The sequence below is a fragment of the Nomascus leucogenys genome, chromosome 20 (assembly GCF_006542625.1).
Source record: "Nomascus leucogenys isolate Asia chromosome 20, Asia_NLE_v1, whole genome shotgun sequence".
Lineage (NCBI taxonomy): Eukaryota > Metazoa > Chordata > Mammalia > Primates > Hylobatidae > Nomascus > Nomascus leucogenys.
Window position 1 is genome coordinate 45,707,389 of NC_044400.1, and position 285,510 is coordinate 45,992,898.

Genomic DNA, 285,510 nt, shown 5'->3' on the forward strand with positions numbered 1-285,510 from the left:
GTTAGCCACAAAAAAGAAATAATAAAAGTTCACATTTGTTTTGCTATAGCCTGCCACTTAGAAAAATCTATTTTATTTTTCTCATGTTCCTGGGGAGGGCAGTGAGAAATAGGAACAAGAATTTTACCCATTTCTCCAGCGGATATGGAGTTCAAAAAAAAAAAAAAAAAAGAAAGAAAGAAAGAAAGGATATACCCATTTCATAGGTGTCGGTGGGCAAAACTGAAGAAAGAGCAGGCAACATCTGAGAAAAGGGTAACTGACCCTCTTTGAGATGAGGACTCACTTCCTGAAGTGGAACCTGAGCCTCCTTAAGCAGGAGTTTTCCCTGACTCCAGTTCCAGTTCACCTGGAGTCACTGACCTCCACACTTTCAAATTTCTTTTATTTTTATCATTTTATTTATTTATTTATTTGAGACAAAGTCTCACTCTGTCACCCGGCCTGGAGTGCAGTGGCGCAATCTCGGCTCCCTGCAACCTTCGCCTCCAGGGTTCAAGCCATTCTCCTGCCTCAGCCTCCCGAGTGGCTGGAATTACAGGTGCCCGCCACTACGCCTGGCCAATTTTTGTATTTTTAGTAGAGACAGGGTTTCACCACGTTGGCCAGGCTCATCTGGAACTCCTGATCTCAGGTAATCTGCCTGCCTCGGTCTCCCAAAGTGTGGGGATTATAGGCGTGAGCCACTGTGCCCAGCGAAAACGTCCCCTCTAGAATCCTTCAGCTCAGACAGTCTGTGAGAGTGAGCCTTTTTTGAGGCCATAATCCAGATACTTCTGGAAAAGAAAAGAAAATTTCAGGCTAATATGGAGCTGGGTTTTTTAGTTGTCTGAAGGGGGTGGAGCCGTTGTTTGTGCCTGGCAGCGTCAACCTTTAGGTCTGGTGAGAGAATTTAGCTAAGAGAGTTCCCACTGCCTGCTGTTCACAGTACATGCTAGCTGGTATTGACAAGGAATGAACCTAAAGCGCAGGAAATGTTGAATTTGTCTGGGTTAAATTTTGCCTCATGAGAAGATAAAAGATCAGAAGGATTTGAAATGTTCCAGAATTCTTTGCTGGTTTTAAGGAATCATTTTTCCCAAAGGTGGCAAATGCTACTTTTAAATTTATGGTTTTCTTGATTCCCCTTCAGCCTTTATTTCTCTCTCTTAAGACTACTACTTTTTAATTAATTTTCACTTAACTTTCCAACACTGATGAAATAAAGAAAAATGAGGGTTATTTATATATATTTTAATAGAATCCAGTTTGATTTTTCAACTTAAAAAAAAAAATTAACTAGAACTGAGAACCAGTCCCGGCCTCACCACCCAGTCCTTAGGACTTACACTTAACCTGTGTGATCTCAGTGTCTTCATCTGCAAAATGGGGACAAAATAGCTCACAGGATTATTTTGTAAGGATCACATAAAGTAAGAAGGGTAAAAGTCCTCCATAAAGTAGAAAGGGCCTCATTATTGGAAAGGGATTATGATTTCTTTCTTTAAATGTGAAGTTAAATGGAGGATAAAGGGTGGGGGCACTGATAACATTTTAGCCTTCAATATTCACTTTTTAATATTTATGAGGAGTTTCAAAATCATTTCCCTCTTTCATACTGCTTTTCAAACGGCAAGGGTCATTATTTGTCCGGCCCAGTCTGGGATAAGTAACTCTCCCAGGGTTAGACACGAGGTCAACTGCCAAAACACAAATGAGAATTAAGCACAGCCGATGGGTGATCGCTGGGTCCCCAGTTTCCTTCCCATTAGTGAGCTTCATGGAATGCAGGCAAATTTATCTCCATTTCTCTTGTCAATCTTGTAACTTTTAAGTGAGATGAAATTCAGTTGGCTACCCTTTACAGGGACTTTATTTCCCATTGTATTCAAGACTGTCAGCAATGAATGTAAACTGTAAAAATCCCATCGTTAGAATCTTCCAGAAACTGAGGCTGGGAGAGATTAAATATCTTGCTCATGTCCTCACAGCTGGTGAGTGGCAGTGCTGGGGCTACAGCCCATGTCTAACTCTGACCACACACCCCTTCTTCAGAAAAAAACCACAATGTAAATAATAATAATAAGAATAACAACAATAACGGCAGCTAACACTGTGTGCTAGGCACCGTTCTAAGCTCTTTGCATGTGTTAACTCAACCAGCAAAGAACCATTTTTGGAACATTCTTTCACTAAAGTAGCCCGGTATTTTTTTTTTCCCCTCAGCTGAATGACACTGCAACCCGAAATCACAACTCTGTTTTAGGTTCCTGGTGGTGCCTGCTTCCTCTTCTAGTTTGTTTAGTCACAGAATTCGATTCCTGTTGGCCCATTCCGCGCCTACAAACAGGCTTAGCGCTCCACTGAAATGCGGGAGGCTCCTTAACTCTTGTATAAACAGGTAAGGCGAAGGGGGTGGGGCGCGGATTGCGGACATCTGGGTTTCTTGGGAATTGGGATGGGGTGGGGGTTCGAGCCAGCTCCCCAGAGAGCAGGCAAGGTGAAGCGAGGGCTTGGCTGCTGTTTCTAAATGCAGTGTTTTTTTGTTCCCTTTCTAGAAACCCTCCGTAACTCTAGGTCAGAGCGCATTAAAATGAGCCACTTCTGAACGAGCAGCGCCCAGGCCCCAGGCCCTGCTGCGAAGGCCCCGGCAAAGGTCAGGGCCCCGTCCGCGTGACGCTCCTGCCTGCGCGCGGCCAAGCCATGCTCGGCCCCAGGTAAGGACGCCCCGGGAGCTCTCCCCGGGCACGCGGGGGTCGCGGAGATCCCACCTCGTCCAGCGACTTCTTTATGGGGGAAGAAGGGGAGCGGGGCGGTTCCGATCGGCTTGAAATTCAACAGCAGGTTCCTAATTCCTCCAACGTGGTTCGGGCTGGGTTTTCTCGGAACAGCCCGAAGGGGGCCGAGCGTCTGACTCGGACAGATGCCCCCAGGTGGAGCAGGTGCCACTTCTGGGTGTCTGAAAGGCATGTGACTTTTGGGGCGGGGAGAGAAGTCCGTCTGGTCAAGTCCCCCAATCTCTGCCATCAAGGCCGATTTTCTTTGAACCTTTAGCAAAGGTATCTGCGCTCCTAAAAACAACAGGAATGTGGCACTGGCCTTTAGCCAGGGGAGGCTCAGCCAGCAGGATAAAATTTCAGGGCAGATTTACGGGAAGTTGCCGGTGTTGGGAGTAAAAATCTGGTTTGGTGAGTTTAAGGGAAGGGAGTAGACGAGAGACAACCTTGCTACTGTGAGGCGGATGGCCTCGGCAGGGGGCGGGCGGCGGGAGGAGAGAGGGAGGGAACCGGGAAGGGCCCGCAGACCAGACGCTGAGCGCTCCCGTGCGCAGCGCCCCACACAGCCGGGACCCGGCGCCGCTCTGCGGGTGGAACAGCCGCGCGCTCCCGGCCTCGGGAGCTGAGCCCGAAAGAACTTCGCTGCCTTCGGGTCGCCGCTGCCTTCGGGTCGCCGCTGCCTTCGGGTCGCCGCTCCCGCTTTCCACTGTGGAATGTGCAGCTTGGGATAGAGAGAAACCAGGGTTTGGGGAGCGGTCCTCCTGGAGACTTTCTCTCTGCAGGTCTCCAAGGTTAAGCAATTCTGACCCACTGGAATTCCCAGAGCCTGGGAGTTAAGCCTAAAACGCTCTGTCGCTTTAAGCGGCGCGGTGGGGAGTCGCTGGACACTCCTTATTTTGGTTTTACATTAAAAAGAAGGCGGACGAGAAGATGTTGTAGGTGACTTCCTAGCTGTGTTAAGTTGCTCCTGGGCTGTGAATGGTGTTAATTTCTGAAGTGGGCGGCTCCAAAAACTTAACGAGGAAAGGTAAGGTGGTTTTGGTAGTCCTTCTAACTATTGTCCCTTAATCTTACCATTTGGGTCCCAATTTTTGAAGTATATATTTTTTTCTTTTTCTTCTCTCTTTAGCCCCTATCCCTCATGCTATCACTCACCTTCTGTCTCTTGGTATATTTAGTGGGAAATAAAGGGTTTATAAAAAGGTTTTAAAAGGGTCAACTTGTGGGAAGGCAGATAATCATATACAGTCAGCCCCATCGTGTTTCCTGTAGTGATGAATCTTTTTCCATAAAAGAAACTGATTTTTTTTTTTCACTCTTGAAAATACATGATTGGACCGCCCAGAAGCACAGGTGACTTTAGACTCAGATTATTACAGTGAGACTGAGGAAGCGTCCTGGACAGGAGGCATCTCATTTAAGTGTTAACCAAGGCAGAGGGGGGTCTTCCTGCAGTAATTTACGTCTGAAAGTAACATTCGGTGGAGGTGTAGTTGTTTCAGATTAAAAATTCAGCCTGTAGAAAAGGGTAGGACTGACGAATTATGACATCTGACAAATCAGCAGTTGACCGGATATTTAAGGAATCAGATAAAATAAATGGAAGTGGAATTTTTCAAATAAATGACTCATTTTTTAATTAGGTAAAAGTTCAGCCACTCTTGGGTACTGTCCCAAGGCGTAAGTGATAGGAAGATACCATCTTCAAGGTACTTACAGGCCATTACCGACCTGAACTAAAAATCAAACCTTTTTTTTTTTTTTCTGGTGGTATTTTAATCACTCACTGTTTTCTTTAGCAGGAATATAGATTTAAAAATGTATTCTTTAAAAGTTTTAAGGCAAGGTCATACGAATTTCTCAGGGGAGGGAAAGCAAAGGGTTGACAACCCAACGTGAAGGAGTTGCCGAAGTTTTGAGCTCAAAAGGTTGGCAATTAGATCCAGAGCGTTTGAGAATTGCAGGTGCCGATTCTAAAAGGTGAAAGGTGGTCAGCGGCATAATACACAACCTCAAGATAAACCAAAGTACTCAGCCTAGAGGATAAGAGATCACTTTGTGGGAGTTTGTGTTGCTATTAATTTAAACAATGATCTTTGTTAGATTGCTGACTTGAAGTCTTGGAGGGAACTATAATCAACCCAGTCTGAAAGGAAAACAGAAGGAAAAAAAGAAAGGAGGAGATGGTTTGAGTTTTAATATTTTTTTTCTGGTCTGCTTTACCTTTCATCTTGTTCTGATATACACACTGTTAGCCTCTTTGACTTAATTACTGCATGCTGGAAGGATGGGGTCTCAGAAATTTGCCAAGCGCCTAGCTTCATTACTAACTTTCAGTATGTGTCAAATGAAGAAATAAGCCTAGCTCTGCCGTCCTTTACCTGGCTAGGTAGGCCATGCTTTAAATTAATTACATCAAGATATTCTGAATATCAATCAATTATTAAAGATTTATTATCTTCCTCTTGGTTTTTGCATTTACAGACGTTTGTAGGATTGAGAATTCATCATCATTTTTTTTACCAATCTCTATAGTTTTAATAGTCAGCATATTTATTTTTGATTCCCCCACTGTGCTGCTTTAAACTAAATTTTGAAAGAATTCTGCCCAAAGCAGTAGTGATACTGAGGATGAAATAAAGACAAAGCAAGAGAACTACATGTTTCTGGACACGTGTTCTGTACACTTGCTCTAACTAGTGCTAAAGACTACTCGTTTTTTTCCTCACATGATAAGAACATTCATATCAGACTATTTGGTTTACTGTTCTAGGTAGTGATTTTTTAAAAGATTGGGTAAAGATGAAATTATTTTCTTACAAAAGGATTTAATTTGCTCTTCAAATTCTGCTCTGAAGCTCAAGATTAAATCATGTCCCAAATGACTGAGCTTTCATTGCTATAGAAAAGCATTTGGCTATTTCAGTAAGTTTCCACCTCCACTTCTTAAGTCTCTTGATTCTTCGGAAAAGGTCAGGGGAGTGGATACAAGGGTGAAGGAGGGAGATTTTCTTAAAATTGGACCCAGGCTCAAGTGAAACTGTGATTAGGTTATCCCAGAAGACACATAATTCTGGGGAAAAAAAACTTACTCTAAAGAGGGTTTAAGTTTGGGACTCATGAGACTTAGAAAAAAGGGTATGTTTAGAATAAAGGTAGAATTTGTGTGCCAAACTTTTATGAAGTTACGACGAAGACATTAAATGCAGCTTTAAGTGCTTGTCACTGTGATTCCAAGCTACAGGTTATATTGCAGTGTTTCAGCTACTGGCCTGATTAGGAGATATATTTTCTTTCCCTCTTGGGAACAGTCTCTGTGTCTTAATGATGATGCTGATTTTCTGGTTTAATATCATAAAAGGTGTGTGTTAGTCCCAACATTACTGCTCCAAGTAATGGCTTCAAAGAGCAACTGGATAAAGATTGTCAGTAATAGCAATGCAGAGATGACCTGGGTTTCAAGATAGGAGGCCTTTGGAGCCTCCAGAGAATTGTTATAGAAGTGATCAGTAACTAATTGCTCAGTTGCCACTTCAAGTTGTTTTTTCCATCTTATGCTGGAGAGATTCAGGGGGAAATGGCACCCTGCCATTTTTTGTGTGTGGTCCTGAATCATCCTGTTGGTAAAACTCCTGAGATCGTCTGAGCTGGAGTTCTGATTGTTTCTGTTTCTCTCATAGTTGCTTCCCCATCTATTCTGTCAGCATCTGTATCAGGAGGAGGCAGTGGGGAGGGCGATCTCATCCCCATGAAGTCAATGACCACCTTCTTTTAAGGTTCTCATATCTTTTGCTCTGAAAAAGGTGTGGGGGAGGAAAACTTTCATTTTCCAGCGAAAATAGAAAGGCAGAGAGTGTCTAGAGGAATAAATGGCCAAGAAACAGGTAAGTTCTGAATGTGGTCCTAGTGTGGAATTTACCAGAAAGCTCACATGGAGATTATCAATGCCCTCAAAGGACTGCAGGTAAACTAGCAACTGTGGGAAGTGGAGGCTCCTCCTCCCCTTTTGTAATTCAAATGTTTCTAGTGTACTGCAATAGACACTAGTTTGAATGAATTCAAGATATCATCTCTTGGTAAAACCAAAAGTAAACTGATTACAAAAGGCACACACCCTTCAACCATACTCCCACTCTCTGCCTTTCCTCTACTTTCTGTGTGGTTTAAGGACGCCTGAAAAAAAAAAGAATTACAGCTCAGTTTATGTAACTTACATATTTAATAGGAGCAGTCTTTTTTTGTTGTTATGAATCTTCCATTTTTGTCATCACAGGAACTCAGTTTATGTAAAAAATGATTTGTGGGTGTGTCTAGATGCATATGGTTTATGTGTTTGTAAAGTAAAATACATAAATAAGCTGATCACAGAGAAGTGATTGTGACTATAGTAGCTCTTTTGGTGCACCCTATCGAAGCTTTTAGAGTGGAGTCATTTTAGAAATCAAAAGCACAATCTCTGCTTTTCTGAAGGCCATTTCAGGGAGATGACATCAGGAGAAGACAGAGTGCTAGTGTAACCCTGAAAACCCTTTGTGTTTTAGGAAAATATCAATCTTTTGGTCTCAGGAGATTTCTGGTTCTGCAAAATGTATGCTTTATTTATAGATTACACTCAGCCACATTAATCAAGAAAACAACATCCAGTCTACCCAAATCACGATATTTGTCTTTGGGGATGCTATATGTTTGTGGTTCTCATGAACATGGTGGCCCTGCACGAAGACCATAGTGGGTTCCTGGTGGGTGTACGTTGAATGAAAGGGGAGTTGCTGACAGCTTTGGCCTCCTGATTGTGCCTTGCTTTGATGAATTGTCAGTTTTGCTCATATTCCCTGAGTATCCACCAACTGGGCTGGAAGACAACCTGTTCCCAGACGCTATGGATAATCCACATATGGGTGAGCAAGCGTTAAGTATATGTACCAATGGGCAGTGGGTGAGTGTACAATGAATGCAGGGCATCGTGCAGCTGAAACAGGAACAGGATGCCTGTACCTGACCAAGGAAATGTCAGCATATTAAAATTACCATAAAAAGTATCTACCTTTCAGAGCATTGAGACCTGGCTCAATCATATTTGTAAAGCATTTCACGTGCCCCGAGAAAAGCAAAAAGTACAGAAGTACAAAATGGACAGGGTTTTTTCAGGTGTTGTTTCTCTTAGATCAATTTAATTCCTATTCTGAAAATGTGTGTTTGAGCCTTGTAAGCTCGGGTAAACCATTCGTGTTTCAAAAACTAGGGTTCAAAGTTGGTGATGATAATAGCACTGTGACTTTTAAAAAGATGGCTTAGGCTGGGCGCGGTGGCTCATGTCTGTTATCCCAGCACTTTGGGAGGCCAAGGCGGGTAGATCACAAGGTCAGGAGTTCGAGATCAGCCTGGCCAATAGGGTGAAACCCTGTCTCTACTAAAAGTACAAAAATTAGCCGGGCATAGTGGCGGGCGCCCATAGTCCCAGCTACTCGGGAGGCTGAGGCAGGAGAATCGCTTGAACCCAGGAGGCGGAAGTTACAGTGAGCTGAGATCATGCCACTGCACTCCAGCCTGGGCAACAACAAAAAAAAAGAAAAGAAAAGAAAAGATGGCTTAAATAATATTTCTTTTTGTGTGTTGTCATTTGGTTTAAAAAATAATAACATGGTTCTCGGTACACCAAGCCCTTGCCAAGATTAGGCCGATCTTCCCAGTAGCCTTCTCAAGACAAAGTTGCCTTTGTGTAACTACAACTGGGAGGGTTTGGTGACACAGAAAACTCAATGGGGCACTGCAACTTCTTATTAACAGAAAATGCAATGGCCTAATGTTTTTGTTGTTTTTTTGTTTTTGTTTTATGTTCTACCAGTTAATACCTGTGATCTATTTCTCCATGAGGATGATCTTACTATTTTAGACTTGTCCAGGGAAGAATGAGGTGGTTATGGCTTTACCTTAGAATTTAGTTAGATTATAAAAGGCTGCAACATGCTGGCATGGAGGAGAGCTCAGCACTGTGGGCTAGTTTGTTATCAGGGTAATCAGCAAAGTTTGGTCATGTGGAGAGAAAAAAAGGGGTTTATCTAGAGTAAAGATGCAGATTTTGGGGAAAGGATGGTTATTCATACTAAATTCATACTCCATAGCAGAGTGTCTAGGAGCGTGGACTGCCTTGGTTCCAATCTTAGTTCTGCCACTTACATGTGACTTTAGGCAGGCTAACTAAAAAAGAAAACTCTGTGACTCAGTTTCCCCAACTGTAAAATGCCTACCTGACAGGGTTATTATAAGGATTAAATAAATTAATCTGGGCCAGGCTTGGTCACTCACACCATAATCCCGGCACTTTTGGAGACCAAGGCCCGTAGATCACTTGAGCCCGGGAGTTTCAGAACAACCTAGGCAACATGGCAAAACCCCATCTGTACAAAAAATACAAAAATTAGCCAGGCGTGGTGGTACACGCCTGTAATCCCAGCTACCTGGGAGGCTGAGGTGGGAGGATCCCTTGAGATCGGGAGGCGGAGGTAGCAGTGAGCCGAGATTGCGTCACTGCACTCCAGCCTTGACAGAGCAAGACTCCATCTAAAAACAAACAAACAAACAAAAAACAAACAAGTTTATACCTCTTTGTCTGCTATTTAATATCCTTTAAAAGGGCGAGAGTTGCCAATAAGCAATGATGAGGAGGAAAAAATTGCATTTTTTTGTAATTAGAAAAAACTTACTAGGTCATTATCAGAAGGAAAAAAGTACGTTTTCTCAAAATTAGGGAGAGTGAAGAGCTGAGTGTGGTGGTTCAAGCCTGTGGTCCCAGCTACTTGGGAGGCTGAGGCAGGAGCGTCGCTGGATGACAGGAGCTCAAGGGTTTAGTATGTTATGATTGCGCCTGTGACTAGCGACTGCACTCCAGCCTGGGTAACATAGTGAGATCTCACCTCTAAAAAATACTGAGGGTCAACCAAGAAATCCAAGAGTGAAAGGGCAGTATCAGGTGAATATCAATGAGTCACAGCAGTGTGGCTTTTCTGGTGGGCTGACGGTGTACTCTTAGTTACTAAGAAAAGAGATGAGGAAGGACAGGTGGCTGAAGAAGTATTGGAAGAATTGCCTCTAGTGAAATCCTATTTGCAGAGCAAAGAGAAATCCAATAACAAGTTAGCCCTTCCCATTTGCTGCAAACAGTAGTTTGGCCCAGGGACCTCCTTTGCTTTTTGCTCCACATTGTGGGCTCCAGGATCTACCTCAAGGTATATGTCACTTTGCCAATGAGTAAACAGAAACTGCCAGCTCATATGATACAGACAAGCCCAGCGTGAAACCTAGGAGTCACTTCTCTGGTGGGAACTGCAGGAGGCACACAGACCCTGAAATTAAATGGTAACACCCATGTTCTCATGTACCCTGGTCATGTATGAAAGGTCTTGCCCTTTCTCCATTGGCTAGAGCTAGTCACGGAAGGGTGGATGCGTCTGCAGAATCTGCTTATCTGCTCCCCTGCTTCCACCTTTGTCCTCACCGCTCTCCCCGCACACTCCTTTCTTAACCCAGTATCCAGTGACTCTTATTTTTTGAGATGGAGTCTCACTCTGTCACCCAGGCTGGAGTGCAGTGGCACGATCTCAGCTCACTGCAACCTCTGCCTTCCAGGCTCCAGTGATTCTCCTGCCTCAGCCTCCCGAGTAGCTAGGATTACAGACATGCACCACCATGCCTGGCTGATTTTTTGTATTTTTAGTAGAGATGGAGTTTCACCATGTTGGCCAGGCTGGTCTCGAACTCCTGGCCTCAAGCAATCTGCCTATCTTGGCCTCCTAAAGTGCTGGGATTGCAGGCGTGAGCCACCTCACCTGGCTAGAGTGACTCTTTTAAAACAGAAGTCAGCTCGTGTCAGTCCCCTGCCGAAAACTTTCTAGAGCCTCTCTATCTCACTCAAAAGCCAGTGAATGACTTTATTTCTAGTCCCATCACCTCTTTAACCTCACCTGCTACCACGCACATCCTTACTCCCTCTGCTTTAACCACACTCATTTTCTTGATGGGGTGTGCCCAGCACATTCATACCACAGGGCCTTTGCACTGGCTGCCCCTGATGCCTGAACCATCATCCCCAGACATCTCCATGCTTCACTCCTTCACCTCCTTCAAGTCTTTGCTCTGCCTCCTCCTGGTTAAAACAGCAATTCCTCCTTCCTGCCCGCATCCTCCGTCTCGCTACCCTGCTTTCTCTCTGGTATTTATCGCTTTGTAGCATACTATGTAATTGTGTGACCTATTATCTGTCTCTCCCAGACTAGAATGTCTACTTCATTCATTGATGTATCCCCAAGCACATTAGAGGAGCGTCTGCCACCGAGTAGGTGCTCCATAAATACTTGTTGAATAAATGAATAAGACACACAGGCTTTTACACATTTCAAGCATGACTGAAAGCGTTTTACTTGAAATACAACCACGAACATACCTTTCTGAATGAGCTTGGGTTTTCTCCCAGACCTCTCCCAGAAGGCTGCCATGTTTTCTGTGGTTTATTTTCTCTGTCACCACAAGTCCTTGATGGAGGCTGATGACTAAGTAACGTGCAAGGCAGGGCCAAAAGTGGGGATGTCGCAATCATTTCAGCACTTCCCCATTTCAGAGCTTCCCTGTTTCCAAATCAAAGCCTCCTCTTTGGCAATCTTTTTGTGATTTACATCTAAATGTATAGCCCTCTGTTTTGAACCATTTTGTGAATTGCGTGCCCTACAGATAATTACAATTGACTGACATGTTACTATATTGTTTATCACCTTTTCTATTGTCATTTAATTATAACTAATGATTGTTCTGAAAGTAACTGTCAAGACAAATTTTCTTAACTATCTCTTTTCACCTTTGAGGTTTCCACAAGTGCTAACTGCTGCTACAGGATTCCATTTAGATTGTTCTCGGTTGTAGAGCTCAATTAGGTATTTTTCTCTTGACCTGGCATGAAACAGAAGTGCTAGAGTCATTGTTTGAGTCTTTAATTTTTTCCCAGAACCTTTGTACAAATACTTGATCTTGCCTTTTACCAAGCGGCAAAACAATTCTCTGATCTGTCATGTTTGTTTGCTAGCCCTGGCTTCGTTCTCTCCTTTGGACAATTACCTAGGTTTGGCAAAATTGCTTTTCTTGGCCTTTGGAGGCCCAGTTCCCTCTCTGCGTTCATTTGCCTTGTTTAGATCCATAATTCACTGAAAAGGGCTTCCTCAGTTGCTGGTAGAATCTTGTGGCTACTAGGCTTGGGGACCCTAAAACCATCTTGAAGGCAGTACTGACTCCAGAAAGGTTCTTTGCAGTAAAAAAAGGCAATAGTACATAAAGTCTGCTGAGGGTAGATGAAGAGCCTGGATTTAGTTATTTCTGACTGTTGTCAGTCATGGTTTATGGCTGATTTAGAATTATTTGGATTTTGGGTTGTGTTTTTTTCCTTGTAAATTGATTTGCAAGACACCATCACAATTTGTTGAGGAGTTCAAAAAATACACACACAAATTATACCTAATAAAGAGCTAATGTTCATAGTTCTTTCTGCAAATCATCTTATTTCTTCTCATATGTACTGAATGGGACATTAGAAATGAATAGGGGGGCCGGGCGTAGTGGCTCACGCCTGTAATCCCAGCACTTTGGGAGACCCAGGTGGGATTGCTTGAGCCCAAGAGTTAAAGAGTAGCCTGGGCAACATGGCGAAACCCCTTCTCTATTAAAAAAAAATTTTAAAAGAAAAGAAAAAATGAATAGCATATAAATGTTTTATTTATTTATTTATTTATTTATTTATTTATTTATTTTTGTGACAGAGTCTTGCTCTATCACCCAGGCTGGAGTGCAGTGGTGCAATCTCGGCTCACTTCAAGCTCCGCCTTCTGGGTTCACGCCATTCTCCTGCCTCAGCCTCCCGAGTAGCTGGGACTACAGGCACCCACCACCACGCCTGGCTAATTATTTCTGTATTTTTAGTAGAGACGGGGTTTCACTGTGTTGGCCAGGATGGTCTCGATCTCCTGACCTCGTGATCCACCCACCTCGGCCTCTCAAAGTGCTGGGATTACAGGCATGAGCCACTATGCCCGGCCAGCATATAAATGTTAAATTAGACTTGTCTTTGGTAATATACTATATAGAGGGAGCTGGTGGTAATTATTTACCAAAATATAGAACCAGTAAATATGAATTAAATGGATTTTTAAACTAGACACATTGAAAGGACTCATTTTTCTTGCCCAGATATAGACTTTTTGTTTTTTTTTTGAGATGGAGTCTTGCTTTTATCACCCAGGCTGGAGTGCAGTGGCACTATCTCAGCTCACTGCAACCTCCACCTCCCAGGCTGAAGCCATTCTGCTGCCTCAGCCTCCTGGCCAGCTGGGATTACAGGTGCCCACCACCACGCCTGGTTAATTTTTGTATTTTTAGTAGAAACAGGTTTCACCATGTTGGCCAGGCTGGTCTCGAACTTCTGACCTCATGATCCGCCCACCTTGACCTCCCAAAGTGCTGGGATTACAGGTGTGAGCCACTGTGCCCGACCCAGAGTTGTTTGTTTTTTTTTTTTTCATACTGAGTCTCACTCTATCGCCCAGGCTGGAGTGTAATGGTGTGATCTCGGCTCACTGCAAACTCCGCCTCCCGGGTTTAAGTGATTCTCCTGCCTCAGCCTCCCGAGTAGCTGGATTACAGGCATGAGCCATGAGGCCTGGCAAATTTTTGTATTTTTGGTAGAGACGGGGTTTCACTGTGTTGGCCAGGCTGGACTCAAACTCCTGATCTCAAGTGATCCGCCGCCTCGGCCTCCCAAAGTGTTGGGATTACAGGCGTGAGCCACCGTGTTTGGCCTAGATAACAGACTTAACTGTTGTTTGAGCAGCTGCTATGTGCTGGACACTGGATACGAAGTACTCAGTGGTGAATAAAGATTCTCTGCCCTCTGGGACTTTCTTTGTTGGGTGGAGATGAGATTTAGTGCTCTGAAGGAACCAGGAACCCACAGGTACTACACAGTAGTAGGTGAGAATCCCATAGGTGAGGTCATCAGAGAAGCCTCCTCCAGGGAGGTGGGCTGAAGGTGTTTGATGGGCAGGGAGATGTCCATCTTTGCCAGATGGAGTAGTGTTCATGAAGGTCCTAAGGCTGGGAACGCTTGGCATGTTGAGGGACTTAAAGAAGGCCGACCTTGCAACAGTGCATAGTGCCCAGCAAGGAGGAGATGGGCACAAGGTAGGGTTATGGGGATTACTGAGACTCAGAGCACGTGGGTCACTAAAGACCATGGAAAAGAGTTTGCATTTTGTTACTCCAGGCCTAAAAGAAAGCCATTAAAGATGACTTCTTAAAAGACAACCCTGACCCAGGCTGGAGTGCAGCGGTGCGATCATGGCTCACTGCAGTCTTAAACTCTTGGGCTCAAGTGATCCTCCTGCCTCAGCCTCCCAAGAAGCTGGGACCACAGGCACGCAATCACACTCAGCTAATTCTTTGATTTTTTTGTAGAGACCAGGTCTCACTATTTTGCCCAGGCTGGTCTTGAATTTCCGGGCTCAAGCAATCCATCCATCTTGGCCTCCCAAAATGTTGACATTACAGGTGTGAGCCACTGTGCCTGTCCAGGGGTTGATTTTTGGGGGTGGTGGTGATGGTGGAGAGAGCCAGTGGCCTGCATGGGATGTCTTCTGTGTATCCACCTGCCTCTTTTATGACCTGAGTCTGAGGCCGGCAGTGGCCAGCAGAAATAGCAAGATGTGGTGATGGCCTGGAGGGAGGACTGAGGATGAGGCGTTCTGATCTGTGTTGCTGGCTGTTATGGCAGAGACTGGGGGAGAACAAGTTCGAGGCAGGTTGAGGAGATCAGGAGCTCAATTTTGGGTGTGTTTACTGAGATTCCTGTTCAAACATCCCAAGGAGATGCTGGAAGTTTCCCTTTTTTTTTTTTTTTTTTTTTTTTTTTTTTTTTTTTTTTTTTTTTTTTTTGAGATGGAGTCTCACTCTTTTGCCTAGGCTGGAGTTCAGTGGCTCGATCTCGGCTCACGGCAACCTCTACCTCCCAGGTTCAAGCAACTTTCCTGCCTTAGCCTCCCAGGTAGCTGGGATTACAGGTGCGCGCCACCACGCCTGGCTAATTTTGGTATTTTTAGTAGAGACGGGGGTTTCACCATGTTGGTCAGGCTGGTCTCGAACTCCTGACCTCGTGATCTGCCCACCTCGGCCTTCCAAAGTGCTAGGATTACAGGTGCGAGCCACTACACCTGGCTAGAAGTTTCCCCTTTTATATCCAGTGCCTCTAGCAAAAGCAGGAGACACCTCTAGTGCTTAGCATTCATTTTTAGGAAAAGTATTTTTTATTTTATTTTTAGAGACAAGGTGCCACTCTGTCACCAAACTGGACTGCAGTGGCAGGACATTGCTCACTGTAACATCTTGGGCTCAAGCAATCAATCCTCCTGCCTTAGCCTCCTGGGTAACTGGGACTACAGGCACATCACCATGCCTGGCTGCCTAGCATTTTTTCTTTTATTTTCTTTTTTCTTTTTTTTTTTTTTTTTTTGAGAGTCTTGCTCTGTTGCCTAGGCTGGAGTGAGGTACAATCATATTTCCCTGCAGCCTCAACCTCCCTGTGCTCAGGTGATCCTCCCACTGAGGTGGGTCACAAGTAGTTGGGATTACGGGTGCACATCACCATGCTTGGCTAATTTTTTGTATTTTTTGTCGAGACAGCATTTCGCAATGTAGCCCAGGCTGGTCTCAAACTCCTGGGCTCAAGCAATCCGCTTGCCTCAGCCTCCCAAAGTGCTGGGATTATGGGTGTGAACCACCATGCCTGGCCCTTCACATTCTTTTAAACAACTATTTTGTATTTCAGTGTTTCTCTTTATGTCCACACTGGCAAATATAAAGTATGTGATCTTTACTTATATACTACAAATGACAAAATAATGCTAATTGAGTATCTAGGGTGTATAGGAAACTGTAATGGGGAAATGGGGTTGGGGGCAAACGTTAAAAAAAAGACCTAAGTATAGTTTCAGTCATCAAACTTATAACTCAAATTAATCATCTATATTTACCAAAATTTAAATATTTATATTATATATTTAATGTGCAATCACATTAATATAAATATATTTAAAGTACATGTATATATTTATATATACTTAACACTGAATATATTTAATATATTTAGCATGTATATGTACTTAATTTACAATATTAAATGCCATATTTTGAGATGGAGTCTCATTCTGTCACCAGGCTGGAATGCAGTGGCACGATCTTGGCTCACTGCAACCTCCACCTCCCAGGTTCAAGCGATTCTCCTGCCTCAGCCTCCCGAGTAGCTGGGACTACAGGCGTGCACCACCATGCCCAGCTAATTTTTTTGTATTTTTAGTAGAGACAGGGTTTCACCATGTTGCACAGGATGGTCTCCATCTCCTGACCTTGTGATCTGCCTGCCTCGGCTCCTAAAGTGTTGGGATTACAAGCGCGAGCCATCACACCTGGCCTTAAATGCCATATATATTTAATAGTGAAAACAAAAATTTGTGTGAACAGAGATTCATCCCACATAACAGGTAAGAGATAAAAGAAAATGTAAGATGAGGCCGGGCGCGGTAGCTCACGCCTGTAATCCCAGCACTTTGGGAGCCTGACGCAGGTGGATCACAAGGTCAGGAGATCAAGACCATCCTGGCTAACACGGTGAAACCTCGTCTGTACTAAAAATACAAAAATTAGCTGGCTGCAGTGGCAGGCGCCTGTAATCCCAGCTACTCGGGAGGCTGAGGCAGGAGAATCGCCTGAACCTGGGAGGCGGAGGTTGCAGTGAGCCGAGATCGCGCCACTGCACTCCAGCCTGGGCGACAGAGCGAGACTCTGTCTCAAAAAAAAAAAAAGAGAGAAAAGATAAGATGAAACAGTGGATTTCCTTGTGAGTTATAACCACTGAGAGACATGCAAACTCATGGTGTAAATATTGACACTATAAAAATGGATCCATTAGAACATGTAAATGTATTTCTTGTCTGTTTCTTACCTAACTTTTGTAAGCTTTGTAAAAAGGGTCTGCTGTGTTTCTTCTGCATATTATGTGGGTGGAAATTAGAAAGCTGATACAGGCATATTTTAAACCACATAATGAAAGGCTGATTTGTATCTCTAGCAAACTGAGTTTTTGAGTTTCTGGTACCTAAAGTGAGCTGGGGATATGAGGGTGAGCAACACACAGGGCTTTTAGAGCTTATAGTGGTGGAAGCTTTATCCGTTTGTTTTTAGCAGCACACTGCAACCTCCCAAGCAGAGATTATTCTAAAATAAATGATCGCGCATATACTTGCAAACTTATAGGAATAAAATGATGTTGGTCTCAAGCAATGACCAAAGAAGTGATGTTTTAAAAAGTCATAAAACATTAGAATTGGATGGAGGCAGAAGAGGCTGTGATGGATAATGTTTTGCAACCGTGGCTATAGAAACTGTCAGTGGCTGTAACATTTTATTTTCCGATGTCATGTCAACACCAGTGGAGCCCATGAGGTGTAATTGTATTTATTATTGCTTAATTGAGCCACAGATGGTGTGGTTATTCATTTTGCATAAGATGGTTCAGTTTCTGAAAGGATATGAAGCACCTGAAGTTTTCACAATTAATTAATTAGTTAATTAATTAATTTTGAGACAGAGTCTCACTCTGTTGCCCCGGCTGGAGTGCAGTGGCAAGATCTTGGCTCACTGCAACCTCCGCCTCCCAGGTTCAAGTGATTCTCCTGCCTCAGCCTCCCGAGTAGCTGGGATTACAGGCATGCACCATTATGCCCAGCTAATTTTTGTATTTTTAGTAGAGATGGGGTTTCACCATGTTAGCCAAGCTGGTCTTGAACTCCTGACCTCAGATGATCCACCTGCTTTGGCCTCCAAAAGTGCTGGAATTACAGGTGTGAGCCACCATATCTGGCTAAATTCTGTTTTTAATAAGAAAGCAACTTTGGTGAGGAGGTGTATAAGGTGTACCTGGAACAGTACTCACTTTGTCATCCAGGCTGGAGTGCAGTGGAGTGATCTCAGCTCACTGCAGCCTTGACTTCCTGGGTTCAAGAGAGTCTCTCACCTCGGCCTCCCAAGTAGCTGGGACCACAGGCACACGCCACTATGCCTGGCTAATTTTTTTCATATGTTTTGTGGAAACAGGGTTTCACCATGTTGCCCAGGCTGGTCTTGAACTCTTGAGCTCAAGTGAGCCACCACGCCCACCCAGCCATGACTAACATTTATTGAGCACCCACTGTATGCCATGCATGGTTTCTTATTTTTATTATTTTTTTTTTGAGACAGGGTTTTGCTCTGTTGCCCAGACTGGAGTTCAGTGGTGTGATCATAGCTCACTGCAGCCTCAACCTCCTGTGTTCAAACGATCCTCCTGCCTCAGCCTCCCAAAGTGCTGGGATTACAAGTGTGAGTCACTGTACCTGGCCATGATTTTATTTAACCAACAAAACCACCCGTGAGAAGTAGGTTTTACAATTATCCTCATTTGACATGTGTAGAAATGAGGCGCTATCTAGTAAATTGCCCAAGGTAAATAGTGGTCAGAATTGAGACTTTTTTGTGTATGTGTGTGTTACAGGGTCCTTTTCACCATGTTGCCCAGGCTGGAGTGCAGTGGTATGATCAAGGCTCACTGCAGCCTTGACCTTCTAGGCTCAAGTGATCTTTCCATCTTAGCCTCCTCAGTAGCTGGGACTACAAGTGTACGCCAGCTCAGCTAATTTTTTTTTTTTTTTGTAGAGATGGGGGTCTCATTCTTTTGCCCAGGTTTGTCTCAAACTTCTGGGCTCAAGCAATCCTACCCCTTTGGCCTCTCAGAGTGTTGGAATTACAGGTGTGAGCCACTTCACCTGGCCAAGACTCTTGTAAAGCTTCCCAAAGGAGGTCAGGTTTGGAAAAACCAGGTCTTTGGACCAGGACCCAGTCTTCTACAAGATCTGTTCTTGGCTTTTATCACCCCAGACAATTGACCCTGGCCATGGCCCTTCTCCTGACTGCCTTTCACTTTCCTTTCTTTTAAAATTAGATAGAAGGGAGGGGAGATTTTGGACTAGGCTTTGACTTATGTTTTACACAGCGGCAATTTTCTCTAATTCTTTTTACTTTCATGGTTCAAGTCACTAAAAGGCTGCTAGTTTATTGGATGTTGAAGGGAAGATAGGGGTGGGGTGGATGGGGGATTGTCACTTGGCTTTAAGTCGCAGGAAGGAAATAATGCTGGGTTAGATGGCTCGTTCCAAATCTTACAAAATTCTTACAGATTTTATTCTTAACTCTCAGATCCCTTCTGAGATAGTGAATATTGCTAGTATATAGGATGGTTCCAGACTGGTGGTTCTAGATTTTGTCTTCCAAGGAACATTTGGTAATGTCTGGAGATGTTTTTGCTTGTCACAATGTGGGAGGCAGTAGTGGGGGTGGGGATTGGGAGCTTCTGGCATCTAGTAGGTAAAGGCCAGGGGTACTGCTGGACATCCTACAGTGCCCAGGGGAGCCACACACAACAAAGAATTATCCAGCCCAAAATGTCCATAGGGCTGAGGCTGAGAAACCCCATTCTAGACTGTTCTCCACAGTCACTACTGTCTTTTTTTTTTTTTAAGTTTTATTTTTTAAGAGATGGGATCTCACTATGTTGTCCAGGCTGGTCTTGAACTCCTGGTTCAAGCAATCCTCCTGCCTTGGCCTCCCAAAGTGCTGGGATTACAAGCATGAGTCACCATACCTGGCCTGTTACTACTGTCCTACACACCATGTACGGTATTCCTTTCTTTAGTTTTTTATCACCAATGAGTTAAACTCATCTCTCTTCTGATGATGCAGGGTCTAAGAAGGTATTAGGGGAGAAGGTCAGTAAAAAGTTGAACTGAACTCTGTTCTTAGGAATGTTAAGTGTTTTAACAGCAGCCTGCTAGAAAAGTCATTTCATAGTTTATTTTTCCCTTTGTCATGGATTCAGTCACTTCACTGTTTCCTTCTCAGATTCTAAGAATTTTTCTTTCGAGGCTACTATTGTCATTAGAATATCCCCAGAGTTTTGGTATACATTTTTTTTCTTGAGGGACTTCTTGATATTTATATATTTTGGACAAAGCTGAACTTTGAGAAAGTTGTTAGTAGAATCTTTTCAGACCTAAAGATGCCTGAAGTTTAAAGGTTTAGGTTTGGTTAAAATGAAGTTGTCCTATGTTTTATTAAGACTGTATCTTGACTTCATTTAAAGCAAAAAAAAAAAAAAAATCGTTGTACAGTGCTTTCAGCTTCATGGTGAGAGACTTATATTAAATGAACACATGCTGGTGTATAGCTGGACTGTCAGCAGCTTTGGGAAAACAGCAAACATTCAAGGATGGCTAGAAATGAGCTCCGTGTACCAGGCTGACTTTCCTTTGAAAAAACCTTTTAGTCAATATTTGATGTCCTGTAGATTTGGGGAAGAAAGATAAATAAATGTGTTTGCAGTTGTTCCTGGCTGAGAGAAGCTGAGTTTACCTAAGTTTCCATAAGAAATTAATTACAACCAAAGGAAATGAAACAAAAGCCTAGGGGATGGAGATCATAGGTGAATGAAGATCCCTCTGCAAATTGACATGGGTTCTAGGTTTGACTTCTTTGTAGTGGAAATAAAATGCAGCTGAATGAGCTCTCATTTTTGCTGAATACAAGACACCTTCAAATTTAATAAATGGGAAAATGATGTGTACTGAGAAGCTTGGAAATTCTCTGATGACCTTTTGTGTTATTTCAGTTCATTTAAGGTCACAAAAGTCCTACAAATGCCCTGTTGAATCAGATTAAAAAACTGCCCATCCTAGTTTCTGCAGATTTCAGAGGATATATTTTAGACAAAGTCATTCATAGAATTTCTAGCTATACTTCTTCTTTTTTTAGAGGCAGAGTCTTGCTCTCTTACCCAGGCTAGAGTGCAAGTGCAGTGGTGCGATCTTGGTTCACTGCAACCTCCGCCTCCTGGGTTCAAGCTATTCTCTTGCCTCAGCCTCCCAAGTAGCTGGGATTGCAAGCATGTGCCACCACATGTGGCTAATATTTTTGTGTTTTTAGTAGAGGCTGTTCTTGAACTTCTGACCTCAAGTGATCTGCCCACATCGGCCTTCCAAAGTGCTGGGATTACAGGCGTGAGCCACTGCACCCAGCCATCTAGCTATACTTCTTGAATATCAGTTAGATACGGACCCTAGATACCATTATTTCTCCACATCCACATGTTATGGATCCATGATCAGGATCTAATTCATTCAGATTCCCCAGGACTCCTTGTTAAAGCAGTATTTACTTTTCTTCCCTCCAAAGCTCACTTTCAGACTTCTACAGGTAGCCCATTTACCTTCATTTCAACTCTCTTGACCCTTCATTCTTTTAACATTTGAATTCTATTCCATCTCCATCTTAATCCTTCTGTTCTGAAGAGGCCTGAGTCTTGCGTGGAAAGTCAAGACTCAGTGCTTGATTATTTTAGTACATCTCTCATGTATCTTACTGGAGATACATTATATATATATATAATCAATGATATCTTGGATAAGATGTCCCAGTTTAATCTCAGATGCTCTTTGGTTTTGCCCAAGTCTTGAATAGTGATTTGAAGTTTGCTTCCAAAACTCATTTTGATGATTCTATGTGGGTGGGTTTTTTTTGTTGTTGTTGTTTTTGTTTTTGTTTTTTGTTTTTTTGAGACAGAGGTTTTGCTCTTGTTGCCCAGGCTGGAGTGCAATGGTGCGATCTCAGCTCACCGCAACCTCTGCCTCCTGGGTTCAAGTGATTCTCCTGCCTCAGCCTCTTGGTAGCTGGGATTACAGGCATGCGCCACCACACCCGGCTAATTTTTTTTTGTATTTTTAGTAGAGGCAGGGTTTCTCCATGTTAGTCTCAAACTACTGACCTCAGGTGATCTGCCTGCCTTGTGGCCTTCCAAAGTGCTGGGATTACAGGCGTGAGCCACCGTGCCCGGCCTATGTGGGTTTTTTGTTGTTGTTTTCTTTTGAGTAGCAACAACTCCAACCATTTATTCATTGAGTGGATACAGGTTCTGTATCAGGCATTGGAGATACAAAATGCATCAGAAGTATTCTGGGTTGTTGAGAAGCTCACAGACTAAATCAGACATGTAAGCAAAAATAAAATACTCTTTTGTGCTTTCTAGAATAGAGATATTCATTTATCCATCCATTGAGTCATTGAAAACCATTTATTTTGTGCCTACATTTACCGAGAGAGACTGAAGCATTAAAAATGAGTGCCATGAAATTTTCTAGATGCTATGATAGGAATCAGTAGCATCAGTTTAACCTGAGGAGGCACAGCAGGGGATGAGGGAAATGTTTAGGGGACTCCTCATAAAGATAAGACTTTTAACATACTTAACATTTGCATAGTGTATTAGTCTGTTTTCATGCTGCTGATAAAGACATACCCGAGACTGGGAAGAAAAAGAGGTTTAATTGGACTTAACAGTTCCCCATGGCTGGGGAGGTCTCATAATCATGGGGGAGGGTGAAAGGTACTTCTTACATGGCGGCAGCAAGAGAGAATGAGGAAGAAGTGAAAGCAGAAACCCCTCATAAACCCATCAGATCTCGTGACACATATTCACTATCACAAGAATAGTCTGGAAAAGACCAGCCCCCATGATTCAATTACCTCCCCCTGGGTTCCTCCCACACCACATGGGAATTCTGGGAGATACAATTCAAGTTGAGATTTGAATGGGAACACAGCCAAACCATGTCACATAGCATGTGTTATGTGCTTGGTCCTGTGCTTTTTTTTTTTTTTTGAGACGGAGTCTCGCTCTGTTGCCCCAGGCTGGAGTGCAGTGGCGTGATCTTGGCTCACTGCAAGCTCTGCCGCCTGGGTTCACTCCATTTTCCGGCCTCAGCCTCCTGAGTAGCTGGGACTACAGGCGCCCGCCACTGCGCCCGGCTAATTTTTTGTATTTTTAGTAGAGACGGGGTTTCACTGTGGTTTTGATCTCCTGACCTTGTGATCCACCTGCCTTGGCCTCCCAAAGTGCGGTGGCATGAGCCACCGCGCCTGGCTGTGCTTGGTCCTGTTCTAAACACTTTACGAAGATGAACTCATTGAATCTGCATAAGGAAACTATGAAGTACCTACAATTATGATCCCCATACACAGAAGACCAAGGCACAGAAAGGTTAAATAACTTGCCTAGGGTTATGTAGCTAGTAAGGGCAGAACTGGGAGTTGAACCCAGGTGATTTGGCTCTAGAATTAGAGATGATTCTTGAATGAGGTTTTTTTCTTATTTTTTTTGTTTTTTTTTTTTTGAGACGGAGTTTCACTCTTGGCACCCAGGCTAGAGTGCAGTGGCGTGATCTCGGGTCACTGCAACCTCCGCCTCCCGGTTCAAGTGATTCTCCTGCCTCAGCCTCCCAAGTAGCTGGGATTACAGGCATGCGGCACCATGCCTGGCTAATTTTGTATTTTTAGTAGAGACAGGGTTTCTCCATGTTGGTCAGGCTGGTCTCGAACTCCTGACCTCAGGTGATCTGCCCTCCTCAGCCTCCCAAAGTGCTGGGATTACAGGTGTGAGCCATAGTGCCTGGCTTGAATGAGTCTTAAATGAGATCCAGAGATATGAAAAGCAGGTAGTTAGTTGCCATTTGGAGAGGGATTCTGGAACCTAGAGAGAGATGAGGCTGAAGAGGCAAGAAGAAACCAGATGGCAAGGACTTTGTCTCATGGGTAAAGCATATAATTTATAGAAAGCAGAGACAAATGGAAGCTAAAAAAGAAGAAAAAAGTCACAGCTGGGCGCAGTGGCTCACGCTTGTAATCCCAGCACTTTGGGAGGCTGAGTTGGGCAGATCACTTGAGGTCAGGAGTTCGAGACCAGCCTGGCCAACATGGTAAAACCCCGTCTCTACTAAAAATACAAAAATTAGCCGGGCGTGGTGGCGGGTGCCTGTAATCCCAGTTACTCTAGAGGCTGAGGCACAAGAATCGCTTGAACCTGGGAGGTGGAGGTTGCAGTGAGCCGAGATTATGGCACTGTGCTCCAACCCGGGCCATAGAGCGAGTCTCAGTCTCAAAAAAAAAAAAAAAAAAAAACCCAGTAAAAATAAAAATTAGCAGGCTGGGTATGGTGGCTCATACCTGTAATCCCAGCACTTTGGGAGGCTGAGGTGGGTGAATTACGGTCAGGAATTTAAGACTAGCCTGGTCAACATGGCTAAACCCCATTTCTACTAAAAATACAAAAAATTAGCTGGATGTGGTGGTGTGCACCTATAATCCCAGCTACTCAGGAGGCTGAGGCAGGAGAATCACTTGAACCCGGGAGGCGGAGGTTGCAGTGAGCCGAGATCATGCCACCGCACTCCATCCTGGGCGACAAGAGTGAAACTCTATCAAATAAATAAATAAATAAATAAAGGAAGAGGTGTGGAGACATAGCCAAACACTAGCTCACATGTTTCATGTCATCTTGTTTTTCCAAATCAGCAATGACAGCAGGATGAGTGGGCCAATTCTAAGGAATGTACATATAAGATTTAACTTCATTCATTGGTTCCGTATTTGTGGGATTTCTGCTATTTACATTTACTTCACAACATGTGCTCACCCAGAGTGTGCCTTTCATGCCAGAATTTTAGAATTGTACTTGCCTTACTAACACCAACTTGAGCAGAATGATATTATCACAGTCAAAATGGTTATTGCTGCAACAGTCTCTAAGTTTAGGATTTGCAGTTTGTCCAGCATCATCAAACCTAGTTGACAGGAGAGAAAAAGAGATCCAAGTCTAAGCTTGTTTCACTCTCATTGACAAAAGAAAGGGCTTTTTATTGCTGTTTTGTACTTGGTCTTTTTTTTTTGAGACGGAGTCTCGCTCTGTCGCCCAGGCTGGAGTGCAGTGGCGCAATCTCGGCTCACTGCAAGCTCCGCCTCCCGGGTTCACGCCATTCTCCAGCCTCAGCCTCTCCGAGTAGCTGGGACTACAGGCGCCCGCCACCACGCCCGGCTAATTTTTTTGTATTTTTAGTAGAGACGGGGTTTCACCGTGGTCTCGATCTAGGGACCTCGTGATCCGCCCGCCTTGGCCTCCCAAAGTGCTGGGATTACAAGCGTGAGCCACCACGCCTGGCTGTACTTGGTCTTAATACTGGATATGGATTGGGCCCCTGTGCAGAGGCAGTTGTTTCTTTGCTACCAGGCTGGTAATTTAGAGCCTGCACGTTTTGGAAAATAAATTAATCTCCAAGTCTGCCTTCCCCTCAAATGGTAATGCTCTACTTATTGTATCAGTGAGCATTTACTGGAGCAACTACTTGGTACCTATTGGTCACTTTGCTGAGTTCTGGGGAGTTGTAGGTGAATAGGACACTCTTCCTGCCCTCAGCTGCTCACACTCTTGTGGGGACAACTCACTTGTGTCCAACTCACTGTACTATAACATGGCATGTGATATTGAACAGGGAGCCCACAGGAGGGACAGTTGGGGAAGAGGGGTGCTCTTTTAGCTAGATTTTTTTTTCTGCGATATAATTAACATAATGTGAAATTCACCATTTTAAATTAGAAAATTCACTTTTTTTTGGAGATTGAGTTTCGCTCTGTTGCCCAGGCTGGAGTGCAGTGGTGTGATCTCGGCTCACTGCAACCTCTGCCTCCCTGGTTCAAGCAATTCTCCTGCCTCAGCCTGCTGAGCAGCTGGGACTACAGGTGCACGCTGCCATGTCTGGCCAATTTTTTGTATTTTAGTAGAGATGGGTTTCACCGTGTTGCCCAGGCTGGTCTCCAACTCCTGAACACAGGCAATCTTCCCGCCTCGACCTCCCAAAGTGCTAGGATTACAGGCATGAGCCACCGTGCCTGGCCGAAAATTAGCCATTTTAAAGTAGAAAATACAGTGGCTGGCCGGGCGCGGTGGCTCACGCCTGTAATCCCAGCACTTTGGGAGGCCAAGGTGGGTGGATCACGAGGTCAGGAGATCGAGATCATCCTGGCTAACACGGTGAAACCCCATCTCTACTAAAAATACAAAAAATTAGCCGGGCGTGGTGGCGGGCGCCTTTAGTGCCGGCTACTCGGGAGGCTGAGGTGGGAGAATGGCGTGAACCCGGGAGGCGGAGCTTGCAGTGTGAGCCGAGATCGCGCCACTGCATTCCAGCCTGGGCAACAGAGTGGGACTCCGTCTCAAAAAAAAAAAAAAAAAGAAAAGAAAAGAAAAGAAAACGCAGTGGCTTTTAGTAATTCACAAAGTTGTGCAATCACCACCATTATCTATTCCAGAATATTTTCTTTTCTTTTTCTTATTTTGCTTTGAGACATGGTCTCACTCAGTGGCCCAGGCTAGAGTGCAGTGATGTGACCACAGCTCTCTGCAGCCCCGATCTCCCAGGCTCAAGCAGTCCTCCCACTGCAGCCCCCTGAATAGCTAGAATTAGAGGCGTGTGCCACCATACCTGGATAATTTTTAAATTTTTTGTAGAGATGGAGTCCCACTGTGTTGTACAGGCCGGTCTCAAACTCCTGGGCTCAAGTGATCCTCCTGCCACAGCCGCCTCTTAAAGTGCTGGGATTACAGGCATGAATCACCATGCTCCGCCCTATTCCAGAATATTTTCATTACCCCAAAAAGAAAGTCCAAACCCGTTAAGCAATCACTTCTCATTTCTCTCTCTCCCATCCCCTGGCAACCAGTAATCAACTTTTTGACTCTATAGATTTGCCTGTCCGGACATCTCGCATAAATAGAACCATATGATATGTGGCCTCTCATGTCTGGCTTATTTCTCTTAGCATATATGTTTTCAGGATCCATCCATGTTATGGCATCTATCAATACTTCATTCCTTTTTATGGCTGAGTAATAGTCCATTGTACGGACATACCAGATTTTGTTCATCCATTCATCAGTTGATGGATGTTTGGGTTCAGCTGGACTTTGAACAAATAGATTTTTGCACAGCGTAGAAGAGATGTTGTGATTTAGGGAAGAGAAAACACATCATTTTAAAGTAACACATATGTTTGCGGGCTTTTTTTCTGACAGGGTCTCGGTCAGTTGCCCAGGCTGGAGTACAGTGACACAATGATAGTTCACTGCAGCCTCGATCCCCTGGTCTCAAGTGATCCTCCCACCTCAGCCTCTCCACGCCTGGCTAACTTATTTTTGTTTTTGTTTTTAGTAGAAAGGAGGTGTCAATATGTTGCTCAGGCTTGTAACACATGTTCATGTCAGTACTTACATCTCAGTACTTACTGAATGCCATGCACATTTCAAGTCCTTTACAAATAGTAACTTCCTCAGTCCTCATCACAACCCTACTCCATGGCAAATGAGGCACAAAGAGGTAAAGCAATTTGCCCAGGTTGCCAGCCAGCAAGTGGAGAGCCAGAGACCAAATCCAGGCAGTGTGGCTTCAGAGTTCATCTCAACCACCAAGCTGTGCTGCAGAGCAGGGACTTGGGGCCGGGCCAGCTGTCGGTGAAACTGTCTAGGTGGGGCTAAAGGGCAAAGAGGGTGCGGGAGAGAGCGAAGGATGAGGCCAGAGATTGTGTGTCCTCCGCTCTCAGTAGCTGTCCATCTGGAAGACAGATCTGACCATGTCATTCACTTGTTAAAAACTGCCACTAGTCCACCGTTTTTCTTTTTTTTCTTACCGAGACCACATTTCCCAGAAGTCCCCTGATTCTCTATAGTAGTTTCTCAGTAACAATCATTTCCCTACTACAATTTCCCTGTATCTATATATCACCTACATCATCACTGAATATTTTTCTTTTTCTTTCTTTCTTTTTTTTTTTTTTGAGACGACGTCTCACTCTGTCACCCAGGCTGGAGTGCTCACTGCAACCTCCACCTCCTGGGTTCAAGAGACTCTCCTGCCTCAGCCTCCTGAGTAGCTGGGATTACAGGCGTGCACCACCACACCCTGCTATTTTTTTTTTTTTTTTTTTTTAAGTAGAGAAAGGCTTTCACCATGGTGGCCAGGCTGGTCTCGAATTCCTGACCTCAAGTGATCCGCCTGCCTCAGCCTCCCAAAGTGCTGGGTAATATTTTTCTTTAAATCAACTCACTTTTGTTTTACTAAAATCCTTTTACTTAAAGCGGAACACTATCTCATTTCTTAAATGGAAAACCAGTATTTTTCTTTCTTTTTTTTTTAAGATGGAATCTCGCTCCTGTTGCTCAGGCTGGAGTGCAGTGGCGCGATCTCGGCTCACTGCAACCTCCACCCCTCGGGTTCAAGTGATTCTCCTTCCTCAGCCTCCCGAGTAGCTGGGATTACAGGTGTGTGCCACCTCGCCTGGCTAATTTTTGTATTTTTAGTAGAAACGGAGTTTTGCCATATTGGCCAGGCTGGTCTCAAACTCCTAACCTCAGGTGATCTGCCCGCCTTGGCCTCTCAAAGTGCTAAGATTACAGGCGTGAGCCACCATGCCCAGCTGAAGACCAGTATTTTTCTAATATGCATATAAATTATCCAAACCTTGAAAATGAAATGCCTCCACTCATTTGCCACCTAAAAGCAGCAGTGTGTGTTATACATATGGAGAAATCAGGGCTTACAGAGTGAGGTTTGAACACTGTACCGGACCCTTCAAAATTCGGGTTCAGTCTATGCTCCAGCGCCAGAGCTGGCTCATGCACTTTTGTAAGAGCCATGTGGCGCGCTGGGCGCAGTGGCTCACGCCTGTAATCCCAGCACTTTGGGAGGCCAAGGCGGGCAGATAACCTGAGGTCAGGAGTTGAAGACCAGCCTGGCCAATATGGTGAAACCCCGTCTCTACTAAAAAAATACAAAAAAATTAGCTGGGCGCGGTGGTGGGTGCCTGTAATCCCAGCTACTTGGGGGCCTGAGGCAGGAGAATCGCTTGAACCTGGGAGGCAGAGGTTGCAGTGAGCCAAGATTGCGCCATTGCACTCCTGTCAGGGCAACAAGAGCGAAACTCCTTAACAACAACAACAAAAGACGACGTGCGGTGGCTCAAGTCTGTAATCCCAGCACTTTGGGAGGCCGAGGTGGGTGGATCATGAGGTCAGGAGTTCAAGGCCAGCCTGGCCAATATGGTGAAACCCCATCTCTACTAAAAATACAAAAAGTAGTCAGGCGTGGTGGTGTGCACCTGTAGTCCCAGCAACTCAGGAGGCTGAGGCAGGAGAATTGCTTGAACCCCGGAGGCAGAGGTTGCAGTGAGCTGAGATTGCATCACTGTACTCCAGCCTGGGCGACAGAGCGAGACTCCGTCTCAACAAAAAAAAAAAAAAAAAAAAAAAGAGCCATGTGGCAATCATGTGAAATGTGTCTTTCTCATCCCTGGACTGGACTCATCATGCTTATTTTTTTTATTTTTTATTTTTTAGAGAGACAAGGTTTTGCTTTGTTGTCCAGGCTGGAGTACAGTGGCACAATCACGACTCACTGCAGCCTTTAACTCCCAGGCTCAAGCGATCCTCCCTCCTCAGCCTCCCAAGTAGCTGAGACTACAGGCAGGTACCACCATGCCTGGCTAATTTTTAAAACAATTTTTTAGACATGGAGTTTTGCTATGTTGCCCAGGCTGGTCTTAAACTCCTGGCTTCAAGGGATCCTCCTGCCTTAGCCTCCCAAAGTGTTGGGATTACAGGTGTGAGCCTCCCCACCCAGCCCATCATTCTTTTTCATTGCAGCACATTGTTACTCTGTCTTTCCTCCTTTCCATCCATCCTTTGCTAGGACCAGCTCAAATAACTTCTCTTAAAGCATCTCAGATCCTCTGGATCCCTCCAGAACTTGGCTCTGCCAGGTCCTATGTAATATTACAGACACTTGTTTAGTTTGTCCCTGCCAGACTGTGAGGTGTCTCAAGGCTGGAGATATTATTTGTTGAATGGATAAATGGTTGGTTAGGGCCAGAGGATGAAGACCTTGAATGTGATGGTAAATGTTATGGATTGCAGCATTCCCAAAACATGTTTTGAAATGAACAACATGATCAGTGCTGTTTTTCACTATGCTGGGTGTGGTTGGTTGTGTGGAGACTGAATGAAGGAATGAGATCCCGGAGTCAGGGACAGGAACATAAAATCAGCACTGATTGAAATGCCTGGTGCTGGCTGGGAGTGTGGCTCACGCCTGTAATCCCAGAATTTTGGGAGGCCGAGGCAGGCAGATTGCTTGAGCTCAGGAGTTCGAGATCAGCCTGGGCAACATGGTGAAACCCTGTCTCTACAAAAAATACAAAAATTAGCTGGGTGTGGTGGTGTGCTCCTGTAGTCCCAGCTACTTGTGAGGCTGAGGTGGGGGGAGCACTTGAGCCTGGAGGTTGAGGCTGCAGTGAGCCAAGGTCATGCCATTGCACTCAAGCCTGGGTGACAGGATGAGACCCTATCTCAAAAAAAAAGAAAGAGAGAGAGAGAGGGAGAGAGAGGAGAGAAGAGGAGAGGAGGGGAGGGGAGAGGAGAGGAGGGAGGAGAGGAGAAGAAGCCTAGTGCCAAAGAGGAGTCACTAAATCTAAAAATATATGTACATTATAACCCAGTGATTCCACTCCTAGATTATATACTCAACAGAAAGTTATACATATGTTCACTAAAAGAAAAGTTTAACAACGCTTTTAACAGCACCATTAAAAATATCCCCATACTGGAAGCAACTCAGATATCCATTAATAGTAGATGAATTAAAAAACTGTGGCTTATTCATTGAATGGGATACTACATAAAATGAGAACAAACAACTATTACTGCATGCAAAAATGTGCTTAAAGCCACAAACTCATGTTCAGTGAAAGAAGCTAATAGAGTGTATCCTGCAAAATCTTTTTTATATAAAGTTCAAAAACAGACAAAATGAATCTTTTTTTTTTTTTTTTTTGAGACGGAGTCTCGCTCTGTCGCCCAGGCTGGAGTGCAGTGGCGCAATCTCGGCTCACTGCAAGCTCCGCCTCCCGGGTTCACGCCATTCTCCTGCCTCAGCCTCTCCGAGTAGCTGGGACTACAGGCGCCCGCCACCACGCCTGGCTAATTTTTTTGTATTTTTAGTAGAGACGGGGTTTCACTGTGGTCTCGATCTCCTGACCTCGTGATCCACCCGCCTCGGCCTCCCAAAGTGCTGGGATTACAAGCGTGAGCCACCGCGCCCGGCCAAAATGAATCTAATATTAGAAATCAGGAGAGCAGTCAACCTTTGGTGGGCGATGACTATATGTAGGACTTCTGGGGTGCTGATTATATAAGTACTATGTTCAGTTTGTTAAAGTTCACTGAGGAGTACTCTTAAAAAAAAATTTTTTTTTTAAAGATGGGATCTCACTATATTGCTCAGGCCAGCCTTGAACTCCTGGGCTCAAGCGATCACCTGCCTCGGACTCCCAAAGTGCTGGGATTACAGGCATGGTGAACCATCACACCTGGCCTGGGGTACTCTCTTAACTTGTGAATTTTCTATTTATATATGATACTTCAGTGAAAAGTTTATATTTTAAAAAATGGGAAGAAAATAAAAGTGATTTGCAAGCGGCCGGGCGCGGTGGCTCACGCCTGTAATCCCAGCACTTTGGGAGGCCGAGGTGGGCGGATCACAAGGTCAGGAGATCGAGACCATCCTGGCTAACACGGTGAAACCCCATCTCTACTAAAGATACAAAAAATTAGCCGGGCGCGGTGGCAGGCGCCTGTAGTCCCAGCTACGCGGGAGGCTGAGGCAGGAGAATGGCGTGAACCCCGGGGGGCGGAGCCTGCAGTGAGCCGAGATCGCGCCACTGCACTCCAGCCTGGGTGAAAGAGCGAGACTCCGTCTCAAAAAAAAAAAAAAAAAAAAAAAAGTGATTTGCAAAAAAACTAAAAACTTTTCCAGTTTCAGGAAGAAATAAAGAGCTGACTTAATAAAAAAATAAACAGAGAAATAAACAATGAATCTAAGATTCTGAGCTGCTTCTCTCAGTTGCCCATTTGTCTAGTTGTCTTGAGATTTATGATATTCCTTTTTTTTTTTTTTTTAGTGGAGTCTCACTCTGTCGCCAAGCTGGAGTGCAGTGGCCCAATCTTGGCTCACTGCAACCTCCGCCTCTCGGGTTCATGCCATTCTCCGGCCTCAGCCTCCTGAGTAGCTGAGACTACAGGCGTGCGCCACCATGCCCAGCTAATTTTTGTATTTTTGGTAGAGACGGGGTTTCACCATGTTGGCCAGGATGGACTCGATATCTTGACTTCGTGATCTGCCCGCCTCGGCCTCCCAAAGTGCTGGGATTACAGGCGTGAGTGACCGCGCCCGGCCGATATTCTATGTTTTGGCTCTAAAAGTAGTAACTACTAACAATCGCATTTTGTTTTATAACATTCAAACCATATGGAGTCATTCTATTTCCTCTTTAGAACATCTCTATGAGGTTCATTAATTATTCCCAGTCTCCATAGGAGAAAAATGGAAGGTCCAGTGAGGTATCTTTTTTTTTTTTTTCCTCCATCGAGTCTTGCTCTGTCACCCAGGCTGGGGTGCAGTGGTGCAGTGGTGCAGTGATGCAATCTCCACTCACTGCAACCTCCACCTCCCGGGCTCAAGCGATTCTCCTGCCTCAGTCCCCGCGTAGCTGGGATTACAGGTGCCGACCACCACACTTGGCTAATTTTTCTATTTTTAGTAGAGACAGAGTTTCACCATGTTGGCCAGGCTGGTTTCAAACTCCTAACCTCAAGCTATCCACCCACATCAGCCTCCCAAAGTGCTGGGATTACAGGCGTGAGCCACCATGCCCCGACCCAGAGAGATTTCTTAATTTCCCCTAAATTGAAGGGCTAGTAAGTGACTGAACTGAAACAACTTCCTTTAAGTCCTGTTCTTTCACCACAACTTGGGGCCACCTGGGGTTGGCAGTTGGAGTCATAGTTTCCAGGAACAGAGAGAGCAGAGGAAGGAGGCCAGTGTGGGAAGAGTGGCAAATAGTCTACATGATAAATCCACAATGGAAGCCTTGTAACTAATTACATCAAGCCGACAAACAAGCAAACGAAGCTTTTTTGGCATGCCAGTTTAAATCCATTGTTCTTTTGCTGCTTTTCTGCTTAAATAATTAAGGCTCTTAAGTACAAGTTAAATAACCTCAAGCTAACAAAAAGAGAATGCCATTGACTTGCTTGAGATGTCATTGAAATCTTTTCCGTTGCTTTCAGGTAGTTTTCTGCACACATAAACTTTCCGTGAGTGGTCATGGAATGATCCAGCATGTTTTTATCTGGACAGGGCCAGCAGGGCTTTCTGGTTTGACATACCATCCAATGTAGAAATGCCTCTCCAACATTAGCGATAGTCATGATCTGACAAGCATGTGCACCAAGAACTTCCCTTGGTTCAGGCACTCATTTATAGTTCTCTGAGATTGCTGTTACCAGTGTCTATTTTACAGTTGAGCAAGTAGACTCAGAAAGGCTAAGCAACTTGCCCTAAAACACACAGCTAATTATAGCAAAGCAGATCCAGATTCAGGTCTTCCTGACTTGGTATTTGGAGGGTTCAGTTGCTATGCTTCTTCATTGCTTCCATCCTGGCCTTGAATTCTTACAGTGATGGTTACATCATCATTTCCGTGAGGCACTTCAGGCTGTGACTGGAAAACCTTACTAGGAAGATCTTTTTTTATGTGCTTCTTTATTTCGTTTTCTTTTCTTTTTTTTTTTTTTTTTGAGACGGAGTTTCACTCTTGTTGCCCAGGCTAGAGTGCAATGGCAGGATCTCGGCTCACCGCAAACTCTGCCCCGCCGTGTTCAAGCAATTCTCCTCCCTCAGCCTTCTGAGTAGCTGAGATTACAGATGCCTGCCACCACGCCTGGTGAATTTTGTATTTTCAGTAGAGACGGGTTTCTCCATGTTGGTCGGGCTGGTCTTGAACTCCTGACCTCAGGTGATCAGCCCACCTTGGCCTCCGAAAGTGCTGGGATTACAGGTGTGAGTGTGAGCCACTGTGCCCGGCCTTGAAATCTTCTTTCTTATAACTTTCATCTATAAAGCCTACTTCTACTTTTAAGAATAATATAAATTAAGATCCTTTCTTTAGGCCAGTTGTTGTGGCTTATACCTGTAACCCCAACACTTTTGGAGGCAGAGACAGGAGGATTGCTTGAGACCACACATTCGAGACCAGCCTGCTCACCATAGCAACACCCTGTCTCTACCAAAAAAAAAAAAAAAAAATCATAAAAAAATATTATGGCTGTAGTCCCAGCTGCTCAGGAGGCTGAGGTGGGAGGATCACTTTGAGCCCAGGAGGTCAAGGCTGCAGTGAGCTATGATGGCGCCAGTGGACTCCAGTCTGGGCAGCAGAGTGAGGCCTTGTCTCAGGAAAAGAAAAAAAAAATTCCTCCTTTGGTGTGGGAAAGGCACTCATCCAAAAATTTAAAGTATAGGGGTATATTAGTCTATAGTTTCTAGAATGATGCCAAGGGCTCAAACCACCCTATATTCACTGAGTGCCTACTGTCTCATGATTTGGACCGGATTTGGGCAGGGCTTAGCTGGGAGATTCTGCTACATGTGCATTACCTGCGGTTAGTTGGTAGTATTCAACTTGTGGCTAGTCTGGCTTGAGGATTTTTTTTTTTAATTCATTTCTGTATTCTCATCTGAAGGGCTGATGATTTAATATGGCTTTGCTCACATGCCTGACACCTTGGCAGGAACGTTTCAGGTCCTCTCTATAAGGCCTCTCCTGCAGGGTAGTTGGACTTCTTACATTTCAGCTAAGTGTCCCAAGCATGAGTGTCCCAAGAGATAGGACATCAAAGCTACCAGGCCTGGGTTTGGAAGCTGGAACAGTGTCACTTCTGGGTTGAAGCAGGCACAGAGCCCACTCAGGTTCAAGTGGAGAAAGAGTGGATCCCATTTCTCAATGAGAGAAGCGTCAGAGACTTTACAGACATTTTAAATCTGCCACACTAAGGATCAACCTAAATGTTTCCATTTTCCTGGGTTGGGGGTGGTAAGTGTAAGTACCTATTTGGATTTGAAAGTCCTGCTGAACTTATTTTCTGTATTTTGTGGCATTTGAACTTTAGGAACTTCTCTCTTTTTTTCTTTTTTTTTTTTTGAGATGGAGTCTTGTTCTGTCGCCCAGGATGGAGTCCAGTGGTGTGATCTCGGCCCACTGCAACCTCCGCCTCCTGGGTTCAAGCCATTCTCCTGCCTCAACCTCCTGTGTAGCTGGAATTACAGGGGCACGCCACCACACCTAGCTAATTTTTGTATTTGCTTTTAGTAGAGTTGGGGTTTCATCATGTTGGCCAGGCTGGTCTTGAACTCCTGACCTCAAGTGATCTGATCACCTTGGCCTCCCAAAGTGCTGGGATTACAGGTATGAGCCACTATGCCTGGCCAGGGACTTCTCTTTCTAATAATTATAGAATAATCTTTACCAGTACTAATTATTTATTGAAGTCAAGGATGATAAATAAATTACGACAGATTCCTCCTCCCCAACTCTTTTTTTTTGTTTGTTTTTGTTTTACAAGGATAAAAGACTTTCTGATAATTCATTTATGGCTTACATATGAGCAGAGGACAGATGGACACTGTAGAATATAGAATGTAGAAACCCTAAATCAAAGGATTTTTAAAAAATAGCTTAATTTATACTCTTACTATATTACATCTTTTTCAGACTTTCATTCCTGCAAAGCATTTGCAATGTTTTTGTTATTTAAAGCAACATTTTATTTTTAAAAATTCACCTATTTATTTGTCTCTTCTTTTTTTTGAAACAAAGCATCATTTTAAAGTTCTGTGATTGGGGCCGGGTGCAGTGGCTCATGCCTGTAATCCCGGCACTTTAGGAGCCTGAGGCGGGCAGATTGCTTAAGCTTAGGAAAGTTTGAGACCAGCCTGGGCAACATGTCAAAACCCTATCTCTATAAAACAATACAAAGACTAGCTGGGCATGGTGGTATGCACCTGTGGTCCCAGCTACTCAGGAGGCTGTGGTGGGAGGATGGCTTGAGCCTGGTAGGTGGCGGTTGCAGTGAGCTGAGATCACACAACTGCACTCTAGCCTGGGTGATAGACTGAGACCCCATCTCAAAATAAATAAATAAATAAACAAAGTTCTGTGATTGGGGTCAATGGTAAATCTCCTGTGTGCGCACTTTATTTCCCATTAGACATTGCGGCAAAATTCAGTGGTCAGTCCTCTATGTATATTAGCAGAAGGAGTTAATTGAAATTGTTTCTAATCTTTTGATCCTTGTCACACTACTCTGCTATGCAATAATACACTAAAGAATTTTCAGAAAGTAAATGTTGGAGACTTAATATACCTCCCTGCCTTAAAAAGATTCCATTTTGTGGAGTTAGGCTAGCAGTTGGTGTGCTAAATTGACCAAAAGATCTTGTTTTAGAAAACAGAAAATGCTTTAATGCAGAAATGAAATCAAGAGACTTAAGATTAAAGATGTGAATACATTTTTGCCGGTGCCTTTGCTCCTTCTGGCTTGATCCTCAGGACAATTTTTCATGGTGATTCAAAAACTGAAATAAGAGCCTTTTCATGGGCAAGTGCTATTGTTTGTTTGCTTATTTATTTAATGTTTTTTACTAACATAATCATTTCTGCAAAGAAACGGTAATGAACTTGGGCACGTTTATGTGCATTGTTTTGTTGTATTTAAAATTTCCAGTTTATCAAATTATTTCAATAGCATTCATTTAAATGAATACATATTTAATACCTAATGAATATATAAATATTTATTCATTTATTTATTTGAGATGGAGTCTTTCTCTGTCACCCAGGCTGGAGTGCAGTGGCGTGATCTCGCCTCACTGCAACCTCCGCCTCCTAGGTTCAAGCCATTCTCCTGCCTTAGCCTCCGGAGTAGCTGGGATTACAGGCCCGGCTAATTTTTGTATTTTTAGTAGAGACGGGGTTTCGCCATGTTGGCCGGGCTGGTCTTGCACTCCTGACCTCAAGTGATCCGCTGTCCTCGGCCTCCCAAGGTGTTGGGATTACAGGTGTCAGCCACTGCCCTCAGCCTATAAATATTTATTTATTGAAGTATTTTGATAAACTAAAACTATTTTTTTTTTTTTTGAGATGGAGTCTCTCTCTGTCACCCAGGCTGGAGTGCAGTGGCGCGATCTCAGCTCACTGCAACCTCCGCCTCTTGGGTTCAAGCGATTCTCCTGTCTCAGTCTCCTGAGTAGCTGGGACTACAGGCGCGTGCCACCGCGGCCGGCTAATTTTTTGTGTTTTTAGTAGAGATGGGGTTTCATCATGTTAGCCAGGATGGTGTCAATCTCCTGACCTCATGATCTGCCTGCCTCGGCCTCCCAAAGTGCTGGGATTACAGGTGTGAGCCATCGCGCCCGGCCGATAAACTAAAACTTTAAATACTTAAATATTTAATGTTTAAAAATTTGTTTTATTTCTGACCTACTGAAAGGCACAACAACATGAGGAATAAACCACCGGAGAGATAACTGAAGCCCCTTGTGCTCCTCAACTTGATCCTCTCTCTCTCGATTCTCCTCAACTTGATTCTCTCTCTCTCTTCTCAGGGGTGGCCACTCCCCTGAATGCAGTGATTGTCCTTCCCAGGGACATGCTTTTTCCTGTGCTACATATGGTGTGTACTCATACACAAGGCGTGGGGCTTCGCATTCTTGATGGTTAGGGAGAAATATTAAAAGAAGAATAATCTTTTGGGCCACTTGGGACGTTAGATGAAAGTCAAATTTCATCGTCCATAAATACAATTTTATTGGAACACAGTGTAAAGACCTATTTATGACTGTTTTGCTCAACATGGCAGATTTGAGTAGTAGCCACTCAAACTGTATGGCTCAAAAAGCCTAAAATTTTTCCTGTCTGACCCTTTACAAAATGGTTGCTAACCTGTACTGTAGCATAGGCACACACACTACACGAAGTAAATAATCTGGCTAGAGAAAGAGCAATATATAGGTACATGTGCCTGCACCATGAAGTGAATAAAAGACTTTTCCCCACCTTAAACCTAAGAATTCTCCTGTCCTTTTCTCTTGTCTCAGGAGATCAGGAATGATCCACCTTTCTCCTCCCAACCTCTATCCATGGAATGATGTTACCTTATTCTTCTGCTTTAAGCTTCTTTCCTCTTGCTCTCCCTTTTCCCACCCTTATGTCGACAAAACCAGCAAATTCCATTTGTCCTGTGACAGAAAGAACAGCTCCAAGGATAGTCACCTCCCTGCTCCGGAACGTTCTCAGCTTAGCAGCATGCTCTGCCCATGTCTCTGATTAGGCACATTGCATTCCCTTGCAACTTTCCTTGTCTTCTGTGGCTTAGAATGTTAGCTTATTGAACACTGACTGCGCGCAGAGAGGCTGCGTCCACATTGGCTGCAGATAGATACATGAAGATCAGCAAAAAGTAATTGAGGAAATAATCTTTTTTTTTTTTTTTTGGCAGGGGGGACAAAGTCTCACTCTGTTGCCCAGCCTGGAGAGCAGTGATGTGATCTCGGCTCACTGCAAGCTCTGCCTCCTGGGTTCAAGCAATTCTCCTGCCTCAGCCTCCCAAGTAGCTGGGATTATAGGCACATGCCACCATGCCTGGCTAATTTTTGTATTTTTAGTAGAGACTAAATATACAAAGGTTTAGGGTTTCGCCATGTTGGCCAGGCTGGTCTTGAACCTCTGACCTCAAGTGATCCTCCTGCCTCAGCCTCCCAAAGTGCCAGGATTACAGGCATGAGCCACAGCACCCGGCCTGATCTTTTAAACATAAATGATAAAGAATTGGTAAGGTGATTTCCATTTCTTTTGTAAAAACAAATCATAACTCTTCCTTGTTTCTTTTCTTTTCTATTCTTTTCTCTTTTTTTGAGATAGTCTTGCTCTGTCGCCCAGGCTGGAATGCAGTGGTGCAATCTCGGCTCACTGCAACCTCCACCTCCTGGGTTCAAGCAGTTCTCCTGCCTCAGCCTCCCGAGTAGCTGGAGTTACAGGCACCTGTCACCACGTCTGGCTAATTTTTGTATTTTTGGTAGAGATGGGGTTTCACCTTGTTGGTCAGGCTGGTCTCGAACTCACGACCTCAAGTGATCTGCTGCCTCAGCCTCCCAGAGTGCTGGGAATACAGCCATGAGCCACCACGCCCAGCCCTTCCTTGTTTCTTTAATGATGGCTATTCCCCTTTCCCAAGCCAGAATTATGGAGATAATTGTCTCAACGGATTATTTCCTCTTCCAAGAAAAGCTGAAGAATGCACAGTGTTAAGCATGCGGGGCACTTGATAGCGTAGTGGTAAGGTTCAAGGGCTTTGAAGCCAAGCAGTCCATCTGTGAGCTATGAGTCCTTGGAGCTCTCTTAGCAAAGGAGAGAGGAATGTCTATTGCATGGCAATCTGTGGTGTCTGCCAAAAAAAGATAGAATACAAAGATTAATCATACAATACTGCTCAGTCTTCAACCTCGAGGTGCTCTTAAAGGAGCCCATGAAATAAAATAATAAACCATAGAAAATGATAAGTATTACTAGGTAAAAAATCAAGGTAGAGAGTGATAATATTTACAAAAGAGATAAAGAAAGAAATTGGAGTGGAAAGGAGGGAGACAGTCTGGAGGGCTTCTTGAAGGAGGTGGCAGGGAGAAACAAGGATTTGGGTCCATGGAATTCAGAGCAAGAATATTCTGGGCTATGAGGATAGCATGAGCAAAGGCATTGAGACTGATTTATCAGGTTGCATATACGTAACAGAGACAAGAGAGTGGCTCGGTTTGACCACGAATGAAGTGAAATAGAGGGGGAGAAGAGAATATAGGGTTGAGGTCCGGTTAGGCGAGGCCTTGAATGTCATGCAGAGGAGTCCGGTAGCTGTGACAGTTTATATGCTCCTACCAGTAAGACGTGTAGCCGTATAATGAGAGCTTTCGAGACCAAGCTGTGTCGTCAATTCTGGAAGACTGTCGTACCAGAAGGCCTTGACTTTTCCTATCTTGGTCCAATGTCACTCCTTGCAGATTTGCTATCTCAGTACAAAAGATGTGAAAGACACTGGAACGTGCTGTTTTACAACACATCTCAGAAAGAGCCAGTCTGAGAAGCAGTGTGCAGTGGCCTCACGTGTGTACCCTCAAATCAAGAGAAATATTCCTGACCATAGCAGAATATGCTTTCTGTTGTCTTTCTTACTCCTATACAGTGCTGGTGGAGGAAACAGGGCAGCATGGAGATTTTCATATTTGAAGTGGGTGGAAGCAGGGGTAGGGGTGGAGAAGAGAAAAATGATTTTGTTTTTTTTCTTTCTTTTTTTTGTTTGTTTTTTGAGATGGAGTCTTGCTCTGTTGCCCAGGCTGGAGTGCAATGGCGCAGTCTCAGCTCACTGCAACCTCCTCCTCCTGGGTTCAAGCGATTCTCCTGCCTCTCAGCCTCCTGAGTAGCTGGGATTACAGGCACCCACCACCATGTCTGGCTAATTTTTGTATTTTTAGTAGAGATGGGGTTTCACCATGTTGGTCAGGCTGGTCTTTAACTTCTGACCTCAGGTGATCCACCTGCCTCGGCCTCCCGAGAAAAGTGATTTTCTAAGCGATTCCCTTGGTAGGGATGTACAGGTTTATCAGTGTTTCAGGTATTTCTAAAGTGGTCTTCCAGGGGCCTCCCTACTGAAGGTATTATTCAATGCTTTCATTGTTAAAGTTGGTTCCTTGAATAAAAAATTATTTAATGTTTTTATAAACATGTATGTCCCAAATTGTTTGCATTGATTCTAAATTGGATGAGGACGTTAGTAAACCTAACTAAGGTTCAGATGCCGTTTCAGTTTTACAAGAAGAAATAGGGGGTCGAGTGCCATGGCTTACTGGGAGGCCAAGGCGGGCGGATTGCCTGAGCTCAGGAGTTTGAGACCAGCCTGAGTAATATAGCAAGGCCCTGTCTCTACAAAAAATACAAAAATTGGCCGGGCGCAGTAGCTCATGCCTGTAATCCCAGCACTTTGGGAGGCCGTGGTGGGCAGATCACCTGAGGTCGGGAGTTCGAGACCAGCCTGGCCAACATGGAGAAACCCTGTCTCTACTAAAAATACAAAATTCGGCGTGCGTGGTGGTGCATGCCTGTAATCTAGCTACTTGGGAGGCTGAGGCAGGAGAATCGCTTGAACCCAGGAGGCGGAGGTTGTGGTGAGCTGAGATCATGCCATTGCACTCCAGCCTGGGCAACAAAGCCTGGGCAACAAGAGTGAAACTCTGTCTAAAAAAAAAGATTAAGCCAGGTGGGTGCCTGTGGTCCCAGCTACTAGGGAGGCTGTGGTGGGACAACTGCTTGAGTCCAGGAGTTTGAGGCTGCAGTGAGCTATGATTGCACCACTGCACTCTAGCCTGGGTGACCCAGTAAGACCTGTCTCAAAAAAAAAAAAAAAGAAAAAAAGAAAAAGTAAGTGTGATACCAGGTGGTGTAAATAAGAGGAAAATAAGTTAATGATTGCAAATGGGTGATTCCCCTGTACTCTACTTCGATGCTAGTTTTTGCAGAGTCACAGGTTAAAGATTCTGCATTTGAAATCTGAATGGGAAATGGTGGATTTCTGGAAATGGAGAGACTCCTATTATAAATGAGCATAGCATTGTTTTATGTATGAACAAGCATTTTTCCTGAGGTGTAAAGCGTTGTTTTGGGAAGTGATGCTTTCTCGGATTACCATGGTGAAGCTCTCCTAGGCATCCAAAATGTGTATTAACTTTGAGAGGTTCCATTTTTACATAAATTTACCTCCCACCAAATTCTTGCCAGTTCCTGAGCATTACATGCTCTTACTGCCATGTGTCTTCACTTGTACATGTCCTGTGTCCTCTCTGAAAGGCTGGAGAACTCCACTCCAGTGTTGGCGCTCTGGGAGCCCTTGTCTCAGGCAGAACCTATTACTCATTAGGGTAACTATGAAATTCTCCCCACATATCTTCTTTTCTTCTTTTCTTTTTCCTTTTGAGATGAAGTCTTGCTCTGTTGCCCAAGCTGGAGTGCAATGGCGCGATCTCAGCTCACTGCAACCTCCACCTCCTGGGTTCAAGCAATTCTTCTGCCTCAGCCTCCCGAGTAGCTGGGATTACAGTGTCGCACCACCACGCCCAGCTAATTTTGTATTTTTAGTTGAGATGGGGTTTTACCAGGAGGTCTTGAACTCCTGACCTCAAGTAACCCTCCCACTTCGGCCTCTCAAAATGCTGGGATTACAGGTGTGAGCCACCACGCTTGGTCACATATCTGATTTCCTTATCCCAGATGTTGTTGCCTTTTTTTAGGCCAAAATTTACATAATATAAAGTTAACTATTTTAAAGTATACAATTCTGTGGCATTTAGTAGATTCACAATATGGTATAACCATCACCTCTACCTACTTCCAACACATTTTCATCACCCCCCAAGGAGACCCTTGTTCCCATTTAAGAAGTCACTCCTCATCCCACCTTCCCCCAACCCCTGGCAACCACTGATGTGCTTTCTGTCTCTATGGATTTACCTATTCTAGATTTTTCACATAAATGGAACCATGCAGCAGGGTGCAGTGGCTCACACCTGTAATCCTAGCACTTTGGGAGGCTGAGGCAGGTGGATCACCTGAGACCAGGAGTTCGAGACCAGCCTGGCCAACATGGGGAAACCCCGACTCTACTAAAAATACAAAAATTAGCCAGGCGTGGTGGCGGGTGCCTGTGGTCCCAGCTACTCAGGAGGCTGAGGGAGGAGAATCACTTGAACCTGGGAGGCGGAGGTTGCAGCAAGCCAAGATCACACCACTGCACTCCAGCATGGGTGACAGAGCGAGACTCCATCTCAAAAGAAAAGGCATCATGTAATATATGGACTTTTGTGTCTGGCTTCTTTCACTTAACATGATATGCTCGCAGTCCATCCATGTTATGGCATGTCCAGCACTTCATTTCTTTAAGACTGAATAATATTCTGTTGTAATGGACAATATCACATTTTGTATATTCATTCACCTGTTGATGGATATTGGGTTGTTCGGCCCTTTGGGCTGTTGCTTTTTAAGATAACCACAACAAAGCTAAAAGCTGATCTCTTATTCACAATGTCATTCACCAGGTGAGGCAATGTGTCTAAGGCTTGGAGACTGGGGTCCAAGATGAGAGGTTGCAAATAGAGAGTTTACAGGTAACAGGAGGCCCCCAAGATGTTTGCTTGCTCTTCTGTGCACTGTTGTCTTGCCCAATCTTTTTTTTTTTTTTTAAAGAGACAGAGTCTGTTGCCCAGGCTGGAGTACAGTGGCATGATCATGGCCCACCGTCACCTCAAATTTCTGGGCTCAAGCAATCCTCCTGCGTCATCCTCCAGAGTCGCTGGGATTATAGGTGTGAGCCACCATGCCCAGCCCCGATCTTTAAAAAGTGAATCAGTTGACAACATTTACAATTTAAGATGTGACACAGGCACACAGGCGTGCACAAGTCTAGCTTTCCATCTTGTTACAAAAAAACTTTCTCAGTACCTGGCCTATTCCCCGATCTGGCAACTCTCAGCTAGAATGGAGTGTGGGCTTCTGTCCCTAATGTTTGGGGAAAGCCTTCTCAATTCATCATAGCCCCCAAACCTTGATGAGCCTGAAGGTCAGGTCAGGAAACATTTGAGCTGCTGGGTTTTTTTGTTTTGTTTTGTTTTTTCTAATAGGCGTTAAGGGGAAAGTGAAAGATTGTTGGGCCCAGGATTCTATCAAAAGTAGAAAAGAAGAAATGAAAGCCGCCGCCTCTCTCATTGCCTTTGTTGCCCCTCCAGGTACTTATGATTAGTGTTCTTGATCAGTGCCTTATGTGCTCCTCGTGTTCCTAAATGCCAGAATTAAAAATAAAAACAGCTTTATTAAGATATTATTCATATATTGTACAATTCACCCTTTAAATTGTACAGTTCAAACTGGGAACGGTGGCTTACGCCTGTAATCCCAGCACTTCGGGAGGCCGAGGCGGGTGGGTCACTTGAGGCCAGGAGTTTGAGACCAGCCTAGCCAACATGGTGAAACCCTGTCTCTACTAAAAATACAAAAAAATTATCCAGGCATGGTGGTGCGTGCTTGTAATCCCAGCTACTTGGGAGGCTGAGGCAGGAGAATCGCTTGAACTCGGGAGGTGGAGGTTGCAGTGAGCTGAGATTGTGCCACTGCACTCCAGCATGGAAAGCAGGCTCTGGGAGACAGAGCGAGACTCCATCTCAAAAAAATAAAAATAAATAAATAAATACTACATTGTACGGTTCAATGGATGCTAGTATATTCACAGGCATGTGCAACCCTCACACAGTTTGGGAACATTTCAACAATCATTTTACACAGCAAGTTTAGAACATCTTAATCACTTCAAAAAGAAACCTTTGGGCCGGGTGCAGTGGCTCACGCCTATAAGCCCAGGACTTTGGGAGGCTAAGGCAGGTGGATCACTTGAGGTCAGGAGTTCGAGACCAGCCTGGCCAACATGGTGAAACCCCGTCTCTACTAAAAATAAAAAAATTAGCCAGGCATGGTGGTGTGTGCCTGTAATCCCAGCTACTTGGGAGCCTGAGGTGAGAGAATCGCTTGAACCCAGGAGGTGGAGGTTGCAGTGAGCCAAGATCACGCCACTGCACAGAGGGAGACCCTGACTCAAAAAAAAAAAAAAAAAAGAAACCCTTTAGCTATCATTCCTCTATCCTCTTTCCCCTAAAACTAAAACTTAAGCAATTTCTAATCAAATCCCAGAGTTTTTGATGGCACACTAAAAGGGGCTGAAAGAGAACGTAACAGCAAGCTCGTCAGCCACGATTCCAGTGTCCCCGTTGCTGAACTATGCCAGTGTCTCTCCTTGTTGCTCCCGCTTATTAACTAATGATGCAGTCTCCTCCCTTGGGCCAGTAAAGTCAGGATCTCTTTTTGGAGTCTTCATTCTAAGAAAGTAATTTATACTTGTAATGGCTCATTACTATACCCCAAGACTAACCAGGCAGCTATCTCTAACGGGCATCTGAGAAGATGGAGATGGATGTAGCTAAAATAAATGTGTCTGCTGGATCGAAGTCTAGCTACCACTGTACCTTCTAGGCTCTCATCCCAGTCAGTGACCTGCTGTGTGAATTTCAGAAATCAAATATTTTATGCTCTCCATAATTTGATGTTTTCGAGAGAGTAACAGCTTGCTCCCCGACCTTAACACTTCTTCCTATGATGGTCCTCCTTTGAGGAAAGGTTCATTTTGAATTAGACATGTGTAAGGACCTTCCAGGTCCTTGTCATTATTTTCTTTGAGTGTTCAATTGTGGGACTTTGAATCCTGAAAGGGAAACTGGCCCAGGAGTGATTACCTTGGTTGAGGAGCATTGCATTTTAAATGATAGAGCCCTGGGAAGCTGGAATGTTCCCCGCAAAGCCTGCTGGACTCACCCTGTAGGCAGCTCTGACTGTCTTGTTGGTCTAAGGTTACTATATTTAGCAAATGAAAATTATTGGTTGCTTATCTGATATTCAGATTTACTGCGTATCCTTTATTTTATGTGGCAGCTGTCTTTGGCTGCACCCCAGTACACCTTGTGGCTTTGTGTTTGCTCTGTGCCACTGGTCCTCTGAATTGCAGGGCCCCATGAACTGGCCAGGCAAAAGAGAGATTCTGTCATGTTGCTGACAAATAGAAGAAACGTAGGCTGCTATATTACCCATGGTGTTGTCTAGCCAAGGGCAGCCTGAGGCCCCATTTCAGGGCTGGCTTAGTCACCCTTGCCTTGAGCAACTCACTATAATTCCTTGGAACTGCAATTTTGTCCTTTTTCCTCCTCTGAAATGAAAACAGTGAAAATACCAGTAACCAGCATGTCAGCATTACTATTTACTTGTCTCATTTTATTAGCAATCCTATTTACCGTGGCATCACCTCTCCATCTCAGGTAATTCTTACCTTTGAGGGGTGTTATGATGCCCATTATATAGATAGAGAAACCAAGGCTCAGGAGGGTTAAGGAAAGTGCTGGAAGGTCTTTCCCTTTTAAGTAAAGGTTCTGAGAATTCCCCACCCCATTCCTCCAATGTGTTATTTGATGAAATCAAGTTAAACTCCAAAACATGCCCCAAGGGGAAAAGGGTTCATAGAAGCAGAAGGAAGGGGCAGTTCCACTTCTTATGTCTTCATATTTACAGTGTCTTCTTTTTCTGTTTCTGTGTGTTCCCTAACCCTGGCTCTTAGCGCTTCATAAATATTTATTGAATGGATAGCTGTCTGGAGACTAAGGGAAAGTGAGGGTGGTCGGGGCCTTCTGGTCTCTTCTTAGTGTTAACCCCCATCCCTGCCCCACAGTTCCTCCCTGAGCACTACCTGTGGCCCCTTAATATGCTCTCCCGAGTCAGCAGTGAGGATTTCCCCAGATGGACCCCATATATTCCCAAATCCTAGCCTCTGAGTCTGTTCAAACTGTTCTTCCCATTTTCCCCTGCTTGTCTCTAGATGCCTAAACCTTCCTCCTCCTCAGCCCCAGTTCAGAGTCCTGCCTCTTCACAAAGCCCTTTCCACGCACCCCAGGTGGACCCCTCCTCACGGCTCTTCCAGCCCTTTGCCTGTATCACACATTTGAGTATTTAGGGTGATAGCTGATGCCAGAGCAGGAAGTTCCCTTTAGTAATGTGGATATTACTAAACCCTCATTTTATAAACGAGAACATTAAGGCCCAAGGAAATCACGTGACGTGTCCAAGGTCACACCGTTGTCTGAAATGCTTGGCAGCTGCCTGTGCACAGCTGTTCTGAATCCCCTCCCGCCGCTTCATCGTGCCACTGTCTTGGATTGACCCACGGTGGCTGTGTGCACTGTCTTCTATAAGGAAACCCCAGAAAACACCCTTCATGAAAGTTCGCAATGGAGAGAGGTCACCGGTGGGGTCTTTGTCTTCTTCACTGTAACTCTTGTTTCCGAGGGCCACCTTCTCATTGGCCAGCGCTCTTCAATTACCATTGCCCCTGCCTGCCTGTTCTCAGGAGTCCCATTCCCACTTGAAAAGTGGATGGAGCGCCAAGCTGGATCTAGGATGCTTGAGGGGGTGGAATAAACCCAGAACGGAATATGCAATGGCTGCTCTGGTTAACAGGGTAAGGCGTTTTCATCTCTGCCTCTGCTCTCTCCCTCCCATTTCCCTGCCATAGCCCTTGCCATTAACCCCTTCTTACCCAGGAGCACCCTCCAACATCCCTGCTTTCAAAAAATCTGACTCTACACCCAGGAGAAAAGCCCCTAACTCTGTTTCTGTTTCCTGGTGGTCAAAGGCTTACCTTCCAAACTCTTTTTTTTTTTTTTTTTTTTTTTGAGACGGAGTCTCGCTGTCGCCCAGGCTGGAGTGCAGTGGCGCAATCTCGGCTCAGTGCAGGCTCCGCCCCCCGGGGTTCACGCCATTCTCCTGCCTCAGCCCCCGCATAGCTGGGACTACAGGCACCCGCCACCTCGCCCGGCTAATTTTTTTTTTGTATTTTTAGTAAAGACGGGGTTTCACCGTGTTAGCCAGGATGGTCTCGATTTCCTGACCTCGTGATCCGCCCGCCTCGGCCTCCCAAAGTGCTGGGATTACAGGCGTGAGCCACCGCGCCCGGCCTTCCTTCCAGACTCTTTCTCTGGTTTGAGGAACCTCTTCTTTTCAAGGTGTTTGACAGTAAGAATTATCACAATCTTTTGGAAAGACACCTACACCACCTCCATGACTCAACAGAGTTCTTTACCTCAAACCTGAGCAGGGTGAACCGATCAGAATCCAATGCAGTTATGCTCACATTCAGCACAGTGCAGAGGAGAGTGAAGTGGGGGTGTGGTGAGGATGGGGGGATTTATGCTATTTCCCTAACACGTTAATTCTGTAAGAAGTGTATCCCCTCTTACGGATTTCTGCCCCATGGCATTTTGCATAGTGCTGGGCATTTAGTAACACTCAGGCTGAGTAGCTTTGAAACCGTCAAATGTACTTTATAGACAAGGAGCTTGGTGTGGGGGGAGGAGGCCAGAGATAAAGAGTACCGTCCTGCTTACCTGCTTCTGGACTTCCACAGAATGCCCACTCTGCTCTGTTCCCTAGAATGTGTTAATTCATCCACTCATTCAACACATGTGTCTAGAGTGCTTGCTGTTTTGCCAGATATGATATTTGGTGCTGGGCATCAGCAGTGAATGACAGATGCTGCGTCCTATGTGCCGTGCTTGATGGATGACCCATCACAGTCACATTACTGATAGCAGGGGCATGGTTAATAAACCATGCTTGATCATGTGCCGAAACACCTTTGTCATGTGGGACTGCTTGGGTTGCCTTTGGTTTTATTGTGAAGTATGGGTGCTAAGACAGGCTTTGCCCTGAAAACTCCCCACTGCACCCCACCTATTGTGGTTACTCTGGCTAATCAAGGCTGCTAGTATGAGGCAAGGAAATAATAGGCAGTTATAATGTATGTGCTTTTTCTTTACACAAGACCTTTAAAAGTCAGTTTATTAGAGCCTATTGAAACAATTAGGAATATTTATGGGGCGATTTCATTGCTTTCTTACCTCTACAATAAAAGTCATATTTCTTAATGATTGCAAGCTTGTTCTGGGGCTCTGAAATGGAAGACCCATATGAATTAGGCTCAAAGGAACTTGATCTCATTTTCCTCTTTCCTTTTTTATTTGGCTCACAAATTCCATTCCATACCCATTTTTTTCCCCTATGGACAGCAAAGTTTTAAAATAAATAGCAGCAACTCTGTTTTCCTAGTTTAACTAACATGGAAACACTTAATCCTCTTAGTTTTCTTGATTTTGCAAACAAGGATTTGTGAGGATAAAACTTTAAGTAGTCCAGTCACATGGACTAGGTATTCATTTAATGACCCCGAATAAAACCTGTTAGAAAAGCAAAGTAGTGAATTAATAATGTCCCCTAGTCATTTTCTCTGCCTTAATTTTCAGTTGCAGGTTGTGCAACTTTAGTGGAACCTGTAGATATGGTCACTGCGCCTCCATTAGTTGGAACAGACTCTTCGTATCACTAGCTGAGACTCCATCAGCTTTCTGATCTTTCCATTTTGAGCATTAGAAAACAAACAAACACACACACACGATCTATAGCTGTGCCATCCAATATAAGAGCCACCAGTCACCCGTGGCTCCTGAAATATGGCTAGTGCAACTGAGTTGAATCTTTTATTTTAATTAATTTGAATTTAAAAACTGAAGCCATGTCAATTTTTTTTTGTTAAACACAACTTTATTGGGAAGCTTGTGAGTACATTTGAGGCAACATGTAGGTGTGTGTGTGTGAGATCTACTTTTTTTACTGTAAATTTTATGCAATACATACCAAGTATTTCTGTTGAAATCTAGCATCCAAAATGAGATGTGCCATAAATGTAAAAAGGAATATGAAATAACTCAGTTTAATAGTTTTTTATACTGATTACATGTTGAAATGACAATGTTTTGGATATGTTGGGTTAAATGAAATATATTATTAAAATTGTCACCTGTTTTTTATGCTTTTAAAATGTGGCTTCTAGAAAATTAATCAAATACGTGTCTCCCATTGCATTTATAATGGACAACACTGGTCTGATGGATTGGAATGGAAGTTTCCATGTCATGGCTCACAGGGTTTTTACCAGCCTACCTTGGGGGAGTGTCATGATGTGTGACGTGTTCAGTTTAAACATGAACAACCAGCCCAGCACGGTGGCTCATACCAGTAATCCTAGCACATTGGGAGGCCAGAGCAGGAGAACTGCTTGAGCCCAGTAGATCGAAACCAGCCTGGGCAACATGGTGAAACTCCATCTCTATAAAAAAACACAAAAATTAGCTGGGCATGTTGGTGCGTGCCTGTAGTCTCAGCTGCTCTGAGGCTGAGGTAGGAGGATCGCTTGAGCCCGGAGGCTGCAGTGAGCCAAGATTGCGTCATTGCACTCCAGCCAGGGTGACAGAGCAAGACCCTGTCTCAAAAAAAAATGCAGAGTTTGATGGTAGATTTGCATTTTAAACAAATTCTATGTTGTAATAAATCACAAAATATATTTAATCATTCTGCTTTTGAGACTTAATTAGTTAATTAATATTTTTTAGAGGCAGGGTCTCACTACATTGCCCAGGCTGGTCTGGAACTCCTGAGGCCAGGAGTTTCCTCAGCCTCCCAAGTAACTGGGACTACAGGCGTGCATCACCTTGTCCAGCTTCTGTTTCCCTTTTTTTTTTTTTTGAGATGGAGTCTTGCTCTGTCACCCAGGCTGGAGTGCAGTGGTGTGATCTCAGCTCACTGCAACCTCTGCCTCCTGGGTTCAAGCAATTCTCCTGCCTCAGCCTCCCGAGTAGCTGCAACTAAAGGGGCATGCCACCACACCTGGCTAATTTTTTATATTTTTGGTAGAGATGGGGTTTCACCATCTTGGCCAGGATGGTCTTGATCTCCTGACCTCGTTATCCGCCCGCCTCAGCCTCCCAAAATGCTGGGATTACAGGTGTGAGCCACCACGCCTGGCCCTGTTTCTTTTTAAAGCTTGTCAAACCCAGAGGGTCTTTAATACTTTTTTGAAAGCAAACCACATCACATATTTAATTATCCTTATCAGTGGAAAGTCTCACAAACTGAACTTTGAATTTTAAACAATTCACTGATTAAAAGGATCATTCACAGTATGGTTTAATGAATCAAATTATAAATAGCTCTATATAGCATTTAAATAATATTTTATGCTATAAGCACTATGGCGATTGTGGTTACAAGCTCAGGTTTTAGAGTCCGACACACCTGGGCTTGATTCCATATCTGCCATTTCCTAGTTGTTTGTTCTTGGACTAATATTTTAAATTTGCTGAGCCTTGGTAACCTCATCTATGAAATGGGACAGTGATAGTCCCTACCTTACAGAAAAGATCTAGCTTATGTAAAATGCCTGGCATATGGAAAGCACTCAGTTCTTGGTAATTATTATTGATTATGTACTTTTTATTGTTATTATTATTATTGGCATTATAAAGTATCCAGCACTGACCTCAAAGGCCCTCTCTGCCATCTCACCATCTGTTGTCTCCGAAGGGTTCTGTCAGAGCTGTCATTCACTTGCAAGTTATATTTACTGTCAAAATTATTTGAGCTTGTTCTCCTTGCTTGCTAATTCCAATGATCTGATTTGGTCTTCCGTTTTTCTTTTTCTTTTTTTCTCATGAGACACATTCTCACTTGGTTGCCCAGGCTGGAGTGCAGTGGTGCGATCTCGGCTCACTGCAACCTCCACCTCTCAGGTTCAAGTGATTCTTGTGCCTCAGCCTCCCAAGTAGCTCGGATTACAGGTGTGCACCACCATGCCCAGCTGATTTTTTGTGTATTTTTAGTAGAGTCAGGGTGTTAGTACAGATGGAGGCTCGTTTTGAACTCTCAGTCTCAAGTGATCTGCCCACCTCAGCCTCCCAGTAAGTGCTGGAATTCCAGGCGTGAGCCACCGTGCTTGGCCGGCCTGACCTTGCTTTTGTCTCCCTTTGCTCTTTCTTGTTCTTTATCCCCACCTTACCTTGAAGCTCCTTTTCCCTATCTTTTCTGTACTTCGCACACTCCACTTACTCTACTAGTTTGATTTTTGAGTGTGTATTGAGCACTCGCTATGTGCTAGGCTGCCTTCAAGGTGCTATTCACTAGCAGAAGGAATTTATAAATAAGGGCAATGCAATGTTACAGTTGCTGTGATAGAGTTGGAAGAGAGTACAGCGTGGGCAGGGGTGGTAATGAGACATGGATTCTACCAGGGTGGTGACTAGACTTTGTAGAGGAGGTGACAATTGAATGGTTTTGATGAATGACTAGGCGTTGAGAGTAGGGCATAAGGTTGAAGAAGAAACAGGTAGAGGGCTCAGTGCAACACATGAAACAGCCCAGAGCCAGAAGAATGTGTTCAGGAAACGTGAAAAGTTTGTGTGGCATAGTGGGGTCATAGTATGGAAAGATGGTGGAGTTGGAGTGAGGCAGGGAACAGATCCTGGAATGCTTTGCTGACTATTGGTAGTGAGTGATGTCATCAGATCCTAGTTTTTGTTTTTGTTGTTTGTTTGTTTTGAGATGGAGTCTTGCTCTGTTGCCCAGGCTGGAGTACAGTGGCATAATCTCGGCTCACTGCACCCTCCACCTCCGGGTTGAAGCGATTCTCCTGCCTCAGCCTCCCAAGTAGCTGGGATTACAGGCACCCACCACCACACCTGGCTAATTTTTGTATTTTTAGTAGAATCGGGGTTTCACCATGTTGACCAGGCTGGTCTCGAACTCCTGACTTCAGGGGATCCTCCTGCTTTGGCCTCCCAAGGTGCTGGGATTACAGGCGTGAGCCACTATGCCTGGCCCAGATCCTAGTTTTGGAAAGATTAGTTTGGCAACAAGGACTAGAGTTAGGGATGGCACCTGTTAGTAAGCTATAGTGAGGGTCTGAGTGAAGAACTTGAATTAAGACATAGGCTGCAGGGATAGAGGGAGATGAGACACGGAGATTCCAGATGGGTTCTGGGAGTGGACTCAGTAAGCCTCAGTGACTGACTGGGTGAAGGGAGTGTAGGAGCAGGAGTGAGAGGCGCCAACTGGGATTCTGGTGTGGGGACCTGGAGGATGGCGTTCCACTTGCTAAGATGGGTGCAGAGGAGGGGAAGCAGGTTCGGGGGAGATAATGAGGTCAGCATTGGATATGGTGAGCTTGAGGCACTGCTCACAGAGTCGAGGAGGGAGGTCTGGTTGCTCCTGGGGCTGGCGTTCAGGAGACAGCTGGGCTCCTGAGCTCTGTGACTGTGGGAGCTGCTGAGGCTCCCTTTCACTTCTTTTCCCTCTTGCAGGGCTGATGCCATACACCCGGGCTGCAGCCTCTCTTCACACATGCACTCACACGCACCCTGAAGGCTCTCTGGTTATCTTTTAAGGCATTTTCTGTCTGTGGTTTCTGAGCTGTCTTCTGAAGAAGAGATAATTTAATCTCACCTCTTCCCCACCACCCCCACCTTCTCATCCACTCACAAGTAGATTGTATCAACCTGGAAGAAGTCTTCCTCCAAGAAACCAAACAAACCATCTCTATGTGATGCTTTCTCATTCTTCATCTTCCCAAGTGTCCCCCTGCAAGCTTAACACTCTCCAATGACCTCTCCTGTTGGTTATTTATTTATTTATTATTACTTTTTTTTGAGACAAGTTCTCGCTCTGTGTGCGAGCTCGGCTCACTGCAACCTCTGCTTCCCGGACTCAAGGGATCCTCCCACCTCAGCCTGTCGAGTAGCTGGGACTACAGGCACATGTCACCATGCTCAGCTACTTTTTAAATATTTTGTAGAGATGAGGTCTCACGATATTGTCCAGGCTGGTCTCGAACTCCTGGACTCAAGGAACCTTCCCATCTCGGCCTCCCAAAGTACTGGGATTATAGGCCTGAGCCACCGTGCCCAGCTTTCTCCTTTTATTTAGAAGAAAACCCAAGCTCCCTCCTATGGCCCATGAGTTTTTCAGCTTATGAGCTCTGGCCACCTCCCAACCTCTGTGCCCCCACCTCTGCCTCCGTTACCAGATTCCAGCCACAGATTCTTGTTCCTGGAATTAAAGCGAAAACAAAATGAACAAACTTGTTCCTGCCACGGGCGTTTGCCCTTGTTTGTGCCTAGATTGCTCGTTCCCTAGATCCTTGCTAGGCTCCCTGTCTCTTTGTTCAACTCTCAGCACAAATATCAGAGTGGCCTTCTCTCTCTCACCAATCTCTGTTAATCTCTATACCATTCCTCTGCTTTATGTATCTCACAGCTTTTACCACTGTCTGAAATTCTCCTGTCTCTGCCTTTATGTATTGTACGTCCTTTCCCATTCATGTGCAAGCAGTGGTAGGGATCATTCCTCAATATGTGTGAGAGTTGAGCCTAACTGAATGATATGGGAAACTTGCTCAGCAATGAAAGGAAAGAGAACGGGTAGCTGGTGCTGCCAGTGCATGCTGGTGAATGCAGCCCATGGGCGGTTGGTGGGTTGGGGATGATGGTAACCAAATTTCAAGGCCTTTAAACCATCACAGTGCTGTGGTCATCGGGCTTTCTCTTCAGCATCCCTCCTAATTATCTGGCCTTCCCACGTGCCTGAGGTTCTTGATCTGGTGTCCACAATGATCTGAGGACTGATTCGAGGATTCTTGGAGCCCTCAGACCCATGAAGAAGAGAGTTTTTAGGTTCCAAATGAGGAAAGTAAACTTTTGTTGTTCAGTTTGATTATCCTTCGCAACACAGAGAAGGTACTAGAAACTTGGAGGAGGGAGATGAGACAGTGGAAAGGATTCAAGCACACAGGTGAGTCACTTGGATTCTAAGAGTTAAAAAAAAAAAAGTATAAGGAAACACATTTAGAAAATATCCATGAAGTGGACTCATTTGACTTTGCTAACTAAACCAAGTTCAATTGAAGGAAAATTTTTTTACTGGTGAGAGGTCCAGGATATTTGGCATGTTGGAACTTAGACCAATTCGAATTTATAAATCCTCTAAAAGCAGGCTGGGAGCGGTGGCTCACTCCTGTAATCCCAGCACTTTGGGAGGTCAAGGCAGGAAGACCCCTTGAGCCTAGGAGTTCAAGACCAGCCTGGGCAACAAGGGGAGACCCTGTCTGTACAAAAATAAAAATAATTTAAAAAAATAGATGGGCCTGGTGGTGTGCACCTGTGGTCCCCTCTACATGGGAGACTGAGGTAGGAGGATCCCTTGAGTCAGGGAGGCAGAGGTTGCAGTGAGCTGTGGTTGTGCCACTGCAGTCCAGCCTGGGTGACAGTGAGACCTAGTCTCAAAAAAAAAAAAAAAAAAAATTATCCTAAAGTTTACTTTCTCAACGTAATAACTCCAGCAAAGACCCACAGAGAAAAGTGCTTCAGAGCTTCTTGGGAATGTAGATTGACTCGTGTATGGAGAAGTGCTCTGACTTGAACCACCTCCGTAAGATGGGTAAATTTTCTTCATATCATCTCCCTAAAATAGGTAATCTAGTTCCCACTTAAGTCAGATCTTATTTTTTATAATTTTAATAATTTTTAAATAATTACCCTTGAAGTTATAGAGTTTTACCTACAGAATCTGAACTAGTCATTCCCATCCAATTTGTTTCTTTGCTATTGCATTTTTTTTTTTTTTTTTCTGAGACAAGGTCTCGCTCTGTCACCCAGGCTGGAGTATAGTGGCGTGATCTTGACTCACTGCAACCTCCACCTCCCGGGTTCAAGTGGTTCTCCTGCCTCAGCCTCCTGAGTAGCTGGGACTACAGGCGTGTGCCACCATGCCCAGCTAATTTTTTGTATTTTTAGTAGAGATGGGGTTTCACTGTGTTAGCCAGGATGGTCTCAGTCTCCTGACCTCGTGATATGCCAGTCTTGGCCTCCCAAAGTGCTGGGATTACAGGCGTGAGCCACGTGCCCAGCTGCATTTTTTTTTTTTCTTTAAGATGGAGTCTCGCTCTGTGGCCCAGGCTGGAGTGCAGTGGCGTGATCTTGGCTCACTGCAGCCTCCGCCTCCCAGGTTCAAGTGATTCTTCTGCCTCAGCCTCCTGAGTAGCTGGGACTACAGGTGCATGCCACCACATCCGGCTAATTTTTTGTTATTTTAGTGGAGATGGGGTTTCACCGTATTGCCCAGGCTGGTCTTGAACTCCTGACCTCAAGTGATCTGCCCTCCCTGGCCTCCCAAAGTGCTGGGATTACAGGCGTGAGCCACCGCGCCCAGCTTGCTATCACGTTTTGAGCACCTGCTGTGTGTAGCATTGGGCCAAGGCTTTGTGTGCGTTACCCCTCAGCCCTTACAGCAGGCCCTGCCACACAGCACCATTTACAGATGAGGAACTGAGGCAGCGAGAAGTCATATCTCTTGTCCTCTTGATACCCTAGGTAACATAATAACTCTAGAAGTTAAGGTAAACGAGAAAATGATAGAAAAGGCCATAAGCAAAGCTTTCAGATGGAAGAACAATGAAATCTAAGTGGTGGGCATGTAGAAAGAAAAAGCTAAGAACACTGAAAATGAATGGAAGTAGAAAATGGAGGCAGTGGGAGGCCATTTATTCTACAATCGTTTATAAGTGTCAGGAGGAAAATCCTATGTGTCAAAAGACAAAATTGCAACAAATTTAAAGTTCTCAGTTGCTTTTATTTGAGATTCTAGAATCAGGCAACACTTCCTTCCATATTATAGAAAAAGGGCTCCAGTCAGCCGAGCAGAAGAGCTTGGCTTTGTAAAGTAGAAGGAAAGAACTTAAAGTATATTAATTGTTTCAAAGATACTTTTTTTGTAAGGAATGGGACAACAGGAGACAACAGAAAAATAACATCAGATTACTTTAACGATTAAAGCAGGGAGTTTCATTATGCCAATTAAAGATTTTAAACTGGCCCATTGAATAAATTGGGTGTTATTTCTTCCTCCTGATTACTGAGAAGGTCAGACAACAACTTAGTTTGTTTTGTGATGTGGAACTTTAGCCTGAGTGACTCCATTTTGTTTTTTCAGTCTGGTCTATTGGGGCCTAGTTGCAGAAGTTTAGTCCAAAACGATGACCTTCTATAATTCTTTTTTTCTTTTTTTTAAGAGAAGAGGTCTCACTGTGTTGTCCAGGCTGGCCTTGAACTCCTAGGCTCAAGCCATCTTCCCAACTCAGCCCCCTGAGTAGCTGGGACTACACGCACGCACCACCGCTCCTAGCTTCCTGTAATTTTTATTTGACAGTTTGTTGGTTTCTTCACCAGGGAGTAACACAATGGTACCACATTTATCTAATCTTGAGAAATGTGCTGAAGTAGGAAAAAACTCCAGAGTTTGAAACAGTCTGTGATAAGGCAGAGATTTGGGGCTTTGGGTTTTTAAGTATGAAATACCATAAGGGAGGATCAGGAAAGGGAAAACAGGATTTTTTAAAAAATTGGAACAGGGTATAAATAGCAGAGAGGAACATCCTTTTTTTTTTTTTTTTTTTTTTTAAACAGAATCTAACCAGGTACCCATTATATGTATGATGTGCATTTGTCTGGACTGTCACTTGAGCTGTTCTCCGAGCTGTCTTCATGTAACTATTAACTCCCTGATCTTTCCGAGGCTGCCTGTGTGAGGTGTTTAGTCGGCAAACAAGCTGTTGCTGAGGACTCTTGACAACATGAGCAGGCATCTCCCAGTTTGAGGAAGTCCCTGTGGCCTGTGTTAGACTCGGCCACCAGCATGCACAGAGCTGAAGCGTGGGAGCAGGCATTGGCTAGATGGGGTTCAGCCCCTTTCCCAGAACTGAAACTGGTCCCAATCCATCTCTTGGCTCAGCACTCCAGGAAGGCTATTTGAGGAAGCAAACCTATAAGGAACTGAGAACAGTCATGTGTTCATGATTGACTCACTCAGGGTTTCCTCTTTAGCACGTGACCCTCAGGCCACCCATTCTTTGGAGTGGGCTGAAAGTTAATGATTCATTACTGCCAGGGACGCTTTATTTGAGCAACTCCTTTTTTTCTCCTGGCTTGAATCACAGCATTCAGCATGGACTTCGGAGCCAGCCTGTCTGAATCTAATCATTCAGCTCCACCAGCTCTGTGACCCTGGGAAAGTTATTTAATGTCATCCTATCTCAGTTTCTTCATCTATAAAATGGGTATCATCATCATCATCATCATCAGGATTTCCGTGAATATTATATGAGATAACACATGCAAAGTGTTTAGAACAGTGCCTGCCACATGGGAATTTAAAGTATCTAGAAAATGAAACAACCCTCAGTTGCTAACTTCAAAAACAGAAATGAGCTGAGCTTGCATCTGTAATCCCAGCATCCTGAGGGGCCCAGGCACGAGGATCACTTGAGGCCGGAAGTTTGAGGCTGCAGTGAGCCATCCATGATCATGCCACTGCACTCCAGCCTGGGCGATGGAGTGAGACCCTGTCTCTTTTAAAAAAGAAAAATGACAAATGATTTCTCATTGTGATGTTAATATGTTACATTTATCTGATATTTTACAGTTTCCAAAATGCTTTCATATATGTTATGTGAGTTGATCACAGGGGCTAGATAGTAGTTAGAAAGTTTCACCTTTGTAAGAAATAGGCTTGGGGGCCAGGCATGGTGGCTCAGGCCGAGGCTAGGAGTTCAAGACCAGCCTGAGCAACATAGCAAGACCCCATCTCTACAAAATTTTTTTTTTAAATTGATCAGGCGTAAGTATGATTGTGGCTGACGGGGAGACCCTGTCTCCACTGCCCCCGCCCCCCCCAAAAAAAAACAGAAAAGAGAAAGAAAAAAAGAAATAGGCTGAAGAAAGGGCATAATCTGGGAAAGATAAGGGAAAGCATGTAAGGGATCCTTTCTCAAGGAATGCATTCCATTGCCTGGGGCACTGCCCCAGGAGGAGGTGAGGAAAGATGCCTCTTAGCAAGCTGTGTGAGCCTGCAGGGAAGGAACACTTCCCCAGTGTCTGATCCAAAGGAAAACGCTGCCTTGAGTGGCAACAGAACCAGATGAGCTATTAACAATGCCCTCCCTGCTGGGCGCGGTGGCTCACGCTTGTAATCCCAGCACTTTGGGAGGCCAAGGCGGGCGGATCACGAGGTCGGGAGATCGAGACCACGGTGAAACCCCGTCTCTACTAAAAATACAAAAAATTAGCCGGGCGTGGTGGCGGGCGCCTGTAGTCCCAGCTACTCGGAGAGGCTGAGGCAGGAGAATGGCGTGAACCCGGGAGGCGGAGCTTGCAGTGAGCCGAGATCGGGCCACTGCACTCCAGCCTGGGTGACAGAGCAAGACTCCGTCTCAAAAAAAAAAAAAAAAATGCCCTCCCGGCCACCAGCACTGGCAGGCCCCCCTTTCTCCTGGGCTTCCTCTAGATCAGAGAGCACCCCTGAGATCAGACCCTTTCTCTCCCTGCTGGAGCCAGGCCTCAGGAGCTTGGTAATGTGTGAGAAGAAGCACAGAGGAAACCATGAAGGAATCTGTGGTTTCTCTTCAAAAGAGAAAATTCCAAATGACCAAATATCACTGCACTCTTGGCAGACAGAATGGCTTCATTTGTCCTTTCAGTGCTAAAACCAGGACAGTCCTGGGCAAACTGGCATGGGTTGGTCACTCAGACACACAGTAGCGCTTATCAAAGTGGTCCAACAGGGATTAAGGACAAAACCATTAAGTATTCAAATTTTAAGTATTCAGTAAACTTGGGGAGACTTCTTTATAGGTAGCTATTCCTTGGTAGTTCTTTTTTTTTTTTTTTTTTTTTTTGAGAGGAGTTTTGCTCTTGTTGCCCAGGCTGGAGTGCAGTGGCATGATCTCGGCTCACTGCAACCTCTGCCTCCCAGGTTCAAGTGATTTTCCTGCCTCAGCCTCCCGAGTAGCTGGGATTAAAGGGGCCCGCCACCACTCCCGGCTAATTTTGTATTTTTAAGTAGAGACGGAGTTTCTCCATGTTGGTCAGGCTGGTATCGAACTCCCGACCTCAGGTGATCTGCCTGAATTAGCCAAAAAGCTGGGATTATAGGCGTGAGCCACCACACCTGGCTTCCTTGGTATTTCTTTATAGGTAGCTATATTAATAACATTCCCTTTGTGAATTACAGTGTCTGTTGAGTGTTTCTGTGGGGCCAGTATTCTTCAATGTCAGGTTTCTCAATCTTGGCACTGTTGATATTTTGGATTGTTTTAAGGGGTTTTCCTGTGCATTATAGGATGTTTAGCAGTATGCCTGTGCGTATTAGAAGCCAGTAGCACCCACTATCAAAAATGTCTTCACGTGTTGCCAAATAACTTCTTGGGGACCCAAGTGGTTCCCAATTGAAAACTATTGCCTTGAGGGGTCTATAGCAGCTCCCATGTTTTAGGGAAATTGACCCAAACTGATTATCTTCGTAACCTATCTGATGTTCTCTTCATTTTTTGTTCTTTTCCTCCAGTTTTGCCATTTCTGATGCTTTTTTTTCTTCTTTGATACAGCGTCTCGCTCTATTGCCCAGGCTAGAGTGCAGTGGCACGATCTCAGCTCAATGCAACCGCTGCCTCCGGAGTTCAAGTGGTTCTCCTGCCTCAGCCTCCTGAGTAGCTGGGATTACAGGCATATGCCACCACGCCCGGCTAATTTTTGTATTTTTAGTAGAGATGGGATTTCACCATGTTGGCCAGGCTGGTCTGGAACTCCTGACCTCAGGTGATCTGCCCACCTCAGCTTCCCAAAGTGCTGGGATTACAGGCGTGAGCCACCACACCTAGCCCATTTCCAATACTTTGATAGCTTCCTTGCCTTTTTCATCTTCCCTGTCATCTATAATCTTGTGATTACTTATGAAATTCTAAAACATACCTACAGAATACAAGTTTGTCTAACATTCTGAAAAGAGTCATTCTGTTGAATTTTTTTAGAATCTGGAAATTCTTTCTTCTAGCTTTTCGGTTTGTCTCAGTCGGGTGTCCCCTGACGTTCTCTGGAATCAAACAAATAAAAGTCTTTATTTCTTAGAAAAACGAGAATTAAACTTGGTCTTAACTGAAAAGCTTGTTTCCTCTCATGGTACTAGTTTTACCCATCTATTTCTGAAATAATGAGATTATATTTTGTGTAAAGCTTTAGGAGAAGTTTCCTACACTCTGGGAGAATATTTAGATCTCAGAAGTCTAATAACCCACAACAACTGCAGAGAGGCTGCAGAACAGAAGACCATTTGCACAATCTGGATTCTTCCACCTCATGCAGTCAGCCCTGTTCTTCCTCATTATTTAAGTGAAAAATATTCTAAACACTGCTCTTCGGTTGCTATGAAAGCTTTGTGGCAAAAGGTCATCTGATCCACCATAGCCTTTAACAAATGAAAATTTAAGCCAAAGATGTCTAATACAATTTTATAAAGTTTTGCAGAAATGGAAATTATGATTTCTTAGGAAACCGTTCCAATTTTTAATTACCCTCAAAGTCAAAAGTTTTCTTTCTCTTTCTCTTTCTTTCTTTCTTTCTTTCTTTCTTTCTTTCTTTCTTTCTTTCTTTCTTTCTTTTCAATCTTTTATTATGATTTTTGGATCATGAGTCAGAATAGAAAGGTCTCATTTCAGATTATAAAAGATTCTGCTATGTTTTCTTGTAGAACCTTTGTGGTTTAATTTTTCACATTTCAATATTTGATTTACTCAGGACTTATCCTGGTATGAGTTACAAGGTATAGATACAACTTATTTTTTTCTAGATGAATATCTAGTTGTCCCAACACCACTTATTCAGTAGTTCCTGTCTCTACTGGTATGATACACCTCTTTTATCATTTACTAAATTCCCATATATACTTGAACATATATCTGGATTTTTCTATCCCATTCCATTGTTTTGACTACTTATGTGTCGGTATTTTCTTTTCTCTTCTTTTCTTTTTTTTTTTCTTTTGAGATTGAGTCTCACTCTGTCACTCAGGCCAGAGTGCAGTGATGCAATCTCGGCTCACTGCAACCTCTGCCTCCCAGGTTCAAATGATTCTCCTGCCTCAACCTCCCAAGTAGTTGGGATTACAGGCATGTACCACCATGCCCTGTTAATTGTTGTATTTTTAGTACAGATGGGATTTCACCTTGTTGGCCAGGCTGGTCTGGAACTCCTGACCTCAGGTGATCCACCTGCCTTGGCCTCCCAAAGTGCTGGGATTACAGGCGTGAGCCACCGCGCCCAGCCATCAGTATTTTATTTTCGTATGTAGGTGTCTGTGTTGTATCATTCCACTGTTTCCTCTGTTAATTTGGAAGTCTGTCTTTTAAAAAATACATCTTTAGCATTTACCCACTTTCTGACTCATATGCTAGTCATGTATTTTAATTCTCTTTATATACATATTTGAAATTTATTAGATATTTCTTTGTTCTTATTAAAACCCCTTAAAACATTATCATGATTATTTTATGCAGTCAGTGTTTATTTAAATTTATCATTTTTATTGCTCTTCATTCTATGCTATGTTCTCCAACTTTCCATCTTGGTCCATTTTCCTTCTGCTTCAGGAATGCCCTTTAGATCAGGGGTCCCAGGCAGGAGTTGAGCAGCACCACAGGAGGTGAGCAGCGGGTGAGCCAGCACAGCTTCATCTGTATTTACAGTCGCTCCCCATCGCTTACATTACTGCCTGAGTTCTGGCTCTTCTCAGATCAGTGGCAGCATTAGATTCTCATAGGCGCGTAAAGCCTATTATGAACTGCACATACAAGGGGTCTAGGTTGCATGCTTCGTATGAGAATCTAATGCCTGATGATCTGTCACCGTCTCCCATCACCCCCAGATGGGACCATCTAGTTGCAGGAAAACAAGCTCAGGGCTCCCATGATTCTACATTGTGGTGAGTTGTATAATTATTTCATTATATACGGCAATGTAATAATAGAAATAAAGTGCACAATAAATGTAATGTGCTTGAATCATCCCCAAACCATCACTTTTCCCTGCACCATTCTCTCCCCTATCCACCATGGAAAAATTGTCTTCCACAAAACCGGTCCCTGGTGCCAAAAAGGTTGGGGGCTGCTTTAGAATATCCTTTAGTGGCAGTCTATTTGTGACAGACTTTCTCACTCATTAGTTTATGTTTATTCTCAAAAAATATTTTTGGCCGGACATAAAGGCTCATGTCTGTAATCCCAGCACTTTGGGAGGCCAAGGCGGGTGGATCACTTGAGGTCAGGAGTTCGAGACCAGCCTGGCCAACATGGTGAAACCCTATCTCTACTAAAAATACAAAAATTAACCAGGCGTGGTCGAGCCAATCTGTAATCCCAGCTACTTGGGAGGCTGAGGCAGGAGAATTGCTTGAAACCGGGAGGCAGTGGTTGCAGTGAGCCGAGATTGCGCCACTGCACTCCAATCTGGGTGACAGAGTGAGATTCCATCTCAAAAAAAAAAAGGAGAGTAGAGCCAGGCGTGGTGACTCACGCCTGTAATCCCAGCACTTTGGGAGGCCGAGGCGGGCGTATCACGAGGTCAGGAGATCAAGACCATCCTGGCTAATACGGTGAAACCCCATCTCTACTAAAAATACAAACAATTAGCTGGGTGTGGTGGCAGGCGCCTGTAGTCCCAGCTACTCAGGAGGCTGAGGCAGGAGAATGGCATGAACCCGGGAGGTGGAGCTTGCAGTGAGCCGCGATCGCGCCACTGTACTCCAGCCTGGGCGACAGAGCAAGCATCTCAAAAAAAAAAAAAAAAAAATGAGAATAGAATTCTAAGTTCATGGTTTGTTTCCCAGCACACTGATGCTATCATTCTACTCTTTTGGCTTCCAGTGTTGATGCTTAAGAAGGCAGTTGTCAGCCTGCTAGCCCTTTGAAGAAAACTCCATTTTGTATAATAAGCACAGTTGTTTATAGGCTGTCTAATAATTTCACTCTATGGTATTCTCTGTGAGTTTAATTTTGTTTCCTATATTTCTTCTGGCTCTCACTCATGTTGTATTCATGCACCTGGTTATCTTTGACTGTATGCTGGATCACGTATTTGAAACTGTTTTTGTAGAAATAATTTGAGTTCTATGATCAATGTCCCTCCCAGACCACACTATACTATCTGTCTGTCTGTCTGTCTGTCTGTCTGTCTGTCTGTCTGTCTATCTATCTATCTTTTGAGACAGAGTCTCGCTATTGTTGCCCAGGCTGGAGTGCAATGGCGCAATCTCGGCTCACTGCAACCTCCGCCTCCCGGGTTCAAGCAATTCTCCTGCCTCAGCCTTCCGAGTAGCTGGGACTATAGGCACCCATCACCACGCCCGGTTAATTTTTGTATTTTTAGTAGAGACGGGGTTTCACCGTGTTAGTTAGGCTTGTCTCTAACTCCTGACCTCAGGAGATCCACCCGCCTCGGCCTCCCAACACTATACTATTTATTAAGGCCTTCTACTGTGTTTCAATATCTGATAGTGCTAATGGCCCATCAGTCAGAATATTCCTGGTTAGGAAAATTCTTCAGGACCAACTTGTCTAGTTCAAATGCCTTGTTTAGTTCCTCTCCCACTTAAAATATGCCTTCATATTTTTTGTTCGTTTGCTTTTGTTTTTGGAGGGCAACATGTTAAATTCATGTCAATTCGGAAAAAAATTGACATCTTAAGATGCTGAGCCTTCCTATCCAAGAATATGATAGAGACCACCCTTTTTTTTTTTTTTTGAGACAGGGTTTTACCATGTTACCTAGGCTGCAGTGCTGTGACGTGATCATGGCTCACTGCAGCCTCCATCTCTCGGGCTCAAGCAATCCTTTTACCTCAGCCTTTTGAGTAGCTGGGACCAGGGGCACTGCGCCGCCATGCCCAGCTAATTTTTGTGTTTTTTGTAGAGAATGGGTTTCGCCATGTTGCCCAGGCTGGTCTCAAACTTCTGAGCCCAATTGATCCTCCTGCCTTCGCCTCCCAAAGTGCTGGGATTACAGGTGGCATATGAGCCACCATGCCTGGCCTGGGACAACACTTTTTTTTTTTTTTTTTTTTTTTGAGACAGAGTCTCGCCCAGTCACCCAGGCTGGAGTGCAGTGGCCTAATGTTAGCTCATGGCCACCTCCGCCTCCCGGGTTCAATCGACTCTCAAGACAACATTTCTTAAAAAAAGAATATTGTTGGGATTCTTAGGTGTACATTTTATTCAGTTTGGGACTTTAGAACATTCTCTGAGATCATAACAGAAGTCAGTGTGAAGCTGTAGTTTAACATATAAATACTCATTTTAGATCTCTCTACAGGAATATGAAGCATAACTTTATTAATGATATTGTGATATTAGATTTGTGGCCTCTGGAAAATAGAAGCATTGGGTTTCATTTTCGTGCCTCTCTTGTTTTGCCTCATCTTGAATCATGTTGGGAACAAAATACCTTAACCTTGGTCTTGATTCTGTCAGGCTAGCCCTACATTTCTTTGGTTTTTATGGACACTGGATTATAAACCTTTCTTCAAATGTATTTGTTGTGCTATAAACCATTATATGGGCCACCCAAAAACCATGCTTTCAATGCCTTTACAAGATCTTGGGATCAGAGACAACAGTTACTGCGTGACTATTCTCTGTGCACACTGCGTGTGACTGAGTTGGTGTCTCACTGAACTGGCTTGAAGTCATGGCTACGCTTTGTGATGCTGGGCTAGATACTTAACTTTTCAAAGATACAGTTTTGTCCTCTGGAAAATGGTCATAATTATAGAATCTTTTCCACAGTATTGAGAACATTAAACGAGAAAACTTATATATAGTATGTACAGTAATAGGCACATAGTAAATGCTCAATAAATGTTAGTTGTAATGTAACAAAATCTCATTTTACAGGTAACTTCTCTGACCTTCAGCCACTTACGTAATTTTCCTAAAATTCTGAAGTTGTTAGAAAGTGACAGTGCCCGAGTTCAATGTCTCTGACTCCACTGTTCTTTTCTTGGTGCCACTGATTCATAATAATTAGATTTGGGCTCAAATCTTAATTATGTTACAATCTAACTATGTGAACATGGATCACTATTACTTATATTCTCTGAGCCTTAGTTTCTCAGTCAATGCTAGTCTCCCTAAGTCCCTTCCCCAGCTCACACCATCTTCAGAGCAAGCCCATGGCACAGGAACAAGGATAGAGAAAAAAAGAGAGGAATGGGCTGGGCCCAGTAATCTCAGCACGTTGGGAGGACGAGGTGGGAGGACTCATGGGAGAATAAAGAGTGGCTAAGGCATACACTCCTTATGAGGTAGATACTGCTCTTAGCGCTTTACCTGTATTAATTTCATGTATCATTATCCACCAGAAAATAGGTAATGTGTTATGATTATCCCCTTTGTACAAATGAAGAAACTGAGCTACAGAGAGGTGAAATGGTTTGCATACACCAGTAAGTGACAGAGCTAGGATTCAAACTAAGATATCTAACTCTTTTGGTTTTTTTGAGTCGGAGTCTCACTCTGTTGCCCAGGATGGAGTGCAGTGGCGCTATCTCGGCTCACTGCAACCTCTGCCTCCCAGATTCAAGCGATTCCTCTGTCTCAGCCTCCTGAGTAGCTGGGATTACAGGCATGTGCCACCACACCCGGCTAATTTTTGTATTTTTAGTAGAGACGAGGTTTTACCATGTTGGTCAGGCTGGTCTCGAACTCCGGACCTTGGGATCCACCCGCCTCAGCCTCCCAAAGTGCTGGGATTACAGGCGTGAGCCACTGCGCCCAGCAGACATCTAACTCTTAATGATGTTGGCCTCAGAGGTGACTCCATAGTTCATCCCCAAATAACCAAAAGCATGATACAGGGCTTTTGGTCCGAGACTTACTGTAAGAATGAGCACCCAGATAACCTGAAGGTCAAGTCTGGCGGGCGATCCCTACCACTGACCTACTTATTCCTGAAGCAGTTCTTCTCAATAATGTATAGCCACTTCCACCAAGTGGCTCTTTTGCTTTGTTCTTTTCTCTTGGCTCTCCCTCATTCTTCCTATTCTTTTTGTTCTGTCCATCTTTTTCCTTTTTGTTGTTGTTGTTGAGACAGGGTCTCGCTCTGTTACCCAGGCTGGAGTGCAGTGGCACAGTCACAGTTCACTGCAGCCTTAACCTCCTGGGCTCAAGTGATCCTCCTGCCTCAGCCTCCCAAGTAATTGAGACTTCAGGTGTGTGCCACCACGCTGGGCTAATTTTTTATTTTTTGTAGAGACAGGGTCTCCTTATGTTGCCCAGGCTGGTCTTTCGTGGGGTCAAGCAATCGTCCCACCTCGTCCTCCCAAAGTGCTGAAATTACAGGTATGAGCTGCTGGGTCCAGCTCATTTTGTTTCTTTACCATTTATCCTCTCTTTTTTTCTCTTTGTTCCTGTGTCCTGGGCTTGCTCTAAAGATGGTGTGAGCTGGGGAAGGGACTTAGGGAGACTAGCATTGACTGAGAAACTAAGGCTCAGAGAATATAAGTAGTAGTTATCCATGTTCACACAGTTGCATTGTAACGGAATAAGATTTGAGCCCAAATCTTAATTCCAAAGCTTTCATTTTTCACCAGGGCTAATTGTACACATACAGCCAAACTAGTTGTTAAAATGTGGAAGTCCCTCTGTGCCTCTTAGTGGAGAGCTGCTGCTTGAAGCCTCCTATGTGTCCACCACCACCAGCCAGGCCTCCCTTGCCCCTTCCCCAGGAACTCAAGGACCTGCTCATAAGCCAGCAACTAAAGGGTTAATGTCCAGCCCAGCAGAGGCATCAAGGACCCAGCTCCAGCACCAAGGTTGGCTAGCAGATGTGTGTTGGTGCCCTTGAGGTTCCCCTGCTCTTAACCACACTGCTGTGTAGTATCAAGTGTCATGCTGAGTACTGCTTAACATCACTGGGGGAGTTCAGAATGAATGAGAAAATAACTTCACAGTTCATTAATGAAAATGCCATTTGGGATCAAATCAGTAACACTGTGGAAGCTTAGTTGAATTCATTGCCTCCCTTGATAAAGTACAGAGTGAAGAAGGTTGCATCTGCGGACAAGGAGAAATTATCTTTGTGTTCTCACCAAGGCTGAGGTGACTGGATGGAGTGTTTCCTCAGGCCCTGCTCAGTCCCCATGTTCACTTCCGGACCTATTCAAGACACCCACAAGAGAGCCCTCCTTCTAGGCCTTCAGCCTCTGGGGCCCTTGCTCAGAAGCTCCACCACTCCTGCTTGTGCCCCTTCCTCCCACTGAGGATCCTCGGGCCTCAGAGGACCACGAGACTGGTGTTAACTTTTAGAATGGTTTCTATTAACTTGAGCAAAGAATATGTATTTTCAGTAGGGCCTGAGGTCTTGAACATCATTTCTAATATCCTCTCTTTGAAAAAGGCTTTCTGTGTCTCAAAAAGTAACTCATAAATGAACTTTTCTTAAAGCTAGTGATTTTTTTGTATTCTAAAAGGACTAAATGAGTGTGTTTTACTCTTCCCCAAATTCTATTGATTCCTTCCTATTGCTTCATGTTTGATGATAAACCTACAGATGTGTTGCCTGTGCTGTTTATTTCTCCTGCTTTAAAGCCATACTTTTCTTAATCTTTGGAGATTCCCCATGTATTCATTAGGATAGGCTAGGTGGCTGTAACTTAAAGACCTCCAAATGTCAGTGGCTTACCCAGTAGAAATTTATTTCTTACTTAAGTAGCTTTCCTGGGTGTGCAGCTTTCCTGGGTATGTGTGTGTGCGGGTTCGGGGGTAGCTCACCTTCATAAACTCATTTGGAGATCCAGACTGGCAGCTGCTTTGCCATTTTTATCATATGATGGCCAAGGTCACCTGGGCATTGCCCTCCCAGTCAGCCAGAAGAGGAAAGAGCCCAGAGGAGAACGTGTGGTAGATTTTTATGGGCAGGACCACATCACATCATGATGACACACACCACTTCCTCTGCATCCACTGGCCAGAGCATAGTCAGTGGTCACACCTCACTGCAATATGGGAAGCTAGACTGTGGTCTAGCTGTGGCCCATGGAAGGTGGTGACCGCTACACCTTGTATTTTTCATAATTTAAAAAATTGTTTTTTTACATTATACGAATAGAGATAATGTTTTGCTATGTTGCCCAGGCTGGTCTTGAACTCCTGGGCTCAAGCAATTCTGCCTCGGCCTCCCAAAGTGCTGGGATTACAAGGTGTGAGCCACCACACCTGGGCTATTTTTCATAACTTTCTTTTTTACATTTTTTCTTAGCTTTTTAGAGACTATCATAAAACATATTTTTCATAACTTTCAAATACACTGTGCAACTGCCATTGTAAATGTGCCCTCCTGAAGGGTGTACCTGGGGCCCTACCACTGCAGTTTTGTGCTCTTTTGTCTTAATTTCAAGAAGCAGCCTTGGTAACACAGCCACACGGAGAGGGGTGTTGATTACCCTTCTGGATGAGGTAAGCGAGCTTAGCACATGGGAAGTAAACCCAGGCTCTGCTTAGTGGACACCACCCTCTGTGAGCATTAACCGTGTGTGCAGTGGGAAAGGCCTCCCTTTGGGGCCCGCAGCTGACCACTGGCCCACTGTGTGACCTTGGGAAAGTCACCTTTCTCTCTGAATCTCAGGTTTCTTATCTAGATCAACTAGCTGATATCTAAGGTATTTTGCAGTTTTAAGAGGGCACAATTTTAAGAATGTGGGCCATGGGTCATCCTGCAGGATAATTACAAGCACAGAGTTTGATTTTACCACTTCCACAGCCATTTAATCATTTTTTTAAAGATGGAGAAAAGGAAAGAGAAGAAAGCATCATGGCATTAAAAGTGTTCATTGTTTCAATGCTATTTAGGAAGCAAAACAGATTTCTGTGGAGCTAGCCTAATTGAATGGTCAACAACCCTGAAGTAATCAACCATGCTAAAATATACTCTTTTTAAAAAATGTATTTTATTTATTTATTTATTTATTTTGAGATGGAGTCTCGCTCTGTCCCCCAGACTGGAGTGCAGTGGCGCCATCTCAGCTCACTGCAACCTCCGCCTCCCAGATGCAAGTGATTCTCCTGCCTCAGCCTCCTGAGTAGCTGGGATTGCTAAAGTATACTTTTTGATTTTTAGCAAGGGCTAACAAATGCCACTTTAATACGACAAATGGGTCCCGTCATTTTGGATATTTTTAGTAGCCTGTTTACCCTGCTTTGTCATTGCACTTGACCCTTTTGGGGGTACAGTTTTTGGAGCATAATGCTCACCTAATGACTCTCATCCCCTCGAGGGAATTCTTTATTGTGGCTGTCGCTTCTAAAAAATGATGCAGCTCCTGAGCGGCTACATATTATCAGTGAAAGAAGTTTTAGCGTCTAGGGAATAGTAGTCAGAAACAGAAAGGAAATATTTCGGCCGGGCACAGTGGCTCACGCCTGTAATCCTAGTGCTTTGGGAGGCTGAGATGGGCAGGTCACTTGAGGTCAGGAGTTCGAGACCAGCCTGGCCAACATGGTGAAACCCCGTCTCTACTAAAAATACAAAAATTAGCCGGGCGTGGTGGCGCACACCTGTAATCCCAATTACTTGGGAGACTGAGGCAGGATAATTGCTTGAACCCCAGGGGCGGAGGTTGCAGTGAGCCGAGATTGCACCATGCACTCCAGCCTGGGTGACAAAAGAGCGAGACTCTGTCTCAAGAAAAAAAAAAAAAAAAAAAAAAAAATAGGGGGAAGTGGGAGGAGAAGAGGTCTAAAATGTAATGATGCCCGCCTCCTTAGTCTGATGCAACCTCAGTGTATTTCACGGTAGAATGATCTTGTCTTTGGGACCGGAAGCCTTCTGAAGTCCCTCTCCTGGTCTGTGCTTCAGTGGGCATGATCAACTTCCACCTGTCCTCCTTTTTCCAGGCTTCCAAAAGAGGACCACTCCTTCTGAGAGATACATTTTTTTTTGATCATGTTAATCCTACAGCCTGATTACCCACCCCTCCTGCTGGTCTTAGAGTCCAGCAGACCAGGTGGTCTCTTTCTGTTAACTTTGCATATCTTTAAATCTAGCGGATTTTGCAGATTATCACTTGAGGGTATGTTTCCTGGATTGTAACCATGGGGTAGTGATTGTAAAATATGCAATTGATTTAATAATAGCTTTTTAAAATGAGTAAGTAGTCACATGGGCTATTTGAAAAACAGGTTTCAAGTCATTGAGTCATTGAGGGGACCTTGTATTGTGGACCTCTAATGAATGTTAACTGACTAGCTGAAGGAATAAATGAATGAGAGGAGGACAGAGATTTCTGATCCAGTAAAAGGATATCTTACATTAAGACAGTGGAGGCCAGGCAAGGTGGCTCACACCTGTAATCCCAGCTCTTAGGGAGGCCCAGATGGGTGGATTGCTTGAGCCCAGGAGTTCGAGACCAGCTTGTGCAACATAACGAAACCCCATCTCTACAAAAAAATACAAAAATTAGCTGGGCATGGTGGTGCAAGCCTATAATTCCAGCTACTCAGGAGGCTGAGGTGGGAGGATCACCTGAGCCCAGGTGGTGGAGGTTGCAGTGAGCTGAGATTGCACCACCGTACTCAAGCCTGGGTGACAGAGCAAGACCCTGTCTCAAAAAAAAAAAAAAAAAAAAAAAAGAAAAGAAAAAAGAAGAAGAAGCAAAAAAGAAGTTGGGCACAGTGGCTTATGCCTGTAATCCCAGCACTTTGGTAGGCCAAGGCAGGTGGATCACCTGAGGTCAGGAGTTCGAGACCAACCTGGTCAACATGGTGAAATCCCATCTCTACTAAAAATACAAAAATTAACTGGGCATAATGATGCATGCCTGTAATCCCAGCTGAGGCCGGAGAATCGCTTGAACCCGGGAAGCGGTGGTTGCAGTGAGCCGAGATTGTGCCATTGCACTCCAGCCTGGGCAACAAGAGTGAAACTCCATCTCAAAAAAAAAAGGCAATGGAAAAATGGTCCCAGAAAGGCTAAGATTTAAGTCTCATCCTGCCTCTTGGGCACTTTTTAATAAGATAATCTCTTTGGACCTCAGTCTCCTTTACTGAAAGTGGGTTTAACAGTTCCTTACCAGGCTTGATTGTTGGGAGGTAAAAAACCAGACACATAGTCTCCTTTAACGCAGTTCCTGACACGTAGGCAATGCTAAGAATGTGGGAAATAATGAGAGAAAAGGGAATAGCAGCAACCTTTTTTTTTTTTTTTTTTTTTTTTTTTTTTGAGGAGTCTTACTTTTTCGCCCAGGCTGAAGTGCAGTGGCGCGATCTCAGCTCACTGCAACCTCCACTTCTGTGTTCAAGTGATTCTCCTGCCTCAGCCTCCCGAGTAGCCGGAATTACAGGCGCCTGCCACCACACCTGGGTAATTTTTTGTATTTTTAGTAGAAACGGGGTTTCACCATTTTGGCCAGGCTGGTCTTGAACTCCTGACCTCATAATCCACCTGCCTTGGCCTCCCAAAGTGCTGGGATTACAGGCATGAGCCACCACGCCCAGCCTAGCAGCAATGTTTTAGTTATGGTGGTCAGCAGTCAAAGAGGACATAGATATAAACTTCGAATGTATGACTAGGCAGGAGAGGGTCGGGGAGGTCACCTCCTGGCTTCCCCCGGGCTGGCAAGTGACCAAAGGCTGGCACCGCCAGGAGCAGGGAGAGCCAAGGTGTCCTCATTTAATCCAAGGAATTGGTTGTATTGTGAGCTCTGGTTAGATTTTTTTAAAAATGCACCTGGCAAGGTTGCTTTGAACTCTTGATCATCCAAGAGTGGCAAGAAAGTGCTGGGCCGTGCACATGCTCATTCCTCAAACATCTGTGCCTTGGCAAAGTGGAGATAACCAAAAGTCTGAATTTCCATACTCTTGTGTTTTAAAATCAGAACCCTAGGCAGCACAGAAAGCATTTTAAGAGTTTTCTGCACTTTTCATGGAGTGGAGTTAGATTTTGCAGGTGATACCGGTGAAATCTTTAACTGTCAGTGACCCTGGCCATGTTAGGAAATTCCTGACAACTGTCAGACCTCTGTGGGTCAAAACTCAGCTTGGCTGTGTTTTGACAACACTGTTTTGCTGACCAGGCTGGTGTTTAACTATTGTGCCAGGGTCAGGATGGAAAAATAAGAGAGTAATGTCAAGAAAATGAGTGCGTGGTTATGGGTGAGTGATTCTCAGACCTACTTGCTAATCTATCTAACAGCTATCTGGCTAGTGCAAGTAATTTGGCCAAAATTTTTAAAAAAGGTAAACACTAGAAACTGCTTGTAATGTATGGATTTGAAGGAACACTGACTTACTATTTCATTTGCAGTTTGTTGTGCTTGAGAGTCAAGGCTAGGGCATATTTTGTGCTGCCAACAGGAATCAGAAGTTGAGAAATCAGGAACAAGTGTTCTTTCTACCCTCTAATAAAGGGCCTGACTTCGCAAAAACAACAATAATCCTATTTTTGCACCACCAAGAGTCTTCCCGATTTGGGTGGGACCTTAGAGGATGGTAGAGGGGATACTTCATGAAACTCAAAAAATCTTTGCTGAATCAAGATTTTCTCTACCCTGGTGTTGGTCACCCACAGGAACAAAGATAGAATCTTTTACATTTAAACAACACCTCAGTTTTTCTTCCTTAACAGTCTTATTTTTAAAAAATTTAAATAAGATCTCCAATGTTTTCTTCAGGCTTTCTCATTCAGCATTATCTTGGACTTTGGGGCTTCAGGGAGAAAATGCAGCTTCTCTGTATAGTTTCTGAAATGATGCATGCATACTCATGTCACTTGATTCGTTATTGTAGAAATAACACCCACATTATGGGCTAGCCATATCGTATTCTGTGTTTGTCACCTGTAATTGAGAAACACAGCCTGATTTCGTGTTAGACTCACTTGAAAAATATTTATTAGGCTCTCTCCTTCTATTTGCCAGAAATAGAGGCAAAGGCTGCTTTTCCATATAATCCAAACCAGCTTATATTCTATCTTGGTGAAGTAGTCTCTAAAGAAATAACCATTACTGAGGGGCAAATGCTATCTATGTCATGGTAATATACCTTGTAATAGGGATAAAGACCTTGTAATAGGGATAAAATAAAGGCTGGGTCTACCTTATTCACCACAATCACTAGCACAGTGCTTGGCACATAGGAGGGGCTCAGTACATATTTCTTTCTTTTTTGAGATGGAGTCTCACTCTGTCACCCAGGCTGGAGTGCAGTGGTGCAATCTTGGCTCACTTCTACCTCCGCCTCCCGGGTTCAAGTGATTCTTCTACCTCAGTCTCCCAAGTAACTGGGATTACAGGCGCCTGCCACCACGCCCGGCTAATTTTTTTTTTTTTTTTTTGACGGAATTTGACTCTGTCGACCAGGCTGGAGTGCTGTGGCGCAATCTCGGCCCACTACAACCTCTGCCTCCCGAGTTCAAGCGATTCTCCTCCCTCAGCCTCCCAATTAGCTGGGACTACAGGCACCCACCACCACACCTGGCTAATTTTTGTGTTTTTAGTAGAGATGGGGTTTCACCATGTTGGCCAGGCTAGTCTTGAACTCCTGACCTCAGGTTATTCGCCCAACTCGGCCTCCCAAAGTGCTGGGATTACAAGCGTGAGCCACCATGTCTGGCCTGTTTTTTTTGTTTGTTTTGTTTTGTTTTGTTTTGTTTTGTTTTTGTAGTTTTAATAGAGACAGGATTTCAACATGTTGGCCAGGCTGGTCTTGAACTCCTGACCTTAAGTGATCCACCTGCCTCGGCCTCCTGAAGTGCTGAGATTACAGGTGTGAGCCACCATGCCCAGCCTCAGCACATATTTTTTAGACATTTACTCATTCAATAAATGATTGAGTAAATGAATGTCTGAATGTTAAAAATCATAGAATTCGATATAGTTTAAGTTAAAGCAAATGACAGACCAAAAGTTCACAGGGAGGAAAAATGATTTCTGAGCCTGTGTTAATGAGATATCTGTATTTTCAGAGGAGAAATCTCAAATTGCAAATATCAACTTATACAAACTGTGAGTCACTTATTTCTCTGAGCTTCAGTTTTCTCCATCTGCAAAAAATGAGAAGAATAATATCTGTTTTGAGCACAAGATGAAGCAACAGTGTAAAAAGGTTAGGTGCAAAACTCCACCATGGGAGCTTTGAGGAATTCAGGACGATGTAATTTACACTGAGATATGCTTATAATCTGCTTGGGAAGACAAGAGCTAACTAGAGGAAACATTAAAAAAGAATAAGAAATTTAAGCAACAATCCAAAACTATAAAGATAACAGCTCACTGAGCAACATATGATAAATTGCCAAAGAGGATCGCCCAGGCAATAACAATTTCACAACTCAGAGGTGGGAGAAGGCCGTGTGTTTGTCTGCTGAGGAACCTCTGATTTTTTATTGTAAAATTCTAGACTCATGCATTCATTCACTCAACAATTTTTTTTTTTTAAGACGGAGTTTTGCTCTTGTTGCCCAGGCTGGAGTGCAGTGGTGCAACCTTGGCTCACTGCAACCTCGGCTCACTGCAACCTCCGCCTCCTGGGTTCAAGCGATTCTCCTGCTTCAGCATCCCGAGTAGCTGGGATTGCTGGCACCCGCCACCATGCCCAGCTAATTTTTGGATTTTTGGTAGAGATGGGGTTTCACCATGTTGGCCAGGCTGGTCTTGAATTCCTGACCTCAGGTGATCCGCCCACCTCGGCCTCCCAAAGTGCTGGGATTACAGGCATGAGCTACCGCGCCCAGCCAACTCAACAAATATTTATGGAGCTACTAAGATGTGGCAGGTGCTGTGCTTCACACTGGGGACACAGATGATCATATAGATATAGTACTGTCCTCAAGGAAATTACAGTCTAGTAGGAACAGCCAGTCAGTGAACAAAGAAAGCCAGGAGTATTTAATTAGAAGCCATGATGAGTGCCCAAAGGGAAAGTGTACACCAAGATGTGGGTGAGAATTAAAGGGTGGGACAGTCTACTTTGGGCATTGGGCTTCCCTGAGGAATTGACATTTGAACCGAGATCTGAGGAATGGAGGTAACCCCAAGGACTTAGCCAAGTAAGCACGCTGTGGGCCCAAATGATCAGCATCTTTTACTTCCACCAATAATGAATTTAGGGGAAAGAAAAGTTGAAGCACAAATTATAATTGCTCTGCATTCTGGACATTAGGGAAAAATCAATTTTTAATGAGCATGGACTTTCATATGTGCATAACTCCCCCCAACATGCCCCCCAACACACATTCTCATGCTCACACCCCACCTTCATTCAGCTCTTCATCCCACTTCATCATGTAAATGTATATATATATATATATATACATATTTTTTTTTTTTTTTTTTTTTTTTTTTGAGACAAGGTTTCTCTCTGTTACCCAGGCTGGAGTGCAGTGGCACAAACTCAGCTCACTGCAACCTTTGCATCCTGGGCTCAGGTGATTCTCCCACCTCAGCCTCCCAAGTAGCTGGGATTACAGGCATGCACCACCATACCTGGTGAATTTTTTTATTTTTTGTAGAGACAGGATTTCACCATATTGCCCAGGCTGGTCTGGAACTCCTGAACTCAAGTGATCCTCCCACCTCAGTCTCCCAAAGTGCTAGTATGACAGGCATGAGCCACTGTGTCTGGCCCTCATAGTATAATCTTAAAAAGAATGTATTAGCTTGGTGCAAAAGTAATTGCGGTTTTTGCCATTAAGAGTAATAGCAAAAACTGCAATTACTTTATTTTTGAGACAGAGTCTCACTTTGTCACCCAGTCTGGAGTGCAGTGGTGTGATCGTGATCCTCCTGCCTTGGCCTCCCAAAGTGCTAGGATTACAGGCGGGACCTACCGCACCCGACCCTCATAGTGTAATCTTAAAAAGAATGTGTTAGGCTGGGTGCGGTGGCTCAGCCTGTAATCCCAGCACTGTGGGAGGCTGAGGTGGGCAGATCACCTGAGGTCAGGAGATGGAGAACAGTCCGGCCAACATGATGAAATCCCATCTCTACTAAAAATACAAAAATAAGCCAGACGCGGTGGCGCATGCCTGTAATCCCAGCTACTCAGGAGGCTGAGGCGTGAGAACCGCTTAAACCCAGAAGGCAGAGGTTGCAGTGAGCCGAGATCACGCCACTGCACTCCAGCCTGCGCGACAGAGCCAGACTCTGTCTCAAAAAAAAAAAAAAAAAGATATTTTCAGGTCTCTAGCAGGTTGGCCTCAACGTTTCCCAGAGGCTCCTGGGGAAGATGTTCAGGGAGGCAAAAGTTTTGATCTCCAAGCCTCTGGATGCCATTTTCCCGAAAGTGGCCATAACTTCTGGGAAGTCAGCTGTGCTGTGCCCTGACTCAGCTGGTGTCATCGCTGGTCCAAATCGCTTTCACAGGTGACAGCACAAGGCCACCTTGGCCGTTCATCTTGCCGAATTCTATTTCTGGGACCCACATCAGAAAAACAGTTGAGGCAATCACTGACTTTCAGATCACATTCCCATCATTCATGAGAGAGGCAGGATGATGTGGCGGCCGCAGGCATGGCCTGCAGAATTAGGCTGCCTGATTGCAGTCCTAGCATTGCCAGTTACTAGGTGTGTGATGTAGGCAAGTCACTTCTCTGCATTAATGTAAATGAGACATCTTTGTCGAAACCCATTGGGTCAGATGTGTTTTAGAATCCAGAACATTTCAGATTTTAGAAAGATAATATGTTGCACGTACCCTGTGTTGCTTAATACCACTCATCTCGGGCAGTATTCCTTGATCACACCCATCACTATTTCTTCAGCAGAGCGAATGGACACTCAGACATACTGGGAGAAATGAAGTCTGTAGAGAGTCTCATTAGAAACTAGGAAGTCAGGGGCTGGGTGTGGTGACTCACACCTGTAATCCCAGCACTTTTGGAGGCTGAGACGGACGGATTACTTGAGGCCAGGAGTTTGAGACCAGCTGGGCAACATGGCAAAATCCCGTCTCTATTAAAAATACAAAAATTAAGCCAGGTGCGGTGGCTCATGCCTGTAATCCCTTTGGGAGGCTGAGGTGGGTGGATTGCCTGAGGTCAGGAGTTCGAGGCCAGCCTGGCCAACATAGTGAAACCCCATCTCTAGTAAAAATACAAACAATTAACTGGGCATGGTGGCGGGCACTTGTAATCCCAGCTACTGGGAAGGCTGAGCCAGGAGAACCGCTTGAACCCGGGAGGCGGAGGTTGCAGTGAGCCGAGATCGTGCCATTGCACTCCAGCCTGGGCAACAAGAGGGAAACTACGTCTCAAAAACAAAACAAAAAACCAAAAATTAGCTGAGTGTTGTGGTGCGTGCCTGCAGTCCCAGCTACTCAGGAAGCTGAGGCAGGAGAATCACTTGAACCCGGGAGGTGGAGGTGGCTGCAAGCCGAGATCACGCCACTGCACTTAAGCCTGGGAGATTCTTTAAAAAAAAAAGGAAGAAAGGGAGGGAGGGAGGGAAAGAAAGGAGAGAGAGATTGGGGGAAGGGAGGAAGGAACTAGAGAGTCGGATTTTGCTGCTAAATTATTTCTTTAAAATTTTTTTCTTCCTCTAGAGCAATCAGAAAGAATGCTGAATTATTTCTAAAAATTACTTGGTTTTTCAGAGTTATAGTGCCTCTTACAGGTGAGATGTACATCTTGGAAAGAATTCAATGAGATCATATATATAAAGTGCTGAGAACAGAAGGCACCATGCAAGTGTGAGCTTTCATAAAGTAAACTTACTTGTTATGATGAAGCCACTGGAGACTTCATTTGTGACACTGTGGCCAGCCCACCAGCTTTTGTCTTTTTTTTTTTTTTTGAAGTTTGCTTTGCATATCCCACTTTTTTCCTAGGTATTTTCCATGTTGGGCTATTTGACTTATGTTAGAAGCAAAGCAGCCCCCAGATGTTACTATTGTACCTGGTATGTTGTCAAACTGCACTTTAAAAGGACAGAGGACAGGAAGTAAATGACGCATGACTCAAGTGACTGGAAATGGTTCTCGGATAGGAAGTTATCGTTGGGACAGTAATGAGAGGAAGTATAGTTCAGTTGAATGAGCCCTTAGAGAGCATTAGTTCCCTGGGCGCAATTCCACTGAGTGCATTCTTTGCACCAGGCACCGTGCTGGGTCCTGGGGTTGCAGAGATGAATACGGGACTGTGCATCCTTTAAGTGGTCCCGCGTCTCCTGATGTTCACCATTTCTATGTGATCTTGGAGAAACCAGGTAACCTCTCTGCACTTGTGTACTCGGTTTCAGGACAAAAGGGCTGGCTGGCTCATCTTACAACTGAGGCCCTATTTTACCTTCAAATGTCTCTGATCGCAAAGAACTTAGCAGAGGTTGCTGGCCAACCACTCTTCAGCACTCTGAATTCAAGTAAAGGACAGGCTTTTTAGCTTGTTGATAGTAATAGTGTTGGAACAGATTTGATTAAGGGCTTATTATCTCTCCAACCAGGGGATATTTTATTTCTCAAATATTGACTATTGACTAGTGCTAGACCCTGCGTTAGGAGCTGGGAGTGCCTTGGTGAAGAAAAGTCCCTTATCATGGAGCTCACATTTTAGTGGGGCAGATAGATAGTGAAAAGTGATCAAAATGAATACATAATTGGCCGGGCGCAGTGGCTCACACCTGTAATCCCAGCACTTTGTGAGGCCAAAGTGGGCAGATCACCTGAGGTCAGGAGTTCAAGACCTGCCTGGCCAACATGGTGAAATGCCATCTTTACTAAACATACAAAAAATAGCCGCGCATAGTGGCATAAGCCTGTAATCCCAGCTACTTGGGAGGCTGAGGCAGGAGAATTGCTTGAACCTGGGAGGCTGAGGTTGGAGTGTGCAGAGACCACACCACTGCACTCCAGCCTGGGTGACAGAGTGAGACTGTCTCAAAAATAAAATAAAATAAAATAAAAAATACATAATGCAATTTCAGATAATAATATGAGCTAAGAAGAGAAATAAAGATAGGAAAGAGGAAGAAAGAATATAGAGTTGGTGACTGGAGAACTGTCTTAAAAGAATAATCAATTCACGAAGTAGTCCATATTTAAAAAAAAAAAAAGCGATCAGAGGTGGGGCATGGTGGCGCGTGCCTGTAGTCCCGGCTACTCGGGAGGCTGAGGCAGGAGAATCACTTGAACCTGGGAGGCGGAGGTTGTAGTGAGCCAAGATCGTGCCACTGCACTCCAGCCTGGGTGACAGAGTGAGACTCCGTCTCAAAAAAAAAAAAAAAAAAAGAAAAAAGTTGTTGTCAGAGAAGACTTCTTGGAGGAGGTGGCATTTGAGCAAAGACCTGAATTCAGTCAGGGAGAGAGCTAGGATGGGGGGTGGTGTAAAGGCTAGGAAAGGAAATTCCAGGTGGGGGCGACAGTGAGTGCCAAGGCAGGAGGAGAGAATGAGCTGGTTTGTTGAAGAAACGGCCAGAAGGCCAGTGGCATAGCCACCACTGTGAGGTTGATGGAGAATGAACAGCAGGGAATGGAGCACAGCCGAGCCCACGTTATGCAGGCTCCTAGAGGGAACCTGGGGAAGGACTCTGGATTTTATTCCAAGTGTGAGGACACGCCATTGGAGGGTTTTGAGAAGGGAAGTGATGTGACCGTGTTTAAAAAGAAAGATTGATCTATCAGAGTATGGATTCGGCAGCCATATACAGAAATGAGTCTACCCCTGTTCAAATTAATTTAGCCCACCTGCTACTGCAGGATCTGGACTAGATGAATTTTTAACATGTCAATAGTTGAAATACAGAACCTATTTTTATTTATATCCTTTATCTTTTTATTATTTATTATTTATTTATTTATTTATTTGAGACAGTCTCGCTCTGTCGCCCAGGCTGGAGTGCAGTGGCATGATCTCAGCTCACTGCAACCTCCATCTCCCGGGTTCAAGCAATTCTCCTGCCTCAGCCTCCCGAGTAGCTGGGACTACAGGTGCCCGCCACCATGCCCTGTTAATTTTTTGTGTTTTCAGTAGAAACAGGGTTTCACCATGTTAGCCAGGATGGTCTCCATCTCCTGACCTCGTGATCCACCTGCCTCAGCCTCCCAAAGTGCTGGGATTACAGGTGTGAGGCACTGCGCCTAGCCCCTAAATCCTTATCTTTAAAAAAGTCTTAGGGCCTCTGTATTTTTCTTTTAAAAAAGATCTTGTATAAAGATGGATTGCTGTCTAGAAGAGAAAACGTTTCCAGTTTTCGAGTCAATGCCTGTGTCATCTTTTATCTTCTTTTAGTGTAACTTTTGAAAATTATGCTGTGGCTATGCAGTGACTCATACCTGTAATTCCCAGCACTTTGGGAGGCCAAGGCAGGTGAATCACTTGAGGTCAGGAGTTCGAGACTAGCCTGGCCAACATAGTGAAACCTTGTCTCTACTAAAAATACAAAAGTTAGCTGGAAGTGGTGGCACGCTCCTGTAGTCCCAGGTACTCGGGAGGCTGAGGCAGGAGAATCGCTTGAATCCAGGAGGCGGAAGCTGCAGTGAGCCGAGATCCCACCACTGCACTCCAGCCCGGGCAACAGAGCGAGACTCTGTCTCAAAAAAAATTAAAAAAAAAAAAAAGTACGCTATTTGATTCTCTCTCCCTCCCTCTTCCTTGTGTACTTCCTTCTTCCCTCCTTTCGTTTCTTTTTTAAAAGTGCTTGTTATTTTATTAGAGACCTGGATTCTGCTTGCCAATGTTAATAAAATGCAGGATTGTTTTTATTAGGTACTATTTGTTTGCTTTGTTTTGTTGTTTTTCTTCTTTGTACAAAGATGTCTTGGGAATATTGAATATATTCACAGATGGTAGAATCGGAGCTTGCGGTTCTGCTTTCTTTGCCCTGACCTTGTTTGAGACGTGCTTGCTTCTGATATGCTGATTCCATGTTGCAAAAGTGAAAGTATGTACTAAAGTGCCTTAAAATTAAGCAGCAATGTAAATAGAGATTAAATTGTCTTTTGAATTTGCCAGCCTCGAACCATATGTATTTTGTGGCCACCATATTTTCTTCATTCTTTTAATAACTGTGACCCAAGCCCATAGTGATGTGTATACCTCTCGTGTAGAAGCAGGTCAGAACATTCACTCTCAGTTACCTCGACAAGTATTTGTGGGCAGGCTGGGCTTGCTACCTACACAGCCTTGTAACAGCCCACTTTTGTGCTCAGGAAATGTATCAGAACCACAAGAGGGCAGCTTGTCCAGTGAACCTAGGGGTAAAAAAGTGCTGCTCATTAGCTACAGGATAATGAGGGGGAAGATGTCTAAATTTTTCAAAATGTTTCTTGCATAAGGAAGGTTTTTTTTTTGCATTCCTTGATGGTTTCATCTATTCAAAGAGAGAATGACTTTGGAAATTAAAAGTTTTAAGACGAGTTTCTTCATGCATATCTATTTTTTGCTTCTCTGGAATATAAATACCCATTTCCCCTTGAATCCCTTATTCCTCCATCTTCTGCCCCTTCAATCTTTATTAAGGTATAATTTACATATGATAGGGCCTGGCACGGTGGCTCACACCTGTAATCCCAGTACTCTGGGAAGCTGAGGTGGGCGGATCACTTGAGGTCGGGAGTTTGAGACCAGCCTGGCCAACATGGTGAAACTCCATCTCTACTAAAAATACAAAAATTAGCCGGGCATGGTGCTGGGCACCTGTAGTCCCAGCTACTCTGGAGGCTGAGGCAGGAGAATCACTTGAACCCAGGAGGAGGAGGTTGCAGTGAGCTGAGATCACACCACTACACTCTAGCCTGGGCGACAGAGAGAGACTCTGTCTCAAAAAAAAATTACACATGATAAACTTCACACATTTTCAGTGGTGACTTTTAACACATGTATCCAGCTGTGAAACCACTACCCCAATCAAGATGTAGGAACTAACATCTCTGGCAAGTTTTCTCATGCCCCTCTGCAGTCAGTCACCCCTCAAAGGCCCCACATCCCCTTTAATCTTTAATCCTTGAAAACATTTTACCTGACACAAAGCATTTTATAACTTTAAAGTAATGATTATGCACAAAATTTACGGTCTTGTGTAGGAGACCATGTGAGAATTTGGGAGAGATGCAAGGAAATCAAACCCAGCTTCGTTCCAAGACAACTCTATTGGGTTTGACCCTTTGTGGCTGTGGTGGTGGTTATCCTCTGGCTACTATTCATGGAGAGGGAGAATTGTCATTAACTGAACAATCATTAATTTCCCATTTGTTCTTTAATATTTATTTCTGCTGTATTTAACATTTATTACTGGGCGCGGTGACTCACGCCTGTAATCCCAGCACTTTGGGAGGCCGAGGCAGGCGGATCATGAGCTCAGGAGTTCGAGACCAGCCTGACCAACATGGTGAAACCCTGTCTCTACTAAAAATACAAAAATTAGCCAGGCGTGGTAGCACACGCCTGTAATACCAGCTGCTTGGGAGGTTGAGGCAGGAGAATTGCTTGAATCTGGAAGGCGGAGGTTGCAGTGAGCTGGGATTGCGCCACTGCACTCTAGCCTGGGTGACAGAGTGAGACTCCGTCTCAAAAAAAAAATTAGCTGGGCATGGTGCCGCACACCTGTAATCCCAGCTACTTGGGAGGCTGAGGCAGGAAAATTGCTTGAACCCGGGAGGCGTAGGTTGCAGTGAGCCGAGATCATGCCACTGTACTCCAGCCTGGGCCACAGAGCGAGACTTCATCTCAAAAAAACAAACAAAAAAAACATTTATTGCACCTACGTACTTGTATTATTTAACTTAAAGAATCCTCCCTCTAAGGGAAGTGCTATTATTATCATTACTTACAGACTAGGAAAATAAGAGGGAGACTGAGGTACTGGCTGGGCGTGGTGGCTCACGCCTGTAATCCCAGCACTTTGGGAGGCAGAGGCAGATGGATCACTTGAGGTCAGAAGTTTGAGACCAGCCTGGCTAACATGGTGAAACCCTGTCTCTACTAACAATACAAAAATTAGCTGGACATGGTGGTGTGTGCCTGTAGTTCCAGCTATTTGGGAGGCTGAGGCAGGAGAATCGCTTGAACCCAGGGGACGGAGGTTGCAGATTATGCCACTGCACTCTAGTCTGGGCGACAGAGGAAGGCTCTGTCCCAAAAAAAAAGAAAGTGAGGTACAGTCACGTGTGGCTTTTGATTGAGAAAAAAGAATGAGTAAGGTTAGTTTCCTGATGAGGATAAGTGAAATTAAAAGTTTCTTAAGAAACTCATTTTCTCATTGATCATAATGATATGTACCCAGGCCGGGCACAGTGGCTCATGCCTGTAATCCCAGCACTTTGGGAGGCCAAGTTGGGCAGATCACTTGAGCTCAGGAGTTTAAGACCAGTATAGCCCACATGGTGAAACCCTGTCTCGGCTAAAAATACAATTATTAGCCGGCATGGTGGCATGTGCCTGTAATCCCAGCTACTTGGGAGGCTGAGGCAGGAGAATCCCTTGAATCCAGGAGGCAGAGGTTGCAGTGAGCCGAGATAGCGCCATTGCAGTACAGCCTGGGTGACAAGAGCAAAACTTTGTCTCAAAAAAAAAAAAAGTAATATGTACTCAGATTTAAAAGCCAGGGCTTCTCTTTCCCTACATAATGCCCTTGGGCAGTGTCACCCGTGGCTGCAGCTGAACCCCATGATGACTGACCTTGACCGGCAAGCATCGCTATGTCTGTTTCCCTGTTTCCTGCCTTCATTGTCTCCTGACAGGTCGCCCTGCCTTTAGCCCTCCTCTGCATTGTGATCAGAGTGATCCTTCTAACATGCAGTTCTGGTGATGTCACCTTCCTGATTAAAATTCTCTGATGGCTCCCTCGGCAATCAAATACGGGCTCCTGGTTCCTTGCCTCGGCAGCGGCACATCCTGTTGCTCTCGCCTGCCCATCTTCACCCTGGCTGCGCTCAGCTCATTGTCCTTCTCCAGAGATCCTGTACGCTCTTCTGTCCCTGCACCAGGAACTGACTGTTCTGTCTGGAAAATGCCCTCTTGTCTTTCAGACGTGTCTGCGGGGTAAACTGTTATTCATCCTTCAGGACTTGGCTCACATCTTCCCTGATTGACACAGACATGGGATCATCTTCTTCCCAGCTTCCAGGGCCCCTTGTGGATTAGAGCTGGTGTCACGTTGTTTTATAATGGTCTCATCCCAACTCTGTGCTCCACTAATCTGTACTCTCCTGGAGGGCAATGACTTTGTCTTCTCAACTTGACATTTCTAGCCCAGCTCAGCACCTGGACTCACTATCCAGACTGTAATACCACAGAGGCATAGAACATATTCATATTCACCACTGCTATTGCCATTGCCTGGCATAGGGCCTGGCCTGTAGGAGGTATTCATTTCATATTTGTCGAAAGCATTAATAGTGGGTGTTTTTAAATATAATACTGTAATGGTTTAGCTCAGGAATTGCAACCTGAAGGGCATCATCAAGCCATGGCCGTCTTTTGTATGGCCCCATAGTATTTTAAGTTTTTTGAATTTGATACCTGTGGATAGAGCATATGCTCTCCTGTTTACCACTGGTTAATTGCACAGTTAATCCACTCTGATTATCCTGCCCTTGACCTCTTTACTCATCTGCAACTCATCTGGTCCTGGGAGATGAGGTTGGGGGATGTGGGGAGGGGCGGTGTATTTATTTGTTTAGGCTGCCATAACAAAATACCATGGGCCAAGTGGCTTTAACAGCAGACATTTATTTTCTCATGGTTGTGGGGGCTGGAAGTCCAAGATCAAGGTGACAGCAGGGTTGGTTTACCTGGAGACTTTTCTGCCTGGCTTGCAGATGGCTGCCCTCTCACTGTGCCCTCACACAGTCATCCTTCAGTCTGTGTTGTCTGTGTCTGAATTTCCTCTTCTTATAAAGACACTGGTTATATTGCATTAGGGCCCATCCCCATGACCTCATTTAATCTTAATTACCCATTTAAAGACCCTGTCTCCACATATAGTCACATTGTGAGATACTAGGGGTTAGACCTCGAATTTATGAATTTGTCAGGGCAGGGAGGGGCACTGTATATCCTAGAACAGGAAGGGACATGAACTCTCAAGTACCGTGGTCTGTTCCTTGCATCTGATTCCTGTTTTATAACATGTCACTAAAAGGGAACCCGGGAGCTAGCAGAGAGAGCAGTTCGTTCACTGAGGCACAATCTGGATGGTTATAACATGCACCTGCTCAAACACCTGATCTCCACACTGATCACTTTGATCTTGGTACCATATTCGTGTTTCTTAAGCAGCTAACATTTAGTCAGAATGCCAGGTAGAACTTAGGTGCTTTTCCTTTTGGAAATCCATACCCTTTTTCATTCTATCACTCCAAAAACTGATGGGTGGGCTGCAAACTTTCTTTGCCAAGGGTTAGGTGGACAGGAGAGGTAAAAGCTGTATAATGACATGGCACCACCTCCATTTGCTGTAAGCAAACAGCTAGGTCCTTTATTACCCTTGAAACAGGCACTCGTGACACAGGTTGGACTCAGAGAAGCAAGTCAAATGCCAGGTTTCTGTGGGTCAAAGTTCCTTCCAGCACTGTATGTTAATCAGAAGCTCAACCTTAGTTAATTTGGCCATTGCGTTGGGAAGAACTTTGGAACAAATGATTACTGAGCTGGACTGCAGGAGTTAGCATAGCCCAGTATTTTCTTATCCAAGAGGTACGTTGTAGTCTTGTAGTCTTTCTTGGAGGGGATCTCAGGAATGAGACATTTGTCACAGCTTTATTTATTCTTGGTGGAACAGTAGTATAATAAAATCTTCTACACTGAACCTAGCTCATCAAAAGTATTTACTTGCCGGGCACAGTGGCTCACACCTGTAATCCCAGCACTTTAGGAGGCTGAGGCGGGTGGATCACATGAGGTCAGGAGTTCAAGACCAGCCTGACCAACATGGTGAAACCCCGTCTCTACTACAAATGCAAAATTAACCCGGAGTGGTGGTGCATGCCTGTAATCCCAGCTGCTTGGGAGGCTGAGGTGGGAGAATCGCTTGAACCCAGGAGGCAGAGGTTGAAGTGAGCTGAGATCATGCCACTGCACTCCAGCCTGGGCGACAAGAGGGAAACTCCATCTTAAAAAAAAAAGTATTTACTTAAAAATATGAAACTGAATTGTTAGAGAATATTATTTGTATATAGGCAGAAAAGCCAGCTGTAGAGGGCTTCCAAGGTGAAGGAACATTTAAAACCAACACAACTGGCCGGGCGCGGTGGCTCAAGCCTGTAATCCCAGCACTTTGGGAGGCCGAGGCGGGCGGATCACGAGGTCAGGAGATCGAGACCATCCTGGCTAACACGGTGAAACCCCGTCTCTACTAAAAATACAAAAAAAAAAAAATTAGCCGGGCGTGTTGGCGGGCGCCTGTAGTCCCAGCTACTCGGGAGGCTGAGGCAGGAGAATGGCGTGAACCCGGGAGGCGGAGCTTGCAGTGAGCCGAGATCGCACCACTGCACTCCAGCCTGGGGGACAAAGATTCCGTCTCACAAAAAAAAAAAAGAAAAAAAAAAAAAAAAAAAAAAAAAAAACCAACACAACTCACAGTGATTTAAATGATTTTGAGTGTTTGGCAATTAACCATAAAAGACCACAATTTAATGTGCCTCTGCAGAAATAATTTTAAATGAACTTAATAATCATAGCCGCCCTTCATTGAACATTTTCTCTTTGTGCCAGGCCCCAAAGGCTTCATATCTGTTGTCACAATGTCTCCAACAAATAGGTACTATTAGGCCCATATTAGATGAGAAAAACTCAGAGGTTCAGAGAGGTTGAGTAAAATGCCCAAGATCAACCAGCTAGCAAGCAGTAGAGTGGAATTTCGAGCACCTGGTCAAACCTGTGAGCTTCCCCTCCCTGTTAGTCCACTCTTTATACATTTCCTCTTCTCTCTCTCTTTCTCTTTCTCTTTTATTTATTTATTTATTTGTTTTTTTTTGAGAAGGAGCCTTGCTCTTGTTGCCCAGGCTGGAGAGCAGTGGTGTGATCTTGGCTCACTGCAACCTCCGCCTCCCAAGTTCAAGCAATTCTCCTGTCTCAGCCTCCTGAGTAGCTGGGACTACAGGTGCCTGCCACCACGCCTGGTTAATTTTTGTATTTTTAGTAGAGATGGGGTTTCACCATACTGGTCAGGCTGGTCTTGTACTGCTGACCTCAGGTGATCCACCTGCCTGGGCCTCCCAAAGTGCTGGGATTACAGGCGTGAGCCACCGCGCCTGGCCTCTCTTTCTCTCTTTTAAAGACAGGATCTCAGGCTGGGTGCAGTGGCTCACGTCTGTAATCCCAGCACTTTGGGAGGCCGAGGTGAGTGGATCATGAGGTCAGGAGTTCGAGACCAGCCTGACCAACATGGTGAAACTCTGTCTCTACTAAAAATACAAAACATTGGCTTGGCATGGTGGGGCATGCCTGTAATCCCAGCTACTTGGGAGGCTGAGGTAGGAGAATCGCTTGAACCTGGGAGACGGAGGTTGCAGTGAGCTGAGATCACACCACTGCACTCCAGCCTGGGTGACAGAGCGAGACTCTGTCTCAAAAAAACAAAACAAAACAAAAAACAAAACAGGATCTCACTCTGTTTCCCAGGCTGGGGTGCAGTAGCATGATCATAGCTCACTGCAGCCTCAGAACTCCTAGGCTCAAGTGATCTTCTTGCCTCAGCTCCTCCAACAAGCTGGGACCATGGGCACCCAGCTAATTTTAAATTTTTTTGTAGAGATAAGATCTCACTGTATTGCCCAGGTTGGTCTCAAACTCCTGGGCTTAAAGTGATCCTCCTGCCTCGGCCTCCCAAAGTGCTGGGATTACAGGCATGCAGTTCTCCTTTCTCTCTTTGTCATAGTAAGATTTTCTTTCCTTGAGTGTCCTTTAATTAATATGAAATGGAATAGTCTTGCAGAACTGGCAAAATGATGTGACCAGTGGAGATTTCCTATATTGCCTGGTTATGTAGCTTCCCTTGAAGTTCCAGGCACACACAACGGCCTGTGATAATAGCAAAACACCATGTTCCGTCTTCTCACCCCCTCTCCCAGTTCCATTTAGTGATCACTAACTTTGGACTTCTCAATACTGGTCTTTGGGTCAGTAGTGTTATCTTTTTCATTTCACAGCTCAGGTAACGGAGGCCTTGGAAGGAGACTCTGCGTCAGGTCACCCAGCAGAGATCAGCAATCCCTGGCTCACTGAGGAGGTTTGGTAAGTTGCCATCATCTTCACCATGACTCAAATGCACATAACCCCGGAGGGAGAAAAGTGGGTGAACATCACATAGCGACATCAAAATGCTAATCCTTGCCACCCCCCTTTGTTTTTCATTTTACGAACGTATTGTTGTCGTGTTTGTTTAATTCACTAGGCCAGAGTGCCCTGTATGTTTATAAGCACAAATGTCCTCAGAGGACTCCCACAGCCAAAAGGAATGACAGAGGTGTATTTGAATGATTTCAATGAAACTCTTTTAATACTGATTTCATGAAAATGTCTGGCGGTGGGTTCTTCCTGTAGCGTTACTGCATATCATCAACTAGAATGCATCCCCCTGCCCTTCACACATACAATTTAACATGTCTGAAATTCGGCACACCTTATGCAAACAGGTCTGGTGAAATACAGCATTTCTCTGATAATCCCCAAATGACCAGCATTAAGTATTCCCTACATTCTATTTTTCACACAATACAAATGGTTTTTTTTTTCTGTTCAGAGGGTTGAATTTTTAAGGGTAAGAAATGTATGGTCTGATGAGTAGCTGATTAGTGAGAAGTCTGTGCTTACCAAAGAAAGAATTTAGGTTTCTTTTTTTGTTTTTGTTTTTGAAACGAAGTCACATTATCACCCAGGCTGGAGTGCAGTGGCATGATCTCGGCTCACTGCAACCTCTGCCTCCTGGGTTTATGTGATTTTCCTGCCTCAGCCTCCCGAGTAGCTGGGACTGACTACAGGCATGCACCACCACACCTGGCTAATTATTGTATTTTTAGTCGAGATGGGGTTTCACCATGTTGGCCAGGCTGGTCTCAAACTCCTGACCTCAAGTGATCTGCCCACCTCAGCCTCCCAAAGTGCTGGGATTACAGGCATGAGCCACCGCACCCAGCCAGAATTTAGTTTTCTAATACTGAAAGAAAAACTTTTTTTTTTTTTGGTGACTTCATATGATGGTCTTGAGATGAGCACCCCAAGGGCCTTGTAAATAGTGGGCGCTGGCACTCAGAACAGCCCATGTGAGATGATGAAGCAGGCTTCCAGACATAAGATCCCAGAATCAGACACTCATCCAGGGTTCCCCTCCTGCAATCAGTGGGTAGGAGTTTGCAATGAAAATACCCCATGCTATGTCCCAGAATGACTCGTTCATTTATCCGTGAAAGCAGAGTCCAAATCCATGTTCATGTTAAATGTGCAGAAAAATAGCATCTTGAGAGTTAATGCCACAGAATGGGCATGATTCCCTAAGCCACATTTGCCTGACTGAGACAGACTTTAACATTTGCAAAACCTCCATGTTATGAGACCCTATAGGTGATAGTACGTGATCTGTAGGGATACAAGTAAATTCATTAACAAACATTTTTTGAGCACCTGCTATGTGCCAGGCTCTGTGCTAGGCTCTGTGTTAGATGCAGCATAATTAAGAAGTAATTAGGACAGAAAGGATTGCTGTCCCCACAGGGCTACTTTAGTAGTCACAGCAGATATTAAATAATACATTAACAGAGTAATGAGTGGGCTGATGAAGAACTGTAAGGAGTTAAGAGTTTAAAACAAGAAAACCGAAGCTAGCCACTCACACCTGCAATCCCTGCACATAGGGAGGCCAGGATGAGAGGATCACTTGAGCTCAGGAGTTCAAGACCAACCTGGGCAACATAATGAGACCTGTCTCTACAAAAACTTTAAAAATTGTCATCCCATTCTCTATTGGAAAATAAAAAAATTAGCTGGGTGTGCTGGCACGCACCCATAGTCCCAGCTACTTGGGAGGCTGCAGTGAGAGAATTACTTAGGCCTGGGAGGTTGAGGCTACAGTCAGCCAAGATTGCGTCACTGCAGTCTAGCCAGGGCAATAGAGCAAGACCCTATTTCGAAAAAATAAATAAATAAAAACAAGAGGACCTAACAGAATCTGAGTCAGGAGGTGACTATTGGGAAGGTTGCTTGGAGTTTGAGTGGCGTTCTAACTGAAACCTGGAGGATAGGCAGAGGGGGATTGGAGACAGGCGGCAGTGGCTACATTAAACAGCCTGTGCAGGGTCCCAGTGTGGAGAGAGTGTTGGGGTCAAGGAATAGCATGAGCTATGGGGGGAAAGGGAAAGGGAGAGGGAGAGTGGCTTCAGGTGAACAGGTGTCTCTTGTAAAATGAAAACTTAGTCAAATTTCTGGAAGAATCTTTAAAACCTCTTAAAGAGATTGATTTCAGACTGATGATCAGATTTTTTTGTTTTTGTGGTTCAGACAGAAATCTTACCTTGTGTATCAACATTATTCCCTAGAGTTAGAGCCCAAGTCTTGCTCCCCTGCTAATCCTTTGAATTCTCCCCAAATCTATGTTCTTAATTTACCTCACCTACCTCCCCCAGGAAGGTAATCAGCTTCTAGTAAGAGGTAGTTTTCACAGACAATGTGTCCACATTTCTTCGTCTCTGCATCCTTGATGGCATCCGGGAAAGGTGATCATCGACGTAGTCAATGTATGTGTACGATTCTCCCACCAAAGGCAGGATTTAAAAAATAATGCTTTAAATAGAATGAGCAGAGGCAGCTACTTGAACCAGCTACTTGACTCTACTTGTGCTTTGAACAGTGTGAGATTCTCAGGTTTCAAACCTTAGTGCTCTTTGTTGACATTTTCTTTTTCTTTTCTTTTTTTTTTTTTTTTGAGACAGAGTTTTGCTCTTGTTGCCCAGTTGGAGTGCAGTGGTGCCATCTCGGCTCATTGCAACCTCCACCTCCCAGGTTCAAGCAATTTTCGTGCCTCAGCCTCCCGAGTAGCTGGGATTATAGGCATGTGCCACCACACCGGCTAATTTTTTGTATTTTTAGTAGAGATGGGGTTTTCACCATGTTGGCCAGGCTGGTCTCGAACTCCTGACCTCAGGGAATCCACCCACCTCGGCCTCCCAAAGTGCTGGGATTACAGGCGTGAGCCACTGCACCCAGCCTATGTTGACATTTTCTATCAAGAGTACTGCTGAGCTGGGGCCCTTTCGCCAGTTACTGAAGTGACGGATGCAGAAATGTATACATGTTCATGTATACACACAAGGAACCCTAATTCCATGGAATTGGCCTTCTCAAGCTTGCTGCATTCTCGGTTATGAGTAAATTTGATGCAATTTTTTTTTTTTTTTTTTTTTTTTTTTTTTTTTTTTTTCGGTTTTGAGTAAATTTGTATGCAATTTTTTTTTTTTTGAAGAAAATCTTTCTCTGTCACCTAGGCTGGAATGCAGTGGTGCAATCAGGGCTCACCGCAGCCTCGAACTCCTGGGCTCAAGCAATTCTCCCTCCTCAGCCTCATGAGTAGCTGGGCCCAGCTAATTTTTAATTTTTTATAGAGATGAGGTCTCGCTATGTTTCCCAGGCTGGTCTTGAACTCCTGGGCTCAAGTGATCCTCCTGTCTTAGCCTCCCATACTGCTGGGATTGCAAGTGTGACCCACTGTGCCTGGCTTGATTCAAAAAAAGTCCAGGTCATTACCTGACTTTCTTTGAGATGTTTATTTGTTTTATGACCTTATATAGATCTTATTTCACAATACAAAGAATAGAATGAGGACATTATATATGATTTATATCAATAAGTTCGACATTTAGGTTGTATGGAAAAATTCCTGGCAAAACATAAATAATGAATCTTAAAGTTAGCTGATTAAAAAAACCAAATAAATAAATAAATAAAATATATAAATTAAAAAACCCAACTGAAGGAGAAAAAAACCTATATAGTTCTATAAGGAAAAAAAATAGTAGAGTTTTGCGGGGCGCGGTGGCTCACGCTTGTAATCCCAGCACTTTGGGAGGCCGAGGCGGGCAGATCATGAGGTCAGGAGATCGAGACCACGGTGAAACCCCGTCTCTACTAAAAATACAAAAAAATTAGCCGGACGTGTTGGCGGGCGCCTGTAGTCCCAGCTACTTGGGAGGCTGAGGCAGGAGAATGGCGTGAACCCGGGAGGCGGAGCTTGCAGTGAGCCGAGATTGCGCCACTGCACTCCAGCCTGGGCGACAGAGCGAGACTCCGTGTCAAAAAAAAAAAAAAAAAATTGTAGAGTTTTTTTCCCCATTGTTCCCCATTTATTATTATTATTATTATTTTTTTTTTTTTTTGAGACAGTTTCACTCCTGTTTCCTAGGCTGGAGTCAATGGCGCGATCTTGACTCACTGCAACCTCCACCTCCTGGCTTCAAGCAATTCTCCTGCCTCAGCCTCTTGAGTAGCTGGGATCACAGGCATGCGCCACCATGCCTGGCTAATTTTGTATTTTTAGTAGACGGGGTTTCTCCATGTTGGTCAGGCTGGTCTTGATCTCTTGACCTCAGGTGATCCTCCTACCTTGGCCTCCCAAAGTGCTGGGATTACAGGGGTGAGCCACCATGCCCAGCCTGTGTATTTTTAACAAAGAATTTTAAAATCCTTCTTATATGCTCTTTTGGTTAATTTCTTTTTTAAATTTTATTTTATTTCATTGACAAATAATAATTGTACATATTCATGAGGTACATAGTGATGTTTTGAGACATACCATGTAAAGTGTTTAGATTGGGGCCTTGATTTTTCTCAAGCCACAGCAAGCATATTTTCCTTGATCAACGTGGCACCTGAAGTTAGATGGTGGCGATCTGTAGGAAAGATTAGGGCAAGAAATTCCACAGGGCTCCTGATGGGAACTTTAAGTAAAATAAAAGTAGTAAAACATTTGGAGTCCTTACCCTTTCCTACTAATCATAGCCTAGATTTTCATTCCAAGTAAGTTAATAAATTAAGAGGTAGATATTATTTAACTCACAAGTTGAAAATGCAAGTTGCATTTGAAAAGGAGGAAAACGTGGTCTGCTGAAGACATTGTTTCTTTGGTAAATGGCTCTTCATATTTTGGAATTGTAGCTCATTTAGTGAAAGCATAGATCTCTTAGAAATAGATTTTCCTAAAATCCCTATCCTAATAACCTAATAATTACTAGAAGATATATCTTTTTTTTTTTTTTTTTTTTTTTTTTGAGACAGAGTCTTCTTGCTCTGTCACCCAGGCTGGAGTGCAGTGGCACAATCTCAGTTGACTGCAACCTCTGCCTCTCAGGTTCAAGTGATTCTCCTGCCTCAGCCTCCCGAGTAGCTGGGATTATAGGCACCCGCCACCATGCCTGGCTAATTTTTGTATTTTTAGTAGAGATGTGTTTCACCATGTTGGCCAGGCTGGTCTCGATCTTCTGACCTCAGGTGATCCACCTGCCTTGGCCTCCCAAAGTGCTGGGATTACAGGCACAAGTCATCGTGCCTGGCTTAGAAGATGTACCTTTTGGAAAATGGCCTCCTCATCATTTTGTTTCAAAAAGGCAGACTCTAACCCAATTAAGACTTCAGGTAAAACTCATGTGGTCCATATGAGGGATGCTTACTAAAGAGCAAATACACCCAAAGGTCAAACAACTGAGCTAAAAGACATTGACTTTTCCTTGGCCAACCACTGGTAGGGAACTGTCACAAAATGACGCCAGGCTGCTCAAGGCAATCCCAAGAGGCAGCTTCTAAAAACGAGTTTTCTGCTTCTTCACTTGAAAATGGAAGAGATTCTTTTTTTCCATTACACATTACTTGGTACTGTTTATTTTGTACAACGTAGCTTTTTACTACAAAGAAGGGGAAAGTGGCCTATAATTTAATTTGATTTAAATTAAATCAACATAGGACCATCATATAAAAATACTGGAACAAGTGTGTGAGGGATACAAGGATAAATCAGACACTATCCTGGCCCCAGCAGAGTTTAAGAATGAGCATTTAAACATTTAGTTAATAAGAAACATGGCTGGGCACAGTGGCTCACATCTGTAATCTCAGCACTTTGGGAGGCCAAGGCAGGCAGATCTTTTGAGGTCAGGAGTTCGAAACTGACTGGCCAACATGGTGAAACCCTGTCTCTATTAAAAATACAAAAAAATTAGCTGGGTGTTGTGGTGCACATCTGTAATCTCAGCTACTTGGGCTGAGGCAGGAGAATCACTTGAACCCAGGAGGCGGAGGCTGCAGTGAACCAAGATTGTGCCACTGCACTCCAGCCTGGACAACAGAGCAAGACTCCGTCTCAAACAAACAAACAGACAAACAAACAAAAAACAAGAAAAGGCTGGGCGCCATGGCTTACACCTGTAATCCCAGCACTTTGAGAGTCCAAGGCAGGCAGATCACAAGGTCAAAAGATCAAGACCATCCTGGCCAACGTAGTGAAACCCTGTTTCTACTAAAAATACAAAAATTATCTGGCTGTGGTGGCGTGTGCCTCTAGTCCTAGCTACTTGGGAGGCTGGGACAGGAGAATCGGTTGAACCCGGATGGCAGAGGTTGCAGTGAGCTGAGATCGTGCCACTGCACTCCAGCCTGGCGACAAAGCAAGACTCTCATCTCAAAAAAAAAAAAAAAGAAAAAAGAAACAATACCAATAAAACAAGAGTGAATTAGATCAAGGAGCATCCTACCTCACATATGTAATGGTATATTTGAAAATGCAGTAGAAGTTACTGGATCCGTTTTCTCATCTGTATCCAGATTTGCCAAGGAGTATATTCACTACCCTCTTGTCTGGACCTCTCCCTTTTCTTTCCTTCTACCTGATCTCTGATCAAATTCGACGTCAGTGTTAATTTAGGTATGGAGCCTGCTGGTATTGAAAACTTATGCAAAAGTAACCCTGAAGTCCTTTGCTGTTTATAAGCATAAATGTATAATTACCACTATGATGCAGACTGAAGAACTTTCCAAGACTTGATGTAGCTGGGCATGGTGGCACACGCCTGTAGTCCTAGCTACTTGGGAGGCTGAGGCATGAGGACCACTTGAGTCCAGGAGTTCGAGCCTGCAGTGAGCTATGATTTATGATTGTGCCACTGCACTCCAGTCTGGGCAAAACAGTGACACCCCATCTAAAAAAAAAAAGAAGAAGAAGAAAAAAGACTTGTCAGAGTAATTGGGCCGAATTTACATTTAGCCCATTGTGAATACAGACAACCAGTGACTTCATCACAAAGCCTTCCTGTAAAAGCTAAGATGGTGCCGAGATCTGCTTTCTGGACCCAGACAGATATTTGGAAAAATGGTCTTTGGTAGAGTGTAAGAGCAGTGAGTTTAAGGCTAATTCCAAACTTAATGATTTGCCCTTTTAAAATTAGTTCATCAGCCTGGGCAACACAGTGAGATCGTGTCTCTACAAAAAATTTAAAAATTAGGCCAGGTATGGTGGCTCACGCCTGGAATCCCAGCACTTTGGGATGCTGCGGCAGGCAGATTGCTTGAACCCAGGAGTTCAAGACCAGCCTGGGCAATGGTGAAACCCTATCTCTACAAAAATTAGCCAGGTGTGGTGGCTTGCACCTGTAGCCCCAGCTATTCAGGAGGCTCTCCTGACCCTGAGGCTCAGTCGAGGCTGCAGTGAGCTGAGATGGAGGCACCACACTCCAGTCTTGGAGACAGAGAGAGATGCTGTCTTAAAAAAAAAAAGTAGCTGGTCATGGTGGTGCATCCCTGTAGCCCTAGCTACTTGTGAGGCTGAGGTGGGAGGATTGCTTGAGCCTGTGAGGTCAAGGCTGCAGTGAGCCTGCATGATTATGCCACTGCACTCCAGCCTGGGCAACAGAGTGAGACCCTGTCTCAAAAATAAATAACATAAAATAAAATTAGTTCATTCATGTGGGCAAAAGTTTCATAGATCTAGTGGTTAGTTACTTCGTGTGCTCTTTGATGTCTTGCTATTTGCCGAACAAGATAACCTATTTTCAAAACTGAAAAGGCAGGCTGGGCGCAGATCACTTGAGATCAGGGGTTTGAGACCAGCCTGGCCAACATGGTGAAACCCCCCATCTCTACTAAAAATACAAAAACTTAGCCTGGTGTGATGGCAGGTGTCTGTAATCCCAGCTACTCAGGAGGCTGAGGCAGGAGAATTGATTGAACCTGGGAGGCAGAAGTTACAGTGAGCCGAGATCATGCCACTGCTCTCTAGCCTGGACGACAGAGCGAGACTCTGTCAACAACAGCAACAACAATAAAAAAAAAAAACACAAAAAACACCAAAAACTGCAAAGGCAGAGAGGTGGATATGAGCCATGATTCAACCAATAACATGGCAGAGAAGCAGACAATTGCCTACAAAAGGAGGCCTGTCTACCTAAACGGAAGAGGTCTGGACCCACCATAGAGGGAGAAAAAGAAAATTGTGGGCATCAACAAAGTGTATGTGTCTTTTGGCAGAATAACAGGTCAATAATGGCTTTATGCTTTGTAGGATGGTATTTAATGCTCTAGAAAGCAAAGAGAATACTCCAAGGTTATGAAGCCGAAATTGGTAGCTAATGTCAGCGTTGAACCTCGAGGCAAATTTCATGGGTGATACTTAAATGTCACCCCTGTAGTTTCCAAGAACAAGGTCTCCAAGCCAGTCATTAGACATGCATCAAAGTTCTGCTGAGGTGGGGCCTCATCCCAGGCTGCACTTTGGGTAAAGCAGGTTTGCCCCAGGTGTGTCAGCGGTTGCTGTACCGTGGGCAGACAGAAATAGAATGTCTGACATTCACTTTAGCCATGCTCATTGGTTTCTGTGCAGGTATTGCCTGCCAAGAAGTAACAGTATGAGAACAGCCACACTGCTTTCATAAAGAATGACAAAATTTCTATGTCTGCAAAGTAAATGAGTTCTTTGAAACTAAGAACAAGGTCAGCAAAATACAAGTGACACCTCAAGCAAAGAATGAAGTGGGCATTGAAATACCATACCAGAGGCTGGGCGCAGTGGCTCACGCCTGTAATCCCAGCACTCTGGGAGGCCAAGGCGGGTGGATCACCTGAGGTCAGGAGTTTGAGACCAGCCTGGCCAACATGGTGAAGCCCCATCTCTATGAGTGGAAAAAAAAAACATAAGAGGCCAGGCGTGGTGGCTCACGCCTGTAATCCCAGCACTTTGAGAGGTCAAGGTTGGCGGATCATAAGGTCAGGAGTTCAAGACCAACCTGGCAACATAGTGAAACCCTATCTCTACTCAAAATACAAAAACTGGCCGGGGGTGGTGGCAGGCGCCGGTAATCCCAGCTACTCGGTAGACTGAGGCAGGAGAATCGCTTGCCCCGGGAGGTGGAGGTTGCAGTGAACTGAGACTGCGCCACTGCACTCCAGCCTGGGCGACAGAGCAAGACTCCATCTCAAAAAAAAAAAAAAAAAAAAAAGATTAAAAAAAAAAAGAGATTGATGTATGGCAAAACCAAGGCTGGGAGTTCAGGCCCCACAGAATACCCAGGTCTAGAACTCCTGTCTTTGGAAACTAATTCTCTTTTCTCCTCACCCCCCTGCCTCACTTAACGATGTCTTTCACAGCCTTTCCTCTTCATTCACACTACCACCTTCCTAGTTCAAGTCATACTTTGAGGCATAATCCCTAAATTACTGCACTGGCCAGAGAAGGAGGAAAAAAAGTGTAAGAAACCACATCAAAATGTCATCTGTGGTTGGTAGACATCTGATTTTAACTTTTTCTATGTCTGCTTTTCTGAGATTTATACATTTTACATAATAAGCAAATTTTACGTTCCTAAGGAAAAACGCACATCATTACTGGCACAACCTTCACCCTGGTATCTGAGTGCATGTCCATTATACAACCTATCTGTGCCTAGCTATCAGAGCTGCCTTTCTAAAATGTGTTCTCCAGGCTCCTGCTTAAACCCTCAGGGTGTCCTGGAATTTCAGAGTCATAACCCAGACCCACCCTTCCGCCTATCCCCTATCTCCAACCACACCCAACCCAACCCTCTCTGCTTGGCAGGCCAGCATCCTCCTTGTCCTAGGACCAGGGGAGCTCCATTCAGCTCCTTCGCGGCTACTCTCCTCTATACAGAGAACCCCATACTCTCTGTCCTTTCCCCTTTATCTCTCCAGATGTTATCCTTTGAAGCTCAGCTAGTCTACGGCCAGACCACCCTGATCACTCCCGATCTTATCTGAAGCTCAGCTTAATTCCTTCCTTCTCCAGGTCACCTTTGTCACCTTTTTTTATCTGCATCGGGAACGGCAAACAGGTTTCGTTTTATGTAAACCAAGTCCATGCCATTGACGGTGGTTGCATAGAGAATTCTATTTTATTTATTTATTCCAGAGTCTTACTCTGTCACCCAGGCTGGAGCGCACTGCCGCGGTCATGGCTCACTGTAGCCTCTACCTCCAGGGCTCAAACAGTCCTCCTGCCTCAATTCCTGAGTAGCTGGGACTACAGGCATGCACCCCCATGCCCAGCTAATTTTGTTTGCTTTTTGTAGAGACAGGTCTCACTATGTTGCCCAGGCTGGCCAACTCCTGGGCTCCAAGGATCCTCCTACTTCAGCCTCCCAAGGTGCTAGGGTGGCAGGTGTGAGCCACCATGCCTCGCCTTGCATGGAGAATTCTGAAAGCCTGCCCATGTTGAAAGGAAAAAGAGTCCTGTGATTATAGTGGTTTTTGCCATAGGCAAAAGAAGGAAAAGTGACAGAATGAATGTGACATGTTTTTCATCCAGATTTATAATAATTCTTTTAGACCTGTGATGTCCAGTACGGAAGTCCCTAGCCACACATGGCTATTTAAATTCAGATTAAAAAGAAGAAAAATAGGGCCGGATGCGGTGGCTCACACCTGTAATCCCAGCACTTTGGGAGGCTGAGATGTGTGGATCACGAGGTCAGGAGTTCGAGACCAGCCTGGCCAGTATGTTGAAACCCCATCTCTACTAAAAATACAAAAATTAGCTGGGTGCGATGGTGTGCGCCTGTAGTCCCAGCTACTCAGGAGGGTGAGACAGGAGAATTGCTTGAAACCAGGAGGCGGAGGTTGCAGTGAGCCGAGATTGCACCACTGCACTATAGCCTGGGCAACAGAGGGAGACTCCATCTCGAAAAAAAGGAGAAGAAAAATAATAATTTAATTAAAATTAAGTACAGAAGATTCTCCACCTAGAATGTTTAAACTTCATGATCGTCCAGTCATGATGGCTCACCCCTGTAATCCCAGCACTTTGGGAAGCCAAGGTGGGCAGATCATCTGAGGTCGGGCGTTCCAGATTAGCCTGGCTAACATGGTGCAACCCCGTCTCTACTAAAAATGCAAAAATTAGCCAGGTGTAGTGGCACACGCCTGTAATCCCAGCTCCTCGGGAGGCTGAGACAGGAGAATTGCTTGAACCCGGGAGGCGGAGGTTGCAGTGAGCCGAGATCACACTACTGCAATCCAGCCTGGGTGATAGAGTGAGACTCCATCTCAAAAAAAAAAAGAAAAAAGGATCTAATATCCTTAAAATCCATCGTGAAGTTTATTTACTTTTAATTTTTATTTATTTATTTTTTATTTTTTAGGTGGAGTCTCACTCTGTCGCCCAGGCTAGAGTGCAGTGGCACGACCTCGGCTTACTGCAACCTCCACCCTCCGGGTTCAGGCAGTTCTCCTGTTTCAGCCTCCCAAGTAGCTGGGATTACAGGTGCGTGCCACCACACCTGGCTAATTTTTGTATTTTTAGTAGAGAGAGGGTTTTGCCATGTTGGCCAGAGTGGTCTCAAGCTCTTCAGGTGATCTGCCCACCTCGGCCTCCCAAAATGCTGGGATTACAGGTGTGAGCCACCATGCCCCGCCTTAGATGCCTTTTTTTTTTTTTTTTTGTGACAGAGTCTCCTGTCACCCAGGCTGGAGTGCAGTGGCGCGATCTTGGCTCACTGCAACTTCTGCCTCCCAGATTCAAGTAATTCTCCTGCCTCAGCCTCATGAGTAGCTGGGATTACAGGCATGCACCACCATGCCCAGCTAATTTTTATTTTTAGTAGAGACAGGGTTTCACCATGTTGGCCATGGTTGGCCCAGCTGGTCTCAAACTCCTGACCTCAGGTGATCTGTCCACCTTGGCCTCCCCAAAGTGTTGGAATTACAGGCGTGAGCCACCTTGCCTGGCCACATTTTTGACTTATGATATTTTTTACTTATGATGGGGTTAATGGGAAGTGGCCCATTGTAAGTCAAGGAACACCTGTAAAATTAAAAATTTTTAATATGGTAGCCAGTGGCACATTTCAAGTGCTTAATAGCCATATGTGGCTACTGGCTACTATCCTGATAGCAGCAAAGATACAGAACCTTTCCACCATTACAGAGTTATATGAGATGGCCCTGTTTATTATTTCTTTCTTTATTATTTATTTTTGAGACAGAGTCTCCCTCTGTCACCCAGGCTAGAGTGCAGCGGCATGATCTTGGCTCACTGCAACCTCCACCTCCTGGGTTCAAGCAATTATCCTGCCTTAGCCTCCTAAGTAGCTGTGGCCACAGGCGCACGCCACCATGTGCAGCTAATTTTTGTTTTTGTTTGTTTCTTTTTGAAACAGCGTCTTACTCTGTCACCCAGGCTGGAGTGCAGTGGCACGATCTCGGCTTACTGCAACCTCCACCTCCCAGGTTCAAGCAATTCTCCTGCCTTTGCCTCCCGAGTAGCTGGGATTACAGGTGCATGCCACCATGCTTGGCTAGGTTTTGTATTTTTAGTAGAGATGGGTTTTCACCATATTGGCCAGGCTGGTCTCGAACTCCTGACCTCAGGTCTCCCAAGTGCTGGGATTACGGTGGCTCCCATTTTAGATATGTAGTTATATGACAATGCAAGGAAGAATATATTTGCTTAGTGTGTGTGCCTTGTTTTCTCAGTGAGAGACCAAAAGGGTTTGTTTTTTTTTTTTTTTTTTTTTTTTAAGACAGTCTCACCCTGTCGCCAGGGTGGAGTACAGTGGCACAATCTCAGCTCACTGCAACCCCAGCTTCCTGGTTTCAAGGGATTCTCCTGCCTCAGCCTCCCAAGTAGCTGGGACTACAGGCGTGCCACCACGCCCAACTAATTTTTGTATTTTTAGTAGAGATGGGGTTTCACCATTTTGGCCAGGATGGTCTTGATCTCTTGACCTTGTGATCTGCCCGCCTTGGCCTCCCAAAGTGCTGGGATTACAGGCGTGAGCCACCACACCTGGCCCAAAACATTTCTATGTGCAGTAATCTTCGCTTACATTTATTTTGTAACCTTAGTGCACCTAACCAGTGCTGGATATATAAGAAATACTTTGTAAGTATTTGTTGAATTGATTTTTTAGTACTTAGTGGGCAGTGCACCATTAAAGTGTATGAATTTTGAAATAGGAAACCAAGTTTCTGGCCCCTTCTCTTCTGCAAACTAGCATGTGACTTAGAATATCTCATTTAACTGAAGCAGGTCAGTTTCCTCAAGGGTAAACAGTTGTAGACTGGACTATATTGGAAGATTCTTCCAGGTTTGGAATTTTGTGGTACATATGGAGTATTCACTTTTAAATAAAAATATACACCCCCCCATCCCCCAAACACCCACACACACACACACACACACACACACAATGAAAAGTAGCAGGTTAAAAAATATTCTAGCTTATTTTAAACTTCATTTGTCCTAGGAGGCTGAGGCAGGCTTATTGGTTGAGGTCAGGAGTTCGAGACCAGCCTGGCCAACATGGTGAAACCCCATCTTTACTAAAAATACAAAAGTTAGGCCAGGTGCAGTGTCTCATGCCTGTAACCCCAGCATTTTGGGAGTCCAAGGCAGGTGGATGACTTGAGGTCAGGAGTTCAAGACCAGCCTGGCCAACATGGTGAAACCCTGTCTCTACTAAAATATACAAAAGAAAAAAAAAATTGCCAGGTGTGATCTCAGATACTTGGCAGGCTGAGGCAGGAGGATCACTTGAATCTGGGAGGCGGAGGTTGCAGTGAGCCGAGATCACACCACTGCACTCCAGCCTGAGCAACAGAGCTAGATTCAGTCTCAAAAAAAAAAAAAAAAAAAAAAAAAACTTAGCCAGGTGCGGTGGCATACGCCTGTAGTCCCAGCTACTTGGGAGGCTGAGGTGGGAGGATTGCTTGAACCCAGGAGGTGGAGATTGCAGTGAGCCAAGATCACGCCACTACACTGCAGGGTTGCTGCCTGGGCAAGAGAGAGTGAGACTGTCTCAAAAAATAAAATAAAAATAAAACAAACAAAAAACCAACAACTTCATTTATCTAATTTTCCAAAGATATAAGCCTAGCATTTCAGGATTAAATTCTCTGCCACAGCTACAGCTGAATTGGGCAAGTCAGATGGAGAGGTAGTTGCCTTCGTCAAACCTGGTGAGGTTTTATACTATTTTTAGTCTCACTGCATGCAGCAGTCACCAGTCAATGCTGCCAACCCTTTTCCATTGCTCTAAGTCAGGCATCAGTAAACTGTGGTTTATTGTCTGTTTATATATGGCCCTCTAGCTAATGGTTTTTACATTTTTAAAGGGTTGCAAAAAAAAAAAAAAAAAAAAAGAACCAGACTGGGCAGCACAGTGAGACCCTGTCTCTACAGAAAATAAAAAAATTAGCCAAGTGTAGTGAAGCACACCTGCAGTCTACTCAGGAGGCCGAAGCAGGAGGATCCCTGGAGCCAGGGAGGTTGAGGCTGCAGTGAGCTGTTATGGCACCACTGTCCTCCAGTCTGGGTGACAGAGGGAGATCCTGTCTCAAAAACAAAAAACAAAAACCCCAAAAACAAAGAAACAAATGAAAAAATAATATGTAACAGAAACCACATGGTTTGCAAAGCCTATAGTATTTACCTAGCCTATGACAGAAATGTTTGCCATCCCCTGTACTCAGTGACTTTCCTGTACAGACCCAACCATTTTTTAAGGCGAGTCGTTTTCTGAAGTGTTATAAGGTCCTGTGACTTAAACACCGTGGAATTAAACTCCGTCTTGTCTATGGTTTAGAAAGAACTCTGAAGACAGGGAAGGGCAGCCAGGCTGGCGGGGAGTAGACGGGGACCCTCGGCTTGATCAGCTTTGTATTGAAATACTACAAAGTAGGCAGGACCCCGTGTTCTGAAGGCAGAAAGCGAGTCGTTGGATCCAGAGTCTGTGTGTTCTGGTCTTGGCTTTGGGAATTTGATGAGTCACGGTTTCTGGCTGTGTCCTTCTTGACTTACAGCTTTCACAAGAATGAATTCTGAAGGCCCCATGAAGGGGGAGAGTTGTGAGAATCGTCATCTATGATTGGTCCATGCTTGCATTTCAGTTTGTCCTTCTTTTTCTTTTTCTTCTTGCTGCCTCTCCTTTCAGCACTCTGGGGATCTAGATTGGATGGGCAGCTAAAGGGACTGAAATGAAGAGGCAAGAGCCAAACTTCAGGCCCTAGAGCAGGGCTGGGCCAGTATCTGAATTCTGATAGCAGCACTGCCAGGCAGCCCCAGGGCAAATGCAAAGTTGATTGGTTTTTCTTAAGAACTCTTACTTTTCTTTCTGATGCTCACTGCCAGGTGTCCAAGGGCCCTGGAGCTTCCCAAATCTCCTTTCTACTTAAGCCTATTCCCTAGGTTTTTACCAAGCCTTGGTTTTTAAAAGGCACCTCTTCTTAGTTACCAAAAAACTCCAGTTTTGGCATTTTTTGCCCTATTTATCCTTTTTTCCCCCTCCTCTCCTTGTCCCATTCTTTCCTCTAGGCTATTTTCAAAGTATACACAACTGCCTTTAGAATAATCCAGTGTGCCTCACCTTAATAAAAATCCAGATTTACAAAACAAAAATTATTTGAAAGGTGAATCTTTTAGTTAAAGAAATCTGGCCAGCCGGGCGCGGTGGCTCACGCTTGTAATCCCAGCACTTTGGGAGGCCAAGGCGGGCGGATCACGAGGTCAGGAGATCGAGACCACGGTGAAACCCCGTCTCTACTAAAAATACAAAAATAGCGGGGGGGGGGGGGGGGGGGGGGGGGGGGGGGGGGGGGGGGGAGATGGAGCCCGCTGGTAAAAAAAAAAAAAAAAAAAAAAAAAAAAAAACCCTCTACAAAAAATACAAAAAATTAGCCGGGCGTGGTGGCGGGCGCCTGTAGGTAGTCCCAGCTACTCAGAGAGGCTGAGGCAGGAGAATGGCGTGAACCCGGGAGGCGGAGCTTGCAGTGAGCCGAGATCGCGCCACTGCACTCCAGCCTTGGTGACAGAGCGAGACTGCGTCTCAAAAAAAAAAAAAAAAAAAAAAATCTGGTCAATATGAAAGACTAGCATCTCTTTTTTAATGTTTATCACTTTGTTTGTTTGTTTGTTTGTGACAGTCTCACTCTGTGATCTGCAACCCCACCTCCTGGGTTCAAGCGATTCTCGTGCCTCAGCTTCCCTAGTAGCTGGGACTACAGGTGTGCTAACAGTCGTATTTTGTACTAATAAAATAGCTGGCTAATTTTTGTATTTTTAGTAGAGACAGGGTTTCGCCATGTTGGCCAGGCTGGTTTCAAACTCCTGGCCTCAAGCAATCTGCGCACCTTGGCCTCCCAAAGTGCTGGGATTACAGACCTAAGCCATCATGCCTGGCCATGTTTATCACTTTCTACATTTCATTATAGCAAGCGGTAACTAGGGGAGGTCCCCTAGTTGCGTGCAAGCAGATTCATTTTTGTATTTGCAGATCACGTAACACAGTGAAATTCATAGCCTTACCCCCATACTGGATCATAAAAATATTTTACTTTCCCTATTTTGTTTACTATCGCCGGGGGCGGTGGCTCACGCCTGTAATCCCAGCACTCTGGGAGGCCGAGGCGGGTGGATCACGAGGTCAGGAAATCGAGACCATCCTGGCTAACACGGTGAAACCCTGTCTCTACTAAAAATACAAAAAAAAAAATTAGCTGGGCGCGGTGGCGGGCGCCTGTAGTCCCAGCTACTCGGGAGGCTGAGGCAGGAGAATGGCGTGAACCCAGGAGGCGAAGCTTGCAGTGAGCCGAGATAGTGCCACCACAGTCCGGCCTGGGCGAAAGAGCGAGACTCCGTCTCAAAAAAAAAAAAAAGGAAATGTTTACTATCAAGCCTGAGCTCATTCAATATATCCAGTGGCCTGGATCAGGATCATGTGAAAAACAGGACCTTGGCTTGCTTACAACGTTTGCATTTGTTTTGGTTGGTACAGATTCATTTGGATCAATTCCCAACTTATTCTCAAAGAAGATTCTAGCACAGTACCAGGCTCCCAGTGGCTTTTCATTCATAGTAATGAGCATTAGCCGAGCATGGTGACATGCGCCTGTAGTCCTAGCTACTCAGGAGGCTGAAGCAGGAGGATTGCTTGAGCCCAGGAGGTCAAGGCTGCAGTGAGCTGAGCGGTGTCTGTGCACCATTGCTGCATTCTAGAATTCCCAGCCCGGAACTATGCTGTTGTCGTGCCCAGGAAAGCATCCATGAGAAAAGTCTGTTCTGAGTCCGAATGCCGACTCCAGTTCTGGATAGAATTCCTTGACACACACGGCACTTCCAGCCTTGGTTTTCATGGTTGCTGTGATAGCAGAACACACAGCTGTGAAACAGGAGAAGATGAGCAACAGAAATTGACGTGCTAAAATGTGAGATGAAAATATGCAGAAAAGCCAACCATCTTTAGACATCTCATTTATTCAGAGTTCAGTGTAAGCCTAATAGGTACAAGCTGCGATTTTGGAGTCTGGTGGGTTCCAGTCTTGCTTTCCACCAATAATTAGCTTCACTTGACTTCTTTGGGTTTCCGCTTCCTCATTTGTATGAGAAAATAGGGATCATGAGAGTACTTGGTACATAAGATTTGGCACGAGGTTGTATATGTCGAGAATTTAGCACTGTGTCCAGTACACAGCAGGTGCTTAATAAATGTTCGTATTAGTGTTTTAGCACATGTGGGAGGGACATAGCCCAGTGCAGTGTTTCTCAAATTTTGGGGACTCTGGACATCTTCACAGACAGATAAGATACAGGGCATTCAATTAGCTATAACTTCAGATAAGCAGTAAATAACTTTTTAGTACAAATATTTCCCAAACATTGTATGGAACATATATGAAAATATTCATTTCTTATCTGAAATTCAAGTTTAATTGGGCACCCTGAAGTTTTATTTGCTAAATCCGACAACCCTGTTTTCCTTTTCTTTTCCTTTTTTTTTTTTTTTTTTTTTTTTGAGACAGGGCTTACTCTGTCACCCAGGCTGGAATGCAGTGGCGTGATTACTGCTCACTGCTGCTTCAACCTCCCAGGCTCAGGTAATCCTCTCACCTCAGCCTCCAAAGTAGCTGGGACCACAGGTGCATGCCACTATGCCTGGCTAATTTTTGGTATTTTTTTGTGGAGACAAGGTTTCACACGTCACCCTGGCTGATTTTTTTTTTTTTTTCTAGATGGAGTTTTGGTCTTGGCGCCCAGGCTGGAGTGCAGTGGCGTGATCTCAGCTCACTGCAACCTCTGCCTCCTGGGTTCAAGCAATTCTCCTGCCTGGCCTCCCGAGTAGCTAGGAGTACAGGTGCCTGCCACCACGCCCAGCTGATTTTTGTATTTTTCGTAGAGACAGGGTTTCACCATGTTGGCCGGGCTGGTCTCCAACTCCTAACCTCAGGCTATCTGCCCATCTTGGCCTCCCAAAGTGCTGGGATTATAGATAGCCACCACGCCTGGCCTACCACGGCTGATCTGAGCCCAAGCCAGGAGGGCTGGGATTACAGGCATGAGCCACTGTGCCCAGCCCTGTTTTTATATTCTTAAAAATTATTAACCAGGTGTGGTGGCTCATTCCTATAATCCCAGCACTTTGGGAGGCTGAGGCGGGTGGGTCACTTGAGGTCAGGAGTTCAAGATCAGCCTGGCCAACAGGGTGAAACCCTGTCTTTACTAAAAATATCAAAAATTAGCCAGGTGTGGTGGCGCATGCCTATAATCCTAGCTACTTGGGAGGCTGAGGCATAAGAATTGCTTGAACCCGGGAGGCAGAGGTTGCAGTGAGCCGAGATCATACCACTGCACCCCAGCCTGGGTGAGTGAGACTCTGTCTAAAAAAAAAAACAAAAAAAAGATTTTTGAGAAATGCAAAGTGCTTTTAAAGTGCTTTTATTTGGGTTCTATATATTGATATTTACTGCATTAGAAATTAAAATTAAGAAAAATATATTAATTCCTTTAACAAGAATAATAGTAAGCTCATTTTTTATGAAAATGTTTTCATTAAAAATAATTATATTTCCAAAAAAAAGTAGACAAAGAGAAGATCATGTTGTTTGTATTTTTTCAAATCTCTTTAATGATTGGCTTGATAGAAGTCAGTTGTATGCTCATATTTACTTCTGCTTCAATCTATTGAGGTATGTCATTTTCATTGAAGTTCTATAGGGAAAGAAAATTCAACCTCACAAAGATATGCAATTGGAAAAGGGAGGAATATTATAGTAGACTTTTTGGATTATTGTGAACATTCTTCTTTGATACTAAACCCAAACTCTACAAGAGGTAGATTTGTTTTGTTTTGTTTTGTTTAAGATGGAGTCTTGCTCTGTCGCCCAGGCTGGAGTGCAGTGGCACAATCTCAGTTCACTGCACCCTCCGCCTCCCAGCTTCAAGAGATTCCTGCCTCAGCCTCCCGAGTATCTGGGATTACAGGCGCCTGCCACCATGCTGAGCTAATTTTTGTATCTTTAGTAGAAACAGGGCTTCACCATGTTGGACAGGCTGGCCTCGAACTCCTGACCTCAGGTAATCTGCCAGCCTTGGCCTCCCAAAGTGCTAGGCTTACAGGCGTGAGCCACTGCACCCAGCCAAGAGGTGGTTTCTTAAAGGTTAGTTGCATGCGGAATCTGAAACCGTAGCAAGGAACTTTTCATGCTCTGTTACATTAAAATTGGTTGGTCCATCTTGAACTTTGAATGGACTGCTTACCCATGCATGATTCTGTAACATCATGGTTGGTTATTTGGAAAATATTGGTTCACTGAGTTGTGAAGATCTTCCAAATATTGAAACATTTCAGTATGTATTTTTAAAAATCCACATTTGTAAACGTCATAGCTGATCTCATGAGAAAAGTCTTTAATAACTGGCAAGAAGTCAAGCTCATGGTGATAAATGCAGGTTGCCCCCAAATTTTTTCTTCCTTTTTTTTCATTTTTAAAAATTATTTTTCTTCTCCTTGCACAGCAGGGCTAACTCATAGGCAGTACACCCAGAGTTAGCCAGGTTCCCCCATATTTAACTTTTGCTTGAAAGCTTGAATTTGATCGTTGGAAATCAATACTGTCTGTTGTGTTCTTTGAAGTGCCAGGGTCACTTCATTCATTTTCTAGAAAATGTCTGCTAAATATTCAAGTCTAAATAATCATAGTTTGTTTTATCAAGTAGTTTAGCCTGTGACTCTCAAGTGATTTTTCCTTGAGACAGCAATCGTAATTTGGTATACAGTAGAAGTGCTTTATCATACTTTCCATTTCATCACACAGAGTATTTTTAAAACATCTACTTGAATTGAGACTTAATTAAATAGGCTGGATGTGATGGCTCATGCCTGTAATCCCAGCACTTTGGGAGTCTGAGGCAAGTGGATCACCTGAGGTCAGGAGTTCAAGACCAGCCTGGCCAACATGGTGAAACCCCATCTCTAATAAAAATACAAAAATTAGCTGGATGTGGTAGCAGGCGCCTGTAATTCCAGCTACTTGGGAGGCTGAGGCAGGAGAATCACTTGAACCCAGGAGGTGGAGGTTACAGTGAGCCGAGATTGTGCCACTGCACTCCAGCCTGAGCAACAAGGAGACTCTGTCTCAAACAACAACAACAAAATTGGAATTAAAAAATTTTTAAAAATAAAAAAATAAAAATAAAATTAATACTGTGTTATCAAATACATTCTTAAGGAAAATTGGCTTAAAAAAAAAAAGTAGAACAACTTCAAATGCCTGGTGGTAAAAAAATGCCACGATTACTAGTATACTTTGGTGGCACTGCCTCTTACACAGCTAGAAGTTTTAGCCACCGTTGCCTTCTTATCACTAGTCAGTGTCAATGCCGTGTAAAAGGGAAATATGTTACTATGATTAAGAACCTTGGAGCCTCTCAGCATTCCAGGGACCTCACTTTGAGAACTGCTGGTCTAGTGGTTGATGTCCCCATGATAGGCAGTACTGGACAGTGTAGATTGATCTCCCCTCTCCTATTGCAGCCCCTCCTTCCTTGGGCAGTTTGGGAAAGCACTAAGAGGCCCTGGGCCCTTTCTTAGGCATCTGTTGAGGTTGGCTAGGTGATGGGCAGTTTCTGAGGTCACATTCATGGTGCTCTTTGAAGTCCTCTAAAGGGGTTTGAGTATGATTCGTGGGCATTCCTAAACCCTTGGAAGATTCTGGAAGATTTAGAAGCTCCAGATTAAATCTCTACCTCTCCTTTCTCCTCTATTAGTTCCTAGTGTCCAAGGGAGCTCAAAACCCCTTTCAGAAGCTGAAACTATTCTGCAGGCCAAATATTTACTAGCCTCAAAGATATTCAGGCTAGAAAGGGGCCCCTACAGCTGAAAGATGCTTTGGAATAGGCCTGGGGCAATAGAGCAGCACTTACCAGAGACACATTATTCTGGCCTATTGCAGCTCTGCAGTTGAAAATTCTAGGGGTATACCTGCATGCTGGCATACCAAAACAATAGAGAAAAAACTCCACTTAAAATCACATGGCTGGAGGTGGAAAATGCTATTATAAAACATTTCTATTGCACAGAAGGCACAGTCGTTTCTCAGGGACACATAATTAGTCTCTGAGCAGCGTGAGACTTTTATATGCCAAGTGCCGTATAGAACACAGGGAATTCTAATACAACCTACAGGGTTTAAAGTCAAATAGCAAATTTGTGATCACAGAAAAAAAAGAACATAAAAGGCTTACCCAAAGTGGGAGAATCCATATTTTTTTGGTTGGATTTTATGGTCAAAGGAGGGCTTCAATATGAAATAGAGTTCATCAGTAGATTTCAAAGTGAACAGTAGAGATTATCTTAATTGGGGATAAGAGAGTAGGGTGGGCTGGGCACGGTGGCTTATGCCTGTAATCCCAGCACTTTGGGAGACCAAGGAGGGTGGATCATGAAGTCAAGAGATCAAGACCATCCTGGCCAACATGGTGAAACCCCGTCTCTACTAAAAATACAAAAATTAGCTGGGCGCCTGTTGTCCCATCTACTTGGGAGGCTTAGGCAGGAGAATTGCTTGAACCCGGGAGATGGAGGTTGCAGTGAGCCAAGATCATGCCACTGCACTCCAGCCTGGGCAACAAGAGCGAGACTCCATCTCAAAAAAAAAAAAGGAGGGGGTAGGGTGGAGGGAAGTGGGAGAGGAGGGTGAGGAGGCCAAGGTAAAGGATTGCAGGATGCTGGGTGTGGTGGCTCATGCCTGTAATCCCAGCACTTTGGGAGGCTGAGGTGGGCAGATCACCTGAGGTCAGGAGTTCAAGACCAGCCTGACCAACATGCAGAAACCCCATCTCTACCAAAAATATAAAATTAGCTGGGCGTGGTGGCACACACTTGTAATCCCAGCTACTCGGGAGGCTGACGCAGGAGAATCGCTTGAACCTGGGAGGCGGAGATTGCAGTGAGCCAAGATCATTCCATTGCACTCCAGCCTGGGCAACAAGAGTGAAACTCCATCTCAAAAAAAAAAAAGAGGATTGAAGGAGAAAAACTGGGTTGAACTGGTTCTGGTCAGAGGTTGGCAGAAAATACATGCAAGTAATTTTTATTTTTTGGTTTTTTTAAGGACAAGGTCTCACTCTGTTACCCAGGGTACAGTGGTGTGATCTTGGCTCACTGCAGCCTCAACTACAATTCCCGGCCCGAGCAATCCTGCCACCTCAGCCTCCCAAGTAGCTGGGACCACAGGCACATGCTACCATGCCTAGATCATTTTTTATATTTTTTATAGAAACGAGGGTCTCACTATCTTGACCAGGCTAGTCTTAAACTCTGGGCTCAAGTGATCCTCCTGCCTGGGCCTCCCAGAGTGCTGAGACTACAGGTGTGAGCCACCTCTCCTGGGGTGGATCTTGATTTAGACCAAGCTTATCCAACCTGTAGCATGTCCAGGATGGCTTTGAATGTGGCCCAACACAAATTTATAAGCTTCCTTTGGGATTTTTTTTTTTTGAAGCTCATAAGCTATCATTAGTATCAGTGTATTTTATGTGTGGCCCAAGACAATTCTTTCAGTGTGACCCAGGGAAGCCAAAAGATTGGACACCCCTGATTGGGTAGTAGACAGGCTCCTGGGGTGAGTAGGCTACAGTCTGCATGTGCATGAGAGTGTGACTCAGGCAAAGAGAAGGGCTCCAACTGGGACCTGCCTGGATTCTCAGATCTGTCATTATTAGCTGTGTATCCTTGGGCAGCCTCTCTGAGTCTGTCCTCTCATCTGTCTGTTTAATTAAATGAGGTGTCATATATCAAATACCTGATTATTGTAGGCACTTGAGAAGCGATGTTTGCAGCTGGGCGCAGTTGCTCACGCCTGTAATCCCAGCACTTTGGGAGGCCGAGGCAGGTGGATCACTTGAGCTCAGGAGTTTGAGACCAGCCTGACCAACAAGGTGAAACCCCATCTCTAAAAAAATAGCAAAATTAGCCAGGTGCAGTGGTGTGTGCCTGTAGTCCCAGCTACTCAGGAGGCTGAGGCAGGAGAATCGCTTGAACCTGAGAGGTGGAGATTACAGTGCGCCGTGATGGCACCGCTGCACTCCAACATGGGTGACAGAGTGAGACTTCATCTCAAAAAAAAAAAAAAAAAGAAAGAAAAGAAACAATGCTTGTTTTGTGGTGTAATTTGATGGCTAGCTTATTTGCTATCTGGACTTCGTAATCCCATTTTCTTATCCTCATTGAAATACAAAATAAATAAAAAATAAATAAAAGCAAAGCAACTACTTTAAAACCCCAAATTCTGGCATTTGTTTATATAGTGATCCTTCTGTATCCATGGGGGATTGGTTGCAGGCCCCCCAGATTTTGGAGCTTGAGTCCTCTATATAAAATGGTGCAGTATTTGCATATGACCTACACATATCTTCCCATATAGTTTGAGTCATCTGTAGATGACTTTGAATACCTAATCCAATGGAAATGTTAGTAAGTAGTCATTATGCTGTATTGTTTAGGGAATAATGACAAGAAAAGGAAGTCTGTATGTGTTTAGTACAGACACAGCCGTCCTTTTTACATTTTTACATTTTTAATTTTTTGTGGGCTCATAGTAGTATATATATTTATGGAGTACACGAGATTTTTGAATATTCTTGATCTGTGGTTAGTTGACTTCAGGGATGCGGAACCCACAGACACTGAGGGCTGACTGTACGTAGAATATATGCCTTTGAAACACTGTTTTGGATTCAGATTTTGTGTCTTCAGGCTTTTTTCATCAAAATTTAAGTATATTTCTGAACAGTAAGGCATTGGACTCCATGCCAGGGGGTGCAGAGGTGAGTGTTCTGATGATCTAGAAAGCAGTTGAGGGTCAGGCACGGTGGCTCATGCCTGTAATCCCAGCACTTTGGGAGGCCGAAGTGGGTGGATCATTTGAGATCAGGAGTTCAAGACCAGCCTGACCAACATGGTGAAACCCCGTCTCTACTAAAACTATAAAGAAATTAGCCAGGTATGGTGGTGCATGCCTATAATCCCAGCTACTCAGGAGGCTGAGGCAGGAGAATCTCTTGAACCTGGGAGGTGGAGGTTGCAGTGAGCTGAGATTGCGCCACTGCACTCCAGCCTGGGCAACAGGGCGAGACTCCATGAAAAAAGAAAGAAGGAAGGAAGGAAGGAAGGAAGGTAGGTGGGGAGGGAGGGAGGGATGGCATTTGAGGATATACAAGTACCCTAATGCAGAGTGGAATGAGACAGGTGACCCAAGAGGGGTGCTCATGGGAAAGACTTCTGTGATGGAGGTAATTACTCCCCAGCATGCAGGGAATTTACTCCTCTTGGGTTTGCGTATAGAAGGGCACGCAAGGGACAAGACGTTGAGTGAGATAAACCCTAACATTAGAATAAGGGGCTGGCCTGCACCGAGGGAGGAAGGAAGGAAGATGAGGAGAGGGATCTGAGAGGAAACTGTGCCACAGGTGGCGGGGAGAGCAGGTTAGACCAGGTGGGGCCTTACGGCTCTGAGAGGAGGTGCTTTCGGAGGTCAGTGGCTTAAGGGAAATCCTGGGCTGTCAGGAAAGGCCACCTCAGCCCCTGGCCTGTCAGCAATGGCTCAGTGACCTTGGGCGGTTGTTGGATCTTTCTGCATCTCTGAATCTCAAGAATAATAATACCTGTCTAAACCATGCACTGGGTTGTGTGATATGTCACATAAAATAGTAGAAGGAGAAATAGAACGATGAGGGCCAGGCACGGTGGCTCATGCCTGTAATCCCAGCACTTTGGGAGGCCAAGGCAGGCAGATCAACTGAAGTCAGGAGTTCGAGACCAGCCAGGCCAACATGGTGAAACCGTGTCTCTACTAAAAATACAAAAATTAGCCAGACATGGTGTCAGGTGCCTGTAATCCCAGCTACTTGGGAGGCTGGGGCAGGAGAATCGCTTGAACTTGGGAGCAGAGGTTGCAGTGAGCCGAGATTGTGCCACTGCACTCCAGCCCGGGTGACAGAGCAAGAATCCGTCTCAGAAAAAAAAAAGAAAAAGAAAAGAAAAGGAGAATCATCACCCTCCCGCAACACCCATTATGTTCCTCTCAGGGAAGCAAGGCAAGAAAGGAGAGAGGAAGAGAGAGAAAAAAAGAGAAAAAGGGAGGCCGGGATGAGGTGTTATGAGGCGGGTCAGCTCACTGTGGTAGAGGGCAAGATGAGAAATGTTGTGAATGCAAAAGGAGCTGACAGGCAGGGCTAGGGGGCGGGGAGGCCCTGTCGCCACGCCCCGGGCAGGCAGATAAAACGGTCATTTATGGTACCCACCCTAACAGATTAGTCAGTCAGACCCAGGAGAAGTGAGATCAGTTGCCCTTTAGTCCCAGGACTAACCGGAAGCTTCTGCAACAGGAGGACATTGAAAATAAGATAGAACCCATCCACATAAGGTAGGAGACCAAAAAATGACAACAACCCTTCTGACATTTTAAAACTGTCAAGAACTGCGCTGTGCCATTTTCTAGGCTCCTGGAGCTGGAGAGCTGTCAGTTCTTGGAAATAACTTCTGTGGTTCTAGACATTTGTACTTTATACATGAGGAGACGGGCTCAGGGAGGTTAAGTTACTCCCTCAAGGTCACACGGCTGGAGTGTAGAAAACACATGATCTCAATTCTAGGTTCAGTTTTGTTTTGCTTTGTTTTGTTTCCACCCCAGCAGACATTTTAAAGGTAGGAAATGCAAAATTCTGAGCACTCTCTCAGGGATTAGAGGAGTGGGTGGGGACAGAGAATGGGTTATCTTATTTGCCTATCCTGTCTGTGGGTGTGATTCTGCAACCAAAGCCAATTCTGGCTTCTTCTCTTGGTCTCCTCTTAGCGAGTGGGCTTGACTGTAGCTAAGTAATTCTGCTTTTTCATGTCTTAGACTGTCCCACTCAGTCCTCCAGCAGCCGACGAGTGTGTGCTGCTCGCATGGGCCCAAGACTCTAGCAATCTCCATAGGTAGTTTCTGTAAAACCAGGCAGACAGATCATCCCTGGGCACCCTCTCTTTATCTCATTAACCCTGGTGGTACCAGGAGGCACCTGACATTCTAATAATTTGGTGCCAGCAAGTTTCTGTTATCCTCCAGTTGTAATTGTTAACTTGAATGGAATGCAAAACTTCTGGTTTGGAGCAGAGTTGGGTCTTAACTGTGAATAACTTGAAGGATATGGAAAATGGGAAGTACCTTTGGTTATTGTGGAGAATGGTTTATGAGCACTTTTTTGAGTTGCATTTTTTCTGATAAATAGGAATATGTGGTCAATGTGGAGATGCTACTGCATCTACATATTCGCCGGTGAACTCCACCCTTTATTAACTCTTGCCTTTGACAGTTTTTCAGCTCAGCAAGCCAAGACTTGTTTGAGGATTAGAACAATGAACTTATCGTAATGCCACCTTTAAAAAAATTGCTCTAACGCTTCCAGCGTCAAGGTTTCTTTCTATGAGCCTTTCCTGCAACTCCATCCCCACCGCCTGAAAGTTTGACATTGTTTTCCCCTTTAAGAGGAAGTGTGGAAATAGAGCCTGCTTGTTCATTTTCATTATTGTACATTACATGATATCTTTTCGACCATTATATTGTGTTCCCTCAGTGGTGTTTGCTCTGAGGGTGGGACACAAGCCTGTTTAGTGTCTCGTAAAACATTTACCAAAAGCACTGAGCCATGGTTTTGAAGGGCATTCCGTTGCCAGAGTGTGGGAGGAGAGAGCAAGCAGGGAAAGACAGCGCCAGGTGCTTATTAGCAGGTACGTGCTTCCTACTTTAGTATATTCATATTAAAAATTTCAAATTGCATACGATTTGGGTTCCCTTCTCCAGAAGGGGCAGGGATGGTGAGGGGAAGATGGGGGCAAAAGGGATTTCTTTGCAAACTCTATTTTTCGTGGCTCGGAGTCCCTGGATAATTGTAATCTTTAGCTTCCATCAAATGCTGTTTTTGGTTTTGCTAGAGGGACGTGTGTGTAATGGAGAGTAAGTGGAAAACCTACCTGTGCTTGAGATTTTACAGTGGGCTGAATCAGAATCCTTTAGCAAAGCATTTGCTTTAGCAAAGAGCTCAGAACCAGGTGCTGTGTTTCTAGGAGGCAATGTGTAACCTTGCGATTTGCACTTCTGTGAGCTCGGGAATTCATTCCGTTTAAAGGTTTTGCTAAATGGTGGTTCTGGTTTCATGAAAATACTTTTAAACTTTCTCCCCCCACCCCACCCCCAATTCTGTTAAATTTAGACAAGATAACAGCAAATTAAAGGTCAGGTTAGGCTGGGTGCGGTGGCTCACGCCTGTAACCTCAGCACTTTGGAAGGCCGAGGTGTGTGGATCACTTGAGGTCAGGAGTTCGAGACCAGCCTGGCCAACAAGGTGAAACCCCGTCTCTACCAAAAATACAAAAATTAGCTGGGCATGGTGGTATGCACCTGTAGTCCCAGCTACTCAGGAGGCTGAGGCAGGAGAATCACTTGAACCCCGGAGGCGGAGGTTGCAGTGAGCCAAGATTGTGCCACTGCATTCCAGCCTGGGTGACAAGAGCGAAACTCCATCTCCAAAAAAGAAAAAAAAAAAAGTTTAAAACGGCCTCTTATCCTCAAAACTTATCCTCAAATCCTCAAATCTTATCCTCAAATCTGTCTGTTTTTGAAACAGACCAGCTTGAGACCGACTTTTTCTATACTGGTCATGGTTTAGGAGAAACTAATGAATAAATACTTCTTGGGAATACTAAGTCTTTATAATCTAGCTTTTTTGGGCAGGTAGAAAATATAATAAAGCTACAGCCTTAATCAAATGTTTATGTATGATCAATTGTAATAATGATATGCCACACACAGATAGCAGTAACTGTGTTATTAATAGTTAAAACTCAAACAGTTATAGGAAAATCTAGGGAAAAAAATAGTTCCAACAGATTTCTATAATTGCCAGTTCTTGGGGAAAGTGTTGCAGTATAAAATAGGCAATACAACAAGGGTGTGGGATCTTTGGCCTGTACAAGGACAGTACTAAGTTGAAGAGCTCACCAGTTATGAAAGAACATGATTTGGGTATATATTTGCCCAATGACGCTTGCAGTAAGAAGCCAAGGGTTTTTTCTTCTGAGAAGTGGCCAGTCATTTAAAAACGGCTGGAAGAAATGATTGTTTCAAAATTGGAAGACATTTCCTCCATAGGACAAACTTCCCTGTGGCTTTGTATATTCAGGCAAATAGGAAGAAATCTAACAATTGTAGAGGTTAAAGACCTTGAGTTCCCTGGAAGCATGGCAGGTTTAATATCTTTTTATATGCATATCGGAAAATTGAGTTTAGCAGAAAGTCATTTCACTACTCTGACGACTGCAAGTTTATGTAACTTTTGACAAGTGGATTAATGTTTTCTTATGTCTCTTTTAAGATTTTGATACTTACTGTATCTAATTGCCTGTTACATAGGTGCACTTAGATTGCTTGAGTCTATCAAGTAGGGAAAGAGAGCCATACCATTTGAATCCAAAATAGAAACCCTGACCAGTGAAAGAATTCATGCATTAATACCACACTTTCTTTTTTTTCTTTTCTTTCCTTTTTTTTCTTTTCTTTTTTCTTTTTTTTTTTTTTTTGAGATGGAGTCTCACTCTGTCGCCCAAGCTGGAGTGCAGTGGTGCAATCTCTGCTCACTGCAACCTCTGCCTCTGGGGTTCAAGTGATTCTCCCACCTCAGCCTCCCGAGTAGCTGGGATTACTGGCACCCACCATCATCTCCAATTATTTCGTATTTCTGTAGAGACAGGGTTTCACCATTTTGGCCAAGCTGGTCGTGAACTCATGACCTCAGGTGATCCACCCACCTCGGCCTCCCAAAGTGCTGGGATTACAGGCGTAAGCCACTGCACCCGGCCTTTTTTTTCTTTTCTTTTTTTTTTTTTTGAGATGGAGTTTCGTTCTGTCCCCCAGGCTGGAAAGCAGTGGCACAATCTCGGCTCACTGCAACCTCCACCTCCCAGGTTCAAGAGATTCTCCTGCCTCAGCCTCCCAAGTAGCTGGGATTACAGGTGTCCACCATCATGCCTGGCTAATTTTTTGTATTTTTAGTAGAGAAGGGGTTTCACTATGTTGACCAGACTGGTCTTGAACTCCTGACCTCAGGTGATCCACCTTCCTTGGCCTCCCAAAGTGTTGGGATTACAGGCGTGAGCCACCGCACCTGTCAATACCACACTTTCTAAGGTAGATTGAGCCTGTGTTGAGTCTGAAATTTTATCAAAGGAACAGAAAGACTCTGGGGAAAAACCTAAAAACAAACCATTTCTAGACACTAGTCATTCCTTGTTTCCCTTTATTTCATTAGGAAAATCCATATTTGGTACAATCTTTTTTTTTAGTTTTTCTTTTTTCTTTTCCTTTCTTTTTTTTTTTTTTTTTTTTTTGAGACAGAGGCTTACTGTGTACCCCAGGCTGGAGTGTAGTGGTGCGATCTCGGCTCACCGCAACTTCTGCCTCGAAGGTTCAGGCGATTCTCCTGCCTCAGCCTCCCAAGTAGCTGGGGCTATAGGTGCCCACCACCACGCCCAGCTAATTTTTGTATTTTTAGTAGAGACGCAGTTTCACCATCTCCTGACCTCAAGTGATCTGCCCACCTCGGCCTTCCAAAGTGCTGAGATTACAGGCGTGAGCCCCTGCGCCCAGCCCGATTTAGTATTTCCATGACGAATTGTAAGAAACTAAGATCAACAAAGGCTACACTGGCTCCTCCTGTTAGGGGTTCTTATGATTTCATGATAGTTTATTGACAGATCTAGTCATGCATCACATTAAATCCTGAATAACTTGGCCCATGTTTCTGGCATTTTAAACTCTGCTGCTATTAAATGTGATATGATAATAATGCTTCTATGTCAGCTTGGCTGTATTAGGCATATAATTGAGTAACGTCTCTACAAGGTTCTTGTTTGTTATCTGCTCCTTCCGTCCTTTAGACTACAAGTTCTTCTTGATTTGTAAAATGTCATGAGGCTGAAATTTCTGGGGACAATAATAGGACCCAAATGAAAAGGCATTTCGCAACATGTCATAATGCCTAAGAGGCAGGCCCGCTGTCTTTTCTGAACAGAGCTGTATGGCTTTGTGACAACCTTTCAAGGTGATTCTGGTGGCTGTGCCAGAAAAGTCACACGCGTAGGAGCTCGGAGTCAGAAGTACACGGGCAACCTGGAGGAACCTTCGTAGACACTTGGCCCATATGTGGCTGGTTTTGCTTTTTGCAGGATGAAGTAAAAACTGAATGTGTATAGGTTAGCCCGGTGATAATGAAAAACCCTTCCGTTGTCTAGCAACTCAAGATCTTAAGTAAGGCAATAAAACAGCCCCCACAGCAGCCAAAATTAATGCCATAAATTCTATCAGGACCTCACTCAGTGCCTGTTGACTCTTTGTATTTTTTAGTAGAGACAGGGTTTCACCATGTTGGCCAGTCTGGTCTCAAACCCCTGACCTCAAATGATCCACCCGTCTCAGCCTCCCAAAGTGTTGGGATTACAGGCGTGAGCCATCGCGCCCGTCCCCCTGTCGACTCTCAGTTTAGACATATTTCAATAACATTTCTGGTTTCTCAGTGCATAATAAATCACGACTCTTTCTTTTTCTCCTTTCTACTTGGCTAATAAAAATTCAAGCAAGCATGCACACATGGACTCATTCATTCAGTCAGTACTTACTAATGGCTGACTCTGGGATAGGGTCTCATCTCACAGTTTTTGAATGTCACCTCTTCAAGGCGACCTTCCCAAGTCCCCTAAAGGAGGTCCTCTAATTTTGCCCTGAAAATACACATTGTATTTGTTTTATGCTTGCCTCTTTTGCTAAAATATTAAGTTCCCTTAGGTCATGGATTGCGAGTGTCTAACTTGCTACTATATCTCCAGCACTTAGCATATCCCATGCGTTCAAAAATATGTACCAGATATATGAATAAATGAATGAAAGGAAACAAATGAGTACTGGGATGATTACAGGCAGGCATACAACAGTGAGAAATAGGGCATATAACAAAGGGGTAAAACTGCTGCCATCCAATCCAGAAGCAATGGCCCCCGAAGCTATTGTCCCATCTCAGCTGAGCTCTACCATGTAAGTTTCTTTAATCTTTTTTTTTTTTTTTTTTTTGAGATGGAGTTTCACTCTTGTTGCCCAGGCTGGAGTGCAATGGCGCTATCTTGGCTAATTGCAGCCTCCATCTCCCAGGTTCAAGCAATTCTCCTTCCTCAGCCTCCCAAGTAGCTGGGATTACAGGCGTGCACCATCATGCCTGGCTAATTTTGTATTTTTAGTAGAGACAGGGTTTTACCATGTTGGTCAAGCTGGTCTTGAACTCTTGACCTCAAGTGATCCACCCCCCTCAGCCTCCCAAAGTGCTGGGATTACGGGCGTGAACCACTGCACCTGGCCAGTTTCTTTACTTTTTAAAAATTTTATAGAGACAGGGTCTCACTGTGTTGCCCAGACTGGTCTCAAATTCCTGGGCTCAAGTAATTCTCCCACCTAGACCGCCCAAACTGTTGGGATTACAGGCGTGAGCCACTACAAGTCACCAATCATGTAAATTTCTATGGATAACCTTGGTTCACCAAGAAGAATGTGCTTTGTAGCCTCTGTTTAAAATGATAGTGAGGGTACAAATCATTCTAGAACTATTTTTACCCAAGAAAGTAATAGTGTGTTTGCTTAAATGGGTAAATTCAGTTATTTGGAAAATATTCTATACAAGTGATGTCTACAATTCTGAAGCACCAATGAATGAATTTATCATTCACAGAAAATATTAAATCAAATAACTACTTTGAAAAAATATTATTATTATTATTATTAATTTATTTTTTTGAGATGGAGGGTCTCTCTGTTGCCCAGGCTGGAGAGCAATGGCACGATCTCGGCTCACTACAACCTCAGCCTCCCAGATTCAAGCAATTCTCCTGCCTCAGCCTCCCAAGTAGCTGGGACTACAGGCACGCACCACCATGCCTGGCTAATTTTTGTATTTTTAGTAGAGACGGGGTTTCACCATGTTGGCCAGGCTGGTCTCGAACTCCTGACCTTAGGTGATCCGTCCACCTTGGCCTCCCAAAGTGCTGGGATTACAGTCGTGAGCCACTGCGCCTGGCCGAAAACATATTATTTTAAATATTCATTGAAGTGTATGACATAAAGGCAGTAAACTGCATGACTGTTAAGTATACAGCTTGATGAATCTTTACATATATATGTACCTGTGGAACCATCACCCAGATTAAGGCACAGAATATTTTCAGCATCTCAGTATCCTGGTGCCTCTCCTCCTATTATCCCCTCAACCCAAGGTAACCACCATTCTGACTTGTATCACCATGGATTACCTTTGGCTATTCTTACTTCATTAAGATGGAATCAGACAGTATGTACTCTTTCGTATCTGGCCTTTCACTCAACCTTTATCGGTGATGCTCATCCACATAGTTTCATGTAGTTATAATTTATCCTGTGGTTGCTGCATAGTATTCCTTTGTAAGAACAGACCACAATACAGAGCATTTTCAGGAATTAAAAACACGACTCTATGAGCTGAAAATCATTCCTTATCTGTGCCAGCTCTTTAAAGTTAAGTGATATCTTAAGGTGGGATGGAAATATTATGACCTGAAAGGGTGGAAGGAAAGAAGTCTGTTTCTGGGAGTGTATTTGCCAAGTGCTCTATGTTGGCTGTTTAACTGCAGTAATTACCCTAGAAGGTGACTGCTGCTGTTTTGTACATGAGGAAACTAAGCATCAGAAAAGTTTTATGACTTGGCCGGGCGCGGTGGCTCACACTTGTAATCCCAGCACTTTGGGAGGCCGAGGTGGGTGGATCACGAGGTCAGGAGATCCAGACCACGGTGAAACCCCGTCTCTATTAAAAATACAAAAAAATTAGCCGGGCGTGGTGGCGGACGCCTGTAGTCCCAGCTACTCGGAGAGGCTGAGGCAGGAGAATGGCGTGAACCTGGGAGGTGGAGCTTGCAGTGAGCCGAGATTGCGCCACTGCACTCCAGCCTGGGCGACAGAGCGAGACTCCATCTCAAAAAAAAAAAAAAAAAAAAAGAAAAAGAAAAGTTTTATGACTTTACAGTGAGGCTGAACAAAACATGAAAATTGTTAGTTACACCAGAGGGCAGTCCCGTCCTGGCAAAGACAATGCCAGAACACTGTTGAGGCTCCGCCACCTCTGATTCCTGAGGCTCAGCTTTTACATACTGCAGACTTTTCTTTTCTTTTTGAGATGGGGTTTCACTCTTGTTGCCCAGGCTGGGGTGCAGTGGGGTGATCTCGGCTCACTGCAACCTCCGCCTCCTGGGTTGAAGATATTCTCCTGCCTCAGCCTCCCAAGTAGCTGGGATTACAGGTGTGCACCACCACGCCTGGCTAATTTGCAGACTTTTTCTATCTTCTGCTGGAGAGCTGGCCAGCCACCTGACTTTTTTACTTAGGACATTTTGTCTCTTTTTCCCTTCAAATTTGTTTTGTTTTCAAAATAAGACTTGCTCTGGACTTTTTTTTTTTGAGATGGAGTCTCACTCTGTCGCCCAGGCTGGAGTGAAGTGGCGCGATCTCGAGTCACTGCAACCTCCACCTCCCAGGTTCAAGCAATTCCTTGCGTCAGCCTCCCAAGTAGCTGGGATTACAGGTGCACGCCACCACGCCCGGCTGATTTTTGTATTTTTAGTAGAGACAGGGTTTCACCATTTTGGCCAGGCTGATCTTGAATTCCTGACTTGACGATCCATCCGCCTCGGCCTGCCAAAGTGTTGGGATTACAGGCGTGAGCCACTGAGCCCAGCTGTAGCTCTGGAATTTTAAATTTTTGCTTATGAATACTTGTTATTTTCAGACACAAATGGTATTAATATATTCAAAGACTTTCCTTTAGCAATTTTTGAATTTCTTTTTTTTTAAGATCAGGTTTTAGTGTGTATAAATAAGGAAATATTTAATCATCACAAGACAGTTAGGTGAATTTCAAGTGGGAATTACTGAGAAGTTTCCTGGGAGTCAATAATCATGTGTTTTAAAGTGGAGTTTATGGAAGTGCTTAAGGCCAGGTGTGGTGGCTTATGCCTGTAATCCCAGCACTTTGGGAGGCCGAGACTGGCAGATCACCTGAGGTTAGGAGTTCGAGACCAGCCTGGCCAACATGGGGAAACCGTGTCTCTACTAAAAATACAAAAATTTGCCGAATGTGGTGGCGCATGCCTTTGATCCCAGCTACTCGGGAGGCTGAGTCAGGAGAATCGGTTGAACCCGGGAGGTGGAGGTTGCAGTGAGCCAAGATCGCACCACTGCACTCCAGCCTGGGCGACAGAGCAGAATCTGTGTTTTTGGTAGAGATGGGGTTTCGCCATGTTGGCCAGGCTGGTCTCGAACTTTTGACCTCAAGTGATTCGCCTGCCACAGCCTCCCAAAGTGCTGGGATTATAGGCATGAGCCACCACGTCTGACCAAGATTTTTTTGAAGGAAAATTGGAAGGAGGCATTCAAGCCACTGCTTGTTTGGCTCCATCTGAATCATTCTCTTCCTCCAATAAAGAGCCAAGTATTTAGGTAGCATAAGAAGTAGAATCAACTGGTTTCTAGCACCCAAAGTAGGTACAAATGTCCCTGGCACCCAGGATGGTCTCAGAGACACTGAGTCAGCCGGAAGGTAACTTGGAAGCCAGTTGAGTACAAAAGCCATTGCCACAAGTTTGACCTCATGCTGGTCTTGTCCTGTGTAACAGAATGAAAGAGCCAGTCAACAGCGGAGCCCTCTGCCCTTCCCAGTGCAGTGGCTTTCTCTGTATAGAGCTTTTACCTTTTCCACAAAGATTCCAACCATGGGTGGTTATTGTTGGGATTAATTGAGATAGTATGCAGTATATTCAAGTATCTGGCACATCATGGGTGTCCAGTAGATCTCAGTTTGCTTTCCCTTTGAACAGGATTCCTTGGAGGGAAGTTTGCATACATGAACGGAACCGGACTCTTAATAGTGAATTCAAGACATTGAACATTGTCCCAGGTGGCATTTTTTTCCCTTGAGAATTGTGGAACATTTAAATTAGCCATTGTTTAAGTAAGCACCGTCGCTGTCAATCACAAATGCAAACCTGGACTTGGAGTAGAAAAAAAACAAAGACTTTTATTCTGCTTTTCCAATAAAATGGCTTCTTACTATAAAGCCATAATAAATACTTACTCTTTCATTTTTTAATAAGAGTATTAGAGCAATTTGTCTGTACCATCACTGCTGTTGTTTGATAGTAGATAGGTCAGAGAAAGATCGTGTAATGAAGGTTACAGCTCACTGCCCACCCAACCCCCAATGAAGATTGACTTGTCATGTGATAAGGGCTTTATTTGCTGCATAAAATGACAAGTAAGTTTTTTTTTTTTTTTTTTTTGAGACAGAGTCTCGCTCTGTCGCCCAGGCTGCGGTGGTGTGGTCTCAGCTCACTGCAACGTCCGCTTCCTGGGTTCAAGTGATTCTCCTGTCTCAGCCTCCTGAGTAGCTGGGGACTACAGGTGCACACCACCATAACCAGCTATTTTTTTTTTTTTTTGTATTTTTAGTAGAGATGGGGTTTCACTATGTTGGCTAGGCTAGTCTCGAACTCCTGACCTTGTGATCTACCCGCCTCGGCCTCCCAAAGCGCTGGGATTACAGGCATGAGCCACCACGTCCAGCCAAAATATATATATTCTTAAATTCTAGGAAATAACGTTGATTTGGATATAGAAAAATTAAATACCAGGGAATGCTGGCTTATAAATTTTAGTCCAGCATCTTTTTTTTTGTACATTTTTTTTTTTTTTTTAGATGAAGTCTTACCCTGTGGCCCAGGCTGGAGTGCAATGGCACAATCTCACCTCACTGGGTTCAAGTGATTCCCCAGCCTCAGCCTCCCAAGTAGCTGGGAACACAGGCACATACCACCATGCCTGGCTAATTTGTGTGTTTTTAGTAGAGACGGGGTTTCACCATGTTGGCCAGGCTGGTCTTGAACTCCTGGCCTCAAGTGATCACCCGCCCATCTCAGCCTCCCAAAGTGCTGAGATTACAGGCGTGAGCCACCGTGCCCAGCCTTTTTTTTTTTTTTTCTTTTTAGACAGAAGATTTTGCTTTGTCACCCAGTCTGGAGTGCAGTGGTGCAATTACAGCCACTGTGGCCTCAAACTCCTGGCCTCAAGCAATTCTCTTACCTCAGCCTCCTGAGCAGCTGGGACTACAGGCATGTGCCACCGTGCCTAACTGATAGCCCAGCATCTTTTAAAGATAAAAGTCTTTATCTTTGCATAAAGGAAAATTAAGGAATCTTGTACTTATTCTGAAAAACAAAATACAAACAACAATTTTTTGTCTTCAGAGGTTGGCAGTCCTTGGTCCTCCCCAAGTACTTCTTTGGTAAAGAATCTGCCATTGGCAGATAACTCACAAATGACTTATATCTAGGCCCTACAAAAACCATGACCAAAATAAGGAACGTGAATAGAATGTGGACAAATTAAATGATGATAATTTTTGGTGGGTGGGACTTTCAGCACAAATAAGTAATCCAATATTCTTTTAATTTAATTTCTATTAACAAGGCCTTATCATAGAAGCTGAGGTGGGGAGGGAAGTAGAAATAAACAGTCTAATTCACAAAAGAAAAATACTGGTTTACAACCTCACAAATAACCTGCAAATTAAAACAACAATGAGGGTCGGGCGCAGTGGCTGAAGCCTGCAATCCCAGCACTTTGGAAGGCCGAGGCGGGTGGATCACTTGAGGTCAGGAGTTTGAGATTAGCCTGGCCAGCATGGTGAGACCCCATCTCTACTAAAAATACAAAAAGATTAGTCAGGTGTGGTGGCGGGCGCCTGTAATCCCAGCTACTGGGGAGGCTGAGGCAGGAGAATTGCTTGAACCTGGGAGGTGGAGGTTTCAGTGAGCTGAGATCACACCACTGCACTCTAGACTGGGTGACACAGCAAGACTCCATCTCATAAAAAAGAAAAAAAAAAAAAAGAAGGAGACGACAGAGAGATACCATTTCCCTTCCATGAAAGACCCCAGCTTACTCATACGTGCCTGGTGACCACACAAATAGGTGTGCCTTGTTCAGAAAACAGCATGTCAATGTATGTCAAGAACCTTAAAAATGCTTAACTCAGTATCCCCACTAATACTGTTCCAAAGAAAGAATGCAAAATAGAAAACCATCCCTGAAGAATCTGAGCACTCTAATTCCCACCCATAATGAGAGGGTATACCATTTCATTAAAATTTTTTTTCCCTTTTTTTCCAAGATGGGGTCTCACTATGTTGCCCAGGCTGGCCTTGAACTCCTGAATTCAAGAGATCCTCCCACCTCCGCCTCCCAAAGTGCTGGGATTACAGGTGTGAGCCAGCATGCCCAGGCTAATTTCATTTTTAATTTTGCTTATTTCCATGTCCTCTTTTGCGTCCCTATTGTCTTTAATATGAAATCTCTGGCCATATCTCTGTGTGTGTGTATGTATATATGTATGTGTGTGTGTATATGTCTGTGTGTGCGTGTAATATATTTAGATATATTCTTCTCTCCCCCCTCTTTAGGCTCTCCCATGCTTTCCATGAGTTTCTTATATAATGAGAAGCAGCATATAATACATACTATTTCTAAAAATAACTGAAATAATTAAAAGCCTTCTGCTGACAAATCTACAAGACAATGACAGTAAACCCTGTCCAAGGTGAGGGGCAGCAGTGAGGGGTAACCACAGTCACTCTGTCTGCTTCCCTTCACCTTCACCTTTTTGACCTTCCAATGGACACCGCTAGTAGCACTTCTCAAACTTGAATCCTCTGAATCTTTTCAGAACGTCCAGGACTGGCATTGCTGGTACTCACTCCTCCTCTTCCACTCTTGTCCTCCCTTAGAGGCAAACCTGCAAATCACCTTTCATGAATAATCCCCTCATCTATGATGTGAAGTACACCTTCTCTTCCCAATGCCCACCACCTACTAATGGCCATCAGCACCTCCAAAAGCATCTACCCAGCCTCCTTCCACCTTGAGGCCACCTTGTCAGGAGAGTCCTTTGCCTAATGCAGACTCATCATACTCCTGTGACAGTTTTTCTTTCTTCTCAGTTTTAGGTTCTGATTTCATGTCTTTGTAGTGCTTGTTTCAAAGACAGGAAGTGAAAGAGGAGGGAAGATAGAAATGTCAGACTGTAGTCACTGGTTCTGAGTCTGTGATGTAACACTGTCCTCTGTCTGTCCAGGCTTAACAAATTCAACTATTTTCTTTTTCCATTCTTTTTTTTTTTGTACAGACAGGGTTGTACAATGTTATACTATGTTGAAGAGGATGGTCTTGAACTCCTAGCCTCAAGCAATCATCCTGCCTTGGCCTCCCAAAGTGCTGGGATTGTAGGCATGAGCCACCACGCCCAGCCCTCTTTTTTTTCGGACAGGGTTTTGCTCTCTCAACCCAGGCTGGAGTACAGCAATGCAATTACTGCTCACTGCAGCCTCAACCTCCTGGGCTCAAGTGATCTTCCTGCCTCAACCTCCTGAATAGCTGGAGCTACAGGTGCATGTCACCACGCCCGGCTGACTTTTAAATTTTTTTGTAAAGATGGTGTTTCCCCATGTTGCCCAGGCTAGTCTTGAACTCCTGGGCTTAAGCAATCTTCCTGCTTCAGCCTCCCAAAATGCTGGGATTACAGGCCTGAGCCACTGTGCCCAGCAAATTCAACTGTTCTCAAGTTCTGTGTTGTTGAAGTCTTACTGATTCACGAGCACTCATTGGCCTCTCTTCCTCACCTCCTCTCACCCCTCCCTACCAGAGAGATGGGAAAAACACTGTCTTAGCTGGGGAAACATTTCTCAACAGCATTCAGGGAGTTCAGTCCACTTCCTCCTTCATGCTTGACTTCCCTTCAATTCAGACCAGGCTGTATTCATCAAGTGACATTCTGGACTCCATTTTTTGAACAGAATAACAAGGACACATCAAACAAATTTGCTGTGGGAAATGTGTCAGCATGAAAACAATATAACAGGTGATTTGTCCAATGTGACGTACCCACCCTTCTCATCCAAGAAGCGAGGCAGTCCAACCTGCTTTAGACATATGTCAGAAACAGTTAGAAAATGCTCAAGCTTGGCTTCTGTAAATTCATTCTGTTGAGCTGACTGGCCTGTATGGAGGTTCTAGACCATGTTAGTGTTCAAGTCTACATGGATGGAAACCTTCAAGCAGGCCAAGCAGGAGATGGGTGGAAGAAGATGTGTGCATTAGAGGGCCTCGCTGTGGGGCTTGTGGTGGTGTTGAGTGGGTAATTAATGTCAGCATCAGAAAGGGAATTCTGCCTCTGGAGAAGAAGAACTAAAAGATTGAAAATAGGTCACTTGAGGTTCTGAGCTTTATTTCATTCTCATCTGAGCATCTGTTGACTCTTGAGAAAAGTTGATCACATATTTCTAATAGTTTATTAAAGCGTGCTGGAAGCTTCTGCTCACGATTGCAATGGAAAAGGCATGAGTTAGATTAGCTTCTCCACCAGAGTGGGTGCAGCATTTCTAAGACTTACTGATCTAACTCTGCCCCGAATCTCTTATTCTTCTGTCCAGGAGCTGCCCTGTGAACGCAGACCTGTGTTGTCCAATGTGGTAGCCCATAGCTGCATGCAGTGCAGTTATTTAAATCTGTTTAAAATTAAATGAAATAATTCCTCATTTGCACTACACACATGCCAAGGACTTCGTGGCACGTGCGTATCAATGGCTGTTGTATTAGACAGTGCAGACGCAGAGTGTTTCCATCATTACAGAAAGCTCTGTTGGATGGCACTGGCCTAGATACTTGTTTTCAGCATCTGACTATGTGAAGTATGGGCCATATATCTCTCCACCCTCTGAGGTTAGAACTGTGAGCAGTAGAACCTAAATGGGTTTTGCATACCAATCCTCTTTCTGCTTTCCACATCTTCTTTGTCATCCAACTTTTTTTTATCATCCAAATTTTATTACAACCTTTGTCTTCACGTTTCTCCATAAGGTATGATGCTAAATTGCAAGGATCAAGTTGAAGTTTAGATTATGCTTAAATTAAAACCGCGACTGTTTTCCTATGTTTTATTTCACTCGTCACGATAAATGAAGCCATCAGCTGCTCTTCTATGCAGCATTTGGACTCTGAGTTAAAACTTCAGTCACCTGGGATCGCTTGTTTTATATTGCTGTTATTTTTTTAACATTGAGGAACTTAATGAAGAACATAATCATTGCCAGTGGCCAGTTTAAATATTGACTTGCAGATATTTTTTCAAAACTTAGAACTTGAAATTCAGAAACAAGTGAAACCTGAGTAAGAGACGTGATAGAAAACCAAAGAATGTCACGACCGTGGTCAGTAGTTTCTGTGATAGATTTGTTACTGAAAAAATTGTGGTTAAAGGAACATCTGGTAAGTCAATCAGGTTTTAAATGTATTGTGAAAGCATAAGAAAAGTTGCTAAATCATTTTTTTAAATGACTTAAACTACCCTCTAATTCATTTGGTAAAATTCAGAAGTTTATGTACTATGTTGTTATCCCTGTAAGGCTATACCTACGACCAATTCATTAAATACAAAATTAAGGCAAGTTGTTTAGGGTCAAGTAGATGAAGCTTTTATTGGTTTTATATGTATATATTTGGAGATAGGGTCTTGCTTTATCACCCAGGCACAATCATGGCTCACTGCAGCCTCGACCTCCTGGGCTCAGGTGATTCTCCTGCCTCAGCCTCCTGAATAGCTGGGACTGTAGGCACATACCACCACACCCAGCTAATGTTTGTATTTTTTGTAGAGATGGGGTTTCACCTTGTTGCCCAGGCTGGTCTCAAACTCCTGGATTCAAGCATTTTGCCCATCTCGGCCTCCCGAAGTGCTGATTACAGGCATGAGCCACTGAGTCCAGCCCCTTTTTTTTTTTTTGTGGGGGGGGATGAAGTCCAGCCCTTGTCGCCCAGGCTGGAGTGCAGTGGCGCGATCTCGGCTCACTGCAAGCTCCGCCTCCCGGGTTCACGCCATTCTCCTGCCTCAGCCTCTCCGAGTAGCTGGCACTACAGGCGCCCCCACCACGCCCGGCTAATTTTTTGTATTTTTAGTAGAGACGGGGTTTCACTGTGGTCTCGATCTCCTGACCTCGGGATCCACCCGCCTCGGCCTCCCAAAGTGCTGGGATTACAAGCATGAGCCACCACGCCCGGCTAATAAAACAAAATTCTAATAACAAATTGAAATTAGATTTACCTTAATTTTACAAAAGAAAATCTACATCCTAACCTACTTTTAATGAAATAGGGGTGCTATTACATCAATCACAGAATGTTATTTCGAAACCTTAAGAGAAGTTTGACTAGCCCTCTGAGTTTTGCAGTCTTCATATAAGTATGTACTAATTGGTTTTGTTTTTTTTTTTTTTTTTAGACAGAGTCTCACTCTGTCGCCCAGGCTGGAGTGCAGTGGCGCGATCTGGGCCCACTGCAAGCTCCGCCTCCTGGGTTCACGCCATTCTCCTGCCTCAGCCTCTCCGAGTAGCTGGGACTACAGGCGCCCGCCACCATGCCCGGCTAATTTTTTGTGTTTTTTAGTAGAGATGGGGTTTCACCGTGGTCTCGATCTCCTGACCTCGTGATCCGCCCGCCTCGGCCTCCCAAAGTGCTGGGATTACAGGCGTGAGCCACCGCGCCCGGCCGGTTTTGTTTTTTAAAACTTGCAAACACATTTAAGTTTAGAGGGAATAAAATACAAATTCCAATATACTCATCACACAGATTTCTTAGCTATTAAGGTTTTGCTGCATTGTGCCATCTATCACTCCCCTTTCCATTCAGCTGAGTCTTCTTTTATTTATTTATTTATTTTTGAGACGGAGTTTCGCTCTTGTTGCCCAGGCTGGAGTGCAATGGTGCGATCTTGGCTCACCACAACCTCTGCGTCCCAGGTTCAAGCCATTCCCCTGCCACAGCCTCCCAAGTAGCTGGGATTACAGTCATGTGCCACCATGCCCAGCTAATTTTGTATTTTTAGTAGAGACAGGGTTTCTCCGTGTTGGTCAGGCTGTAACACCTCCAGTTTATAAAGGCACCAAATCATAGTCACATTTATACATTGTGTAGAAGTGAAAACTTGTATTTTCAGGCACTATGTATAAATGCCTTATACCTTCTTGCAATCAAAAGCTAGTACATCAATTGTCATACTTAACAATTTTTTTTTTTTTTTTTTTTGAGATGGAGTCTCTCTCTGTTGCCCAGGCTGGAGTACAATGGCACAATATTGGCTCACTGCAACCTCCACCTTCTGGGTTCAAGCGATTCTCGTGCCTTAGCCTCCCAAGTAGTTGGGACTACAGGCAGGCACCACCATGCCAGGCTAATGTTTGTCTTTTTAGTAGAGACGGGTTTCCCTGTGTTGGCCAGGCTGGTCTCAACCTCCTGACCTCAGGTGATCCCCCCGCAGGGATTACAGGCGTGAGCCACCGTGCCTGGCCAAGGCCAGTACTTAACAATTTTTAATAGAATGCTGTACTATAATTTGCTTTTCAAGAATTCCTAAGAGGAATTCCTAAATTTACCAGTAATATAAGCATCTTCAGGAAAGGGAATTTAAAGAAGCATCAATTTTAGGTAACCAGTATTCTGGGGTGTGCATTACTGGAAGGCTCACCTCTGGTTATATGGCCCAAACCAATTGTATATTCATCAAGCTAAGCAGAACCAGCTTGTTCAGTGAAGTACGATCATTTTAAAAATGGACATGAGAATTTTGAAGTTGGTCTGCTAACAGTGCTCAACATTTGTCTCTGCTTTCTGGAATTAGATGTATATATAAAACAAGCACTCACATTTTATTTGCAAAATAAAGGAGGCTTACTTTGGTTTTGTTTTTGTTTTTGAGATAGAGTCTTGCTCTGTCGTCCAGACTGGAGGGCAGTGGTGTGATCATGGCCCACTGAAACCTTGACCTGCCAGGCTCCCAGGCTCAAGTGATCCTCCTGCCTCAGCCTTCCAAGTAGCTGGAACCATAGACATGTGCCACCACACCTGACTAATTTTTTTTTTTTTAATTTTCTGTAGAGACAGGGTCTCCCTATGTTGCTCAGGCTGGTCTTGAACTCCTGGGTTCAAGCTATCCTTCTGCCTCAGCCTCCTAAAGTACTGGCACTGCAAGCAAGAGCCACTGTGCCTGGCCAGGGAGGCTTACTTTGAATTTCTAAGTATTTCTCTGGTTTTTGCTAGTTTTTATTTTTATTTATTTATTTAAAATTTTTAAAAAAAATTATTTTATTTGAAACGGTCTCACCTTGTTGCTCAGGCTGCAGTGCAGCCTTGACTTCCTGGACTCAAGCCATCCTCCATCCTCAGCCTCCCGAGTAGCTGGAACTACAGACCACACACTACCACACTCAACTAATTTTTAATTTTTTGAAGAGAAAGGGGTCCCACTATGTTGCCCAGGCTGGTCTTGAACTTCTGGGCTCAAGCAATCCTCCACCTTGGCCTCTCAAAGTGCTGGGATTACAGGCGTGAGCCACCATGCCCAGCCCTTTGCTTGTTTTTAAATAGTCATATATTTGTACACATGGCAGGGTATTAGAAGGATATGAACTGAAAGTATTTTGGATTTTGTCAAAAGCGGAAAAAAGTAAAGCCAGAAGTAAAGACACACCGAAGTGAGGGACCATCTTGATAGTGGGGAGGGGTCGAACTTGGGAGTTAAGGCCAGCTGGGATTCAGATCTTGCTGTGCCATTTAATTGCTGTACCTTCTCTTGGGCTAATTCTTTAACAGCTCCATTTTTCCATTTCTTTCTTTTTTTTTTTTTTCGAGATGGAGTTTTGCTCTTGTTGCCCAGGCTGGAGTGCAATGGCGTGATCTTGGCTCACCGCAACCTCTGCCTCCCAGGTTCAAGTGATTCTCCTGCCTCAGCCTCCTGAGTAGCTGGGATTATAGGGCATGTGCCACCACGCCCGGCTAATTTTTGTATTTTTAGTAGAGATGGGGTTTCAGTTGGTCAGGCTGGTCTCAAACTCCTGACCTCAGGTCATCCGCCCACCTTGGCCTCCCAAAGTGCTGGGATTACAGACGTGAGCCACTGTGCCTGGACATTTTTCTGTTTCTTATGCTAAATGCAGGAATGGTACTACTTTCCAGTCCAGGGTGGCTGTAAAGATTAGCGATTATGTATGTTAATGTGCTTAGTACAGCCTGACACACTGTAAACTTCGAACAGTGATCGCTGTAGTTATCTGCTGGTAGAGAGGAAACAGAGTAGCCTAGGTAGCCATTTTGGTTGGTAGCTATTTTGGTTATAGCCAAAATTGGCCGAACAATTGGAATGGTTGGATAAAGAGTTTATATGAATGTCTGCATAGACATGTGATTTTTTTTTCCAGCCTTGGCTACACATTAGACTCACCTGGATGGGGTGGTGTTAGAGGGTGCTTTTAAAAACTATTGCGGCCCTGCAAAGATTCTAGGTTTTTCTCTCTTTGTGTGTGTGTGTATGTTTAAGTTCTCCAGCCAAGATACAGAATAGTTGAGACCAAGTGACAGTTTGGAAGCTGTCACTCCTGCTGGTAGCCTTGCCTTGATTTGCGAGTGAGCCACTGCTTAACCCACACAACACAGGTGCTGATTTGGTTCAATCCTAGTCAAAAAGTCTTATGGATTTTCCAGTTTCCTGTACAAGTTGCCTCCTTGTGGGTTTTGTTCTTTCCTCGTGTCTGCTTTCGCTGCCTTTTTTCTCAGAGGAAAGCAGCAGAAGGCAGATGAAATAAAAGGGAATAGAAAGATGGGAATGATCAGTTGTTTCTTAGTCCTTTGACCCATCTCAGTTAACCCTGTCAGGACATTAGGCACAGAGAAGAGATCGACAGGCAAGAGAGCTTTTCAGGGCAGCATGTGAGCGGCAATCAGCTATAATCAGTAAAAAAGGTTCTCTCCATGAACCTGAGGATATTCTGTTAGCTTTTACTACAGAGGAAAGGGGGAGAGAGAGCACACAATGTGACCACTTTTCAGAAGTTATAAATAAGGAGCCTCCAGGAGGAGCCCTCTTTGATTACAATGTGCTTTGTCAATTTTCAGACTGAATGCTAGCACGCCTCTTCAAAGAAATGTTAGATTAGCACCACTTTTCTGTTATCCCAAAAACTCTGTAGAAATTATTAAATGTCCTGTTCAGTACAGGGAACGAGTCATAAACTAAACTTTTTTTTTTTCTTTTTTGAGATGAAATTTCACTCTTGTCACCCAGGCTGGAGTGCAGTGGTGTGATCTTGGCTCGCTGCAACCTCCGCCTCCTGGGTTCAAGTGATTCTCCTGCCTCAGCCTCCCAAGTAGCTGGGACCACAGGCACCTGCCACCACACCTGGCTAATTTTTGTATTTTTAATAGAGACAGGGTTTCACCATGTTGACCAGGCTGTTCTCCAACTCCTGGCCTCAAGTGATCCACCTGCCTCAGGCTCCCAAGGGGATTACAGATGTGAGCCACCATGCCTGGCCGAGTAAAGTTTTAGGGAACAAATTGAGGAGGGAAAATGGCAACTTTTCATGAGACCTGGAAAAATAGATAGGAAGAGTAGATCAGATGAGATTTCTATGGGACCTTGGTCATCCCATCCCCATAGTAATATATACCAAGGAAGAGCCAGGGTGAGGCCCTTTGTTAATTCAGACCTTTTGGCTGCAAGTAATAGAAACCTAATCCAAAATAGTTTAAGGGCTGGGCATGGTGGGGCGTGCCTGTAGTCCCAGCTGCTCAGGAGGCTGAGGCCGGAGGATCCCTTGAGCTGGGGAATTCAAGACTAGCCTAGGCAACATAGTGAGACTCCCATCTCTAAAAATAAAGAAAATTTAAAAATAGCTTAAGGAATCAATCGACAAACGAATGCATCAGATTATATTTATACATCTATATTTACCTAACTGGAAATTCCAAAGCATGCAGCATGACATGCTTTGGTCATCAGGACTGTTTTTCTCTATATGTTTTCTGTGTTGATTTTATTTTCTACCATTCCTGAGGAAAACCTATAGCAGTCTTATCTGCAGGATGAGAAATTCCCCCAAAGGACTCTGATTCACCCTTATGGTACCACACCTGGACCTGTCCCTGGCTTCTGGGGCTTGGAGGAGGTCTGTCATTGGGAGACTTGGGAAGGTGAGTGTACAGGAGAAAGCACCTATGGGCTACACCTGAGAGCCCTCTCCTCGATGCGGTGCTTTGTTGATCTCTGGTTTAGGAATCTCTACATCCTACCCCACAGACTCAGTTGCCCCCAAAGCTGAATGACACCTTGTTCCTTGCCCTCCCACAGATTACTGACTCTCCGGATTATCTCTGTGCAGCTCAGCCACTCGGTAAGTGGTAGATTTAGCAAGATATTGCTCTGAGGACACTAAATATTTGACTTGTCTCTACTGACAAACTTTATGATTTCTTGTTTTCACCAAGGGGAAGCCATTTCTAAATATCTAGTTCTAGAAATTAGCATAGAAGTGCAGGAAAGGTCTGATCAGAAGGGACTCGTGTTAACATTATCTCACTGCTTTATTTCAAGAGCAAGAAAACGTCTGAAGCAATGACTGGGGAGGTGGGGGATAAATGCAACATGCCGTTCTGCCGTGTATTATAATTATTGAGAACGTGTTTTGTCTTTCCGAGTCATCTGTAAACTTGTTGTAAGTTCAATTTTGTGTCTCTGTTACCTGGTATCACATTAAAGGGGGTCAATAAATATGTGTCTATTGAAGGAAGAATCAAGGATTTCTGACCATTGTTCTTTGGCAAAGTTAGAATTATCAGTTGAAATTCACAATATTAACCCTAAGACATCAACATTAGTTTGTTATACAATAAATTTATTATAATTAATATCCTTTCTTTTTGAGACAGGGTCTCACTCTGTTGCCCAGGCTGGAGTGCAGTGGTGCGATCTTGGCTCACTGCAACCTCTGCCTCCTGGGTTCAAACAACTCTCGTGCCTCAACCTCCGGAGTAGCTGGGATTACAGGCATGCATCACCATGCCTGTCTAATTTTTTTTTTTTTTTGAGACAGGGTCTCACTCAGTCACCCAGGCTGGAGTGCAACCTCCACCTCCCAGGTTCAAGCAGTTCTCCTGCCTCAGCCTCCCAAGTAGCTGGGATTACATGTGCCCACCACCACGCCTGGCTAATTTTTGTATGTTTAGTAGAGATGGGGTTTCACCATGTTGGCCAGGCTGGTCTTGAACTCCTGACCTCAGGTGATCTGCCTGCCTTGGCCTCCCAAAGTGCTGTGATTACAGGTGTGAGCCACCACGCCGGGCCAAAACATATAAATTTTATTTTCTGCATTCCTAGGGCTCTTTGTGAAGAAAGAACTTCACATTCTTTGAGCACTTACCGTGTGCCAAGTGTTCTGTGGACACATTGTCTTACTGAAGTCATACATCCACCCCAGAATGCCTTCTTCCTCCTTCTCAACCATGAAGAGAATTAATCCCTCCCACCTCCTTAATACCACCTGTCATGGCCTTTATCCCACTGCATTGGAATTTGTTTGCATTTCTATATCTCCTACTACACTATGAGTTTTTCTTTTTTTTTTTTTTTTTTTGTTTGTTTGTTTGTTTGAAACGGAGTCTCGCTCTGTCGCCCAGGCTGGAGTGCAGTGGCGCAATCTCAGCTCACTGCAAGCTCCGCCTCCCGGGTTCACGCCATTCTCCTGCCTCAGCCTCTCCGAGTAGCTGGGACTACAGGCGCCCGCCACCACGCCCGGCTAATTTTTTTGTATTTTTAGTAGAGACGGGGTTTCACCGTGGTCTCGATCTCCTGACCTCGTGATCCACCCGCCTCGGCCTCCCAAAGTGCTGGGATTACAAGCGTGAGCCACCGCGCCCGGCTACACTATGAGTTTTTCAATGACAGTCTATGTGCCATTCGGGTTGTAACCTCGGCACCCAGCTCATAGGGGGAATCCTATAAATATTTCTTAAAACTGGGTATTGTGTGATCTCCATTTGACAAAGTTGACATCGTAGACTTGCCTGGGGTTCCTAAGTGGAAAGTGACAGGGCTAGTTTCTGAGCTTCTCCATGCCATACTCCAAAGCCTGTTTTCTTTCTGTCTCCTTTGCTTAATGTTTGCTTTGTTTAGCTTGGTTGCTTGGGAATATTGGAAAGCAACATTGAGATAATGAGGGTGATGGAGGAGGGGAAGCGGAAGGGGAAGATGCAGGGGAGTTGCTGCCTGCTGAGGCTGGGAAGGGAGGCTAATTATGCATTGCTCAGTTAAGCAATGCTCCAGCCCCCTGATTCCCATCCTTATCACACTGCACACTCATGTGCATGCGCGTACACACACACACACACACACACACACACCATCAGGGACAGGTTGCGGTGGGAGTGCTGAGTGAACAGGGACCAGGAAAGCATTTTCTTGGAAAGCTATTTACTGTGAGAACAAAGAGCTGGGACACAAAGCCAGGCAGCCATTGGGACATAAAAATTGTGTCATAAGGAAACTTCTCTGTAAGATAATTCTGCATGGTGAGGTTTTTAGTGATAAGGTTCTAGTATGAAGTGAAATTAGGGGAGGACATGGAACATGGACATCATGGCATCCACAGCTGCATGCCTGAGCTTTATACCTTGGAAACAATGATCGCAACAGGAGAGGTGTCACAGGAGCCTTTGAAATGTGCCCTTCTGAAGTGGAGGGTAATAAGTGGCAGCGTCTGCCATACTTCTCCCATTCTCGCAAAGTGTGACTTCATAATTTTTTTGTTTTCTTTACTTTTTTTTTTTGGACACAGGGTCTCGCTCTGTCACCCAGGCTGGAGTGCAGTGGCACAATCACTGCAGCCTCAACCTCCGGGGCTTAAGTGATTCTCCCACCTCAGCCTCCGAAGTAGCTGGGACTATAGCGCATGCCCCCAGGCCTGTCAATGTTTTTGTATTTTTCATAGAGATGAGGTTTTGCCATGTTGCCCAGGCTGAAGATTTATACCCATGTTTTCTTCCAAGAGTTTTACAGTTTTAGCTCTTATGAGGTGGTTGATCTATAATGATTTAATTTTTGTATGTGATATGAATTAGGGGTCCAACTTTATTCTTTTGCATTGTGGATATCCAGTTATTAAAGCATAATTTCTTCAAAAGACTATTCCCATCAAATAGTCCTGGCACCCTTGTCCAGACTCGATTGACCACAGATATATGTTTTGGGTTTTTTCCCCAAACTCTCATTTCGAATCCATTGTCCTATGGCCATCCTCATGCCAGTACCACGCTGCCCACCCTCCCCGCACCTTATGGTTTTCCCCTAAGATTTCCACGTCCTATACATTGTCTTGTTTATTGTAGCTTTGTAGTAAATTTTGCAACCTGGAAGAGTGAGTCCTTGAGCTTTGTTCTTCTTTTTCAAGTTTGTTTTGGCTATTCTGGGCCCCTTGAATTTCTATAGGAATTTTAGGATCCATTTATCAATTTTTTCCCAGAAACTAGCTGAAATTTTGATGGGAATATTGTGTTGACTCTGTAGATCAGATCCAGAAGTATTGTCATTTTAGCAGTGTTAAGTCTTCTATTCATGAACAAGCAGTGTCTTTCCATTTATTTAGATTTTTTTTTCTTTTTTTTTTTTTTTTTGAGACAGAGTCTCACTTGTCAGGCTGGAGTGCAGTGGCGTGATCTCTCCTCACTGCAACCTCTGCCTCCCGGGTTCAAGTGATTCTTGTGTCTCGGCCAGGCGCCACCACGCCCGGCTAATTTTTGTATTTTTAATAGATGGCCTAGATCTTTGATTTCTTTGAACAATGTTTTGTAGTTTTAACACTTGTATTATTTTTGATGCTATTGTAGATGAAATTGCTTTGTTAATTTTATATTTTAGTTTGTTCATTGCTAGTAGATAGAAATTTATAATTGATTTTTCTACATTGCTTTTATGTCCTGCAACCTTGTTGAACTTGATTATTAGTTCTAATAATTTTTTAATGGATTCCTTAGGTTTTTTGCCTGTGATTGACTATGTCATCTATGAACAGAGTTTTATTTCTTCCTTTCCCATCTGGATCCCCTTTCTTTCTTTCTTTTTTTCTTTTTTCCTAATTTTCCTGGCTAGAAACAAGTACAGTGTTGCATATAGAAGTTGTGAGAGTGCACATCCTTGTCGCTGTTCTTCATGGGGAGAGCATTCAGTCTTTTTCACATTAAGTGTATTAGTCACGGGTTTTTTGTAGATGTTATTTATCGGATTGAAGAAGTTCCCTTCTGCTTTAATATGTTGTGTTTTAGTTATGAATGGTTGGTGCATTGTATCAAATGCTTTTCTGGCAGCTATTCAGATTATTGCGTATAGTTTTTGTCTTTTGTTGATATGGTGTATTGCATTGATTGATTTTTATCTGTTAAGCTATCTTGCATTTCTGGGATAAATCAGACTTGGTCATGTTGCTGAATTCAGTTTATTAGTATTTAGTCATGTATTTTTAAAAAGTCCATATGCACAAGACATATTGATTTGTCATTTTCTTGTATCTTTGTCTGTATTTTGTATGCATATAATACTGGCCTCAGTGGGAAGTGTTCTAGTCCCTTCTATTTTTTGGAAGAATTTGTGAAGGATTGGTGGTAATTAGACTTTAAAACATTTGATAGAATCCTCCAGAGGAGCCATCTGTTCTTGGGCTTTTCTTTGTGGAAAATTTTTATGTTACAAATTCAGCGTATTTACTTATAAGTCTATTCAGATATTCTATTTCTTCTTGAGTCTATTTTGGCCCTTTGCATCTTTCTAGGAATTTCTCCTCTACGTGTAGGTTATCTAATTTGCTGGCATATAATTGTTCATAGTATTTCTTTGCTATCCTTTTTATTTCTAGAAGGTCAGTAGTGATGTCACTTCTCTTATCCCTGAGTTTAGTAAGTTGAGTCTTTTCATTTCTTTGTCATTCTAGCTAGTGGTTTGTCAATGTTGTTGCTCTTTTCAAAGGACCAACTTTTGGTTTTATCAACTTTTATTTTGTTTTTTAGTCCGTATTTGCTTTATTCCCACCTAAATCATTATTATTTCCTTCCTTAATCTGTTTCAGATTTATTTTGCTCTTCTTTTTTCTGGCTTCTTAAACGGAAAGCTTAGATTGCTTACTGTATTTTAACTGTTATCTCCATTCCCCCAAGCTCCATTTTACAGGACAATTTGTGAGTATGAATGACCAATGCTGAAACAGTCAGGGCATGCAAACTTTCTCCTCTGGGGACAGAGTTACAGGGCAACTGAATACATCGGGGGGCATACAGAGTAAAGTTGACACACAGCTCTTTCATTATGGTGCAGCCCATATAGCATTGTGATTCTGGGGCCAAAACTTGGGCTCTGGCGTTTGGGAACCTGGATATGAATTCTGCATCTGCCGCCTAATAGTTGTGAGACTTTGAACACTTATTTAGTCTTTGTAAGCCTCAGTCTCCACATCTGCAAAATAGCAGAAAGATAATTAGTACCTCATAGGATTGTTGTGAGGATTAAATGAAATAGCATATGTGAAGCACCCAGAACTGGTGGTAACAACTGTTCAATAAAGATTAACCATTCTAATCTGGTTGTTGTTGTTAGGTCAGATGGGCCTTTGCTGAGTCAACTCCATGTAAAGTAGCTACAGAGCTTGTTGTTGTGTTTTCATTAGTTTGTACCTCTTTGCCAACCATCTATGAATTCACCTGTATCTACTGCCAGGGTGGACCTCACCTGCATTTGCTACCAGGTGCTGAGATACACTTCTCACTGCGGTTGCAAAGCCCAGGATGTTATTTCCAAATGAGCTCTTTTCTCAGACCAATTGCAGACCTTGCTTATTTGATCATCCACCCATATTATAATGATGATATGAAAACAAATGATGGTATGAGAAGAAAATATTTTCCTAAACAAATTTGAGACATGCTCGGGGTGGAAGTACCATAAATTATGAAAATGGTACTCACTGAAAAGTTTTAATTTTCATTTTATAGCATCTCAAGTTCTCCCCCTTCCCCCCCACCCTTTTTTTTCTTTTGAGACAGAGTCTCACTCTGTTACCTAGGCTGGAGTGCAGTTGTACAGTCTCAGCTCACTGCAACCTCTGCTTACTGCAGCCTCTGCCTCCCAGGTTCAAGTGATTCTCGTGCCTCAGCCTCCTGAGTAGTGGGGATTACAGGTGCGCACGACCACACTGGCTAATTTTGTAGTAGAGACCAGGTTTCACCATGTTGCCCAGGCTGGTCTTGAACTACTGATCTCAGGTGATCCACCTGCCTTGGCCTCCCAGAGTGCTGGAATTACAGGTGTGAGCCACCGCTCCCAGCCTCTCTCTGTCTTTCTTTCTTTCCCTCACCCCTAACTCTTATTAATCCCTTTCATCAAAAGCTTCACCAAAGAACAGAAAGGATGTGCATTCCATTTTTTCCCTCCTCTGGCCCTGTAGGTGCAGAGAAATTACAAAATACTAGGCTATACATAGGGGAAAAGTGAGAAAAAGTCATTAGCATATAAATTGATAACCGACTTTCTTTGGTATATCCATCAACATGAATTTTATCCAAGTAGATTTATTTTTTTGGAAGACTAAATTTAGTGTGAATAATCAATAATATATTAATAACAATTAAATTTTATTTATCTCTTCATACTTGGGGCTTGCCATTCTTATTCTTTGTGTAGCTATGCTTACGAAGTGTTATGCCAGGACGTGAAAGGTGAGCACAGAGGGGTGCCTAGTTGACTGTCTGGTTTTTGATAAAAAAAGAAATGATGAGGCCAGGCATGGGAGCTCATGCCTGTTATCCCAACACTTTGGGAGGCCAAGGCAGGTAGATCACTTGAGGTCAGGAGTTCAAGACCAGCCTGACTAACAAAGTGAAGCCTTGTCTCTACTAAAAAATACAAAAATTAGCTGGACATGGTGGTGTGCACCTGTAGACCCAGCTACTCGGGAGACAGGAGAATCGCTTGAACCCAGGAGGTGGAGTTTGCAGTGAGCCGAGATTGCGCCACTGCACTCCAGCCTGGGCGACCGAGTGAGACTCCATCTTTAAGAAAAGAAATGATGATGTAGAGCTGAAATTACTAACATCATCAGATGGAGGAGTCCTTGAGGAAAATCGGAGTTTCCAAGACCCTGATTCCTCTGGGGTCTTTTTTGTTGCTTTCGGTTCCATCTGCCAATCCCCAGTGAAGGCTCCACTGAGTCTAAAAGAGCTAACAGATGACCCTTGACCATCCTAAGGTTGCTCATCGTGTCTTTCCCTCTTGGGGGAGCACAGAGAATAATTTTTTGTGGCTACGGAAATCTTAGGACTCTTCCACTCCAGTGAGTGCTTAAAGAAATACTGGCTTTGACTTCAAGATCCAAAATAAACCTGAATCTTTGTGAGTGTCTAGACAACAACTATAGAAAACAGCAACAATCAGAGATCACCTGACAATTAAGAACTGGCTAAAAATGTTTGCACATTACCAAGACCAAGCAACATATAAATTACCCAGAGACATAGAATAAATGTTGCATCAATGCCTTTGTTATTAAACAGGACGTGTGCTCTGTTGAATCATAGTTGCATGGGGGAAGTCCTTCTGCCTGAACTTCTAAATTTATGGGAATCACAGTCAATGTTTCTCAATCAATGTGCCCTCTACCCAACCCTCACCCCATTTCCTCTAAAGATCCTCTACTGGGGGTAAGATTTTACAACTTCCATTTAAATCTGTGATGGGGTTTCACCATATTGACCAGGCTGGTCTCGAACTTCTGATCTCAAGTCATCCACCTGCCTCAGCCTCCCAAAGTACTGGGATTACAGGCATGAGCCACCGTGCCCAGCCGAAATTTAAAAATTTTTGCTGATATAGTAGGACTCACTGTTTCAATTTCTATTTTAATCAGACAAAGTTTGATTTGAATAAAGTTGAACTATTTTCATGTTTATTCATCATAGAATTTTGTTTTTCTGCAAACTGCCTGCTCATATCTTTGCTCATATGTATTTTGTTGTATTTTTTTGTTGATATGAAAGCACTCTGGCATATTAAGGAAATTGACTCTTTAATGACATACTCCTAATTGTAGTTTGTCTTTGATTTTGTTTTAATAAATTTTTTTTTTTTTTTGAGATGGAGTCTCGCCCTGTCGCCCAGGCTGTAGTGTAGTGGCGCGATCTCAGCTCACTGCAAGCACTGCCTTCCGGGTTCACGCCATTCTCCTGCCTCAGCCTCCCGAGTAGCTGGGACTACAGGCGCCCGCCACCATGCCCGGCTAATTTTTTGTATTTTTAGTAGAGATGGGGTTTTACCGTGTTAGCCAGGATGGTCTCCATCTCCTGACCTCGTGATCCGCCTGCTTCGGCCTCCCAAAGTGCTGGGATTACAGGTGTGAGCCACCGCGCCCGGCCTAATAAATGTTTTAAAATTCCATTTAATGCTCAGTTCTTGGAAAAAGGAAAAGAGTGATTGGGACCAATGTTTAGTTCAATTTGAAATTCAGATAAATAATCAGTTTCTTCCTTAGCTACTGTATTTAGTTTCTAAACTCTTCACACTAAGCTCTTTTTTTTTTTGAGACAGGGTCTTGCTTTGTTGTCCAGGCTAGAATGCAGTGGCCCAAACATGGCTCACTACAGTTGGGCCTTCCGGGCTCAAGCAGTTCTCCCACCTCAGACCCCCAAGTAGCTGGGACTACAAGTGCACACCACCATGCCTAGCTAATATTTGTATTTTTTTTTTTTACAGACAGGCTTTTGCTATGTTGCCCAGGCTGGTCTCGAACTCCTGGACTCAAGCAATCTGCCCACCTCGGCCTCCCAAAATGCTAGGATTACATGAGTGAGCCACCCTACCTGGCCTATTTTCTCTTTATAACAGTATATTCTCATTAATGTGTTCTCCCAATTTTTAAAATTGTCTATTTGAGTAATTATCCAGAATCATGACTGACACTACCATTTTCATTAATACTTCAGATCAAAGTAATTCTTACTTAATTCTTACAGTAATTTCACCTGACACTTGGGGACTGGTAATTTTAGCATTGGTGTTTCTAAAAACATACTGTGATAAACTGCTCCATCACCATTTATTTGGTTTCTTTGTCTATAAAACTAAAGCCAGAGAAGTGAGGTGCTTGACAAAGCATTGAGGTGTCAAGGGGCACATACAGATTTCAGATTGGAATCCTGAAACAAACATAGTAGGAGAACAGAAGAGAGTCCCATCTGCATATTCTTACTGCTTAGATACAGCAGCTGTCAACTTGGCTTTCCTTTATCCTGACTTTCCAGAGTTGTTCACCAAACAGGTAACAAGACTGAGCTTTAAGTCTTTATTTCATAATGATTCTTTATAAATTAAATTATCTTATGACTTATGGCACCATGTTGTAAGTAAAAAGTCATTTGACCAACTGTTTGGAATTCTTGTCAGTAACAATTATTGAGCCACCCATGTTAGTGAACTTCTGGGTGTGTGTGCACTGGGTGGCGAGAAAAGGTTGAGAGCAAATACCTTGGGTATACTTTGTAAGGAACCATAATCAGCTTGTCATGCAAACATATGACAACTGTGCAAACAAACATTTTTTACAAGAGACAGTCTTAACAAAAACAACAAAAAATAAAAAGAAAACAAACAAACAAAAAAAGAGACAGTCTTAAACTTTGTGTATAAGCTTTAATTTTCAAATGTAGAATCAGAAGCATTGCTATTTAGGCAATGTTGTGATGAAACAGGAATCAAATTTGATCCCAAATGACAAATACACAATTGCCAAATATCTAGAAAAGAAGAAATTCTGAAGTGGTGTGGCAGTGAGTAAAGTTGTGCTGAGAAAGATAGATACCCGGATAAAAAAAAAATCCTTTTGGAGGAAGGTGATTCTAGAAGCGAGTTACAAAGGAAAACAAGAATCTGGTAGATAGAGAAGGAAGGAAGGTAGTCTTGGAGATTTTGTGTGTGGGTGTGTGTCTGCTGAGGTTGAAGGGAACAAAGGGAAATTATGCAGTGATTTGTAATCATAAGTTAACAGAGATTTGCAGCTCATGATCAAAAGCCTGCAATGTTATGGATGACCAAGGATCACCTCTAATTCCCTTCATGGGAGTAACATGATCCCAACCATACCTAAGGAAAATGGTTCTTCCTACTGCTTTCAGGATGGTTAGCAGGGAAAGGTGTCAGGTAGGAAACCCAACAGGTGGGGGTGGGAGGTTGTGCATGGTTAGTGCTGAACTAAATCATGAAGAAAGGAAAAGAAGAATTGGCAGAATGTAATGATGGGTCGAAATGGAGAGAATGAGGGACAGAACAAATAGGTTCGTTTCATCAAATCATTAAAATTTTGCTGATAAAAGTCATATATGTTACAGATATTTAACATATATGTATTATATATGTATTTTAATCACCCATATTCATATTCTTACCATCCAGAGACAACCACTGTCAATATTTTGTTATATTTTTCTACATTTGATTACTATGATATCAGTAGAAATTGCACCCTACATAAAGTTTACTCTCTTTTTTCTTAAGCTCACATATTGTGAACCTTTACTCATGACATTAAATTCTTCATAAATGTAATTTTTAGTGGCTGGTGTGTCACCATTTATTTAACCATTCCTGTAAGGATTGTTTCTCAATGTATTGTAAAGAATTCTGAGATAAATATCTTTGGATATAAACATGATTTTTTTCTTATTTCTTAAGGATAGATTTATAATAACATCATTGCTAAGCAGAAAGAATAAACATTTCCAAGCTCTTCAAATACACTATGCAATTTCTTTTTTAGAAGGGTTTTGATGCTTTCATACTTGTCTTACTGAAATGTGACACTTAATCACTATTAAGTATTTTAGCTAATTTCATTGGTTGATTAAAAAGTGATACTGTATTGTATTGTACTGTATTGTATTGTATTTTTGTTCTTTTGCGACGGAGTCTTGCTCTGTCACCCAGGCTGGAGTGCAGTGGCACGATCTCAGCTCACTGCAACCTCTGCCTCCCGGGTTCGAGCAATTCTCCTGTCTCAGCTTCCTGAGTAGCTGGGATTACAGGCGTGAGCCAATGCACCCAGCTGCACACCAGTGATCTTAAAAAACAGAAAAGCAGATCACAGCGCTTCTCTGCTCAGAATCCTCCAATCAACCAAGGAGAACCTGAAGTCTTCTCCTGGGTGTTAGAACGCTCCCATCTGACCCCTGCCTGTCTCGCTCCCTCTGCTTCCGCTGCACCGCCCCTTTCTTGTTGTTCTGTTCTTCAGGGACTCCTCTGCCTGCCACCGTCCAATCTTCAGGGTATAGAACAAAGCCACACATAGTAGGATCAATAGCCATTGTTGAACGATTGAGTGACTCTTACAACCAATTCAAAATTGAATGCCTTGTCAAGTTACCATTTGCTCATGGAAAATCAGGCTCATTGTGTTGAAACGATTTGCTTCACTAGCATTTTATGTTGTTCTTTTTCCTGAGCTTATGCTCCTTGCTAATTTTAGCATCACATCTAAACTGATCAGCCTTGGAGTTGACCTTTTAAAGATGTTCTTGTGTTTCTTATTTCACCTGTAATCATTAATAGTGTAACCAGTATTTATAGATTCATCGCAGCTAAAGTTTTAGTGTTTGATTTTTTTCAAATGATTTCAATTACTTCCATATTGCTTTCAAATTTCTTTAGAATATCTACTTTTATTTTTCAAAAAATAAGAGCTCCCTTTTCAAAGTGGTAAAATAATATGTTGAACAGGTAACTAGGCTTAAATAAGAACTGAACCACAAGGTCTTAAGAAGAAAAATTTTCAAAGATTTTTAGACTCCACATAACTCATTTAGTTACTTGCCAGCTTATCAAGCTCCCGAAAAGATTCCGTTTCCTGGCTGATTATAAAATATGTCTAAGGTTTATTCCAATTTTAGGAATACTCAATTCTTGAAATAAGGAACATTCTTCAGGAAAGAGGTGTTTTACTTTTTAAATCACAAAGTAAACAAATACAGAGAATACATATTTTGAAGTGCAGGATTTTGTGATTGCCTCTGTAACCTGATGCAATTGTAAATAAGAATGCAGGCTAGGCCAGGTGCTTACACCTGTAATCCCGGCACTTTGGAAGGCAGAGGCAGGTGGATTACCTGAGGTCAGGAGTTCAAGACCAGCCTGGCCAACATGGTGAAACCCCACCTCTACTAAAAATACAAAAATTAGCCGGGTGTGGTGGCATGAACGTGTAGTCCCAGCTACTTGGTAGGCTGAGGTGGGAGAATGGCTTGAACCGGGGAGGTGGAGGTTGTAGTGAGCTGAGATCGCGCCACTGCACTCCAGCTTGGGCAACACAGTGAGACCCTGTCTCAAAAAATTAAAAAAATAAGATAAAAAAGGGAATGCAGGCTAGTTATACCTCCTCCAGGAAACTTTCTCCATGGACTCTGATCTATCTTAGCAATACTCTTCACCTGATTGTGGTGGCTCCCATTGTCTGGATAGCACATGCTGTTCCATTTCTGTGTATTCTATATGTTGTAATTATCAGACATTTAATCATCTCTCCAACAGGATTATTAGCTCCCAGTTAATAGAAATCACATCATGGCCAGGTACGGTGGCTCATGCCTGTAATTTAATAGAAATCACATCATGGCCAGGTACGGTGGCTCACGCCTGTAATTTAATAGAAATCACATCATGGCCGAGCGCAGTGGCTCATGCCTGTGATCACAAGCACTTTCGGAGGCCGAGGCTGGTGGATCACCTGAGGTCAGGAGTTTGAGACCAGCGTGGCCAACATGGCGAAACTCCGTCTCTATTAAAAATACAAAAAGGCTGGACGTGGAGGCTCACGCCTGTAATCCTAGCACTTTGGAAGACCAAGGTGGGCGGATTGCTTGAGGTCAGGAGTTTAAGACCAGCCTGGCCGACATGGCAAAACCCTGTCTCTACCAAAAATATAAAAATTAGCTGGGCATGGTGGCGCACACCTGTAATCCCAGTTACTCTAGAGTCTGAAGCAGGAGAATTGCTTGAACCTGGGAGGCAGAGGTTGCAGTGAGCCGAGATCATGCCACTGCACTCTAGCCTGGGCAACAGAGCGAGCGAGACTCCATCAAAAAAAAAAAAAAAAAAAGCCACATCATGATCCGGGTCTTTGACTGCACTTCCCCAGGGCTTGAGTACATCTCAAAAACAAAAAAAAAAAAAATAATAATACAAAAATTATCAGGGAGTGGTGACATTCACCTGTAGTCCCAGCTACTCTGGAGGCTGAAGCAGGAGAATTGCTTGAACCTGGGAGGCAGAGGTTACAGTGAGCCAAGGTCACGCCACTGCACTCCAGCCTGGGTGACAGAGTGAGACTCCGTCTCAAAAATAAATAAATAAAAAAAAGAAAGAAAGAAACAACATATGATCCAGGTCTTTGACTGCATTTCCCCAGGGCTTGAGTACATCTCGGGATATTATAGAAAGTGCTCCTTTAAACACCAATTGGAATGGAAGAGCATAGTACTTGATAAATCCAGAATGTTAGGGGATTTTTGTGGCAATTTTGAGGAAATTATTAAAATATCATTTGATTATTAAAGAGTAAAACTCACAGAATACTTGGCAAAACCACACACTTCCTGTGCCCTTGTTAACCTGACTGCCTTGTTCCTCCTGGCTCAGGAGGAAATATATCTACTTTTCACATTATGACAATGTAGCTGGCTTTTCTTTAGCACAAGTGGAACAAAAGGCTGTAATGTTACACATGATCTGTGACTTGGTAATAGGTGCCTTCTCTCTACCAGCATTCAGTATGTATTCTGAACTTTCTCTTTTTAAGATTAAGAAGTCTGTTAAAACTACCACAGAATCTATTAGGTAAATACTGATAATTACTTAGCTTATTGGATGCTACATTTCGCTATGTTAGAGGGACAGACAGAAAGGGATCGCCATAAAATCTAGCAGGTTTCTAAGAATTAATGAAGAGTGCTGCCTTGGTTAGAGGAAGGGCTTAGAGAGAAAATGCAAAGAGAATTCTCTTTAGATTCAAATTAGATTTTGTGGCTTTCTTAACTTATGGTTTCATTCATCGAACATTAAAGGATTTCCTACTTAGCTCCAAAGATGCCATCTCAAAGTTCCAAAGTTTTTCTGGTTTAGTACAGAAATTCCTGTCCCTGGCAGGCTGACAGAGCAGCAAGATGAAACATGGGTAGGTAGATAGAGAGGTAGCTAATTAGGAGGAAAGAAAGAAGATTATCTACTTAGCTTGAGGTGGTAAAGTGTGATCTCTAAGAGCCAGAGTGCCTGGGTTTGAATCCTCACTCCACTACTTACTTGCTCGCTGTTGGTCTTGGACCAATTACTTTATTTCTTGTTTTCTCATCTATAAAATGAAGATGAGGCTAGGCACCACGGCTCACAGCTGTAATCCTAACACTTTGGGAGGCCGAGGCGGATGGATCACCTGAGGTCAGGAGTTTGAGACCAGCCTGACCAACGTGGTGAAACCCTGTTTCTACTGAAAATACAAAAATTGGCCAGGCATGGTGGCGGACACCTGTAATCCCAGCTACTCAGGAGGCTGAGGCAGGAGAATCACTTGAACCTGGGAGGTGGAGGTAGCAGTGAGCTGAGATCACGGAACTGCACTCCAGCCTGGGCAACAAGAGTGAGACTTTGTCTCAAAAAAAAAAAAAAAAAAAAAAAAAGGAGATGATACTAGTACCTGCCTCAACCTATGTATAGGGGTTGCATGTGTTAATATATGTGAAACAGTTAGAACAGTGCCTGGTGAAGGACAAGGGCTGTATATAGGAGTTGGCTATAGTTATTTTATTACAGGTGGAGGTGATGAATTGAAGTGGCTGCCTCCCACATGTACTCTTGTCAGTGTGGTATGTAGCACACATGGGTGCTTGAAGTCTGTGGGCTTCATGACTGCCCATTACACAAGAAAGTAGGGAACACAGACTGACTGTGCTTTTGTGATATATTTAAATGTATATGCTCCTGAAAAAGGTTGGTCCCCACCCACTCTCATCCCTTTCGTCTTCCTCTTTAAGTCAGTCGGTCTCGCCCCATCAGCAAACTTTTCTAAGGGATAGGGATTTGGTCCGGTAGGTGAGCACTCAGGGTGGCCCCAGAGACTGTGATTTAAAGAGGGTAGAGGGAATGGGAATAAGACGGAGTGAGGGTGAGTGGAGATCCCAGAGCAGCCCACGGCCTAGCCAGTTTAAACTATCTGAAGTTCCTGCAAACTCGAGAAAGACATGGGAAGTCAGGTTTGCTTCAAAATAATTATCCAAAAGCATTGTGCTTTCTCTTGGATTTTTTTTCTGTAGTTCCTGTACCAGGATCCTACTACTTTATTTGAGATGGCAGCTGCCTTGCCTATTTTCTTTTTTTTTTTTTTTTTTTGAGACGGAGTTTCGCTCTTGTTGCCCAGGCTGGAGTGCAATGGCATGATCTCAGCTCACTGCAACCTCCGCCTCCCGGGTTCAAGCGATTCTCTTGCCTCAGCCTCCTGTGTAGCTGGGAATACAGGTGCCAGCCATCATGACTGACTAATTTTTTTATTTTTAGTACAGACAGGGTTTCACCATGTTGGCCAGGCTGGTCTTGAACTCCTGACCTCAGGTGATCTGCCCGCCTTGGCCTCTCAAAGTGCTGGGATTACAGGTGTGAGCCACCGTGCCCAGCCTGCCTTGCCTCTTTTCACACTGAATATCCACTAGCATGTAAGCAAGAAGTACTTAATATATAATTTTTTTTTTTGAGATGGGGGGTCTCGCTCTGTTGCCCAGCCTGGAGTGCAGGGGTGCAATCACCGCTTACTGCAGCCTTGACCTCCTGGGCTCAAGCGATCCCCCTACCTCAGCCTCCTGAGTAGCTGGGACCACAGGTGTGCACCACCACACCCAGCTAAGACGTGATTTAAATGAGTTTATATTAATAGCATATCCCATGAAAAATCAAATGGATTAATATGCTTAATTTTTATTGCTAATAAATGGTAATAATATAATTCAGAGATTATGCAGACATAATCTCCCCATCTCCCCACCACCACCCAACACACACTTTTCTTTTTTTTTCTTTTTTTTCTTTCTTTTTTTTTTTTTGAGACAGAGTCTTGCTCTGTCGCCCAGGTTGGAGTGCAGTGGTGTGATCTCGGCTCACAGCGAGCTCTGCCTCCTGGGTTCACGCCATTCTCCTGCCTCAGCTTCCCAAGCAGCTGGGACTACAGGTGCCCGCTACCACGCCCAGCTAATTTTTTTGTATTTTTCTTAAGCAGAGACGGGGTTTCACCATGTTAGCCAGAATGGTCTCAATCTCCTGACCTCGTGATCCGCCCACCTCAGCCTCCCAAAGTGCTGGAATTACAGACATGAGCCACCGCGCCCAGCCAACACACACACGTTTCTATTCTCCTACCCTGCTGTTTTTTCCTCCTTAGTTCTTTCACAATCTAGCATACTATGTATTTTACTGATTCTTTCATTTAACGCCTGACCCCTCTGTGAGACTATGGCGTTTGTGAGGGCAGGGATTTTGTCTGTTTTGCTCACTCCTATAGCCCCAGTACCTAGACCCGTGTCAGGCACTTTGAATGGATGAAATATACAAATGTTAGTTACCTTTATAATTTTAATCTTTAAAACAGTTGTACCTCTGGGCACAATGGTGCAGCTGTAGTCCCAGCTACTCGGGAGGCTGAGGGAGGAGGATCACTTGAGCCCAGGAGTTCTAGACCAGCCTGAGCAACATAGCTAGACTCTATCACGAAATAAAAATAAGTAAATAAGCCAAGGGTGCCAATTGAGAAGGTACCATTTTGTTTATATTTATTTATTTATTTTTGAGACAGGATCTCACTCTGTCATCCAGTCTGGAATGCAGTGATGCAGTCATGGCTCACTGCACCCTCAACCTCCCAGGCTCAAACAAGCAATTTTCCCGAGTAGCTGGGACCACAGGCATATGTCACCATGCCCTGCTAATTTTTTTATTATTTGTAGGGATGGGGTCTCACTATGTTCCCCAGGCTGGTCCTGAACTCCTGGGCTCAAGCAGTCCTCCTATTCTGGCCTCCAAAAGTGCTGGGATTATAGGCATGCGCCACTGTATCCAGCCTACCATTTTAAATTTTAAAAGGACAGCCCACAGATCCTTCCTAATGTCCAGATAAGGAACACTCATTTCAGATATGACAATTTCCATTGTTTAATTCTTCCTTCTCTGTGACTGTTGATGCTATAATAGGATAATAGACAAATTAACCGAAAGAAAATACTATGGTGCTTTAATCATATAGGCTTGTGGATACTGCTTTATACTTCATCTGGTTTTCAATACTGGTTAATTAGCTTCTTAGCCAACTATTATCGCTGATACCACCAACACAGTAATGTGATTTCATTATCAGTGTTTGACACCTTTTCAGGTGAAGGCTACCATCTGAATGTCTATGTGCACACATATGTGCAATTTCTTTTATGCTTTAGTCATGTGTTAATACAATAAACAATTTCAGCAAAGGCTTGAAATTCTAAATAGTGTCAAATATACTTGTGGAAAATGATATGCTACTACTATATACAAAAGCAAATACACACATAATCTTTGCATAGGCTGTATCTTAGCTTTTAGATAAATTAAACTAAAAAGTAGGCTGGGCATGGTGGTTCATGTCTAATCTCAGCATTTCGAGAGGCCAAGGCAGGCAGATCACTTGAGCCTAGCAGTTCAAGACCAGCCTGGGTAACATAGCAAGACCTGTCTCTAAAAATAATAAAGTAATAAATAATAATAATAACTCTCTTACCAGGATGCCACAGTGGCCTTAATAGATCCTATCTAAAACAGGCCACATAATCATGTCTTACTATGCTCCATTTCTTCCTCTCCTGGACCTGAGTCCTGTTTCTTACTCCTTTTTCCAAATCTACCTCAGAGCTTATCTCATCCCAGGCTTCTATTTTGCATCTGTACTTTTTTTTCCTTTTCTCCACAGCCTCAGACCTCAGAACTGCCTGCTGTCACTCCACTCTAAATCAAAGATGCTTTGTAAAAGACAAAGGATCACTCCTCCAGGGACGATTTAAGCTTGTTGCAAGCCAGAACTATACAGAAGTTAATGTGGCCGGGTGTGGTGGCTCATGCCTGTAATCCGAGCACTTTGGGAGGCTGAGGCAGGCGGATCACCTGAGATCGGGAGTTCAAGACCAGCCTGACCAACATGGTGAAACCCCGTTTCTATTAAAAATACAAAATTATCTGGGCATGGTGGCGCATGGCTGTAATCCCAGCTACACAGGAGGCTGAGGCAGGAGAATCGCTTGAACCCAGGAGGCGGAGGTTGCGGTGAGCCAAGATCACGCCACTGCACTCCAGCCTGGGCAATAAGAGCAAAACTCTGTCTCAAAGAAAAAAAAAAAAAGAAGTTAACATGGCTCATGTGGCATGACTTTTCTACTGTGATGCACATGTGCCTATACAGAGGGCTGTGTAGTAGGAGCCACTTTTACTATCAGTAGAAGGGATGACTTGCTTTTTCTGTGTACTTTTCTATATTTTTTTAGTTTGTTAAAACTAGTGTGTTTATGTGCGTGTATTTTTTAAATTAACTTTGTTCAAAGCCAAGGCAGGAAAAATTTGCTCATTTTTTGTTTAGGGCAGCCCATAATTATAATTGTTTTTTTCAGGTATTCGGTGAAAAATTGCCTTCTCCTTACCCACTGAGTCTTAAAATTCATCATCCGGAGATGGTTTATTTCCTACGTTTTTGCCTAAGTTATTTTTTGGTAGCATTTGGTGCACACACTCACACCAAACCTCAATCTCAAAATACTCTCTAATGCTTAAAACATGCCAGAACTTTTTCTTATATAATGTACTAAATTACTCTTACAGAAAAACAGACTTTCTAAGTCCCATTTGTAGTCGAGAGGAATTTAAATTTGTCTAAAATCAGTAGTTTTTGAAAACACTGCCTTAGTAACTAAGGATTGCTTCAGAGTTCTTTCAGCCAGAACATAGCAATTTAGTTTTATATAATATTTAACATAATCTTAGACTTGTTTTGGATTTTGACCCTATGTTAACTTGTTGATAATTTATAGTCACTGTTGATAGCTAATTATTTTATCTAGGAGTAATAAAACTGTCTTTTTAAAAAATATATGGGTAGATGAATAGATTGAAAATGTTCTTGTCGTCATTCTGGCCGTTTTTGTTTGTTTGCTTGTTTTTTGAGACGGAGTCTCACTGTATTGCCCAGGCTGGAGTGCAGTGGCACCATCTTGGCTCACTGCAACCTCTGCCTCCCAGGTTCAAGCGATTCTCATGCCTCAGCCTCCCGAGTAGTTGGGATTACAGGAGCCCACCACCACACCCGAGTCTCGAACTTCTGACCTCAAGTGATCTACCCGCCTCCGCCTCCCAAAGTTCTGGGATGACAGGCATGAGCCACCACACCCGGCCCATTCTGGTCTTTTCACTTCCAACTCTGGCTCCTTCAAGTTACTAAGGTTTAACTGAATAAGGTTGACAATGAAACGATGACTCAGGGAAAACTGGGGACCACATTTTTTTGAAATTTTTGTTTTAGTAGGAGTTAGTTTCTCCTTCCTCTTTTGATGTGCCGCAGAGCTCACTTTAATCCCAGTGCAGAGGTCACAGAAGTCGCATTGCTTTCAGGACCTCCTCCAGGCAGCTTCAGCTCCCTTTTCCTCTAACCTCCCAATTGCCTGAACTGACAGACTCAGCCTCCAGAGAGACTTTCGATGAGGTTCCATCCCATAACTGCTTGAAAAGGAGTGTATTTACTCAGCTTAAGTGCCTCAGGTCCCCCTGATCCGTTGTTATGTACAGATGGTTTTATTACCATAAATCCTGCTGTACTGCCTGCTTCTCTTTCATTCTATGCCTCTTCTACTTGTCTCCACTTCTTATGAGTAAATCAATTTCTAGCTCCAAACTGATAAAGTAAAATAAGGTGAGGGTTTGGTTCATGTGTAATTTTTTCCTATTTTTTTTTCTCCCAGACTGATCGTCATAAACATGATTGTTGACAGTCTTTTAGACACAGAGTACTTAACCCAAGTTACCTACCCCAGATATAATGAGAAGGGGAAAAGAACAACACTTGCTAAAAATATAACACTTCTAAGAAATCCTAGTAACACTTTTTTGGTACTTTCTATATGCCAGGAGCTTTTCTAAGCACTTAACATATATTTATTTATTTATTTAATCCCAACAGCCTAGACGAGGTGGGCATTATTGTTTTTTATCTCCGCATGTAGCTGTACAAACGTAATGGGCATCTATCTGGTTCTAGGATGGTGGATTTTGAAAAATCATTTGTTTCCTTACGGTCGTTATTTGGGTTTGAATAAAATATTTCTGTTAACTGTCCTCTTCTATGAAGCTTTTGTCTTCTTGAGCCTTCCCCAAATCCATCAGTTACAGTAGGGTTTCCATTCCTTTTCAGGTTGCTGTTGAGCATTATCTATGTGGCAGTTTTAACACCTCCCTTCTTTCTGTACCACCCACTCAAGCTCATTCCAGGTGCCCTTAGCAAATGACTCCCAAGGCATTAAGTGGCCAAAGCTCATTTTGTTGACCAATGAGGAGCCCTGTGCCATGTATAACAGAGTTACACAGCTCCTGGTATTGGGAGCGAAGGTTGCTTAAGCAAAGCTTTCATTACAGGTAGCCTGTCGCATCCAGATCAAGATTGGAAAGGTAGGGGAAACCTTATTTGTTTTAATTGAAGAGAAGAAGAGATAATTGTGTTTGGTTAAAGCAATTTAGATCAAGCCAGATAAACAAATGATCCATATTGTTTGTTTTTTAATTGAAGACCCCCCCCCAAAAAAATTGGAAGTTGGTAAGAATTTCAACTGCTGCACAGTCTGCCTTACCGGCAGTAAAACCAAAATTCTTAAGTTAAAAACATTTTAAAAAAAATCAATTTGTCTAACAGCTTTTCACTTTATATGCTTGAAAAATCTAGATCTTCACAGTATTGTTGTTGTTTTATAGTTCCCTGTTATTTAAACTATGGGGTAAGAAGCAGGAATTTATCAGCAATGTTGCCCATATTTGTTTTTTAAAGCCATTTCAGAATCAGTGTTTAGAGAAGGAAATTATAATTTTAAGATGTGACAATTAAAATAAGGAAAAATTAATGGAATTAGCTTTGTGATAATTAGCATATAAAGGTTGACAATGATGACATTTCCTCTCAGAGAAAAGTTCTTATATAAGAAGACTCTTATCATTGTTTTCAAACCAATAGTTAAATTTATGAAGTGGAATTATTTAGGTGTAGGTTATATGCTTTAAAGCGTTAACATTAGTTTCACTTTCATTATAAATAATAGTTTAGTTATATTTTATATGCTATTCAAAATTTGTTTTAATATTAACTCAAATGACCAGAGAAGTAGAATCTTTAGTCACTTCTCTCTGTCTGGCAATAGAGCAATTTGAATAGCATTTGAAGTAGAAGCTAATCTTTTAAAGGAAAATCCTCTTCTGTCTTAATGAACCCTTCCCCCTTCTCATTATGATGAATCAATGTTGCAACAAAATGTATATGTGAGAAATGCATATTCTTATACTTATTTATTAGCCTACATCTGATATCTAGTGTCAAAAGATAAGTTTGGGTTCAAAGAAAAGTGTAACTGGTTTTCCCTGATTGCTTTTTTCCAAAGATGGCTTAATATGGGTTTGTATTTTATAACAGAGATTAGGTAATATGTTTCTTTTAAAATGTGACAAATGAGAGATGGCACCATTTGACTAAAAATGTATTTAAATGTTTCGTTTTAAACTCTACTTTGGTCTAATTTGTAAAGAGAATTTTTTAATGTACGTATCACAAAGTATTAAATATCCAAGAATTTCAGTTATTGCAGATTCCGTTTTCTTATTTTGACATATTCATTTGAAAAGACTTGCATCCTGAAATTGTATACTTGTATTAGATTTGTTCCAAATGCCTTTTTGTAAGACGCCTGCCATTCTCAAGATCCTCGTTATTTGTGTCTTTTGCTCTGGTTGACTCTCTGGGGGAGGTGGGTGTGGGGGGCAACTGACAGTCACAGTGTTAACTATTCACAATGGAGAATGCTTGCTAGCCACCTTCTCCTGTATAAGTCAGTGCTGCTTCTCAGTTCCAAGCTAAGGTTCAAAGGTTTAGACTAACTTCACAGATCAGAGGTCAGGTACGAATTGCTGCAATTTGTAGTTCAATTCTGCCGATATGACAGAATTTCACAGCTATGATGATTGCTTTTTTTCACTTCTGCACAGAGGCCAGGCTGGGCAGTTAACAGCGTAATTTGTACAAGTCAGCCCTCAGCACCCGAGTTTAATGAGTAACTAGCTGGTGCCTTAGGTTTCACTGGTACAAGGTGCATATTATAAAAAGGGTCAAATGTCAGTGCACAAAGACGGAGTGGGGAGGGGCATGATAATCTCATCACCACCATCTGTGAATCATATGTAAAGATTCAGTAATTTGTGTTGATTTGTAAAATTATATTTCCACTGTAAGAATGTTAGTATGTTCATTTTCTTTGCTATTTGAAAGAGGTAGATAATTTTGTTAGGTGTTAGCAAGAAAGAACTGTCTGATTGGAGATTATTAACTAAGCAGTAGAAAGTGAAATTGCAGTTTTGTTTACTCATTTTGTGGGGTCCCTGAGTTCTCAAAAACTTTCTAAAGTGTGATAGTTTTTTAAGAAGCTAGGAAACAAGTCAGAACACCAGGTATTTCTGAGCCCATGATATTTATGCCTATCTGATATTCTCTATTCTTCACCCAAAAAGTTGAACTCCTATCTATATTTCTAACCCAGGTTGAGAATATCATTTACTGTTTAAAGCTGAATACTGGAGTTCTTGAAAAAATTCCTACCTGGTGGGCCTTAACAATTCATGAATTTGCCATTCAGTTTTAACCCCTCATGTTGACTCTGAAGCTATAATATATAATGCATATGGAATCATTTGTCATTTTTGTTATAGCACAGATTTCAGTTTTCTACTCTTCCAAATTGGAGTGCAGCAGCAATTGGATTCTTCCGTAGAAGGCCTGGGGTTTGAACCCCAGCTTCTTCACTTCCAGCTAAGGGACCTTAACAAATGGGCAGCCTCATTATACCTCAGTTCTGGCATCTCCAGAATGAGTAGAATCATAGATCTTGCTTCATGAGGTTGTAGCAATGATTAAATAAGACGATGTATGTGGAATGCTTAGTGCCATACCTAGTGCATGATAAACATTCAATGAATGTTGATGGTCATTACTATTATTAATATTATTATGTTACGTAGGTTGTGAGTTCACCTCGCCTACCACATACACCATCTCAATTTGGTTTAGACTTGGTCTTGGCTGTGTTCATTTCATGAGGGACATAGTTGGATGTGGCATAGGATAAGGTGATTTGGGAATGTTTCAGGATGCATTTCTTTTGGATGTGGCATAGGATAAGGTGATTTGGGAATGTTTCAGGATGCATTTCTTTTGAATGTCATAGGGAAGCTTATAAAATTCCTCCATTTCAAGTCTAGCACTCTTTTAGATGCTGTCTTTTTTCTTTAGCTGATTTGCTGTCACATGGCAAAAACTGTAAAAGGAGATAAATCCAAATTATGTGGTTTCCTTTGAGAGCTCCTTTATTCTGCCAAGCAGTGAAAAACATTTGAGTTTAAAAAATCCATAAATGATACCTTACCAGTGGGCTAAATTCTATCCTTATTTATATATATATTACACTTACTAGAATTCATGCTTTCCAGAAATGCCAGAAATGAAAATATGAAAGTGATTCTTTTTCATTCCATTTTTTTCATTTTAGTCCTATGGAATGTATCAATAGCATTTGAAGAAAAACATGATTTTTTTATTTTTTATTTTTTGAGATGGAGCATCACTCTTGTTGCCCAGGCTGGAGTGCAATGGCGTGATCTCAGGTTACTGCAACCTCCGCCTCCCAGGTTTAAGTGATTCTCCTGCCTTAGCTGGGATTACAGGCATGCGCCACCATGCCTGGCTAATTTTTTATATTTAGTAGAGACGGGGTTTCACCGTGTTGGTCAGGCTGGTCTCAAACTCCTGACCTCAGGTCATCCACCCACCTTGGCCTCCCAAGGTGCTGAAATTACAGCCACTGCACCCGGCAAAAAACGATTTTTAACTATTAATGACAATATAAAATGTATATGCTTGGCATTAAAAAGGTAGTAACATCTCAGACTAATTAAACAATTAAGTGCCTACTATTGGCTTGGATTGGGTGTGGAACTCTAGGATTCTAGTTATGAGTCAGATCTAGATTCTTCCCTGGTAGAGTTTAAAACTGACTCAAGATAACTAGCATTACAGCAGTTACTGTAAGGCTAAACCAAAGAAAATTGCCAACAGTCTACTGTTTTTGTCCTACAAAATGGCAATTTCATATGGTTCAGCCTAGTGCTATATGAAGGATTATATGATGTTGGGGGAGCATATCACAGGGGGCTGCAGGAATAGCTTTCTAGAAGGAATGAAGTTCGGGATGAGTGCAAGCTGGCTAGACAGGGGAATTGGTGAGGGCTGAAATATTGGAACAGCATGTGTAAGGGGGAAGTAACACAAGATGAAGCTGGAGGAGGACGTGGAGTCTCTTTATAGGCCTTACAAACCTTACAAAGGATACAAACTTAGTCTAAGGGCAATGGGAGGAGAGTGTAGGGGTATAAGCAGAAGGATGATAAACCCCTTCTTCTTCTTTTTTTTTTTGAGGTGGAGTTTTGCTCTTGTCACCCAGGCTGGAGTGCCTGGCACGATCTCGGTTTACTGCAACCTCCACCTCCCAGATTCAAGCAATTCTGTCTCAGCCTCCTGAGTAGCTAGGATTACAGGTGTGTGCCACCACACCCGGCTAATTTTGTATTTTTAGTAGAGATGAGGTTTCACCAGGTTGGCCAGGCTGGTCTCGAACTCCTGACCTCAGATGATCTGTCCACCTCGGCCTCCCAAAGTGCTGGAATTACAGGCGTAAGCCACCGTGCCTGACCAAATTATATATTTTTTAAACGGTCCCTTTGCCTGTAAGGAGACCTAGATTGACTGTAGCAGGCCTGAGTGGATAGGGAGAAGCCAGCTGGGAGTCTACTGTAGAAGTCCAGGCAGGAGCTAACAGTTAGTTTATGAGATGCTTTCAAATGTCATGTCTTGTGTAATCCTTATAATGGTGATCCTTCAGTATACGGGTGACAACCTGAGGCTCAGAAAGTTATGTAGCATGCCATGGTCAAACTGTGCAGGTGGCAAAGCGAGAACTAGAACTTAGTTATTTGACCCTCAACCTGGTGGTCTCCTGGCAGCTTTAGGACCCCATGTACTAGCATCCTTGGGCGAGGGCAATTGGTTTTATCTTAAGAAAGGTTCTGACGAGATGCGGCGGCTCACGCCTGTAATCCCAGCACATTGGGAGGCCAAGGCGGGCGGATCACTTGAGGTCAGGAGTTCAGGACCAGCCTGGCCAACACGCTGAAACCCTGCCTCTACTAAAAATACAAAAATTAGCTGGGTGTGGTGGTGTGCACCTGTAATCCCAGCTACTTGGGAGGCTGAGGCAGGAGAATCACTTGAACCCGGGAAGCAGAGGTTGCAGTGAGCCAAGATCATAGCACTGCACTCCAGCCTAGGCAACAGAGCAAGACACTGCCTCTTAAAAAAATAAAGAAAAGAAAGGATCTGTTTTTAAGAAATGGAATTCTCATTCCTTGGTGGAGGGTTGTGGTGAGAAAGTTATTTTTAGCTTAGCTTTATGACTGAGAGAAGTAGAACAGGACATGACTTGATATTAGACCGGAGCATCTTTTTCCAAAAAATAAATGTATTAATTTCAAGTGTTTTATGTATGCTATGCTTCATTCCAAAAATGGACTTGAAACAGCTTTCAAAACTACATACGACATGTCAAGACACAAATAGAAGAGAGGGCAAAAAAATCAAGGTAGGCAAACTAAGATGATGCCAGAAGCATCCAATAAACGTTTGCCCTCAAGTACCCCCATGTGTTGAAGATGGAGTCATGAGCAGCTATAAGATTCACATGCCCAAAAACATTAAAACAAACCAGTTGTTCTGTCAGTATAGCTTTCCTCCTACTGGAATCTACAGACTTTTCCCCATTTGGTCTTTATAAAGGCTCCGTGATGGGGTGAGTGATGTCTATGCAATTTCACGGTACCAGGCTGGGGGGCGGGGGGAGCTGGAATGAATTAACGCCATTAATGTCTGGAAACCACCCCATTTCTCCAGAAACTGCCCCACAAATCTTATTACTATGTTTCCTACCTATTGTGTGACCTTTGGTAAGACAGTTTCCTCCATAGTAAAATCAAAGGTTTGGACTAGAACTAACCTTCTCAAACTGGTCCTCTGGAGTATCCAATATTGTGTCAGGAGGAATGTGAAGCCACAGGACAAACATAACATATAGGTTTTGCTTGAAGATTTTTATGACAAACATAACAATATTAAACATTCTGGCCCCATATGGTGGCTCACGTCTGTAACCCCAGCACTTTGCGAGGCTGAGGCCAGCAGATTGCTTGAGGTTAAGAGTTGGAGACCAGCCTGGCCAACATGGCAAAACCCCATCTCTACTAAAAATACAAAATGTTTCATGTAGTTTTGTGCTACATCATAAAAAGGGAAAGAAGGATCACAGATGTGCCTTTCATGGCTATTCAAGTAACACAGGACATTTCCCCAAAATAAAACACTTAGGGTCAATGTTTGTTTCCAGAAAAATCTGACTTTCCAGAATAACTCCAAACACAATCTATTTCATTTGATCTGCTGGCCTTGGCCTCCCAAAATTAGCCAGGCATGGTGACACACACCTGTATTCCCAGCTACTCAGGAGGCTGAGGCAGGAGAATCGCTTGAACCCAGGAGACAGAGGTTGCAGTAAGCCGAGATCATGCTACTGCACTCCAGCCTGGGGGATGGAGTGAGACGGCATCTCAAAAAAAAAAAAAAAAAAAAATTATGGAATGGATTGTGTTTGGAGTTATTCTGGAAAGTCAGATTTTTCTGGAAACAAATATTGACCCTAAGTGTTTTATTTTGGGGAAATGTCCTGTGTTACTTGAATAGCCGTGAAAGGCACATCTGTGATCCTTCTTTCCCTTTTTATGATGTAGCACAAAACTATGTGAATCCTGTGTTTCATTTATATATTAATAATTTGCTTTCAATTCTTAGAGTTTACATGTTCATTACCTTGATATTACATTTTAAAGGGAGACATTTTACCATTATAGAAAGAGTGAAAACTCAAAATTCTGCACAAATAGTACATGTCAAGAATGGTGCTTTATAAATATTTTCTCTGTTCTCCACAACAGTCCTGCTAGGAATGATTTCTGCTTTAAAGAGGTGGAAACTGAGGCTCACGAAAGTTGAATATACTTGTCTGGATTTACTTAGTTAGTACATGAGAGATGCAGGAGTCTAAATTTTATTTTATTGTCCAGACTGTGTACAATTAATTTCAAGACACACCTTCTTGTACTTTGTACATTCGTTTTCATAGTTTTTATCAACCACTATGATCTTGATTTCTAGGTATTATCCAGGATGCAGCATTTCAGGAATTATCTTTTCACGGAGTTGGGTAAAGATTATGTGTATTAAAACATAAATCGTTTAACAGCTATTGCTCTATAATTTATTTGAGGGTGTGGCTTTTTTTCTTTCAGGAGATCATTGTTAACAAGATTAAAACTAGATCATGGTGAAGTATTATTGCTGTGTTCTCATAACGTTATGGATCTCACTGAGCACCCAGTCATTCCAATATAAAGATAGTTATGGTAGAATAATTTTGAACTATAAGTGGTATTAAAGGCCATTTAATCCAGAAGGTTTCCAGCTGTGCTCTATGGAGTCCTAAAGGTCTTTTGGTGTCTCCACAGGGACACAATGAATGATGGAAGTGGGGGCACCTCCCAACAACATCCTCTACCCATACTTCAACCAGCTCCTGTTTTATTGGTGTTGTTTCTGCAACTAGTTAGATTTTTGGTGGAAAAAGGTGTGCTACAACTAAACCACAAAGAAAAAACAAAGACAATGTTTTTTTTTAATGTTGAGAACTATTGGTAATCCAACTCCTTTATTATTCTTATTTATTCTTATTTTTATTTATTTAACTTTTTTGAGACAGAGTCTTGCTCTGTTGCCCAGGCTGAAGTGCAGTGGCACAATCTCAGCTCACTGCAGCCTCCACATCCCAGGTTCAAGTGATTCTCCTGCCTCAGCTTCCTGAGTAGCTGGGATTACAGGCGCCCACCACTGCACCCAGCTAATTTTTTGTATTTTTAGTAGTAACAGGGTTTCACCATGTTGGCCAGGCTGATCTTGAACTCTTGATCTCAAGTGATCCACCCACCTTGACCTCCCAAAGTGCTGGGATTACAGGCATGAGCCACCACGCCTGGCCTCCTTTATTATTTTTTTTTCCATGGGAGTAAACTTTGGCTCAGACAGGTGAAATGAACCGGGCATGACAGAGGTAGCCTTAAAACTAGCCTTCTGGTTCCCAGTCTGGTGTTGAAACCACTGTGCCATATTGAATCTTGTATAAGTTATTTGGAGCTTCAATTGGCTTGATAGGGGCTCTCTGTAGTTTGGAAAATCAGGCAGATTACATTTCCACACATTGAAATAAAAATAAAAGTTTTGTGCTTAAGATATATTTTAATTCCTCCTCTGAAATATCTTTATCTTGAACTTTAAATTCTTTTCTTTTTTTTTTTTTCCAGACAGAGTCTTGCTGTCGCCCAGGCTGGAGTGCAGTGGCGCGATCTCGGCTCACTGCAGCCTCCGCCCCCGGGGGTTCACGCCATTCTCCTGCCTCAGCCTCCCGAGTAGCTGTGACTACAGGCTCCCGCCACCTCGCCCGGCTAATTTTTTGTATTTTTAGTAGAGACGGGGTTTCACCGTGTTAGCCAGGATGGTCTCGATCTCCTGACCTCGTGATCCGCCCGCCTCGGCCTCCCAAAGTGCTGGGATTACAGGCGTGAGCCACCGCGCCCGGCTAAATTCCTTTCATGTGAATATTTCCGATATCATTACTTATTAAAGATTATTCTAAACCCCCAAATCATATTTTTCATAGGCGTCTCCATGCAAAGAACATCCTCAAAAGAGTCTTGACTCTGCCGAGTACGGTGGCTCAAACTTGTAATCCCGGCACTTTGGGAGGCTGAGGCGGGTGGATCACTTGAGGTCAGGAGTTGGAGACCAGCCTGGCCAACATGATGAAACCCCAGCTCTACTAAAAAATACAAAAATTAACCAGGAGTGGTGGTTGGCACCTGTTATCTCAGCTACTCAGGAGGCTGAGGCAGGAGAATCGCTTGAACCTGGGAGGTGGCGTTTGCGGTGAGCCGAGACTACGCGACTGCACTCCAGCCTGGGCGAGAGAGCAAAACTCCATCTCAAAAAAAAAAAAGAGTCTTAATTCTACATTTTAGGGCAGGATAGTAAGTCTCTTTCATACCAACTCTGGTTGGTAGTGGATAGCTGGAGTACTTGCTTCAGTGGTTTTGGGAACCCTCTCTGGACCCTGCAGGAAGAGTTTGAAGATCTATTAGTGATGTGTAGGATAAGCTCCCAAATCGGCTGGGAAGTCCATGAGCTAGATATGATTATTTCTGTAAAGGATACTACCTCTTTTTGTGAGTCTATACGTGTAAAATATAGGCTACATCTGTATTCCTTCTTAAACATTATGTGCATCTTGAAGTCATGCACACTCTGAAGAAGGCAGAGAGAAAAACACAAAGGAAGAAATTGGTCATTTTCTTATTATTACTCTTCCTTGTTTCTTTAAGAATCAGATAAGGAGTTGCACTTCTTGGTTTGTAGAGAACATGATAATTAGAGTAACGGTATTTCATTTTTTGAAGAAAATGGCCCCCCAATTTCTAACCATTACGCTTAGGAACTACACAAGAGGATCTGTCCCCCCCATTTCTAATGCACATATGAAAATTATGTTGAAATAGAAAATATTTCTCACCATTTCTTTTTTAACCCTTAGGATTTGCCTCAAAGGGCACTGCAAAAATTGAACAGAGGAATCCCAAGGAAGCTGCCTGAATTTGCCTGTATACTCTCGTTCTGCATCTTATAAAGGACCAGACAAATCAAATTAGTGGTTTTGGTGAGTGTACTTCCTCTGGTCCTTTTCCTTTCCACTTAAGCAAGAACATAAGTTTTCATTCCTATCAACCAAGATACCTGCTATTTAGACAATGTGTACCTGTTGTGTGTTTATGTGGCAACGTTAGTGGAATATAGAACGTGATAAGTCATTTGGAACCCTCAATATAAACCTTTATGTCTTTATACACTTTACATCTTTGTGACTTAAGAGACAAGATATAACTATGTGTTGCTTATAAATCTGCCTCTTAACCTCCCAAAAAAGAGGTCAACTCTATTTCTTTTTTCTTTCTTTTTTTTTTTCTTTTGAGACAGAGTCTCACTCTGTTACTCAGGGTGGAGTGCAGCGGCGTGATCTCGGCTCACTGCAGCCTCCACCTCCCAGGTTAAGCAATTCTCGTGACTCAGCCTCCCCAGTAGTTGGGATTACAGGTGTGTACCACCACATCTGGCTAATTTTTATATTTTTATTAGAGACGGGGTTTTACCATGTTGGCCAGGCTGGTTCTCAAACTGCTGGCCTCAAGAGATTCACCCACCTCAGCCTCCCAAAGTGCTGGGATTACAGACATGAGCCACAGCACCCAGCCAGTCAACTATGTTTCAGTCAGACTGTATTTTGATTGTGTGACACAAGGAAGGGTTCTTGGTACAAACTAGACTAGGATTCAGTGTGACAGTATCTTGCGTTTTTGATCAATCCTCATACCTTCTCTAAGTTTCTGTTTCCTCGCCTGTCATATAAGGTAAAAATAACTGTCATCCCAATTCATGATGGTCCAAAGAACCACAACATATGTAAAAGCACTTTGACAACCATTTAATCTTCTCCAAGTAGGACTGAGCCCAGGAGGCAGAAGTTGCAGTGAGCCAAGATCTCTTTTTTTTTTTTTTTTTTTTTTTTGGAGACAGTCTTGCTCTGTCACCCAGGCTAGAGTGCAGTGGCACGATCTCGGCTCACTGCAACCTCCACCTCCCAGGTTCAAGCAATTCTTCTGCTTCAGCCTCCTGAGTAGGTGGGATTATAGGTGCACACCACCACACCCAGCTAATTTTCATGCCCAGCTAATTTTTTTTGTATTTTTAGTAGAGATGGGATTTCACTGTGTTGCCCAGGCTGGTCTTGAACTCCTGAGCTCAGGCAGTCTGCCTGCCTCGGCCTCCCACATGCTAGGATTACAGGCGTGAGCCACCGTGCCCTGCTGAGCCGAGATCTTTCTATGGATCTAGTGAGTGAGATTATTCTATGGATGATAATCTTGTGTGTGCTACGAAGGGAAGATAAGAGAAAAACTAGCCTCACCCTGACCTTGGACTCCAGCCCTCACATAGCTCCAGAAGGTGGAGGCAGTAGATATCGGTGTGTCAGGGAGGGGCTGCTGGCGACACCGATGTGCCCAACAATCCCTGCGAGAGAAAATAGGTACTTTGTCTTCATGTCCCCTAGGCTGGGTTTTGGATTTAGTCCATTGAATTCAGGGACTCAGAGAGCTAAATTTTTTTAACTGTAATTTTTTTCTTCTTATAAAAGTATACTAATGGAAGGAAATCTGGAAATTATAGAAAAATGTAACGAAGTCTACCCATAAGCCCACAATCCAAATATAACCAGAATTAACATGGTGTCTTTACTCTGATTTTGTTTGGTTGTTTAATTTTCGTTTTTTTGTTGTTTTTGTTTTTGTTTTTTTTTTTTTGAGACAGAGTCTCACTCTGTTGCCCAGGCTGGAGTGCAGTGGCGCGATCTCAGCTCACTGCAAGCTCTGCCTCCTGGGTTCACGCCATTCTCCTGCCTCAGCCTCCCGAGTAGCTGGGACTACAGGCGCCTGCCACTGCACCCAGCTAATTTTTTTTTGTATTTGTAGTAGAGACGGGGTTTCACCGTGGTCTCGATCTCCTGACCTCGTGATCCGCCAGCCTCAGCCTCCCAAAGTGCTGGGATTACAGCCGTGAGCCACCGCGCCCAGCTTGTTGTTTAATTTTCATATACAGTAGTCAGCCCCCATCTGCAGTTTCACTTTTCGCGGTGTCAGTTATCTGTGGTCAAATGTATTCCAAAAATAGAGACATACAGTATGATATTTTGAGAGAGAGAGAGAGACCACACTTACATAACTTTATTATTAGAGTATTGTTATAATTGTTACATTTTATTATTGTTGTTGTTAATCTCCTACTGTGCCTAATTTATAAATTAAACTTAATCATAGGTATGTATTACATATGTAAATATGTATAGGAAAAAACTATATATAGGATTCAGTACTATCAGAGGTTTCAGGCATCCACTGGGGGTCTTGGAACAGGTGCTCCTCAGATGAAGGAGGACTACCACATATCTTTAAATATTATTTAGCAAAGTTAAAACAGCTGAGAACATTAAACAGGTACTCTAAGCTGTGGCTATGCCACAATGTATTGACCATTTTTATACCATTGAATATTTGTGCTTATTACATTACATGTAAATATATACTATTATGTTCATTGCATTGTGTTATAAATAGCACTGCAGTAAACAGATTTGAATGTAAATCTTTGCTTGGGTATTTGATTATACATGTATATAAATGGAATCATTGGGCTAATGAGAATTGACTAATGAACACTGTAAAGCTCTTGATATTGTCCAACTCTTTCAGAAACAGCAAATTTTACCCACCTTCCCACTTATCCCCACGTATCATATATGACAATGTGCATTTCACAGGGCACATGTAAAAAGTGTGTACTACCAATTTAGGAAGATTTAAAACCAGAAATATTTTTATAGAGACTCAAAAAATATTTAGGTTGGTGCAAAGTGATTGCAGTTTTTGCCATTAAATGTAATGACAAAAACTGCAATCACTTTTGCACCAACCTAATAAACGCCTATTCCCTCCCCTTTACCTACCCCACCTCTAGCCAATGTCAAGTCTCTAAAGTAGAAGACAGTGTCACCAGATCTGTTATGACTTATCAACCTCAATCTCTCTATGGGAAAAAGATATGTGAGGCCTACATTCATTCACTGAATATTTATTATTACCGCTTATGTTCATTTCTTGCACTGTGCATCAGGAGAAACTGCTGGCTCATGTGGTGCTTCCGTTTATTATGATTATATTTTTGAAGCACCACCATACTTTTTCCCATAGAAGCTGCACCATTGTACATTCCCACCAGCAATGCACAAGGGCTCCAGTTTCTCCGTATTCTCACCAACACTTGTGGTTTTGTTTTTCTGATAATTGCCATCACAGTGAGTGTGAAGCGGTATATCATTGTGGCTTTGATTTGCATTTCCCTAATGATGAATGATGTTGAGCATCTTCTCATGTCCTTAAGGGGTATCCGTGTGTCTTCTTTCTTTGTTTTTTCAAGGGTCTTTGCAGATGTGTAATGCAGACGTATAATGTATGTCTTTGCGGATGTATAATGTATATCTTCTTTGGAAAAATATCTATTCAACTTTTTTGACCACTTTTAAATTAGCTTGTTTGCTTTTTGTTATTAAGTTGTAGTTCTTTATATGTTCTGAATATCAATTCCTTATCAGACATGATTTGCACATATTTTCTCCTACACCGTGGGTTGCTTTTTCACTCTCTTGACAGTGTCCTTTGGTGCACAAAAGTTATTAATTTTGATTAAGTTTACTTTATCTATATTTTCTTTTGTTGCTGTGCTTTTGGGGTTGTCCAAAAAATCATTGCCAAATCCAATATAATGAAACTTTGCCCCTGTATTTTCTTCTAAGTTTTATAGTTTTAGCTCTTACATTTAGGTCTTTGATCTATTTGAGTTTATTTTTGTATATAGTGTAAGGTAAAGGCCAGGATTCTTTTAAAGATGTACTTTTGATTCCCACCAAATCTCAGTGAAAGCCTGTGTCAAGCAGTTAAGAAAACGACACAAGTATTCAAGCCAACATTTGTTCTGAATGATTTTTCTTCCTCGTATAGGCTTAGGTGGTTTCCCAACAGACAGGTGAAAGAAAGCGTTTGGGGAACTGATGGCTCATGTAACTAGGATACGGCAGTGGGGCGGCAGTTGGGCTCAGCAAGTGTTTTGTTGTAAATATGCTTGAAGAAATCCCCAAAAAGAGAACAGCGGGGGTAGATAGTGGCTTCGGCTAGAAAAAAAACGTGCATGTGGGTGTTATGTAGGTACACATATTTGCAGCAGAGGGAAGGAGAGGGGACACTCTGTTGTTGGGAATTGTGGGCTATAGAAGATAAAAACATCTTTTGTACAAAAACAAATTTCCTTTCATGCTGCTTCAGAGAAAATACATTAGCTACAATTATGTGCTAACTATGTTTCCGAAACAGTTGTCCTAGTTCTGTTTTTTGTGGACGGAACCTAGCTGTACTTAACAAAATGTGAAGTCTGTCTAGACTTCCCTTGGAGAATACTGAAAAGTACGAAGAATCCCCAGGCTGTGTAAGCTGCCTTGCCTCGCTTCAAATATCTGCACTGGACAAACTGCTCTCTGACGGTCTTGGAGATGACAGTACTGCCATGCTAATGCAGCTCAGGGTCTCAGGGGTCTCCCCACATGAACAAGACTCTCTATTAGGCTCTCATCATTGGAATGCTTGACGTTGGCAGTTGGCTGTCCAAATTCCAAATAAATTAATGTTAAATCTTTTTTTTTTTGAGATGGTGTTTCACTCTTGTTGCCCAGGCTGGAGTGCAATGGTGCGATCTTGGCTCACTGCAACCTCCGCCTCCCAGGTTCAAGCGATTGTCCTACCTCAGCCTCTCGAGTAGTTGGGATTACAGGCGCCTGCCACCATGCCTGACTAATTTTTGTATATATTTTTTTTTAGTAGAGGTGGGGTTTCTCCATGTTGGCCATGCTGGTCTCGAACTCCTGACCTCAGGTGATCCACCCATCTCAGCCTCCCAAAGTGCTGAGATTACAGACATGAGCCACTGCGCCCAGCCTGTTAAATCTTTTAAAACTCTGACTTCGGAACCTATGAGAAACAAACAAATCCAGCCTATCCCAGTTTTGGTTTTCACGGGGACTGGCTTAGGTCCTCAGCAATGTGGGCTGCTGTAGGTCCTCATTTTCTCTTTGCCATAAAAAGGGATTTGGGAAAGAGGAAATAACTAAGCCAATTAAATTTTCTGATGTAGGATGGGATAAGACAGACCATGCTTTCTAAAAAAACAATTTGCAAGACTGGTATACTATATTTCCCTTGAAGCATTAAAGTCATTTCACACTTTATTAACTCGAAGAATATCCAGTATTTCCCTGTGAGCCTGGGAATAAATGATTAGCTCAAATCTGGGCGTTTTTACTGATGTATTAGTTTTTTAATTGAAATATTAACTCCAAGTGCACTCAGTGAAAGTACAGAGTACGCGAGACATGAGTAGCAATTAAATGCCAACAATTGTTCCAGGAGTTTAGTAGACCTGGGAAATCATAAATTTCCTGACACCTGAATTTTTCATTTTAAATACTCTAGGTTCAGTAAAACTCTAGATATGTATTTTCTGTTCATTTCCATTCTTAATTTAAGTGCATATTTCTTGAGTTTAATTAATATAGTTGTGCTTTCTATTTAAATTTGTAAGAATTTCCAATTGTCTCTAACTGCCTAGTTTAATTATAGAGACTGGGAAAACTGGTTTTCCTTCTCTTCCTTCTTCTTTTAATAAGTATCTTTTTTTTTTTTTGAGACAGAGTTTTACTCTGCCACCCAGGCTGGAGTGCAGTGGTGCAATCTTGGCTCACTGCAACACCTGCCTCCGGGGTTCAAGAGATTCTCCTGCCTCAGCCACCCGAGTAGCTGGGACTACAGGCGCCTGCCACCATGCCTGACTAACTTTTGTATTTTTAGTAGAGATGGGGTTTTGCTATGTGGGCCAGGCTGGTCTTGGACTCCTGACCTCAGGTGATCCACCCACCTCAGCCTCTCTGGAGTGCAGTGGCACAATCTCAGCTCACTGCAACCTTCACCTTCCTGGTTCAAGCAATTCTCCTGCCTCAGCCTCCCAAGTGGCTGGGATTACAGGCGTGAGCCACCACACCCGGCCTATTCCCATTTTCCAGTTGAGTGAACTGAAGCTTGGAAGAGTAAGTCACCCACCTGAAGTCACACAGTTAATAAATGGTATTGAACTAAGGCAATTGAACTCTGGCATGCACAAGCTCGAGCTCAAGCACTGTAATAAGCAGCCTCTCAAAATACCTTCAAATAAAAGAGTGATTAAAAACTGCCTTCATGGGCAGGCCCCATTTATGTGCCTATTTCCTTGTGGCATAAAATCTCTACCAAATTCCTGAGACAGAGTAGCAGAAGCTAAGTGTATCAGTTAAGGCCAAAAGAAAAAAGAAAAAAAAAAAAACAGTGATGGAAATTTTATAGCTCCCTGGCCAGTACCTATTTTACCAAGACGGCTCCAGGGATATTAACATTGGCATTCAATATAATCCATTAGGGGTTGGTGTGGCTTTTCCATGTGACATTCTTGATGCCTGGGCATGTGTTAGAAATGCCAGCTCCTGGCCAGGCGCAGTGGCTCAGGCCTGTAATCCCAGCACTTTGAGAGGCCGAGGCGGGTGGATCACCTGAGGTTGGGAGTTTGAGACCAGCCTGACCAACGTGGTGAAACCCTGTCTCTACTAAAAATACAAAATTAGCTGGGCGTGGTGGCAAATGCCTGTAATCCCAGCTACTCGGGAGGCCGAGGCAGGAGAATTGCTTGAACCCAGGAGGCGAAGGCTGCGGTGAGCCGAGATAGCGCCATTACACTATTGCACACCAGCCTTAGCAACAAGAGTGAAACTCTGTCTCAAAAAAAGAAAGAAGAAAGAAATGCCAGCTCCTGTACCAAAGCTGGCCTATTCATTCTTTGATGGCCTCCTTTTGGCCATGCAGAAATACCACCAGATAGTACATAGTACCTGGGTATGACTATTTGTACCCAGTTCTATATGCAGGTAAACCACAAAAATTTTTTTTAATTATTTTTATTATTAATTTTTTTTTTTTGAGACAGGGTCTTGCTCTGTTGCCCAGGCTGGAGTGCAGTGGCACAATCATAGCTCAGTGCAGTCTGGAACTCCTAGCCTCAAGCAATCCTCCCACCTCTACCTCCCCAGTAGCTGGGATTTCAGGCATACACCCCCATGCATGGCTCTCCCACAAAACTTATGTAAATAGATACATGAAAAAAATGTCCAAAGCAATTTGGTGGATGTTAGATATAAAAGGAAAACTCTTTTTGTAGCTTTGTCCTACCATGTTTCTTACAAAAGACAGTACACATTCATTCATTCTTCTATCCATTCATTCTTTTATTCAAACATTCATTCAGTGCCAGGCACTGGGGATAAAATAAGCATCACTGCCTTTGAAATGCTTCAAGTGTAGCTAATAAAATAAGGTATAAACACTATTGTTTTAACTTTTCTAAGACATTTCAAACAATGCATAAAGAAGTGGAAGGAGCCTTTAGTATCTAAAATCACTTCATAATAGAAGGTGAATTTTACTTTTTCTGTGTTAAAGGACCTGTCTCAGATGGTCTCATTTCTAATAGAGTTCTTTGAAAAGACTTAGAAACAAATGAAATTGATAAAAGGGCCCACAATATTCACAAATACCACAGGATGACGCAGGTTCCTACTCATATCAATGAACTCATGGTGCTTACTTTTCCAAATTTTTAAAGTAAACAAGCCATTGTGTATTAGAGTTTAACCTTAGCCATGTTTGCAGAAGGCCCTGTTTTTTAAGCTGTCTTTTTTTGTTTTTCACTATGTACCCAAAAAAGGAAGAAAAGAAAAGGGGAAAAAAAAAAAACAATTATCACCAGAGCTAGAAAGGTAGAACAACATTGAAACAATGCAATGAATAAAAAGAACATGTATTTTCTGGATTAAAGTTGTATTTAATGCGTTTTGTCTTTAAGTGATCCCCCACCAGAAAATTCACTTCCTTTTTTTATATTTTCTCATAAACAGCCTACTATGGTCATATTGTCATAAATATAGTTGATTTTGAAATATTTAGCTTCCAAAATACCCCACATTCAACTTAAACATTTATAGAAGAAAGTATTTTAACTCATGACTTTTTCAATGTTGAGAGTATTCCTGGGCGAATGCTATTCTACTATAATTATTGCCTTGAGATAACTGGTCAATGAACATGACATCAACATAATCAGAATGTGTTTTTTTCTGTGGTAGCAGATATTGTTTCCTAGTTGCAACTGAAATGACTGTTAACCAAATAAAAGCAGAAGGTCACACCTGAAACTGAAGCTAATGTTTGACTCTGTCAGTCTGTTTCAGAGCCTTTGTTTCAGGACAGGCACTTTGTCATTTGTTTTACAAAAAGACCTGTGTTATTTTTGTATACTACTATTTGACATACCACCAGAAGGTGCATATTGTACATGTATTCATGTGCAATATAACACAGTAATAACAGACCATACTGTTACTATATAACTACTACTTGCAAATTACTAATATAGTTTCAAGTTAGGAGGAAAAGACTAGCATTCACACACCATTATAATGACTGTAAGTTTATGTTTGGGAACTTTCATTTTATTTTATTTTGTTTTATTTAATTTTATTTGACTTTATTAGAGGTGGGGTCTCATTATGTTGTCCAGGTTGGTCTCAAACTCCAAGGCTCAGGTGATCCACCTACCTCAGCCTCCCAAAGTCCTAGGACACCACACCCAGCAAGAAGTTTACTTTCTAAATCTGTTTGAGCATAAATTTAAGAAAACTTTTTTAAACTTAATCCGCCTTGTGATAGTAAAATTTAAGAAATTTAACGAATGAAAAATACCCTTGGCTGGGCACAGTGACTCATGCCTGTAATCCCAGCACTTTGGGAGGCTAAGGCCAGCAGATCACTTGACATTAGGAGTTCAGGACCAGCCTGGCCAGCATGGTAAAACCCTGTCTCTACCAAAAATACAAAAAAATTTAGCTGGCCGTGTACGCACCTGTAATCCCAGGCTGAGGCATGAAAATCACTTGAACCTGGGAGGTGGAGGTTGCAGTGAGCCGAGATCGTGTCACTACATTCCACCCTGAGTAAACAGCCTCTTACACACAAATTTTAAAATGCCCTTTTTTTTTTTTTTTTTTCTTGAGACAGAGTCTCACTCTGTCACCCAGGCTGGAGTGCAGTGGCACTATCTCGGCTCACTGCAACCTCCGCCTCCTGGGTTCAAGTGATTCTCCCTGTCTCAGCCTCCCAAGTAGTTGGGATTACAGGCGCCAGGCCACCACGCCCGGCTAATTTTTATATTTTTTAGTAGAGACGGGATTTCACCATGTTGGCCAGGCTGGTCTGGAACTCCTGATCTCAGGTGATCCGCTCCACTCGGCCTCCAAAAGTGCTGGGATTACAGGCGTGAGCCACCACGCCCAGCCCCCACAAATTTTAAAATTTAAAAAAATTCTATCTTTTATATTTGGACTCTCTGGGTTTGGTTTGGTTTTGGATATAAAACAACTCTACTGCCAAAAAGAAGTTAAAGTATCACCCCAAAGATAAGGCATCTTTATAAAATTACAATCACAAATTTGCCATTATCTAATTGTGATTTTGAAGTAAGCACATGATCACCCTCCTTCTCAGTTTCTCCATCAAGAAAATGAGGCTGGCCGGGTGTGTTGGCTCACGCCTTTAATCCCAGCACTTTGGGAGGCAGAGGCAGGAGGATTGCTTGAGCCCAGGAGTTTGAGAACAGCTTTAGGCAACGTGGTGAGACCTCATCTCTACAAAAAAACAAAAAATTAGCCAGGCCTGGTGGTGAGGACCTGTAGTCCCAGCAACTCGAGAGGCTGAGGTGGGAGGATCCCTTGAGCCTGAGAGGTCGAGGTAGGAGGATTGCTTGAGCCTGAAAAGTTGAGGCTGCAGTGTGCTGTGATCATGCCACTGCACCCCAGCCTGGGTGACAGAGCCCTTGTCTCAAAAAAAAAAAAAAAAAAAAAAAGAAAAGAAAAAAAGAAAATGGGACTAATACTTTTGTATAGTATTGTTGGTATATATAGGAATAGTATGTACAGGAAATATGTATCTATAAATTCTCAGTAACTTGAATCATATTCTTAACAACACAGGAAATTTCCTATCTAAAAGAACACTATTATGAATTTTTTGCAATTAAAGATGACTTTTATAATTAAAAAGTAATCATGCATCAAACTACCATTCATATATTCAACTTCTGGTACATAAAGTTTTTCTAAGAATATTATGCTCAGGTTTCTCTCTTAAACCTACTTCAGTAATCGTAATATTTTAATTTTAACATGGTATATGACACCATAATTAGTTAACAGGCAATATTTAGGGCCCACTACATTCAATGGGTAGGCACAAAGCTCCCGTGCAGGAATACAAAGTAGTGATAAAAAGAACATAATACTTACATAATTAAACAAATATAAAAGAGAACATAGTAGTAGCCATTATAACTACACATTTCACATGTACAGTATCTTAAAGCACTTTCTCACATAAATGTAGAAGGTAATATCTGTGTAAATGCCTTTTCAATTTGTCCATAAACATTTGGGAGTGAATCCCCTCAGGTTCTTTACATTTTAATTTTAAAAAGTATCTTGCCAGGCAGATAATTTATGGCTCTAAACTGTGACTATACAGTTGTCTACAAAAAAGGTCCTTGAAAAACATTTACTCTTGACCATCTGAAATAATAACAAAGGGCCTTCAGCATTTACTGTAGCCAGGTACTTTTTTCTTTTTTGTTTCTTTGTTTGCTATGAGGCAGGGTTACCCTCTGTTGCTCAGACTGGAGTGCAGTGATGCGATCACAGGTCATAGCAGCCTCAACCTCCTAGGCTGAAGCAATCCTCCCACCTCAGCCTCCTGAGTAGCTGGAACCACCACACCTGGCTAATTTTTGTATTTTTTGTAGAGACAGAGTCTCATTATGTTGCACAGACTGGTCTGGAACTCCTGAGCTCAAGCGAGCTTCTCACCTCAGCCTCCCAAAGTGCTGGGATTACAGGCTTGAGCCACCACGCCCAACCAGCCAGGTACTTTTTAATCCTCCCAACATTGTTAATGATAATATTATCACCATTTTATAGACGGTGAAGCTGAGGCTCAAGGAAAGAAAGTGACTTGTGTGATGGCATTTGTTTTTCAAGTCGTACAGTCAACAGATAGGAAGCGACGCAGTCTGTCCCCAGAGCCTGGGCGTGGAATCACTGCCTCATCACAGTCCCATGTTCTCACTTAAACGTTGTGATTATGTGAATTCTAGTCCTTCAACATTTCCATATAAGAATTTAATTCCATAGGTTTTTAAGTCTAAAAACATAGTTTGAACATGTTAACTCCTTTACAAAGAGCCAGAAATAGCCTATGGGACAGTTTGCAGAACTCTTTGAAAGCTTAGAAGAGTGGTGGGGAGGGTGCAGAGGGGAAGCGATGGGGATGGTAGAAAGTAATGATTTCCCAACAACTTTACCATGTGTCTGTACTGGAAATTCCTTCCACTGTATCAGCCAGTGTCCATTTCTCACCAATCGTGGTCTTATCCTGTTAACACTGGCTATTGCTAAACCTGCTGTAAGTAAGTAAGTAGCAAAGAATGAGTATCATGGTAGAAAGAGCTTTGGCTTTGTCATCAGATTGACCTACACTTCAATTCTGTAAGTTGGGTCAAGTTATTTGACACCCTCAATCTCCTGATCTTTAAAAAGGGGCAGTATGGCCAGGCATGAGCCACCACGTAATTTCAGCACTTTGGGAGGCTGAGGTGGGCGGATCACCTGAGATCAGGAGGTCGAGACCAGCCTGGCCAACATGGCAAAACCCTGTCTGTACTAAAGATACAAAAAAATTACCCGGGCATGGTGGCACTTGTCTATAGTCCCAGCTACTCGACAGGCTGAGGCAGGATTCGCTTGAACCCAGGAGGCAGAGATTGCAGTGAGCTGAGATGGTGCCACTGCACTCCCACCTGGGTGACAGAGTGAGACTCCGTCTCAAAAAATAAATAAATGAATAAAAATAAGTAAATAAATAAATAATAAAAAATAAAAAAGGAGCAGTAATAGCTAACACTGATCACACCCTTACTTAGCTTCATTCTAAGCCCTTGGCTATCTCATTTATTCCTCACAGTGATGCTTTGAGATACTGATAATTATCACTATTCTCATTTTGCAGGTGAGGATAATGAGGAATCAGGATTTTCAACAGTTAGTTTACCAATGTGTCACACAGCTACACAGCTGAAGAGCTGGGGCTCAAACCCAGGAAATCTGACTTTAGAGTAGAGGTCAGCAAATGTTTGCAGTAAAGGTCCAGACAGTAACACTTTGGATTTCATAGGCCGCATCACCTCTGCTGCTACTTAACTCAACTCTGCCATTGTCCCCATAAATGCAGCCACAAACTATATGTAAACAAATGGCTGTGGTTATGTGCCAATAAAACTTTATGAAAATAGCCAGGGAGTCAAATGTGCAGGTCTCCAGCAGGCATCTACCCCGTACTCTAGAGCCCACATTTAAAATTTCCACTCATAGAAATGTCATGAGAAATCAAATTACACATACATGTTCAAAAAAATAGTTAACTATCATTAACTTGGGAGTTTTAAAACCATACATTAAGGAAACTCTTGGAGAGATTATTTCTTTCTTTTTTAAAAAAAAAAATTTGACCTCTGAGAGCACAGAACAAGAGAGATTATTTCTAATTCATCTCCTTCCCTGTAGGGAGGATTGCATTTAAGCTGGCTATTCTCTTTTAGCGCTGCTCTGTTCTTAGCACATAAGTGAAATACACTCTCCAGCCACTTTTCCAGAAATACTAGACATAGGGTGGGACAGTATCCTCCTCTGAAATTCTCTCATGGTGCTAACTGCTGGCAGTCAGCAGAAGGTCTCACTCATAAAGATGTTCAATAAAATGGAGTTCATCTTCATCATCTTATTTAACATCATTGTGTATTACATTGGCAATAATATGGCATATGATAACATAATTAGTTCTAAGTGTAAGAGGATAAGTAGAACTTCTACTGCTGCATAATTTCCATCTGTCTCTAAATATAATTAAACAAGAGACGTGCAGACTTTCAGTCCTCGGCTACATGTGATAGCTGGCTCATTCCCTGAAGTCTGTTTTGGCCCACAGTCCATCCTTGCTTGTGCACTTTACTAAGCCACTGTCTTCATTTCGGCACTCAATCAATGTTTGTTGAAGGAAGTTTTGTGACCTCCTAGGGCTGAACAATCTTATATGATTTTTTATGTTCCCGCCCACCCATTTCTAGCACAGTGCCTTGTACAAAAATAAGTAATCTTTAAATATTTATCACTATTGATTATGTTATTAAGAAGGAAATTGGCCAGGTGCAGTGGCTCAAGCCTGTAATCCCAGCACTTTGGGAGGCTGAGGCGGACAGATCACGAGGTCAGGAGCTCCAGACCATCCTGGCCAACATGGTGAAACCCCGTCTCTAAAAATACAAAACTTAGCTGGGCGCAGTGGTGCGTGCCTGTAGTCCCAGCTACTCGGGAGGCTGAGGCAGGAGAACTGCTTGAACCTGGGAAGCGGAGTTTGCAGTGAGCCAAGATCAAGCCACTGCACTCCAGTCTGGGCGACAGAGTGAGACTCTGTCTCAAAACAAAAAAAAAAAAAAAAAGAAGGAAATCACAGTCCATTTAATTATTTGACAAATATTTATTCTCTTTTAAGTGTCAAGCTTTGAGGAGTTTATGATAACCAAGAAGAGACATAAATTCTGCTCTCTTAGAGTTTACATCCTTTTTTTTTTTTTTTTTTTGAGATGGAGTCTCGCTCTGTCACCCAGGCTGGAGTGCAGTGGCGCGAACTCGGCTCACTACAACCTCCACCTCCCGGGTTCAAGTGATTCTCCTGCCTCAGCCTCCCGAGTAGCTGGGATTATAGGCGCCTGCCACCACGCCCGGCTAATTTTTTGTATTTTTAGTAGAGACAGGGTTTCACTGTGTTAGCCAGGATGGTCTTGATCTCCTGACCTTGTGATCCGCCCGCCTCAGCCTCCCAAAGTGCTGGGATTAAAGGCGTGAGCCACTGTGCCCAGCCTCAGAGTTTACATTCTAATTGTAGAAAAAAGGCTTAAAAAAAACTGCAGTAGTGGTATGTATTATGAAAAGGCGGATGTTTATAATAGACAGTAGATTTGACCTGGCGGACGCTAGACCAAGGCTGACAAGATACAGAACTTCAGGTTTATCTCATGCTTTTAATTCCTGAGTTTTCGGTCTCTTGTCCCCTTATAAACACTACTCAGGCCTCCTGCTTGCTTAGCAGAATACTTCATAAACAAATTTATAAAATCGTTTCTATTCCTCTGAATAAATAAAACTCCTGGTGCAAGAGCTACTCATTCTTTCATTGAGGACTCAGCCTGAACTTCCTAGTCATGGCTGAAGCTTCGTGGCTCTCCACTGTCTACCACAGAAAGTGAGAGACTTAGACCCTTCACAATCTGGTTTCATTTTCTTTTTGAGCCTCATCTTCTGCCCCATATCCACCTCCTACATTTCAGCTATTCGAGACTATTCCAGCATTTTTGCAAGTGCCCACCTTTGCTCATAATGTTCCCTCTGCTCTGTCTCCTCTCTTTCCTTCTTTTTTTTTTTTTGAGATGGAGTCTCGCTGTGTTGCCCAGGCTGGAGTGCAGTGGCATGATCTGGGCTCACTGCAGCCTCTACCTCCTGGGTTCAAGCAATTCTCCTGCCTCAGCCTCCCAAGTAGCTGAGACTACAGGCACATGCCACCACACCCGGCTAATTTTTGTATTTTTAGTAGAGACAGGGTTTTGCCATGTTGGCCAGGCTGGTCTCGAACTCCTGACCTCAGGCAATCTGCCCGCCTCGGCCTCCCAAAGTGCTGGGATTACAGGCATGAGCCACTGTTCCTGGCCTCCCCTTCCTTCTTCATCTACCCTTGCTAGACTGTGAACTACTGCCACCACTGTATCCCCAAGCGTCTAGCACAGCCTTGTATGTAGCCAGTGCTCAATTAGTGTTTGAATGAGCGAGTGAATGAATCAGTTCATATGCAAATATTGTTTAATCATTTATTCTACCACATCATTGCCTTTTGCCTACAGACCTGTACAGATGCTGACTTTAGTACCAGTGAATTGACTGTATCCCAGAAGCCCATTTTCAGTGATTGTTCATAGTGTGTCTTTAAAAAAAAACTGTAAATTTTAAGTGAGGGTTATTGCATTATTGAAGAAACCAGTAATGACATTTGAAAACAGCCCAAGTCTTAAAAACCAGATTGTCAGCAATTCTCATGTGTCCATGTAGCAGCAGGGTCTGAATTTAAATGAGACAGTTGGATGCTTTAGACTGATTTCGGCAGTGATGTTTGTATGACCCAGGCCTGTCAGTTTGCTGTGATGACAAGTCAATTAGACAACAGAACCAGTCTTACAAGCCTTTATGGTAGTTGTTGTTTTGTTTGAAAATTAAATTGATAGTGTTTCAATCAAATTAAATGAGTATTATTGTATCATAGAGACACTTACCTCAAACCCTTGAAAAATGTTGCGCATTTCTCAGTCTTGATAGCCTTGACTTTTTTTCTTTCTTTTCTTTTTTTTTTTTTTTTTTTTTTTTGAGACGAGTCTCACTCTGTCGCCCAGGCTGGAGTGCAGTGGCGCGATCTCAGCTCACTACAAGCTCCACCTCCCGGGTTCAGCCATTCTCCTGCCTCAGCCTCTCTGAGTAGCTGGGACTACAGGCGCCCACCACCACGCCCAGCTAATTTTTTATATTTTTAGTAGAGACAGGGTTTCACCGTGGTCTTGATCTCCTGACCTCATGATCCACCCACCTCGGCCTCCCAAAGTGCTGGGATTAACAAGCGTCAGCCACCGCGCCCAGCCCTTTTTTTTTTTTTTTTTTTTTTTTTTTAGTAGCAACTGCGTCTTGCCATGTTGCCCAGGCTGGTCTCGAACTCCTGGGCTCAAGCAATCCTCCTGCCTCAACCTCACAAAGTGCTGGGATTACAGGCGTGAGCCACTGGGCCCGGCCAGCCTTGACTATTCATAAGAGCCAGATCAAGACAACAGGCCCATGTTGAGGGAGGGCTGTAGAAAATACAACTTCTTCTCTATTTAAAAAGTACCTACCATGTGTGCCAGTATATAATCATATTACACAGCTCCAAGATAGACTCCACCAGTAATTCTCGACAGAAAGCAATTTTGTGCGCACCCCCTGCCCCCAGATTTGCAGTGTCTGGAGACATTTCTGGTTGTCACAACATTGTGGAGGTGGGGGCGCTTTTGCATCTAGTGGGTAGAGGACAGGGATGTTATGAAACATCTTAAAACACACAAGACAGCCCCTCATAACAGAATTATCACAAATATCAATAGGGCTGAGGTTCAGAAACCCTGGGTTAGAGAACACCTATATTCCCTGCGCAGCTCAAATTCTGGGATTTTATGAAATTAGATAATATATGTGAAATAATTTTTTTTTTTTTTTTGAGACAGAGTCTCGTGTGTCACCCAGGCTGGAGTGCATTAGTGTGATCTCGGCTCCCTGCAACCTCCGCCTCCCGGGTTCAAGCAATTCTCCTGCCTCAGCCTCCCAAGTAGCTGGGACTACAGGCGCATGCCACCATGCCTGGCTAAGTTTTTTTTGTTTTTTTTTGTTTTTCCAGTAGAGACAGAGTTTCACTATGTTGGCCAGGCTGGTCTCAAACTCCTCAACTCAGGTGATCTGGCCGCCTCAGCCTCCCAAAGTGCTGGAATTACAGGCATGAGCCACCTTGCCCAGCCTGAAAGAATTTTATAAATTGCAAAACACTATATGAATTCAAGCTAGTGTTAAACGATAGAAGCCACTGTGGCTTCTCCTTCCTTTTCCTTTCTGGTGTCTGCCAGTCGGCCCTTCTGTTCCTTGCCAGATCCCTCAAAGGCTTAGGTCAAAGGAGCCAAGGTAAGGACTGAAACTAGAAGTCCCTCCTACTGTTTGTTCATGGATTGGAAAAACGTTGGCCCGGGAGGCATATGTGTGCTGAATTTGTGGGTTTCATTTTTGTTTGTTTCAGCATTACCCCATCAACCTTTTGAGACAAAGTATAAGTAATGCTTATTTAAAGGGAACAAGGCCGGGTGCGGTGGCTCACACCTGTAATCCCAGCACTTTAGGAGGCCAAGGCAGGCGGATCATTTGAGGGCAGGAGTTCGAGACCAGGCTGGCCAACATGGTGAAACCTCGTCTCTACTAAAAAAAGTACAAAACTTAGCTGGGCGTGGTGGTACATGCCTGTAGTCCTAACTACTCCGGAGGCTGAGGCAGGAGAATCACTTGAACCCGGGAGGTGGACGCTGCAGTGAGCCGAGATCGCGCCACTGCACTCCAGCCTGGGCGACAGAAGGAGATTCTGTCTAAATAAATAAATAAATAAATAAAGGTAACAAGATAATAGTTTCCTAACTGGTATTTGTGTGCTGCCAAACCCCTGCAGAAAATCTCCCCACTCCACCCCTTTCGGGAGGGTGGCTTCAGCCGTCTTGTAATACACAGCAGGCCTCCCTGAGAACCCACAGCAAAAGGCCGCATTCTCAGGTGTGTGTTGATAGAAACGCCTGGGAAAATTGAGCCTCTTGGCTTTGCATCTGTTTATCATACACAAGCATTCATTGAATGATGTGCTTTGACATAACAAAATCTGTACAATCATCAACACAATTAAGACCCATTATGAATGAACGCTTTCTCAGATGAGCAAGGGGTGGGCAGAAGGCATGGCCCGGAATGTCATTATTCCCTTGTATCTTCAACCTCTCAGGATTTTACCTAAAGAAAGGAGAGTCAAGGAGAGATGTTTATGTGCCCTAAGGGCCATGCTTTTCAATAGCAAGATGTCCTTGCCCGTGATAGAAAAAAGAGCCCGTGTTTCAAAGTCTTCGGCTTATTGTAAATGCCGTGTTCTGCCTCCATTTTGAGTGGAACTCCTTTTCCACTTTCAAACTCTGAGGTAATAGGAACATCCTGGTGCCAGGGGCCCGCCCGAGAGTGGGCGTGTCCTCTCCAGTGTTTATTCTACTGGGTGGTGGTAACTTGGACCAAGGCAGTAAGATAAATGCTCAGGGTAAGGCCAGATCTTGGAAACCTTTTGCAGAAACTGTTTTTCTCTCTGATTTCCTACCCCACCCCCTCCCTCACCCCGAGTTTGGGGCAACACCTTCCTTTACCAAACAATCAGATAATTTTTCTGTAAACCATGAGGTTATCCTGAACTTTTGTGACAGACCCCTCTCTAAAACATAAACTATGGCTTTTAAGTGACATTCTTTAAAGTAATAATAATAATTGCCAACCTTTTTAAACAAATCGTGTGCCACACATTGCCAAATGTCACTTAGTCCTGATGCTATTACTAGAATCATCTTAGAGATGTGGAAATGGAACTAAGGTGATTTGCCTGAGGAGACACAGCTAGTAAGTGGCACAGTCATGACTTGAACTTGGATCTCTGACTCCAAAGCCTTTGCTCTTGTGTGCATTGTGTGTGTTAGGTCATGCTTAAGACGTGATTATTAGGACAAAATGTTACGGTATGAATAAGGAACATCAAAATAGAAATCTAACCACAAAGATAGAATTGTCTCTTGGATCAGCACATTTTAAAACCCTCCACTGAATTAAATTCCAGGTAGTGATTGGAAAACACTGTACCCCACTGTACATAGCTTCCAATTGTAATTTGTCAGTTGGTCAGCAAATAAAGGTCTCCAAAGAATTCCAAATTGCATACTCATCTCAAACACACACACTCACACACACAAACACACACACACTCACACTCACACACACACTCTCACAGTCACACTCCAAGAGCTGTGAACCAAAGTTAACTTGTAGTCTTATTTATTTTGAGATGGAGTCTCACTGTCGCCCAGGCTGGAGTGCAGTGGCACGATCTCGGCTCACTGCAACCTTTGCCTCCCGGGTTCAAGCAATTCTCTACCTCAGCCTCCCGAGTAGCTGAGATTACAGGCGCCTGCCACCATGCCTGGCTAACTGTTTTGTATTTTTATTTTTTAATTTTTTAATTTTTATTTTTTTGAAATGGAGTCTCACTTTGTCGCCCGGGATGGAGTGCAGTGGCACAATCTCAGCTCACTGCAAGCTCCACCTCCCGGGTTCACGCCATTCTCCTGCCTCAGCCTCCAGAGTAACTGGGACTACAGGCACCTGCCACCACGCCCGGCTAATTTTTTTGTATTTTTAGTAGAGACGGAGTTTCACTGTGTTAGCCAGGATGGTCCCGATCTCCTGACCTCGTGATCCACCCGCCTCAGCCTCCCAAAGTGCTGGGATTGCAGGCGTGAGCCACTGCGCCTGGCCTGTTTTGAATTTTTAGTAGAGATGGGGTTTTACCATCTTGGCCAGATTGGTCTTGAACTCCTGACCTTGTGATCCACCCACCTCAGCCTTCCAAAGTGCTGGGATTACAGGCCTGAGCCACTGCATGTTTTTTATCCTAGGTAAAGACTGGTATGTAAACATTGAAAATATTTCCCAGTAGTACAGGTATCCTTTGCCCTCTAAAATGTCCCAGTTCAAAGTTAAAATCCTACTGAAAGTTACTCGGAACCAACGCTAAAAAGAGAATTCAAATCCTCGATGATGTCTGCTTTACCTGTTTGCCTTGAAATTTTATTTTAACCCAACAAGTTCAAATTCTCCCTAAAACATAACAAAAATCCCTAGTTCAGAATAATAATAGCTTGATTTGAAAGTATATTTTTTTCTGCTTGTTTTATATACGAAACTGTGAGTAAATGATTTATTTCAAATGCATTGCCATGTTTATTTAATGCTAGCAGCCTTCAGTGAAGACTCATGCGTTTTTAGTGTTGGGAAGAATAGCTGTGTGCTGGGAGGGTCCTACCTCAGGGGATTTGGCATCTACATAGATGGTTGGACCTTTTGCATCCAGTGTGGCAAGTCTCTTCATGTTCTTTCTGGGAGAGCTTCTGCAAAGTGCTTTAGCCAAGGATTAGGTGAGAAACAGGCTTACACATGGATGCATAAGCCACATCACCAGTGGAGAATCACACTGCCAGACAGCTTACCTGCTATGAAAGGAATCTGGGAGACTCTGATACACCAGTCTCCACCAGAACTCACAGGCTAGGCTTCTCTACTGACTGGTTTAAAGTTGGCTGGGATAACCTCTTGCCTGTTTTCCTGTAAACACAGAATCCTACATAGGGGCAAGATTCTTCCCTCTAGTTCATTTTTTTTTTTTTTTTAAGTTTGATTGTATTTTTTCTTTTTTTTTCTTTTTTTCTTTTTTTTTGAGATGGGGTCTTGCTCTGTGACCTAGGCTGGAGTACAGTGGCGCAATCATAGCTCACTGCAGCCTTGACCTCCCAGGCTCAAGTGATCCTCCCGCCTCAGCCTCCCAAATAGTTGGGACCACAGGTGTTATGCCACCACACCCAGCTAATTTTTTAAATTTTTGTAGAGATGGGGTCTCACTATGTTGCCCAGGCTAGTCTCAAGCTCCTGAGCTCAAGCAATTCTCCTGCCTCAGCATACCAAAGTGTTAGGATTAAAGGTATGAGTCACAACGCCCAGCCTCAAGTTCAATTTTCTTGTGCTAACATTCCTTGATCACTTAGTGCTAGGTTCTGCACTAAGAACTTTACACAAATCATTTTATTTAATCCTCATCACAGCCCTATGATGAAAATCAGACTCCCAGGGTTCACAGACCAGCTCTGATGCTCATTAACTGAGAATCTACTTAGCCTCTCTGTGCCTCAGTTTCCCTAGCTGTAGGGTGGAGACCCTAGTAATACTGTGAGGGTTAGAATGAGTTAACATGCACAAGCATAGCTCTCTGCCTGTCACATAATAGGCATTCAGTAAAGATTAGTTAATACAGTCATCATTTTAGAGATGAGAATATAGATTCTTAATGATGTTAAATGGCTTTTCTCAAGGTTCACAGCTAGAAGTAGAGGAACTAAGATTTGGACTTCAGACTGTCTGACTCTAGAGATTTGCATTTATTCAACATGCTATGAAGCCTAAACCAGAATGCCCAGTCCCTTTTAAAACTGTCACATGGTGAATGGATGAAACTGGGGAACTCTGTGTTATTTATCTATTTTGATTTGCTCACAGATAAGTTTCTACTTCTGAAGTATACTTATTATTCATTCTGTCCACACTTCTGCCCCAAGCAAGAATCTCAACATTCAGGATATCGTATTTCAGACTAGTCCCCAGACACCCCTGATATATTTAAAAGCAAAATTCTGATGGTATATGGGCTTTTAACTTGGGGAACTATGGCCTTATCAGAAACGAATGTTAACAATGTTAAGGTGTACGACCCTTTTGAAGCAGGCTCTGGTCAGTAACCATGAGTACAAATACCTTAACTCTCACCTATTTGGCATTTGAAGCGTAATTCAGTTAACTGAGTTCAGTTAACTCAGAAGTCAGCTCCACAAGGACGAGGTCCACCATAGCTAGCACAGTATCTGGCACATAGCAGGTGGTCAATAACTATTTGCTGAATGAATGAATGAATGAATGCATGAAAACAAACCCTCTTGTATCTCTTTTAGAATTTTAAGAAATTATTAATATATAAGTGTCAGGAGCTGAGCCAACAACTTTCATCAGACATTTTCTTCTTCCATGTCTCATAAACTTGGCCATTGGAGTTAAACGGAAAACAGCTTGGAAGAGGGAGAAAGGCAGCTAGACAATACTGTCTTTTTTTCTTTTTTTTTTTTTTTGAGACGAAGTCTCACTCTGTTGCCCAGGCTGGAGTGCAGTGGTGTGATCTCAGCTCACTGCAAGCTCTGACTCTCGGGCTCACGCCATTCTCCTGCCTCAGCCTCCCATGTAGCTGGGACTACAGGTGCCCACCAGCACGCCCGGCTAATTTTTTCTATTTTTAGTAGAGACGGGGTTTCACTGTGTTAGCGAGGATGGTCTTGATCTCCTGACCTTGTGATCCGCCCTCCTCAGCCTCCCAAAGTGTTGGGATTACAGGCGTGAGCCACTGTGCCCGGCCAAACAACACTGTCTTTAAAATATGTTAGAATTTAAGGCTGGGCACAGTGACTCACACCTGTAATCCCAGCACTTTAGGAGGCAGACAGATCACTTGAGGTCAGGAGTTCGAGACCAGCCTGGCAAACATGGTGAAACCCCATCTCTACTAAAAATACAAAAATTAGCCGGACATGGTGGTATGCATCTGTAATACCAGCTACTCAGGAGGCTGAGGCAGATGAATCGCTTGAATCCTGGAGGTGGAGATTGCAGTGAGCCAAGATCACGCCACAGCACTCCAGCCTGGATGACAGAGTGAGACTCCATCTAAAAAAAAAAAAAAATTAGAATTTAAAAATTGGTCCTGAAATTAAGTTATCATTCAGCATAGGAAAACGATTATATGTAGCAAGCAGACTCTAAGAGCTTCAAGGATGTGCTCTTCCACATCTCCCAGACCAGGGGTCAACAGAGCCAGAGAGTAAATCCTTAGACTTTATGGGCCACACTCTCTGGGTCTCAACTATTTCGCTTTGCCATTGTAGTATAAAAGCAGCCATACATTATCTTTGCTTTTTTTTTTTTTTTTTAAATGATAGGGTTGTGTTCCAATACAATTTTATTTATAAAAACAAACAGCAGGCCATATTCGGCCCACAGCCATAGCTTGCCAATGCTAATCTAAAGCACATATAATTACAAAAAGTTAAGCATTTCATTACATCTTTGAGAGAAGGGTCATGTTAGCTGTACAGTTGTCTTTTTCAAAGTAACTTGAAAATCTTTTCCTTTTTGTTATTGTTGTTGTTGTTGTTTTTGAGACAGGGTCTCACTCTGTTGCCTAGGCTGGAGTGCAGTGGCGCAGTCACGGCTCACTGCAGCCTCAGCTTCCCGAGCTCAGGTGATCCTCCCACCTCAGCCTCCCAAATAGCTGGGACTACAGGCACACACCACCATGCCCGGCTAATTTTTGTACTTTTTGTAGAGATGGGGTTTTGCCATGTTGCCCAAGCTGGTCTCGTGCTCCTGAGCTTAAGCAATCTGCCTGCCTCAGCTGCCCAAAGTGCTAGAATTACAAGCGTGAGCCACTGTGTCCAGCCTCATTTATCTTTTAATATATCTAAGTGTTTGGCATCTGAATTCATTGAGTAGAGTAGCACACCATATAATTTATTTAATATGGTATATTAAACATGATGATAAGGAGAATAAAACTTGTAGGCCATAAGATTTTCTTGAATGTGTTAACCTGAGTCAGCGTACCTTTTTTTTTTTGAGAAGGAGTTTCACTCTTGTTGCCCAGGCTGGAGTGCAATGGCACCATCTTGGCTCACCACAACCTTCACCTCCCAGGTTCAAGGGATTCTCCTGCCTCACCCTCCCGAGTAGCTGAGATTACACGCATGTGCCACCACGCCCAGCTAATTTTGTATTTTTATTAGAGGTGGGGTTTCTCCATGTTGGTCAGGCCGGTCTCGAACTCCCAACCTCAGGTGATCCGCCCACCTCAGCCTCCCAAAGTGCTGGGATTACAGGCGTAAGCCACTGTGCCCAGCCCAGTGTACCATTTTTTAATGGCCTCTAATGAAATCCTAATTTTATCAACTCTAATTTTTGTCTTTTTTGCATCTCTGAACCTTCTTGTTTTTTTTAAGGATTTTGTTTTTACTGTGGTATATTATACATAACATTTTACCATTTTTGTGTATGGTTCATTGGCAGGAAGTATATTCACACTGTTGTGCTGCCATCACCACCATCCGTCTCCAGACCTTTATTATCCCTAATTAAAACAACCACACCCATGAAGCACTAATTCCCCACTCCTCCCTTTCTCCAGCCCATGGTAACCACTAGTCTGCTTTCTGTCTATGAATTTGACTACTCTAGGTACCTTATATAAGTGGAATCATATAATATTTATCCTTTTGTGTCTGGCTTATTTCACTATTAGCATAATGTCTTCAAGATTCTTCCATATTGTAGCATGTATCAGAATTTTATTCAAGGCTGAATAAGCCAGGCACAGTGGCTCACACCTGTAATCCCAGGACTTTGGGAGGCCAAGGCGCACGGAGCACCTGAAGTCAGGAGTTCAAGACCAGCCTGGCCAACATGATGAAACCCCATCTGTACTACAAATACAAAAATTAGCCAGGCGTGGTGGTGTGTGCCTGTAGTCCCAGTTACTTGGGAGGCTGAGGTGGGAGAATTGTTTGAATCTGAGAGGTGGAGGTTGCAGTGAGCAGAGATTGCACCACTGCACGCCAGCCTGGGTGACAGAGTGAGACTCTGTCTAAAAAAAAAGAAAAAGAAAAAAGGCTGAATAATACTGCATTGTATATGTATACCACGTTCTGTTTATCATAATCCATTGATCAACATTTGGGTTGCTTCCATCTTTTGGCAACTGTAAATACTGTTGCTGTGAACATCATTCTACAAGTATCTATCTGAGTCTTTTGGGTATATACCTAGAAGTGGAATTGCTGGATCAAATGGTAATTCTATGTTTAATTTTTTGAGGAGCCACCATACTGTTTTTTACAGCGGCTGTACCATTTTATATTCCTGCCAGCATTGCATGAGGGTTTCAATTTCTCCACGTCCTTGCCAATGCTTATTTCCTGTTTTTTGTTGTTTTTATAATAACTATCCTAATGAGTGTGAAGTAGTATCTCATTGTTCTCACTTGTTAGTATGCAATACTTGTAGTTGGTGTAAGAGACACAGCAAATTTGGATATTGCATTAATCAATGTCTGGCTCTAATTAGATATATGTGCATGTATGTATGCATTGATTCTTCTCCTCCAAAATTAGAACATGGTTTATAAGAACATGTGAACAATAAGATTAATACAAACAGCTCAATTTGTGTCACTGGGAAAACTGAAAAAATAGAAGAAAACTAAAAAATGAAACTATAACCCAAATTAGATGAACATGAAAGTGTGTTGTAATGTCCCCTACAGTTACTAAAATTGGAGTGAAAAACATCAGTCGTGAACTTCCTAGTGGCCAAAGTAAAAATAAAAACAGGGTCGCTAACATGGTTTGTTTATTACAGAAGATGAAAGCATAGGTGAAAAAAGGTTTTTCCTGGCTCATTGATGTAAGAAATAAGCTATCTCTATTTTAAAATATGTAGAGATAATTGTGTTACTGACACCAGCAGATTTCAGACTGAAAGCAAACAGGATTTTTTCTTATATTATTGGGGTTGGGATTGGCAATGACTCCATAGCCTGACTGCTGTAAGACTGTTTTTGTGGGTAGAATAGTAGTTTCAAAGTACAGTTGGGGTGGCAGGAAGGCAACTCTACCTATCTCAGCAGAGAGATAAGTTCTATTCCCTTGGGACTTTTGTCAGTTAATGTTGTATACAGTACAACAGGTAAGATCTTGAATTGTCTCCTATGTATTTATATATGTACCTGGCATTTCCTGCCCAGGTCACAAATTGTAACTACATGGGTATTTATGCAAATAGTCTTCCTAAAAATATATCCTTATCTTTCATTTGGAAGAAGGGAAAGGTCTTCATGTTCAGATTTAATGTTGAAATTTCTTGGTTGGGTGTGGTGGCTCATGCTTGTAATCCTAGCACTTTGGGAGGCTGAGGCAGGAGGATTGCTTGAGCCCAGGAGTTCAAGACTAGCTGGGGTAGCATAGTGAGACTCTATCTCTATTTTAATTGGGATCTTTTTTTTTTTTTTTGGTTCCTTTTTTTGTGGAGAACGAGGTCTTTCTATATTGCCCAGGCAGGTTTCAAACTCCTGGGCTCAAGTAATCCTCCCACCTCTGCCTCCCTAAGAGCTGGGATTACAGGCACAAGCCACTGTGCCTGGCCCTCCATCTCTATTTTTAAAAAAAGAAAAAGAAAATGTTTTTCAACTTGAAACTACAGAAACTAGTTTTCCAAGTACACTACAAAAATATTTCATGATAACTGGAGACGTCAAACCAGCTTCCAAGCGCTTGAAGAGGAAAAAAATAATAAGAATAGAAGCCACATGTAACAGATATTTTTAAAGAACTGAAAATGTTTATCTTAAGAATTACTCTAAAATTGAAAGAATTGGTCTAAGATTTTACTCAAAAGTTTGGATGAAATTAATAACTGACATTTCTTGAGCATTTATAATATTCTAGGCACCATTCAAAATGCTGTGTATGTATTAACTCACTCCTCTAAACTTAATGAGGGTAATACTATTATTATCATTCCGATTTTATAGGTAGGGAAACTGAGGTAAGGCATGGAGCAGCTAACACTAGCAAGTATTAGAGCTGAGATTCACACACAAACATATGTAGTCTGGCTCCAGAAGCCACATACTTACCTGCTAAACTGTACTGCCACTTGATATTAGAGCAAATTAACCACAGAAGGACTATTTTGGCCATCTGGCAAATAAATAGCTCAGATTTATTTTGTTTCATTATAGTTTTGTTTTTTCCTTCAATGATCAAATTCATTTTTATTATCCTTGAAATTTCCCTTAATATTCTTGTATACATCTCCTAGTCCTAAATTTTAAAAAATGAATGATACTCCGGGTTCTAATTAATTGATGAAACCTTATATGGCCATTAAAAATGATGTTTTTACAAAGATTTTTAAGAATACAGAGGAATGCTTATAACATAAAGTAGCACCATGTAAATTAGGAGGAAGCCAGGCTTCCCCCTCCCACCTCCTCAAGAAAACATCTAGAAAACAGATGGGAAAGTTTCATTGTGCTATCATTGGGTAGGAAAATTAGGAATAATTTCCTATGTACTTTTCTTAACTTTCTATAAAATTTAACTGAATACTTTTATAGTCCAAAAAGTGAAATAGATTTCATTTTTTTAAAGGCAAATTGGAGCCTTTCATTACAAAAGTACAGTCTTCAGCTCTTCATGATAATCTTATTGCATAATTTAGAATCACTTCCACAGAGCCCTCGGCCATATAAGTGAAGGTGGCACAGTTCGGACCTGCACTGTGATATATGGCTGTTTAATTAAAATTTAAAATCCAGCTCCTCAGTCACACTAGCCCCATTCCAAGTGCTCAGTAGCCACATGTGGCAAGTGACAGCTTTTCTAACATCACAGAAAATTCTATTGCCCAGCATTGGTTTGGAAGAAAAAACAGGGGATCTGGAGCCAGAAAACTTGCAATCAAGTCTGCCTACAAGCTGACACTTGCTGTGTGAAATGGGGCAGTTTACTCAACCTAAGCCTATTTCCCCATGACCAAATTGGGACTGAAGATAATACCTTGTACCATATACAGAGGTTAAGAAGATTAAGACAATGCAAGTGACAGTTCTCTGAAAACAATAGTGTGGTTTACCAGGTAGGTGCTGCTTCCCAGTCCCCCAGCTTGAAGTCAGTCTAGCTTTTCGAGGACTGATTCCAAATCTTTGAATGCTTCACACCAAGAATTTTACCTGAATGCCACCATCAAAATCAGATTAGCTCTTATTACAGTTCCCAGACCAAGCCCGCGGCAATGTGGGACATTTCATTTCTTCCTTGTAAAAAGCTTTCATACACAGCTCTCTCTATACAATGACACCTCCTAAAAGTTTTCTTTAATAATTTAAAATCTTCACTGTATTTCCATTCCTACAATTAAAAAGACTCCCTTAAAAAAGAAAAGAAAAAAGCTGTGTTCACCAAAGAAATACATGGAGTTTGTCAAATTCCATAGAACAAGGAAATCAGGCGGAGTTAACGGTGCAGGAATGAAGCAAAAGAACGTGAGGTTTTTACCAACAATGATAGCAGTTTCGCAAAACTTCAAAGCTGTCGGGGTACTGATGAAGTGGAAGTACTTGCTCATTCTGATTTCTTTTGTCTCCTAACTCACTTCTGGGTTTTGCTGCAAGACAACTTAACTATTTTAGACAAGTGTAGGGCTGCTGCATTTCCAGAACGCCTCCATCCTATTTCTCATGTAAACCACCTCCCCTCCCCCGTGGCCTATTAATGCATACTTGCAAGGCTGCGAAATACAACCCAAAGGAGGCAAGATCCAGCGCTTCCCCATTCACGCTTCTTTCTGCTTCCCCAGGTTTCCGCCAGCTGTGGATGCCTTTGACATTATGACCGCAGAGGATTCCACCGCAGCCATGAGCAGTGACTCGGCCGCCGGGTCCTCGGCCAAGGTGCCCGAGGGCGTGGCGGGCGCGCCCAACGAGGCAGCGCTGCTGGCGCTGATGGAGCGCACGGGCTACAGCATGGTGCAAGAGAACGGGCAGCGCAAGTACGGCGGCCCACCGCCCGGCTGGGAGGGCCCGCACCCGCAGCGCGGCTGCGAGGTCTTCGTGGGCAAGATCCCGCGCGATGTGTACGAGGACGAGCTGGTGCCCGTGTTCGAGGCCGTGGGCCGCATCTACGAGCTGCGCCTCATGATGGACTTTGACGGCAAGAACCGCGGCTACGCCTTCGTCATGTACTGCCACAAGCACGAGGCCAAGCGCGCAGTGCGCGAGCTCAACAACTACGAGATCCGCCCGGGCCGCCTGCTCGGCGTGTGCTGCAGCGTGGACAACTGCCGCCTCTTCATCGGCGGGATCCCCAAGATGAAGAAGCGCGAGGAAATCCTGGAGGAGATCGCCAAGGTCACCGAGGGCGTGCTGGACGTGATCGTCTACGCCAGCGCGGCCGACAAGATGAAGAACCGCGGCTTCGCCTTCGTGGAGTACGAAAGCCACCGCGCGGCTGCCATGGCTCGCCGCAAGCTCATGCCTGGCCGCATCCAGCTGTGGGGCCACCAGATCGCCGTGGACTGGGCCGAGCCCGAGATCGACGTGGACGAGGACGTGATGGAGACCGTGAAGATCCTCTACGTGCGCAACCTCATGATCGAGACCACCGAGGACACCATCAAGAAGAGCTTCGGCCAGTTCAACCCCGGCTGCGTGGAGCGCGTCAAGAAGATCCGCGACTACGCCTTCGTGCACTTCACCAGCCGCGAGGATGCCGTGCATGCCATGAACAACCTCAACGGCACTGAGCTGGAGGGCTCGTGCCTGGAGGTCACGCTGGCCAAGCCCGTGGACAAGGAGCAGTACTCGCGCTACCAGAAGGCAGCCAGGGGCGGCGGCGCGGCTGAGGCAGCGCAGCAGCCCAGCTACGTGTACTCCTGCGACCCCTACACACTGGCCTACTATGGCTACCCCTACAACGCGCTCATCGGGCCCAACAGGGACTACTTTGTGAAAGGTTAGTGGGGGCTCTTCTCCTGGGTGGGGCCCCCAAGAACGTTGCCTCCTAGGCAGGGGGCACCAGGGATACCGTGGCTGGCATTTGCTGAGCTGGTAGGTGCTGAAGGCCATCCCACCCCCCTTTTGGGTTTGCATTCTGGGTCTAATTCTTTCCTGGCACCGAAGGCCGTCACTTACGCAGCATTGATAGAAATACAGATCGTTCTGGGGTGAGCGGTAAAATCACAGGAATATGCAAGTGCTGGAATTCTGCCTTGCCGGGGTCCACCGGGTTAGGGGCTAGTCCACCAGTCTCTTGGTGCTTAGGTTAAAACCTGCTTGTGATATTAAATCTTAAGATGTTGGTGGAGTCAATGATTTTTAATTTTGTTTTTTGTTGTCATTGATTAGGATATAATGAAACTCAGCATTACCTGGAAAATAAGATACATGAGTTCTGGCTCCTCTTCTCTGATTAAATGGGTCTGTGACTTTAGTTAGTCACTTTAATCTCCCCTGGCCTGTTTTCTCAAGCATGAAATGAGGAAGGTCGACTAGCAAATGCCCTTCCAAATCTAACTTAAAAAAAAAATTATTTAATAGTATATATACATATTTTTTCTTTTCTTTTTTTTTTTTGAGACAGGGTCTCACCATGTTCCCCAGGCTGGTCTTGAAACCCTGGGCTCAAGCCATCCTCTCGCCTCAGCCTCCCAAAGTGCTGGGATTACAGGCATAAGACACCACACCTGGCCCCAGTTTTTTTGTGGTGGGGGGGGTGGGGGGGGTAGTCTATGAATGTTTTTCTTTACTGAAATTGCAGATACAATCCTAGAAACTCACCCTGCAAGTTTGTCTCTTATACTAAGAAGACATGCTTAGGATGCAAATCTAGGCTGAAATAGAACGTTGGAAGCATATTTACCAGCCTATTAAAGAGCAAAGGTGTAGCCACCTGCAATTTAGACTGGGGCAGTTAAATGCCGAGAACCGAGGGCTGAGGTCTGCCTCCAGCACCGTCACTGTTGGTTGCTGATCATCTTTTGTGTTGTTATTACAAGCAGGCAGCATAAGAGGCCGAGGGCGAGGTGCAGCTGGCAACAGAGCCCCGGGGCCCAGGGGTTCCTACCTCGGGGGATATTCTGCTGGCCGTGGTATATATAGCCGATATCATGAAGGGAAAGGAAAGCAGCAAGAAAAAGGATATGAACTTGTGCCGAATTTGGAAATCCCTACCGTCAACCCAGTTGCCATTAAACCTGGTACAGGTCAGTATGAACCAGATTGAGAATGCTCCCATTCAGCATAAACCCCAGCCCTTCTGTTTGAAGTGAATCCAAGCCTTTCTCAGGCTCTCACATCTGCACAGGGGTTCCTCTTCTCCTAGGCAGCTAGAGACAAGGCAAAAATAAAGTGGCCCCTGGACCTCCTTATCTAGAACTTCAGGGGATGGTGTAGCCTTGACTGTGTTCAAATCAAACTTGCCTGCAGTAAGGTTTTCTTTTTTTTTTTTTTGAGACAGAGTCTCGCTCTGTCGCCCAGGCTGGAGTGCAGTGGTGTGATCTCGGCTCACTGCAAGCTCTGCCTCCCGGGTGCACACCATTCTCCTGCCTCAGCCTCCAGAATAGCTGGGACTACAGGTGCCCACCACCATGCCCCGCTAATTTTTTTTTTTTTTTTTTGTATTTTTAGTAGAGACAGGGTTTCACCATGTTAGCCAGGATGGTCTCGATCTCCTGACGTTATGATCCACCTGTCTCGGCCTCCCAAAGTGCTGGGATTAGAGGAGTGAGCCACTGCACCTGGCCGTGCAGTAAGGTTTTCAAAGGGTTGTCACCCATTGTTAGGTTTTTTCTCAGTCTGTGGCTAAGTAGGGAGAGTTGTAGGGGAAAGAAAGGAAGAACATGAGGCTCTCTGTATCTTCTATCAGGTAAAACCTGTCTTTTCCTTACTCAGGCCTATTTCTGCCCCGACCATCTGAAGTCGGAGGGTAGAGTTTATTGCCCCATTCTGAGAGTTGTTTGGAAGGGCAGAAAATTCCCCTTCAGGAGTAAGCAGCACCTTTTGTCCCTTGTCATGGTCTGAGCAAATAAGAATGCTTGGGGACAAGGCAGTGGTGAAAGTTTTTGTTGTTGTTGTTTGAGATGGAGTCTTGCTCTGTCACCCAGGCTGGAGTGCAGTGGCATGATCTCGGCACACTGCAACCTCCACCTCCCGGGTTAAGCGATTCTCCTGCCTCAGCCTCCCGAGTAGCTGGAACTACAGGCGCGCACCACCATGCCCGGCTAATTTTTGTATATTTAGTAGAGATGGGGTTTCACCACATTGCCCAGGCTGTTCTCGAACTCCTGACCTCAAGTGAGCCACCCGCCTCAGCCTCCCAAAGTGCTGGGATTACAGGCATGAGCTACCACACCTGGCCTTTGGTGAAAACTTTTGCAGCTAATTCCCTGGTTTCTCATTTCCAGCACTCATTTCCTCCTCTAGCTGGATCAGTAGATTGGGAGTAGGGATGCTCAAGTATTTCAAGCCAGGGACCCTGAACTTAGCTTTCACCTCCAGGCCCTACAAACCTGTTTATTAATGTCGTTAGTGCCCATGGCCATCTAATGTGAGGCCGGTCTTCTGATCCGAACCTGCAAAAAACATTAACTCCGTTGTGTGAGTCTAGCACAAACTCACGTAGCACCCTGCAGAAGCATCCAAACACATAGAAAGCTCAGTCTGTGGGTAATTGGCGCGACCCTCCTCCAGACCCCCTCCTGGCTTCAGCAGGAGGAAGTTGAAGAACTGTTTGGAGCCCAGCTACTCTGATTTTCTTCTGGTTGAGATTGTACACTTCTTTCCCTAGCTAAAATAGAGTCAAGGAATCTGTGCATTTGGGACATAGGTACACATTGGCCTCATAGGGTTAAAAAGCATTTCCCCAGTTGAACTTTCTTTTGATGATTCTAGTAATGATTTTTTTTTTTTTTTTGCCTGTGTAAAAATTCTGCAATTTCTGCAGTTAAATGACTCCTTAGCCTAGATCGCCTTTTAAATGTCATTGGTGCTGTGGGCAAAGTAAAACTGATCCTACAGCTCTGTAACTTAACAAAACAGAGCCTAGATATGGGAGTCGTCGCTTCTACTTGTTGAGGAGGGAACTCCTTTTGGCAAGTTACAGTAGCTTAAGGTTTAACAAGAGAAAAGAACTGTTAAATAATCTTTAACTATGTAAAGTTGTGTCCTGGAGCCTGAGATAGAAATTCCTGTGGGCTGATAGCCAGAACAATTCATTTACTTCATACAACCCCTTGTAGCTTAAACTCACAGCCCTCTCTGGGCCCCATCCGTTGGCGTGTATTTCTGATCATCCAGAAAATGAGAACATTGTATTTCAGGAGAGGCACCAGGGTGGTGGTGAAGTATCTGGGCACAGGACCAGTGGAAGATATGGTTGGAAAGGCAGGTAAAATATTTGATTAAGGTTTCAGGTGTATTTTATCAAATGGCTGTACCATTGTTTAGCTGTTAAAATCATTTGTCTCTTTACCTTTGATTGAGTCTGTCCTATTTAGAATAAATGTACCTACCGTTGGAGAAAACCAGAAATAGAAAGATTCTTTGTGTACGCATTTCATATTTTTGCTTGTCCTTTCAACACACACAAACACACACATACACCCCCCACACACACTCACACACACACACACTCACACACCAGGGCTGATATCTTTTCCTTTTGATCTCTTCTTACTGTACCTTGACATTCAATAGCTGCTATCTGTTTGAATCTCTGGTTGAAATCATAATTTTGGACTTTACTTGCAGAAATTCTTTGAACTGGGAGGTCCCACTAAAAGCCAATCACTCCACAGCTTCACTGCTTTGAGTGGACATGAGGAAATTGGGGAATGTGCTATTTTTTTTTACCATGTGTTTTTCCTTGAATCGGTAATGTTGAAATCTGAAATACAGGGTGGGGAGGATGTACACAGGTCTGAGTTCTCAGAATGAAACCCTCAACAGCACCTGTTTCTTAAATAGTGGTGAAAGTGAAAAAAAGGCAGTGCGGCTGGTAATGAGTGAGGTGAGTAGGAAGGAACAGGCGGGCCCAACTCTCACAGGCAGTAGGCTTCAAGCCTCTGATCTCACTTCTTCGTCTAAGCCTGTTTTCCCATAGTCAGAGGCCCTTTCTTGCTCAGTAGGACATCAAGAATAAGATTCAAACTGTGATTTTTCTGTAGAAATAGTAGAAAATATTGGTGCAAAAGCCTAACTCTAGGGGTCTCTTCCACGACAGGCAGGGGGAGTTACCTGCCACCGCCCATCCCTTCCTCTTGGGGAGCAGGCATCTGGGTACATGGCTTGTACTGAGAGAACAATAGTGAGCATGGAGAGGCCCAGGACCTCTAAATGTGGTTTTAAAAAATATCTCAGGCTGGGCGCAGTGGCTCGCACCTGTAATCCCAGCACTTTGGGAGGCCAAGGCAGTTGGATAGCTTGAGCTCAGGAGTTCAAGACCAGCCTGGGCAACATGGCGAAACCCTGTCTCTACAACAGCAACAACAAAAAGCTGGGCAAGGTGGCCTGTACCTGTAGTCCCAGCTACTCAGGAGGCTGAGGTGGGAGGATCGCTTGAGGCCAAGAGATTGAGGCTGCAGTGAGCCTTGATCACACCACTGCATTCCAGCCTGCGCCACAGAGTGAAACCCTGTCTCAAAAAAAAGAAAAGTTTAAAAAAAATAAAAATAAAAAATATCTTAGAGCAAGTGCTGGACCCCCCTCAGCGACTGAAAGTGATTTCCTTCTTGCTTCTCTTGCAGTAGCCATCCCTGCCATTGGGGCTCAGTATTCCATGTTTCCAGCAGCTCCAGCCCCTAAAATGATTGAAGATGGCAAAATCCACACAGTGGAGCACATGATCAGCCCCATTGCCGTGCAGCCAGACCCAGCCAGTGCTGCTGCCGCCGCAGCCGCAGCCGCAGCCGCCGCAGCCGCCGTCATTCCCACTGTGTCGACGCCACCACCTTTCCAGGTAGAGTTCTTATTGCAGTCCTTGTCATTTGTGTGTGAAGCCTTTCTCTAACATGAATTCATTTAGTATTCAGCACTGAGAATTTACTGTGTGCCTGGCTCTCTGTTACAGCTATGCGGTTGGGTGACACAAAGCATTTTGAATTTGAAGCATGACAGAAAAAAAAATTTTAATTAATTGTACTACCCTAATAATATCATTGTATTAAGGGTGGGAATCAACATGCAAAAATGACGTGTAATTTTTCACAGTGTCATAATGTTGTGCATCTGTTTTTTTAAAATAGCACTGGATAATTTTTAGCTCATATTGTTAAAGAGCTGACACACAAAGTCCCGGGAGTGATTTCACATTTTCACATTTCAAACTGCAACTCAATGAAGATTTTTTAAAAAAATGTTAACCCCCAGTGTGTGTGTGTGTGTGTGTGTGTGTGTGTGTAAAGAGAGGGAGAGAAAGAAAGAACATCTGTATAGATATGTAAAATTTTATGCTGGGTACAGTGGCTCATGCCTGTAATCCCAGCACACAGGGAGGCCAAGATGGGAGGATCACTTGAGGCCAGGAGTTCAGGACCAGCCTGGGCAACATGGTGAGACACTGTCTCTACAATTTTTTTTTTTTTTAAATTAGCCTGGCATGGTGGCATATGCCTATAGTCCCAGCTACTGGGGAGGCTGAGGCAGGAGGACCACTTGACCAGCCTTGAGGTCAAGGCTGCAGTGATCTGTGATTGCACCACTGCACTCCAGCCTGGGCAACAGAGTGAGACCCTGTCTCAAAAAAAAATTTACATAATATGCCCGTAATCCTCTCCTCCAACTGTATCTCCCACTGTTCCCCTATCTCTTCCCAAACTCATCTTACCATGTTGGCCTCCTTCCCCACCTTTGTTCATAGTGTATCCTGGTTTCTTTATTCTCATCTCTTCCATAGAATCTTCCCCATCCACCTCCTAGAGAAAATTTCTCTCTTGTACTCCTCATTACTACATCATTACTTGGCCTATGGCTGCCAATGTGTTCTATCTCCCAAGGACAATGAAGCTCCTGCAGACCAAAGACTGTGCCTTGTTTCTTTGTATCTTCACCTCATAGGACATAGGGAGGACATCCATTTAACCGAAGAAAATCTTGTTAAAGCTGTTCTCTGTGAGGCAGTGAATTGTGAATACCAATCACAAGTACTCAGGCCCAAGATCCCTTATCCAACTGAACAAGAATTATCCAGGCCACTTTTTTTGATTTTTGATTTTTGATTTTTTTGAGACAGAGTCTCACTCTGTCACCCAGGCTAGAGTGCATGGCTCACTGCAACCTCAACCTTCCTGGCTCAAGCAATCCTCCCACCTCAGCCTCCCAAGTAGTTGGGACCATAGACACGCACCACCATGCCCGGCTAACTTTTTTATTTGTAGGGACAAAGTCTTACTATGTTGCCCAAGCTGGTATTGAACTCCTGGGCTCAAGCGATCCTCCCACCTCAACCTCCCAAAGTGCTGGGATTACAGGCATGAGCCATCGCCTACATTTTTTAAAAAACAGAGATTCTTAGACTCTAATCCCTGAAGATTCCAATTCAGTCAAACTGGGCTGGGGTCCTAGAACTGGTATTTTGCACAGCTCCTCAATGATTCTGAAAGAGAAGCAGGCCTGTGACCCTCCACAATAGGATGCTGTTTACTTGCTTTTGCCCGCTCTGAACACTAGTCTTGACTGTGTTATTCAGAAAGGGCAGACTAATTGAAGCTTATTTATCTTTCAGTATGTCATTAAGTATTCTTTAACTTGGGATCTCTGAAAGACAAAAAGAGGAATTGGTTGTAAATGACACTGTAGAATAACAACTAAGTGTAGTTATAATACTTGTGGACTGACGGTAAATATTTACAATAACTTAGCAGCAGTACTTAGTGGAATTCTGATAATAATTTCTAATTCTCCTTTACTAAGAAATTCATGAACGCTTGTCTTTGATGTGCACTGTGAGTTCTGGTCAGGTCCAAATTCCAGGCACCATAATCATGTTCTGACTATTTCTGTCCCCTATCAGTCCACACTGGCTGTTGCCATCAGGGTTTTTGTTTGTTTGTTTTTGTCTGTTTTTGTTTTCGTTTTTGTTTTTGCGACGGTGTCTCACTCTGTCGCCCAGGCTGGAGTGTAGTGGCGCGATCTCAGCTTACTGCAACCTCCGCCTCCCGGGTTCAGGCGATTCTGCGGCCTCAGCCTCCCGAGTAGCTAGGACTACAGGCACTTGCCACCATGCCTGGCTAATTTTTTGTATTTTTTTAGTGGAGACGGGGTTTCACCTGTTAGCCAGGATGGTCTTGATCTCCTGACTTCATAATCCGCCCTCCTCAGCCTCCCAAAGTGCTGGGATTACAGGCATGAGCCACCGCGCCCGGCCACCATCAGGGTTCTTATTTGCAGTCTTTGCTTATCCTCCCCTACCTTTGATCATCCTCCCCTACCTTGGAGGCGCTCAGGGGTGTTCCTGTTTAGCCAATTTAACAACACCTCTTGGTATAGTTAGAGCAAGGATAACTGCAGGGACTCTTCATCTAAATTAGAGGCACATTTATTTTTTGTTTGAGACGGAGTCTCACTTTGTCACCCAAGCTGGAGTGCAGTGGCGGGATCTCAGCTCACTGCAACTTCCGCCTCCAGGGTTCAAGCGATTCTCCTGCTAGAGGCACTTCTTAAAGATGGGTAAATGTTTCTCCCACTACCATCATTGCATTTTTCTTTATTCCTGCTATTTGATGATGCTGTATTAATGCAATTGTATACTGGTCCCCCCTTATCCATGGGGGATACATTCCAAGACCACCAGTGGATGCCTGAAACACAGATATTACCAAACTAATAATATACTATGCACGAATTTTTTTTTCCTTCTTCACAATTTCACAGATAGAAAATTTCTTTCTTCCTGTAGATCTTAGTAACCTCAGCATAGGATTTTTTTCTTTCCTTATTAAGTAGAGATATTTCCCCTTTTCACTTACAGGAAGGCCTTTAGTGCTCCTTGTTGGCATATGCAAATTGCCAGCATCACTACTCTTGCACTTTGGGGCTGATATTAAGTAAAATAAGGGTTCCTTGACGGTCAATCTGATAACCCAGATGACTACTAAGTGACATGGGCAGGGAGCACAGACAGTGTCGTTTTCCTGGACAAAGGGATGATTGGTGTCCCAGGCAGGATGGAGAGGGATGTCATGAGATTTCATGGAGCTACTCAGAAGGGTGCACAATTTAAAACTTATGAATTGTTTATTTCTGAAATTTTCAGTTTACTATTTTCAGACTTCAGTTGACCATGGGTAACTGAAACCATGGAAAGCAAAACCAAGTGCTTCCCCATATATTCTCATTTTACAGATAAGAAAATTAAGGCCCAGCAAGGAGACAGAATTGCTGGCCAGGAGTAGAATTGGGATTGGGAGATCAGATGCCTGATCTCTGCATGCTTTGTCCTTATAGTGTGGTGAATGCCATCATAAAAGGGACATCACACGAATGAAAAGAGAAGCCATGGGTTTGGGGACCTACTCTTGATTCCAGGCCGTAAGCCAGTGCACGTCTCTGTGCAAAACTTGGTGTTGGAGTGGGCAGCCTGAACCCAGGTGTTGGGCCGGCCTGTAGCACATGGAAAAGTCTCTCTCACATGTTGCCTTCCCTGCCATTTCCTCTCCCTTTTGGCACTGGTTATTAAACCTATGTCCACACGTGGAAAAGATGGCTCGTGTCTTGCTGTGAACCACAGTCTTTCCAGTTCTGGAGCTCCTCTCCCTGATTGTAAAATGTCGCTGATGAGACACTCATTGTTTAGTGTTGTAAGAAGCAAGTTAACGTAGGGCTAAAAATGCAGGCTCCAGAGTCACACATTGCATTGCTTAAAAGCTGTGTCACTTTGTGCAGGTCATTTAACACTTCCGTACCACTCCATATAATCATAGTACCAACTCTACTGGTGGCTGTGATGATTCAGTACTGTCATACAAATAAGGCACTTAGAATAGTGCCTGAGTTTGGGGGTTTGGTTTGGTTTGGTTTGTTTTGTTTTGTTTGAGACAAGGTCTCACTTCCATTGCCCAGGCTGGAGTGCAGTGGTGCGATCCCGGCTCAGTGCAGCCTTGAATTCCCAGGCTCAGATGATCCTCGCACCTCAGCCTCTTAAGTAGCTGGAACTACAGGAGTACGCACCGCTATGCCTGGCTAAGTTTTGTATCTTTTGCAGAGACAAGGTTTCGCCATGTTGCCCAGGCTGGTCTCGAACTCCTGGCCTCAAGCCATCCTCCTACCTCAGCCTCCCAAAGTGCTAGGATTACAGGCATGAGCCACCTCACCCAGCCTCTGAGTTATTAATTGTTATAATTATCATTATAATTATAAATTAAAATTATTATAAATTATAATTACTATTTGATTATAGTTTTAAAAAGTAATCTTAGTCACATGTTGCCTTCCCTGCCATTTCCTCTCCCTTTTGGCACTGGTTATTAAACCTATGTCCACACGTGGAAAAGATGGCTCGTGTCTTGCTGTGAACCACAGTCTTTCCAGTTCTGGAGCTCCTCTCCCTGATTGTAAAATGTCGCTGATGAGACACTCATTGTTTAGTGTTGTAAGAAGCAAGTTAACGTAGGGCTAAAAATGCAGAAGTTAGGCTAGAAGTTCGTAAGTTCCTTTGAGCACAATTTTGGTACTCTGATTTGCAAATTTTGTAACAGAAATTAGAGCTAATTCCTTTATAAAAATCCAGGAAGAAATAATTATTTTAATTCACCATTTCATTTATGCTGAATCATTTATTTTGAAGATGTATTAACATATAGGGAGACCATACCAGCATTTACTACAAGGCATTCTATGGCTCTTGAGGTGCACCAAATATTTTGTTAAATGAATGTTTTATTTTATTCAAAATCTCTTTTCAGTGAAGCATCTCACAGAACTAGTTCCATGGCAAACACTTTGGGAAATACTGAACCACAGTCTTCCCATTTGTACTCCTGTTTGTTCTAAAAACATCTTATGTTGCACTTTCAAGTAGACAGAAGGAAGTAGCCGGGGCTTTTCTAGAGCCAGTGCTGGCTGTCAACAGTTCAGGCAGCTTTCCTTAGCTTGTCCTTCCCCACTTCTTCCTCATTTGGAAACTGCTCCTTATCCTTCAAAACCCAGCTCAAATATCCCCGCTGCTGAGACGTTTTCTCCAACTTCCCCATTAGTTGGTTCTTTCTCTAAGCTTCTACAATAATTTGTATACATTAATGGTGTCATCTCTTAGGTGGGAGATGATGGAAACCATCACATTGGCTGAAAATTGTGTATGGTCACAGTTTTTTAAGGTCACAGCTTAAGAAGCTGTCCCTTTGGAGATCAGTATATTTTGTTTCTCTAAGTTGACACAGTCTGTTCCTCTCTCTGTCTTTGAGACAGATCGTATTCCATCAGTTAAGTATGAGTTGAGGCAGCTGGCATGTATCTAGAGGCCATGTTTAAGGAAAAATACTGATTTTTAATTACTGTGAAATCAATTGTGTGGATGGTAGATTCTCCACTGCCTTCTCTAGCTCACTCTGGGGCATAGACTGATTGAGTGGAATGGTAAGTAGAAGATTCCCAAGTACAGTACAGAGAAGGTCCTCTTTATCCACAGGTTCTGCATCTGGATTCAACCAACCGTGGCTTGAAAAAATAAAGATGATAAAAAATAACAATACAACAATAAAAAAAAACAAATGTCAAAATACAATATAACAACTAGTTACATAACATTTGCATCATATTAGGTATTATAAGTGATCTAGAGATTATTTTTAAAGTATATGGGTCCCAAGACTTTGGGAGGCTGAGACAGGAGGATTGCTTGAGGCCAGGAGTTCAAGACCAGCCCTGGGCAACATAGTGAGACCTTGTCTCTATGAAAAAATATTTTTTTACAGTATACAGGAGGATATGCATAGGTTAGATGCAAATACGCCATTTTCTCTCAGGGACTTGAGCATCTGAGGATTTTGGTATCCACGGAGGTCCTAGAGCCAGTCCCCTGGGAGGATACTGAGGGGCAACTGTATTTCACCTTTCCCTCAGCCTTCCAGGCCTCTCACTTTCACAAGGTGGCATCACTGAGTTTGAGGATGCAGCTCCACCTTACCTCTTCAGTGGCTCTTATCCCACTTCCTTACAGTAATTGCTATTTGCCCGCCCCTCTGCCTTCCTCTCCCTTGCTTTCGTGTCTTTGTATTCCCATCTTCTGGGAGACGCTTGTTGAATGAATGGATGATAGGTACATACACGTGTTCAGGAAGGCTCCTTTTTGTCTCTTCTCCTCAGGGCCGCCCAATAACTCCAGTATACACGGTGGCTCCAAACATTCAGAGAATTCCCACTGCCGGGATCTACGGGGCCAGTTACGTGCCATTTGCTGCTCCAGCCACAGCCACGATCGCCACACTACAGAAGAATGCGGCAGCCGCGGCCGCCGTGTATGGAGGATACGCAGGCTACATACCTCAGGCCTTCCCTGCTGCTGCCATTCAGGTCCCCATCCCCGACGTCTACCAGACATACTGAGGCTGGTGACCAGCACGAAGACAGACCACACAAACACCACTGAAGGAACGCTTGACTATTTATGAAGAAGGAACATGTTGGATTCGCACATGCAACCTGAAAGTGAAGAATGTTAGCAGATTTATTTCTGAAATATTTTATATACATGAAGTTTTCACTAGTTTTTTAAGACTATTTTCAACTTAGCAGGCCTACGTTCATACATTTCCAAAAGACTTGCAATGGTTCGTGCCTTTATACCATCTTTTAAAAATTTGTATGCTGTACTACATTTGTATAGAGGTTTTTGTTGTTGTTGTTGTTGTTGTTTTTTTAAGGATATATTTTCAGTATGAAGGTTATTTTCTTCTGCACTCCAGAGATTTCTATTTTGTAGTACCTTCAATAATATATCAACTATATATTAAAAAAAGCACACTTGAGCAGCTAGGGAACTATTTTGAAAAATATATACAATATTTAAAGATACAAACAGTAGTGCTTTAAAATACTACATAAAACATTATTTTAAAGGTTATACTGGAAAGTGCAATTTTAAAATGAGTAAAACCTCTGTATTTCTGCTGGCATTAAGGGTTGACGGTGTTACCATGTATCATCATGGCGGTACTATTTTTTAAAAGAAATTAAACACTGGATCTCTCCTTAAGCCAACATTGAAAAGACTTGCCACACTTCTGAGTCCAAACACTGGAAAGCTCTCCTTTGCCACCATTAGCCGGGGCTCATTCTCCATGTGCCTTAGCCTTAAACATGCCCCTGCTCCCTGCCATCTCTCACCCTGTCCCCTCCTCCCCAGATTCCCAGTCCCACCGCAATGTTTGGCAAGCCTAGGACTGATGAATAGCTCTGATAGAGGAGCTGGTGGCTTTTATACTTCTTCCTGGGTTTTTGTTGGGGTTTGTTGTTTTGTTGTTTTTTGTTTTGGTTTGGTTTGGTTGGGGAAGTATTATCTTCTATGTGTGCTATTTTCAGTAGCAGAGTAAGCACAAGGTTTTAATCGAGTTGCATAAGACACCTTTGCATAGCTATTTAATTGCCCAATATAAAACTTTAATGCCATTTCTAATGCTTTTATTCATTTTTGAAGTATGAGTTTGTAGGGACAAAGAATGTATGTTATCGTAGACAAGACCCCCAGAGACTCTTGTCAGCAGAAAGTTATGCTTCTAGTTGCCTTACCATGTTTCATGCAAAACTGTCCGTGGTCCTCAAGGGTGTTGGAAACATTATGTTTATTAAATGGGCCTCTCTTCCTTTGCTGTGCACTTGATGGGTGAACTGAATTGGGGTGTGCACATCCAGGAGGAGGAGGAGAGACCTGTAGAAGTTTAAAGATAGTTTGTAAATATCTTCTAATGCTTGTTTTTAGTCCTTTTATGTTGCAGAAGTTCATGGTATGTAGTTTAATGCAAAATGAAACCATTTTATTTCAATGTTATTAAAAAGGTTTGTTTTATTAGGAAGTTAATGTATTGTTGCAGTGTTTTGTGCCTGTTTAAAGGCTTTTGTTTAGCAGAGTGAATGTAAAATACAGTAAAATGTTAAGATTGTCATCTGCTTTTTAAAAAAAATATATCAACTTGGAATTTTTTTTAAAGGCTCAATCAAGGAAGTGAGGTGTGCAATAAGGTAGCAAGTACGCAGTTGCGTTTTTATGTCATGTTAGAGATCCATACAATCTTTCCACTCACGGGATTTTTGTTGATGGCTGAATTCTTGTGGATTCATAAGAGGATCATGCCCTTAGCAAGTACTTTTGTTTTGTTTTAAATTAAGAGATTCCCAAATGCCTTTTTCCCCCTCATCTTGAAATGAGATGAGTTTTTATGTGTAAGCAATATTTATTTAACTATTCTATAAAATTATTGAGTGCCTACTGAGGCCTTTAAGCACCCCTAACATTCCTTTCCATCATTCTTTTAAATGACATAAAGTAATTGTGCAATGTTCCTGATGATGTACCCCACAAGCTGCATTCAAACTCAAATCTGTTGGAATGAGTGACTCAGCAAAATGTAATTCGGATCAGATCCTCATCCCCTGACTGTGTAAAAAAAGTACTCTCCTTCTAGTGAAGGATTGTCACAGAGTTTCACTGGACGAAACTGTGACCCAGTATTGTTACTGTATTTTACATATGCCTGTAAATTATTTGCAAAAAAGAAGAAGGAGGAAGAGGAAGAAAGAAAAGAAAGGAAGGAAGGAAGGAAGGAAGGAAAGAAAGAAAGAATAAAAAAACAATGATACCTTAACATGGCAACCACCAAACTCCCGTAAAAACAAACGTTGGTGACATGGCCAATTAAGTATCAGTGAGCCTCCTATCTGGGACTTTTCTGTTCCTACTGTTTCAAAACCATTTCACGTACACTACTGAGGTAAGTTTATAACTTGAAATGTGAACTTTTTTTTTTTTTAGTGTTAAGAACAAACTATATAAATGTAAAAAAAAAAGTTTTAGAGTTCTGTTTTCAAACATTGCTAGTGGTTTAGTTAACTTTAGCTGCTTTATATTTGAAAAGCTTTTATTTAGATCTTGCTCCATTTACAGTACATTCTTAGGATGTATGTAGTAAATAAAGCTTTCTTTAAAGCAATCGCAAGACCTTATTTTAAATTGTGTTTTCTTTATACTGATTTATTTTTTCTAAAAAAATTAGGAAAAGCCTTACAGCATAGAAAGGATTGGCTAATTCGATATTTTCCATCGGAGAAATCAGCAAGTTACGGTCATGTGTTTGTCTTGGGACTACCATTGAAGATGGATTACATTGGCCAGGTGTGGTGGCTCACTCCTGTAATCCCAGCGCTTTGGGAGGCCAAGGCGGACAGATCACCTGAGGTCAGGAGTTCGAGACCATCTGGCCAACATGGTGAAACCCCATCTCTACTAAAAATACAAACAAAATAAGCCAGGCATAGTGGTGGGTGCCTGTAGTCCCAGCTACGTGGGAGGCTGAGGTAGGAGAATTGCTTGAACCCAGGAGGTGGAGGTTGCAGTGAGTCGAGATCATGCCTTTCACTCCAGCCTGGACAACAACAGCAAAACTCCGTCTAAAAAAAAAAGATGGGTTACATAGCTGAATTGTGAATTATGAGTATCCTCAAACTTTGGCTCAAGCGGTAGGAGATTGAACACTCAAATAATACTCAAATCTGGATTGGAATAGGATGTGACAAAGCTTGTCACTACCCTCAGTGCCAAAGTTGATTTATAATCCCAAAGGCTTTACACGCAGAATTTTAAATGGAGAGAGTTGATGTACATTGAGTTTTTTGATGGTCTCATGAAAGTGCTGGGATGACCTTGATGTTGGTCATTGCATTTGAAACCAAAACCTTCTTGTTTCTCCTTTTCACAGTGCATAGCAAGGTTAACAGGACACTTTCCTTTTCTCTAGAGATCATCACTAACTTCGGACAGTATCTATCATCAAAGCCAATCAGATGACAGAAGGGAGGGTGGTGGATTGTCAATAGAATAAAGTCCCACTTGGATTTGCCAGTGATTAAGAATTTTACCTTCTTAGATTTAAACCTGGACTATGGCCTCCCAACCTGCATTCTTGGAATTCTAACTTTCTGCTTCCTCTTAAATAGATAAAGGCCTTTTTAGAGGTAGAACAGACCGGGAAACTTCCCAAGATGACAGCTTATTAGGCAGTGTTTTTAGGGGCAACAAGATCTGCTGATCTTCTTGTTCTAGGAAACAAGTACAAAAGGTCTTCAAGTTGCAGGATCACATTCAGGTTAAATTGATCTCTTTAGAAAAAGAACTAACAATCAAAATGAGGAGGCCAATAGCGTGTCACATGAGGATAATGACTATGACCATGTGATTCACTGGGCTGTTAGGCTTCCTTAACCTCAGATGGACCTCACAAGAACTCAGTGAAACAGGCAGGACAGATAAAGATATGTGACTGGTCAAGATCACACAGCTGGTAATAGGACTCAAATCTATATTCAAGGCCAAGCGCAGTGGCTGCCACCTGTAATCCCAGCATTTTAGGAGGCCAAGGCAGGTGGATCACTTGAGGTCAGGAGTTCAAGACCAACATGGTGAAACCCCATCTCTACTAAAAATATAAAAATTAGCTGGGCATGGTGGTGGCACCCATAGTCCCAGCTACTCAGGAGGCTGAGGCAGGAGAATCAGTTGAACCCAGGAGGGCAGTGGTTGCAGTGAGCCGATATCACGCCACTGCACTCCAGCCTGGGTGACAGAGTGAAACCTTGTCATAAAAAAAAAAAAAAAAAACTCTACGCTGAAGACTTCTTGTCCCAGGTTCTAAATGCCTCATTTTTTTGATTCCAAAAATGTCTGTCATGACAACATGCAAAGCACTTAATTGAAAGAAGAGTTAGAAAACATCACCTGATTTTTCTTGTATATTCCATTTTTATATGATTTCTTTATTATAAAGCCTTCTGGGCACTGAGGCTTTGTATTTGAGTTTTTTGTTTTGTTTTGTTTGGATTTGATTTTTTTTTTTTTTTTTTGAGACGGAGTCTCGCTCTGTCGCCCAGGCTGGAGTGCAGTGGCGCAATCTCAGCTCACTGCAAGCTCCACCTCCCGGGTTCACACCATTCTCCTGCCTCAGCCTCCGGAGTAGCTGGGACTACAAGCGCCTGCCACCACGCCCAGCTAACTTTTTCTATTTTTAGTAGGGACAGGGTTTCACCATGTTAGCCAAGATGGCCTCGATCTCCTGACCTCGTGATCTGCCCACCTCAGCCTCCCAAAGTGCTGGGATTACAGGCATGAGCCACCGCGCCTGGCCTTGGATTTGATTTTTTAAGTCATAGGAAGTGTGACATTTTGGCATGGCTGTTTTGATGAAATAACGTTTTGACACCATGACCCTAAAAACAAAATCCATCTTCAGCTTTTTACAAAACTACTGGGTAGGATGACACAGATGTTCTCACCTTATCCTACCTTTTCCTTGACACATTCACCATTTCTGAACCCCCAAAGTCAAAGGGAGGATTAGGTTTAAATATAGAAAGAGACTCAGGGGACATCCACAAAATGTTTTACTTCAATTCCAAGGTCTAAGCTATTGGACTGGACACAGCCTTTTCTCCTGTCTCCTCTTTTCACTTATTAGTACCCAGCATTCCTGTTTCTAACTCTTCATGCCAATAAACTTAGGGGACAAATGTGATTACCCAAATGCTTACCTGTATGAGCAAGTGCCATGGACTACTAAAATAGGCTGGGTTTGTGGTCGGAATGTCTAGGGGTGAAACCCCAGCTTTGCTACTTGCAAGTCATGAGACTTTGAAGATGATGCCTTACCTCTCTGAGCACCAGTTTCTTAACTGGTAAAATAGGGATAATAATCCTGACCTCATAAGGTTATTATAAAAATGAGATGAGTTGGCCAGGCATGGTGGCTTACGCCTGTAATCCTAGCACTTTGGGAGGCTGAGGCTGGTGGATCACTTGAGGTCAGGAATTCAAAACCAGCTTGGCCATCATGGTGAAACCCCGTCTCTACTAAAAATATAAAAAATTAGCTGGGGCCGGGTGCGGTGGCTCACGCTTGTAATCCCAGCACTTTGGGAGGCTGAGGGGGGCGGATCACGAGGTCAGGAGATCGAGACCACGGTGAAACCCCGTCTCTACTAAAAATACAAAAAAATTAGCCGGGCGTGGTGGTGGGCGCCTGTAGTCCCAGCTACTCGGAGAGGCTGAGGCAGGAGAATGGCGTGAACCCGGGAGGCGGAGCTTGCAGTGAGCCGAGATTGCGCCACTGCACTCCAGCCTGGGTGACAGAGCGAGACTCCGTCTCAAAAAAAAAAAAAAAATTAGCTGGGCATGCTGGTGTGTGCCTGTAATCCCTGCTACTCAGGAGGCTGAGGCAGGAGAATCACTTGAACCCAGGAGGCAGAGGTTGCCGTGAGCCGAGATCGTGCCACCACACTCCAGCCTGGGTGACAGAGCAAGACAACATCTCAAAAAAAAAAAAAAAAGGTGAGACGAGTTATAGACAGTTATTTCCTTTCCCATCTCCTTTTTAAACTCTAGTGTGACTGCATTCCTCTTTGTTAATTCTATCAAGGCTTTCCATTTTAAATCATTTTATTATTTTTTAACTCTTTCATTCACTGAAATTTTTTATTCTTTTATTCACCTGTTTATTCCATAAACATTCATTGCTAGAGTGCCAACTATGCAGGATTCACCAGAGAAATAAGTCAACAAAATTGACCCTCTGCCTTCTGGAAACTCCCAGGCATGATAAGGCTGTTTTATGGGAGGGGCACACACCCAGGCTCAAGCCAGAGACCTGCAAGATGAGTAGGAGTTAGGCAGATGAGTAGGGAGAAAAGGGAGCGGGAAATGCCTGGGCCCGGAGGAAAGAACACGGTATCATCAAGTCCATGAAAGCAGTTCAGGGTGGCTGCCTTAAAGGAGGAGAAAGTGTGAAGAAATCCAACCTTTGCACGGTTCAACATTAAATAGGGTTCATCGCCCTGCGTTAGCTGTGGGAGGAAGAGATTTGGTCCCTATTACAAGGAAGCTAGGGGAGCCAGTAATCACGTGGAAAGAACCCTCAATCATTCATTCCTCCTTAGGACTTTCAGGAAATGGTGGAGCCCTGCATATATCTACACTGCTGAAGCTAGAGCTGCCCCTAGTGAAAAACTCCCTTCCTGCTGCCTTCCTGGCCCCAGGGGGGATGCCTCCCAACTCTGAGCTTGTCCAGGAGTTTATAGCGGCAATCAAAACTTTTAGGGCTGCCCACCCATTTCTTGTGCAGATCCAGATTCCAACCTCTGGGACCTTCGCCCTTTCCTCTTGGATCATACAGCAGCTGCATCTGGGTGTCCCCACTTTTCCTATGTAAACCCCCCATGGGACAGGAATGCAGGCTTCTCAGCAAGGTGATGGAGGCCTATAGTCCTCCAGATGACTGAGGGTGGATGATACGGTTTGGCTGTGTCCCCACCCAAATCTCGTCTTGAATTATAGCTCCCATAATCCCCACGTGTCATGGGAGGGACCCGATGGGAGGTGATTGAATCATGGGGGCAGGTTTTTCCTGTGCTGTTCTCATGATAGTAAGTCTCATGAGATCTGATGGTTTTATAAAGGGCAGTTCCCCTGCACACGCTGCCCTGTCTGCTGCCATGTAAGACATGCCTTTGCTCCTCCTTCACCTTCTGCCATGATTGTGAGGCCTCCTTGGCCAAGTGGAGCTGTGAGTCCATTGAATCTTTCCTTTATAAATTACCCAGTCACGCATATGTCTCTACTAGTAGCATGAGAATGGACTAATACAGTGGAGGAGAGTCCCAAGTAAAATCTTCAGAGACATATTGGCTTCCCCAACAGGATTGTATTTCCTTGAAACTCCATTCTGCACAGTTACCAGAAACAAAAGCAACACAAATCCCTGCATATGCAAGAAATATGAACTTTCCTAGGCTAATTTTTAGCCACCCTTCTTTCTTGGCTTGTTCTACTTTGTTTGTCAAAAATCTTCATTAATGATTAACCAACCATGAGGTTTAAATAACCTTAGTCATTCTGAGGCAGCTAAGAGATGTCACTGAAGCCCAGTTGTTTCTGAGATGACCTTGCTAGGGGTGTGCTGGGTCAAAACATTTGCGCTTAATGGTATTGTGATAACACTGGGCCATGCCAGTTTGGTTCTGCTGGGATTTTTCCTCTCCTTTTTCAGGACCTTTATTCCAAACTGATAGCACCATGAGATAGTTTTATTTCCATCGACCTCACCATCCTCACACCTTCACCCCAATTCAAATTTGGCCATTTGACCCCTTCTCAATCTTATATAGAGTACTATGCAGACTCAGCTTCCCAACAAACCCCTAATGTCCGCTTTCCAAATAAGACACTCCCCTATGGACAGAAATTCCGGAAATGCAACTGATTCTAAATGTGCTCTAGCATTTATAGAGGGAATCTCTTGTGCATAAGAGACAACAGTCAAAATAATCTACTTAGAAATTACCCAACTCTTTAGTGCAAATAGCCATGCCATTGAGTGCTCAGTCAAGGCTGCCTTCGGTGAGCATGTCTTTTTTTTGTTCCTCATTTCCCTTGTGTTTGGGAATAATGTTAAAGTCTTAGATGATGATCATTCAGCAGGAGATAAGAATAATGGCTGACAGTAACTTACCATGTATGCCAATGGTCAAGTAGTTTACATGGGTATTTTTTAAACTTTTTATTAAAAGAGTAACATAGATACAGTAGTGTACATACCATAGAGAGCTTGATGAATTTTCACAAACTGAGCACATCCATGTAACCAACATCCAGATGAGTAACATGACCAGCCTTCCAGAGGTTTTTCATGGCCCTTTCCAGTGACCACCTCAACAAGGGAAACAGCCAAATCTACAGCATAGATTAGTTTTGCATGCATCATGTTTTCACACTTGAGCGTTCTACTATTTTTTTTTTTTTTTGAGACGGAGTCTCGCTCTGTCGCCCAGGCTGGAGTGCAGTGACGCTATCTCGGCTCACTGCAAGCTCCGCCTCCCAGGTTTACACCATTCTCCTGCCTCAGCCTCCCAAGTAGCTGGGACTACAGGCGCCCGCCACCACGCCTGACTAATTGTTTTGTATTTTTAGTGGAGAAGGGGTTTCACTGTGTAAACCAGGATGGTCTTGATCTCCTGACCTCATGCTACTATTAATACCCCATTTTACAGATAAAAAGCAAGGAGGCAGAAGGAGGTTTAATAATTTCTCCTGAGACCACGTTGCTGGTGAGTAAGTGAAACAGTGTAGATCTGAACCTGGAATATCTAACTCTAGAGCTGGGGCTGGGGTTGGAGGGATTATAGATCACCCATTTTGTAAGGATGTAGAGTCATTTGTTTGTTCTAGAAGTCACACCGATCTCCTAATAGAGTCACTTTATCATAAAGGACATTGGAGCAAGTGGAAAGGAAAGTTTAAAAATTACACACATTGCAGAATATAGATGCAAAACTTTCTGGAGTCTGAAGGTCTTATAGGGTTACCTTTCTACATTTTTTTTTCCCAGTGGCCTCCAAGCCTCTTACATTCTAGCATGTCTTTTATTAAATGTTGCTCTCAGAAAGGGAACAAAGAAACAAATTCATTCCCAAGGAGGTGAGCTATGTGGGGCTTTTTGTCTTTTGTTTGTTTTGAGACAGGGTCTCGCTCTGTCGCCCAGGCTGGAGTGCAGTGGCGTGACCTCGGCTCACTGCATGCTCCGCCTCCCGGGTTCACGCCATTCTCCTGCCTCAGCCTCCCGAGTAGCTGGGACTACAGGCGCCTGCCACTGCGCCTGGCTAATTTTTTGTATTTTGTTTGTTTGTTTGTTTGTTTTGAGACAGGGTCTTGCTCCGTCACCCAGGCTGGAGTGCGGTGGCACAATCCCTGCTCACTGCAGCCTCGACTTCTCAGGCTCGGTTGATCTTTCCACCTCAGCCTCCCGAGTAGCTGGCACTACAGGCATGTGCCACCACATCCAGCTAATTTTTTGTATTTTTTGTAGAGATGGGGTTTTGCCATGTTGCTCAAGATGGTCTCAAATTCCTTTGCTCAAGCGATCCTCCCATCTCATCCTACCAAAGTGCTGGGATTACAGGCGTGAGACACTGTGGCTGGCCTCCTGAGTTATGTGGTTTTCATTGAACAAATCCCTTGTCCACTAAGCTAAGGAAAAAAGCCCTAACTTTGGAAGTTAAGGCCATAGCCAGTCAAATAAAGAGAACGACTTCAAGAGTCAGGAGGTTCTCCACCAGCTCCAGGACACTGTACCACAAAAGCAGCCCAATCTAGGGAGGCTAGACCAGGCCTTCTGAGTTGCTGAGGGGCCAAATAATCAGACCCTCTGGACAGTTCAATGAATAGTATTAACAACTAGTGTCTCAAATAAAAGATATACGACACAAAATGCTGGAAAGACATGCCAATCGAGGATAATCAGCTAATCCTTGAATAGCATTTCATTGGCCACAGAAGCCTTTCTAAAGCTCTATCTCCCTTGACCTTCATGACAATCCTGTAAGATCGTTACAGAAGACATTCTTCTCCCCTTCCCATTCATTCAACAAATGTTTTGTTTTTCAAGTATTTATGTGCCAGGCCTTGTGATGGGGCCTAAAGACAAAATGGTGAACATGATCTCCATTTTATCAAGGGAGAAATTGAGGCCTAAAAAGGATAAGTTTCTTGCACAAGATACAATGATACTCAAAATTCAATTTTTTTTTTTTTTTTTTTTTAGACAGTCTCGCTTTGTCTCCCAGGCTGGAGCGCAGTGCACTCTCCGCTCACTGCAACATCTGCCTCCCGGGTTCCAGCAATTCTCCTGCCTCAGCCTCACAAGTAGCTGGGACTATAGGCCTGTGCCACCACGGCCGGCTAATTGTTTGCATTTTTAGTAGAGACAACAACTATGTTGGCCAGGCTGATCTCGATCTCCTGACCTCGTGATCCACCCGCCTCAGCCTCCCAAAGTGCTGGGATTACAGGCGTGAGCCACTGCGCCCGGTCTCTTGCTTCTCTTTCATTTGCCCTCCACCCTGGGGCCACAGTGATCTTCCTAAAATCAAATCTGAGTGTCACCCATATCACATATCTTTAGGGGTATCCCACTGCTGACTGTACCAAGTCCAGACACTTTAGCTTAAAACACACAAGGCCCTTTATAAACTGGCTTCTGTGCATGTTTTCAGAATTATATCCTGCCAGTTGCATATGGGCAGAACTGATATCCACTATGCACTGGTATGGCCGTTTTGGTCACTTACTGCCCATGTTTCTCTGACTGACCAGTGCCTGTCCTGGTTACTGAAAACTTTGATTTTGTCTTTCACCTGCTTACCATTCTCTCCCATTATTCCGAACCATTAATATTTGCAGTTCCTTTAAAAAGCTCCCTTCCCGGCCGAGCACGGTAGCTCATACCTGTAATCCCAGCACTTTGGGAGGCCGAGGCAGACGGATCACGAGGTCAGGAGATCGAGACCATCCTGGCTAACACCGTGAAACCCCGTCTCCACTAAAAATACAAAAAATTAGCCGGGCGTGGTGGTGGGCACCTATAGTCCCAGCTACTCAGGAGGCTGAGCCAGGAGAATGGCGTGAACCTGGGAGGCGGAGCTTGCAGTAAGCTGAGATCTGGCCACTGCACTCCAGCCTGGGCGACAGAGTGAGACTCCATCTCGAAGAAAAAAAAAGGCTCCCTTCCCTCTAGGAGTGTCCACCCAACAAACTCCCACTTATTCATCAAGTATTTATTGAGCACCTACTATATATATACTTGGGCTAGGCATTGAAGATAGAGAGCTAAAAGTCCTGTCCTCAAGAAGGTACTGGTCTAGTGAGAACACAGACAAGTTAAAAGATTGTGATAAACTAGTGGGAGAAGTGTTAGGACAGAGATAAATCCTGGTGCTTGGGTAGCACAGAGAAGTGATACTTAACCCCAGACTTGGGGTTCAGGGAGCTGCTCCTGCATCGGGGACTTCTAAGTTGAGTTCTGAAGGCTCAGACAGGGCAGAAGGAATCTTGATAAAGGGAGCAATGGATCTGTAAAGAACATAAAATAAGCAAAGCCTAGCATGGGAGGTGAGGCCAGTGATATGAGGCTGAAGAGAGTTGCTGGAAGGTGCGTGTGGGAGGGAGCTGGTGCACGCTGTGCCCAGTTGGCAACTCAGGTGTAACATTCTATCCTGACCACAGTGAGGAGTCAATGATTGATTTTTTTTTTTTTTTTTTGAGACAACATTTCTCTCCTGTCACCCAGGCTGGAGTGTAGTGGCATGATCTTCCCTCACTGCAACTTCCACCTCCTGGGTTCAAGTGATTCTCCTGCCTCAGCCTCCCAAGTAGCTGGTATTAGAGGTGCATGCCACCATGCCTGGCTGATTTTTGTATTTTTAGTAGAGACTAGGTTTCGCCATGTTGGCCAGGCTGGTCTCAAACTCCTGACCTCAGGTCCAGAGTTTGCCTCTGCCTTCCAAAGTGCTGAGATTACAGGCATGAGCCACTGTGCCCAGCAAATAATTGATTTTCAACAGAAGAGTGGCTTGATCAGAATTGCACTTTAGAGAGAATGTTCTGGCCAGAGGATGAGACTAGACTGGAGGGGAAAAATGCTGAAGGGAGGGGGACCAGTTAGGAGGCTGTTGCAGAAAGCAGGTGAGAAATGATGGTGGGCTGGGCTAAGGTGATAGCAAAGGGACAGGAAATGGACTCAGGAGGTGCTAAGTTGAAGTCGATCAGTGCTGGTGACTAGTAAGTGATAGGGCAAAGGGAGGTGGATGAAGAATGACTCCTGCGTTTCTCATCTGGGTAATTGGGCAGATATGGTGCAGTTTTATGGAGCTGAGAGTCCATAACTCTGCACTAGGCAGTTTACGTGAATTGACCCATTTAATCCTCCTAACAACTCCGTGAGTTGACAATATTCTTAACTCCATTTTACAGACTAGGAACCTGAGGCATAGAGAGTTTAAGTAGGTTACGCAAGGTTACACAGCTAGTAAGTGGAAGAATCAGGATTTAGACTCATACAGTCTGACTACAGAATTCGTCTTTTTCTTTTCTTTTCTTTTCTTTTTTTCTTTTCTTTTCTTTTCTTTTTTTTTTTTTTCTTTGAGACAGAGTCTCGCTCTGTCGCCCACGCTGGAGTACAGTGGCGTGATCTCGGCTCACTGCAACCTCCACCTCCTGGGTTCAAGTGATTCTCTTGCCTCAGCCTCCCAAGTAGCTGGGATTGCAAGCACGTGCCACCATGCCTGGCGAATTTTTGTATTTTCAGTAGAGTGGAGTTTCACCATATTGGCCAAGCTGGTCTTGAATTCCTGACTTCAAGTGATCCACCTGCCTTGGCCTCCCAAACTGCTAGGATTACAGGCGTGAGCCACCGCGCCCAACCCAGAATTCATTTCTTAAACCCCACCACCGGATTGCAATTTACTTAAATGGAGAGTACAGACAGAATGGCAAATTTGGTTGAGCATAAGACAAGTCCAGTCATACTGGGACATATTGAGACGTGTTGAGCTTGAGATGCCTTTGGAAGATCCAGGCAAAGTCTAGAAGGTAGTTGGATATAAGGAGGTGGAGTAAAACTATGAATTTTAAAGTAGGACCCATTTTAACATAAGACAGTATATTACTTTCGGAAAATATAAATGGATGTATTTTTCATTTGCCTTAAATCACGGTGCTCCGAGACTCCCCACACATGACATCAGTGGGATTCAGGGAAGGGTGGCTGCCAGCCGGATGTCCATCAGCCCTCAGCATTGACCATCAAGTCAGTTTCTGTTCAGTCCGTAGTGAGACAATAGTCCTGAGACTCAGGTCTTACCTAAGGAAAAGAGGAATTGCTGCATTGTGACAGTTCCCTTTTCAAGGACCAGTCCTGTCAACTCAGACTGTTGAACATTCTCACGATTGGTCAGTAGACAGCATATGGGTATCAGCCAACAGCTAGGCTGATTGATCAGCACCTATTCTGATTGGTGGATTCTGTGTCATACAGGTAGTTAAATATTTTTATTATCACACACATGTTCGTGCACACACACGCACACACAGAGAAGCCAGGATACGACTAAAGAGACATGCCCATCTAACAGGAAGAAAGGAAGAAAAGGCAAAATATAGGAAAAAGGACAGGTAGTCAGTGACAAAAGTTCTGGTCCAGAGTCAAAAAAACTTGACTAGTGGATGAGCGTGGATTTTTAAAATGTTTCGGTGCAGAGCAGCAGGATGAGATCATCTAATATCCTTCGTTCAAGAAGAGTCAAAGAACATTACAGCCAGTGTGATGTTCCTCTCACATGTAATATGGCCCAGAGAGGCAGAATGATGTGTCGAAGGCAGGTGGCTGGATAGATGTGCTTCTGAGATGGTGCTGCTGGTTCCTGGATCTCCAAGGCCTTATCTTGATGTGTTCCCACGTGCTCTCTGCCCCTCTCCCCACAGCACCCAACCCAGAGGGGAAGGAAAGGTAACCAGGGTGACCCACAGCATAGGTTGCCATGGACACCCAAGGCAGGGGCCTGGTGGAGGATGTGACAGATACCAAAGGTCTGCAGTTCCAACACCACCAAATGCCCTGGTAATCTCTTATGTTGGTACAAAAGTAGTTGCGGTTTTTGCCATTACTTTTAAAGGCAAATGGGTGGATGAAGAATGACTCCCGAGTTTCTCACCTGGGTAAATGGGTAGCTATGGTGCAGTTTTATGCAGCTGACAGTCCATAACTCTGTGCTAGGCAGTTTACATGAATTGACTCATTTAATCCTCTTAACAACTCCGTAAGTTGACAATATTCTTAACTCCATTTTACAGACTAAGAACCTGAGGGTTCTTAGAGTTTAAGTAGGTTGCCCAAGGTTACACAGCTAGTAAGTGGCAGAATCAGGATTTAAGCTCATACTTTTAAAGGCAAAAACTGCAATTATTTTTGCACCAATCTAATAGAAGGATGGGGCCAAACTCCCTATGCCTGCCTAAGAAAACTTAGTGCAGCTTCACTGGCCATAGACTTCACTGAAAGGCACCAGGACCAAAGCGCCCAGGAATTGGATGAAATCATCTCACTGCATCAGAAACCAGCAAAGACTCATGGACCAGCCTGAAGATGCAGACCTCCTCACCTCCTGCCATGATGCTATCTAAGCTCCCTGCAAACACAGCACCATCTTGGGGAGGAGGAGCAAGAGGGGAGGAAGAGCTCTGGCAGGGAGGTGAACTAAATTGATTGAATATTTACTGGAAGGAAACTTTTTAATCTGAAAGAGATTATTATAGACTAAAAGAGCCCTAGATACCTTCAATGGCAATACCAGGTGTTGCTATTATTCTGGCTATCCAGGAAAGCAAAGATGTAAACTGTTATATAAAACAAAGGAAATTATATTCATTTTCAATATTGAGTGCATATTTCTGATTCTGTTATAATAAGGAAAATGCTACCCCTTCTCACATTTCCTTTCATAGGTAGTGTAAGGATTTCAATAAATACAACTCTGACCCTTCTTCTGCCCCCTTTTTCTCTTCACTCCTGGAGTGATAGACTTTCATATCTGATTGAAAAATTTGAGAATGACTGGACATTCTTGGTTATGCAAGTCCCTCTTCTTCTTGGGGGGAAGTCTAACAATAGATGGGTTCCCCTCTGTTTTTCCCTCTCCTAATGATCTCAAGCCCAGTGTTCTGACTGAATGGGGTAAATCTGCTTAATTTGGGGGCTCATCTAGCAGGCTCATTTTTCTCCAATATAAGCTAAGTCCTCCAACCCCCTCCAATCTCCTCCATCAGTAAGAAACATGATATTTTACCTTTTTTAATTATTTATTTTTTATGTAGAGATGGGGTTTTGCCATGTTGCCCAAGCTGGTCTAGAACTCCTAGGCTCAAGCAATTCACCCACCTCGGCCTCCCAAAGTGCTGGGACTACAGGGATGAGCCACTGCGCCTGGCCCCCTTATTTTTTTAATTGAGGTAAAATTAACATGACATAAAATTTGCCATTGTAATAATTTTACAGTATACAATTCAGTGGTTTTTATTATATTCACACTGTTGTGTAACTATCATCACTACATAATTCAAGACCGTTTTCATCACCTGCCTGCAAAAACAAACAAAAACACCAAAAACCAAACTCAGTAAGCAGTCACTCCCCATATCCTCTATTCCCAGCCCCTAGAAATCATCAATCTGCCTTCTGTCTCAATGGACTTGCCTATTCTGGATGTTTCATATAAATAGAATCATACAATATGTGGCCATTCACAACTAGCTTCTTTCATTTAGTGCCATGTTTTCAAGTTTCATCAATATTGTTGTGGATATCAGTATTTCATTTCTTGTTATGTGTGAATAATATCCACTGCATGGACACGCCACATTTTCTCAGTTCCACAGTTGATAAATATTTGTATTGTTTCCACTTTTTGTAAAAAAAAATTTTTTTTACAAAAAATATGTAATTTGGCCAGGCACAGTGGCTTATGCCGGTAATCCTAGCACTTTGGGAAGTCAAAGGGGGTGAATCGCTTGAGCCAAGGAGTTTGAGGCCAGCTGGGCATAGTGAAATCCCATCTCTACAAACAATGCCAAAATTAGCCAGAAGGGGCGTCATACACCTGTTGTCCCAGCTACTTGGGGGGCTGACATGGGAGGATCACTTGAGCTCAGGAGGCTGCAGTGAGCCAAGATCATGCCACTGCACCCCAACCTGGGTGACAGAGCCAGACCCTGTCTCAAAAAAAAAAAAGTGATTTTTTTTCCACATTATTCATAGCTATTATGAAGAATGAACACCTGTTTTCATTTCTCTTGGACATATATGGAAGTATATGATTGCTAGGGCCTATGGTAATTCTGTTTAACTTTCAAGGAACTATCAAACTGTTTTTCACAGCTGCTGCACCATTTTACCTTCCCAGCAGTGGTATAAAGGGTTCCAATTTCTCCATATTCTTGCCTACACTTGTAATTTTCCATTAAAACAAAGTTTAGCCAACCTAGTGAGTATGAAATAGTATCTCATTGTGGTTTTCATTTGCATTCCCCTAATGACTAATGCTATTGAGAATGTTCTTATGTGCCTATTGGCCATTCTATGTATTCTTTGGAGAAATGTCTGCTTATGTTCTTTGCTTATTTGGTTTGCCTACTTGGTTTGGGTTGTCTGGATACCAAACCCATGTCAGATACAGGATTTGCAAATATTTTCTCCCATCTATGTGTTGTCCTTTCATTTTCTTGATTATGTCCTTTGATACACAAAAGTTTTTAATTTTTATGAAATCAAGTTTATCATTTTTTTGTTCCTTTTGTTTGTTATTTGGTTTTTGGTTTTTGGTTTTTTTTTAAGACAGGGTCTCACTCTGTCACCCAGGCTGGAGTGCAGTGGCACAATATCAGCTCACTGCAACCTCCGCCTCCCAGGCTCAGGCGATCCTCCCACATCAGCCTCCTGAGTAGCTGGGACTACAGGAACACACCACCACATGGGGCTAATTTTTTTTTAATTTTTTTTTTTTTTTTAGAGACAAGGTTATGCTGTGTTGTCCTGGCTGGTGTTGAACTCTTGGACTTAAGCAATCTACCTGCCTCAGCCTCCCAAAGTGCTGGGATTACAGGCATGAGCCACCACACCAGGCCTTTTTTTGTTTCTTGTACTTTTGGTGGCGCATCTAAGAAGCCATTGTCAAATCCAAGGTCATGCAGATTTTCCCCTATGTCTTATTTGAAGAATTTTATAGTTTATAGTTAGATCTTTGATTCATTTTGAGTTAATCTTTGCTTATGGTGTGATATAGGGGTCCAATTTCATTCTTTTTGATATTTCATTGTCCCAGCACAATTTGTTGAAGACTATTATTTCCCTATTGAGCAGTCTTGGCACCCTTATCATAAATCAATTGACCATAGATGTATGGGTTTGTTTCTAGATTCTCAATTCTATTTCACTGGTCTATATGTCTACCCTTATGCTGGTACTGCACCATCTTGATTACCATAGCTTTGTAGTAAGTTTTAAAATTGGGAAGATGCTAATGTACCTTCAAAAATAAAAATAAGGCCGGGCATAGTAGCTCACTCCTGTAATCCCAGCACTTTGGGAGGCCAAGGTGGGTGGATCACCTGAGGTCGGGAGTTTGAGACCAGCCTGACCAACATGGTGAAACCCTGTCTCTACTAAAAATACAAAAAATTAGCCAGGTGTGGTGGTGTGTACCTGTAATCCCAGCTACTAGGGAGGCTGAAGCAGGAGAATCACTTGAACCTGGGAGATGGAGGTTGCAGTAAGCCAAGATCGTGCCATTGCTCTCCAGCCTGGGCAACAACAGCAAAGCTCCATCTCAAAATAAATAAATAAATAAAAATAAAATAAATAAATAAATAAAATAAAATAAAATTGGAAAGAGTGAGTCCTCTAACTTTATTCTTCTTTTTCAAGATTATTTTGGCTATCGGGGTCCCTTGTAATTTTGTATAAATTTTAGGATCAGTTTTTCCATTTCTTCAAAAAAGACTGTTGGGATTTTGATAAGTAAGTATTGCATTGAATCTGTAGATCACTTGGGGAAGTATTGCTCTCTTAACAAAATTAAATGATCCAATTCGTGAATACAAGATGTTTTTCCTATTTAGGTGTTCTTTATTTATTTCAGCAATGTTTTATAGTTTTTAGTGTACAAGTCTTTTGTTTGTTTCTCTTTTATCCTTTTTTTTTTTTTTTTTTTTGAGACAGGGTCTCACTGTGTTACCCAGGGTGGTTCCAAACTCCTAGGCTCAAGCAATCCTCCTGCCTCGGCCTCCCAAAGTGCTGGCATTACAGGTGTGAGCCACCATGCCCAGCGTCAGTGTACAAATCTCCTATATCTTAGTTAAATTTATTCCAAAGTATTTTATTCTTTTTGATGCTATTGTAAATGGAATTGTTAATTTCATTTTTGGATTATTTCTAGTATATAAAATTACATCTGATTTTTTGTGTGGTTTTAGCACCCATTTTAGTTATTTGTTTCATTTCTCAGATTATTCAGAATATGGAACGGGAAAAGAAGTGTTATTTACTAGGATTCTTTCAGAAACCAAAACTTGATATACATACATTTGGCAGCCAAGGACATGAGATGAAGAAGATCAGACAGGAAGAACATGCACAATGACAAAGGAGGCAGGATGCAAATAGAACTTTGAGGAACATCAACAATTAGAGGGCAGTTAGAAAAGGAGGAGCCCGTGTGTGTCTCAGAAGCCACAGTCAGAGAAGCAGGATTAGTCCGCTTTCACACTGCTGATAAAGACATACCTGAGACTGGGCAATTTACAAAAGAAAGAGGTTTAATGGACTTACAGTTCCACATGGCTGGGGAGGCCTCACAATCATGGTGGAAGGCAAGGAGGAGCAAGTCATGTCTTACATGGATGGTGGGAGATAAAGAGCGAGCTCATGCTGGAAAACTCCCCCTTATAAAATCATCAGATCTCATGAGACTTATTCACTATTATGAGAACAGAACGGGAAAGACCTGCCCCCATGATTCAATTACCTCCCACCAGGTGCCTCCCACAACACGTGGGAATTCGAGATGAGATTTGGGTAGGGACACAGCTAAACCATATCATTCTGCCCTGGCTCCTCCCAAATCTCATGTCCTCACATTTCAAAACCAATCACACCTTCTTAACAGTCCCCTAGTCTTAACTCATTTCAGCATTAAGTCAAAAGTCCACAGTCCAAAGTCTCATTCGAGACAAGGCAAGTCCCTTCTGCCTATAAGCCTGTAAAACTGAAAGCAAATTAGTTACTTCTTAGATACAATGGGAGTACAGGCATTGGGTAAATACAGCCATTACAAATGGGAGAAATGGGCCAAAACAAGGGGCTACAGGCCCCATGCAAGTCTGAAATCCAGCAGGGCAGTCAAGTCTTAAAGCACCAAAATGGCCTCCTTTGCCTCCATGCCTCACATCCAGGTCACACTGATGCAAAAGGTGGGTTCCCATGGTCTTGGGCAGCTCCACCTCTGTGGCTTTGCAAGGTACAGCCTCCCTCCCAGCTTCTTTCACAGGTTGGTGTTGAGTGTCCGTCACTTTCAGGTACATGCTGCAAGCTGTCAGTGGATCTACCATTCTGGGGTCTGGAGGATGGTAGCCTTCTTCTCACAGCTCCACTAGGCAGTGCCCCAGTAGGGACCCTGTGTAGGGGCTCTGACCCCACATTTCCTTTCCACACTACCCTACCAGAGGTTCTCCATGAGGGCCCTGCCCATGCAGCAAACTTATGCCTGGGCATCCAGGTGTTTCCATACATTCTCTGAAATCTAGGTGGAGGTTCCCAAACCCCAATTCTTGACTTCTGTGCACTTGCAGGCTCAACACCATATGGAAGTGGCCAAGCCTTAGGGCTTGCACCCTCTGAAGCCATGGCTCAAGCTCTACGTTGGCCCCTTTCAGCCATGGCTGGAGGAGTGACTGAGACACAGGGCACCAAGTCACTAGACTGCACACAGCATGGGGACCCTGGGCCTGGCCCACAAAACCATTTTTTTTCTCCTAGGCCTCTGGGCCTGTGATGGGAAGGGCTGCCGCAAAGTTCTCTGACATGCCCTGGAGACATTTTCCCCATTGTCTTGGTGATTAACATTTGGCTCCTTACCACTTATGCAAATTTCTGTGGCCAGCTTGAATTTTTCCCCAGAAAATGGGACTTTCTTTTCTATCACATTGTCAGATTGCAAGTTTTCCAAACTTTTATGCTCTGCTTCCCTTATAAAACTGAATGCCTGAGCCAGGCATGGCGGCTCACGCCTGTAATCCTAGCACTTTGGGAAGCGAGGCTGGTGGATCACCTGAGGTCAGGAGTTCAAAACCAGCCTGGCCAACATGGTGAAACCCCGTCTCTACTAAAAATACAAAAAAATTAGCCAGTCCTGGTGGTGCATGCCTGCAATCCCAGCTACTTGGGAGGCTGAGGCAGGAGAATTGCTTGAACCTGGGAGGCAGAGGTTGCAGTGAGCTGAGATTGCACCATTGCACTGCAGCCTGGGCAACAAGAGTGAAACTCCATCTCAAAAAGCAAAACAAAACAAAAAAAAACTGAATGCCTTTAACAGCACCCAAGTCACCTCTTGAATGCTTTGCTGCTTAGAAATTTCTTCTGCCAGATACCCTAAATCATCTCTCTCAAGTTCAAATTTTCACAAATCTCTAGGGCAAGTGCAAAATGCTGCCAGTCTCTTTGCTAAAACATAACAAGAGTCACCTTTGCTCCAGTTCCCAACAAGTTCCTCATCTCCATCTGAGACCATCTCAGCCTGGATTTCGTTGTCCATACCATTATCAGCATTTTGGTCAAAGCCCTTCAACAAGTCTCTAAGGAGTTCCAGTCTTTCCCACATTTTCCTGTCTTCTTCTGAGCCCTCCAAACTGTCCAACCTCTGCCTGTTACCCAGTTCCAAAGTCATTTCCACTTTCTACTTTTTTTGTATGTACAAGCCCACAACTAACATCATAAGGTTTATATATTTTACGTTCAGTAATGGCTGTGTTTAACCATTGGCTTGTTTAATTTCTGAAAATTTGACAATCAGCTCTCAGGAACAAGCACAAGCCAGCTCCAGCCTGGGCTATAGGCATACTTTGAGCTAAGGGGCACGTCCTTGCACAAAAGGAAGAGCAAGGTCCATGGGGTCAGACAGACCCTTCTCGGACTTTCTTCTTAAGAGAATCTGAGCCAGTCACTGAATCTCAGTTTCTTTATCAATAAAATGGGTGATAATATTAACCTCTTGAGGTTGTGATAAAGATTAGAGATCAATATGTAGAGACTGATCCATAATAAGGGTTCAAAATTACCAGAATTATCTTATTTTGCTATACCTTTAAGCACAGCTTTAATTTTTCTTGATACACAGAAAGATAATTGGGAGTGACCCAGGGTACAGTTGGGAGTTACCACGTCCCTCAGTAAGTGTGGCATTTGTGTGAGGAAACAGGTGCATAGAAGTTTCGCTTACTATATACTTTGCACGGACAGAGCACTGGAAACCTTTTCTCCAGCAGTTTGGGAAGAGGGCAAGCAGAGTATCAAGCTTGTGACAACCGTAGAAATGAGTGACTCAGCCTGTGATTGTATGGCCCCTCCAAGGCCTTCCCGGCTCCCCAGATGTATCCCTGACAGACGGCTCAGAAACTTGACAACTCCACCTTTTAAATCTCAAATGTGTTACCTAAGTGGTGCAAGTTTTCCTTGAGCAGGTCACATGGATCAGCTTATCAGTCAGCCCGGAGGACAGAGAAAAGGGCCCCAGAGGAAAGGCACATGGGACAGGTAGTGTTTATAGGACAGAGGGAAGGAGGACTGGGGCAGAGGTTCTGGTGTGGAGTAGGGCCTTGAAGGGGACGGTTGGGACATGAAGGAAGGAAAAGACACCAAGCAGCAGGAGAGGGATGGGGCAAGAAGAGACACAAACCCAGCTCGGCCCCACCTCCCAGGGCTGTGAGGAACCTCTGATTTCACACCACCGCGTGAGAAAGCTAACATCCTCTTTGCTTTCTGTGTCCTCCGCAACAAGGGCCATGCATACAACTAATCAGGAAGTAAGTGCACAGTGGCTGGCACTTGATCCAACTTTAACTCGTTTGTCAACATTTCACAGCCTTTTTGGAGAGGTCTATGGAAAGCTGAGCTGAGAGCTGTAATTCTTTCGTTCTGCGGAGGCCAAGTAGTTTCTTCTCCCTGTTGTACTCGTCTCTTATGAAACAGCAGTGCCTGCAACCTGCCAATCATGTCATGTCATGTCTTAGATGTGGAAAATTCAGCATTCTAACAACCCCACCAACAAAACAGGGTCTCACTTTAGAGAGTGGTGGCCGAGAGAGTGTTGGAAACCTGGCTTTGGCTGGGGGTGGTGGCTCACACCTGTAATCTCAGCACTTTGGGAGACCGAGCCAGGCTGATCACCTGAGGTCAGGAGTTCGAGACCAGCCTGGCCAACATGGTGAAACCCTGTCTGCACTAAAAAAAAAAAAAAAAAAAAAAAAATTAGCCAGATGTGGTGGCAGGAGCCTGTAATCACAGCTACTTGGGAGGCTGAGGCAGGAGAATCGCTTGAGCCTGGGAGGTGGAGGTTGCAGTGAGCCAAGATCACACCACTGCACTCCAGCTTGGGTGACAAGAGTGAAACTCTGTCTCAAAAAAAAAGCAAAGAAATAAATAAAAGAAAAGGAAACCTGACTTTGTGCTAAGCTGGGGGGCTCCCCTGGGCAAGTCACCTGCCTTCTCTGGGCTTCCATTTTCTTTCTGTGAATCAGAGATTATAGTACCTGTCCTGCAAGGTGTGGTGAGGAGACATAAGGCAGGTAAAAGCTTTGCCCTATAGTAGGTAACATAGTAGGAGCTTAATAAGTTGGGGTGACTGGTGTTATTCATACTGCCTGCGTGACCTTGGGCAAGTTATTTCATCTTTCTGGGTCTTAGTTTCCTCATTTGTGCACTGTGGGCCAGATGATCTAGGAGGCATCTACCAGTTCTGCATTCTATTATTCTACGACAAACAAGATTCTTTGCCTTAGCTGTGGCCCTGCCTATCTAAGTAAGAGATTAGGCCATTTGCTTTTGCTGTTGCAATGCTCAGATAGCAAAGACCTTTGACAACTGAGAAGGCTTGTTCACTCCCTCCCCTTGAACTGAGTTCTGAGGCTGTGGGACAAGGAGCAAACTGGAGAGTTTCTCTCAACACGGGATTAGAAAGGAGGCGGGGGTGCTGGGCAGCAGGACCTGGGTGTGTTGCAAACTGCTTAGAGCAGGGCTAAGGTCATGACAGGTATGCTACCACTTGCTCAGGGTCCCAGCACCGTCTCCTGGGATTCTAACCCCAAGGCAAGAGGTGGGGGAGATAAGACGGATCTCCACTTTCAGAAGAAAATTCCTCTCTGGACTCTGGTTGAATGAGGCAAAAACTTTTCCCTCCAAATGAGGCCTTGTGCGTGATTATCATAAAGTAAGGGAGAGAGGCCGGGCGCGGTGGCTCACACCTGTAATCCCAGCACTTTGGGAGGCCGAGGCGGGCGGATCACGAGGTCAGGAGATCGAGACCATCCTGGCTAACATGGTGAAACCCCGTCTCTACTAAGAATACAAAAAATTTGCCGGGCGAGGTGGCGGGCGCCTGTAGTCCCAGCTACTCGGGAGGCTGAGGCAGGAGAATGGCGTGAACCCCGGGGGGCGGAGCGTGCAGTGAGCCAAGATTGCGCCATTGCACTCCAGCCTGGGCGACAGCGAGACTCTGCCTCAAAAAAAAAAAAAAAAGTAAGGGAGAGAGATGGGTGGATGAAGTCAATGCTTGTGTTTCCAGGTTGGAGGGGATGGAGGGGTAGGTTGAAGGCAGGTGGAACCCGATTGATGTTCTTAGCCTTGCCTAATATTTTGGGCTGTCCTAATCCTGAACTCAGGCACATCATGGGATAAGGACTGAGTACCTTGAACACAAGCAGAGGGAAAACCTTTCCCCATACCTGGGTTCCTGGGGCGGGATGCTGAGCAATCCAAGCGATGAGCAATCTGGCTCATTCCCTGAATAGCTTGGGTCAACCGATTTACATTTTAAGAAACCATTGTTTTAAAAAAGAGTAAAACCCACCAGGTGTGTGGTGCCTCATGCCTGTAATCCCAGCTCTTTGAGAGGCTGAGGTGGGCAGATCACTTGAGGCCAGGAGTTCCAGACCAGCCTGGCCAGCATGGCAAAGCCCCATCTGTACTAAAAATTTGTACAAAAACTACCCAGGCGTGCTGGTGCGCGCCTGTATTCCCAGGAACTTGGAAGACTGAGGCACCAGAGTCCCTTGAACCCCTAAGGTGGAGGCTGCAGTGATTGCACCACTGTACTCCAGCCTGGGTGACAGGGCGAGATGTTATCTCAAAAAACTAAAACTAAAAAATAAATAAATAATAGTAAAACCCAGGATTGTATCTAATACATATATGTATAGATATATGTACATACATATACATATACGTATATGTACATACATATACATACACATATGAAATACATACAATGTATTATATGTATATATGTATTCTATGTATTTCTAGAATAGAATAATCCTAGAAATGTGTAGGGCTTCTATAATCCGTGTTTTCCCAGAGCCTGATTTCTTTTGGGGCCTCCCCTCATTTCCATTAGTCATTTCCAGATGTCAGTGAAGCAGCTGGTTTCTAGCTGGTAGAAAGCACCGCTCATTAGGGACATTCACAAGACCCCAGGCTTTTGGCTGACAAGTCACAGAGTTGCTGTCACCCTCGCAGCTGGAAGGACTCTGCTAAATGACAACCTTCCTGATGTTTTCTCTTCTCAGCTTGTACTGTGATAAACTTCCGGGGATCACGTTTCAGTTTTTATACCGTCTCTCATTTTGTGCTGCTAATTTCATGCCTACCCCTCAAAAAAAAAAAAATACATAAAAAGGCCGGGCGCGGTGGCTCACTGCAGCCTTGACCTCCCAGGCTCAAGCGATCCTCCCACCTCAGCCTCCTGAGTAGCTGGAACTGCAGACACATGCCATCACGCCCGGCTAAGTTTTGTATTTTTTGCAGAGATGCCATGTTGCCCAGATGTGGCTCTGTTTAGCTTATGGAGACACTCACTTGCACAATTCTGTTACCTGAGCAAAAACAAAGAAAGATGAGTTTATTGGTTTTCCAGGGCTGCCATAACAAAATACCACAGACTGGGTGGCTTCAATAATAGAAATTTACTGTCATAGTTCTGGAGGCTGGAAGTGTGAGGTCAAGGTGTTGGCAGGTTTGGTTTTTTCTGAGGCCTCTCTCCTTGGCTTGCAGATGGCTGCCTTTTTGATGCATGTTCACCTGGTCTTTTCTCTGCATGCACTGTGCGTGTATCCCTGGCATTTTTGTTTGTTTGTTTCTTTGTTTTGTTTTTTGTTTTTTTGAGATAGGGTCTCTCTCTGTCGCCTAGGCTGGAGTGCAGTGGCGTGATCTCGGCTCACTGAAGCCTCGAACTCTTGGACTCAAGTGATCCTCCTGCCTCAGCCTCCTGAGTAGCTCGGACTATAGGAGCATACGCCACCACGCCTGGCTAATTTTTGTGTTTTTTGTAGAGACGGGGTCTCACAATGTTGCTCAGGCTGGTCTTAAACTTGTGAGCTCAAGTGATCCGCCCACCTCAGCCTCCCAAAGTGTTGGGATTATAGGCGTGAGCCACCATGCTCAGCCCCCTGTCTCCTCTTACAAGGACACCAGTCAGATTGGATTAGGCACCACCCTAATGTCTCATTTTAACTTATCACCTCTTTAAAGTTCCTATCTCTAAACCAATGTATGAATTTTGGGAGACACAATTCAACCCAGGAACTGTGATACTTTCCTGCTTCTTTTTGTTGTTGCTGATGTTGAGGAGGAGGGAGAAGAAGAGAACATACTCTGGTGTTTCAGAGGGATATGAACATTCAGAAACTACACAGAGGTTAGCAATTCGAACCAAGAAGATAAAATAAGAAGAAAAGTTAAAAGATCAGAAACCACTGGGCCTGATAGAACAGCTACTTTTCTTTTATTGAAATATACAGTGGCACACTTAAATGTGCTCACTATACAGCTTGGGTGTGCAGGGAAAATATTTCATGTTGTCATCTCATTTGTTATTTGCTAGGTAAAGAGGAGAAATAGAGCTAAATGCCCGGTTCAGCTTAAACCTTAGTTCAAATCAACAGTTTAATTGGTCCCTTTGGGTCCTGCTTAGGGTCTCTGATTTCTGCTGCCTCCTCCCCCATTCCTCAGCAGAAGGTGTCTGAACCTATGGCCCATGGCATCAAGGGGAAGAAGGCACCTTGGCTTTGTGCAGGTCCTGAACCCTATGGGTTCAGCTGGCGCCCACGACTGGAGCCTTCAGCTGACATAGCGCCTGGCCTGGGTTCCCTCTTATTTTCCCCCTGCGTCCTCACCTCTCCCCAACTCCTTCTGGAGCGGTGGCCGCATCAGAGCTCTGCACCCCCTCCCTCTGCCATCCTGGACTGCGGTCATCAGGCCTAGCCTGCAGGCTCTCCAATGGGGCTGCAGAGTAGGCCCTCTCACTGCCTGACATGTGACCTGCCTTTTGCTCCATTTGGACTGCTCACCCCATCCTTGCTTTAAGTACTAGAGTAAAGGACTCTCCTCCCACAGTTCTAAACAAGGACTGAGGAAGAGCCATGTCTTCCGTGTGCCTCTCAGCTTGTCAACACGCCTTTCACAGGGATGTCAGAGCACACATCTCATGCCTCCCTCCTAACCTGGCATCTGTTCATGGCCTCCTCTTCTCACGATCCCCCAGGACAAGAAGAGGCAGTCAGTTCATTGACTCCCTCCACCTTCTAACTTCCTTATTCCTGTAGTCAGACTCCAGGCTAAACCTAAATCATAAACTGTTACCTTCTCTCTCCTGTGGGAGAAACTGTATGATCCAGACCAACTGGGAGCTAAAGAGATTCAGAAAAATCCTTTCTTTCACTCCAAAGCTAGCATTCAAGTCATTGGCTGGCTGTGAAATCCCATTTTGAATGTCAGAAACTGAATACTAGCTTTCTTTCTTTCAGTTCCTTCAGGAGCCACTCTCATCATGCCCCGCCCCGCTTCTCCAGATAAAACAGTTCCTCCAGCCAGTAAGGAAAAAATTAGAAGAGAAAAGCACATTAATCCCCACAATTATTCCTCCCATTGTAATAGTTTTTGCACTTTTTTTTTTCGAATGGGGTAGGGGGGAAGGAGTTTTGCTCTTGTTGCCCAGGCTGGAGTGCAATGGTGCGATCTCGGCTCACTGCAACCTCTGCCTCCCGGGTTCAAGCGATTCTCCTGCCTCAGCCTCCCAAGTAACTGGGATTACAGGCACGCTAGTTTGTGCACTTCTTGATGGGCAAAGACAATTTCCCCAAAGCACTTGCTTCATATTCTTTTTAGGGAGGAGAAAGGAAAGCTAGGAAAGAAATTAATATTTTGAATATCATAATTAATTATTCCTGGTTTTGACAGGGTAGAATAAGGAAAGCTTGGTTTAAATCGAAATGGAAAATGTTTTGAGCAGTATGAGAGAGACAGTGTGTAACCATTCTTGAGGATTGGAATAAGAAAGTTTAATTGTGGCCAGGAGCGGTGGCTCACGTCTGTAATTCCAGCACTTTGGGAGGCTGGGGTGGGCAGATCACAAGGTCAGGAGTTCAAAACCAGCCTGGCCAACAGAGAGAAACCCCATCTCTACTAAAAATACAAAAAAATAAGCCAGTCATGGTGGTGGGCGCCTGAAATCCCAGCTACTTAGGAGGCTGAGGCAAGGAGAATCGCTTGAACCTGGGAGGCGGAGGTTGCAGTGAGCCAAGATTGTGCCACTGCACTCCAGCCTGGGTGACAGTGCGGGACTCTGTCTCAAAAAAAAAAAAAAAAAAAAGAAGAAGAAGAGGAAGAAAAAAGAAAGCTTAATTGTGCCAAAGGTGAAGCGATGAAGTCAGAGACCTACAAATCTCTTCTAGGTCACCCTCCTGTTCTCCTAACCCCAAGAAGGCCCAGAGATGCTATTACAGCCATCCTTTGGGGAGTCCAGTGTATGCATATGGTCAAAGGGGCTCATGAACCTGTGTTCCTTCAGGACTATTCCCAGCATTGTGGCTTCTGTGAGAACCAGAACATTATGGGGGCAAGAAGTCTTTGACTCTACGGGGTGTCTGTGCAATTCTTTTCAGCAAGGCTACTGAAGCTTGGTTAACTTTGGGAAACTTGGAGCTTTATAGGAAGAAGGAAATTCAAAAGGCAGAAGAGATTCCTCTACGCCTGGAAATGAGGAAGCCACAGAAGCTGAGGGGCCTTTAGGAAGAGTGAACCAAGCCCATCAGAGGACCTGCCAGACAGGGTTCCTGAGAAAAAGATCACTTGGTTTCTACAGGCCTCAGTTTTGGTACCTACCTCTTATGTTTATTGTGAGGGCTACACGAGATAACATAGATCCAGCACCCAACATATGGCCTGATATATAGCAAGTCGTGAGTAAACGGTAGCTGTTTTTATGACTGCCATCATTTTTAAGGAAAGCCCAAAAGAGGCCTGGCACCATGGCTCACACCTGTAATCCCAGCACTTTGAAAGGCGGAGGATCACTTGAGCCCAGGAGTTCGAGACCAGCCTGGGCAACGTGGCGAGATGCCCTCTCTACCAAAAATACAAAAATTAGCCCAGATGTGGATGTGTGTGCCTGTAGTCCCAGGGGCTCGGGAGGCTGAGGTGGAAGCATCGCTTGAGCCCAGGAAGTCGAGGCTGCAGTGAGCCATGATTGTGCCACTGTATTCCGACCTGGGCAACAAAGTGAGACCCTGTCTCAAAAAAAAGAAAAAAAAAAATTGGATAACTCTAAAATTCATACTTAAAAAATAAAACCCCCCAAAAATAGTACAGGGTTGCCAGGCAGTGGCTCACAACCATAATCCCAGCACTTTGGGAGGCTGAGGAGGGTGGATCACTTGAGGTCAGGAGTTCGAGACCAGCCTGGCCAACATGGTAAAACCCGTCTCTACTAAAAATACGAAAAATAGCTAGGCACTTTGGGAGCCCAAGGCAGGCGAATCACAAGGTCAGGAGATCGAGACCATCTGGCTAACACGGTGAAACCCCGTCTCTACTAAAAATACAAAAAATTAGCCGAGCATGGTGGCGGGCGCCTGTAGTCCCAGCTACTCAGGAGGCTGAGGCAGGAGAATCGCTTGCACCCGGGAGGCGGAGGTTGCAATGAGCCGAGATCGTGCCACTGCATTCCAGCCTTGGCAATGGAGCAAGACTCCATCTCAAAAAATAAATAAATTAATTAATTAAATAAAATAAACAAAGATCGCTTTGTGTGGCTTTTTTCCTCCTTCAGAGTAAAACCAAGGAGCAAAGATATGATTCTAAAGTTGCAGTCCATATTGTCAAAAAGAAATGTAATGTAACCAGAATCATCTGAGATTTACTGAGCAAATGACAAGGACATTTGACTCCCATACAGTATGGTAAGATCAAATGCTGAAAGCCTGGCCCCTCTACTGTGCTCCTGTGACCCCAGAAAAGTCAGACTCCTGATGCTGAGTGATTTAGGGCAATGCATGCATGATAACGAGTGGGAGGACTCCGGGTAGAGCAAAAAATAGAAAATTTCCATTTTTATTGTGGCTTTCTAACTAATATGTCAAAATGGACAAAGGAGATAGAAATACTGCAAACCAGAATCAGGAGCAGGAGAGCCAGAGAAGTCCAGAACCCGAGAAGTAGAGTTTTAGAAAAAAGACGCTCTGATTAGAATCATGATCGCTGTGCTTCAGCAGCTCAAGAAATCTTTGTAGTTAAAAGATTTCCTTTCTCTTCCCAGGTGAGGAATCCAAGGCTCCTAAGGTCAGATTACTTGCCCACATTCACAGTTAACAAATCTGGGCCTGTTAGCCTCAATGTATCACTCTTTTCATATCTAGGGATTTCAGAGAAGACCCTTAGAAGGAAGAGTCAAGAAAATGGGGGTGGGGAGAAGGTCATTTCTATCCAGTCCCAAGATCTGTGATTGGCTTAGCTGGCAAACTGCAGCTTCATGAAAGGAAACTTGACTCCAAGAACTGCAGCCAGGAGAAGCCCTGGGGATGAAGGCCAAATGTTAAAACAACAAGAGATTGGAGTTGAGCAATGGATGGCAGGACTCCAGGCACAGGAAGGGAGCGAATGCACCTGCTTAGGTACTGAAGCATGACGGGACTTGGACAGGCCCTACCCCCACAGGAGAGACACTGGAGAGGGCAAAGCAAGAGAGCTTGACTGGAAAAACTCACCGGGATTGTAAGCACAATCCAAGTTTCTGGCACATCATGGGATTTTTTTTTTCCTTGCTACCTAGGATCCTTAGATATAACAACTGCTCAAAATTTTATGAGTTTCTTTATAGTCTTCTTTTTAATATGTTATGCTTTTTGTTACTCATATATACAACACTGATGGCCTCCCTTTCCTTAGTCACATTTCTGATCATTTATTTCTATAAGTTTGCTTCAAAGTTTGCACCCAAATGGATGGCCATTTTTAAGCTGTTTTGAGACATATTGCTAAGTTGCTTGCCAAAGAGGTTGTACTAATTCACATTTTCTACAACAAGGCATGAGAGTACATACCTCACTGAGCCCCACCGAGCCTCCCTCCCCTCCCCTGCCCTCCCCTGGCCTCCCCTCCCCTCACCAATGTGACAAAAATTACATAGAAAACATGTTAATCAAGTTACTATGTAAAAGGATGAAATCAACTGGTCCTACTCAATGACCACCTTACACTTCCCAGAGAGGCAATGAAAAAGCAAAGGATAAAATTTGACCGATGGAGGGGCCCTCTTAGTCTATACAGTGCATTTCTCATTACCTGCCATGTTTTATGACCACTACTTACCTGCTCCCCAATTCTCTTAACAGATCTGTGGACAATCAAACCCCTGCCCCAAAGACTTCCCTTCTCTTCTTCCTTCAAGCCACATTAACGATCTCCCCATTTTTAAAATCTTCCTGGTTAGCTCCTTGGGAATCTCCTGAACTCACAGCCCATTTCCCTGCCCACAGCAACTTGATCTCATCACTCACTGATTTGGCCTCTCCTACTCCTGACTGGCAGCATTTCTTACCTGCCTTCCTCCTTCTCTCCCTCCTTCCTTCCTTCCTTCCCTCCCTCCCTCCCTCGTCCCTCCCTCCCTCCCTCCCTCCCTCCCTCCTTCCTTCCTTCCTTCCTTCCTTCCTTCCTTTCTTTTTCTTTCCTTCTTTATTTCAGACAGAACCTCACTCTGTTGCCCAGGCTGGAGTGCAGTGGCATGATCTCGGCTCCTCTGCAGCCTCCTCTTCCTGGGCTCAAGTGATCCTCCTGCCTCATCCTCCTGAGTAGCTAGGACCACAGGCACACACCACCATGCCTGGCTACTTTAGCATTGCTTTCTATTCCTCTGTCATTTGTAAGTTAAGAGGATATATGCAAGCATCCCTACTTGGGTGTTTTGTTTTGTTTTGTTTTGTTTTGTTTTGTTTTGTTTTGTTGAGAGAGGGTCTTGCTCTGCTGCCCAGGCTGGAGGGCAGCAGTGTAATCATAGCTCACTGCAGCCTCAACCTCCTGGACTCGAGTGATCTCACTCCCTCAGCCTTCTGAGTAGCTGGGACTATAGTCTCATGCCACTACTCCTGGCTAATTTTCTTTTAAATTTTTTTAGAGGCTGGCCGCGGTGGCTCACACCTGTAATCCCAGCACTTTGGGAGGCCGAGGTGGGCAGGATCACGAGGTCAGGAGATCGAGACCATCCTGGATAACATGGTGAAACCCCGTTTCTACTAAAAATACAAAAAACTAGCCAGGCGTAGTGGCAGACGCCTGTAGTCCCAGCTACTCGGGAGGCTGAGGCAGGAGAATGGTGTGAACCTGGGAGGCAGAGCTTGCAGTGAGCCGAGATTGTGCTCCCGCACTCCAGCCTGGGCGACAGAGCAAGACTCTGTCTCAAAAAAAAGAAAAAATTTTTTTTAGAGATGGGGATTTTGTTATGTTCCTCAGGCTGCTCTTGAACTCATGGCCTCAAGTGATTCTCCCACCTTGGCCTCCCAAAGTACTGGGATTACAGGTATGAGCCACTGCACCCAGTCTTACTTGGGTTTTTATTCTGTATATGTATTTAAAAATTATTTTTAATTTTAATTTTTTTATTTTTGTAGGTACATAGTAGGCATATATATTTATGAGGGTACATGAAATATTCTGATACAGGCATGCAATTTACAATAATCACATCAGGGTAAATGGGATATCCATCACCTCAAGCATTTATCTTTTCTTTGTGTTACAAGCAATCCAATTATACTCTTTTGGCTGTTTTTAAATGTACAATAAATTGATGTATTATCAAATACTAGATCTTATTAATTCTATGTAACTATATTTGTGTATCCATTAACCACCCCACTTCCCTCTTCCCTCTATCCCCACTACCCTTCCCAGCCTCTGGGAATCATCACTCTACTCTCTATCTCCCTGAGTTCAATTGTTTTAATTTTTTTTTTTTTTGAGACAGAGTCTCGCTCTGTTGCCCAGGCTGGAGTGCAGTGGCGTGATCTCAGCTCACTGCAACCTCTGCCTCCCAGGTTCAAACCATTCTCCTGCCTCAGCCTCCTGAGTAGCCAGGATTACAGGTGCCTGCCACCACACCCGGTTAATTTTTTGTATTTTTTTTTTTTTTGAGACGGAGTCTCGCTCTGTTGCCCAGGCTGGAGTGCAGTGGCGCAATCTCGGCTCACTGCAAGCTCCGCCTCCTGGGTTCACGCCATTCTCCTGCCTCAGCCTCTCCGAGTAGCTGGGACTACAGGCGCCCGCCACCACGCCCGGCTAAATTTTTTGTATTTTTTAGTAGAGACGGGGTTTCACTGTGGTCTCGATCTCCTGACCTTGTGATCCGCCCACCTCGGCCTCCCAAAGTGCTGGAATTACAAGCGTGAGCCACCTCGCCAGGCCAATTTTTTGTATTTTTAGTAGAGATGGGGTTTCACCATGTTAGCCAGGATGGTCTCAGTCTCCTGACCTTGTGATCTGCCCACCTTGGCCTCCCAAAGTGCTGGGATTACAGGCGTGAGCCACTGCGCCCAGCCTGATATTTCTCTGTGGCTTTTTCTGTCTGGATGATCTGTCCAATGCTGAAGGTGGAGTGCTGAAATCTCTAGCTATTATTGTATTGGGACCTATTTCTCTCTTTAGGTCTGATAATAATTTGCTTTATATCTGAGTGCTCCAGTTTTGGGTGCATATATATTTATAATTATTATATCCGCTTGCTGAACTGACCCTTTAATCATTATGTAACAAACTTCTTTGTCTCTTTGAATAGTTTTGTCTTGAAATCTACTTTGTCTGGTGTAAGTGTAGCCACTCCTGCTCTTTTTGGTTTTCATTTGCATAGAATATCTTTTTCCATTCCTTTATTTTCAGTCTACATGTGTCATTATAGGTGAAGTGTGTTTCTTACAGGCAACACATCGTTTTTGTTTTAATCTCTGCAGCCACTCTATGTCTTTTGATTAAAGAGTTTAGTCCATTTACTGTCAATGTTACTATTGATAAGTAAGGACTTACTCTTGTCATTTTGCTGTTTTCTGGTTGTCCTGTGGTTTCTTTTCTTCCTTCTTTCCATTCTTCCTGTCTACTTTTTGGTGAAGGTGATTTTCTCAAGTGGGATGTTTAATTTATTGGTTTTTTTTTTTCTGTTTGTTTTTGTTTTTGTTGCTCAGGCTGGAGTGCAGTGGCACAATCTCGGCTCACTGCAACCTCCACCTCCCAGGTTCAAGCAATTCTTGTGCCTCAGCCTCCCAAGTAGCTGGGATTACAGGCACCTACCACCATGCCTGGCTAATTTTTGTATTTTTAGTAGAGACAGGGTTTCACCATGTTGGCCAGGCTGGTCTTGAACTTCTGACCTCAAGTGATCCACCCGTCTCAGCCTCCGAAAGTGCTGGAATTACAGGCATGAGCCAACGCTCCAGGCCTATTGCTTTTTATTGTATGTTTTTTGATTTGAGGTTACCATGAGGCTTGCAAATAAATAATATCTTATAACCCATTATTTTAAACTGATGACAACTTAGCACTGATTGCATAAACAAACTATTTATACTCTATCCCCCACTTTTTAACTTTTTGTTCCTTCTATTTATATCTTGTTATACTGTCTAATTCTTGAAAAGTTGTTGTACTTATTATTTTTTATGGGTTCACCTTTCAGTCTTTCTACTCAAGATAGGAGTAGTTTTTACACACCACAATTACAGCGTTATACTGTTTTTCTGTGTACTTGCTATTACCAGTGAGTTTTCTACTTTTAGATGATTTCTTATTCTCATGAACATCATCCTTTTCTTTCATATTGAAGAATTCCTTGTAGCATGTCTTGTAGGACAGGTTTGCTGTTGATGAAATTCCTCAGCTTTTGTTTGTCTAGGAAAATCTTTATTTGTCCTTCATGTTTAAAGGATATTTTTTCTGGATATACTATTCCAGGATAAAAGTTTTTGTTTTTGTTTTTCCCTTCAGCACTTTATTTATTTATTTATTTATTTATTTACTTTTTTTTTTTTTTTTTTGAGACAAAGTCTTGCTCTGTCACCCAGACTGAAGTGCAGTGGCACGATCTCAGGTCGCTGCAATCTCTGCCTCCTGGGTTCAAGTGGTTCTCCTGCCTCAGCCTTCCAAGTATCTGGTATTACAAGTATGCACACCACACCTGGCTAATTTTTGTATTTTTAGTAGAGACGGGGTTTCACCATGTTGGCCAGGCTGGTCTTGAACACCCGACCTCAGGTGATTTGCCCGCCTCAGCCTCCCAAAGTGCTGGGATTACAGGCGTGAGCCACCATGCCTGGCCAGCCCAAGAGTTCTTTAGGCAGCTTGTGGTGAATGCTGCAAGTCCTGAGTCTCTCCTTTCAGTTCAGTGGGTTCCCCTCTGGCCCAAGGCAGGTCTGTAAGTGCTACCCAGGAGCCAAGGCCTGGAACTGGGGCCTAGAAGCACCTACTTGGTGCTCTATTCTACTGTGGCCAAGCTGGTACTTAAGCTTCAAGACAAAGTCACTTTTACATTTCCCTCTCCTTTCCTGAAGCAGAAGGTGTCTCTCCCTGTGGCCACCACAGTTGGGAATGAGCTGGGTCTCACCTGAAGCCAGAATGGCTCTGAGTCTCCCCGCAGGCCTGTGATGAGTCCTGTCTGGCTACCATTGCTGAGTACTCAGGGCCCAAGGGCTCTGTAGCCAGCAGGTGATGAATTCTGCCAGAATTGAGTCCTTCCATTCAAGGTAGTGGGTTCCCTTCTGGCCCAGGGTATGTCTAGAAATGTTGTCCGGGGGCTAGGGCCTGGAATGGGGGCCTCAGGACTCTGCCTGGTGTCCTACTGGACTGTGGCTGAGCTGGTATCCAACTGGCAAGGTGAAGTCCTCTTTACTCTCCCCTCTCCTCAAGCAAGGGGAAGGATCCCTCTTGAATCTGTGAGCTGTGCTACTGGGGTTGGGGGAGGGGTGATGGAAGTGTTACCTTGGCTGCCCCAGCTGGTGTCTCACTAGGTCACGTGCATCCCAAGTTCACTGGTTCCAAGCCCTGCATAGCAGGAGGACTTGCCCAGGAATTGCAGTCCCTGTGGCCTGCACTGCAAGTTTATTTAGGACCCCAGGGCACTTTAGCCCAGGGTGGCGGGGTTTGCTGGAGCTCAGGTTCCTGCCACTGGGATAGATGATTTGCCTCTCCCTAGGGCTAGTCTAAATGCTCTCCTGTGGGCATCAGCAGAGTTCTGCCCCTTGTTTCTTTTTGCTGTGACAGGGCAGCAATGAGTGCCAATGCAATGTCCCATAATCACTGCACTGTCTTCCCCCAAGCACAGATTCGCTGCACCAAGCAGCTGCTGCCAGTGGTTGGGGGTGTGTGGTGTAAGTGATTCAAGAATGTCTTTCCTACCCTCTTCAGTGCCTCTTTCCTTAACATGATGTGATTTCCTTAACATGATGTGATTTCCTTAACATATGATTGCTCACCTGATTTTTGGGTCTTATGAAGGAACTTTTCTGTGTGGATAGTTGTTCAATTTGGTGTTCCTGCCAAGGGGATGATCACTGGAAGCTTCTTTTTGGCCACCTTGCTGCAAGGTTCATTTTGTGATTACATTTTTAGGCACTTAAGAATGCTTCAGAGATCATGATGATGATGATGACGGTAGTGATGTCTTTGCTCTGTGCAGCAGTGCCCAACATTGACTGAACATTCCATTCACTGTGCCCAGCCACTGGACACACATGTTATTCTTGTTAGCCCTGACAGCTAGCCTATGGGAGTAGACATCACTATTATACCCATTGTACAGATTAAGGAGATTTATGGGAAGAGGCTTGATTCGGGTCACTTAATTTGTAAATGTCAGAGCCACATCTAGAGGTCTGTCTGACTCTGAAGATGATGTTCTTAAACCTTCCCCAGTCTTTTCAATGTGTGTGTGCTAAGCATGCCTAACATTTTACTCTTCCAGGCTCACCCATTCCTTTATTTATTTATTTATTTTTGAGACGGAGTCTCGCTCTGTCACCCAGGCTGGAGTGCAGTGGCGCAATTTCGGCTCACTGCAAGCTCCGCCTTCGGGGTTCACCCCATTCTCCTGCTTCAGCCTCTCCGAGTAGCTGGGACTACAGGCGCCCGCCACCACGCCCGGCTAATTTTTTGCATTTTTAGTAGAGACGGGGTTTCACCGAGGTCTCCATCTCCTGACCTCATGATCCTGCCCGCCTCGGCCTCCCAAAGTGCTGGGATTACAAGCGTGAGCCACCGCGCCCAGCCTCCATTCCTTTAATAACATAATAATAATGGTAATATCTTGAAACCACATTCTATATATTTGCCGGAAATCTATTTCCCTAACACAGATTTCTCAAGCTCTTGGGGAATGCTGAATTACTGTGACTCCTTGTATAAATGGTGGCTCCCCGTTGCTTCGTGGATTGGTCTTGCCTTCTCATAACTTTTCTCCAGGTGGCAGATTACCCTAAATGCCCCTAACACTGCATCTTTTCAATGTGTGTGCCCAGCTTCACTCTTCCCTCTCACCTTCATGACTCTGCTGTACACGGAGGTGAGTATCAACCTTTCAACCTGTGCTGAGTCATTTATTTCAGCTTTGCTGAAGGCTTAGGAGGAACAGGAAGAGATTCCTCAATGGCACAGGAGAGCTTGAAATTGGCTATCAGGCTTCTCTGCTGTGAAGTCTAGTGATGAGACAGTATAGGGGGATGCATTCAAGAATAGAGGCTGCCAGGCTCCTGGAATAAAGCCTGTTCTTGGTAGCGAGACCATACTTGTCATTCACAGCTGGCCTCTGTTCTGACTGGTTAGAGTTCATACTGGTGTCTGTTCTGGTTGGTCAGGCTTTTTTCTTTTTGCTGTGTATATGTGTGTGTCTCTATTCTGTTTCCTAGCAACATCTTGCTAGTTTTAAATGTTTTGAATATTGCTCTCTTACTCAGTATGTAAATTTTAGAACATTGCTTAAACATTTTTGTGCCTGAGTTTCCTCATCTTGTTGCTAGAGGCCAGGAGGCCCTGTGGGACTGGAGTAGAGGAGGCTACTAATTTGGCGACTGGCATAGGAGGATGGATGGGAGGCAGCATAGGAAATTAGACAGCCCTGTACATTGCGGCTGAAACAGACCATCAGCCATATAACTCAAGGCCAATCCAGTGGGACTGGGCCCTGGATGGCACCAATAAAAAAATCCTAAACGCACATGACTGTTCGCTGACAATTACAATTTCATGAGGGTAAAATCCATGTGTGGTTACCGCTATAAAAACTCACACTCTTTGTGTTACAGCTGTTTTAGAATTTGTCTAGCAGGCTTTCCTGTTTTTACCAGAAAGTCCCCCCGACAATTCTTTAAAAATAAATAAATAAATAAATTGCACTCCGTATAGAAAAACAACTTACTGTCACCTGTCCCTAGTGAGTGAGTTTCAGATGAATGAGCATCAGAGGAGTCTCTGGAAATAAAATACCAGGAGATTTCTTGGGAAATTGACAGAATTATTAAAAGCTGCTGTTTTAAGACCAACCTCACCTCAGAAAAAGTACTCACAGTAAATTTAACTACATAAAAAATGTAAATTATTTTGTTGTAAAAAATCATGAAAAGGCTAACCACAAACCGATAATATTATGTTATAAAATATGGCAGAGAGAGGGTTTAATCTTTTTAATACATAACTCATACTAGTTAGTAATGTTCGAAGGAGAGGCAGTAGCAATATAGAGAAAGCATTATCTTTGGACCCTAACTTTTTTTTTTTTAAGAGACAGGGTCTTGCTCTGCTGTCCAGGCTGGAGTGCAGTGGCGCAACTAAACTCCTGGATTCAATCAATGCTCCCGCCTCAGCCTCCCAAATAGGATTAACAGGCACGTGCCACCATGCTTGGCCAATTTTCTACATTTTTTTGTAGAGATGGGGTCTCACTTTGTTGCCCAGGCTAATTTCTGACTGTCAGCGTCAAGCGATCCTCCCATCTCAGTCTCCCAAAATGCTAGGATTACAGGCGTGAACCACCATGCCTAGCCTGGACCCTAACTTTTAAAATAACTGAAGAACATGAATAGACAAAACCTAGAGTAAAATTACTGAAACATTTTTGGAAGAAGTGGTCTGCATCATTGATAACTAAATAAATTTAAATTTGCCTGTCAAATCATATATTCATTTATGCAAAAAAAAAGTTCAAAGAATTTATTAAAGAACTTCAGCATTAACAAGGAGTGAAGTGAGAAGCCACGGAGGGTTTTTGAGAGACGATGGTGTAATCTAATGTGTTGGTTTGCTCTGGCTGCCATAACAAAATACCACATGCTGGGTGGCTTAAACAAGGGATATTTATTTTTTCACAGTTCTGAAATCAAGGTTTCAGAAGGGTCCATTTCTCTGAGGCCTCTCTCTTTGACTTGCAGACTTTATGTACTTTGCAAGACACTGTTCAGACCCTGGGACATCTGCAGTGAAAAAGCAGACACAAATCCCACCCTCTTGGAAAGGTCATTCTAGTGCAAGAGGCAGACAGTGAAAAATAAATAGTAAAATACATTGTATGTTAGACAGGTGATCGGTGCTAAAAAAAATAATAATAACCAGCCTGGACAACATAGTGAAACCCCATCTTTACAAAAAAGAATTAGCCGGGCATGGTGGCACAGGCCTGTAGTCTCAGCTACTTAGGGGCTGAGGTGGGAAGATCACTTGAGCCCAAAATGTCGAGGCTGCAGTGAGCCATGATTGTGCCACTGGGCACAATCCAGCCTGGGCAACAAAGTGAGATCCTGCCTCAAAAAAAAAAAAAAAAAAAAAAAAAGCCAGAGAGAGGAAGGCATTAGGGTTGGGGAATGGGGGTGCTCTTTTAGATAGGGTGCCCAGGAATGAGTGAGTGCCTGAAAGAGGTGAGAGAGTGAACCAGGTGGGTATTTGGGAAAATGGCTTCTCAGCAGAGATGCCAGTGCAAAGGCCCTGAGGCAAACATGTGGAGGTTGTGTAAACCAAAAAGTATCTGAGATGGGTCTCAGTCACTTAGAAATTTATTTTGCCAGGATTAAGGACACGCCTGAAAAAAAGGAACACAAAATCACAGGCACAGTCTGTGGTCCATGCCTTTTTCCAGAGATGATTTTGAGGGCTTCATATTTAAAGGGAAAAAGTGGGCTGGAGGGGAAAGAGGATGAGTATGGTCATGTTACTGAATCCACATGTTGCAAGAGAAAAGAAGGCAGGGGAATGGCCATTGTGTATTCATCTCGCCCTCAGTAAATTGGCACCTCGAGGTAAAGTGAGCATACCTGTGGAGATACCTGGCCTTTTATCTGTCGCTATCTGCTTAGGAACAAGAGGAAAGGCAGCTTCTTGCATGATTCAACTTTCAGTTTAATTTTTTTCTTTTGGTAGAGTGAGTTGGCATCCTAAGTTTTATTTTCCTTTCACAGTTGCATGGCTAGCACCGAATGATCCAGAGCAGCAAGAGATAAGGTTAGGGGAAGGGAGTGGGGCTAGATGGCCTAGCACCCTGAAGGTCATTCAACTTTAACTTCAAAGAACTTATTAAAGAACTTCAAGTTTAGCAAGGAATAAAATGGGAAACCACTGAGGGTTTTTCAGAGAGGATGGTGTAATCTAATGTAGTAGTTTGCTCTGGCTGCCATAACAAAATACCACATGCTGGGTGGCTTAAACAACAGAAATGTGTTTTCTCGCAGTTCTAAAGTCTAAGATCAAGGTGTCAGAAGGGTCCATTTCTTCTGAGGCCTCTCTCTTTGACTTGCAGACTTTATTTGCCTCCTTGCTGTTCCCTCGAATGGCCTTTCCTCAGTGCACATGAATCCCTGGTGTCCCTTCCTCTTCTTATAAGGACACAAGTCCTGTTGGATTAGGGCCCAACTGCTAGGACCTCATTTAATTTTTTTTTTTTTTTTTTGAGACAGAATCTCACTCTGTCACCCAGACTGGAGTGCAGTGGTGTGATCTTGGCTCATTGCTACTTCCACCTCCAGGGTTCAAGAGATTCTCCTGCCTCGGCCTCCTGAGTGGCTGGGACTACAGGTGCCCACCACCACACCCGGCTATTTTTTTTTTTTTTTTTTTTTTAGTAGAGACAGAGTTTTGCCATGTTGGCCAGGCTGGTCTCAAACTCCTGACCTCAAGTGATCCACCTGCCTTTGCCTCCCAAAGTGCTGGTATTACAGGCACGAGCCCATGCCAGGCCTTCATTTAATCTTAATTACCTCTTTAAAGTTATCTCCAACTATAGTCACATTCTGAGGTACTGGGAGTTAGGGCTTCAACATAGGAATTTGGGGGAGGGGGTCACAATTTGGTCTCTAACACGTGGTTTACATTTAACAGTATCTCTGGGTTGAGAATAGATTCTAGATTTGCAACAGCAGAAGCCAGGAGACCAGTAACCCCGTAAAGACTTCCAGGTAACAAGAAGCTGAAGGAAGCCTCCAGCCAACAGACAGCAAGGAACTGAAGTCCTCAGTCCAACAACCATGAGGCGAGTGAGCTTGGGGTAGCTCCTCTTCTAATTGAGTCTTCAAATTAGACCATGACCCATGGTGCCTACAGCCTCCTGAGAGCTCAAAAATCAGAGGCATCCTAAGCAAGCTGTGCCTGACCCACAGAAATTGTAAGATGATAAATGTTTGTTGATTTAAGCTGCTAAGTTTTAGGATAATTTGTTACTCAGCGATAGAGAACTAACATCACCCAGAACCCAAAATAGTTCTCTGTAAATACTGGTTGAATAAATGAGTGAATAACAAATACATAGAGGTATGCAGGGGAAAAAAGAAAGAAGATACTCAAAATCATTGACAGTGATTCTCTCTGCATAGATTCATAGGCACATGACTGATTATTTTTAAGTGTTTATCATTCCCAAATATGGTTCCAGCTTCTTATTGTGAAATATAACAGAGACATAAAATTGCATAAATGAAGAACCTAATGGAATATTACAAAATCAACACCTACGTAACCACCATCCGGGTGAAGGAGTAGAATATTGCCTGCACCCCAGAATTATGAGATTCTTTATAAAAACACTTTCTTCATATTCTATGCTTCCAAACCCAGGTATTATCTTTCTATTAATTACTTATTTTTTCATTTTTTATTGTGCTAAAATATACATTGCACAAAATTTACCACTTTAACCTTTTTTTTTTTTTTTTTTAAGATGCAGTCTTGCTCTGTTGCCCAGGCTGGAGTGCAATGGTGCAATCTCGGCTCACTACAAGCTCCACCTCCCGGGTTCAAGCAATTCTCCTGCCTCAGCCTCCCAAGTAGCTGGGATTGCAGGTGCGTGCCACTATACCTAGTTAATTTTTGTATTTTTAGTAGAGACAGGGTTTCACCTTGTTGGCCAGGCTGGTCTCGATCTCCTGACCTCAGGTGGTCCGCGCACCTCAGCCTCCCAAAGTGCTGGGATTACAGGCATGAGCCACCACACCTGGCCCATTTTAACCATTTTTAAGTGTACAATTCAGTAGCATTAGGTACATTCACATGGTTGTGCAGCTGTCACCACCATCCATCTCCAGAACTGTTTTCATCTTTTCAAGCTGAAACTCTGCACCCATTAAGCACTAACTCCCCATCCTCCATTCCCCCAAATCCCAGCAACAACCACTTTACTTTCTGTCTCTATGAAGTTTACTCTAGGTACCACACATAAGTGGAATCATGCAGTATTTATCCTTTCAGTGAATTACCTCTTAAATTAAAAACAAATTAGTATTTAAAAAGTAAGATTAAACTAATGAGAACCAATTCAGCCTTGTTAAATCCCATGATGCACAACAATAAACAGTTCAGACGTGATTTAAGCAGCTCACTGGATGTCTCAACATGACAAGACTTAGCGATGTCTTGGCAAAGACTTACTTTTTTACTTCTTACCATTCCCAGGTTTCCTCAAACCAGTTTGGGTGGGAGTAGAGCAGAAGCTAGAGAACAGGAAGAAGGTTTAAGGATGTCAAAACATCATTCCAGGTGTGCCTGCCACCTCACCCCACTAGCCTTTGCCTGGGAAATGTTTATATAGCAGAACAAGAACAACAATGAAACTACTAACGATTAATTATACCAGCTGTCATCTATTAAACACCTTCGGTGGGCTAGGTCCCATTTAAAGTCCATTATGTGTATTATCTCATTCAATCCTCATAGCAGTTCTGTGAGTTAGATTTAACTATTATCCTCATTGGGCAGATGGGGAAATTGAGGCAGGGGGAAGTTGGATAACTTGCTCAAGTTCACACAGAGAGTGGGAAGGCAAGATGATTTGAACGCTTTGCGGTCTGGTTTATTGCCCATGTTCCTCACCAGTAATTCTCAAACCTGAGTACATGTCAGAATCCCAGGAGGGCCTGTGAAAGCTCTCCCTTCCAGGGTCTCTGATGCAGCGGTCTGGGATGGAGCCCCAGAATGTGCAGCAGAGCATTCTCGCTGTGCTGATGCTGCTGGTCCGGGGACCACACATTCAAAACCACTGCTCCTAACAAAGGTAACTACCATGTCTTGAGGACCTACTACAAATCAAGAACAGAAGGACTCTGAGAGAGGTTGCTTCCATTTTGCAACTGAGGATTTGAGAATTAACAAGACTGAGGACTCGTTCAAGTTCACAGCCTGTATTCCAGGTCAGCTTCCTGAATGCCAAAGCCCCTGTCTCTTGCACCCCATTGCCACACTGATAGAACGAGGCTAGGTGCTCTAGGCAGGGTAGTAATAGGGCACCTCTCTAAAGCAGTGTTCAGTAAATATTTGTTGTTTATTTTAGTGGAGGCAAGAGAAATTGAATTTCTGTTAAGAAAATTATACATCTCACACATGTATCTTTATGTTCAAAAATAGAATTAGCTGGGAGTGGTGGCACATGCTTGTAGTCCCAGCTACTTGGGAGGCTGAGCCTGGGAGGAATGCTTGAGCCCAGGAGTTTGAGGCCAGCCTGGACAGCATAGTGAGACCCCGTCTGTTAAAAAAAAAAAAAAGAAAATAGAACTACTCACCAGCATTCAGCCTAACTTTTTAACCTCTGTAGCAGTGTCTTTTGCTTTATTTATTTCTGTCACTCAGTTCAGTAGCATTTGGCCATTCACAGTCATTAAGTTTCAAAGTTTTGTTCAACATTTACTAAGTTTGCTTTGTCCTTTCTGATTCTGATGTTGGCATAATAGCTCCTTGACTTTTTCTTTTTTTTTCTTTTAGACAGATTCTCTCTCTGCCTCCCAGGCTCGAGTGTAGTGGCGCGATCTCGGCTCATTGCAACATCTGCCTCCTGGGTTCAAGAAATTCTGAGGCCTCAGCCTCCCAAGAAGCTGGGATTACAGGCGCCCACCACCATGCCCAGCTAATTTTTGTATTTTTTGTAAAGGCGGAGGTTCGCCATGTTTGCCAGGCAGGTCTCAAACTCCTGGCCTCAAGCAATCTGCCTACCTCAGCTTCCCAAAGTGCTGGGATTACAGGCGTGAGCCACTGTACCCGCCAACATCTCCTTAATTTCTAAAGTTCTTTTTCTGCCTTCTGTGCTGTTTTACAGTTTATCAAACCAGACAAATTCTGAGAAAAACTAGTAAAGGATTTAAGTTTGAGACTTTCAGCCAGCTCTAGGAACCAACCTTATGTTACTGTTGACCGCTTGACCTCAGAGATGATGATGGGGCCTATAATTGTGCTACTTGCAGCATACATGGACCTAGAGAAGAGTTTTTACTCCCCATTCAAGGTTGATGTCTACTTTGGCAAGATAGGGACAAATTTCTATTTGTCCTGTTACATAAAGAGTTAGGTACACAGACCTGAATTAAATGGTCCCCTATTTTCTGCTTTTTTTTTTAGTGTTATTGAGGTCCATTCCGTTGCTACCCATCCAAAGTCTTCCTTGCCTACAGAGCCCTGCTGTTATTCAGGTATTGTGAGTGCAGCAATGTGATAAGGGAAAGCAGAACCCTTCCCCAACTCCAGGGAATCAATTTGATTGTTCTCAAGCGAGTCATGGTAGTCTACACCTTTGTCAGTGATTGATCTAGGAGTGCACATGTGACCAAACTCTGGCCAATGAGATATAGAAGGAATACTGCTGGGGCCTCTGGGGAAGACTTTGTGCCCTGATAAAAGTAACAACAGTTATTCTACTTCTTTTTTTTTTTTTGAGATGGAGTCTCTCTCTGTCACCCAGGCTGGAGTGCAGTGGCGCGATCTCAGCTCACTTCAAGCTCCGCCTCTGGGGTTCACGCCATTCTCCTGCCTCAGCCTCCCGAGCAGCTGGGACTACAGGTGCCCGCCACCACGCCTGGCTAATTTTTTGTATTTTTAATAGAGACGGGGTTTCACTGTGTTATCCAGGATGATCTCAATCTCCTGACCTCGTGATCCGCCTGCCTCGGCCTCCCAAAGTACTGGGATTACGGGCATGAGCCACCGCGCCCAGCCCTATTCTACTTCTTAATTTTTCCTTATTGCCGATCTTTTTTTTTTTATAGCACTTGTTTCTTTTGCAGAACATTTTTCAGGATACCGTAAGTTACTACCTAATTCTCCTAGAAAAGGATTGAAACAAATGTTAGAACTGGTTCCCATGAAAAGAAAATCTCCTGTAGCTTTGACCCTATAGCAGTTGCCCAAGATGGGACCTGAATTGGAATGCTCAGAGTCCATTCTTGGGGACAAAGAACACCTGGATGTCAGCCATCTCTCTCCTATGAGCTGGTCTCTGGACTTTGGCCCAGTTATCTAATGTGAGAATCTCAATTGCTATATGTTCTACAGCTATATTACCTATGAAGGCTCAGATAGTCTTACAGCTTAAATTACTTCCTGCAAAACCACCCATTCAGAATTCAATATAGCTGGTGCAGAACAAGACAAATCCCTTTCTGTAGGTAGGGATTTTCTGGGTTACAGGGACACCTGTGGGCTGTATCTGAGCCTTTGCAGCTGTCCAATTATTACCAGTCATGTACCACTTATTAATTGAATTAATTAACAAAACATGGATGATGGCATCAACTTTGGTCTGGAATTCATTTCAACCTGGCCCAAGACTCTCATGGGTAGAGATAGACAGCCCTGCTTCAAATCTCCAAGATCAGAAACCAAGGCCATTTACTCACTTCGGGTTTCTGTATCAACCTTCGAACCTTGGGGCCTGCAAGTAGAGTCACTATCCTGTAAATGACTAAACCCAGAGGGCTCTAACCATAGTCTTTGGGCCAGAGACAGAGTAAAGAAAATCCTTTTTTGGTTTGTAGCCAGAAAGGGGACCCTCCCACCTCCCAGCCAGTATTTGTCAAAATGCTGTTTTTCCAGACCCAAAGAAGAATCAGCCTTTCATTCTTTCTATGAAAATATTGAATTGTTTTACAGTTCACATTTCTGAATTACACCATTGTCTCTTCTTCTTGACTAGAATTTCTCAATTTTTTAAAAACTCAAGTTCCCTTCAAAGCTTTCTCGTACTAAGGTCTATATATTCCTCACAGTCAAGATTGACGCAGCTTCATTTCCTGCGGTTTGGTTAATGAAAACAATCACTATGTGGAATTTATTTTTTGAACCAAAGGCACTTCTCTGGTCTCCTGGGTCCCCGAGACATAGTGACCTTTCCGTGATTTGAGAATGTGTGTTCTAGTCCTGAATAATCCTCATCTTTTTGCACTTTCAACCTGTGGTGAGTCATTTATTTCTAAATGTAATTAAGGTACAAACCATGTAAAGCAGGAATTTTATTTTATTTGAGTTTCTGTAACCTGGATAAGGAAATGTAAAAAGGAATGAGATCTTCTATTACATCTCTCATAACACCCATATTTACTTATTTTATTTATTTATTTATTTATTTATTTATTTATTTATTTATTTATTTTGAGACAGAGTCTCAGTCTGTCGCCCAGGCTGGAGTGCAGTGGCGTGATCTCGGCTCACCTCAACCTCCGCCTCTCGGGTTCAAGCGATTCTCCTGCCTCAGCCTCCCAAGTAGCTGGGATTACAAGTGCCCGCCACTATGCCCAGCTAATTTTTTGTATTTTTAGTAGTGACGGGGTTTCACCATGTTGTCCAGGCTGGTTGCAAACCCCTGAGCTCAGGTGATCCACCCGTCTCGGCCTCCCAAAGTGCTAGGATTACAGGCATGAGCCACCGGGCCCAGCCTACTTATTTTATTATTGTTACTTCACTCCCTGCAATTGACAGGAATTGTTGGCTACATATCGGTGTACATTTTGTTTTTAGTATACTTTCTCTTAGATCACTAAAATTTTATAGCTTGTTACAAGTTCTATAAATTTTTCTTTTTTCTTTTCTTTCTTTTTTTTAATTTTTTTGATACAGGGTCTCCCTCTGTCACTCAGGCTGAGTGCAGTGGCACAGTCATGGCTCATTGCAGCCTCAACCTCCCCAGATTCAGGGGATCCTCCCACCTCAGCGTCCCAAGCGGCTGGGACTCAGGCTCGCGCCATCACATCTCGCTGATTTTTGTATTTTTTGTAGAGACAAGGCTTTGCCATGTTGCCCAGACTGGTCTCACACCCCTGGATTCAAGCAATCCACCCACCTTGGCCTCTCAGAGTGCTGGAATTACAGGCATGAACCATCATGCCTGACCTTAAATTTGCAGGTGTATTCAAGTTAAAATGAGATCATGCTGTATTAGGGTGGGCCTTATTCAATCCTAATTAGGATTGTTCAGGACTAGAACACACATTCTCAAATCAGGGAAGAGGCACTATGTCTAGGGGACCTGGCAGACCGGAGAAGCACCTTTGGTACAAAAAGTAATATTCCACATGACCATTGTTTTCATTAACCAAACTGCAGGAAATGAAGCTTAGTCAATCTTGACTGGTAGAAATATACAGACTTATGAGAAGAGAGAAATTTGAACACATAGACAGATGCACACATAGGGAAACCCCATGTGGAGACAGAGGCAGAGATTAGAATGTGGAGGAACACCAAGGATTTCAGGCGTCCCCTAGAAGCTGGAAAAGGCAAGGAGGGATTCTCTCCTAGAACCTTTAGAAAGAACACGTCCCTCCCAACAACTTCATTTTGGATTTCTAGCCTCTAGAACTGAGAGGCAATATGCCTCGGTTGTTTCAAGCTACCTTGTTTGTGGTACTTGGTTGCTACAGCCCTCGGACAATGTCCACCGTGATGACGGAATGTGAAGATAAATAAGATACAATTCCTGTCATCACAGTGGCCGCAATCTAGAAGGCACAGCTGTGGACATTTTTAAATTACAGATTTTTAGTGTGTCATAAGTGTGAATATAAAACTCTGTCCACACTATAGAGACAATGCAAAAAAGGGGGTAACTAACACACTGGAAGAATACAGGAGAAGCTTTGCGAAAAAAGATAATTTTTTTTTGTTTTTTTGTTTTTTTTTTAAGACGGAGTCTCACTGTCGCCCAGGCTGGACTGCAATAACCCAATCTTGGCTCACTGCGACCTCTGCCTCCCGGGTTCAAGAGATTCTCCTGCCTCAGCCTCCTGAGTAGCTGGGACTATAGGAGTACGCCACCACACCCGGCTAATTTTTGTATTTTTAGTAGCCCGGGGTTTCACCATGTTGGCCAGGCTGGTCTCGAACTGCTGACCTCAGCTGATCCACCTGCCTCAGCCTCCCAAAGTGTTGGAATTATAGGCATGAGCCAACGCGCCTGGTCAAAAGATGAATTTTTCCAATTCTTTAATTTTTTTTCTTTTATTTTTTTTTAAGAAACAGGGTCTCACTCTGTCACCCAGGCTGGAGTGCAGTAGTACCATCATAGCTCACTGTAATCTTGAACTCCTGGGCTCAAGTGATTGGAACTACAGGCATGTGCCATCATGCCCAGCTAACTTTTTAAAATTTTTTTGTAGAGACAAGGTCTCACTATGTTGCCCAGACTGGTCTTGAACTACTGGCCTCAAGTGATTCTTCCTCCTCAGCCTCCGGAAGTGCTGGGATTACAGGCATGAACCTTTGTCTCATTGTGAACCACCTTTTTATACTGTTTGCTAATTATTCTTGATGGGGTTGTTTACTCTTTTGGATCAGTTTGTAACAGTGTTTTGAATATTAGCAGTATTTATGGTATTTTTAAGTCTATCAATTTTCATTTGGCTTTTTCATTGACTTTTTATTTTTTTTTTAAAGAGACAGGGTCTCACCATGTTGGCCAGGCTGGTCTCAAACTCCTGGCCTCAAATAATCCTCCCACCTCAGCCTCCCAAATTGCTGGGATTACAGGCATGAGCCACCAGACCCAACTGACCATTTTTAATTATATCTTTTGTCACATGACATTTTGGGGTTTTATGTAGTCAAATATGTCTATCTCTTTTTTTAATAGCGTCTGGTTTCCAGTATTTGATAAGGGAATCTCCTCTGCCTCTTACATGTAGTTTCCTAGATTTTCTCATAGAATTTATATATTATTATTTTGTTTTTTACATGTAAGTTTTGATCTACCTTGAATTAATTTTTACATCTTATATAAAACAGGGGCCTGAAATTATTTTATTTTTTAATAGATAGCCTTTCCTCACTGATTTCAGCTACTCTCATGACCATATATTAAATTCTCACATGCACTGTGAGCCATTTCTGGATTCTCTGTTTTCTCTATTCATTTCCACTGTTTTTTTCTCTTTTTTCCTTTTCTTTCTTTCTTTCTTTTTTTTTCTTTTGGTGGTAATGGTGAGTCTATTCCTAGCCCAGTCCCAATTTGATTTGTTTACCATGACTTCCAATTTCCTGTGAAGCAAGAACCCCTCACAGCCTTCTTTTGCATATTTTTTCTTGGCTATTGGCATTTGGTATTCATCTTTCCATATAAACCATATAAGGCTTAGGGTCTCAGGTGAAGGTCCATGTCTAGCTCAGCAGGAGTTGAGTCACATGCTCAGAGAGGCAAGTCAGCTTTGCTTCTCCTTTTTAAACCATTAAACACCAAAGTTCTTATTTCCATACCCCCTTCCATGCTGAAGACCCTGACTGCTCTCAGGGCGTCTCAGACCCTCGCAACAGAACAGGTCTGATTACTTTGCCTGAAAGAGATTGAAGGGTGATTACTCTCTAAGCCAAGAACATGATTTACACTCCTGGGGTGAACAGGGAGTGAAATATGCAAAGCCATCCTAGAACAGCAGAAAAGAAAACACACACACACACACACACACACACACACACACACACACACACACATTTTTAATCTCTGCTGTATCATATTAAGGAAGTTGGATTTCATCCTGTAGGTATTTAGCCATTTAAAAGCTTTAGGCAAAGGAGTCACAGGATCAGTTTGACTAGGATGGAGTCAATGGGGAAGCAGCTGGAGGCCCAGTTAGCCTGGCGCTGCAACAGGCCAGGCAAAGAGGATAAAGATCTAGAATAAGGCAATTGTCAGAGAGAAAAGCAGACAGATTTGAAAACCTCTTAGCAAGTAAAATTGTCAGGATCGGTGAGAGGTTTGATTTTAGGTTAGATAATAATCTAGGAAGACTACCCGATTTCTAGGCTGGTTGATGGAGGTGACAGTGATACAGCTAAATGACACGGAAAACACAGGAGGAGGAGGAGACCTGGGTGGCGATATAGATCATAAACTTAGTTTGGGATGTGTTGAGTTTGAAGGCCTGTGAGAAGTGGAGATACTCAGAGGACATGAAGATTCTATTGGGTTTGGAGCTAAGGCAAGCTCAAGATTCGACAAGCGGTTTGGAGAAACTTCAGGACATACATAATCATCAGGAGAGCTGAGGATGCAACATGGAGGGACGCCAACCTTGACCAGAAGAGGAGGAGTCGGAGCCAGCCAGGGGTTCTGAGAACGTGCCACTTAAGAAGCAGAAAGGGGTAACACAGGCCGGGCGAGTGGCTCCTGCCTATGCCTCTGTGGTGGCAGAGGTGGGTGGAACACTGGAGGTCAGGAGTTCGAGACCATCCTGGCCAACATGGTGAAACCCCATCTTTACTAAAAATACAAAAATTAGCCAGACCTGGTGGCAGGCACCTGTAATCCCAGCTACTCGGGAGGCTAAGGCAGGAGAATTGCTTGAACCCAGGAGGCGGAGATTGCAGTGAGCCAAGATCGCGTCACTGTATTCCAGCCTGGGGGACAGAGTGAGATTCTGTCTCAAACAAAAAAAAAAAGTGGGAAGGGGGTAACACAGAAGATAAGACAGAAGTGTTTCAGGAAAGAGAAAGCAGTTAGCTGTGCTGAAGACAGCAGAGAGGCCTCAGAGGTATCCAGTGGATTTGCAGTTACCAAGTCCATGGTGAACTTGGTCAGAGCAGTTCCAGTTGACTGTGGAGAAAATAAATCAGGTTTTAAACACAGAGTGAGAACAAAGAATGAAGGAATGTGCCAGATGTCTCCCTTTTGTCCTTCCAGATTCATACACAATGCTTTGCCACTCTGCTGTCTGTCCTGGGCACATAGGCAGCACCAACAGATTCCCATGACTGTTGAGTTTGGCCAACGGCGAACCCTAGGAGGAGACTGGAGGGAAGGAGGGTGAGATGGGGATATATATATATCCCCCAACTCCTTCCCTAAGCCTTCTGCTACATTTGCTCAACCAGAAGTCATGGCTCTCCTCCTGGGTCCAGGTAGCCTCTCCCTCCCACATCTTCTCAGGCCTAGAGTGGTAACAGCTCTGTTTTGCTAGGCCTGGGATTTTCTACCGCCCCTGGTGTTTCTCTGCAACCTGCCCACACCTTTGCAGACAGTCCTTTATTACACCTTCCTCAAATTATCTTCATATGAACACACCATCTGTGTCCTGCTGGAACCCTGAATGATCCAGGAGGGAAATTTGACTGACAAGAGTAGAGAGACAGAAATACACAAAGGCAAAAGAGGTTTTGTCATGGGGTTTTATTTTTTAAGGGTTGGACTGGCTTGGATATATTGATAAGCTCATGAAGTTTTAACAGTCAGGTCTTATTTCAAAGGCGAAATCTGAGAGGAAGGAAGAAATAGGCAAAGAGCTCTTTGCTCTCTGAAGTTGGTGACATGTCAAGTGGCCTCACCACAATTGCTTCAGATGTTCTAGAACTTGTGTTTCCAGTTGGTCCAAGACAGTCCAGTTGCCAGGTTTGCCCCTGGCTGCATTGGTAAAGCGTTGGTCTGAGCCCTAAGCTGACGGAAAAGGAGACTCAGAGGCTAAAGAAGGAGAAAGAACAAAGGTCAGGACCTCAACAAACCTGGACACACCTCAGCGCACTGAGGCAGTCAGACAATAAACAAAGTAGTTGGTGTTTTCTTAAACTTTGCAAGGCTCTGGATCACTCAGCCCTGCTCACCTTGCCAATCTCGACTCTCGTCTCTTGGGTCATTGATTTGATTTCACTGCTCTGCCTCAGGGGCCTCCTCTCCCTTTCTCCAACGTCAGGAGCCCTGTTCTGCCCTTGAGTCTGAGCTCCTACCTGCAACCTGGCACTTTACCCACCTCTAACGCCGGCCAGCTCCTTATCACCCTCAGGTCTCATCTGAAACACCACTTTTTCCGCAGGCTGCCCACCCAACCCAAAGTAGTCCCTTGCTTTATCTCCAGAGCACCCTGACTCCTCTTCCATAGTGGCTACCACTTCTTAAAATGCATGGAAGTGAAGAATTTTATTTAGAAAGTCTAATTTTCGGCCGGACGTGGTGGCTCATACCTGTAATCCCAGCACTTTGGGAGGGCGAGGCAGGCAGATCACCTGAGGTCCAGAGTTCAACACTAGCCTGACCAACATGGATAAACCCCATGTCTACTAAACATACAAAATTAGCCGGGCGTGGTGGCGCATGTCTGTAATCCCAGCTACTTGGGAGGCTGAGGCAGGAGAATTGCTTGAACCCGGCGGGAGGCAGAGGTGGTGGTGAGCCGAGATCATGCCATTGCACTCCAGCCTGGGCAACAAGAGCGAAACTCCATCTCAAAAAAAAGAAAGTCTAATTTTCTTACAAGCCTTTTTTGTTTGTTTGTTTCTTTTTGTTTTGACTTCTATGTCTTTAATCTGTCTGAAACTTATTTTTGTATACAGTAGTCTGATTGTCTCAATAGCTATACAACATTTACCTTCCCGCTTTGCTGTACTATTTTGTATTTTGTTTGTATTTTTACTTGCATGTCTTATCCAGGGAACTCCGTACCAAAGCATGGCTAAGAGCAGTTGAATGAAGCATCTCTTCTGTTTTTCCCCTTTTCTGTCTTCTTTTGTGTTGGAAATAGTTTACCTTTCCTTGTGTTTCCTTTTTCAATTTAGAAGACACAACTAATATTTCTATACTCTTAAGGCCGTTCCTTAAATTTTTGGCATCTATTCAAATATGATATCTTTTACTAATATTAAAAGTAATTTGTGGCTGGGCACAATGGCTCATGCCTGTAATCCCAGCACTTTGGGAGGCTGAGGCAGGCAGATCACTTGAGGTCAGGAGTTCGAGACCAGTCTGGCCAACATGCCAAAACCCCATCTCTAGGAAAAATACAAAAATTAGCCAGGGATAATGGCGGGCACCTATAATCCCAGCTACTAAGGAGGCTGAGGCACGAGAATTTCTTAAACCCAAGCAGCAGAGGTTGCAGTGAGCCAAGATTGTACCACTGCACTCTAGCCTGGGTGACAGAGTAAGACCCTATCTCAAAAAAAAAAAAAGGTAATTTGTTCTCTAGACAAAGACCTTAGTGTGGTTTAGGTTCCGTCTTACCTTCCCCTTCTTAATTTCCACATCATTACATAGAGTTTTTGTTCTACCTTATATGAAACATATTTGTATTATTAATAATACTATTGCAATAATTACACTATATACAATCTAGGCTCACTGCAGCCTCCACCTCCCGGGTTCAAGCAATTCTCCCACCTCGGCCTCTCGGGTAGCTGGGATTACAGGGGCACTCCACCATGCCTGGTTACTTTTTGCATTTTTAGTAGAGAAAAGGTTTCATCATGTTGGCCAGGCTGGTCTCAAACACCTGACCTCAGCTGATCCACCCGCCTTGGCCTCCCAAAGTGCTGGGATTATAGGCATGAGCCACCGTGCCCTGCCACAAATTATATTTTATTATGTTTTTCTCATTGTTGCTTTCTGTATTTTTCTTCCTTCCATTAAGTTCACTTTTGTTCTTGTTGAAGTTATTTAAATTAAGGGTCAAGGGTGAGGGCAAGGTAAGTATTGTTATTTTTTTGTACGTCTACATTTTTTCTGCAACTGTGAATAGTTCAGCTGAGTGTTCAAATTTTATGTTGACAGTCACTTTTCTTTGGCATTTTGAAGACATTACTCCATGTTTCTTGGCTTCTATAGTTGCAGATGAGAAGTCTGTTGCCAACTCAGTTGCTGTTATTTTGAAGGCAGTCTGTTGCATAATATAGGAGCCTTTTCATGGTCAGCATTTCTGTAGTGATTTGTTGGACTCTCTAACAGCTCTTCCTTTCACCCGGTCATTCATTTAACAATTGTTTACTGGCTAATGATCGTGTACTAGGCCTGTTTTTGTGCACAATGACGGAGAGAATAATGACAGAGCTTCTGCGCCACAGACCTGGAGAGGGTCTGAATATACTTTGGGAAGTAGACATGAAAATAAAGAAATGACCGCATAACAAGATAAAGCTTTAATGATGCAGGCTGATTGTGAGTTTCTAAGATTCTGGCAAGGAATGTGTTTTTATTCTATTCTAGTTTCTCACAGTTTGTAGCACCATATCTTACCCACTGAAATCACTTAAAAATACTTTAACAATTAACCTGAGTATAACATCTCTTTAATATTTTTCTTTTTCTTTTTTTTTTTTTTAATTGAGACGGAGTCTTGCTCTGTCACCCAGGCTGGAGTGTAGTGGCGCGATCTTGGCTCACTGCAAGCTCCGCTTCCTGGGTTCACGCCATTCTCCTGCCTCAGCCTCCAGAGTAGCTGGGACTACAGGCGCCTGCCAATTTTTTTGTATTTTTAGTAGAGGTGGGGTTTCACCGTGTTAGCAAGGATGGTCTTGATCTCCCGACATCATGATCCGCCTGCCTCAGCCTCCCAAAGTGCTGGGATTACAGGCATGGGCCACCACACCCCGCCTAATATTTTTCATTTTAAAATTATTTTAGCTTTCACTTTTCTCCAGTTTCAAATGCATGGTCGACTACTTACTAGCTATCTCTGCCAGGATTTCCTATGAGAATTTCCAACTCAAGATGCCCTACAAAGAATTCTTTCCTCCAGTACCTGGTTCTCTTTTACTCTTCACCTTGATTGTCTGCATTATTCTCAATGCTATCCTCTCCCTAAGCCCGTATCCAACTAGCCTGTCTATTCTAGGTCATAAATATTTTGTGATCTGTAATCTTATCCATTTTCTTATTCCACCATCTTGGGTCAAACCTTCATTATCACTTCCCTAAACGGGTAAAAAAAAAAAAAAACCCCAATAGATCTCCCTGCCTCTTATCACTTTTCTCTACAGTCTTTTAATTGCCGCCACGGTCTTATTTCTTAAACATTGGATACTGAATTGGTTTTCTATTGCTGCTGTAACAAATTACCATCCATTTAGTGTCTTAACCCACATTTGTTATCTTAGAGTTTGGGAGGGTCAAAAGTCTGGAATGGATCTCACTGAGCTAAAATTAAGATTTCAGCAGGGCTGCTTTCCTTTTGGAGGCTCTAGGGGACAATCTGTTGCTTTGACTTTTCCAATTTCTAGAGGCTGCTTCTCACGCTGTTGGTTCATAGCTCTTTTCCTCCATTTTTCGAAGTCAGCGACATTGGCTGAGTCCTTCTCATGATACCATCTCTTTGGTTCTCTCTCTTCTGCCTCCCTTTTCTACTTAAAAGGATCTTTATCCAGCTGGATAATTTAAAATTATCTCCCCACCTGTGGGATTATAGGCGTGAGCCACTGCGCCCAGCCTAGAATTTTTAAAAATTGTTATTATTATTTTTTTTTTTTAAAGAGGGAAGTTCGGCCGGTATGTTTCTGGCCTTCCATTCTTTTTTCTTCCCGTTTGGAATGTGACTGCAAAGCCTACAGATGCAACCGCCTTTCTGTGACTGTGAAGCACCAAGCCTCAGGCTGTTGGGCTTCACTTCCAAATGGAGGAGAGGAAAGATGGAAAGATCCTTGGGCTTTGCAGCCCTGGATTTATTTTTGTGTGAGATGAGTAACCTCTGTTTGCTTAAGTTATGGCTTATTGGGTTTTCTATTATTCACAGCCAAATACAACTCTAACTGATAAAATTACTTCTATAATTAAAATAAAATTAAAGAAGAAAAGTTGTCTGATTCCATTCCGTTACTAAACAAGGTTTTTGTTCTTCCTTTTTTGTTTTTGTTTGTTTGTTTGTTTGTTTTGAGATGGAGTTTGGCTCTTGTTGCCCAGGCTGGAATGCAATGACGCAATCTTGGCCACTGCAACCTCCGCTTCCCAGGTTCAAGTGATTCTCCCAGCTAATTTTGTATTTTTAGTAGAGACGAGGTTTCTCCATGTTGGTCAGGCTGGTCTCAAACTCCTGACCTCAGCTGATCCACCTGCCTCAGCCTCCCAAAGGGCTGGGATTACAGGTGCAAGCCACCGCACCCAGCCTGGTTTCTGTTCTTTTAAGCTCTGCCCACACTCTTCTTTCACCAATCCCTTCTAATCCTTACCCTCATTTCTTTCTTTGTCTAGCAAACTCCTACTCAACCTTCAAAACTCAGCTTAAGACCAGAAACAGAGGCTCACGCCTGTAATCCCAGCGCTTTGGGAGGCCGAGGCGGGCAGATCATCTGAGGTCAGGAGTTCGAGACCAGCCCGGGCAACAGGGCAAAACCTCATCTCTACAAAAATACAAAAATTAGCCAGACGAGGTGGCGCGTGCCTGTAGTCCCAGCTACTCAGGAGGTTGAGGCAGGATAATTGCTTGAACCCAAGAGGTGGAGGTTGCAGTGAGCCGAGATTGCACAGCCTGGGTGATAGAGTGAGACTCCATCTCAAAAGCAAAAGACAACAACAAAAAACCTCAACTCAAATGTTAATGTTATACCCTGCAAAGTCTTTCCTAAGCTTTCCCTCAAACAGATTCATCATCATTGTGCCCATGGTGTTTTGTCCTTGATTCTGTGATAGCACGTTTTACACTTGACTATGTTTGCCTATTTCCTTGGTATCTCCTCCACTGAACTGTGAGCAACTGGAGGGTAGAAGCCACGTATCATACTTGTTCCCTCCAAGGCAGCTGGCATACATATCACTAAGTATATAGTAGGTGCACGACAAATGTTTTCTGGAATGAGTAAACACAAGAATTAAAAAACAATGCCGGCCAGGCGCGTTGGCTCACACCTGTAATCCCAGCACTGTGGGAGGCTGAGGCGGGCGGATCACGAGGTTAGGAGTTCTAGACCAGCCTGGCCAATATGGAGAAACCCCGTCTCTACTAAAAATACAAAAAATTAGCCGAGCATGGTGGCATGCATCTGTAGTCTCAGCTACTCAGGAGGCTGAAGCAGGAGAATCACTTGAAACCAGGAAGCGGAGGTTGCAGTGAGCCGAGATCACGCCACTGAACTCCAGCCTGGGTGACAGAGTGAAACTCTGTCTCAAAAAAAAAAAAAAAAATGTCTATATGTTTAAACCAAACATCCTCCTCTTCCTAAGTTGACTCCTGTTTTCTCTCCACCTCTGTTTAACTGGAAAAAGAATAGTTAACGAGTTGGCAGTTAGGGAATGTCTCACACTGTTACCCAGGCTGGAGTATAGTGGTGCAATCACAGCTCACTGCAGCCTCAATCTCCTGGGTTCAAGTGATCCTCCCACCTCAGCCTCCCAAGTAGCTGGGACCACAGTTGTCTGTCACCATGCCCAGCTAATTTAAAACTTTTTTGTAGAGACAAGTTCTCTGCATGTTGCCCAGGCTGCTCTGGAACTCCTGGGCTCAGGCAATCTTCCACCTCAGTCTCCCAAAATATTGAGACTATAGGGCTGGGCATGGTGTCATGCCTGTAATCCCAGCACTTTGGGAGGCCAAGGTGGGCAGATCACTTGAGGCCGGGAGTTCCATACCAGCCTGGACAACATGGCAAAACCCCATCTCTACAAAAAATACCAAAAAAATTAGCCAGGTGTGGTGGCACACGCCTGTAGTCCCAGCTACTAGGGAGGCTGAAGCAAGATAATTGCTTAAACCTGGGAGGCAGAGATTGCAGTGAGCCAAGATCGTGCCACTGCACTCCAGCCTGGGTGACAGAGCGAGACTCCCTCTCAAACAAACAAACAAACAAAACAAAAAAACAGGATTATAGATGTGAGGCACTGCACCCAGCCTTGGATCATTTTAATCTAGGTGGGAATAGGGGGTGGATTTGAAGTCACATTTTATTGAAAGTAGGAAAGAAGTTGAGACACATAGGAAGTAAATTAGGGCAGAAAGTTCAGAATTAAGAACAAGAATCTCTCAGTCTCTCCTATGCTAAATCATAATTTGTCACGGCCAAAAGCAGGGTGACTTTAGCAGACGCAGCCCGACTCCAAGTCCCAGTGCTGAGCGGGGAGTCCCAGTTCCACTTACACCTTGTTGGATGTTGAGGAGGTCACTTACACCCACCTTTTAAGCCACAGTTTCTTTCTCTGAGAAAGAATAATAACACTTGCCTCCCCAACTCACAGAGTTGTTGTGGGGATCAAAGCGATCAGGCTTGTGCATAAGAATTGCTGTGACACCCAATGTGAATCATATCACTTTTATTACATGTAGGAAAAAACGTGATCCATGTTTGGTGAAAAGTTCAATGAATGAATGGATGAGCCCAGCTTGCTAATCACCTTATTTTAATACAAGACTAAATGCAGGAACAACTTCATCTATCGTATTTTAATCAAAGGGTAAATGCAGGAATGACTTCATCTTTTGGGTTTATAGAAAACATAACCAACAGATACGACATCACCATTATGAAGAAAGCTTTTTTCCCCGTTAAACAGCTGATGCTTAGACTTTCTTTACATGGGACAAAACCTTTTATTCCACTATTTGAGATATGACTTCAAATGCACTATGCCTGAATAAGGTACCATTGAGACTTAAATCACACTAACATATATATGACTATTTCATTTTTCAAAAGCATGTGTTAATGGGAACTAAGGGGAAAATGAGCTTGGTTTGTTTTGCCTTTTTTGTTTTAAATTTTACCAGTAAAGTGTATTTTGTTATCTGTACTGCCAAAGAGGTGAATAATTGTATAAACTAGAGGCCAGTCACCCACCACTATGGAGGGCTATAAAAGGGCTCTTTCCCTATTTCTTCCATCTTTCTACCCTTGAAATTTTGGATCTCCTGCTTAATTTAACAGAGCAGATAGCTTCGACATTGATTTGAAGTTGAAAATAAAAAGCACAGACAACATAACCCCTAAATTATAGATAAACAAAAATCTTGGAAGAATATTGGAATAGATCACAGGGAATTGTATTAATTTCTACCCAGAGAGCAAAGCCAATATCTGTGACTAATCCGCTCTTGCTATGATCAAAATAGTCATCACAAACACCATAATGAAAAAAATCCACATGAAGAATCGGTCTATGACTTTCGCCACCTTCTTCCATTCACTCCCCTTGGAATTGGTGGCCTTGTGGTCTTTGAGGCACTTGGCAATGTACTCAATATTCCTCATCAGCACTTTGTACTGTGCACAGTAACTCTCAGCCTCCTGAGGGTCCTTACCCTGGCAGCCCAGGTCGTTCTTTAAGCGTTTGTTCATGTCCTTCTTTCTGGAAAGGTCTTTGCTCCTGGCTGTTTTCAGGTTAGACTCTGGGAGTTTGCTATAAACTTTCGTGAGGTGGTCCCGCTCTCTACCGTGGTGCGGGCTGAGGCAGCTTTCACCCACATCATAGACAAACAAGACCCTGGACATGTATTTCAGGATGACCACCCTGGCCCAGTGTGGCACCGGCCGGGCCTCGGCCCCACAGAAGTGGATATTCATCACCATGATGGTCAAGGCAGTGGAGGCTGTGATCAGGGCCATCGTGGCTATGTAGTATTTACCTGGAATTAAAATAACGACAGTAACTGAATTTGCTTTAAAATGGTCCTCATACAGCCATGAGTCACTTAACAACAGGGATACATTCTGAGAAAGGCATTAGTCATTAGGTGATTTTGCTGTTGTGTGAACATCATAGAGTGTATGTACACAAACCTAGATGGTCTAGCCTTCTACACACCTAGGTTGAATGGTATAGCCTGTTGCTTCTAGGCTACAAACCTGTGCAGCATGTTACTGTATTGAATACCCCAGATAATTGTACACATGATTATCAAACGGTAAATATTTGTGTATCTAAACATATCTAAACATAGAAAAGATAAAGTAAAAATTGACATTATGATCTTATGGGACCATTGTTGTATACACAGTCTGTCACTTACCAAAACATTGTTATGAGGCACCTGACTGTATTTGGCTTAAAAAGAAACAAACACCCTTTCTAAAGAGGTGTTATACCCTAGTGGTTACTGGTATAGACTTTTTTTTTTTTTTTTGAGACAGAGTCTCGCTCTGTCGCCCACGCTGGAGTGCAGTGGTGCAATCTCAGCTCACTGCAACCTCTGGCTCCCAGGTTCAAGCGATTCTCCTGCCTCAGCCTCCCAAGTAGCTGGGATTACAGGCGCCCACCACTACACCTGGCTAATTTTTGTATTTTTAGTAGAGAGGGGGTTTCGCCATCTTGGCCAGGCTGGTCTCGAACTCCTGACCTCGAGTGATCTGCCTACCCCAGCCTCCCAAAATGCTAGGATTACAGGCGTGAGCCACCATGCCAGGCTATAGTATAGACTTTTGAATCTGACTTCCTGGATTCAAATCCCAGCTTTATCACTCCCTAGACTTTCGGCCTTCAGCAAGGCATATAATCCTGCTAAGCCTCAGTTTCCTACTCTGTAAAGTGGTGGGTGTAATAATAATATCTGACTCGCAGGAATATGAGGAGGCTTAATTGAGATGATACATGTGAAGTTCTCAGCACTGTTCCTGGCTCGAAATTAAAAAGTTTGGAAATGTTTGCTGAGATCATGAGGTGAAAAATTTTTCCACACTCAACGAACAAACAATTAATGAACTTGACCAGTTCTCGGAATTGTCTTCAGACCTTATTAATATGAAAGCCAATTGCTATTAGGTAAGAAAGGAGACTGTATCACTATTAGCCTTCAAAATGTGATTATATAAAGCACATGTTGGTGAAAAAGTGAAATTAAGGAAGGAAACAATTAAGATAAGGCTACAAATTTATGAAATATAGAACAAAAAGCCAAGAAGATGAATAAAACCAAAAGCAAACTTTTGAAAAGAGTAATAAAATTGATAAACCTTTGATAAGACCACTTACAGGATAGAGAGAGAAAAAGAGAAAGGGAGAGAGAGAGAAGATGGAAAAGACTTATAAAGTAGCACAATATTATAAATAACTGTATAGTTGGGCACGGTGGCTCACACCTGTAATCCCAGCACTTTGGGAGGTCGAGGTGGGTGGATCACTTGAGGTCAGGAGTTGGAGACCAGCCTGGCCAACATGGTGAAACCCCGTCTCTACTAAAAATATAAAAAACATTAGCCAGGGCCGGGCGTGGTGGCTCACACTTGTAATCCCAGCACTTTGGGAGGCCGAGGCGGGCGGATCACAAGGTCAGGAGATCGAGACCATGGTGAAACCCCGTCTCTACTAAAAATACAAAAAAATTAGCCGGGCGTGGTGGCGGGCGCCTGTAGTCCCAGCTACTCAGAGAGGCTGAGGCAGGAGAATGGCGTGAACCCGGGAGGCGGAGCTTGCAGTGAGCTGAGATTGCGCCACTGCACTCCAGCCTGGGTGACAGAGCGAGACTCCATCTCAAAAAAAAAAAAAAAAAAAAAAAACATTAGCCAGGTGTGGTGGCACGTGCCTGTAATTCCCCCTACTCAGAAGGCTGAGGCAGGAGAATCACTTGAATCCAGGAGGCAGAGGTTGCAGTGAGCCGAGATTACGCCACTGCACTCCAGTCTGGGCACCAGAGCTAGACTATGTCTCAAAAAATAAAAATAGCTGTATAATAACATATTTGATAATCTAGATGAAACTGCTGGAAAAACGTTAGATGTCAAAATTAGTGCAAGAATAAAGAACACTTTAATAGAAATGGGAATCAATCAAATACAATCCCCCTACCAAAGGTTCCAGGCCCAAAAATAACTTATAGGTGAGTTTTACCAAACTTTCAAGGAACAAATAGTTCCCATCTTATGCAACTTGTTCCAGAAATAGAAAAAGAGGGAAAACTGCCCAGTTCATTTTGTGAAGTCAATTTGACCTTGATTCCAAAAGTGACAAGAAAAGAAATATTAAAGCCATTTCACTAATCGACATATTTGAGAAAGCTCTACAAAATATTAGCTAACTGAATCCAACAGTGTCTTAAAAGGATAATGTATCATAAGAAAGGAGTTTGGTCCAGTTATACAAAAGAGTTCCACATCAGAAAACTTATTGATGTAATTCACGACATTGATGAGTAAAAGAAAACTCACATGATTATCTTAATAGATGAAGACAAAGTATTTGATAATGTTTATCATCTATTTATTATTTGTCAAAAACTCTGAGTTAATATATGAGACCTTTCTTAAAATGGTAAAGGCCATGGGCCAGAAACCTATATCAAGGGCTACATTTGATGCAGAAAACTTAAACATATTTCTGTAATATTGTGAGCACACTTCATGGGTGCTATGAATAACAAATTTTAATTGTTAAATAAATGTTCTCAATATCTGTGTGCACTTTTCCTAAAAAGATAAATTTCAGCCAGTTGCAGTGGCTCACACCTGTAATCCCAGCACTTTGGGAGGCTAAGGTGGGAGGATCACTTGAGCCCAGGAGTTCAAGACCAGCCTAGCCAACATAGTGAGACCCTATCTTTCTTTTTTTTTTTTTTTCAATTTTTTTTTTTTGAGACGAAGTCTCACACTGTCCCCCAGGTTGGAGTGCTGTGGCGCCATCTTGGCTCACTGCAACCTTCACTTCCTGGGGTCAAGTGATTCTCCTGTCTCAGCCTCCCAAGTAGCTGGGATTACAGGCACACGCCACCATGCCCAGCTAATTCTTTTATAGAGATGGGGTCTCACCATGTTGGCCAGGCTGGTCTTGAACTCCTGACCTCAGGTGATCTGCTTGCCTCGGCCTCCCAAAGTGCTAGGATTACAGGCATAAGCTACCATGCCCAGCCTTCATTTTTAAATAACAAAAATAAATTAAAATAAAATTTAAAAATACAAATTTAATTTAATTTTAAAAAGATAAATTTCATATTATCATAAAAACAGAACAAGCAATTCCTGTGAGACATCTGTCTTTAGAAATTGTGCCAGCTTGCTGTATAATGTCACTACCCAAGAAGAGAGTGGGACCACCCCATGATCTTTCCTCAAACAGGGCTATGATTGGATGTCATCACTGCCAATCATTTCTGCCTCAGGAGAGGTAATAAAATGCCAATACATCTCCTTTTTATTAGAGGGGAAAAAGCCTTCTGTGTTTAATTCTGAAAAAGAGGGGTGTGTGTGTGTGTGTGTGTGTGTGTGTGTGTGTATGTATTTTGCAAAGAGAGACATAAAAATGAAGATATCTCCAAATGGAGAAGCCACTGTAGTATCATCTCAATATTGGGTAATTGGACTCGGTAAAGAGTAAAAGGGCAAGGCAACATCTCTTGATATTGGACTCTAAGTTCATTGGTGTTCTAAAATTTCTCCTTATTGCTTACTTTAAGGAACTCAAACTTAGATCTAGCTTGATTCTGGTAAGCATCTGTTACAACAGCAAATCCTTGAGATGGAGGTGTTGGATCTCAAGGGTACCCTCGGAGGCAGAAAGTAGTGTTAAAGGGGATAGGAAAGACCTCAGAACAAGCTAGGCAAGCATAAGGGAGGCAGGGGTGGTACCCTCAGTCTGCACTCCAGCCCTTGGAGGGACATTCCGTTACTGCAGATTTTTGAAAATGTAGTCTGCTTTGGAATCACCTCAGATTCCCAAATCTTGGCCAAGTTGCTAAATCAAACTCTCTGGGTATAGGAACTTTTATTTTAATATGCTCTCCCACTGCTATTATACCCAGTGAGGATGAGATTTTTCTGCTAAGGGTAGACGTCAGGCTTAAAAAGCACATCTTTCTGCCATGTTTGCCACTCTTCCCAAGAAGAAAGCCCTTGTCACGTGAAGTGATAACAGTAGTCACTGTTTACTCAGTACTTACCATATGCCAGGGTGTGCACTAAGCAATGACACAGAAGGAAGCAATCACACAAATTTTCCAGATGATGAAGCAGAGACTAAGAGAACAAGTAACTTGCCTAAGTTTGATCAAGGAGTGAACCGTGAAGTCAGCGTTCAAATGCGGGTTTCTTTGACTTCAAAATCAGGTCTTAACCTCTGGGTCAGTGGATTTCAGACTTCAACAGAAAATGCATCAGAATCACCCAGAAGGCTTGTAAAAACAGGACGCCAGGGCCTTCTCTCCAGAATGTCTGATTCAGTAGGCTTCGGGTGGGCCCTGAGGTTTTGCGTTTCCATAAGTTCCCAGGTGATGCCGATGCTGTGCATCTGGGGACCACCACTTTGAGAACTACTGCTCTAAAGTATAATGCCTTTCATTGCTCTTTTGTGTAAACCCAGAGACCGTAAGACCAGTTTTGATTCCAAAAGCCTTATCTATATTGAAAGATGCTAACTGCAGCCACCAGAAAAATTTGAGACAGTCTGTATTGAGTCGAAATTGGCTCCATTGTTTCAAGTTTAAAGACACACACACAACCTTAAAGGCATGACCCCAGGCACTACAAAACTGGGTTTGAAGTGGAAGACACTTGAACTCACCTATCAGGGGCACATTTTCTGAGGCCGGCATGATTTCTGCCACCATTAGCTGAAATACAGTCATGGCCAACAGGATGGTCACTCCCAGGGAGACCTTTTCTCCGGAGGCTGCTGGGAGATAAAAACTCAGAGGAGCCAGAAAAGATATGAGGACACATGGGATGAGGAGGTTGACGATATAGAACGAGGACCTCCTCTTCAGAAGGAGGGTGAATGTGACATCCGGGTAAGGCTCAGAGCAGCAGCCATAGGAGATCACATTCTTCACAGCGGGCATGCCATGGACCTCCCATTCCACGTCTTCAATGAAGTCAGAGAGATCTCCGCTGTCCAAGGCGTTGAATATGTCCACCTGATTGCCATTGTAGGTCCAGGAACCAAAAGTCAGGTTGCACTGCTGGTTGTCAAAAGGGAAGTAGGTGACATCCACCACACAGGAGCTTTTGGTGATGGCCGGTGCATCCCAGGTGATCAGCCCATCATACCGCAGGACCACATTGGTGTTCACAGGCTCTGAAGATTCATCGTCAGCCCTGGAGATAAGATGAGGAAAATGAAAGCTGCGTGCTAGGAGAACTTGCCACCTTCCTTACCCCAGATAGCTCACTGTGCCCATCACTTTAGTGTTTTGGCAATGGACCACCATTTTCCCTGTCACTGTGGCTTGGGAGTCTGGAATCAACTCTAATTTGTCCTTCTCCTGCATCTCCTGTAACTAGTCAGGGCGAAGTTCTCTTGGATTCTTCCTTTAAAGCATCTCTGCTCTCTATCCGTTCCTGTCTATTCCCACTGCCACTTTCTTGGTCCAGGTGTAATGATTTGAACACGCAGACAAAAAGTAAGCCTGTCAATACTAAAATCTGCTTACTTGATTTGTTAACTTTAGGTACTAGAATATTAAAATAAGCTTTTATTGCTACTGTAAAAGCTGTACATGTTTATTTGTAACATTTGGAAAACTCAGAGAAAAAAAAGTCGTTCACCCATAACTTTAGAGATAGTCACTTATTCCAGATATATCTTCTTTTGCTTTATCAATATTTATCCCTTGTATTTTTGGGGTACAGAATTTCTATTTTTCTCTAGGGAATTACTCTTTCCCCATTGCCATTGCAAGGCAGAGGAAATGTTGGTCAAGGTGTCCCAGTGTCCCTGGCCAAAGGCCAGCTGGGTGGCCCAGGCTTGGTCCAACAGATTCACCGTCTCCAGAGTTTGGATCTTAAGCAGAGTGATCCAGAGGCCAAAAGCATCACCCTAGTGATGGCTCCCTATTCAGAAAAAAACAGACAGTCCCTCCTGTCTTGAACACTGGAGCAGCCTTGGTTCTGTCCTTTCCAAGAGCTGGTTGTTTACTTTTTCCTTTAATTCAATGAGATGTGCCACATCCTTCTAACAAATTCCTATTTCACAAGGTTGCCAAAGTCAGTTTCTGATGCTTACAACCAAAGAGCCTTAACTGGTACATTTATGTTAACATTTGGATGCATATTTTTGCAGTCTTCCTTACAATTTTTTCCCCGCAAAGTATATTTTGGCTAAATATAATGTGGTATTCTGGACTGGATCCTGGAACAGAAAAAGTACATTCGTGGAAAAACTGGTGAAATCTGAATAAAGTAATTTAGTCAATAACATTGTATTAATTTTGGTAAGTATATTATGGTTATGTAAGAGGTAACATTAGGGGAAACTGGGTGAAGGGTATAAGGGAATTCTGCACTATCTTTGCAACTTTTCTAGAAATCTAAAAATTATCCCCAAATTTAAAGTTAACTTGCAAAAAAAAAAAAAAAAGAAAAAAAAAGATGAGACAAAATTTTTAAAAATACGTGGTCATCTGTTCATACTCTTCTACAACATTCTTTTCATGTCTAAATAGCATTCTATTATATTCCACTGTATTAGATACACCATAGTTATTTAACCAATCTACTCAGGCTTGACATTATGGTTGGTTCCAGTTTTTGTATTTATAAGCAATGCTGCAGTGGACATCTCTGTAGCTGAGTCTTTACATTTATCCACTGACCCTTTCCTTAGGTTAAATTGCTGAAAAAGGATGTGCTGGGTCAGAACAGGCATGTTTTAGAAAGGGGTAAGTGATAAAAAAACTACATATTGGGCACAGTGTACACCACTTGGTGACAAGCACACTAAAATCTCAGATTTCACCACTATACAATTTGTCTATGTAACTAAAAAAGACTTGTACCTCAAAAGCTATTAAAATAAAAAATATATTGACTGGGAGTGGTGGCTCACACCTCTAATCCCAGCACTTTGGGAGGCCAAGGAGGGCAGATCACTTGAGGCCAGGAGTTTCAGACCTGCCTGGCCGACATGGCAAAACCCCATCTCTACTAAAAAAACACAAAAATTAGCCTGGCATAGCGGCACGTGCCTGTAGTCCCAGCTACTCGGGAGGCTGAGGCAAGAGAATCGCTTGAACCCAGGAGGCAGAAGTTGCAGTGAGTTGAGATCGCACCCTGCACTCCAGCCTGGGTGACAGAGCGAGACTCCATCTCAACAACAACAACAAAATAATAAAATAAAATAATATATGTCTACATATATTTTTTAAAGAACAGGCATGTTTTTAAGGTTTTTATTTTTTCCACTCATTAGAAATTGGGCACCACAATATTAACTGTAATGGTCTGACTGAGTTCACTCCATACCCAAGGGGATCTTTAATGTGAGTGTTTGTGAAGATAACAAAATGAATTTTTTGAAAATGCCTGAAGCTTCCTCCGGTAACAGTGATAAATGTGTACAGTTAGCTATCTGAGAAGTGAGAACTAGACGTGAACTGAGAACACTGCTCACCCATCCTACTTCCTTGGTGCAAGAGGAGAGATCTGGGGATCAGAGAGAATCTGTTTGGGGCTAGGACAATTGCAGTCTGCAGGATCCCTGTAGGAAATAGATGGCCTACTCCAATTAGATAACCTGAGGAGATTTTAAGAAAGGGACTGTTCACAAAGGTATGGATACAATGCAGAGAAACCATTCCTGGACATGAAGAGGTGAGGAGAAAGTGCAGTTACCAGAACCTGGAAGGAACGATTTGCGTGAAGAGGGTCACCATGATAGGAGTGATGACTTTCTTTCAGTGGACACATCCAGCCAAAGATAATCTCCCAGGAAGACAGCGAGGGAATACACACGCTAACCTCACTCTCTCTCCTCCCTGCAATTGCCCACTGGTGCTCCACATTGGCCAAACCCAACCCCAAGCCAAAGGGCAAGGGAACCTGCTGACCAAAAACATCCCCCCAGCTACTTTGGAGTAGGTTGTGGGGATTTTGTTTTTGTTGTTGTTGTTGTTGCTGTTGTTGTTTGTTTGAGACAGAGTCTCCCTCTTTTCACCCAGGCTGGAGTACAGTGGCGCCATCTCAGTTAACTGCAACCTCTGCCTCCTGGGTTCAAGAGATTCTCCTGCCTTAGCCTCCTGAGTAGCTGGGATTACAGGTGCCAGCCACCATGGCTGGCTAATTTTTGTACTTTTAGTAGAAACAAGGTTTCGCCATGTTGGCCAGGCTGGTCTCGAACTCCTGACCTCAGGTGATCCACCTGCCTCAGCCTCCCAGAGTGCTGGGATTACAGGCTTGAGCCACCATGCCCGGCCATTTTTTTGTTTGTTTGTTTGTTTTTTGAGATGGAGTATCACCCTGTTGCCCAGGCTTTAGTGCAGTGGCACAATCTTGGTTCACTGCAACTTCCACCTCCCAGGTTTAAGCAATTCTCCTGTCCCAGCCTCCCGAGGTGCTGGGATTATAGGCACGCACCACCACGCCCAACTAATTTTTGTATTTTTAGTAGAAACAGTGTTTCACCATTTTTACCAGGCTGATCTCGAACTCCTGACCTAAGGTAATCCGCCTGCCTGGGCCTCCCAAAGTGCTGGGATCACAGGTGTGAGCCACCACGCTGGCCTTGAGTAATTTAAATACATTATATTAAAAATATATATTTTTTGGAGAGACGATGTCTCACTATGTTGCCAAGGCTGATCTTGAGCTCCTGGCCTCATACGATCCTCCTACCTTGGCTTCCCAACGTGCTGGGATTACCAGTACCAGCCACCGTGCCCAGCCAAGACATTATTATTTGATCACTTCATGACCAATATCTTATTGTTTATCTCCCTAGATTTTTGATCATATCACAGCTCAAAACTTGCAGTGGCTTCCTATAGCCCAAACAATACTTCTGCACCTCCTCAGTTTAGTGTTCTAGATATTCCATGATCTATTCCCACCTCACTTTCTAGCTGTGTGCCTTCTGCTGGTCTCCTTCACTCCCACTCCACCAATCAAGGCTGAAATCCCAACAAACCCTGTGAGTTTCCGTTACTGAAACTCTCTTCAACTCATAATAGTCCCCCTTTCCTGCGTGTAGCAGTCTAACACATCCTTCAAGACTCTGCTCAGAGGCCACCTCTGTGAAGCCTTCCCTGCCTCTCCAGTCAGATACCTTTCCATCCTTGAAGGGCCACAGCACTTGACTTCTGTGTTATAAGGGACTTGCATTTTTATCTTGCATCATAGTTTTTACATATATAGCTTATTAGATTGTTCCTTGAGGTCAGAGACTGGATCTTAACATTCTTATTTACTTCTCGTAAAAATATCATGGAGATTTTAGTTTAGAACCTGATTCAGGTTTCATAACCTTAGGTGGGTTATATCTCTGTCACTCACCTGAAAAGTGGGCATTATAATACCTTAAGGCTTCTTTTTAATTTTTATATTAAACAAACTATACATATTAATTTCTATTGCTGCTGTAGCAAACTACCAAAAACCTAAATCTAATGTCTTTTTTTTTTTTCTTGAGATGGCATCTCACTCTGTTGCCCAGGCTGGAGTGCAGTGGTGCCATCTTGCCTCACTGAAACGTCTGTCTCCCGGATTCAAGCAATTCTCCTGCTTCAGCCTCCTGAGTAGCTGGGATTACAGGCTCCCACCACCACGCCTGGCTAATTTTTTTGTATTTTTAGTAGAGACAGGATCTTGCCATGTTGGCCAGGCTGGTCTCAAACTCCTGACCTCAAGTGATCCACCCACCTCAACCTCCCAAAGTGCTGGGATTACAGAAATGAGCCACCGTGCCCAGCCCCTAATGTCTTAAAACAACATAAATTTAGCGTCTTAACAATTCTAGAGGTCAGAAATCCTAAAATCAATGTGAGCAGGGCTGCATTCCTTCTGGAGACTCCAGGGGAAGATCTATTGCCTTTCCTTTTCCACCTTCTAGAAGCCTCCTGCATCCTGTGGCTCAGGGCCCCTTCCTTGCATCACTAACCTCTGCTTCCTTTGTGGCATCGCCTATTCTGGCCATCTCATCTCCCTCTTACAAGGACCCTTGTGTTTACATTAGGCCCACCAGGATAATCTCCCCCATCTCAAATCTTTAATTCAATCATACCTGCAAAGTCTCTTTTACCATGTAAGATAAATCTTCACAGGTCTTGGGGATTAGGATGTGGACATCTTTGGGGGGGGTCATTATTCTATCTATCACACTTTGTAAAGCCCCAACTCCATGCAGACACATAGTAAGTGGCCAATATGTATTAATGTCTTCCCCTTCCCTCTGTTTCTAACTGTGTTTTCGTGTTCTCAACTAAAACATGAAAAAATTACAGGGACAAAATGTAAGCTGGAAGTTGGGAAGGCATGTTTAATAATATAACTGGCACGGAATATTTAAATTGCTTTCCTTTTACCTTCCCTTTCCTCAGCCACTCAGTGGCCTTCAGGCAGTGATATTGTTTGGCTGTGTCGCCACCCAAATCTCATCTCGAAGTGTAGCTCCCATAATTCCCACATGTTGCGGGAGGGATATGGTGGGAGGTAATTGAATCATGGGGGTGGGTCTTTCCTGTGCTGATCTTGTGATGGTGAATAAGTCTCATGAGAGCTGATGGTTTTATAAAGGGTAGTTCCCCTGCACATGCTCTCTTGCCTGCCGCCATGTAAGATGTGACTTTGCTCCTCATTCACCTTCAGTCATGATTGTGATGGCTCCCCAGCCATGTGAACTGTAAGTCCATTATATCTCTTTCCTTTATAAATTACCCAGTCTTGGGTATGTCTTTATCAGCAACATGAAAACAGACCAATACAGGCAGCACCCTCTCCTCTTCTGTATCTGATCAAAGACTGAGCTAACTTTAGTTGTTTTGCAATTGAGCAAAAATGACTTTCCCAGCCTTGGCTGTAAGAAGCCCATTCCTGGGAACTGGAGAGGAGCAGGCTGGTGAATGAGGGAGCAGGGAGAGTCGCCCAGTGTTTTCAGTCCCCAGGGTGCCTGGAACCTCAGCATAGACTTCTCTGTTTACTCAGTCCCAGGATCCCTTCCTCGTTCCATCTCCAATGTCTCTTTCACATATTCATTTTTCCTTCCTTTCCATATCAAAAAGAAGCTCCCCCCTCTCTCTTCCTGGCTAACGTCCCTTCTGGTCGTGTGAGTCCTCTCCTCCCATGCCTCCTTCAGGATTTTGCCTCCCTTGGTCCCTCTTCTTCTCTCTGTCCCCTCTAGCCACTTTCCAACTCTGTTCTCAAGTCTCTCCTGCCAAACTCCTTTTCTCCCTGGCCCTTCTACCTCTCTCATCTCCTTCCACACACTGCTTTCAAAAGTAACTGATACCTGCTGTTGTCCCGTTTCCTCTTGCTTTTATTTCTTGACTCCTGCTTTTTGATGCCTTTCTGACAAGTACAACTAGGCAGATCTCCAGACTTCTCCTAAGTCTTCACCTTCTTCAACTTTTCCCAAACATTGGGATTATGGGTTATTCCTAGACATCCTCTCTTCCCTTGGTTTTCATGACATGACTCTCTCACTTCTCCTTCTATCTCTTTAACCACTAATTCTAAGTTTCATCTGTAAATTCCTTAAATGTAGAGGTTTTTTCAACTTTATCCTCAGCCATTTTCTTTCCTTCCATGAGTAGTTCTATAGGACTTTAAGGGCTTTTGGCATCTGTATTAGCCCTGACCGTTTCTCCAGGTTTCAGATTGGCCTTTGCAATCTCACTATTGGACATTTCTGTGAGGATGTTTCTTTGGTTCCCCAAAATGACCATCAGATTCATCCTCTTTTTTTCCAAACCTGTTTCTCCTCTCCCTCCTTTATTTCCAGTCTCTTCTGGAAGTCTTGCCATTCTCTAAATCACCTTATATGGCTAAGGATGATACATAAGCTTACCTTAAAGCTAAATTCTAGACAAATTCTTTTGAATACAATAGGGCACCCAGTTCCTCACCAGGTCTAAAATCCAACCATTAAAACTGCTCATTAAAATCCAATCACTGGGGCCAGGCATGGTGGCTCATGCCTGTAATCCCAGCACTTTAGAAGGCCAAGGCAAGAGGATTGCTTGAGCCCAGGAATTCAAGACCAGCCTGGGCAACAGGCAATATTGTGAGACCTCATCTCTATAAAAATTTTTGTAAAAATTAGCTGGGTGTGGTAGTGCATACCTGTAGTCCCAGCTCCTCAGGAGACTGAAGTGAGAGGATCACTTTGTTACCCATGGAGGGTGTCGACTACAGGTCGTCCACGTTCTTGACATTTGAACAAAGAATTGGACAAAATGCACAAATAAGGCAATGAAAGTACAGAACAATGAAAGAAACAATAAATGCTCACATTTATTGAAACGAAACTACACTCCACAGAGTGGGTGTGGGCTCGGGTAGGCAGCTCAAGACCACCGGTTACAAAATCTTCTGGGGTTTAAGTATCCTCTAGACGTTTCCCATTGGCTGCACCCTATGCAAATAAAAACTTGGCCCACAACCAATTGGAGGCTGAAGTGAAGTTACACCCTATGCAAATGAAGATGCGACCTACAACCAATCAGAGGCTGAAGTGAAGTTACACCTCATGCAATGAAGACTTGATCTGTGACTAATTAGAAGCTGAAGTGAAGGCTCCCTGTCTCCAGACCCTATTGAGGAGAATACTGTCTCAACTTGAGCCCAGGAGGTCAAGGCTGCAGTAAGCTACGATCACAACCACTGCACTCTAGCCTAGGTGACAGAGCAAACCACCAACCCCCACGGCCAAAAAAAAAAAAAAAAAAACCTGACCATGAAAACCCTGCCATAATGAATTCAAATTTAAAATTTCTGTAATCTGCATTTTACCTAATCTAAAAATGTCAGGAATCCTTGTAGCCTCTTATACCAGCCACTATACTAACCATATACTAATACTAAACATTCCCACCAGAACTTTGAGCCCCAATTCATTTATTTCTCTACTGATTTACTGAAAGAGCCAGTTTTACTTGAACTGTTACATTGCTAAAAAGCTCACTATTTCTTGGGCAATTCATTGCCGAAGTTATTAGGGAAATGTTCTTTTTTTTTTTTTTTTTTTTGGAGAGCTTATCTTCCCTTTGGCTTCTACTGATTATCTTGGGTTTTGTCTTCTGGAACATTGTTCTCCTTTTTCCACCTTACTTTCTCTCTAATTGCCTAAGGTAACCATCATCAAGTCTTCAAGCTCTTCTCTCTTCCAAACTAAGCATCAGCAAATTCAACTGTTCTGTGAAGGGGCATCCAGGCCCATCTCCTTCCTGATCACTCCCTAACCAGTCTAGCCCCATGGATTTGGGCACCAATGGTGACTCTAGATGCTAAGTATCTTCCTGCCTGAGTGTCTTTATCACACTGGACTGACTCACCTACCCCCTACCCCTATTTCTCCTGCTTGCCACAACTCAGGAAGCCCATTGTGTTGCCTGTGATGTTCTGTACCTGCTTCTGAGAGGCAATGATATTATATCTGTCATCAGAAGATTCTACAGAGTCAGGGATTCAGCTACAAGGACTGAGCTCAGGGAATAGCCATGACTAAGGGCCCTTCTTTGCCTGATCCTGTAACACTCTTCCATTTTCATTTCAATTTGTTAAAGGCATGAAGATGTCATCCAACCATAGCTCCATTTGGAGGTTCCTGTACACAGCAAAACTCTGAGAAGTTTTACTGAGAAGGAGAAGGCAAAGGAGAAGAGAGGAGCAGAAACAGAATTGTCCATGACAAGAGCACAGAGATGACTAAAGAGTCAACCAGAGGAACAAAAAGGAGATGACAAATCAGTGTGGTGAAAGGCTCTGTGTAAAGGGGTGGGGAAGGGAGAATGAGGACAGAACCAACCAAAGCCACAGTAGGCTTGTGTGAGCTCATGAGTACATAACTGGCTTCTCTAATAAGGGAGCAGAGGGGTCAGCTTAACTTAGGGTGCCTTGTAAGCTTGCAAAGAAGTATTTCAGTAAGACAAGGTCACCGCCTCAGCCAATCAAAACAGGAGGAAGAGGAGGACCACCATTCTGTCTGACTTCCGGAGAGAATTTTTAGAACTTACAGAATGCTAGCCGGGCACAGCAGCTCATGCCTGTAATCCCAGCACTTTGGGAGGCTGAGCTGGGTGGATCGTTTGAGCCCAGGAGTTCGAAACCAGCCTGGGCAACATGATGAGACTCTGTCTCTACTAAAAATTAAAAAAAAAAAAAAAATAGCCGGGCATGGTGGCATGCACCTGTAGTCCCAGCTACTCGGGAGGCTGAGGTGGGAGAATAACCTGAGCCCGGGAAGTTGAGGCTGTAGTGAGCCGTGATCACACCCCTGCACTCTAGCGTGGGCAATAGGAGAGAGACCCCACCTTTTTTTTTTATTTTGAGACAGAGTCTAGCTCTGTCACCCAGGCTGGAGTGCAGTGGCGCGATCTCAGCTCACTGCAAGCTCCGCCTCCCGGGTTCATGCCATTCTCCTACCTCAGCCTCTAGGCACCCGCCACTACACCCAGCTAATTTTTTTGTATTTTTAGTACAGACAGGGTTTCACCATGTTAACCAGGATGGTCTCAATCTCCTGACCTCGTGATCAGCCCCCCTTGGCCTCCCAAAGTGCTGGGATTACAGGCGTGAGCCACCATGCCCAGCTCCCAGACCCCGTCTTAAAAAAGAAAAAAAAAGAACTTACAGAATGCTATAAGAGATCATCTGTGTCAATGAAATTATCTATTATCTTTCTTTTTCTTTTCTTTTTTTTTTTTTTTTTTTTTTGAGATGGAGTCTCACTCTTGTCCCCCAGGCTGGAGTGCAGTGGTGCAATCTTGGCTCACTGCAACCCCTGCCTCCCAGGTTTAAGTGAGTTTCCTGCCTCAGCCTCCCAAGTAGCTGGGATTACAGGTGCCCACCACCACACCCAGCTGATTTTTGTATTTTTAGTAAAGACGGGATTTCACCATGTTAGCAAGGCTGGTCTTGAACTCCTGACCTCAGGTGATCCACCTGCCTTGGCCTCCCAAAGTGCTGGGATTACAGGGGTGAGTCCTCACGCCCTGCCTGTGTCAATGAAATTATCAGATATTACTCTCCTGCACTCTGTAGATGAGAGTGTGGTAATGGACAATGTAGCTTGTTTTCTTGCTGTGTGTGTGTGTGTGTGTGTGTGTGTGAGAGAGAGAGAGAGAGAGACAGAGACAGAGAGAGTGAGCACGGGCTGGGGGGTGTAAACTGGAGGAATAAAGCCCAGTATTTGAATGTTATCTTCCAGTTATCTTCCTTGGGAAGAGATACAGACAATTCCTCTGGCCACTCAGAGTGGGGAATGGACAGAAAGAACAGGGCTATGATTCCAGAGGTCATGACCCTTAGATGAGCTCTCTGAGTAAGGAGTGAGACTAAAATCCAGGCTGCAACCCACCCGTGTTGCTTCCTTAAAGGAAATCCATGCCCACTGGAAGCCTCCACCCAGGGAAGCCCCCGAGCTGCCCCTCATTCACATAGTTCTGAGCCACAGAGGAACTTTTCCCACTCCACAGAAACTTGGGTTCCAGAATAAAAAGAAAGAGAAGCTCTTTCAACAACAGGCGGGGCCACTGAGCTTGAACTGTGACCAGAGATCTGGTATTTTTCTCAAAATGCAGCCCATGGACCCACAGTGCCCACATCTTCCGGAGCTTGTAGAAATGCAGAATCACAGGCCCGCCCCACACCCATGGAATCACAATCTTTATTTTAACAAACTCCCTGGGTGATTCATATGCACCTTACAGCTTGCGAAACGGTAAACCTCACCTACCCGTTATACAAGGCCCCTTGCTCTGAGACCGGGAAAATGTCACTTTGTATCCTGTAAACTGGTTCATCCTCCACTCCACACAAAGCTCCAAATCCACAGGTCAGTTCCTAGATGGCCCATTTCGGTTTAATTAATTATCGATACATGATCTTGGATGGTGAGTGTCACTGTTAAGGGTTGGATTGTGTCCCTGAAAAATTCACATACTGAAGTCTTAGCCCCCAACACTCAGAATGTGACTTGATTTGAGAATAGCATCATGGAAGATGTAATTAGTTAGGTTAAGATGAAGTCACGCTGGAGTAGGGTGGGCATCTAATCCAATATGGCTGGTGTCCTTATAGAAAGGGGAAATTTGGACGCAGGGAACACACAGGAGAACGCCATGTGAAGATGAAGGCAGAGCTCAGAGTGACGCTTCTACAATGCTAAGAACACCAAAGACTGCCAGCAAACCACCATTAGCTAGAAGAGAGGCCTGGTACAGATCCTCCCTCACAGCCTCAGAGGAAACCACGCTGTCAACACTTTCATCTCAGGCGTCTCAACTCCAGAACTGTGAGATAACACGTTTTTGTTAAGTCATCTAATTTGTGCTACTCTGTTATGGCAAAGTTAGCCCTAGCAAACTAATGCAGCCTCCACTTTCCCACCTGAAAAGGGGGCATGTAGATTGATGGTTTCCTTCCAGCTCTAAGCTTTTATGACATTATTTCCTGATCCAAGATTCCACGACTGTTATTTCAGTAAGTCCTAGGAACATGGACTAATATTTAATTTCATGCATGTTTTAAACATTCCTTTTTCATTATGTTTAAATTCTATGAAATCAACAAGTTCATGCCTGAAAAGCCTCAGTTCTGAGCTGCACTTACTTGTTATATAAGACGATGTCCGGCCTCCACACGAGGTCACTGGGGATCCTGATGGAGTCTAGGCCGTCGTACTGATCTCGCTCCCACGTGAGGTAGGCATCATGCCAGATTTGGCGGATCCACAAATAGGCAGTCAGAATTTGGTTTCTTTCATCCTACACAATGAATCCAGATGTCACTTTACCTCGCAGACACTTGAAATGTCTTCCATTGATAGGACACTTGTTCTTCACAATAGGAATTGCACAAACACTCACCAATTTTCAGTAAGTAAAGTGAGAGCTTTATTCTTTATTCTATCCCCTTGATTGACTGCCAAGATCATATTTTTTTTCCTCCTAGATTTAGTGTTCAGAATGTAAAGTGGACAAATATTTTAGTCTTGATATCTTTGCATGGATCAACTGCCTATATTTCCTGAAAATTGATCAATGAATGATGTACTTAAAAGCAAAAGTCAGGAAATAACAATGTGCAGAAGGAAAATCTTCCAAGTTTCATAACATTGTGTAATTAAACATAGATAGGCACTAATAAGCTATGCCATCTTAAAACACTACCTTTTTTAAAAAATTGAGATTGGCCGGGCACGGTGGCTCATGCCTGTAATCCCAGCACTCTGGGAGGCCGAGGCGGGCGAATCATGAGGTCAGGAGATTGAGACCATCCTGGCTAACACGGTAAAACCCCGTCTCTACTAAAAATACAAAAAAAATTAGCCGGGTGTGGTGGCGGGCGCCTGTAGTCTCAGTTACTCAAGAGTCTGAGGCAGGAGAATGGCGTGAACCCAGGAGGCAGAGCTTGCAGTGAGCGGAGATCGTGCCACTGCACTCCAGCCTGGGTGACAGAGCAAGACTCCGTCTCAAAAAAAAAAAAAAAAAAAAAAAAATTAAGATCAAATTCACATTAAAACTCACCATTTTAATCATTTTCGAAGGGAACAATCCACTGGCTTCCAATATATTCACAATGCTGTGCAACCATCACCACTGCCTAATTCCAGATCATTTCTTCCCCCCGCAAAGAAACGCCGTAATCATTAAGAACTCACTGGCTATTTTCCCCTTCCTCCCCACAGACTCTGGCAACCTCTATGCCGTTTTCTGTCTCTACGGATTTACCTATTTTGGACATTTTATATAAATGGCTGCATACAGTATGTAACCCCATCTTTCTTTAGATTATCTAAGACTGTTACAGTTAATGACCAGGATTAGGTAACATTTCGTGAAATTAATAAGTTTTGTAGAAAGCTTCCTTTTCCCGGCGTTCTCTTCTCCCACCAGCTTGCTTACGGAGCTATCATTCCCTCTCAAATTCCCAGTTAAGACATTCTCTTCAGAAAGCGTGGTTGTTTATCCTCTAAGAATCATTCCACAGAGTCAGCACCATGTATTACTCACCATATCCTTAATCTGAGAGAGCGTAATCTGCAGGGTGACATTCAGGACTTTGTCTGTATCTTCCACTGGACGAAGAGCATTGGAATAATCTTCAAAAAGGTCATTAAACAACTTCTGAGCATATTTTCCATCTGCCGTCTCTGCAGCTACTCAACAAGAGGGATCTGGATCAACATTCAGAGTGTTGTGTGTATTTCAAGACAAACAACACGAGACTGAGGTCTAAAATGGGGGATGGCCCAACACTGGCAAGGGACAAGCTTTGGGTGGATGGATGAGTTGTTTTTCTGGCATGCCCTACCAAGATCAGAGTCAGTAGGAAGCACAAAACACTTCCATGTGGTTGAATCATCTGTTTTGTCTTCCCTGCCCTGCCCCACCTCCCACCAAAGCAATAGCCCCAGATGAGACAAGATGGGTTACATGTCACCAGCCTCTCACCTCTCAGTCTGGAAGCAGCAAAGTAAATCCAGCAAAAGGAGATGCAGGAATGGGACCAGTTCATCTTTTTCCTGAGCCTCTATAATAAAGTCTCAGTCAGGCAGCGTGGTCTTCCACTTCCCCCTATGAATACGAAGGATCTGGGCACAAGGAGCCCACACCACCGCAGCCTTACGGCGGGAGAGCTCAGGCTTGCATTGCATGCAGGACTGAGATCCTGAGATCCAGGCCTGACCTCCCTCCCCTCCGGTAATTTGAGACTGGCAGCTCCAGTGGCTGAGATGCTGGGAACCCAGGGTGTGTTAGGTCCAACAGTGCTGTTGTGGGGGGCCATCTCGGTTGAGGGTCCCTAGCCACCCTTAGCAGAAACAACTAGACAGAAGAGGAGGTAGATGTGGGCAGCAACGGTGTGCCTGACACCCCAGAGACTCCATCTAAGCAGAATGAGAGCTTTCTACACCCACAGTGAGCAGATTCAGCCTGAGTCCAGGGACTAAGGGAAGCCTAAAAGATTGAGCCATGGGACAGCTGTCCAGAAAGACTCTACGTGCTTTTAGCAGCATTTGAAGTGGGAAAGAGACATGGTTCTATGATCTCCAGAATATATTGGCATTTCGGTTTTTTCTCTGCCTCAGCTTCTGATCCCTCTTGCCGCTGTCCCACCAGGCACAGATCTTGCATAGTAAATGTTTGTGAGTATATGTGTGAGGGGGTGTGCTGGATGGGCGGATATTCACTTGCTTAAGAAGCAGCAACACTGTGAGTTGGATTTGGACTCGACCACCTGGGTTTGACTGCCAGCCCAAACCCTGACAAGCTCTATTATTCTGGATAAGTCACCTAACCTCTCTGAGCCTTCCAGAACTACAGACTGGGGAAAATAATATTTCCTCTCTCTAGAGCTTCTGAGATAACTGTATGTGAAAGCACTTTCTAAATATCAGTAATTTTCATCTTTGATCAGCTTTGCAGATCCAGAATTTCTATACTTACCAAGTCACCCAGCATTTACCAGCTCAAAAAAAAAAAAATGAAAAACTAGTTCAAAGGCTGACCAAATCAGCACGAGAATAATAACCAATGGTGATATTACTAATGATGACACCCTTTGCATTTGAATGCTACTTCATATAAAATTTCAGTCATTTCTCGTATGTGATATAATTTTACTCC

At 43.7% G+C, this 285,510-nt stretch overlaps 2 protein-coding genes and 1 non-coding gene across 5 annotated transcripts; 2 read left to right on the plus strand and 1 right to left on the minus strand.

The window, feature by feature from the left end:
- The first annotated feature begins 2,535 nt into the window (after positions 1-2,535).
- On the plus strand, positions 2,536-208,265 carry RBM47 (RNA binding motif protein 47). 3 transcript variants are annotated; one of them, XM_003258613.4, is made up of 6 exons: positions 2,536-2,696; positions 88,216-88,295; positions 193,416-194,442; positions 195,485-195,691; positions 199,232-199,443; positions 205,785-208,265. In XM_003258613.4, exons 3-6 carry the CDS (start codon positions 193,434-193,436, stop codon positions 206,022-206,024), a joined length of 1,668 nt encoding a protein of 555 aa, XP_003258661.2. In that variant the 5' UTR covers positions 2,536-2,696; positions 88,216-88,295; positions 193,416-193,433; the 3' UTR covers positions 206,025-208,265. The 3 variants fall into 3 exon arrangements, with proteins under 3 accessions (XP_003258661.2, XP_003258660.2, XP_030657018.1); XM_003258612.4 differs by lacking the exons at positions 2,536-2,696; positions 88,216-88,295; positions 195,485-195,691 and adding exons at positions 114,161-114,244; positions 165,026-165,148 and having other exon boundaries at positions 193,289-194,442; XM_030801158.1 differs by lacking the exons at positions 2,536-2,696; positions 88,216-88,295 and adding an exon at positions 165,025-165,148 and having other exon boundaries at positions 193,289-194,442.
- Positions 208,266-243,925: 35,660 nt separating this feature from the next.
- Positions 243,926-243,987, plus strand: LOC115832013. Its single transcript, XR_004027488.1, has one exon. It is a non-coding gene; the product is annotated as a U7 small nuclear RNA (small nuclear RNA).
- A 20,433-nt stretch (positions 243,988-264,420) lies between these two features.
- On the minus strand, positions 264,421-284,540 carry CHRNA9 (cholinergic receptor nicotinic alpha 9 subunit). Its single transcript, XM_003258610.3, has 5 exons — positions 284,338-284,540; positions 283,897-284,042; positions 282,494-282,648; positions 270,519-271,051; positions 264,421-265,659 (listed from the first exon to the last, which is right to left on the minus strand). Exons 1-5 carry the CDS (start codon positions 284,399-284,401, stop codon positions 265,118-265,120), a joined length of 1,440 nt encoding a protein of 479 aa, XP_003258658.1. The 5' UTR covers positions 284,402-284,540; the 3' UTR covers positions 264,421-265,117.
- Between the last annotated feature and the right edge of the window lie 970 nt (positions 284,541-285,510).

Excerpts from the sequence above, each read along its gene's own strand:
- RBM47 (XM_030801158.1), top strand. The coding sequence starts at position 193,320 with ATGACCGCAGAGGATTCCACCGCAGCCATGAGCAGTGACTCGGCCGCC. Across the intron at positions 194,443-195,484 it reads CAGGGACTACTTTGTGAAAG|CAGGCAGCATAAGAGGCCGA; the intron begins GTTAGTGGGGGC and ends TGTTATTACAAG. Across the intron at positions 195,692-199,231 it reads TGCCATTAAACCTGGTACAG|TAGCCATCCCTGCCATTGGG; the intron begins GTCAGTATGAAC and ends CTTCTCTTGCAG.
- CHRNA9 (XM_003258610.3), bottom strand. The coding sequence starts at position 284,401 with ATGAACTGGTCCCATTCCTGCATCTCCTTTTGCTGGATTTACTTTGCT. Across the intron at positions 284,043-284,337 it reads TGCTGCTTCCAGACTGAGAG|CTGCAGAGACGGCAGATGGA; the intron begins GTGAGAGGCTGG and ends CTTGTTGAGTAG. Across the intron at positions 271,052-282,493 it reads GACATCGTCTTATATAACAA|GGCTGACGATGAATCTTCAG; the intron begins GTAAGTGCAGCT and ends TCTTATCTCCAG.